The sequence below is a fragment of the Bicyclus anynana genome, chromosome 2, assembly GCF_947172395.1.
Source record: "Bicyclus anynana chromosome 2, ilBicAnyn1.1, whole genome shotgun sequence".
NCBI classification, from domain to species: Eukaryota; Metazoa; Arthropoda; class Insecta; order Lepidoptera; family Nymphalidae; genus Bicyclus; species Bicyclus anynana.
In genome coordinates, this window is record NC_069084.1 from 3845572 (window position 1) to 4133929 (window position 288358).

The 288358-nt window shown below is 36.1% G+C and overlaps 11 protein-coding genes across 12 annotated transcripts; 6 read left to right on the forward strand and 5 right to left on the reverse strand.

Annotated features, from left to right (window-relative positions):
• Window positions 1-43746: 43746 nt before the first annotated feature.
• On the reverse strand, window positions 43747-118064 carry LOC112044389 (uncharacterized). 2 transcript variants are annotated; one of them, XM_024080219.2, is made up of 11 exons: window positions 97214-97357; window positions 73211-73279; window positions 57899-58548; window positions 53996-54153; window positions 53221-53364; window positions 51269-51473; window positions 50447-50570; window positions 49952-50063; window positions 48104-48206; window positions 46787-46973; window positions 43747-46203 (listed from the first exon to the last, which is right to left on the reverse strand). In XM_024080219.2, exons 2-11 carry the CDS (start codon window positions 73263-73265, stop codon window positions 45455-45457), a joined length of 2487 nt encoding a protein of 828 aa, XP_023935987.2. In that variant the 5' UTR covers window positions 73266-73279; window positions 97214-97357; the 3' UTR covers window positions 43747-45454. The 2 variants fall into 2 exon arrangements, with proteins under 2 accessions (XP_023935987.2, XP_023935988.2); XM_024080220.2 differs by lacking the exon at window positions 97214-97357 and adding an exon at window positions 117586-118064 and having other exon boundaries at window positions 43748-46203.
• A 14742-nt stretch (window positions 118065-132806) lies between these two features.
• Window positions 132807-141287, forward strand: LOC112044398 (UBX domain-containing protein 6). Its single transcript, XM_024080235.2, has 8 exons — window positions 132807-133145; window positions 136300-136430; window positions 136966-137107; window positions 137605-137699; window positions 138283-138436; window positions 138863-139020; window positions 139930-140059; window positions 140959-141287. Exons 1-8 carry the CDS (start codon window positions 132894-132896, stop codon window positions 141232-141234), a joined length of 1338 nt encoding a protein of 445 aa, XP_023936003.2. The 5' UTR covers window positions 132807-132893; the 3' UTR covers window positions 141235-141287.
• A 2073-nt stretch (window positions 141288-143360) lies between these two features.
• Window positions 143361-148526, forward strand: LOC128198707 (uncharacterized). Its single transcript, XM_052885271.1, has 2 exons — window positions 143361-144488; window positions 144569-148526. The coding sequence occupies exons 1-2, from the start codon at window positions 143984-143986 to the stop codon at window positions 147898-147900; spliced, it is 3837 nt and encodes a 1278-aa protein (XP_052741231.1). The 5' UTR covers window positions 143361-143983; the 3' UTR covers window positions 147901-148526.
• Window positions 148527-149163: 637 nt separating this feature from the next.
• On the reverse strand, window positions 149164-171400 carry LOC112044391 (structural maintenance of chromosomes protein 4). The gene is made up of 24 exons (XM_024080221.2): window positions 170943-171400; window positions 170048-170239; window positions 169232-169408; window positions 168906-169010; window positions 168217-168404; window positions 166322-166462; window positions 165375-165543; window positions 164046-164158; window positions 163450-163662; window positions 163093-163215; window positions 162402-162519; window positions 161433-161635; window positions 160288-160472; window positions 159353-159482; window positions 158125-158266; window positions 157455-157583; window positions 155060-155217; window positions 154471-154609; window positions 153757-153936; window positions 153285-153467; window positions 152230-152359; window positions 151846-151963; window positions 150692-150875; window positions 149164-149958 (listed from the first exon to the last, which is right to left on the reverse strand). The coding sequence occupies exons 1-24, from the start codon at window positions 171207-171209 to the stop codon at window positions 149797-149799; spliced, it is 3849 nt and encodes a 1282-aa protein (XP_023935989.2). The 5' UTR covers window positions 171210-171400; the 3' UTR covers window positions 149164-149796.
• Window positions 171401-171539: 139 nt separating this feature from the next.
• On the forward strand, window positions 171540-173358 carry LOC112044392 (pre-mRNA-splicing factor 38). Its single transcript, XM_024080222.2, has 2 exons — window positions 171540-172217; window positions 173141-173358. The coding sequence occupies exons 1-2, from the start codon at window positions 171556-171558 to the stop codon at window positions 173328-173330; spliced, it is 852 nt and encodes a 283-aa protein (XP_023935990.1). The 5' UTR covers window positions 171540-171555; the 3' UTR covers window positions 173331-173358.
• Window positions 173359-174343: 985 nt separating this feature from the next.
• LOC112044408 (protein SAND) lies at window positions 174344-180295 on the reverse strand. Its single transcript, XM_024080249.2, has 6 exons — window positions 179941-180295; window positions 179139-179296; window positions 178394-178594; window positions 177460-177879; window positions 176260-176734; window positions 174344-175773 (listed from the first exon to the last, which is right to left on the reverse strand). Exons 1-6 carry the CDS (start codon window positions 180205-180207, stop codon window positions 175633-175635), a joined length of 1662 nt encoding a protein of 553 aa, XP_023936017.2. The 5' UTR covers window positions 180208-180295; the 3' UTR covers window positions 174344-175632.
• A 5700-nt stretch (window positions 180296-185995) lies between these two features.
• Window positions 185996-199770, reverse strand: LOC112044420 (acidic mammalian chitinase-like). Its single transcript, XM_024080267.2, has 8 exons — window positions 199654-199770; window positions 198611-198793; window positions 197560-197660; window positions 196007-196272; window positions 195594-195754; window positions 189168-189322; window positions 187924-188221; window positions 185996-186479 (listed from the first exon to the last, which is right to left on the reverse strand). Exons 1-8 carry the CDS (start codon window positions 199721-199723, stop codon window positions 186289-186291), a joined length of 1425 nt encoding a protein of 474 aa, XP_023936035.2. The 5' UTR covers window positions 199724-199770; the 3' UTR covers window positions 185996-186288.
• A 27333-nt stretch (window positions 199771-227103) lies between these two features.
• On the forward strand, window positions 227104-229276 carry LOC128199215 (uncharacterized). Its single transcript, XM_052887732.1, has 2 exons — window positions 227104-227534; window positions 228381-229276. The coding sequence occupies exons 1-2, from the start codon at window positions 227242-227244 to the stop codon at window positions 229261-229263; spliced, it is 1176 nt and encodes a 391-aa protein (XP_052743692.1). The 5' UTR covers window positions 227104-227241; the 3' UTR covers window positions 229264-229276.
• LOC128199216 (uncharacterized) lies at window positions 227554-229629 on the reverse strand. Its single transcript, XM_052887735.1, has 2 exons — window positions 229282-229629; window positions 227554-228332 (listed from the first exon to the last, which is right to left on the reverse strand). The coding sequence occupies exons 1-2, from the start codon at window positions 229457-229459 to the stop codon at window positions 227602-227604; spliced, it is 909 nt and encodes a 302-aa protein (XP_052743695.1). The 5' UTR covers window positions 229460-229629; the 3' UTR covers window positions 227554-227601.
• Window positions 229630-240267: 10638 nt separating this feature from the next.
• Window positions 240268-247627, forward strand: LOC128198642 (chitinase-3-like protein 1). Its single transcript, XM_052884977.1, has 8 exons — window positions 240268-240337; window positions 240858-241040; window positions 241251-241351; window positions 241828-242093; window positions 243569-243729; window positions 244891-245045; window positions 245452-245944; window positions 247106-247627. Exons 1-8 carry the CDS (start codon window positions 240268-240270, stop codon window positions 247294-247296), a joined length of 1620 nt encoding a protein of 539 aa, XP_052740937.1. The 3' UTR covers window positions 247297-247627.
• A 7344-nt stretch (window positions 247628-254971) lies between these two features.
• On the forward strand, window positions 254972-265930 carry LOC112044412 (chitinase-3-like protein 1). The gene is made up of 8 exons (XM_024080256.2): window positions 254972-255093; window positions 256324-256506; window positions 257227-257327; window positions 258274-258539; window positions 260273-260433; window positions 263512-263666; window positions 264732-265092; window positions 265737-265930. The coding sequence occupies exons 1-8, from the start codon at window positions 255012-255014 to the stop codon at window positions 265925-265927; spliced, it is 1500 nt and encodes a 499-aa protein (XP_023936024.1). The 5' UTR covers window positions 254972-255011; the 3' UTR covers window positions 265928-265930.
• Window positions 265931-288358: the final 22428 nt, after the last annotated feature.

The window sequence follows — 288358 nt, forward strand, 5'->3', positions numbered from 1 at the left end:
TCCACATAGATAGGTTGTGACTAACATTTAGGGGTTTGGTGATGAAGACCAAGGACAATTAAGGGAACTCCTTAACAGTTTACAGTAACTACCTTGTGTTTGGCCTTGATTAATTCGTATTGCTGAGAACTTTGTACCAAGATGGGTTGTGACTGTCATTAGGGGTCTGATGTGTTCGTTTGAGATGAAATTTTACACTAAAAATGGAAAAATAATAAAAATTTTAATAAAAAAAATACAACCGACTTCAAAACCAAAAAACGTAACCAGTAAACTAAAAAGCGAAAAAGACCATCATAATATGTTCTACCTGCTGATCAGTATGAAGGCGGTGCTTAGCCGGTGTTGTCTTGATTTAAGCCATTTCTGACGGGACCACATGAAACAACACTGTCTGCAAAATCTAAATGGCTTGAATTAATACATCACCGGCTTAGCACCGCCTTCATACTGATCAGCAGGTAGAACATGTTATGATGTTATTTTTCGCTTTTTAGTTTACTGGTTACGTTTTTTGGTTTTGAAGTCGGTTGTATTTTTTTTATTTATATATAAAATTTGTGTTAACCGGGGCCGGCTGGGATAGTGATGCGGGTGTCCCTTAACAACTTTTACTTCCTATTTGTTACATTTAACTGGTACAATGTCAATTTGATGAAAATTGATGATTAGTTAAGTCAGGTGATATGCATCGGCCGGGGGTAGCAATTTAGCGTTCCGGTAGGAAAAGAGATATTTGCAAAAAAACGATTTTTGTGACCTTTGTCCTTCAATTTTAATAAACGCGGAATTTGTTTATAGACAAATTTTAGAACACCAAAATACAAGTTTTTATAAAAATTAAACTAAGTATCTTAAATTTCGAGATTCTTACCCAATTTTGACTGAAATTGATCTTGAATTGATTGATTGATTTTGGAATTGATCAGAAGACTGGATCATATTGCCTTTCCTTTTTGATATCTCGTTAGATCTTTAAATTTTGAATTATTCATGGTTAATATATCTGTCATTGTACAAAAACTATAATGAAAGCATCTTACGCTTGGCTTAGACTTTTGTTGGTCACTGCGAAGTCTGCATGTAACTCATTTGAAGCAGTTAAAAGTTTACCAACGCTTAAGTTCAGTTTGCCTCTTAAACCAGTTTGTCTTTTAGTTAATGCAATGTTCGGTGCTTTCGTAGTTTATGTAAAGTTAAGTAGTTTCTTAATTACTTTCAAATTTGTATAGAACTCTGGCAAGAGTCGGACGATTCACACTTTTTTTTATTCTTTACAAGTTAGCTCTTGACTACAATCTCACCTGATGGTAAGTGATGATGTAATCTAACATGGTAACGGGCTAACTTGTTAGGAGTAGGAAGTCAATCCAGACCGGCAAAGATGTACCTACCGCCAAGCGATTTAGCGTTCCGGTACGATGCCGTGTAGAAACGGAAAGGGGTGTGGATTTTCATCCTCCTCCTACCAAGTTAGTCCGCTTCCATCTAACACTACATCATCACTTACCATCAGATGAGATTGTAGTCAAGGGCTAACTTGTAAAGAATAAAAAAAAAAGAATGAGGGCTAAAACAAAGCAGAATAAATTATGCACTATTACACAGTCTATCTTTACTAATCCGTAGTTAATTTGCACGGGTGCAATAATTGCTAGCTCCATCCAACCTTATTAGACAGCGTCTGATTGGCTTCTCCTAAATTACTCAAACACTCTTTTCATAAAACGTCTCTAATTAAGCGGCTGCTTGAGAGGGCGATTCTTTTTACTTGCTCTTGAGGGAAATTGCTGTTTGAACAGACATGGATGTATAGCTTTTAAAAAAGGTAAAAGTTTAAAAATGTTTTTAGCAAATATTAAACCGATTTTTTTTGTTTTACGTGAAAATCATCCTTTATCATCGAAACTAATATTATAAAGAGGTAACATATGTTTTAAAAAGGTAAAAGTTGTTTGTTTTTTTATTTTTTTTTAGTAATGTATTTTTAAGATCTTTGTAAAAATTCTTTTGGATATTGTATGTAGCGTATGTACCCAGGGAAGTCACTGGCCCTTAAGACACGGGCTTACCTAGTTTAAGGGCCAGGACGTCATTGCTATTTATGTACTGAGTTTATTCAAATAAAACAATTCTTATTCTTATTCTTTTTAACAAATATTAAACCGATATTTTTTGTTTTAGGTAAAAATCATCGTTTATCATCTAAACTAATATTAGAAGGAGTTAAGATATGTATTTCATTTGTTACGATTTAATTCAACAACTCAAGCGATTTTAAAAATTCTTTCACCATTAAAAAGCTACATCTTTACTGAGTAACATAGGCTATATTTTGTACTAGTCCGAAAGACTGCAATAGCCAGAAATGTTTATTTTATATTACTGTAGCCAACGATGTTTTACACTAATAGATATGGCACAAGCGCGTCCAAACTAAGGCGAACAAATGTGCCTAATTGTCTTCAAAATTAAAATTCATTTATTTCAAGTTTCACTTTTGACACGTCAGTTGACTATTTGTAAAGATTCTACCACCGGTTCGGAAGGCAGGTTTTGCTGAGAAGAAACCGGCAAGAACAGTTGCTCTTTTAAAAAAATCATACAATATTATAATTTACAATTGATGACAACTGTGTGAATGTGGAAGCTGATCCAACAGCCTCCAAACATCTTTATCATTAAGGAACTCATCAATGGTCTTTATTTCATTTATGGTCTGAGACATAACAGCTAAAAATCATTGCATTTTTTATTTTGGTGTTAAACTGACCGCCCTACAGAATAGCGCTATGTCTATTGTCATCTTTGGTAACTAATATCTTTCTCTGAGACCACTGAAAAAACAAAACAAACTCAAGCTCCATCTGTGATTTTCCCACGTAATAAAGCGGGTATTATCAAATCGCAATCTAACATCACTCGCAAAATATTTCCATTTGTTATTCAAAGAACAGAATAAAAAGTGGCAGAAATACAAAGGTACGAACGAATACGGAAAAAATTCTCATTATTCCGTCCAATTCGCAGCTGTTGCGTATTAAATCAAACTCCTTGAAAAGATTTGTTATTATTTATTCACGTCATATATTTGCACATGAATTTCCCATTTGGTGCCGTTTCACACTGGCGTTTCAGTAACGTTCATTCATCGCCTAAACGAACGTGTGGACCTGTGTGGGGACGTGATAGCCCAGTGGATATGACCTCTGCCTCCAATTCCGGAGGGTGTGGGTTCGCATCCGGTCAGGGGCATGCACCTCTAACTTTTCAGTTGTGTACATTTTAAGAAATTAAATATAACGTGTCTCAAACGGTGAAGGAAAAACATCGTGAGGAAACTTGCACGCCAGAGAATTTCTTAATTCTCTGCGTGTGTGGAGTCAGCCAATCCGCATTGGGCCAGCGTGGAAGACTATTGTCCTAACCCCTCTCATTCTGAGAGGAGACTCGAGCTCAGCAGTGAGCCGTATATGGGTTGATAACGACGAAACGAACTGGTGTAAATTATGTTGTAAATGTGATAGTGCCGTAATAGTTTTGCGTACCGTAATTATCTGCGTGTGTGAAGGCTACTAATCCAGGGCCGGCGTGGTGGACTATTGGCCTAAACCCTCTCATTCTGAGAGGAAACTCGGGGAGCCGACTATGGGTTGTTAACGAGTAAGTAAGAGCAACTTTTAAGTTTCTTGCCTGCTCTTCTCAGCAGAACCTACCTTCTGGTATAGTCTTTACAAATAGTCAAACTTGACGTTTCAAAAATGCTTCAAAAGTTTGGTCCCCTTTTTTGAAAAGAGACTTTATTTCAGACAGCACACAAACTACTCACTTTTGAGCTAATAAATTTTACTTCTACTTTAAAATTTCTTAGGAAAAAGAGGCTCAATACAGGATAGGTCTCGAACCTAGGACCTCGTAATATGAAGCCACAGAGGCTACCCACTGAACCAACATTTTCAAGAGTCCAGCACGTGAGAGTGAGTTTTTTAGCAAAAATTAAAAGAATAAAGATTCAAAATTCATTTATTTCAATTAGGCTTAATTTAAATGGACTTTTGAAACGTCAATTTAACTATTTGTAAAGACTCTATTTATTTTAATATTATTTAATACTAACTGATATATTATCTATATGACATCTTATTTAATACTATCAAAGAAAAGGGATGAAAGAGACAATTTTAAGTATCATTATAGTATAATATTCGTAAAAGTCCCCTATTTACATAATATAATACCACGTAGAAATAGCCTTTTAGGATACAAATACACTAAAGACGGGCTCTGGGTATTTACGATCTCTGAAAAGCTATTTATAAACCAGCCTTTATACAAATAACCTTTCAGAGTTATCATTCATAATAGAACGAGCCTGCAATACCCACACATGCCTAATTTATCTCATTTGTGAATAAGACTCTATTCACTTAATATAATTTAATTTTAACTTAAACAATTTTATTTTGTAATTTAATAATTGCATACCTATTAATAAAAAAAGCTGTATTTGTAAAAAAAAATATAAACTAAGTAGTTGATTGCCTGTGTCTCTACACTATGACCTGTAACGTGAAGACCAGGTAATATTTCCTTGTGCCCCGTTTCCATTTTCCATTGGACTAGTGTTTAGAAATATTGAATAACAAAAAAAATTAAATTAAGCTAAGAGTAATTGTATTTATTGTACTAATAAACAGTGTATATAATAAGTGTAGTATTAATGGTGAGACACTGTTACTTATTACATATATACGTACCTCTTTGTATGATAAAATGTAATATTTCTTGCAAATAAATGATTCAGATTTTGATTTCATGAAAGCTGGAAGTTTTTCAGCCCATGGTCCTACCATAGGCAAGCCAATTATGGTGTTTAGACTGTGATAGCTTTAAAAGTTTCTAAAACCTAGATCCTCAAATTATCCAAGTATAAACTTAATTTTATGATATTTTCTACGCCTCTGCGTATGAGGAATCATGTCTGCAACCTCTAGACTTTTAAAGTTTGTTCTTTAACGGTGTATTTCGAAGAATTGCCACTAAGCTAAATGGCGACTGTAAACATGGTTTCATAATTTAAAAAAAATACTCTTACATTATTATGCTTGGACGGTTTATGGTCTATGAACATAATTTTTAATAATCTTCAAAAAATCGTTTTGTATATTATCAACCCATATTCGGATCACTATTGAGCACGAGTCTTCTTCGTCATAATTTCTTAAAATACACATAACTGAAAAGTTTCAACTGAAAATAATCGCATTGGATGAATAAAGGTCTGGTCTGGATCCATGAAACATGCTACTTTCCACCAAACGATATGCGAAGCCGATAAACTTTCGGTTTTCATAAAACAAGATAAGTCTGGCTATTGTAGGCCTCTATTCCCATAATGTTTTCTATGAAATTTTGCAAGTTTTCAAACTATAGCGACCCGATGGTAACGTTTTAAAAGCAATGATGTGACAGAAAAGTTAAAATACTGCTGCGGTCATTATGTACATTTTAATTACCCACTGTTTTTTTTTTTTATTTAATTGTCTACTGCTAATATTATCAGTAAGGTGAATAACTAATTATGTCTTAATACATAAGATTCCGTGCGTTGTATGTTGCCAAGTCTGGACGTTGGGGTCCCAAAGTGCTGGAATGGCGACCCCGCACTATTAAGCGCAGTGTTGGCCGACCCCCCACCAGGTGGACTGACGACATCAAGCGAGTCGCTGGATGCAGGTGGCTCAGTATCGTGATGTTTGGAAGTCCCTACAAAAGGACTATGTCCTGCAGTGGACGTCCATCGGCTGATATGATGATGATGACATAAGATTCAAAACGTAAGCCGCTTCATCAAGTTGCAGTAGTATTTCGTTTTTGCTATCATCTAACATGGTTAGTCATTAGCAACCCAGATTCAGCTCACTGTTGAACATGAGTCTCCTCTCAGAATAACTATTAGCGTATCATTGCGAATACAGGTTCTGCATTTTAACCTAAAAATATAATATAGTGGGTTAAATCAAAAAACAATTTTAAAATTTTGAAATGTTGCTAAGACATTTTTTTTAACGCTTAGCCTATACTTACATGGGTATAGGATGTTGTTAGAACTTATTCTAACAACATCAAATAAAAAGTTTTCCCTCTATAACTCCGTAAATATAAATTCCGAGATACCTGTTGAACTTCAAATAAATTCTAAATACGAGTAAGCAGTAAGACTTTTAGATATTAAATACCAGAGCACTGAACCACTTGTGTTTTGTTAAAAGAAAACTTTGCAAATTGATTTGAACGTGCAAATTATAAAATAATGAAAAAAATCGTTCCTTCATTTTGAGCTCATTAAAAAACACTCATTGAGTTGGAAATCACAAAAAGTCAAAAACAAGCTTGAAAGGGAAAATACCATTGCGTACTGTGCTTTCTACTAAACGTTTTGATTCCAAGCCAAATATCATGCCAAATTAATATTGACGTTTCTGAGGGATCTATATAAACTGAGCACAGCCTTGATCAAAAGAAAGCAAAAACAAATTCAAATTATATTGTTTTTTTTTATTTTTTTTATTCAATGACAAGTTAGTCCTTGACAGCGATCTCACCTGAAGCTAAGTGACGATGCAGTCTAAAATGAAAATGGACTAACTTGGAAGATGTACAAGTGTATTCTACCCATATTCAGAGGTATGTGTAGGTTTCGTCAGTGACGGAACGCTAAATCGCTTGGCGGTACGCCTTTGCCGGTAGGGTGGTAACTAGCCACGGCCAAAGCCAGACAAAAACACACACCTAGTGGCCAACAGAGGGGTGATCGAATCAGAAATGAGGAGATACGCAGAAGAACCAAAGCCACTGACATAGCATAACGTGTCGCGAAGCTGAAGTAGCAATGGGCAGGGCGTATAGTTCGAAGAGCCGGTGGCCGTTGGGGTCCCAAGGTGCTGAAACGGCGGCACTGCACCAGAAAGCGCAGTGTTGGTCGACCCCCCACCAGGTGGACTGACGACATCAAGCGAGTCGCAGGTATTCGCGGTTCAGTATCGTGATGTTTGGTGTGTCCCTACAAAAGGCCTATGTCCTGCAGTGGGCGTCTGATATGATGATGATGATGAGAGGCCAACGTTTTCAGTACACCGTTGAACGGGTAAAGCTATCACGAACGTCCTCCTTTTTAAGTCTTTGGATAACCCACTACAGCTAAAAGAGCGGGCTCTTTTTAATAAAGCAGAAAAATCGACGCAATCATTTCACAATTTGTCGCTTCAAAGAAGAGAGGGTCCTTATGAAATAAATTTTTAATAAAAGCGCTCCGCTTGCACGCCTTGTAATAAATAACAGCGCTAATTAATTGTCAACGAAGCTGTTGAAAATATCTGTACGAATAATTAAGCTGTAGCATTGGTCTGGTTAAAGAGACTCCATAAAAAGTCGATTTTCATATGCATCCCCGGGACACTAATTAGTGACGATTTTCATTTAAATAAAATATAATATACGATTCCAACAAATTGTTCTCTTTTATATTTCCAAGACGAGTTATACAATTTTCTGCATGTTACTTGATAACATTTTAAGTTCCTAATTCTAAACTCAAGGAACCCTTGTAGACTTCCGTTTTTTTCGCCGGATATCGGACCGGACTCGCGGTGGTGTACGGTTTCTATGACGGGACCAATGTCCGGTGCATGTACACACGTTCATTATAAACCATACACCACCGCGTTTCCGGTAAAAACACGGTCCGATATCCAGTGAAAAAAACCGAAAGTCTACAAGCGCCCTAAGAAGCTCTCTAATGTCAAATTCTTATACTAGCAGACGCCGGCTACTCCGTTCGCATGATATTCAGTTTTTTACAAATCCCGCGGGAATCATAGATTTTTCCGGGATATAAAGTAGCCATGTTCTGCAACAAGGTCTTATTTATCTGTATGGTAAATTTCATTCAAATCCGTTCAGTGGTGTAGCTGTGAAAGGTAACAGCCAGACATACTTACTTAAATTAGTATGGATTTCTGGATGGATGCATACGTAGTAAGCCCTTCGTTGTTTGAATGGGAGTCCATGTTCGCAACTTGTTTCATCTCATGTCAGTCTATTTAGTGAAGGGGCGAACAACATTTCTTGGTTCATTGGTTCTTTAAACGGTGTGCCACGCTCATTCATCATCATCATCGTGTGACATTCTTCAACAGAAATATATTGGTCAATATGGCGTGAAAAGCCTTCCTATTTTAGCCGCTTCGTTTAATTACGGACAGCCTAGCCCACTATCTTACAATGTACAATCAATGTCGTTGTTATTTCGGTAATATGCCTTATAGACAATGGTTAAACAAACGCTCATTTCCGTTTTAGAGTTAAGAGTTTTGGAGCTCTCTTGTTCTTGTACAATATTTTAGAAAAATATTTAATTTTTCCAACAATTAAATTTTCCTCTTACAGATCTTTTTTATTTCTGATTACATCCTCCGATAGCTCTCTCCACTGAGTGACTCTGAGCTTTTCCTTAGAACTGTCATCTTATCCCATAGTTATCTTAATCTTAAGTTCTCCAATATGCAATCTGTAAGCTTATTGAGTTCACAGATTACGCCACAAACTGTGCGGTGACAAAATTTCAAACTGCAGTCTAGTTGCGGCTCGGCAGTTTGATTTAATCCAGCTTAAAATTCCGACTAAAATAATGTGAATTATGAGTGGAGTGTGACCCAGTTCGGAGGCGAATATTTAAACTGCGTCAACTTTTGTTGGTTGGCAAGTTTTAAAAATATCATTGTAACAGTAGTATTTCTGAGAGAGTCATCGTCTTCATAATTATCATCTCATTTTAATAGCCTACTACAAATCCAAGAGTCCTTCCTTATAAGAATGGGGATATAGAGGTTAAGTACACCTTGCTGCTGCAATGTGGTTTTGTGGGTTTAGGGTGATATTGTTACATTCATTAACGACTTAACGTGCTCTCCGTGGCACGGAGCACGGTTTTTGAACACTGAAAGTTTCTCAAAAAAAAAAAGAAAACTCACCATCTCAAACCCCAACCCAGGTGTCGAACCTAGGTGGTCTGAAACCACATAAGATAATTGGTCCAACAAGGCATTTAGTCGTCTGAATAAATACATTCTGAGAAGTACCTGGTAACTGGGCTTATATATTGAGAGGAAGATTCTCTACATTGTACCAGCTATGCATGTGTATTTTACGTATAAGTCTGTAAGGTGGTTTGTTTTTTTGTATAGTAAATTTCACGATGCCTCGTTGGTAGTAGTTAGCCTATCTGGTTACAGATCACGAGGTCCTGGGTTCGAGCCCTAACCAAAGAAATTTTCAGTGCAAATTCTCAGCCCAGGATTGGTGGTCTTATACCAGCGTACGTCTGAGAGCACAATTTTAAGCCGTTTATCCCGGTCACTGATATTATGGTCTGATTAAGGTTTTCTTAATTGATACAGGTCTGGCTGGTGGAAGGCTTCAGCCGTGGCTAGTTACCAGCCTACCGGCAAAGACGTACCGTTAAGCGATTTAGCGTTACGGTACGATGTCGGATGGACGAAACCGGAATGGATGTTGATTTTGAACCTACGACTAACAAGTTTGACCACTTACATCTCAGATTGTATCACTTACCATCGGGTGAGATTGCAATCAAGAGCTAACTTGAAAGAACAAAAACAGTGAAAAATTACCCTAACCAATATAACCTTAAACCTGGCAAATCGCATTGGAACAGCGAGCGAGGTGGGTCTAATCCCTTCTCCTGTAAATAAAATCAAATCTCCTCCTTCTTAAGTCGGTTAAGACACAATGTTACGCTGACAACAAACAGGAAATCTGGAAACTCATCAAGAATACAAGTCTTACCCGATTAAGCAATTTTGTCGAGTTTAATCGAATCCAAGACTGGATGAATAGACAACCGTAATCCGCGCCGAGTTGTACGGAGAGGCGGAATTATAACTTGATCAACTAAGTTTTATAGTGAAACAAGCAAGTTGGAGTACTAATCTTTGAATGCCATTTAGATATCTAGAATATACCTAGTTATTTTAACGGAATAATATTAAACTAGCCAAAGTCTTGCGTAGTTCCCGTTCCCATCGAAATATTGGCATAAAATATAGCCTTTGCCACCCGCAAAAAACGTGATTTTCTATCGGTTAAATAATATTTAAAATGAGTTCAGTAGATTCAGGAATCACCCTACAATCAAAATATTTATTTGTATATACTGTTTTGCACACAAGCAAAACTATAACAAAGAAAATAGAAGAAAACAGTATACAATTATGTCTCATTGGGAAAATAATCGCGGTGGGTTCCCTTGACCTTCCGCATCACACTTTCAGAGGTGATTTTGACCTCTCAGTCACTGGTTAAGCTTCATGGTGTTGTCAGGTTATTTGCCGCAGCCTGAGACTTGGCGTTGACCTTTTACGGCAGATACGGTCCCTCCTGACCAACCCTCCTCCTTTTACATCCGGACTTCGGAGGAGCTAAAAATGTGATACAGGGCAAATTACAAATGCATTAACTAATAATTTCCTTACAGGCATATTATAGCCTAGCAGACGCCCCGCGGTTTCACCCATGTAGTTCTCTTTCACGTGGTAATACGGGGATTAAATAAAGCATGTTACTCGGTGAAGATCTTCTTCTTCGGCCTCGTCTTATCCCTTTTATACGGGTCGGCTTTCCCAATCATGGGGCGCCATTTTGTAGGCTCCTTTGCGTCATCGTCTGTCAGGTCTTTATCTTTCAGGTCCTTACGGACATTCGTTAACCACGTTGTTGATGGTATACCTTTCCCCCGTTTCTATCCCGTATCCATGGAAAGGCACTTTTTTACGATATGGTCATCTGGTCTTCGCATCACATGACTGTACCATCTCAGCCTGGACTCTTTTGCTTTTTCAACTATTTCTGCGACCTTAAAGCTCCCTCTTATATGTTAATTGCGCACCTTGATCTCTTGATCAAGTTTGTCAGTTTGTAGGGGTAATCTCTTGATTAGCCCTACAAACTAAAGATTTAAAGTTGCTTTTGGATACACTTGAAAAGCTGTGTAAATGATTAGCATAGGAATCTGCAAGTTTGTTTATCATTTAAGCGAGACCCTCCATGTTTGCCGGGTATGGTAATTCAGTTATTAGTTTAGGATGCTTTAATCTACACAGCCCAGCCCTACCTGATATACTTCTGTATAACTCAAATGATGACTGATTTTAATTGAAGATTCTTAAAGTTAAATGTATCACGGACTTTGCTCACAATGGCAAAACCGGCTAAGTGTGTAAAGGGCAATAGGCAGTTTTCTGTAGTTGCGACTTGCGGTAGTAGGTTAAATACAATGAGTGTCACCTGCTAAGCCAACGCCGAAGCGCTCTTCAGGTATTTACTTGATTTGATTTGATGCCTACCTCCGCATAGGTGGATATGGACTGTGGACTCATCACGCTCCAATGCAGAGGGGGGGGGGGGTGTCTTTTAGGGTGATAATTACGACGACTGTATGTTAATAATACTAATCGACGGACGGCTTATAGCAAGCGTCCACAGCATCGTACGTATTGTACGCATCACATCAAACAAATTTTAGTAGGTATTTCTTCTAGATAATATCAAATGGACTATGAAGCTAAGACTCGTCACGCTCTAATGCAGGGGGGGAGGGTTTACAACTATAGTATGTTAATGGTAATGATCTGAACCGGCGGCTGGACCAATTAAGATAACCTCAATCGGCCCAGCCGGAGATCGAACACAGGACCTCCGTCTTTGTCCGCGCGAACCCACTGCGCACACCACTGCGCCACGAAATTGTAATATTTGTATAGAAAGTCATACCTACAAATGCGTCCACTGATCGCATTGTACGGATGGCATCAAAGGGATTTTATCCATCGTAAAATTAAAAATCCGTTTGATGCCCTGTGATTGTGCCCTATGATTGAAAAATGTGTCCCCCAAAGCACGGAGGTATTACACCACCAATTCCGGGCTGAGGACTTTCACTGAAAATTTCTTAATAAAAAAGAAAACCTCAGCATTTCAATTCCCACCCCATAGACTCACATCCAGGACATCGTGATCCCAAATACAAAACAGGCTAACCATCGGATCAGTGCGGCAGTAACTATCATTTACTAAAAACAATAAAATCTACAGAAGCAAAAACGCTTTAGTTTCCCGTTGAGATTGATGAGCCAATAAAGCCGTGAGGAAACAAGCAAACTGTTTCACCCTGTGTGTTGCTTTAATTTCCTTTCACAGGCCCCTTGAATAGATTTTCATGCTGCAATGCAATTATCTCTTCAAGCAAATAATAGCTTAGGCTGCTTCCATTCATGAGCTAGAGCGATTGATTTATTTGCTATAAATCAAGTTTTATAACGCGGATTAGCTCACCAAATAGGTATTTTATTTTTTAATTGCATAGAGCTATATTTTATACTAGTGGACGCCCGTAATTTGGTCCACCCTTAGACCTCCATTATACGGTTCTGTCGCAAAATCCGTTCTTCAATCTACTTACTATAAAATTGTGCCAAATCTAACCTTTGTACGTCATACGATTTTCGATATTTTTTGATGATAACGTACGTCCGCGATTTCGTACGCGTAAAATTCTGTTTTCACAAATCCCGCGGGAAACATGTATTTTCTGGGATAAAGTTATGTAAGCTCAATAACCTCTTCTATCTTTCAGTGAACGAACTATTAAAATCGGTCCAGCTGTATCAAAAATTGAAAAACTATAAAATTGATGTCAGTCAATAATTATAATAACATATTATAATAACATTTCCCTTTGATTTCAAAAATTTTACTTAAATAGTTGAGATGTGAGAGGTGTATTTCACCTCAAAAGCCTGCAAAATACTTTCTTTCTCTCTTTCTCTCATATTGTGTGTATACCGTCAGGGATAACAGATAGAGATACATTCATTGGACATTGGTTTAATGGAATTGCGCTGATTTAATATTCGCTTCCGCTACCGCTTCCTTTCGTTCCTATAGTGTCGGTGTTTCTAACAACGGCTTGGCGGTCAGCCAAAAACTGCTTTTGGATTAGCTTAGCATAAGGAATTATAACGGAGCACCGACCAAAACGAACATGTCAGGTATTTGATGGACATTTTTTATACATTCTAGCTATTGCTATTGTTATCAAAACCATTTTTGAAATATTTTTTTTATTACTAACGTAATTACGTATTGGCTGTGACCTAATATTACGTATTGGCTGTGAACTGTTGTGATCGAGCACCTAACTGGAATGGTTGCGCGGATTTATGATATATATGGCGTAATGATGATGATGATGATGATGATGATGAATTGTTGGTGACTGATACTTGTTTTTAAGTTTTGATATTGTACGGGTAGATTACGTGTTACAACGAAGCACTTAACAAGAGCAATATTATCAATAAGTACGAGTAACTCAAATATTAAAATGTATAAAACTTCAATCTTGAGAGCTGGAACAAACATTTCAGCATATTGCGAGTTTCATTCAGTTAGCGACTGAACAAGCGGCTGCTCCGGACCAACTCTTTGATCCTACATTTGAATATGTAAATGGCCGTCGAGTTAGGGCCCAACTAAACTGTAGCTGTAGTGGATCCGAATTAGATTTTGTTTTAACCCAGACCGCTAGTTTTGCAACTCAACTGTTGTTCTACTTTGGCTAATGATATTAGTTTGTACTGAAAAATTACTTCGATCCTTTTCATTTGGCTGTTGAATTGGAAATTCTCTTTTAGATTCATTCATTCATTATCTGCTGAGCATGAGTTTCTTCTCAGAATAAGAGGGATTAGGAAAATAGTCCACCACGTTGGCTGAATGCGGATTGGCAGACTTCACACACGCAGAGAATTAAGAAATTTATATGTAAAGCAGGTTTCTTCACGATGTTTTCCTTCACCGTTTGAGACACGTGATAATCTATTTCTTAAAATGCACACAACTGAAAAGTTGGAGGTGCATGCCCTGGACCGGATTCGAACCCACACTATCCGGAATCGGGGGCAGAGTTCATATCCACTGTGCTAAGAATTTTTCAAATCGGTCCAGTGAAGTAAACAAACAATCAAATCTATTCTCTTTATAATAATAATAATAACTATATTAGTAGGTATAGAGTATTTTTCATAACCAACTAAAAGAATAATAAATCAAAAAACCGGTATGAACTTATTTTAACTTATTTTTGAAGTGTCATGAGTCCTTCATTTTGAGAGAGATTATCCTTTAAGCGGATCAAAAGCCGATTATTATAAGATTTTCGCAGCTTTTTCGATATCTTCATTATTTATCGTCGCTTCAGAATATAAATGAGCAGTTTGAACGGCTAATGAACACTGTCAAGTTGAAATAATTGGTTTAAGCGAAAATTCAAAACTAGTTTTCTTCGCTTTGGACGGAAAAAATGTTAAAGAAACTAATTTTAGTTGCCTTGTTTTACGAGTTCACTTAAAATCTTTGACCATGCGATAGTAATTAGTATAAGTGTAGGTACTTATCCTTACAAAAAAGTATAATTCTTCTACATTTGTATCTACACCTATCTCTTTCTAAACGGCTGAACCTACTTCAATGAAAGTTTGCGTGTTTATCAAAAGGCCCTTGGACGATTTAGAAGTACAATTGAACGTACAAGATAACGTTAGTAACCGTAGTTAAGACAACACAACGTCTGTCGATAATAATTGATGTTACCTTTATCATCGTCTGATGAAATTCGGCTTTTTTGACATAACGTTTTTCTTTTTTGTAGCTGTAGGCCATTTGTTTCCCCGGTCTACCCTTCTGTCTATACAGTAATCTCCGAATAGATGTCCATACAGTTCGAGCAATTGACGATATAACAAGTATTGTTTTATCAAGTTTGCTTACCTATGCCTAGATCACTAACCTTATTTTACGCCGCTTACAGGCCTCGTAAGCACAAACCAATGCTGTCTGTCATAGAGGCAATGGGTGGACTGAGATTAGCCAAAGTATTAAAGAAATGTGCTCGGCCTGCACAGAAGTTCGCACTGTGTTTTTAAATCCGGGTCCCCAAATCGAAGAAGGTTAGCAATCTAGGGTAAACATCTAGAACGTCTGCGAAAGAGGTTACATGATCTATTCCCTTAAACTATGTAGACCCAACTAATACCAGAAACAACCAACTAATAACAAAAATAATAATATTTTATTTGCTTTGGACAGCCACATTAATAATTGTCCGTGACCTACTTTATAGGTTTTGTCAAAAATAAATGTTGAAATTTCAAAAAAACCTTATACAAGACGAACATCGAACACTAAAAATCAGTGAATTCGCACAATGGACTCTTTCCGTCCCTTAATATACGGCAGATTAAGGATAAAGCAACAATGCCTATTTTTCCCCCATTTACCCTAAAGCACCGTCCATCTTCCAAAGATATTTATTACCTACTCCCTTTCTGAGTCTGATTTAGAACCTCCTACCTGTTATCTTAATTCGTTGAATTCGTTTCACGATGCCCTTTTTTTAACGCCCCTTTAATGTCTATGGAATTATTTTAAGTGAGCCTAATAAAGTTGTTGGATATTGGATATATAAAGGAAAAGATGCTAGTTTTGACTCCCATTGGTGTACTAAAAGTATAATTCCTCAATAGCTCAACGGTAAGAGCGATCGGACTCATCACCGAAGGGTGGTGGTTCGATCCCCGCCCCGTTGGTCTATTGTCGTACCCACTCCTAACACAGTCTTTCCCGACTAATTGAAGGGAAATGAGAATATTGGTCATATTTAAAAAGACATGGCAAATATTCAGTTTAAAAAAAAGCTCAGCTTAAATCATTGATTGAAATTGAAGTCAAATCGCATCTTCGCCATCCATGGAAAAAAAATAATCACTGCACTGCATACCTAAAAAATTTTCTTGAATCGATTGTGAAGTCTGAAAATTCGCATTGGGCCAGCGTAAAGGACAATTAGCATAAACTCTCTGATTCTGAGAGGAGACATGCTCAACGGTAAACTGAACATGGGTTGGTAATGAAGTGAATTAAAATTAAATTAAATTCCAACTAATATAAAAACGGATTTTAAACTTTCAGTTAGGTATACTGATAGCTAAATATTTTATTCACAAACCTCAATATCGCTGTCCATACCATACCATCTGGCGGTCGGCCAATTTGCCCTCGATTCGGCAGGTTTACCGTCCGAAAATACTTACTAGCAGAACCTCGCGGTTTCATCCGCGTAGCTAGTAAAAAGCCATCACTAACAACCAGTGGCGAAGGATACAATTTAGATGAAGGTAAGCCGTCCCAAAGATAAGGAAATTCATATAGCGTGATGAAAACTCCGGTTTCTCATATATTTAGATACAGTACAACAATGAATATGCATCGATTTTACTTTTATTGTAACCTGGCGGGAATCGGCTTGCAAGAACTCTTCGCCGCTGCTAACAACCCATTTTCGGCTTACTTTTGGGCACAAGTCTCCTCTCAGAATGAGGATATCTTAGGCACCACGCTGGCCAAATGCGGATTGGCAGACTTGACACGCGTAGATAATAAAGAAAATTATCAGGTATTCCTTCACCGTTTGAAACACGTGATATTTAATTCCACAAAATTTCCCCGGACCTGATTCGTACCTAAATCCTTTTGAATTGTAGGCAGAGGATATATCCACTGAGCTATCACGTCACTCTTGTAAGAATATGGAGATAAAATATGCGGCCTATGCCAATATGTCCCTTGAAGAGCTGGGAATTGGATCTGAAATCGGACTAATGCAGATATCAACAACAAGTCGTAGTTCTGTCCGCAGTTTTTTATATTCGTACAGTCATTCATTCCGTTCAGGTGCAGTGAGTCTTAGTATAAACTTAAAATTCTACAAGTTTATTTTTTTTTTTATTCTTTACAAGTTAGCCCTTGACTACAATCTCAAATCAATCAAAGCGGGTTAAATTCTTAGGAGGAAGATGAAAATCCACACCCCTTTCGGTTTCAACACGGCATCGTACCGGGACGCTAAATCGCTTGACGGTACGTCTTTGCCGGTAGGATGGTAACTAGCCACGGCCGAAGCCTCCCACCAGCCAGACCTGGACTAATTAAGAAAATGTCAATCTGAGGACCCAGGACCTCCGTTTTTTAAATCCACCGAGCGTACCACAGAGTTGGTGGTACAAGATCTTAAGAAGAACACATGCATTGATATTTTAATATTAAACAAGAAGTCTTAGCCCCCTTTTGGGGTATTGAAACATCAAAGTTGTCCGCAAACATTTCTGCATATTGTGAGTTTCATACCGAAATCAAACATTTCAGCGCAAACGTCGGCTTGTAGCATCTCTTTGATCCCGAATCTGAATATGTAAATGTAGCTGAGTGAACTGGCCGATTTGTTAGTTTTACTATTATAGAGTAAGGTTTTGTTGTACTTTAGGACATGCCTGAAATCTATATTGTCCCAATGAACATAGGGTGACAGGGGTAAAATGAGGTAAGGTAATCACATGACACTTCACACTTCACATCACACTTCACACTATTATTATAAAGGCGTAAGTTTGTATGTAAGTATGTTTGTTCCTCTTTTACGCTGCGGCTACTGAAGCGATTTGACTGAAATTTGGAATGGAAATAGGTTTTACTCTGGATTGACACTGATTCCACGTGGACGAAGTCGCGGGCGTCCGCTAGTGGAATAATAATTTAAAAATATCATCCCACTTCAACAACACGTAAATTTGAAAAGCACATTCACTAAAAACGAAAATATTGAACACCGCTTTTACTCTCTACTTTAGGCCTTCTAAAATAGACTGAGAGACAGAGAGCCTCTCTACTTTGCGCTTCACGACATATCTCCAATGGTCCTTTTCATGAAAGAAGTCCCCCAGACGTGATGATAATGTCTTACTGGCACTCATTGTCATTTGGTAATTAATGGCGGTCTTATTGTCATTTGTGTAAGGCACTGTCAATTTCAGTTCAGGTTTTAGTCGCGGTACTTCTTTCATGAAAAGGATTTAAAATGACATAATTGTCGACAAATATACGATAGGATGAAAGAAAGCAAGCAATCTTTCTAACATATTTGACATATTATAATTGTATAAATGTTATGTACCTACGCCTAAAGTTTAAACACATATCGGAACTTTTTCAGCTGACATATTCTGTTTTTAAAAGTTTGATATGTGTAATTTTTGGCATGCTTTATATAAATAAATAAATAAATAAAGAGCTATATTTCCGGTTCGTCCGTTATTGGCCAACGAATTTTTCTCCTCACGAGATATTATATCATGGCATTCATAAGCCTATTTGACGTTTTGAAGGCGGTATACTTATCAAACAAAAAGATCTCGATCAAGTATCATCAAACTATACTATTAAAAGTTAAGTTAAAAATGTTTAAAGTATCATAGATCATCAACCTTTTTTTTAGTAGCCGAGTATGGGGTTACGCCTCTGTTCTTAATGAAGAGGGGACTTGTAAATTAAACTCCACGTTGCTCCATATTACTTGCTAGTTTGCGGGCTAAGCTAAGTTTTGACGCAGTACCTACCGATCCCTATCCATAAACCGAACAAGAACTTAAATCCTAATATTCACAATTCTTAACCGCATATCCCAATAACTGGGACAACGAGGCAGTTAGTAACAATGTTAGTTATTACTAACTTAATAAAAATTCCTGTAGAAATACAGATGATCACTTAGGAACAGCCTCACAATACCTCACGAAGTATCGAAGTAACGACCTAGTGACCTCACTTGAACCGCTCCTTCGTAACTACTTCAACGTGCCCCAGCCTCCCCTCATACAAACTACACAGGATTATACTCGAAAGGTCAATTTCTTTACCTTTGGCTAGATTGTGTTGTTATAAGATTTATTGCGTAAATAATTCCATTAAGAATAAGAAAATAACGGGGATTATTTGGTAGTAGATGTAACATTCGGTTTTCCTTGATTGAACAAGGATATTCGCTTATCGAAGTGGGTTAAGTCGCAAGAGTACATATAGAGAAACAATGCTTTGTTATAATATGAAGGATTGTATATAAGATTATATTCCACTGTCATCAGAATACGGGGATAAAATATAGCTATTACTGTTACTCATCGATAATATAGCTTTCCATTGTCGAAAGAATTTTTAAAATCGTTCTAATATATTCGGAGCCTTTTCGTAACAAACAAACAAAAAATCAAATTTTAGCACTTTTAAGGTTGATTTGCTGTATTGAACTGGGTATTTAGTTGATAATTAGTCTATATAAATTAAAATGTTGTCAACCTCAAAACTCGACTAAAAGCAATGGTGGTCCAGTGGTAGACTTTGGTCGTGACTAGTTGCCACCCAACAGACAATAACATACCGCCAAGCCTTTTAGCGTTCCGGTACGAAACCTTCAGAGGTATGGGTAAAATAATCTTCTACAAAGTACGCCCGTTCCCGTCTAAGTGTGCATTATTAACAATCAGGTGAGATTGATGTTGAAGGCTAACTTGTTATAAAATAAAAAAAAAACCTGTAACTTGTTATAAAATAGTTAGTGCGCCAACCTCACTTAAAAACTATACGAGACTTAGACTAGACTAACTAACTAACTACTTAGACTTACTTTAGCGATACCTCCAAAAATTTTTTCGTTTTACTTTTTTTGGTTGAGCCCAATAACATATAATTGAAAGAAAAAAAACCCCGAATGTCATGAAATTTGTAATTACACTCTCGATCAAGTATCTTTCAGTGATTCAATTCAAGTTCAATAGCCGAGGCCTGAGAGAGTAACAAACATTCAAAATCATCAGGTTTTCTCAAATCTTCAGGAATCCATAGATTTTTTCGGGATAAAAACCATGTGTTAATGGAGCCCACTCGAGTATATTTACACACATACGGTTATTTTTCCCTACTTTAACCCCCCACAACTTTGAAACGGTTCAACCGATTTTCATCAAACATATCCAGGAACACTTGCGCATAAGTCACCTTTAATACAAAAAAAAACTAAATCGAAATCGCTTCATTTAGTAGTTAGAGTGCCTCAGACACACTTGTCAAACTTATAACACCCTCATTTTTGCGTCAAGGGTTAAAAACATTAAATGTATAGCAAATTAGGTATGTTTTCAGGCCTTGGGAACATTTTCAAATGATTACGTATAAAAGGATAATGTAACCGTTACGCCGGGGGTTAAGGCTTAATTAATGATGTCGGAACACTGCGACAATCTGCTTACAACTTCGGCCCCGCCTGGATTAACGATGACGTTCGCAAAATAAATCCGCTTAAATTTGTTTTAAACATTATTATTTGGGAGCTACTAAAATAATTATTTCATTTTCACTAAGCCTACCTTTTAGGATCTCGAGCGCAGTTGGAAAGAGAGAATATTCAAAGTATCGTGCCATGTTGTTGAGTACCTCCAAAAAGTTAAGTTAATTTCCATTATTAAGTAATTACAGATTTTTTAAGTTTTTTTTTTTTGGTTTATAGGTAGATTTAGTTTTTGATTTTTTTAATGGTAAATTAAGAATTGTCTATAATTAAACGCATGTTGAGTTAGTTGCCTGTAAGTGGGGTGTGCAATGTAGTATATTATTTCTAATGCATGTTTAATTAGTCATAAGTTTTTTGTATACAACGTTGGCTTCCTAATAAACAAATAAAGTATGAGCCATCAATATTAAAAGGTAAGGTTAGGGCAAAAAAAAAAAAGCAGCGCGTCATAAAGCAGTTAAAGTAAAGTGGTAAGTACCTTGGCCTTATAACATAATGTGACATGCTTTAGCTTGTAAGTGTCTTAATGTGTGCATTTCGAAATCTTATACTATAATTATTATGAGGACTCGCAAAGATAGGATGACTCACTTGCATTTACATAGTCGTAAACTGAATTCTGAGCTCGTAAATAAATAGTATTTAAGCGACGGACTTCCTTTACAAAACAATAATATATATTTTTTTTTACGGATTTCATTTAGTGTGAAAAAGGTCTAACTGATTATTTAACACAAACACCGAATGTTTGAACAATATATAGACACATGGAACTATTAATATTTACTAAACTAAACTTTTACTGTACTATTGCATGAATTATTATCTTAAACCCATAAATAACAAACCGCACCGCATGTACAAAATACACAAAATAAATTTCGTAGTTGTGAATATCATCAAAATTTCAAGCGATGCTATGCTAAAGGCTTGTTCAGACTTGCCAACGTTCTAACGCTATAATTCTATTTTACATAATTATTCTATACTAGCAGATGCCCGCGACTTCGTCCGCGTGAAAATCGATGTACATTTTCAAACCCTTCGCCCCTTCTATTTACATTTTCGAATTTTTTATATATGAAAAATACAAAATCATAACCCCTATACAATAAAGTGCGCGTTTTTTTTGCTTGGGTAAAATGCGCGTTCCGATTTTTGTGCATCGGTAAAATGCCCAGCCGTAGCCACGATCAGAGGCCATATCACAAACCCCCGGCCGAAGGCCGGTGTACAATAAAGTGCGCGGCCGAAGGCCGCGCGTTCCGTTTTTTGTGCATCATCGGTAAAATGCCCAGCCGTAGCCACGATCAAATGCCATATCACAAACCCCCGGCCGAAGGCCGGTATACAATAAAGTGCGCGGCCGAAGGCCACGCGTTCCGTTTTTTATCCATCGGTAAAATGCCCAGCCGTTGCTACGATCAGAGGCCATATCATAAACCACCGGCCGAAGGCCGGTGCACAATAAAGTGCGCGGCCGAAGGCCGCGCGTTCCGTTTTTTGTGCATAAAATGCCTAGCCGTAGCCACGATCAGAGGCCACATCACAAACCCCCGGCCGAAGGCCGGTGCACAATAAAGTGGGCGGCCGAAGGCCGCGCGTTCTGTTCTTTGTGCATCTGCCTTAGCCACGATCAAAGGTCATATTACAAACCCCCGGCCGAAGGCCACGCGTTCCGTTTTTTGTGCATCGGTAAAATGCCCAGCCGTAGCCATGATCAGTGGCCATATCACAAACCTCCGGCCGAAGGCCGCGCTTCGTTTTTGCTTGGGTAAAATACCCAGCCGTAGTCACGCGTTCCGTTTTTTGTGATTGGGTAAAATACCCAGGGCCGCGCGTTTTTTGTTCTTGGGTAAATTGACCAGGATAAAAGGAGGAATTTTCATACAAACTTTTAACCCCTATTTCACCGCCTTCAGATTTTATTTTCGTTATAAAAAGTATACTTTATCCTGCTCCGTATTATATTCTCATACCGTGCTAAGTTTCATTTGAATTCATTCAGTAGCTTCAGCGTGATGCCCGGTCAACAAAAAATACGGACAGACAGACAGACAAGAAATCGAAATAAATATTTTGTATCGATTGTATAATGCCCTCTAATATTTTTTTTTAAAATATCTTCTATGTACAGAATTTGACAAAAGTATAGATTATGAGATGAGACAATGTGACTATTTAAACACAAAAAGAATTATTCAGTTTGAACCTGAACTTTTAAGTAGTTCCTGAGATTAGCTTCGCGCGTTCAACCAAATAAACAAACAAATTGGTCAGTTGAGTATAGAATATGTGCCTTAATGTCGATATTACACAGTTTTAGTGGAAAACTCGTTTCTCCAAATAACGCCTGCGAATCAATTTGAGCAATCCGGTTTTTTCAAGATAACTTTTTTTCTATCTGTCCGATCTTATTGAAACAAAGCCTATATGTTGCCCTGAACTTTGTTTAATCTATTTGTGAAAACTGCATCAGAATCCGTTCAGTAGAACCAGAGAATAGCGCGAACATACAGACAGAAGGACAGACAGACAGACAGACAAGAAAATTAAAAAAAATATTTTTGTATTCTATTGCTCATTTCTAATCGCCCTAACTTGATTTTAGTTAAATTTGGTCAAAGTACAGACACTCGATTTCTACTCTTTTATTATAGTATAGATAGATAGATAGAAGATAATAAATCTACTAAACGGTATTATAATGTAATAAATAGGTATCGATGGAAAAGTTTAGTTTTTTATTGGATAGAAGCAGGCGTTACTTTGCGGAAGTTCATCATGATTATATAATGATTTATTTATTTTGCTATCATCCGCGAAAATTCGGCGAACCCATGCGACAACGTCACCCAGGTCCGACAAAATACTCTCTACGTACGTTTCACCCCGAAACCGGAGCATCCTCAGGAGATGTTGACTCTACAACGTGCAATTGCAAAGTGTCGTTTTCGACCTTTGCTTCGTCTTTTATAGACCAAAAAGTAGGTGGGGCAAGAGGTGGGCGTTGCCAAGATACTCATAATATAAGCGATTTATCTTGCATCGCATTCAAACATTTTTATTAGTGGTGACTTCGATAACTCTATTTGTTCATTTAATAAGGTAATTCCTGACTTATTATGTTTTATTATTTCTAATTGTTCCAAAACGCATAGTCGTAGGCCTTTATTGCAAGTGTGTAAAATGTCATACATATGATTATCTGCCAGCTTATGACCAGTATCTAGGAGATGCTTTGCAAAGTGCGACCTTTGTGCACGGTCATTTCGAGCAGCGGATATGTGTTCCTTGTAACGTGTATCAAAATTCCGACCGGTTTGACCAATATATGTTGCATTACATTCAGAACATTGCAATTTATATACTCCCGATTTATGTTGCTTTTCTAGTTTATCTTTACCATTGCAAATATTTTTAAGAGAGTTATTTGTTCTGAAAGCCACATTTATATCATGCTTTCTAAGTGTTTTTGCAATACGTTCCGATACTGGACCAAAGTATGTTAGACTAGCTTTAAATTTTTTAGGTTTTTCTAATGGAATTCCATAAAGTTCTTTTCTAATCAACACCAATTGTTTCTTATTGATTATTCTATTCACAATATTCGGGTTGTATCCATTCGAAATGGCCATGCGATATATTATATTTAATTCCTTGTTATACTGATCCCTAGTTAGAGGAATGGACATCAGTCTATGAACATAACTATGGAAAGCTGCTAATTTATGTTGCCATGGATGACAAGATGAAGCTGGTATGGTTATATCTGTATATGTTGGCTTACGATAAATCCCAAAGTGATGTCTATTATTAACTCTAGTGATTGTTACATCAAGGAAATTTAAAGAATTATTCTGTTCTATTTCTAATTTAAATTTAATTTTTGGGTGCAAATTGTTTAATTTATCTACAAAGACCTCCAATTGTCTGTCCGTTCCAGTCCAGCATATAATTATATCGTCTACATATCGATAGTAATATAAAATGTGATTATTTTTAACAATATTTTTATTTTCAAAGTCATCCATAAATATGTCAGCCATTAAGGGACTCAAAGGTGATCCCATAGCTAGCCCTTCATTTTGCTGGTAGTAATCATTATTAAATCTAAAATAATTTTGTTCCATACATATATGTGTTAACTCAATCAACTCTGCCATTTCAGTAGGATGCGTTTTATTTATTTCTAACAATTTATTTAAAATGTCCAGTGTTTCGTTTACTGGAACATTAGTAAATAAGCTATCGACATCTAATGATATTAATTTACAACAGTTAGGTAAATCTATATCCTTGATTTTGGTGACTAGTTCAACAGTGTTTTTAAGTGCAAATACTGGCCGAAAAGAGGTTTTTAGTTTAATTATATTATTTAATTGCTTTGCTAGTTCATATGCTGGCGCTCCAATATAGGAGACAACTGGACGCATTGGGATGTTATCCTTGTGAATTTTAGGTAAGCCATACAAAAGTGGGGCATGAGTGTTCATTACAATAGCCTTTTGTTTAGATGTACATTTGGGGAATATAAATTCTGATTTATTTATAGCTAGTCTAACTATTGCAGCAAACTTTTTAGTTGGATCTGTTGATAATTGATGGAATTCGTCTCCAAGAAGTATATCTTTTACTTTATCCACATACTCGTCCCGTTTCATTATTATAACTGTATTACCTTTATCAGCTTTAGAAATTACAATATTATCTCGTGCAATAGTGCTCTGTAACGATTTCAATATTTTCATGTCCTGATTAGGTACTGTGAGAGTGTGAGTGTTATTGATATCGTGCGCTATAATATTTTTAACAATGTCCCCTTTCTTATGAAGTGTTATAGCTAATTCTGTATCTACTGCTAGTGTTTCAAGCGATTTTTTAGAGTTTACAGTTGGGATATTGAATTTTAAACCTTTCTCTAAAAGTGTCATCTCATGCTTTGAAAAAACCGTATCAGTAAGATTTTTAACACGAGGATAGAAATCGTGATCAGTGTTGTCAGTAACTTCATTGTCATCTATTACTAGTTGGGATCTAGAGGAACTAGTTTGTAAGAATTGTAATTTCTTTTGCTGAGTAATGTATTTTTTGTGGCATTCTATTGAGGCAAAATCCCTTGCTTTGCTATCTAACAGATCAAATTCTACGTTATGTAATTTGTATGTGAGTTCAGAATACAATATTTTTAAATGTAGCTTCAAATTATCTCTAATTGTGAACCAACTACGTGATTCTTCATTAAGCCAAATTTTTTGAGCTTTTTTAATAGCAATATCGGCTGATCGGCTATGCATATTAGTTGAAATATTAATATATTTTGGTACTAAATTTAATTGTTTACATTGTTGATTAAACCAAACATTTTGGACTGCAAGTCGATGTAATTTGGTTAATTTTATATAGAGTCGTGCCTGCGTGGTTAAGCTAACCTCTTTTAAATATTGGATAGAAGCAGGCGTTACTTTGCGGAAGTTCATCATGATTATATAATGATTTATTTATTTTGCTATCATCCGCGAAAATTCGGCGAACCCATGCGACAACGTCACCCAGGTCCGACAAAATACTCTCTACGTACGTTTCACCCCGAAACCGGAGCATCCTCAGGAGATGTTGACTCTACAACGTGCAATTGCAAAGTGTCGTTTTCGACCTTTGCTTCGTCTTTTATAGACCAAAAAGTAGGTGGGGCAAGAGGTGGGCGTTGCCAAGATACTCATAATATAAGCGATTTATCTTGCATCGCATTCAAACATTTTTATTAGTGGTGACTTCGATAACTCTATTTGTTCATTTAATAAGGTAATTCCTGACTTATTATGTTTTATTATTTCTAATTGTTCCAAAACGCATAGTCGTAGGCCTTTATTGCAAGTGTGTAAAATGTCATACATATGATTATCTGCCAGCTTATGACCAGTATCTAGGAGATGCTTTGCAAAGTGCGACCTTTGTGGACGGTCATTTCGAGCAGCGGATATGTGTTCCTTGTAACGTGTATCAAAATTCCGACCGGTTTGACCAATATATGTTGCATTACATTCAGAACATTGCAATTTATATACTCCCGATTTATGTTGCTTTTCTAGTTTATCTTTACCATTGCAAATATTTTTAAGAGAGTTATTTGTTCTGAAAGCCACATTTATATCATGCTTTCTAAGTGTTTTTGCAATACGTTCCGATACTGGACCAAAGTATGTTAGACTAGCTTTAAATTTTTTAGGTTTTTCTAATGGAATTCCATAAAGTTCTTTTCTAATCAACACCAATTGTTTCTTATTGATTATTCTATTCACAATATTCGGGTTGTATCCATTCGAAATGGCCATGCGATATATTATATTTAATTCCTTGTTATACTGATCCCTAGTTAGAGGAATGGACATCAGTCTATGAACATAACTATGGAAAGCTGCTAATTTATGTTGCCATGGATGACAAGATGAAGCTGGTATGGTTATATCTGTATATGTTGGCTTACGATAAATCCCAAAGTGATGTCTATTATTAACTCTAGTGATTGTTACATCAAGGAAATTTAAAGAATTATTCTGTTCTATTTCTAATTTAAATTTAATTTTTGGGTGCAAATTGTTTAATTTATCTACAAAGACATCCAATTGTCTGTCCGTTCCAGTCCAGCATATAATTATATCGTCTACATATCGATAGTAATATAAAATGTGATTATTTTTAACAATATTTTTATTTTCAAAGTCATCCATAAATATGTCAGCCATTAAGGGACTCAAAGGTGATCCCATAGCTAGCCCTTCATTTTGCTGGTAGTAATCATTATTAAATCTAAAATAATTTTGTTCCATACATATATGTGTTAACTCAATCAACTCTGCCATTTCAGTAGGATGCGTTTTATTTATTTCTAACAATTTATTTAAAATGTCCAGTGTTTCGTTTACTGGAACATTAGTAAATAAGCTATCGACATCTAATGATATTAATTTACAACAGTTAGGTAAATCTATATCCTTGATTTTGGTGACTAGTTCAACAGTGTTTTTAAGTGCAAATACTGGCCGAAAAGAGGTTTTTAGTTTAATTATATTATTTAATTGCTTTGCTAGTTCATATGCTGGCGCTCCAATATAGGAGACAACTGGACGCATTGGGATGTTATCCTTGTGAATTTTAGGTAAGCCATACAAAAGTGGGGCATGAGTGTTCATTACAATAGCCTTTTGTTTAGATGTACATTTGGGGAATATAAATTCTGATTTATTTATAGCTAGTCTAACTATTGCAGCAAACTTTTTAGTTGGATCTGTTGATAATTGATGGAATTCGTCTCCAAGAAGTATATCTTTTACTTTATCCACATACTCGTCCCGTTTCATTATTATAACTGTATTACCTTTATCAGCTTTAGAAATTACAATATTATCTCGTGCAATAGTGCTCTGTAACGATTTCAATATTTTCATGTCCTGATTAGGTACTGTGAGAGTGTGAGTATTATTGATATCGTGCGCTATAATATTTTTAACAATGTCCCCTTTCTTATGAAGTGTTATAGCTAATTCTGTATCTACTGCTAGTGTTTCAAGCGATTTTTTAGAGTTTACAGTTGGGATATTGAATTTTAAACCTTTCTCTAAAAGTGTCATCTCATGCTTTGAAAAAACCGTATCAGTAAGATTTTTAACACGAGGATAGAAATCGTGATCAGTGTTGTCAGTAACTTCATTGTCATCTATTACTAGTTGGGATCTAGAGGAACTAGTTTGTAAGAATTGTAATTTCTTTTGCTGAGTAATGTATTTTTTGTGGCATTCTATTGAGGCAAAATCCCTTGCTTTGCTATCTAACAGATCAAATTCTACGTTATGTAATTTGTATGTGAGTTCAGAATACAATATTTTTAAATGTAGCTTCAAATTATCTCTAATTGTGAACCAACTACGTGATTCTTCATTAAGCCAAATTTTTTGAGCTTTTTTAATAGCAATATCGGCTGATCGGCTATGCATATTAGTTGAAATATTAATATATTTTGGTACTAAATTTAATTGTTTACATTGTTGATTAAACCAAACATTTTGGACTGCAAGTCGATGTAATTTGGTTAATTTTATATAGAGTCGTGCCTGCGTGGTTAAGCTAACCTCTTTTAAATATTGGATAGAAGCAGGCGTTACTTTGCGGAAGTTCATCATGATTATATAATGATTTATTTATTTTGCTATCATCCGCGAAAATTCGGCGAACCCATGCGACAACGTCACCCAGGTCCGACAAAATACTCTCTACGTACGTTTCACCCCGAAACCGGAGCATCCTCAGGAGATGTTGACTCTACAACGTGCAATTGCAAAGTGTCGTTTTCGACCTTTGCTTCGTCTTTTATAGACCAAAAAGTAGGTGGGGCAAGAGGTGGGCGTTGCCAAGATACTCATAATATAAGCGATTTATCTTGCATCGCATTCAAACATTTTTATTAGTGGTGACTTCGATAACTCTATTTGTTCATTTAATAAGGTAATTCCTGACTTATTATGTTTTATTATTTCTAATTGTTCCAAAACGCATAGTCGTAGGCCTTTATTGCAAGTGTGTAAAATGTCATACATATGATTATCTGCCAGCTTATGACCAGTATCTAGGAGATGCTTTGCAAAGTGCGACCTTTGTGGACGGTCATTTCGAGCAGCGGATATGTGTTCCTTGTAACGTGTATCAAAATTCCGACCGGTTTGACCAATATATGTTGCATTACATTCAGAACATTGCAATTTATATACTCCCGATTTATGTTGCTTTTCTAGTTTATCTTTACCATTGCAAATATTTTTAAGAGAGTTATTTGTTCTGAAAGCCACATTTATATCATGCTTTCTAAGTGTTTTTGCAATACGTTCCGATACTGGACCAAAGTATGTTAGACTAGCTTTAAATTTTTTAGGTTTTTCTAATGGAATTCCATAAAGTTCTTTTCTAATCAACACCAATTGTTTCTTATTGATTATTCTATTCACAATATTCGGGTTGTATCCATTCGAAATGGCCATGCGATATATTATATTTAATTCCTTGTTATACTGATCCCTAGTTAGAGGAATGGACATCAGTCTATGAACATAACTATGGAAAGCTGCTAATTTATGTTGCCATGGATGACAAGATGAAGCTGGTATGGTTATATCTGTATATGTTGGCTTACGATAAATCCCAAAGTGATGTCTATTATTAACTCTAGTGATTGTTACATCAAGGAAATTTAAAGAATTATTCTGTTCTATTTCTAATTTAAATTTAATTTTTGGGTGCAAATTGTTTAATTTATCTACAAAGACATCCAATTGTCTGTCCGTTCCAGTCCAGCATATAATTATATCGTCTACATATCGATAGTAATATAAAATGTGATTATTTTTAACAATATTTTTATTTTCAAAGTCATCCATAAATATGTCAGCCATTAAGGGACTCAAAGGTGATCCCATAGCTAGCCCTTCATTTTGCTGGTAGTAATCATTATTAAATCTAAAATAATTTTGTTCCATACATATATGTGTTAACTCAATCAACTCTGCCATTTCAGTAGGATGCGTTTTATTTATTTCTAACAATTTATTTAAAATGTCCAGTGTTTCGTTTACTGGAACATTAGTAAATAAGCTATCGACATCTAATGATATTAATTTACAACAGTTAGGTAAATCTATATCCTTGATTTTGGTGACTAGTTCAACAGTGTTTTTAAGTGCAAATACTGGCCGAAAAGAGGTTTTTAGTTTAATTATATTATTTAATTGCTTTGCTAGTTCATATGCTGGCGCTCCAACATAGGAGACAACTGGACGCATTGGGATGTTATCCTTGTGAATTTTAGGTAAGCCATACAAAAGTGGGGCATGAGTGTTCATTACAATAGCCTTTTGTTTAGATGTACATTTGGGGAATATAAATTCTGATTTATTTATAGCTAGTCTAACTATTGCAGCAAACTTTTTAGTTGGATCTGTTGATAATTGATGGAATTCGTCTCCAAGAAGTATATCTTTTACTTTATCCACATACTCGTCCCGTTTCATTATTATAACTGTATTACCTTTATCAGCTTTAGAAATTACAATATTATCTCGTGCAATAGTGCTCTGTAACGATTTCAATATTTTCATGTCCTGATTAGGTACTGTGAGAGTGTGAGTGTTATTGATATCGTGCGCTATAATATTTTTAACAATGTCCCCTTTCTTATGAAGTGTTATAGCTAATTCTGTATCTACTGCTAGTGTTTCAAGCGATTTTTTAGAGTTTACAGTTGGGATATTGAATTTTAAACCTTTCTCTAAAAGTGTCATCTCATGCTTTGAAAAAACCGTATCAGTAAGATTTTTAACACGAGGATAGAAATCGTGATCAGTGTTGTCAGTAACTTCATTGTCATCTATTACTAGTTGGGATCTAGAGGAACTAGTTTGTAAGAATTGTAATTTCTTTTGCTGAGTAATGTATTTTTTGTGGCATTCTATTGAGGCAAAATCCCTTGCTTTGCTATCTAACAGATCAAATTCTACGTTATGTAATTTGTATGTGAGTTCAGAATACAATATTTTTAAATGTAGCTTCAAATTATCTCTAATTGTGAACCAACTACGTGATTCTTCATTAAGCCAAATTTTTTGAGCTTTTTTAATAGCAATATCGGCTGATCGGCTATGCATATTAGTTGAAATATTAATATATTTTGGTACTAAATTTAATTGTTTACATTGTTGATTAAACCAAACATTTTGGACTGCAAGTCGATGTAATTTGGTTAATTTTATATAGAGTCGTGCCTGCGTGGTTAAGCTAACCTCTTTTAAATATTGGATAGAAGCAGGCGTTACTTTGCGGAAGTTCATCATGATTATATAATGATTTATTTATTTTGCTATCATCCGCGAAAATTCGGCGAACCCATGCGACAACGTCACCCAGGTCCGACAAAATACTCTCTACGTACGTTTCACCCCGAAACCGGAGCATCCTCAGGAGATGTTGACTCTACAACGTGCAATTGCAAAGTGTCGTTTTCGACCTTTGCTTCGTCTTTTATAGACCAAAAAGTAGGTGGGGCAAGAGGTGGGCGTTGCCAAGATACTCATAATATAAGCGATTTATCTTGCATCGCATTCAAACATTTTTATTAGTGGTGACTTCGATAACTCTATTTGTTCATTTAATAAGGTAATTCCTGACTTATTATGTTTTATTATTTCTAATTGTTCCAAAACGCATAGTCGTAGGCCTTTATTGCAAGTGTGTAAAATGTCATACATATGATTATCTGCCAGCTTATGACCAGTATCTAGGAGATGCTTTGCAAAGTGCGACCTTTGTGGACGGTCATTTCGAGCAGCGGATATGTGTTCCTTGTAACGTGTATCAAAATTCCGACCGGTTTGACCAATATATGTTGCATTACATTCAGAACATTGCAATTTATATACTCCCGATTTATGTTGCTTTTCTAGTTTATCTTTACCATTGCAAATATTTTTAAGAGAGTTATTTGTTCTGAAAGCCACATTTATATCATGCTTTCTAAGTGTTTTTGCAATACGTTCCGATACTGGACCAAAGTATGTTAGACTAGCTTTAAATTTTTTAGGTTTTTCTAATGGAATTCCATAAAGTTCTTTTCTAATCAACACCAATTGTTTCTTATTGATTATTCTATTCACAATATTCGGGTTGTATCCATTCGAAATGGCCATGCGATATATTATATTTAATTCCTTGTTATACTGATCCCTAGTTAGAGGAATGGACATCAGTCTATGAACATAACTATGGAAAGCTGCTAATTTATGTTGCCATGGATGACAAGATGAAGCTGGTATGGTTATATCTGTATATGTTGGCTTACGATAAATCCCAAAGTGATGTCTATTATTAACTCTAGTGATTGTTACATCAAGGAAATTTAAAGAATTATTCTGTTCTATTTCTAATTTAAATTTAATTTTTGGGTGCAAATTGTTTAATTTATCTACAAAGACATCCAATTGTCTGTCCGTTCCAGTCCAGCATATAATTATATCGTCTACATATCGATAGTAATATAAAATGTGATTATTTTTAACAATATTTTTATTTTCAAAGTCATCCATAAATATGTCAGCCATTAAGGGACTCAAAGGTGATCCCATAGCTAGCCCTTCATTTTGCTGGTAGTAATCATTATTAAATCTAAAATAATTTTGTTCCATACATATATGTGTTAACTCAATCAACTCTGCCATTTCAGTAGGATGCGTTTTATTTATTTCTAACAATTTATTTAAAATGTCCAGTGTTTCGTTTACTGGAACATTAGTAAATAAGCTATCGACATCTAATGATATTAATTTACAACAGTTAGGTAAATCTATATCCTTGATTTTGGTGACTAGTTCAACAGTGTTTTTAAGTGCAAATACTGGCCGAAAAGAGGTTTTTAGTTTAATTATATTATTTAATTGCTTTGCTAGTTCATATGCTGGCGCTCCAACATAGGAGACAACTGGACGCATTGGGATGTTATCCTTGTGAATTTTAGGTAAGCCATACAAAAGTGGGGCATGAGTGTTCATTACAATAGCCTTTTGTTTAGATGTACATTTGGGGAATATAAATTCTGATTTATTTATAGCTAGTCTAACTATTGCAGCAAACTTTTTAGTTGGATCTGTTGATAATTGATGGAATTCGTCTCCAAGAAGTATATCTTTTACTTTATCCACATACTCGTCCCGTTTCATTATTATAACTGTATTACCTTTATCAGCTTTAGAAATTACAATATTATCTCGTGCAATAGTGCTCTGTAACGATTTCAATATTTTCATGTCCTGATTAGGTACTGTGAGAGTGTGAGTGTTATTGATATCGTGCGCTATAATATTTTTAACAATGTCCCCTTTCTTATGAAGTGTTATAGCTAATTCTGTATCTACTGCTAGTGTTTCAAGCGATTTTTTAGAGTTTACAGTTGGGATATTGAATTTTAAACCTTTCTCTAAAAGTGTCATCTCATGCTTTGAAAAAACCGTATCAGTAAGATTTTTAACACGAGGATAGAAATCGTGATCAGTGTTGTCAGTAACTTCATTGTCATCTATTACTAGTTGGGATCTAGAGGAATTAGTTTGTAAGAATTGTAATTTCTTTTGCTGAGTAATGTATTTTTTGTGGCATTCTATTGAGGCAAAATCCCTTGCTTTGCTATCTAACAGATCAAATTCTACGTTATGTAATTTGTATGTGAGTTCAGAATACAATATTTTTAAATGTAGCTTCAAATTATCTCTAATTGTGAACCAACTACGTGATTCTTCATTAAGCCAAATTTTTTGAGCTTTTTTAATAGCAATATCGGCTGATCGGCTATGCATATTAGTTGAAATATTAATATATTTTGGTACTAAATTTAATTGTTTACATTGTTGATTAAACCAAACATTTTGGACTGCAAGTCGATGTAATTTGGTTAATTTTATATAGAGTCGTGCCTGCGTGGTTAAGCTAACCTCTTTTAAATATTGGATAGAAGCAGGCGTTACTTTGCGGAAGTTCATCATGATTATATAATGATTTATTTATTTTGCTATCATCCGCGAAAATATAATTAAACTAAAAACCTCTTTTCGGCCAGTATTTGCACTTAAAAACACTGTTGAACTAGTCACCAAAATCAAGGATATAGATTTACCTAACTGTTGTAAATTAATATCATTAGATGTCGATAGCTTATTTACTAATGTTCCAGTAAACGAAACACTGGACATTTTAAATAAATTGTTAGAAATAAATAAAACGCATCCTACTGAAATGGCAGAGTTGATTGAGTTAACACATATATGTATGGAACAAAATTATTTTAGATTTAATAATGATTACTACCAGCAAAATGAAGGGCTAGCTATGGGATCACCTTTGAGTCCCTTAATGGCTGACATATTTATGGATGACTTTGAAAATAAAAATATTGTTAAAAATAATCACATTTTATATTACTATCGATATGTAGACGATATAATTATATGCTGGACTGGAACGGACAGACAATTGGATGTCTTTGTAGATAAATTAAACAATTTGCACCCAAAAATTAAATTTAAATTAGAAATAGAACAGAATAATTCTTTAAATTTCCTTGATGTAACAATCACTAGAGTTAATAATAGACATCACTTTGGGATTTATCGTAAGCCAACATATACAGATATAACCATACCAGCTTCATCTTGTCATCCATGGCAACATAAATTAGCAGCTTTCCATAGTTATGTTCATAGACTGATGTCCATTCCTCTAACTAGGGATCAGTATAACAAGGAATTAAATATAATATATCGCATGGCCATTTCGAATGGATACAACCCGAATATTGTGAATAGAATAATCAATAAGAAACAATTGGTGTTGATTAGAAAAGAACTTTATGGAATTCCATTAGAAAAACCTAAAAAATTTAAAGCTAGTCTAACATACTTTGGTCCAGTATCGGAACGTATTGCAAAAACACTTAGAAAGCATGATATAAATGTGGCTTTCAGAACAAATAACTCTCTTAAAAATATTTGCAATGGTAAAGATAAACTAGAAAAGCAACATAAATCGGGAGTATATAAATTGCAATGTTCTGAATGTAATGCAACATATATTGGTCAAACCGGTCGGAATTTTGATACACGTTACAAGGAACACATATCCGCTGCTCGAAATGACCGTCCACAAAGGTCGCACTTTGCAAAGCATCTCCTAGATACTGGTCATAAGCTGGCAGATAATCATATGTATGACATTTTACACACTTGCAATAAAGGCCTACGACTATGCGTTTTGGAACAATTAGAAATAATAAAACATAATAAGTCAGGAATTACCTTATTAAATGAACAAATAGAGTTATCGAAGTCACCACTAATAAAAATGTTTGAATGCGATGCAAGATAAATCGCTTATATTATGAGTATCTTGGCAACGCCCACCTCTTGCCCCACCTACTTTTTGGTCTATAAAAGACGAAGCAAAGGTCGAAAACGACACTTTGCAATTGCACGTTGTAGAGTCAACATCTCCTGAGGATGCTCCGGTTTCGGGGTGAAACGTACGTAGAGAGTATTTTGTTGGACCTGGGTGACGTTGTCGCATGGGTTCGCCGAATTTTCGCGGATGATAGCAAAATAAATAAATCATTATATAATTTAGTTTTTTAGTCAGTACGAGTATATTATTTTCGCGTCTCAACCTATATTTAACTTACCAAAGAAACTTTTAGATTTTGTAATATTATAGTATGAGTTAATTACAGAATTTATTACAATTACCAGTTTTTTATAAATTTTGTACAAATATAGTATAAACAGAAATTTTCACACTGATAAGATACACGCAGCTCAATATTATGAACTGCATTGTATTATGCTCAATTGCTCAGTTTGGAAGCATATATTACAATATAAGCTTTTTTTCTGAAAAGATCAGCTAAAAGTGAGAAACGCTATTAAATATTTATTTTATGTTGATAAAGACATAACATCCATAAGATAGCGAAAGGACAACATAGACCTATTTATTGAATTACTTAATATAAAATTCATAATACGTAAAGTTAAGTATTCATCAAATAGTTTTGAAGTTTTCGATGTCATATGCGTCAAAGTAATAAAGCTATATATATTTTATATTATAGTTCAACAATAGGCTAGAATTTTTGATTCGGCTTCAAGTAACACGCCTCCGGAGCACGATTTCAGGTCCATTTCCTTTGAAGCGCGGATAAAAGAAAACGTGTCCGACGTATTAAGATATTCGGACAAATCGTGATAAAATTATTACACATGTACAAAAGATCAAGTTGGTCTATTTCTCACAGTTAATGGAAAACTTTAATCTAATTTGGATCCTTATTTATAAACGTGTATTGTGTTCTCTTTGAAATAATTAAAAAATTACCACTAATTTCGTTTCCTGCTATTGAAAATCATAAAGTATTACAATAATCTAGGTAAAGGTATCGGTGGTAATCTTTTTAAAAATAACGTTTCAAAAGTGCTATTAAACTAAGCTTATTTTAAATAAATTGATTTTGGTTATTTTTTTTTTTTGGTTTTGAGGTTCGGGACATAAAGATTTTAACGAATTAAAACGCGCAGCAAACGCGGTTTGTGTGAACAACCTCTAGTATGACGATGTTTGCCAAATGGAAGAGGAAAATAAATCTGCTTTGCATTTTATAACGAAACAACAGGAGATTCAATTAACTCCACCCGTTTTTGCCTTCGCTGTCATATTCGTGTTTTCCGAAAGCTAAATTAAAAGCTGTTTTTTTTTACTCAATAATGGATGTCAGGGTTGTAATAGTCTCTATGATTTATACTTAACTAGCAGATGCCCGCGACTTTGTCCGCGTGGACACAAATTCTGCGTGAACCTGGATTTTTAGTTTAGTTTTAGAACTGTAAAAGTAGCCTATGTGTTAATCCAGAGTAAAATCTTTTTCCATTTGAAATTTTAGATAAAATCGCTTCAGTACTTAAAGAACTTAAAGAGTAACAAACCTCCACAGAAACAAACATCCATACAAACTTTCGCGTTAATAATATTAGTAAGATATGATAGGACTAGCGGACACCCGGAACTTTTCTCGTGTGAAATTCAGCTTTTCACTAATCCTACAGGAACCATAAATTTTTCCGGAATTATAGGTAGCCTATATTTTGCACCTCCTCTTTCTTTCAATGAAAATACCATTAAGATCGGCAGAGCCTTTCCAGAGATTAGCCTGGACAAACAGACAGACAGAAAAGAAGACAGTCATGAAGGAGTAACACACATACACACGACCTCTCTGGCGCAGTTGGTAGCGCTGTGGTCTCAAAAGAGAGGTCCTAAGTTCGAATCACAGCCTGGTCAGTTTAGGATTTTAGGTATATTTAGAAATCGACTGTATAAACTACATTTAGAAATCTGGTGGTAGGCATTGGCCGTCTCTAGTTACCACCTACCAAAGACGAACCACCAAGCAACTTCGCGTTCCGGTTCGATGCCGTGTAAAAAGCGTCGGAGGTCTAGAATAAACTTGTAACACTTTCAAGTTAGCCCGCTTCCTTATACGACTACATCGTCACTTAACATCAGGTGAACAAAAAATACACACACCCTCGCTTTTTAGTCGTTATCTTGTAGACTTTTGTGGTACTACAAATATCCGTTTCATCATCATCATCATCATCATCATCATCATCATTATCATCCGATGGGCTTTCAGTGCTGGACATAGGCCTCTTGACTTCCAAACACAACGGTATCGAGCCAGTGAGGAGATCCGCAGACGAACCAAACTGAGGAGATCCGCAGACGAACCAAAGTCACTGACATAGCTCAGCGAGTCGCGAGGCTGATGTGGCAATGGGCCGGCCACATAGTTCGAAGAGCCGATGGACGTTGGGATCCCAAGGTGCTAGAATGGCGACCCGCCCCGGAAAGCGCAGTGTTGGTCGACCCCCCACTACCGGACCGAGGACATCAAGCGGGTTGCAATGATGAGGAGTCGTTGGATGCTGGCGGCTCGAGATCGAATATCCGCTTGAATCCTTTATTAACTTAGTTTATTTACAAGTAAGTCTGTGGATATCCTTTCTTAATTTGTTGTTTATTCACAGCGAATATAAAACGTTTACTGTAGGCGTGGAAAATTTTAGCTACTCCAGAATGAGCCAATTCGTTCAAAAAGTGCCCTCTATTCTCTTTTCGGTACACGAATTACAGCGAGAAGCGTAAACAAAACGAGGCGCTGCCAAACGAGAGGCTAGGTTTAAAATTCAAGCGGATTCCGTAGACGACAACTCGAATTTCATTTAGGGACGCTTTAAAAAGCTGCTCACTTTCCTGGCTTCAAAAATGGTGGTAATGTCTTATAATTTTTGTTTAAGTTCTTAAAAACTGTATTATACAGGGTGCTGGGGTGTATTTCCCATAACTCTGGGGCTATATTTTTTACCGAAAATTAATTTAAAATGTTTAAAGAACATGTGTTCTAAGATCAATATTTTCGGAGTAAATATTATTTATGTTGTAATTTTATAAAGTTAAGTTGCATTCCTTTAATTATGACGTAGTCGTTAAAATGCAAGGATGGATAGTGGCGTGTGTTACATGGATAGTCGGAATTATTTACATTACTTTGTATAAAAACATAAGGAGTTTTTAATTTTTAGTTAAAAATACTAGTTATGCAGTTCTTTTTCTATAAGTAGACTCATCAACACCTTGAAAATATGGGTAATACTCCCCAGCACCCTGTAAATCTTAATAATCAAGATTTTAATCATCATTATCAGTCTATTTTAACATCCCGTTACAGAGCCCGGCTTACCTCCTTAAAGGAGAAGGGATGTGAATTTTAAAACCACCACGCTGTTCTAAAGCAGATCGGTGGGCTACTTTAAAAAAATACAAATTTCACGGCAAACTTAATGATGATTCGACTTCATTTTCAGGTTTTACCTTATAATTATTGGAGCCTTTTCCATTTCTTTATAAGACGCTTATCTATTGATAGGAACTGTATGAAAATCCTTTCTGTAAAACGAGAAACAGACAGATGCTGCAGGGCAGCACTATGTTTTACTGTATTTAAATACTTTATTTTCAACCTCATAAGGTACTTTTTATATAATTTTTGCTAAAAACTTGGTAACACTAATTTTGACGTAAAAGATTTTAGACAACTACCGTTATATTTTGCACTAAAATAGTTTCCATATTCTAGCAGAGTCCAGTCAAAGTTTTAGGAAATTTTTAGCAGCATCAACCGTTTGGCCAATACGTCGAAAAAAAAAATCATTTTCTCGTTTTTATGCATGAATTATGACGGGGTAAAATGTAAACAAAGTGAACGCTGCGAAACGGGGGTAGATTTGAAATTCAAGCGGCTGCCCTGTACTCGTGGTACTTCTCCAATTTATTATAACAAAATTTAATTTAGGGGCGCTTTCAAAAATTGTTCATTTTCTTATTTCGTGGTAACTTTTATTGCGGAGAATATTTCTGTGCTGCTTTTTGTTTATGGTGCCGTTTATGATAGTTATTCATCTCTATACCCAGTATTGCGGATTATCAAGTAACTAACTGACGCCGTGCGGTTTTACCCGCGTGGTTTCCGTTCCCATAGGGAAACGGGGATAATATATAGCCTATAACCTTCCTCGATAAATGGGCTATCTAACACTGAAAGATTTTTTCAAATCAGACCAGTAGTTCCTGAGATTAGCGCATTCAATCATACATACAAACGAACTCTTCAGCTTTATATATTAGTATAGATGGTATGAGAGCCCATGATATTAAATCGTGATATACTCGGCGTTAGATCTAAAATAATAATTAAAATTTTAAGATAATAATTAAACGAGTTGCGAAGCTGAAGTGGCAATGGGCGGGGCACATACTCGTAGTTCGAAGAGGCGATGGATAAAGGGGTCCCAAAGTGCTGGAATAGCGACCCGCACAGTGTTGGTCAACCCCCTACCAGGTGGACTGACGACATCAAGCGAGTCGCAGGGATTCGCTGGCTGCAGGGGGTTCAGTATCGTGATGTTTGGAAGTCCCTACAAAAGGCCTATGTCCAGCAGTGGACGTCCATCGGCTGATATGATGATAATGATGATCCACATCCTTGTCGAACATGCTCGACAAGGATGTGGATCATCGCGCTCAAATCTAATTACCCTGACTTTTTTATTGACAATTAGTTTATTGACAATATTATTATGTGGTATAAATAAACTTACGATATACAATAAAAACCAACTTCGTTATCATAATAAAATTTATTATTTCATATTATTGACTTACCTAATATAATACAGTAACCTTAGTACAAAATATTTCTTACAACTAACTTAACTAAGTAATATCACATATCACCAGCGACGACCATTACACACGAAGTAATAATATAAAAAGAACACTTTTTCAAAATGTCCTCGGTTTTGGCAAGGTTTTATTTTAGGCTCAACACAGACGAACGACGTGAGTATGAGATGTTATCGCTTTAGTGCCAATCCCAAAAAAATTGCAGGAACTTTTTAACCGACTACGTCCAAAAGAGACCACTCTTCCTTGGCCATTTTTGTATGCACAGGTATTTCTCGATTTCTTTCTGAAATATTTTCTGGTTTCGTCCTTTTTAGAACCCTTTTTTAGCTTTAAGTAATAAAACCCGCCTGCATCAAATTTGATTGATAAATAGCAAAAACAACCTTCGAAAAGTGTGCATGGGTCCAGCGCCGGACCGAGGTAAATTTTAGAATGGAGCGAGATCCAATTATGGCGCCTTTCCTGTTTGCTTCTAACATTACATACTAGGGAAGTTTGAAAAGTTCGTAGCCTAATTTATATCGGAATGTCATACATTTTTAACCGACTTCAAAAAAAGGAGGAGGTTTCTTAATTCGACCGTTCGATTTCGATTCGATTCAAGCCGTTTAAATCATAAAGATTTTAACTGGATTTTTTTTTATGATTTTAAGGTCGATTGTTCTTTTTTATTATTATTTTTTTTAAATTACCCTCATGTTAAAGTTACATTAAATAAAATAAAATATTACAATAAAATTTTATGCATTCATTTGCATTCGTTACGTTCCCCACGCGATCCCGTCAAACATTAAATCAAATTTTTTAACATGAAAAAAAATCGAGGATCTTAATTTTAATAATAAACTTAATCACTGCAATGAAGAACTTGAAGAAGAAAGGTTTAGCAAAAAAAACATTTATGAAGTCATGTTACAAACTGAAGATGAATTAGGGCCTTGGTATATATCGTGAATTTTATTCGGCCTTTGGCCGGTGTAGCCGCGTTTTTTGCGCTTGGGTAAAATGCCCAGCCATAGTCACAGTCTAAAGTCCTATTAAAAACCCCCGATCTTAAAGCCTATATGTTGCCCTGGACTATGCTTAATCTATTGGTGAAAACCGCATCAAAATCCGTTCAGTAGAACCAGAGAATAGCGCCAACATACAGACAGAAGGACAGACAGTCAGACAAGAAAATTAAAAAAAATGTTTTCGTATTCAATTGCTCATTTCTAATTGCCCTAACTTGATTTTAGTTAAATTTGGGAAAAGTACAGACACTCGATTTCTACTCTTTTATTATAGTAATAGATATATAGATAGATTAGATAGATAGATAGATTTTTAGGAAGCTAGCTGGCATCTCAACAGCAATTGGCAAACATCACATAATCACGTTGGCTTCTTTGAGTTGAACAAATACGCGATCGACTGACGAATTTTCGCAACTGCCGAAGCTTGCTTTGCTTGTTTGAGGCAGATACTTGTTTGTATATTTTGTGACCATGGTTAAAACCTGAGTATATTACTTTACTCCAGAAACAAAAGTACAGTCTAAAAAGTGGACACGACCAGGATCCAATGTTCCAAAAAGGCAGAAGCGGTTTTGCGTGTTGGAAAAGTAATGGCCTTAGTTTTTTGAGATTCACGGGATGTTTGTTTTTTGAGATTACTAAAAAAAGGCGTAAATATAAACTCTGCTTAATAGTGAAATCTGCTGCGATGTTTCAGAGGACAAATTAAAGAAAAATGGCCATGGTCATTGAGAAGAAAGGTTTTGTTTCATCAGGATAATTTGCGAGTTCACACGTTTGTTAAAAGCATAGCAGAAATTCATCAGTATAATTTAGAATTCTTACCTTACCACCATATTCATATGATCTAGTCTCGTCTTCATCAGACTTTTATCTATTTCCGAAGCTAGAAAAAGCACTTATCGAGTTCAAAATTTTTATGAAAGTGGTCTATGAAATTTTTATGAAAGTGGTCATTTTCTAAGAGTTTAAAGAAAAAAATAGCTGGTATAGAAATGTTTCCAGGCCAACAAAATAAGTGTATTGAGCTCTAAATAAAGTTAAAAAATAGATTAATTAAAAATTATAGCTTTGTAGTTTCCTGGTTTACTTAGGCTACGAACTTATGGAACGCGAAGATGTGGACCAATTGAAAATCAGGCACAATACCGTCTCTCGATCATGTAGTGCCCGGGTGCAATCATCACCGTAGCGCCCCCTAGTACCTATAGAACCCGCGCGGCGAGTGGCGCTTGGGCGCCCCTGAGATCGCGGCACTCGGGTGTAACGCACCCCATGCACTACAGGTAAAGACTCTAGCTCACGTAGCGCCCGGGTGCAACCATCACCGTAGCGCCCCCTAGTACCTATAGAACCCGCGCGGCGAGTGGCGCTTGGGCACCCCTGAGATCGCGACATCCGGGTGTAACGCACCCCCTGCACTATAGGTAGACTCTCTAGCTCATGTAGCGCCCGGGTGCTATCATCACCCTAGCGCCCTTTATTACCTGTATATACCCGGGTTAAAATCAACGCACTCCCTGCACCATAGGTAAAGAAAGACCTCTCTATTATAAGTAAATTCGCGCACGTCGCGTTCATCTCTTCGCTTTAAATATAGACGATCGAAAAGAAATAAATTTCTTTTCGATCTTGTCTTTACCATTTCGGCGCCCCCTAGGATTTGGCGCCTGGAGCGACCGCTCCGTTCGCCGTATGGACGGTCCGGCCCTGCATGGGTCATTGTCTATAAAAGTTCGTCTGGATTAGGCCTTGGTTATCATACAATGTAGGGAATCATACAATTGTGACGTCACACAAAATTATACAATTATAAAGTTTAAATAAATCTCACAGCGAAACGCATAGAGCGTTCTAAGTTTAGTTTTATATTAGAATCAAAGTAAGCTTAAAATGTATACATTTTTGAAACCCTCCAATAGGATAGGACTGCTAGAGTTCATAATAGGTACTCGTTACGTTATTTAATACCTTTGAATAATTTGCCTAATAATATTCAACATAAAAACCACATTTTGCCACAAAAGATTCGCAAAATAGTCCATAAATAATTCTCTTCAATGTGACAACGTAAATGTCACATTGAAGACATCTTCATCCATTAGAAGTGATTTAGAACCAACTAACGAGAAAATATTCGTATTAAATATTTTTTTTTTCATTATGTTATTTTTCTATAGACTAGGATGTAGTTTTATAGGAGACTAGCGGATGCCCGCGACTACGTCCGCGTGAAACTCGATGTAAACTTTCAACTACCCCTACCCTACCCCTAGCCTACCTCTACCCTATTCCTACCCTACCCCTACCCTACCCCTACCCTCCCCTACTCTACCCCTACCCTACCCTACCCTACCCCCACCCTACCCCTACCCTACCCTACCCTACCCCTACCGTACCCCTACCCTACCCTACCCCTACCCTACCCTACCCTATCCCTACCCTACTCTACCCCTACCCTACCCTACCCTACTCCTACCCTACCCCTACTCTACCCCTACCCTACCCCTACCCTACCACTACCCTACCCCTACCCCGTTTTCTAATTATTATTAATATGATTTTATACAATATTTATACAATAACAATAAAGCTCAAATTGACTACGTTTTAGTTACAAATCATTTGTATGGGAAAAAGAAAAGGGCTATTTTTAGGGTTTTTCCAGCAATAATTCTAATTTTTCTCGCCGTAAAAACCATCCTTGAACTTCAACGAACATTTTAAAAAAAGATTTGTCCAGGAAAAATTGGTCCAGGTGTTGTTGAGTTATGCGCTTACCAACACATTTTGCGATTCATTTTTATATTATAGACTAAATTGTTTAATAGTAAGTGTATGATTTTCTTACTAAATGTAAATTATGGATAAATAAAGAAGCAGGAAGGTAGTCTTTATATACGAGATTTGAAAGTATTCTAAATCACTTCTACAAAATTAAGCATAATGCATAATGTTACGAAATCACTTTCATTGCCAATATTTATTTTATACCATCTGCATGCCATCCATTTATATATTTCTGTAATTGGTTTATTAAATTCTATTTAAAATACGAGTTACTATAAATAAAATAATCAAAACAAATATAAGTACTATCCAATAAATAAATTATATACATGAATGGAATACTAAAAACACGATTTTCGTATACAGAACTGCTTACAAATAAATTAAACAACGTTTAAATAATAAGTACAAATTCGTATTTCACTTACTAATAATTATTAGCAGTTGTATTTAAATTACAAAGAATTTTACGATATTATTAAGATACTGTACAAAAGAGAATATAGTCGAAATTACATATTCTACATGCTACGCTAGAGTTTATAGGAAATAATATAATTCTACAAATTAATAAAAATATTATTGAAAAAACATAACTTAACCAGGAGTTTAACCTTTTTTTTAAAAGATTGTTTTTAAAATACAAAAAAAAATTAATGCCACAAACTGAACTGTACTGTATATGTATTCTCAATATATACTTTATGTATTGAGGTACCAGGTAAAATTTACAATTTACACAAGCCTGCAGTTCATGGAAAATATTTTGTCTCGTTGTGTGTGGGAACCCTTATAAAAGTAACCACAGCCAAAAACGTTGTTTGCCCAGACGTAAAAGGATTGGCTAGTCACCTAGAAATACAATAGGAACAGTTACCGAAAAACCTTTCCCTTTACGCCGATAGGCATTCTACTTTTACGAGTATAATATTATAACGCTTGATCCTATTTTATGGAGCTAAGTCACGGACCGTGGTCCATGGGCTAAGTACATGTGAATAGTATAATAAAGTAGCCAAAATAACATATTAGGGAATTATTGTAACGTTTATATAACGTCGCATTCAACATCAAATGTTTTGACGTGACAACGTCTTTTATTTTGATAGAGCCGGCTGCACACTCGATAAAAGATGACGTCATTCGTCGTTCCTTCGCTCTATGGTTGCCAACTTTTTATTCTATGAAGATTATTAAACAGTATTTCAGAAAAACGAACACTTTCTTTTGAAAAATGCAACCATTCAATTCCAGTATTTCCTTATGACGTTGTCACGTTCAACTATCGACAGTCATCTTGCGCTTATTCATTGATACCAAACAAGCATAGTGCGCCAGAACAAAGACAGCAAATACATCTAGAAATATCTATAATCACTTCTGAACAGTAACTTAAATATTACAAGAATAGTATAAATTAGTTGATTTTAAAACAATTTAAACAATTATAAAGTTACGTACCGATTATAAAATTCAATAAATAAACTAGCCATAATGAAATAAACGCAGACGATCTCAAAACAGCAGCCGAGGATGTAGTACCATTCATGTAAACTACAGGCCACCAATGCGTAATGGATATTATCGGGTTATCACTAGGATTAGGTTTTGGCGTAGTTGCATGCTCTAGCATATTATCTGGCATATAATTACCACATGTTGGGAAATCGTGTGGTATTGGGGGCATATCTCTATGCTCTCCAACCTTAAATACTAACGCCATACCAATCTCCACATGAAACTCTATGTGACAATGGAACAGCCAATAACCAGGATTGTCGGCTTTGAAACGTATAACAGTGTAACCTCCATCAGGCACTGTTACTGTGTCTTTTAATGGAGCATTCTTTAAATTCCTTTTCAGAAGTCCTGCGTCATCAAACGCCTTTACTTCCTCTATAGTTGTCATGTTAGATAGCCGTCTCATTCCAACTACTCTAAAATTGTGGCCGTGTAAGTGAAATGGATGATTTGCATCAAACGTAACTCCTTCGTCTACAATAATGACTTCAACGATAGCATTTTTTCTTACAGATAATACGTGAGGACATTCACAATAACCGTGCTTGCAGTCAGCAGCTATACTTGAGGAGTTACAGAAGCCTTCTGGTGACGGACGGCTTATTAGAAGAGGACTTGAGGGCATCTTCATACTGATGTGGTTCAGTTGCGGCGTGTACAGACGATTAGCTTTTTCAGGTACTGAAAAAAATGTAACAAATTAATAATCTTACTATAAGCGGTTAGATTCTATTTGTCGACGATAGCTTAAAATTTATTGGTTTCTTGCGTAACTATACTGGCCAATAGGGTTAAGTTGTCCAATTGAATAAGTCAAACCGAAACTTGACTGGATCTACTTCTAGTTTGAGTACAACGCAGTTGAAACCGATGTTAGATAAGATAATATAGAACACATCATTTTTTACAAAAAGTGTCGCGACAGCATATGCCTAACTAGTCATGAGACAACTAGACATGTGTTCTTTTATTAAAAAAAAAATAATTTTAATGCCGCCGTTAGAAAAGGCTCTTTTTTTGTTTTTGTAAATTAGGGGTAGGGATAGTGGTAGAGTAGGTGTAGAGTAGGGTAGAGGTAGGGTTTTGGTAGATGTACCTTGGATAGGGTACGGTAGGTGTAGGGAGAATAGGTTAGGGGTAGTGAGTCACAGCGAAGCTTAACCTGATCCGCTATCGGATGAAATCATGAAAATTCAAACGCCAATAAACTAAGAGCAATATAACATCATATTAACAATTTAATAATAATAAACAGCAGTCTTACCTTGGTAATACCCGTAATATGGCGAACGATGAAAATGCGAATTATTTTTAGCGTAGAAATCGTACGCTACATAGAACTGGTAGTCTGCATGTTCTTTCAAACTCTCGTCGTATCCTTCTAGAGATTTCATTTCAGCCACACTTATTGTTTCGTCTTCTTCTTCTCCTTTGTTTAATGCATTCAGTTGCTGAAACAAATACGTATAATAAACCTCAATTAAGTCGAACTCATTATCGAGAGGCTCATTGGTCTATTGTCGTGCTCACTCCTAATCATTATCATTATCACTGCTGAACATAGGCCTCTTGCATGGACTTCCAAACAACGATCTCGAGCCGCCAGCATCCAGCTGCTCCCTGCAACCCGCATGTTGTCCTCGGTCCACCTAGTGGGAGGTCGACTAACACTGCGCTGGTAGTGGGTCGCCATTCCAGCGCCTAGGGACCCCAACGTTCATCAAGTCTTCGAGCTATGTGGCCTGCCCGTTGCCATAACAGTATATTATGACCAATTGAAGGAAAAGAAGGATAATGGTCATATTTAAAAGATACATTTGTAGCTAATGATATTCTTGGATAAACCAAATATTGTCATTTAAGTAATAAAATTAAAAATTTAGTTTAAAATAAATATTAAATAATTATTTTGTTCACTATGAATGAGTTTTTGCCGAATTTGATAACACACTAAGTCACACTTAATGTTATATTACAAGTTTGGACGCATTTTAAACCTAATTTAGTGAGAAAACTAACAAAAATGCCATTTTTTTGTTAATTTTCTTAAATTGTAAAAAATATGTCTCTCTTTACAATTTACGAAATATAAATAAGGTTCGTTTTCATTTGAAAAGCTTATGACCAAGGGCTCGAAACTAATAATAAATGGTAACTGTATGGGTTTAAAATTAACTTGAAACTTCGAATAATAACTTGCGCTTAGCTGTTTGTTATTGCCTGAGATACGGTTTAAAGCAATACAACAATATACAATACTGGCTGAGAAGAATACCGTACAAACGTAATCCTTGATAACGGAATATTAGCCACTTGACTGTTCTTAATTGTAGCTTTGCTTTGCAGGCTTTTACAATTGTATGAATTTCAATAGTCAAGGACTCAACTTGAGAACACGAGTCTCTGTTTATTTCAAAATTTGAATTGACTTCAATACCGTAACAATGACTTTTAAGAATTTATCGTTATTTGTAACAATACCAAGGCAATTCTTCTGAAGTCTTCTTCAATGTAATTATTCCGTTTTTTGGCAGTAAATTGGACAATCGATTGATTCATTGGAATGCAAGTATGTACTCACCAATCCCTCGTTGTGCAATTCTTCCCAAGTAGGGTCGCCCGATGGCTCCGTCTCCATAGCCCCTTCATAGTGCAACACGGCCACTTGTTTCGCCTTCGTGAATCTATAATGAATGCAAAAATACGCAATGTTTAAAAGAGGAAGTTTTTCGCTCATTTTATTCTCTGGATGGATTTCAATAAAAAATTATTTTAAGCTTTTCGAGTACAAATAGGATACAGTAATAAAATGCATGCAAATACTATATGAACATGTTTCATGTTTTTTACTTTTAGATAAACTATATCCCACATCCCACACACACACCTTGAAAAAATGATAAAATCACTTAACAATGAAAGCACAAAAGTGGGCCTTTCAATGAACATGGATAAAACAAAATTGCTTACTAACTCGATTCAAATACCTATGCAAATAAATAACCACCCATTGGAATATGTGAAGGAATATATTTACCTAGGACAAGTTATCTCCCATGAAGAACAAACAACTAAAGAAGTTAACAGAAGAATAGCAAACGGCTGGAAGAAGTACTGGTCACTAAAAGAAATCATGAAATGTAACGAGCTAAGCATGACAATAAAAAGGAAAGCTTTTAACACCTGTATACTGCCGGTTATTACATACGGATGTGAAACATGGGCACTCACTAAACTCCACAGAGAAAAGCTAGAACGCTGCCAAAAAGCCATGGAAAGAAGCATGTCAGGTATAAAAAAGCAGGATAAAATCAAAAGCAGTTATATCAGAGAGAAAACCCAAGTAGTCGATATCCTATCTCGAATCGACCAATTAAAGTGGCGATGGACCGGTCACATGATTCGAGATAAGCAAGGCAAGTGGAGCACAACCGTGGCTGACTGGTACCCTAGAAACGGTAAACGGAGCAGGGGACGTCAGTCAACGAGATGGGTAGACGATATCAAATTAACTGCAGGTAACCACTGGAGGAGGGTAGCACAAAATAGAACGGAGTGGAAAAGACTGGAGGAGGCCTATGCCAACAGGCACTCCGAATTACTCGACATAATATAATTTAAATGTGTATTACTCAACTTGTATATTCGGAATAAAGGGCTTATTATTATTATTATTATTATTAAACTATATCCACAAATGTGTGGATATAGTTTCTAAAAGTCTAAAAGTTTCTAGTCTTTCTAAAACTATATCTACTACTAGCGGACGCCCGCGGCTTCGTCCGCGTGGAATTTATTTTTCCACAAATCCCTTGGAAACCATGGATTTTTTCGGGATAAAAAGTATGTGTTAATCCAGGCTATAATATATCTTAATACCTAACAGGTAATTCGGTTCAGAAGTTGAGGCGTGAAAGAGTAACAAACATTCATATTATTAAAATCATCAGTTTTCGCAAATCTCGGGAAATCATGGATTTTTTCGGGATAAAAAGTAGCCTATGTGTTAATGAGTAAAATCTAATTCCATTCCAAATTTCAGCTTAATCGCTTCAGTGGTAGCGGCGTTATAGAATAACAAACATCCAAATATACATCCAAACATCCATACAAACTTTCGCGTTTATAATATTAGTAGGATTTGAATCTCAAGCATATTGGTACAATGGCTCTATTTAGCAGTACTAAACGCCGCAGAATATTATCCTGTCATTTCCACTACTTGAGCATTTTGTTAAGCGTTTGAGTAGTAAAGACGTGGTAATAATCATAAACTGTGAATAGTACGGATATAAAACGTCAGCTTTAGCGTATTTACGTTCAATATTCATTATTTGAACAAAATTTGTTAGGTCTTTCTTTCTTACGTTACATTTCTTTCTTTCTTACATTAGGCAATTGTAATTAATATTAGTGATTTGAGACGTACCTTTCATCGCAATCCATCAGTCCTCTGAACCGGATCCAGTAGTTGTCGATCTCGTTATTTGCCTTCAGCAGGAAGTCGTAACGTTCGCCTGCGTACGTCACCAGGGAAGTGGCTGTTACAATAAAAAAACCATTTAAAAACATCCAGCCCTCCCTTTTTGAGGCTCTTTAGGTCCCGAAACAATCGATGGTCAGTACTCCAGAATGAGAAATCTTCTCACAATATGCGTCATCTCAAGAATTACAGCCTTCTTGTACCCGACCCTTGATTCGACAGTTAAACGAAAGCTTCATGGTCAAATCTTTTCGCTACGAAACCGTGGACTTAACCGATTAATAAAGTTTTTATATAATTTTCTGTTAATAATGATATAGATCAAACGGAAAAAAGTTTTTGCTATAAAAACCTTTTTCTGTAAAACAAGAAAAGTCACTATTATAATATTAATTTCTGTTTCAGGTCACCTCCTAATAAAACTAGGTGCAATGAACTTACCAGTAATAGGAACAAGATCATATCCATCGGAAGCGATCACGGTGATGTTATGTCCGTCCACTGACATCTCGATTGGGCAGTTGAGGAACTCGGCGTTGATCACGCGAAACCGATATGTATAACCCTGAGAATAGAAGTGAGTTTTATATAAAGTTTTCTGTTGTATCCATTTATTTATTTATTACGTTTCAGGTACTAGCTGCTTGCTTCGCTAATGTAGATTTTGTCGGTAAAATTTAAGTCAGACGCCAATTAGGACTAATACGTTTTTACTGGATTAAGGATTCCTTCTTTAGAGCTCAACTTAACTAGAAAATATGAAGCTCTAGATCTCTGGATTATTATATATAGCAAAGCAATTCCCCCAAAAAGTCATAGAAAACAAGAACAAATATATTTTTAGACTAATAATTAATTTCCTACATTAGTCGTATATCATAAACATATCAGCCGATGGACGTCCATTAGAGGACATAAGGCTTTTGTATGGTCTTACAAAAATCACGGTTCTGAACCGATTGTATTCCGACTCGCTTGAAATTATCACTTATACTATTATGATGGACCGATTTTTCGCTATCCAGTGGGAAGTCGCCATAACAACACATTGGGATCCCAAAGATGGGTCTTCGAACGATGTGTCCCGGTCATTGCCACTTAAGCTCTGCGTTAACTCTGGTTCTTCTGCAGATCTCATCATTTCTATACTTGGAATATATCAGGTATAGCTTGCTCATTTGAGACCTTCCGTTCTGTTCCGTTTTTCTTTAATTCAATAAAACAATTTTAGTCTTTACAGATCGTTACAATTTAAGAGCTTACCTGTTCAACGTTGAACCTAGCAGCTTGCATGTACGTTGGCTTGTGTGACGTCAGTTTCTCCGTATTGTTGAAGATGTTGAACCGCCCCACGCCGTTTATTAGGAGAGTGGGAGGTTTGTTGTCACCCGACGAGTGGTGATGGTCGGTGAACATGCCCACTGAGATCTCGTGGATCCAGTCTGTCACTATCATTACGTGATCTGATCTAAAACGAAAATACTTGGTTAATCTCTAATAATAATTGTCGGTCTCCGTGGTGCCATGTGGTATGCGCAGTGGACTTAAAAGACGGAGGTCCTGGGTTCGATCCCCGGCTGGGCCGATTGAGGTTTTCTTAAGTGATCCAGGTCTGCTGGTGGGAGGCTTTGTCCGTGGCTAGTTACCACCCTATCGACAAAGACGTACCGCCAAGCGATTTATCATTCCGGTACGATGTCGTCGTCATCCTTCACCTAACAAGTTAGCACGCTTCCATCTAAGATTGCATCATGACTTACCATCAGGTGAGATTGTAGTCAAGGGCTAACTTGTAAAAAAAAAAAAAAATATATCGTTCTTGGATGAATTCTGACTTTCAATATTTTAGTTAGTTACTCAAATATAGGGCATGATTTAAGAGCACCACTAGTTATACCTAAGTCCGGTAATTTATGTGATACAATCTACCGGATCAACTTTTGGTATCACCTACCTATGATCTCAGATGTAACCTAAGTAATCTTACATCTTACTTTCTCGGTCAACAGTCGTTATTTCTACCTACTCAGGAAATTAATTAACATGATGAATAAATAGAACAGTAATTATTTTCTGTCGTTTTTCAAATATATTTTTAAGTTTAGAAATTCTGATCTTTTTGGCATCTAAAATTGTCGGGTTTTTAGGTTAGATAGTATTAGAACAAGCAAAACATTAAAAAATATTCAAACTGATTTGTTTTAAGTAATCAGGAACCTCAGTTTTTGTAAGTACTAAGACCACCCACTTGAACAACATTTTAGCACACACTCAACATGTAATTCCTGAATATACATCACGAGCTAAATCATCTCTGTGATGTAATACGACAATTTGCATATGCATTAAAAGCAATCATAAATTGTATAGTCAAATCCTGTTTAAAACGTTGATTTGTGTTTGTTAATTATTATTGTAACAGGAGGCGAGCTTATTATTATGTATCAAAATTTTAGACTAGCATGTTATTGTTTATAATATAAATAATAATTTTAGGGTAACTCTACAATATTTTCAGTATAAATAATGTTACTCTCCAATACTGTATATTATCAATCCCACAGTAGCTTTACTGTAAGAGGCAGGACTCATGACTGAAAAGTCGTGGTTCGTTCTTCACCTTGTGGATTATTTGCCATGTCCACACCTAACACAATCGTTCCGACTAATATTGGACAAAAAAAGATAAATTAAAATAAAATTGGTTTTCATCATCCTATGGGTTCAGTACAGGAAAGAGGCTTCCCCTCTCATTAGAAAAGGATTTACTTATACCCACACCACTCTTACTCCAATGAAATTGGCTTACGATGATCGATATAATATTTGACTATCTAACGATCACTCGTTGGATGCGGTGCGATCCCGCACCGGAAAGCGCAGTGTTGGTCAACCCCCCACTAGGTGGGCCGAAGACATCAAGCGGGCTGCAGGGAGCCGATGGATGCTGGCGGCCCGAGACTGTTTTGTTTGTAAATCCATGCAAGAGGCCTATATCGAGTAATGGACGTCCATCGGCTGTTAGTGATGATGATGATGAACGATCATTATCACTTGTTAACGATAATGACCGGATTCGACGGCTTAATTTCAATCCGCATTGGGCCAGCGTGCTGGACTGAGAGGAGTCTTAACTTAGCTCAGCAGTGAGCCGAAAATGGGTTGCTAGTGATGATGATGATAAAAAAATTAATATGAGTATTTTAATTACTTACCTATCATAATCATACATCTCTCCAAATGCATCCTGGGATTTGGGTTTCCTGATGATGAAGGCACCAGCTGCTCCGTCAGCTCGTTGCATTCCTGAGTGAGAGTGCCAGAAGTGGGTCCCCGAATGAGTGGCGTTGAACTGGTATCTGTATTAACAAAAGATGAAAACAATTTAAAAACACCGAGAAAAAATCCAAGGTTTCCATAATTTGCAATTGCAAATGGTTTTTAACCACAGTTTTTATATTAATTTCGTACAGTTGTACACGATGATATGAATTTAGCATGTTAGAAATATCATCTAACATGAAAAGCTGCTATGCTTTTGATGATAACAAAGGAGATGGTCCAAAATTGTATGGAGCCCAGGATCAGTCATTGTATCTAAATAAAAGAAAATATTTTTTTAAACTATTTTTGATTATACAGTTCTACGAATATACTTTAATTCTTTCGAAATAATATTCATTCTCTCCCAAGAAATGCAACAATGGCGGATTTATGACGTTTTCAATGCAGTAGTCGATTTGACGTTTGCTGTCAATTGTTATGTCATAATTGCTTTACGGCGCCATCTTGATCTAACTCAAATGATGCGTTTTAATTTTATTTATTTCTTTTTATTTAGTTAGATTTATTCACTAATTTAGATTTTATTAAAATCCTTGTATTTTTAAATGATACGAGATAAAAGAGTGGATCTGAAATGGACCATCTCCTTTCCGACAAAATTACAATTCAAATTATTAAAAGTTATTTGATAAACTTCACTGGTACCTAAATGTTGATTCCGGCAAAATTGGACACTGTGTGACGTAAGGTGTCCCATCCATGTATGGTGTTCCTCGCTGATGCTGCCCATGCCAGTGCACCGTCGTACCTTCCGTCATCAGGTCATTTTCGACATCCACTATTATTCTATCGTGCTGGCAAACCTGAAAACAGATTATCCATGATATTGCCAGCCTCAATAGCTCCAAAGAGGCTGGACTTATCACCGAAAGGTCGAGGTTCGATCCCCGCCCGCTGGATTACGGTCGTACGGAGCTAAAAAATAGCATATGAAACTCACAAATAACTAGGCTTTCTACTGGTATGAGATTTTTCAAAATCGGTTTAATAGATCCAGAGATTAACCACTACAATACCACAAACTTTACCTCTTTATAATATTAATAATTATAGGAAATAAGCATTTTTTACGGAGGTGTAATGGTTAATCTTTGTGACTTCGCATCACTAAGTATTAGGTTCGAATCCTGGGTCAGGTGCACTTTTTTAAAATTCTCAATATAAATTCTCAGGCTCAAACTGGGAAGTTGGTTGTGCTATACTTAACCAGCGCCTTGGACACACATTGCCGGTCATTATCATTAACATTTGATAGTGATTGAGTGACCCGCCAACCCGCATTGATGCAGCGTGGTGGCTCTAAGCTCCATATCTCTTCTCATCAACATCATCATCGTTATCAACCCATATTCGGCACACTGTTGAGCACGAGTCTCCTCTCAGAATGAGAGGGGTTAGGACAATAGTCCACCACGTTAGCCCAATGCGGATTGGCAGACTTCACACACGTAGAGAATTATGAAAACTCTCAGGTATGCATGATGTTTTTCCTTCACCGTTTGAGACGTGTGATATTTAAATTCTTAAAATGCCCGTAACTGAAAAGTTGGAGGTGAATGCGCCGGACCGGATTCTAACCAACACTCTCCGGAATCGGAGGAAGAGGCTATATTCACTGGACTATTACGGCTCCATCTCCTCTACTATACTTAAAACATTACCCTTCTTCTGACGCAGTCGAGTAAAAATATAATATTAATGATGATAGCTTACTGTGGTCCGATTTGATATGCATAATAAATATTAATTGGTAAATTTTCCGCGAAAAAACTAAGAATATAAGCTCCACTGTCACCTTGACCCGACAAATTCGTTTCGGTTTTGAATTGAAGCTTTTTGTCAGGTCTGTTTTACTCTGTTATACCAGTTCTTAGAATATCTGTAGCAGTTACAGTATATAAAATATCTTCTTTCACTCTTCACCATCCCATTCACTCAGTTCACTCTTCATCGTGTCATTTCTCTCCATGATGACGTTCATTGATGTACACAAATGTTTCGAGGGGATTTACACACTTTGCTTTCGACAACATGTCCCATTCTTTGAATACCTTTCACTGTATATTACATCCACTAGTCTTCACCATCTCATTCAATCATTCATTCATTCAGTTCACTCTTCATCATATCATTTATCTCCATGATGACGTTTATTGATGTACAGAAGTGTTTCGAGGGGATTTACACACTTTGTTTTCGACGACATGTCCCATTTTTTAAATACCTTTCACTGTATATTACATATACTCTTCACCATCTCATTCAATCATTCATTCAGTTCACTCTTCAACATCTCATTCCTCTCCATGATGGATGTCCACTGACATACACAAGTGTTTCAAGGAGATTTACAAATTTTCCTTTTGATGGCATGCCCCATTCTTTGAATACCTATAGCAATCACTGTATATTACATCTACTCATCACTGTCTCATCCAATCATTCATTCAGTTCACTCTTTATCATCTCGGTCCTCTCCATGATGGACGTCCAATGATGTAGACAAGTGTTTCTAGGGGATTTACAGGTATAAGGTTGCTATTCCACAATTATTGTCGATTATCTAAAATCGGCTATAAATTCAGTAACTAGCGTCATTTGAATGTTAGTAAATATATTTTATGTTAAGATATATTCGCTGACATTTGCTTGAATTTGCCTGATGGGCTCCAGTATATCTCGTTTCCTTAATGTTTTTACCAATTATGGTATTTTGAAATTTTTCAACAAGAAACAAATCACTGTAATTACAAGCCATCAGTTATTTTTTAGTAATTTTAATAATGCTGCGAATCATAAACTTAAGCACGTAATTAGAATTTCCAAGTACATGTTTTTCAAAAAACACTGAACAAAATTTTCCTCGTGTAACATTATAAAGTGTAATTAAAAGTGACGATACACCCTCTTCAGCGAAGGATCTGTTTCATTATACAACGCTTCAGCGACGACTCGCGTTGATGCACTTGAATTTATTTGATGATCCACGAGTGGTTACATTGCTACAGTTATAAAACTTAACGAAGCAAAATATACTGTAAAATACACGTAACAAAATGGATCATACTAGCGGATATACATAAAATACTAAACACTCCAGCGATTTCATTTTTTCAATTTAGTTTTCAATTCCGACAGGACCCATGCTTTTTCCGAAATAAAATAATCTTCATCATCATATCAGCCGATAGACGTCAACTGAAGGACATATCACATAAGCCTTTTGTAAGGACTTCCAAACATCATAATCCTGAGCCGCCTGCATTCAGCGAATCCCTGCTACTCGTTTGATGTCGTTAGTCCACCTAGTGGGAGTCGACCAACACTGCGCTTTGTAATGCGAGGTTGCCATTCCAGCACCTTGGGGCCCCAACATCTATCGGCTCTTCGAACTATGTGCCCCGCCCATTGTCACTTCAGCTTCGCGAGACGTCGAGCTATGTCTGTGACTTTGGTTCTTCCACGGATCTCCTCTTCTGATTCGATCACGCAAAGATGTACCTAGTATAGCTTGTTTTATCGCCCGCTGTGTGACTCTGAGCCTTCTTATGAGGCCGATAGTTAGCGACCAAGTCTCATGACCAAAGGTCATCACTGGCAACATTATTCCAAGACTTCTTCAGGCACTGAGGAATTTCGGACAAAAATATATCGCGAAGTTTCCCGAATGCGGCCCAGCCGAGTTGGATTCGGCGGTTTACGAAGTAAAATATAGTCCATAAATCAGGGTATAACTAATTTTTTAAAGAGCTAACGTTTGGGGTGCTGTACCGTTAATTTTCTGTTTATACTGAACCGATTTAAACATTTAAATTATATTTTACCCCATATTCTTACGGGAACGAATACTACGCGGGTGATACCGCGGGTCGTTGCCTAGGTTATAATATTAGTGTGACGTCACCATCTTACTCGTTTAAGCTACTATACTACATTACTAATTTTGACCATTTAATCAACTCGGTAATGAATAATGCTAAAAAACCCTAATGACAAGAAAAAACAATTATATTATTATAAATTATATTATTATAAATTATATTATTATAATTGATGAACAAGCGAACAAGATTCTAGTTTGGGTACTTTAGCAAAAAAACTTCGTGTGAGTTTGAAGATTATCAATCCAATAAAAACTAACATCAGCAATTTTCCTCATATTAATTTAATTAGTTTCGCAACTCATTTTATTTCGCAGAATTTATTTTTTAGTCGCATTCATTGTTAGTTTATTAAATAAAAAAGCTTTAATGATGATCTAAGAAGGTTGTAATTTTCATAATGTTAAATAGGAAAATCCTTCAAATTAATTATATCGACTTTGAAACTTTCAAAAATTCTACCTTAGTGGCATAAGTACCTAAGTGTAACAAAAGAAAACGTAGCTACATACTAGCTATTGAAGTTTTCATAGTTTATCTAATAGTTTCGGCTACAAGAGTTGTTAAATTATTAAGTAGCCAGGCATCTTTTTTATCAAAAACTGCGCTAAAAAATTATAAAATAAAATGTGAGTCAGAATAATGACAAAAAAACTTTCAAACTCACCTCTATTGCTGGTCCAGGCATTTTTCTATTAACAACATTCAGTGCTCTATTAATACCATCTGCTGGAATGCAGTCTAAGCGCTTACAATCTTCTGCGTTGTATGGACAATCATAGCATGCTTTACTCATCGTCTGATACCACTCCAAACTGAAATGATAGTAGCAAATCATAGGTTCTTCTCCCTCTCTGCATTCTCTATGACATGGGTGATCACCGCCAATCAATTCTCCAGTCACTTCATCATACTGTACGTGAGCTCTCAAATCATTTTTCTTTTCAAGTCTCTTTATATATTTTTTTGGTACAACATTATTGTCAACGGCTTTCACAGCTTCTGTATTATTTCTTGTCTTGGTCTGATATTTAAAGTCATTAAAAGATTGATTTGACACTAATGGTAGTAATACTTTAGAAGCGCTTTCAGGTATTTTTATTTGCTCACTACTATCTATAACTTTTTCATGTGTTGTTTCACTTATTTTATCATTATGTGAATTTATTATAAAATCACCTAATTTATCATCATCTCTAAAAGGTTTTTTGTGGTCATGGATGATCATGTCTGCTATTCTTTGTTCTTCTGTGATGGATTCCATTTTATATTCTGTAGTTGTTTCTATTATTGATGGTACGATAATTTCTTTTGTGCCTGCAACAAAGAATTAGTATTCATATTTCGTTAAGACAATCGAATCGACTTATCTTTATTTACGCTGTTTTGGACAATTTGAACGCTCTTCAGTCTCAAATCTAGACAAAACAAACGTTATTAGCAAATATACCACTTATTGTTTCGAAACTGTAAATAATTTATAATTGACACGAGAAATCGTATTATAATAACCATATAGGTTTGCTTTAACACTATAATTGGCTGGTCAAAATGACGAAAGTTTATAATGCAAAGTCAGTCAGGGTATTTGAATTGTTAATTTAGCGTAATACTGTCATTTTACAAATACATTTTGGTTTTTCATAATTGCTTTGCATGTTTAATGTGACTTATGTTAGCAATGAAGCAGATAGTTTAGTTCAGGTAACTAACATTAAAAATAAACGACTGAACAGATCTGAATTTAATTTGGCATAGAGATAATAGTCTGGAATAGCACAAAGAATACTGATTTGTGACAATATCCTCACAAATGTAAGATCAATACATAATCTAACGATGGGCATGGCTATTTATCCTAGTAATTTTGTGATATTTCATAATATATTCGGTGGTGAAATACAAAGGTTGCAAAATTTAGTAGTAAAATACTCCACAAAAAACTTTTATTATTACGTATAAAATAAACGAGCTAAAATATTATTTCCTCCCAAAACTGAACAGCCAGTTTGTGGGCAAAGTAAGGTTTTATTTATTAAGATACACTTTTGAAGAATTTCAATATAACTGCCGAAAATTACTTTATTTTGGACCTGGAGAAATGTTAGTACATTCCTGTTAATGAAAACGGAAATGAGGAAAACTTGTAGGTCCAGAACTTTAAAAATTTAATGTTAAACATAATTATAAAGCTAAATAACAAAATTATGGGTAGATACCGAATAACAAGGCAATAATAAAAATGCCTAAAACTAAAAAAACAAATGTAACAAGTTTTACAAATGAAACTGTAAAAACAAACAAATAAATAAATGAAGATTTTTTAATAAAGTGTGAAAAAGACGTCTACATTTTTATGATGTTTTTCTGGCCAAAAATTAATGGGAATTGTCGTGCTTAGCGAGCATCAAAACGGACGTAACTGAAACATTACGTCGGTAACGTATTTTGTTAAACTTCTAATTTAATTGCGAACGTTTTTAAAAAAAATACCAGACAAAGATTTTTTAAGCTTCAATTTTGACTACGACACTTTTGGTGTTATAAGGTTTTAAAGAAAGGTAATACTTTGTTAGTTACCTCGTTAGTTATTTCAGTGTTTGATTTAATTGGTTTTGTAACATGAAAGCCTAGGTTTTGGTGCTTGGCCTGGTTTTAGAAAAAGCTCCTCACTACACTTTTGTCATATAGGGAAGTCGTGCAAATACAAATGTGCAGTACAATCGTATGTATCGTATCGGATATAGAACAGATTATAATGTAATATATAGGGATTTTCTACTGACTATAACACCACGGAATCCCAACTCGTCACTTGATGACTTGAGTCATAGAGTGCTAAGCATGTAACTGCAATTGCCGTACATACTCTAAGGGCTTATTCACAAATGCGTTTATTATAAATACACCCATTCTAAATGAATTACGATTTAGTGAAACGAATGTTATGTTTTTTGAAGTCGAATAACGATCCAGTAAAAACAAACAATTATTGGTGTATGAACTCGCCCTAAGCCAAAGCTTTTTACTTCGTTGAAGAGGCTGTTAAAAACATAAATGATATGACAAAAAATATTCCTCAAGTATTACATCACTACACTGCAAAAAAATCTCATCTATATAGTAGATATTACGTCCATTGGTCTGTAAATAAAGCTATTTGTAATATCGATATGTAAAGATTGTGTTATATTATTAGTTAAACAAATTAACTTAATTAAGTAACAAGACGGAAAAACAGCTATATGGTTTATGAAAATATTGATTAGGCAAACATTCGTTCTAGCAAATATTGGCTAAATATTATTACAAGAAATTATTTTACCGTGTTATTTTAAAGGTAATTTGACGATTCGAATGAAGTACCTATTACATGTATTTTCCGGGTATATCTGAGTAATATAAATCTGAAAGTTTGTCTTTACGCAAAAACGGCTAAGAATAATAATAATTAATTGATTGAGATTAATTTATTCAAATTTTGAAGTATTAAATTAACAAATATAATACGTTTTATCCTTGTCTATTCTGCAAAGGTAGTTTTAAGAATTTTCTTGTAATTTTCGCAAGTTGATTAACTATGCATGAACACACAGAATACGTTTTACCTTTGTCTATTAATGTTATCCTGCAGAGCTAGAATACAGAATTTTCTTGCAATTTTCACTATAATTAAAAATGTAAGTTCTTTGACATAATGAACATTATAACCAAAAATTCAAATTCGTTTGTTTCAAGCATTTAACATCTCACTTCTGAGTCACATCTACAAGCTGTTCTACAGTAATACAAACGCGAAAGTTTGTAGGGATGTTTGTTACTCTTTAACACCGCAACCACTGAACCGATTTGGTTGAAATTTAGAATAAAAATAGATTTTACTCTGAAATAACACATAAGCTACTTTTCATCCCGAAAAAATCCATGGTTCCCGAGGGATTTGTGAAAACTAAATTTCACACTGAGGAAGTCGCTACTAATAACACTATTTGCGTACTTTTAACGTAATAGAAACTAGACCAGCCTGTAAATAAAGTCTGACATTAATGCCTAGAAAACATATTGCATAAAGCAGTGCCTTCAAATTTACGATCTCCGCGTCGTGTGACTGCGGAGAAAGGGAGGAAATGTTGTGAACATTATTTATACGTATAAATCACAGTTTTGGATTCCTGTGCTTTAATGTTGAGTGAAAATACAGCCTCCGCATGTAAATGGCTTTACAGTGCCTTTAATAGTTTAGAAATGTTAATCTTATTATTAGTTTATAAACTGTTACAACCCACGTCTTGCGTTGGTTTCTGATAATTAATTTTCCGATAACAAATTCTCAACGCAGATTCGGAAAGTTGTTGTTGTTACCTCTACCTGGATAATATCCCGGCTATCCTCAAACAAAATCCTACTAATGTTATAAACGCGAAAGTATGTACGGACGCCGCAACTACTGAACCGATTTGGCTGAAATTTGGTATGGAAAAGGATTTTACTCTGGATTAACACATAAGTTTATTTTTCATTCCGGAAAAATCTATGGTTTTCGAGGAATCTGTGCCTCGTAGAGCATGTTAATCGGTAACATCACATCGTACAGTAGATTCAAACGGTTTTTAAAATTTTACGGTAGAGAAAATCCATTCAATGCGATCTGTGCGATTCGTACGATGTAGATCAGTGGACGCTTACCATTAACCATCTGTCAGGGTCATTAATGTAAACATCTGATAGTCAAATCTCATCACACTAAGTCCACCAACCCGCATTGCAGCAGCGTAGTGAATACTCGTATCTCCAAATACCCGTTTATCATTCACTGTCTCTCAGCACCTCCGACTTCATCAAAAATAGTTCCAACTACGTGTATCTACAAAACCATCCTGTGGCCGAGTTCATTGTGGACTAAGAACCTGCTACAGCCAGACATACCACATTTTATGAAGGCTTAATGTTTGTCAGCCCATGCTCCTACCATAGGTAAGTGCTGTAGCCAATTATGGTGGCTTTGTAAGGTAGTAGGGTTTTAGTGTCCCAGACCATAAGCCACTATTAATCACGTAACAAATGATATGAAGACGTACCTTTAGTACAATTTAAAAGAAATAATTTAAAATAAATTAAAAAGCTGATAAGTATTAAATCTTTTTAACCAAAAAAATTAAACGTACAATAATGTCAAAGAAATATTAAAATAATATGTTTATATAAAGTAAAATAATTATTATTAATGTCATATAATAAAATGATTAATTACAGTAATGCATAAAAATATCACAATACAAATTTTTTTTTTATATTAGTTGTGTAAATACTTTAATTTATTTTAATTAATGCATTTTATTATCTTGACATTTTAGTAATACATTTATATTATTTTAAACATACCTACACTATTTTTATCTTTATTTTATACTTAATGAGTTTAACTTGAGTACTTCATGTAAGTATAAAGTGTGTTTTTGTCTTGTTGCGTATAATATCTGTTTGAAAAACACTGTTGAAGATCAAACTCTGTGGGTTTCAAATTCAAGCTTCCTCATGGTAATACGTAGAAAATATCAAACAATTACCTACGTTTTATACATGGACAATTGAGCATTGGGACATTTGAAATATTCTAAAACCATCATGATTGAAACTACATAGTTGGCTACAGAAGGGTCTTTAGCGAAGCTAAAGCTAATGGTCTAGCAACTCAAAAAATTCAAAATTCAAAATTCATTTATTTCAAGTAGGCTCAGTTTACAAGCACTTTTGACACGTCAGTTGACTATTTGTAAAGATTCTACTGAAGAGATGATTCCTCATGATATCGTAAAAAATATTTAAAAAATCTACTTGGACTATTGGTCCCTTGAAACCTTCTACCTAAAGCCACCATAAACGAAACTCCGTATATTACCTACTTACCTATGGCGTTAGTAGGGGCTGACTTCATAATATGAGGTAGGTCTGACTTATACAGGCTCTCGTTCTATTGGGCACGTACAATGTACAGCGCTACACTAATTGGGCGCCGCGCAAAATCTACGAATGTCGTTCCATAAACGTTTCCCTTTGGGCTTGCCGATACTCTTCAGTTAGAGCCCCAGTTTGCATAACACGGAAATTGGCAAACATTGGCTTAACAGTTGAACAGAATAAACTCGTTCAAAATATTTCCTTGCAAATGAACAATCACGAATGATATTAGTTTATTTAACACAACTACCGATATTTTTTAACACGCATATTTTAGCAGACTCATAAGTCATTTCAAAAATAAGAAAATTAATGTCGAACAAATCGATGTTATGATTCACAACATTAGACAGTACAACTTAATTAACCAATCAAACTATAACCAAAATAGGATCCTAGAATGGCAAAGAATGACCTTGAGTGAAGTCACGCACTTGTGAACGTTGTGTGTAGGGTTAAAGGTACCTTTGACTGTTAACAAACACTCCCCTTTCCACTCGAGTCACTCTCCCCGCCTATCCCAAGTAACCCATAAAGAATTACACAACAAGAGATGTGGACGGCTCGAACGCCACGAGCACACTGAAGCCGTAACGCAAGTCGTTGCAACGCGGCGATAACACGTATATTAGTTTCACTTGTAACTAAGTATGTATTTATGAAAATCTTGAAATCTTAATTTGACCTACTTCCCGATCTTCGATTAGGATGAAATTTTGCACACGCTCTGAGTTTTGATGACAATACATGACTAGCCATAAAACGTCATTACAAGTCCAATATGGCGGCCTCCCCTGAATGGCGGACTGGCTGTTTCAAATCCACCCCCATGATCATCATCATCATCATCATCATTAACAGCCGATGGACGTCCACTTCTGGACATAGGCCTCTTGCTTGTACTCTTAAACAAAACAGTCTCAAGCCGCGAGCCGCAACCCAATGATGTGGATATCAAATGAAAGGGTTTGCTGTCAGGAATAGGAAAAAAATAGTCACGTGGCTTAAATCCAATATGGCGGACGTCCAAGATGGCGGACAGGCTATTGGAAATGCACACCCATAATATGGGTATCAAGCGTATTTTTTAGTTTTTTTTAATTTTAAAGAACTTATCTTATTTTAAAGAAGAAGAAAGAACAGTTTTTTTCCAGAACCATAATCCTTACTCCTCTTCAACTACGAGTAGTCAGATTGTGGAAAGGGTATGACAATAGTTTAACGGGCGGCGATCGAACCACGACCTCTCGGTGATAAGTTCTCTTTATGGTTGAGCTATTGAAGCTTATTGAAAATATTTATGATGAATTATGATTTCCGAGTAAGTACCAGTATCTAAAACTGTGTGTGTTCCTTGGTGTATGTTTTGTTCTACAGGCTCAACTATTTACGAATTCCAACGTATAATATTATGGCATTAAACTCGTCTGGAGTTGTGGGAGTGGCTACTAACAAAATAGTCTGTTTGAATGGTCAAGACAGGACAGGTCAGGACTCACAGTCACACCTAATAGAGGAGGTAATTTAACGACTTCGCAGGGTATGCATTGAACTCGTTGTCCGTGCCGCCATGTGTTTATTTATTTATTTATTTATTTAGTTCAAACTTACACTAACAATTTATCAATCTGAAACCTCAGATTAAACTGAAACAGGTGTTAAGCCTAATGTGCCTGCAATTTTACAACCATGCTCTCTTTTTATTCTTTACAAGTTAGCCTTGATTACAATCTCACCTGATGGTAAATGATGATGCAATCTAAGATAGAAGCGGGCTTACTTGTTAGGAGGAGGATGAAAATTCACACCCCATTCGGTTTCTAGATGACATAGTACGGGAACGCTAAGTCGCTTGGCGGTACATCTTTGTCGGTAGGGTGGTAACTAGTAACGGCCAAAGCCTTCTAGCAGCCAAAAAATGCTCATATATATGTCATAAGATGACATATATATATATAATGAAAATACCTATCGTACAAAACTGAAATTTGACAGGGACGTAGTCTATGGTTAATAAGTATCTGCTAAGACTGAAATTTGCGATAGTGCCAGATTACAGAGGTCTAAAGGCTCTCGCAAATTTGAAATAAAGTCCTTCATTTGTGATGTCACAAACTTAAAATTTGGCAGGGAGGTAGTTAACAGTTAGTTAACGTACTTTTTAGTAATGTGCATTTTTTAAGAAATTAAATATCACGTGTCTCAAACGGTAAAGGAAAAACATCGTGAGGAAACCTGCATACCAGAGAATTTTCTTAATTATCTGCGTGTGTGAAGTCTGCCAGTCCGCATTGGGCCTATTGGCCTAACCCCTCTCATTCTGAGAGAAGACACGAGCTCAACAGTAAGCCGAATATGGGTTGATAATGATGGTATGAAACAAGCACATTCCAACATAGCCTGCATTGTCGCTTACCAGCCAAACGAGTGGGCCATTGTAAATAGTCTAATAATTATAACTCTTAAAACAAGCGCGTAATTTAGTAGCCAAACGATTTCCACACTGAAAAAGATAGATTACTAAAAACTTCCGTAAGTCTGTACGTCTGTAACACCATCATTTGATTGTCAGATAACAATCGCAGAGCCACCAATCAAGGCTGTACCGACTTGCTCAACCTAATCGCTCCATTTATCTTGCGCTTAGTACTCCGTCGAGAGGCTTTTGATACTTTAATCCACATGCCCGTTTCTATTGAATTTGCGATGCGCGAAGAAAACGGTGCAAGTTTTCACCCCCTTTGGAGTTTTTTCCTTGCTTTCAACCCGTTTGGATTAGAAATTTTAACATTTTTAAACACATTATGACAAGTCAATGGTAATGTAGTTTTCATATATTTCTTCTATCTTGAAAATTTACGGTTTTCGTGCAAACCATCATCCCCTATTTCACTCCTTTCTTCTTCCTAAACATAGTTTATTTTCCTATTTTACTTTAGCAACAAAAAAGTGTCTTCTTCAAAATGCCCCGCTTGTATCTATCCTAAAATTCAACAAAAATGTTGACCCTTGAAAATGTAATGACTAACAGACAGAGTTGCTTTCTCATTTACCAGATTTATCAGTATATAATACATTAGACATACACTAGATTTCTCTAATGTACACAATACATTATATAATTGACATAATACATTAGAGAATGATTGTTTGCGAATCTCCACAATAAGTGACTAAACGAGGAAAATCATAAAAAATTTAAAAAGTGCAATTTGTTACAAATAATTAAATACCAAATAATTAATAATTTCTTTAATTTTAACAATTATATTAAATTTTTTACTTAAATTCATATAAAACTCATAAATATAAAGAACACGAAGTCTCGTAGAACTTCGACAAGAGGTGCAACCACGTAAATATTTTCACGGTTCGTCAATTAACAAAATTTGTTAAGTAAGACGGTACGGTACCGGGTATTTAGTTGAAATTGGTCCAAGAAACTTTATTGCGCCTTAACTTCTACCAAGTTAAATAAATTCCATTCCGGACTGCACCGCTCGCGGTCGGCGAAGTATTTAAACTTCGAAATGTAGACAGGGATTTCCGTTCACTGATCCTGTTTTTGAAGCTGTTAAAATTTTAGATAAGTTTTGGGGCATCGTCATATGAGATTTGGCGAGCTTATATATCTGATATTGGAGATCGGAAAATTTCGTATAATAAAAAACATTGAAAGTGAGGCTCTGAATCAATGAATAATATAATAGTTTAAATCGCTGTCAATATATGCTTGTATATTTATAAGCTTAGGTATCCAGTAGTTGTTTGCGATTAAGCACATTCTAGGAAGTATCAACTACATTTGTGCTTATTTCACAGCATATATCAGCAGGTTGAAGGATTCATCATTCATCATCATTCATCATAATTATCAACCCATGTTTGGCTCTCTACTGAGCTCGAGTCTCCTCTCAGAATGCGAGGGGCCAATAGTTCACCACGTTGGCCCAATGCGGATTGGCAGACTACACACATGCACAGAATTAAGAAAATTATCTGGTATGCAGGTTTCCTCACGATGTTTTTCCTTCACCGTTTGAGACACGTGATGTTTAATTTCTTAAAATGCACACAACTGACATGTTGGAGGTGCACGCCCCAAACGGGGTTCGAATCCACACCCTCCGGAGGCAGAAGTCATATTCACTGGGCTATCACGTCTCTCAATAAGGATATAGATACCTATAAAAAAAAACCTTATTGATTGGACCTTTCAATTTACATACATATAAAACTTTAATTGAAATTAACGCAAGGTTAACTTTTATCGCGTAAATATTAAAAAGGTTAAATAGGGGATGAACATTTAAAATTCAAACTCATATTATTATCTTATTTTATCAAGTAAAACGTTCATTTTAAATCGTCAGTACATTTTAGAATATTTTCATTTTATTGTTATTTCTATTTCTATTCTAAACCCATCATTTGGATAGCTTCGTTATGAAACTGCACGATTTTTTTACTTCGTGCAACTACTATCAAGAAGTCACGGGCGCGCAACACAATCCGCAATTCATAGATACCCTCAAATCCATGATCGGATTGATATTATGATTGACTGTGATTGTTTCAGATATGTGCTACCTATCCTTTGCTGCATTCTATTGTTTTAACTCATAATAAAGTTCAAAACGAAGATTTAGCTGTTATATTTTCGACAGGCGTCTAAGAATTTTAGTTGCTACAACTCATCATTATCATGATCTTAGTTTTCCATGGCGGAACATGTCTCCTTATTGTTGGATGGATAAGCAAGCTTAAAAATGGATGACTCAGTACCGTGGCTAGATACAACCCTACCGTCAAGGACGTACCGCCAAGCGATTAGTATTCCGATACGATATCGTGTAGAAACTGAAAGGGGTGTGGATTTTTATCCGCCTCCTAACAAGTTAGCCCGCTTTCATCTTAGACTGCACCATCACTTACCATCAGATGAGATTGTAGTCAAGGGTTAACTTGTAAAGAATAAAAAAAACGTTCATGATTTACCTAACATTCCTGTTGTATGAACCCGTATAAATGGCAGTGGTAGAACAACCTTTAAATATTTTAAGCTCATCATAGTGACTTAACATCAGGTGACATTGTAATTGAAGAGCTAACTAGTCGTTGAATAAAACAAAATGCAAATGTTACAACAGAACTGTACCAAACAGTTTGCGAATTAAACAAAATAGACGCAAAATTATTACTGACATATTGCCTTAGCGCAGCGAACGTGTTAGTTTGCTCATTCCACTCGGCAAATGGGTTGCATAAGGTGTTTGAATAGCATTAGGGCACTTCCACACACGGCGTGAAGCTTACGCGGGTTGATTTTATTTATTTATTTGGTCCACCAGTGACTGTTGCAGCATTTACACAATTACAATCTAAAAAAAACACAAACACAAGGCTCTGCACAATTAAATGAAGGTAGACACGGCATGCATATTTTCGTAATATTAAAATAAATTAACGATTACATAAAATCAGTTTACATAAGAAAAAAAAATACATTTTACAGTAACAAGAAAAAGAAACACTTTACAACTACTTACTATTTGAATATACTATATAATACAAAAAATAATGATAAAATTGAAGATAAATATATGCTGCATTCCCTTGAAAATTCAAAAAGAAGACAGTTGTTATATTTCCAACAGACGGGGTTAATTCAGTCGCGCGAAAAATAATCGGTTAAATATTTAACCGCCCGGTATCGTGTCATTAATTTGGACGACTGTATGTTTAGTATACCAACTGTAGGCATGTTTATGTGATTTTTCATACCTAATGAACACTTGGATGTGCATTCTGCAATGGCTTGGATATTTTGGATAAATATTTCTCTTTTTCTTGATTCCGATCACATTTATATAGTTCGCTATACTAATGCCTCTAGGCTTATTGAAATTTATGTTTCATGTGTACCATTTATTTTTCAGAAATAAATTATTTAATGTCTTGATAATATGTCTTCTTTACGAGTATAATATAATACGAGAATCGAGTATAATACGCGAATGTGTAGATTTTATATTTTTGAAAACGCTAAGTTGCTTTATTTAATCACGGACTAGACTCTCGTCTATTAACTCTATAGACTCGTCTATTAGTAATTTTTCATTTCTATATCTACGCTCGCGTCAGCCTAGTGTAAGCAGTGATTAGATTTGTCTCTACGTACACAATGGCTGTGAGCCTTCCTGGAATCGCAAACTTTATTCCAGGTGTGGTCGCACCCTTACGTAACGAGTTTACAATACGTCTACTTATGCCACTCGGCATTCTCGTGCAGTGGTAGAATTTTAGAAATAACCTTTAATTTAATAATACTCTTAAATATTAAATTATGGTTGCTCTTTATTGTCATGCTGCAAGACAAGAAAATGCTAAGTAGTAATTTTAACATAATCTATATTTTCATTTTATAATTTCTTTGTCAGCCCAGCTCCTACCATAGGTAAGTACATAACTAAGGAGTTCGAACTATGGCGGCTTTGGGAGATAGCAGATGACAAAGTTCCAGATCCTCTATGTACCTACCTACCTATACATATAAAAAGTTATAAAACTGAAGTAATTATGTTTTAATTTTCTTCAGCATATTATGAGAAGTCATGTTATTCTCGTGTCTTCTTCACTCACTCTTCACTTCACACTTCAATCACTTAACTTAGTGACAACCCTTCATAAACCACTGTTAATGTTAAAGGGTTCTCTAGTTCAGGTTTGCCACAAATATTTGGAAATTACTCTCTATTTTTAGATAATCAAGTGTCTGGAGTCTGTACATTTGTTAAATGCTACCCTTCGTGACCACCATAGTTCAAACTCTAGAACTCTAGAATTCGTACTGCCTGATAAAAAAAATTTAGTTTTTATAAAATATCGAAGGTCTCGCTTATAGGGTGTTTTAATAATACAATATTTATTTACTTTTTAATAAATTATTTTTACTATAATCTGTCTATTTTCATTGTGCCTATACCTTTTATTATATCTAAGGATATCAAGGACTTAGTAAAAACGAAGGACGAAGAACCCAATATGTAAGCGTCAAATCATCTTTGTCGATTCTTTTCAGAAGAACTTGTCTTCCGTACTCATAGAGTTTCTACAAATAGTCAAACTTTTAACTTAACTTCATAAGTATAAGATTTTTTAAAATTAAGTAAGTAAGTAAGACTACTTTTGAAAAGACAGGGCAAAGACAAAGTTAGATACAACTTATAGGCTGATTGTGTTGATCAATTGTTTTATTAATCCAAGTAATTTTGTAAGTGTCGAGTCTTACTCGGTGGAATAGATTTAGCAAAGCAATCGGTTTAAGTGCGGGTAACTGACGCAAAGGCAGCGATGCGATGACGTATATCTCACTACACGGACCCTGGCCATAGCTAATCCGATCTCTACCAGATTACAAAGCTAGCCGTTCACTGTTTACAGTAAGATATGTACGAGCGAAGAATAGTTTTGGGAGGATCTTTCAATTTGGATACCTACTGGTGTACATACCAGTAGGTATCCAAGTATCTAGCAAAAACTAAAAGTGTGAATAGATTTTTTTAAGCAAGCGTGTTTTACCTTAGGTCTCATCCATACTTTCGATTAGGTAAAATCATGACTAAGCAAAAGCTTATTTAAAAACGTAATGTAAATGTTAATAACGTTTGACGGCCTCCGTGGCGCAGTGGCATGCGCGGTGGATTTACAAGGCGGAGGTCCTGGGTTCGATCCCCGGCTGGGCCGATTGAGGTTTTCTTAATTGGTCCAGGTCTGGATGGTGATAGGCTTCAGTCGTGGCTACTTACCACCCTACCGACAAAGACGTACCGCCAAGCGATTTAGCCACACCACCGAAAGGGATGTGGATTTTCATCCTCCTCCTAACAAGTTAGCCCGCTTTCATCTTAGATGGTATTATCACTTATCATCATGTGAGATTGTAAAAGCTATAAAAACATACTTACAGACTAACATAGAACCTGCTGCTTTTTAGAAGACAGTTAAAAAATTATCTAAATTAAACACATTTTGGAAGCCAGTGTAATTTTCTTTTGGGTTTCGGTTTTCAACAAGAAAATGGTACCTATGTCTGTTTGTATCTACGAGACTGTATAATGTATATGAATCTGTTAGTTGAGGTTTTATATTATTTCAAGGCGTATTTTGATTTGCCCGATTATTATGGAGTCATATATAAATATTATTAGCTATATTTGTAACATTCCATGTCTTATCTTGATGAGTGTAGACAGCCTTACTAACCTCAAAACCGAGTAACTTGAATATTGAATGTGCCGCCATTATCTATTCAACGAGAGACAGAACACGACTGAGGTGTAAACCTAAATTAATATGTTAATAGAGCTTGCATAATATTCGTTAAGGTCGAGGAAATTTATGTATCCAGTTGGGCTCAGATTTTGATGGCAGAATATCGAATTTTCGCCAAATCCGCTTTGTAGGCTCCTACATAGAATAGGCTAGATTGCCAATTGGATTTTCCTACTTCCTTTTAACTTCAAAATTTAACGAGAATGTGTTCTTACTTTCATGTTTAGTATTTATGAAATTAATCATACTTTTTTCTTAAATTAAAAGAAAGATATATACTTGTAAAACATAAAACTAAATAACCAGCAAAACAGGTTACCTAATTACTAATAGTGATTTCTTCCAGGCTATTTTAACGATGGTAATTAAGAACAAAAGGGTGCTTCTGTTCTTACTTACGTAATCTTTTCATTGGTCAATTCCACGTCAATAATTCATCTTAAAATAATCAATCCTTAATTTATTATTAATGAAGTTGATTTAAATCCGAAAAGTCTAGGTTTCGACCCTGTTATAATATAGTTTTTTTTTTTATATTAAAAACTTTTTACTTGGAAGAAAGATAATACATATAGATCATGTTGAAAAAATTGCACAAATTTTGATGAGATTGCAATCAACATAACATGTGGTTATGTTAATATATAAGAATAATGAAAAATAAATCATATCTTCCGAAACTCACGCGGGTGTGATATAGCAAAATAAATCCAACCCCCTTTTTAAAGTACATTAAAAAAGACAAAATACATACATTACAAGTAAGCTGTGAACTTTCACAGCTTGCTTGTAATGTATGTTATTTAAGTGTGAGATTTTACGAATATGTCACAGCTTATGAACGTATTTTCGTGTGTTACCAGCTTTATAATTATTTTTACTGGAATCCTACGCGTTAAAATAATGAGATTCTTTTTGGGTTTTTTAAACCATTAACTTCTTTCGCGGGACTCCCAAGTTACCGGTTTTGTTATGGCTCACCATAAATGGTAGGCTGCCAATTGCGAACCGGTATCAGGGTTTCCCATCTTCTCGTCCAAAAGCATTTTACACCAGGGGAATACCGTTGACGGGGAAATCTTTTTAATTTTTATGTACCTACCTATATAAAATTCAAAAAGGCGATTCCATGACTCATAATTACTTGACTCATTTGAATAATTTAATATCTAATTGTTTAAAAGTGCGGTTTTTGTGGTAATTATTTTTATATTATTAGGATTTGTGAGCATTAACATTTTGTATTAGGCTACTCACATTTATGTTAATGTGTGATAAAAATGATATGTTATCATATAACATATAATTTTTATTAATGTTCTTGGCTATTAAAAATTGCCAAGAAATATGAAAAATAGTACTCCATTCGTGATTATCCAGAGTATAATCTATCTCCATTTCAAATTTCAGCCAAATCGGTTCAGACGTTGTGGCGTGAAGAAGTAATATATACACACACGGACACTTAAACTGTTATAAAGCTACAAAGTTTGTTTGTTTGCTTGAACGCGCTAATCTCAGGAACTACAGTTGCTCCGATTTGAAAATTCTTTCAGTGTTAGATAGCCCATTTAAAATCGAGGAAGGCTATAGGGTATATATTATTATCCCCGTATTCCCGTACGGGAACGAAAACCACGTGTGAAACCACGCGGCATCAGCTTGTATGAAAAAAATGTATACGTACATACTGAAACAGCCAAAGCCAGGAGGCTGACGATATTACACGTCCTCTTGTACATTGTAGTGATATTATCTGAAACAAATAGAGCCCATTATATATACATCTTAACCACGAACATATTAAAATAGAAATAATACTTTAAAGTAGAAAATTAATTGATTACTTATATTTTTTATACTACGGAACAATGGATATGGTGGAGGGTAGTTATAATTTTTTAACTTAGAACCATCAAACCGGATTGCCTTACATACGAGTAGGAGAGTCACGCCAGCGTCACTAACGATCAAGAAATGAACCATCAAGTCTGCAGCGCGCTTAGGGGCATAAGCAGTAAAAAAAAAACCATATAAATTTCGTTTTTTTTACTGCCCACATCCTTATGTGTCCTGCAGACTTGACGATAAATCGTGTGTGACTTACATTATTTGATTCTGTGGCGATTACTATCTAATGAGCCTACAACACATTCGAATTGCATTTGAAGTAGCAAGGAAAGGAGGCTGAGACGTAAAGTGACAACATTACTCGTCCTGCCGCATGTTATACTCCTCGGCCTGACCACTGGTTTGTCGGTTTTTGAACACGTGTTTATGGACTAGTAAGGCGTAACGATTAATCGCGAGTAGAGCTGTGTGTGGACACACAGGGGAACATTTCTGTCACAACTCTTAACACCATTGAGTAGCATGGACTTGTTCCATAATCTAAACGCCATACCTACCTACTGACGAGTAGGTAGGTATGGCGACTGGACGACTGACGAGTAGGTAGGTATGGCGTTGGTAAGAAGATGATCAAACTGACAGCATCTATTATAACGATATATTATTATAAAACTGAAGAGTTTTTTTTGTTTGTTTGATTGATTGAACGAACTAATCTCAGGGACTACTGGTCCGATTTGAAAAATTATTTCAGTGTTAGATAGCATATTTATCAAGGAAGGCTATAGGCTATACATTATCCCCATATTCCTACGGGAACGGGAACCACGCGGGTGAAATCGCACGGCGTCAGCTAGTCTATTATAACGACAAAGATCTGGCAGACGCAGATTCTTATACCGTTATATTTTCTGCTATAAAAGTGAAATTCGTAGTTAACGATGACAGTTGTAATATAGAACAAAGGTGTCTTTGAGAGCACTTAGTCATAGATTTCAATTGCAGACTTTGATTTATTGCTACTGAATCCTATTTCTTCTCATAATGACACCGTTGGGCCTTGGGTCTGAATAAAATCATAATTTAAATTTTGTATATATTTTTTTACAATTGACCCTATTTCTATCTAGTCTAGATATCTAACTCATAATATAACAAATATACACTTAACGCCATGATTTTCTAAGTAGGTTACAGTTGCACAGAGTAACCAGAGATGATAATAATAAGATAATCTTTACAAACTGCGTGCTAAAGCCAGTGCAACCCATAAAAAAAAACAAAAGTCACGCGTCTCCTTGACATCCGCATATAAAACTTTTTTCATAATTTGTATTTCAAAATTTAACACTAACAATAATTACGTAAATTAATATAATAATCAATAATAACCAATAAAAAAATACTCTATCTTATTTCTTTAGTTTTTGTGAACAGTTTTTAAAATATTTAAAAGCGTATGACGCCATTTTTCTTGAATAATATTGAAAATTACTGATGCTACGTTCGTATCGTACCTACTGACAAGAGAACGTATTCGTTTTTGAATTTCGTATCCGTGACGGGTACGACACCGTCTTGTTCCGTACGCTACATCTGTATATTATTGATTAATCTGTGGGAGGTGGTAAACAGATATTCATCCTCAGATACAAAAGTAAAGTATAAGTAAATGTAAGGTCATCGTAATCTTAACTCCCAAATGGTTGAATCGATTTCGATTAAAATTCTTGATTTGAAACGTCACTTTTTCGAAAAGGTTAGGTACTCGTATAATAAAATGGCTATATAAACCAAATAGATCAATTTAAAGCCCCAGTAGTACCCCTACCCATGGAGGTAGGGGTCTGGAATCATCACCAAGAGTTCTTTGGCTCGATCCTAGCAAGTTGGACTATTGTCATACTAGCATATGTTCTTTTAAAAAAGAAAACTTTTGCAATAATTAATTTAGCTAACGCAAAATCAGCATCTGTACAGCCATATTGTTTTATCCCACTTTTAAGTACTTAAGCATGTAAATTCGGCGAGTTTCAGTGATGAGTGCCATTACTCAAGAAGCCATAGTTCAAAAGTTAAGAGCAAGACTCAAGTTTTTAATAAGTTCGTTCAAACAGACGCCCCGATCTAATTAATTAAGCAATCATCTTTTATGATACTTCGCCGTAACTTTGTATAAAGACACACATTTGCCAATGGTTGAATTACAATATTACGACGGACATAAAAACTTTTCAAGTGCTTCACTTTGTTACTTGGAGATAAGAAGTTATTTCAGTTAAAAGTTTGCATTGTCAAAACAGTTTATGGTTTTAGAATCGATAGGCATCTTTATATACATTTAACTAGCGTTCGTGCGACTTTTGTGGAAACCCTTGATTAGGTACTTTAAAGGTTATGTCGTCGTCGTTCGTCATCAACCCATATTCGGCGCACTGCTGAGCTCGAGTCTCCTCTCAGAATGAGAGGGGTAAAGCCAATAGTCCACCACGCTGGCCCAATGCGGATTGGCAGACTTCACACACGCAGAGAATTAAGATAATTTTTTCTGGTGTGCAGGTTTCCTCACGATGTTTTCCTTCACCGTTTGAGACACGTGATATTTAATTTCTTAAAATGCACACAACTGAAAAGTTGGAGGTGCATGCCCCGGACCGGATTCGAACTCACACCCTCCGGAATCGGAGGCAGAGGTCATATCCACTGGTTAAAGGTTATGTAGGTTTTGTTTATTGGTTGAGGTATTACCTCAACCAATAATAATAAACTGTCTCAGTCTTTTTTAGAACTTTTAAAGAGAAACAATGGGGATGATCTATCCCGCATTTAATTACATTAATTCCTTTATCCAAAGGTTGTCTGGCAGATATTGCTATAAGCAATAAGACCGTCTTTGCACATACTTGTTTTCTATGTTTTCTTTTGTTTTCTCTGTTGTTGGTTTTGTTTTGTGCAATAAAGTATGAATAAATAAATAAATGATGACCTAGTTGAATATTTTAGTTTAAGAGTTTTGAAAGACTTCCGGGTAAATAAGGTCAATATTAATAGCATTTTTATTCTTTACAAGTTAGCCCTTGGCTGAAACCTCACCTGGTGGTAAGTGATGATGCAATCTAAGGTTGATAACATTTATATAGCCAGGCATTTTATGAAGGCCGAAAGACTTCTAACTACCTATATATAACCATGTTCCATAGGTAAATTATTTGTGCCGCGGTGGATTATAAAGCTAGCAGGTTTCAAGAGTCCAGATACTCAATTTCCCAACATAATCGTAAAGCGTATCTTTTAGCGAGGCACATAGTTCGAAAAGGCGTTGTGTTGCCAAGTTGCTGAAATGGTGACCGCGCACCTGAAGTGTTGGTCGCCCAATCAAACAAGTTCGATTGATGACATCAAGCTGGTAAAGGAGAGCCGCTGGACACTGGACGCTGGACGCTGGAGCCAGCTCAAAACTGTTGGGTGTTTAGAAGTCTTTACATCTACGTCCATCAGCTTATACTTATAATTGTGATGATCGATGAATAAGTATTTTCAAATATTTCAAATATTAAACCAGATTCATTTGTCTAGATACATAAATTCATAGTAAACGCGATGTCGAAACAAAAAAAAAACAATATCACGGTAAGTAAGATGCATTTGATTGTGTTCCGTTGAATACCCTCCGGCCTTATTCTAGAGTTTATCTCTATCTCCTATTTATCTCTTCTCCAATCTCTAAGTAATTAGTAGTAAAACAAAACTACTTTGCCAGACTGCTTTGCACTACAAATATTCTGTACGTCATAAAGATCAGTGTTATTTAAAAAAAAACAATATTTTACGACTTCCAGGTTTTAAAACAATTGCATTAAATTAGGTTCTCATGACAAACTGTAAATCTAAAATATCTTTTGCATAAAAGTGACTCGTACATTACAAGGCATTTTTAGGTTTTATTTGGTTTGGAATATATTCAATGTAATTATTTCTATTAGGTATTGTTTCTGATCACGCGCATTTTAATTCTTAAGAAGACATAAATTACTGCGTCAACACAAATGGAAACAAACCCGGATGTAATTAACAATGCAATATATTATGAAATTATATTATTTGCTATCAATAGTTTGATAAAATATCAATAATCGAATGCATTTAATAGATATAATTATAAAAGTATTATAAAACCTAGTATTTACGTAAAAAAATATAAATAAAAGCTCTTTTTTAAATCTATTACATTTTTTGTTATTTTTTACTTTTTTCAAATATACGCACACGGGGATTGATTGAAAATCATCGATGTTATGAATAATTTACCTATGGGTATATTTAAATCGTACCAAGAGAAAAAATATGTTTTTCAATGCTGTACATCTATAATATAAAAATGAATCGCAAAATGTGTTGGTAAGCGCATAACTCAACAACGCCTGGACCAATTTGGCCAAATCTTTTCTAAAAATGTTCGTTGAAGTTCTAGGATGGTTTTTACGGCGAGAAAAATTCGAATAGTTGCCAGAAAAACCACAAAAATTGCCCTTTTCTTTTTCCCATACAAATGTTTTCTAACTAAACCGTAGTCAATTTGAGCTTTATTGTTATTGTATAAAGTTCATATTAATAATTAGGAAACGGGGTAGGAGTAGGGTAGAGATAGGGTAGGGTAGGGGTTGTGTAGGGGTAGGGTAGTGTAGGGGTTGGATAGGGGTAGGGTACGAGTGGGGCATAGTAGGGTAGGGGTTGGATAGGAGTAGGGTACGCGTAGGGTACGCGTTGGGTAGGGGTGTTGGATAGGGGTAGGGTACGAGTAGGGTATAGTAGGGTAGGGTAGGGGTAGTTGTAAGTTTATATCGAGTTTCACGCGGACGAAGTCGCGGGCGTCCGCTAGTATAAAAATAAAAATGATTACTAAATAGCCGCGAAATTACTCCAAAATCCATTATTTTAAACTGTTAATATGCATAATGTTATGATCTTGATCACGATATCAATAAATTAAGTAATTAAATAGCAGTAAGTAATAAGGTTTTAAAAGTAAACATGATTTCGCAACAAATTAATTAATAATTAAAAAATAAGCTGCTATTTTAAAGCAAGTTAACCCCTTTTTTCTGTTGACAGGCTGCACGATTAAGATCTAATGTGTTGGTAATTGATTATGCACTAATGTTTTTTTAAAGAACGCCCTTACTTTGATCACCTAATAATAGGTAATTCTTCGAAAAAATTAAATTGACAAATTTTTACATTGAATTTTGCACATAACACTAAAATAATATTATAAAGACTATAAAAGGTTCTAATATTTCCGGTCTCTAATAGAGTATGAGTACCTACGTGATCTGAGAAGGTGTTACATGCACTGAGTCCGGTAGGTATAACAAATGCTATACCTACCGGATTTTAATCTAAATTAAAAGTTTAGAGGCTTGGAACCAGATAACGTCGGAGAGTAACGGAACCTTCACTCCTCAACCCCTCTCTCAACGCGCGCTGCGAGCGACCGCGCGAGTCACCGCGTGCTGTTTGGATCGTGCCGCGATGCAAGAACCAGCACATGATGAGCACCGTATGGGTTTGAAACTAGTTGGGCATACTCCGACGTTGTATCAATAATACTCACGATTTTAATTTAAATTTTGTATTAAAATGTAACTTAAGTGGCAAAGAATCTTAAGAAATTTATTTGCAGAAATCACAGAGGGGCACACTATCAATCTCCCCTCAACTTGGTCAAATAACGAAGTTTTTTTAATAAATTAAAGTCTCAACTAAGCGGGCTATTAATGCTTTATTATCGCATCAGTATCGCTAAACGCTACCAGAATAGTGCCGCCGCGTATGATTACATCAACTCGCTATGTAGGTCAATGACGGCATTACGGTTTTGTACACGCGGTTAAGCGATCAGCTGATTTGTGTTTTGTTGTTTATTTTAGTGATAAATGCATTTTTATTATTCCATTAGTAGAACCCTAACCTCTGAGTGTATGAAATAACATAATATTGAATAGAAACATGTGTTTCTTTGCAGAGGTTCATTATTATTAGTGACTAATTTACTTATTTTGCTATCGACGAACCCAAGCGACAACATCACTTAGATCCATTATGTTTACGTTCCAAAACCGGGGCATCTTTGCAGTATTTGAATTTGAAATATGTAGAGGCGCGGATAATAGCAAAATAAATTAATCACTATTGACTTCTAAACTTCATAGTTAAGGAGCGAGACCGATCCAATATCGAAAGGTCAATTCCAGCTTATTACTCTTAACACAATATTTACGACTAATTGGATGACAATGAGAATATTGATCATATTTACGTGTTACATTACAGCACAAAAAAATGGACTTAAAAAAGAAAGTTATCCGAATATAAATCTAATACTCTCTCAGACTCTACTGCCACATTTAAAATGGTGTTTCACTCATTGTTTATATCAATAGGATTGGAATAAATTACACTCTGTGGGTCAAGCGCTCATCACCATTCGATAACTGTAAATCAAAGTCAGTGGGTCCGTGCATATATTAATGATTTAGCAAAAAGTTATAAATTCTCAATAAACTTCTCAGTCTACTGACGCCTAACGGTGCGCCGATATAGTGCATCGTGTTTTATTACTTCGACGACCTCTCTGGTATTGCCATGTCTGTAAATCTATACTAATATTATAAAGCTGAAGAGTTTGTTTGTTTGTTTGATTGATTGAACGCGCTAATCTCAGGAAGTACTGGTCCGATTTGAAATTTTTTTTCAGTGTTAGATAGCCCATTTATCGAGGAAGGCTATAGGCTATATTTTATCCCCGAATTCTTACTGGAACGGGAAACATGCGGGTGAAACCGCGCAGCGTCTACTAGTTATTTAATACTAGCGGACGCCTACTTCGTCCGCGTAAAATTTAGTTTTCACAAATCCTCGTGAATAATGGATTTTTTCGGGATGAAATGTAGCCTATGCGTTAATCCAGAGTAATCTATTCAGCTAAATCGCTTCAGTAGCCGCAGCGTAAATGAGGAACTAACATACACACTTACATACGCCTTTATAATATTAGTGTGATATACAAAAAGCGTACGAATTAATTCATTTTATTCATATTCAATAATAATCTCTAGGTTTAAGAAACAGTAAAAAGAGAACACTAACTTACTGATTTACTTTATAGGTCCTACTAACCCAAGTAGAAATTTCCTCTAGTAGAAAAACCCTTTCATTGTACCTATTCGAGATAAGATTTCCCATAAAATGACATTCGAGCAATAGAGCAAAACACTCCCAATAAGCACTTTATTTACCCCACATGAGAAGTTAAATGTATCATGAAATCTCAATGATACATTTAACCTCTCAAACGGTGCCGTCATAAAATTTTCATAATATAAAACTTTTTAACTCCGATTTCACTTTACGGCTTCCAGTTACCGAAGCACTTAAAAACTTTTTTATATCCCTTATAAGTGAGCAATTGGTTGTAATTGAACCATCGGCATGTGCGTGCAACATTTTAAACATAAAGTCTTAAACTTTGTAGACAACCCTTGAAAGGCCGAGACGGCCTATGTTAAAATCCCGACAATAATAGGTATTTGTATTGCACTTGGTCGGTAACTATGGGCTTTATTATAAGGCTCAAAGTCGATAATTAAATTTCTTTAAACAAACGGCAAACGGACGGCGTTGTATATACCACAGCAACGTTTCAGCAATGGCACTGACGTTAATATTATTAACTTAGATCGATTTACAATTAACCACCATCAACTTCCCATTACTGGACTGAGAATTTTAACTGAAAATTTCATAGGAGAAAGATAAGCTCAAAATCTCGTAGCCCGACTAGGACGCGAACCTAAATCCACATAGGCTAACGAAGCAGTTACAATAATACCCTGGATATAGTCATAGAATATGTATATTCAGGGTATACATCGATGAATATAGTGCGAAAAATGGAAGTTGGAAGGACATTGCAAAATAAATTTGAATATAATTGTTTACTACTTACGAAGACATATTTACAGGATGTTAATTTATTAAATATGTTATTTTAATTGGTGGGAAAAAGGAAGTTGGAAGGCCATTGCAAAATAAATGTAACTTAATTATTAAAAATGAAAAGTATAAACTCAAAAGACGAGAACAAGATGTGAAAGGAAACTGAATAATAAAATACAATCAGAGTCGAAAAAAAATACAAAAGTTGCCTAAAAATAATTATAAATGCCTCATTAGTGCCTTGCTTAGCCTATGTGGCCTCAGATCACGAGTTAATGGGTTCGAGTCCTGGGTCAGGTCAGTCAGAAATTTAACTTTTCGTTCTTCAGTAAAAGTGACACACACTCAGGAATGTACCCCTGCGCCTCGGACGGCAAGCCGTCAGTCGCGGTTATTATAATGATACTTAAGCTAATGTTACTCATTTCAAGCACGAAAGCATGCTACTATTGAGCAGTTGCTACTTATTAGCATGTGTATCGCAACATTGCTAATACTGAGCATGCTTATTTCGAGCTTGCTCAAGAATTAACAGTCGTGCGATTTATGAGCATGCTACTAGCTGCGCGGGTGGAAGGGGGGCGTGCTTTTAGCGCGTCTGAACAGGTTTGCTTATTGAGTATGCTTGTCGATCAGCATTGCTATTTTGTATTCTTTTCACCTTCATCTCTCCCTATCTAACACAATACTATAGACAGAGAGCGATAGATACAAATTAGCATATGTAATTGGAATGTTTGCTTAGAGCATACTTATTCAGGAGCATCAGTGCCCTAAAAGTTATATTCTTAGTGCTTATTAAATACAGATTTTTCCAGTTTGCTTAATTTTAGTACTAGTGTATAACATGATCGACAACCTTATGAACGTAACGGAGGAGCATACTTAAAAATAGCATGCTTATTGCTAGCAAATGTATGATAATCATGCCCGTATGGAGCATACTTAATAGCACGTTTTTAGCATGCTATTTTAGAGCATGTGAAACAGTACCTTTACTCGTGAATAGTCAAAACGTTATCGCCCTGAGCCCTCCAATCTGCATTAGAGTAGTGTGGTGAGTTTAAACTCTATACAAAGAGGCCCTATACCTGTTAAAATAGGCTGATAACGAAGATGAACCTTTAATTTAAATTAACATTTTGAAGAAACCAATCAATACAACAATAAAAATCACCGTCTATCAATTAGAAAATAAATAGGTATACTTGACAATGACATTCTCAAATAACCATTATACCTAATCATGAATACTTAGTTCATTACCAGTCACGCGTCGGCGCTTTCCTTAATTTCCATCAAGGGCGAATTCTGCGAAGGCTTTGTTCTACAACCTTTTTGACGTACCGCGGAAGACATGCTCGAATAGGCTCATTGTTTTTATAATTTTATCTGAGTGACTCCGTTGAGAAACCTGGCTTATTAAAAAATATTCTCTTGTCTATTGCATCTATTACATTTAATTGTTTTATAATGAATCACGTAGTGGCTTCCATAAAATATATATTATTATTTATTATAAATATGTAAATTATTTTAAACTGATCTCGTGAGCCCATGATGTTAAACGTGAACTCACTCGAGCGTTGCTAGGTTTTTTTTAATTCTTTACAAGTTCTTTACCCTTGACGACAATCTCACCTGATGATAAGTGATGATGCAATCTAAGACGAAAGCGGGCTAACTTGTTCGACGGAGGATGAAAATCCACACCCCTTTCGGTTTCTACACGACATCGTACCGGAACGCTAAATCGCTTGGCGGTAGTCCTAGCCACGGCCGAAGCCTCCCACTAGCCAGACCTGGACCAATTAAGAAAACCTAGAAAACGTTTTTTTTCCGAAAAAAAAATCCGCGTGTTTGTAACGAATGCGAGCCCTTGCTATAATATAGGTACATTTCGAATGAGAAAATACGTAAAGTCTGCGGTAGTCTCACGGAATTCTAAATCAGAATAACGCATTATTATTCATAATTACTAAAAGACAGTAAATTGTTGATGATAATAATTACTATTTTCAAAATTTTCAAGTCATTTAGCAACTTTTAATCAGTATAGGTACAGGAAATTGGTAAAGTAGATACTTGTCACAGTATTGCTAAAACACGATTTAGCATTGATTGCTAATTAACACTTTTAACACGTCTTTTCTAACTGAATACAAGTAGTTTAAACGGAAGTTCAATAAGAACAATTTATGAGATTTATTTTTCTATTATGAAAAGATGACTTAATTCAAACGGCAAAGCTACCCAGACATGAAAAAGTCCGTAAAGGAGATGGTTCAAAATTGTATGGAGCCCAGGATCAGTCATTGTAATAGCGGAAATAAAAGAATATATTTTATAAACTATTTTCGATTATACAAATCTACGAATTTACTTTAATTCTTTCAAAATAATATTCATTCTCTCCCAAGAAATGCAACACTAATAGCGGTAATAGTGGCGGATTGATGACGTTTTCAATGCAGTAGTCGATTTGACGTTTGCTGTCAGTTGTCATGTCATAGTTGCTTTAAGGGCGCCATCTTGATTTAACTCAAACACCTGGGTTTTAATTCTATTTATTTCTTTTTATTTAGTTAGATTTATTCCCTTATTTAGATTTTAATAAAATCCTTGTATTTTTAAATTTTAATGATACGGGGTACAAGAGTGGAATTGAAATGAATAATTTCCTTCCACTGAGATACCGATATATTCTCAGAAAATATTATCTCTACAATGAGTAAAGAAAGAAACTCCTAAATGATTCTCTGCGACATATTGTTGCTTGTCTGTCGGTGTTCTACAGGATTTATTTCGGAGAGCGCGCCAAGGAACTTTTCGATCTAGTTCCTCTCTTCACCTTCTTTTTACCATAGAACTGCTAGGCATCGCAGAGGTCTGCATCAATACGTAGTTGATGTCCCTTGGACGCGTACGAAGCGTTTCGGTTCTTTGTTCCTAATTCGCACTACGAATGGAATGCCCTTCCAGCTTCCGTTTTCCCTACCACCAACAACATGAGTATATTCAAGTCATGAGTGAATAGGCCGAGTAACATTATACCATATTTTATCCCCGTATTCCCACGGGAACGGGAACTATGCGCGGGAAACTGCTACTATTAAATATATTTTGTGTGTTATACAAATGTTTTTTTAACATAACGGTAAACATTGTGTACGAAGCCTTAGAATGAAAATAAATATTTCTTTCAACGATCTATATTTGGTATGATAGAAAAACATGGGCGAATAATGGGTGCCATAAAAAATACCTTTCAAATATTTTATTTTTAGAATATCCGCTTGTTAAAATTAACGTTACTAGATACCTTAAATAAATTGCCGCCGAATATTTATGTTCTTTATATTATTGAAGTAAGTGGACAGTCATAACTTGAACTATTCATCATTAGGTATTAAGGCCTACCTGTAAGGACAGAGGTATACTGTTTTCAATAAATAAATGAAATTAACGTAAAATTGTTATTCTATTTTGAGCTCCATTAGAGGTCCAGGGATCGCTCTTTTTAGTAGTTCAGACTACGCTGTTTTTTTGGTTTTTGAGTTGGTATTTATTGATTATAAAATGATCGCGATATTAAATATTATTGTTAAGGATCGACGGCTTAACAAAATTTTAGAAGAAAGAAAAGTTAGTGTTTCATAGGCTAACTCAGGACTCAATCCCAGGACCTCATTAGCCAGAGCCATAATACAAGTTATTCACTGGCTAAGGCAAAGGGCTAATGTTTTGAAACTTGACTTCTTCATTAAGTAATTTTGACAAAAGCAAAGATGCAGATTAAATGTATATTTTTTTTATACATTAAACATCAAAATCTTTAGGAGCCTTATTCCATGTACTTTACGAAATTAATATAGTTTATATTTTTGATATGTCAACTACCTTAATAAGAAAATTCTCAGTTATCCAAGTTTCCTTACGATGTTTTTCCTTCACCGTTTGAAACACGTTTCAATTTCTTAAATTGCACGTATCTGAAAAGTTGGAGGTGCATTACCTCGGGCCGGATTCGAACTTATGCCCTCCGAAATTGGAGGCAGAGGTCATATTCACTGGGCTATCACGACTAATGTTAACGGTCAGAAATTTATGACAAACTTGACTTCTTCAGCAATTTTGACAAAACAAAGCTGCAGATGATCAAATTGTTTGTTAATTTTTTTTTTTTATTACTCTCCTTGATTAAATCGATTGATGTCTAACTCTAGACATCATCAAGAAATTTAATGAAAATTTTGATTGTATACGGGGTCCCTATTTCATAGTTTCTGTTGACACCCTTTAAGTACGGATCTCTAAAACAACGCAAGTCAAGCACCGCTCATTCGCCTTTGTACAAATAAATTCAAAGAATCCGTCACTCAAGACGTCAACAAAAAGTATAATTTTTTGTAAGAAAATTTTCCACAAGTGTTTCTTTTATCTAACTCTAAAAAAGAGGCTGTTCTTCAGTACTAGGTAGATGAGACGTAGACAGTACAATTTAGTTTTAGTCTTAGACGTCATTTACTTTGCTCTGTAAAATATATAGAACTTGTTTCTGGCTGCAGTATTACTTGCAAGAAGAAGAAAGTACTATAATGTAGGCATGTATTCTAACCATGCTAATTGGTTTCAGTACAGCATTATACCGGAACAATAAATAGCTTGGCGGCACGTCTTTACCAGTTGGGGTGGTAACTAGCCAAGACCACTAGACCAAACCGAAGTCAATTTAGTAAAATCAAATTCAATATTTGTTATTTCTTGACGCGAGGCGGAATTCGAATCAGAGAAAAAGAATCCGCTTCTACTTCTCTCTCTGGTACTTTTAGTAACATTCATAAATGTAATTAAAAAAAACTACAATTATATATAGATACATCCTTAACACTAAGCATGTACTTTTAGAAAAGGGGCTCTCTCTGGGGCCTTACTTCTTTCCTATAATATTTAAATGACATTCGACGTACCTAATATTACGAATTTTCGCAAATTTACCTATGCGTGCTAATATCCTAAGTGGTTCTAGGGGGAATCTCTAGATCTACTGAACCGATTTTGAAAATGCCTTTACCGCTAGAAAGTACGTTATTTGTGAGTGTTATAAACTATATTTTATCCCCGTAAAATGTAAACCGCATGTGTGTTTTTTGTATAATACAAAATGGTTGACCTGATATTAAGTGGGCAAAATATGTATAATCCACTTCATATAATGAGCTGTCTTTGCCTCATATGTCTGTTAACCATAATCTTCAGAACGAAACATGGCAATGATGAAGCCATGAAGCAGAAAGGCAGACATAACCATGGCTGTAATACTTCCTCGCACGAACTCAGGTAATAAAAAAAAATATGGCAGTAGTCAGTCGTAAGTTATATTATTTCAGACTTCGACAACAACCTCATTACTAGAAAAGCCCTTATGTTGAGAAGTTACAATATCTAAGGATCGTTGTCTCAAATGCTTTCGAAGGAATAGCAAGAATATTTGCATAGGCACTAGACGTAGACATAATAATAATATTATCACGAGTTGGTTTTCACAGTAACTTCAACTCAACTACGTTAATTTAGTTTTCTTAACGAGCTACATCTTAAAGGATTTTCATCCATGTTTATTCAAAATATGCGAAATTTTACGAGCTTCTCCAAGCTCCTGTTGGATGAACGGCTGAAAGCGTAATGCTTCGTTAATTGTTTTGCCGTAAAGTAGGTAAACGCTCTTACTTAAAAATATTAAGTAATTTCTGAATTACTTTGTTTTATTAGTTAACTACAAGTAGGTATTTTTCAATTTAAAACCGAATTTTGTTTATAATTAGCACTTTGGTTGGTCACCTACATACTCGTATTACAGGCCGCGCATAAATATTTTTTTATTTTGCCAGGATAATTTCAAACTGCTATAGGCGCGATTTTTCTTACGGTTTTAACCAATTAAATGAGACTGCGGGCTAATTATTGTAAATAGATTTTGTCTTTTTTGGGGGGGAAATCCTCATAGAGACTCGGTATAGGGAGGTAAGAAGATTATATAAGAATCCTACAACCCCACGGTATTCTGTATCATCACCTGTAGGGCTATTCTGTAACGATGTTTTATACATCTCTAAAGTGCTAGTTCCGAATTCACCTTTCTCTTTGTTTAACACGATACAATAGAAAGAGAACGATAGAGATAATCTCGAAACTGGCACTTGCGAGTCCTACAGAACATCGTAACAGAATAGACAATCGCCAGTGGCTCCGGCATAAGCAAGCTTTCTTCTAGGATTGTAGGGTTGGGGGAACTCATCGAAAAACGTCAACCAATTAAAGGACGTAAGATAAGGTAATGTAAGGTAACAGAGAAGATTGATTCAGTCTAGCAGCCTAGCGTACTCAACCAAGTAATGAACTAATCAACTAGTGATTAACCAATCTTATATTAGAACCAAATTCAGCGTGGTGCAAACAAAATCTCAAACAAAGGTGAGTGCTGATGCTAGTTCTATAAGACAGCAACTCTTGTTCAATGTAGTCTTATGTAAAGCGAGAGTGCTTAGGGCAGATCCCTTCCCTGGGGCCTCAGCCCTCACTCCATTTGCATTATTGACTGGCAAAATATGAAGAAGGGGCTCGCAACTTGATATCTACTAATGGCGGTGATTAATTAATTGTGAAATTGCTGGAAATAAAATGAATCGATATTTTAGTTTTGTCTGATTTTCTAAAAGATTGCAAGGATAATACCTTTAAATTTTAATTCATTTAAATTCAATTAATAAAACACTAAAAAATGATTTTGATAAATTTAATTACGAATTTAATACAACACTGAAAATTTTTGATATGTTTTCAAAGCTTTAAGAAGTCAGAATTCAAAATTACATAGCTCGGCAAAGGACTCAAATCCAGAACCACAACATCCGAAATAACATATGCTAACCACTGGATCAACGAAAATAGTTTAAGAATAATTAAAAACATTGCAATCAACAATTTTTGAAAATGCAGTTATTAAATTTTTTTGCAAATTTCATATCAGTTCAATCTACATCACGATTTCGTTGTGTGGAATCATTAAAAACAAGAATCTGAACCATCTGGTAATAAAATTGTTTGTATTTTGCATTAAAGTTATAATAATCGGAGAGCTGGTAGACATTTTTGGGTAGGTAAATAAGCAAGCTAAAAACTTGTTCCATAATTACCTCTCCCGTACTACTTTAATATAAAACTGGAGACCTGGTTGTGGCTATACTCTTCAGACTTTAGGACGAAGAAAACATCCTTGATGAAATTTTTATAATTTTAGATTAAACATTTGTAAATATTATTCTAGTCGGGTCTTTGAATTTGCAGATGCTTGCAAAACTAATGCATAAAGCTTAAAATCCAACTTACTTAAAATCCGACTTACTAATTTATTTATTTTTAGGTAAAAAAATCAAATTGCATTAAGGATATTAAAAAAAGGCCATCCGGGTGTCTAGTTCTGTGTAGGGAGTATTTATGTACGGGGCAAGCTTTTAGCATGCCTCAAATATATGCCCCAAAAAATGGCCACCAGCTCTCAGAGTATAATAGCTCGAGTTAATGTTAGAGTAAATGGCTCTCATTGAAGATCGTACCTGCATATTGGGAAACAATGTCTCAAGGCCCATTTGAACGGTTAGCAAATGCGTTGTGAGAAGGTACCTACTCAATGCCGTATGGGTCAATATTGATGACTTGCAAGATAAATATAATGTTTACTTATTTATTACATACAAAGTATATTATACTGGCTGGTGGGAGGCTTCGGCCGTGGCTAGTTACCACCCTACAGGCAAAGACGTAACGCCAAGCGATTTAGCATTCCGGTACAATGTCGTGTAGAAACCGAAAAAATTGTGGATTGTCTTCCTACTCCTAACAAGTTAGCCCGCTTCCATCTTAGACTGCATCATCACTTACCACCAGGTGAAATTGTGGTCAAAGGCTAACTTGTAAAGAATAAAAAAAATACTGCCAATATCTTTTAGTTGGTGTTAAAATAATGAGAGAGAGTTATAAAAAAATTGCACACACCCCACAGTTTCACCCGCGTAGTTCACGTTCCCGTGGGAATACGAGGATGTTATGTTACTCGGTAATGATGTAGCTTTTTTTGGTAACATAATTTTCCATAATTGGTTCAGTAGATTCAGAAATTATACAAACTCACAAACTTTACGTATTTATAATATTAGTATATACTAAAGTCGCACTTGAAACTTTGAGCATTATTGCACATTGTTAGATATTTTGAAAATTTTTATTGTAGGGCATTATACAATCGATACTGAAGCCTAAAATATTTTTTTCGATTTCTTGTCTGTCTGTCCCTTTTTTTTTGTTGACCGATCATAACGTTGAAACTACTGAATGAATTCAAATGAAAATTGGCACAGTTTAAGACCATAATACGGAGAAGGTTATAGGATACTTTTTACAGCGAAAATAAAATCAGGAGAGGACTTTTCATACAAACTTTCAACCCCTATTTCACCATTGGGGTTGAAAGTTTGTATGAAAAGTCCTCAATATATCAAAGTAACACTATTATTCCATGTAATAGTTACTTTACTCGTAACTATAATATTGTAATTTTCAAAAATCTGAGAAAGTTTAACGGGATTATTAACCCGCACAATATATCAAAGTAACACTATTGTTCCATGTAATACTTTACCTAACAAGTTTCTTAAGCAACCCGGGAGCAAGTTACAAGCAACTAATTAATATTAACATCACTAACTTAGTTCGTACTAGTTTTAAAGCTACGAAAGTACCCGCAAGGCGTATTAGAGCTCGCTTTGGTACCGCGATATTGTAAACATCGGAATTCTTTACTAGGAAATTGTTTTTAATTTATTATTAAACATAAACTATGCACGAAATTTAAATGCTCTTATAATGTGAACCGAAATTCCTTTGGCTACCGAGGGAGGGTCTTATTATAAAACCGCAACATTGTATAGGTACAATATCTCCTTCAATTCTACACCGTACAAATATCTTCTTCTATCTATCGTTTTCATCATCATCATCATCATCATCGACCCATATTCGACTCACTACTAAGCACGGGTGTCCTCTCAGAATGAAAGGGGCTAGGCCAAATAGTGCACCACGCTGGCCTAATGCGGATTGGTCTACTTTACACACGCAGAGAATGAAGAAAATTCTCTGGTATGCAGGTTTCCTCACGATGATTTGCTTCACCGATTTGAGACTCGTGATATTTAATTTCTTAAAATGCACACAACTGAAAAGTTGGAGGTGCATGCCCCGGACCAGATCAAACCTACGCCCTCCGGATCCAGAGGCAGAGGTCATATCTACTGGGTTATCATGGCTCAACTCAATATAAATATAAATAAAGTAGAAGTGTCTGTAACTTCACAACTCAAAGCTTGTAGTTACACGATTCTAAAACACAAGAAAAGCCTTTTTTTTAATTATTGTCTGTCTGTCTGGCTGTTTTTCGGGCTAATCTCTGGAACACTCACTTCACTGGAAAATAGAGGTTACTGAAAAATAAGAAGGCTACTTTTATACCAATATTATAAAGCTAAAGAGTTTGTTTGTTTGGTTGAACGCGCTAATCTCAGGAACTACTAAACATATTTGATTTTTTTTTTCAGTTAGATAGCCCATTTACCGAGGAAGGCTATAGGTTATATATTATCACGCTGAGACCAATAGGAGTGGAGCATCAATGAAGAATGTTTCAAAATCGGGGGATTTTTTCCTACTCGTATTATGAGAGCTTACCCCGCGTGAGCTGCGTAAACGGTTAAAGTTTCACAAAAATCATGTATGACAGAACGGTTTCCCTATTAAAAGTTCTAAAAAAAAAATCCGTGACAGTTCCCGCGGGATCTGTGAAAAACTGAAATCCACGCGGACGAAGTCGCGGGCGTCCGCTAGTACTTATCTCATAAAATTATTTACGTCAATGTTAATTCACTTTGGTAAGGAGGTCGTCGGCCATGGCTATTCAAAAATAAAGTTAACCTAATGAAATATTCAGATATCTATTGCGTAACTCTCCATACCTAACAGTACACACATACTCGTTACCAATAGCAAAAACCTTAAGATGTCAGGCTACACCTTTGGTCTGTCTGTGTTTGTATATTATGTACAGACCCGGGATTCGAACCCTGTATCCTCATTGTCCGTAGCTGAACTAGTTAACCACGGGACCAATATGGCAGTTATTGGGATATTTCTTACAAGAAAAATTTTAATAACAGCCAGGAGTTGGGAAGCTGGCGGTGTTGGTTCACGCCCTTTTTTAAAGAAATAAAGAAATTAGGAAAGAAAAAACAAATTGTTTATTTGACACACACAGAGAAGACACCAAGAAACAGTAATTAAAACTAAGTAACTAAAATGAACAGATAAAAAATAATGAACATTTCTTACAGTTTTTATATACATGTAAACAAAGCAACGGTAAAGATGTAGTAGTGATAAACAAGTAATTCCCAAAGCGTGCACAACACGTGATTAGAAAGGAAACCCGTTTAAGTGCAATTAGCATTATGGCAGGTTGCCGCGTATCTGTGAATAATGCGAGTAAGTTCAGATAGACATGTATTTCACTAATTGAAAATTGAAAGAAAGAAAGAAAATTTTATTTATTTTACACACACAAACAATAAAGAGAAAACACCAAAAACACTAATTAAAATAAAGTTACTAAAATAAATAAAAATAAAAAAATATATAAAGATGATGTGTGTTGTACCAAAATGGTCTCAACTTAGCAGAAGAGCAAGGCCAGGAGCCAAAATTGGAACACTACATCAAAGTATGCCAAATTTAAATTGGTTGCTTTGTAATCTTATTGTGTTAATTAGTAAAAATGAAAGTTTTATTTTTGAAAACTCTTTTTAAAAAAATAGTTTATGAACTATTTAATTTTAGGGTGTATACTGTATACCCTAAAATACCCTACCCCTGTGTAGTAGGAACACTGTATTCTTCAGACAGTGTAATATTCTAGGGTTAATTATATTCTCGTTATAAATCGATTCACCATTATTAATGGAATGTTAGTCTGTCTGATAGTCTTGTCACTTACGTGGTCTCTTTTGTTGTTAAGTGATGATTTAACCTAAATTTTCAAGTGGTCAACACTTGGAAGAGGAAATTTATTGGTACATACAACACTAGCGGACGCCGCACGGCTTAACCGCGTGGTTCCCATTTCCGTAGAAATACTGGGATAATATATATCGTATAGCCTTTCTTGATAAATGAGCTATCTAACATTGAAATAATTTTTTAAATCGGACCAGTAGTTCCTGAGATTAGCGCGTTTAATTAAACAAATATAATCATCAGTATAATCATATCATAATATTACTATGAATATTGAATAAAAATACATAAAAAATGAAAGATGTTTCTATGCTTTATTCCCGAAACTGCTCAAGGTATGCCTTTGCCTATATGATTGTTTTGAGTCACTATCCTGTACCACACTTGAATGGAAGAAATATTTTCTTCTTCCTAGACTTTTTTCGCACTTGGTCAAGATGTTAACCGTTATGAGTACTGCCATATATTTTCAATATGACTAATATGTCCTTTATCCTTTTAGTTGTAATGGCTTATAGTCAACGGGTTCAAGTTAGACATTCCGAGGCTTAAATTAAGAAAATATAAAATGCTACGCCAAATAAATAATAATTTATTGTTAACCTTATCAACTAGAAAATTATTTTCTCTTGCCTTAAAAGCACATTAGATGAAGAATTTCGAGAGCGGTATAAAAAATAATCACTATATAAAAGAAATGGCAAATATCACACATTCGATAATTATTATAGCCTATAAATTACGTGCTAAGAGATACGGAATAGATTCCTAAAAGATTTCAGGAAAACCCAAAGATGGCGTGATGGCTTAAGATGTTAAGAACCCACTTCACGTTCGTACTATTTAGACAGAGACGAGATCGTGTCATATGAAGGATGTAAGCTGTCACTTGAACAGGATTTCGTAATACTAATCAATGGATTATTTTTCCTGTTTCCACTGCGAACATTCAACCCATAGATTTGCCTTGAAAAAGAATCTTTGAGGATAAAAGTTACTAGAACATGTGGAGAAAACAATGCGGTAAAAGATTACTCACACTAATAATAAAATCAAGGAACCTACATGAGGGTAAATTACTTCGTAACGTAACGCGTTACGGCGCCACTCTGTCTGACTTTCTTTTCCCTCACGCTTAAATCAGCAGGTTTAAGTTATCACATAATATGTCGAACGGTCCGAGACGCACATCTTTATTTTCGAAGTGATAACTTCTTATAGGAGGGTAAGCCGCTTCGTAACGTAACGCGTTACGGCGCCACTCTGTCTGACTTTCCTTTCTCTTACGCTTGGCAACAGGTTTAATTTATCACGTCTGTCGTGCGCCCGAGAAGCACACGTTTACCCGACTGCAAAGTAGGGGCAATCTAATTGCTTTCTACACTTCTGGTTAGACACACTTCAGTATATTTATACTTTTTTGGAGTCGGGTGTTTTTATTTTTTATAATTTATTTATTTATTTTAATATTACCTATGTGGTGAACCTGGATGGATATTGAAGTCGTGGTGGTGGTAATTGGCGGGCTTAGGGTGATCATGTTACATTCATTAACGACCACTATGTGGTGTTAATGTTAATGATCGAGACCGACGATTTAACGTGCTTTCCGATGCACGGGAGTCTACTACCACCAACTTCCTAACTCCGGGAGGAGAATCATAACTGAAAATTTCTGACCCAGGATTCGAACCCAGGATCTCGTCATCCGAAGCCACATAGGACAACGAGGCATTCGATACTATATAAGTTACTTAATTCAAAGACAAACAAAGTTATGTTAAATCACCCTCAATGTTTACGTAATATTATTACAATCGCGAGTTGTGTTTATAATAGTTTAAGTTTAACTTTAACCTAAGCTTTGATGTAAACAAAACAGTTCCTAATATTATAGTCAACTCACACTTGTCTAGTTCAACTACCTCTTTGGTTAACATAACATAATATGGCTTCGAATCACAAGTTTCTGGGTTTGAAAACTGGGTCGAAACCTTTAAAATAATACCCTTTGGTTTTTGATTGGTTTTGAGTTGGGAAGTTGATGGTGTTACATGCCTCGGAGAGCACGGTAACCCACCAGTCCCGGTCATAATCATCAGCATACAATCATCATCGTCATCATATCAGTCCACTGCAGGACATAGGCCTTTTGCAGGGTCTTCCAAACATCACGATACTGAGCCACCTGCATCCAGCGAATCCCTGCGACTCGCTTGATGTCTCAGTCCACCTGATGGGGGACCAACACAGCGCTAGGGTGATAATGTCAAATTAACAGCATACAATATTGGCTGTTAATTTAATATTACCACCCTAATCCCGCAAACTCGCATTGAAGCAGTGTGGTGGGTCAAAGTAAAATAATTAATTAAATTATGTTAAAATAGGCCGATATGTTATGAGACACGCTTAGCATAATTGGCTGTTTCAGAAATTAGAACTTTTAATCTTTTCTTCCACTTGATCATCATTATCAACCCCATATTCGGCGTACTGCTGAGCTCGAGTCTCCTCTCAGAATGAGAGGGGTTAGGCCAATAGTCCACCATGCTGGCCCAACAAATACAAAACTTAGCAAAATGGTAAACTTTAAACTATAATAGACTACTTTTGCTCCCGGTTCCATCTTTGTGTATCCCATCCCCGTGGGGATGTTGGTATAAAAAATAGCCTAAATTGCAGACTGTATATTTTATGCTAAATTTTCCACCACATTCATCAGCAGTTTTGGGATTTTATAAATGGTGTAACTAAACCATACCGCGTAGTTGCCGTTCCCGTAGGAATACGGGGATAAAATATAGCCTATCGCACCCGGGGATAGAGTAGCTTCCCAACAGTGAAAGAATTTTTCAGTAGTTTTGAAGCCTAATCAACGCAAACAAAGAAATGTTTCCTCTTTATAGTATTAAGTATAGATATTACCTACTATTATGTGAATATAATAGTCAAGGAGACTGCAGCAAATAGGGATGATGACAGTTTTTTAAATTGTATATAAATTAAGAGTACACTAATAGTAAAGCAATTTTGTAAAAGGAACAGGGTATCTGCGATCATTACTTTCGGAGCTACAGGGATTTAAAGAGTCAGATTTGCGGCGCTGCCGCGGATCCCTGAAAAACGCCCCATACAAAATGGCTCGAAAAAATGACGTCATAGGCAATGTAATGATCGTCAGATTTGTATGCGCGTTCAAACAAAATTACTAATATCTTTGTTATTTGGGCGTTATCTTTATAGTTCATATATTAAAAAATGTCACATTTAATGTAAGGAAGCTAAAACTGTATGAATTTTCATCTAATTACGATAAAAAAAATTTAATAGTTTTTGAAATTTTATAATTTGATTTATTTTGCAAATATCCAGACAATATTTGCTTTTTATGTATAAATTAGTTAACATTGATCCTATTTACCCGAATTTATCATAAAAATCAATATATTCAAACCTAGTCATCATCCCCATTATCGATTGCCACAAGCATTCAGAGATGCACACACGTCCTAAAAATTAGGAGCACTGTGAGCCTTTGAAGCTAATGTTAATATATGTCTTATAGATAGGTAGATAGCTGCCTTGTAGTTCCAACAGCCTTTGTTGCTTCGAATGATGAGATTCTAGGTTCAACTCCTGAGTCAGGCTAAGAGTTGTCGATCTTTTCTTTCTTTCAAAAATTCTCAATGGTCGGATTTGAAAACTATCACCGTGCCTCACAGAGCATGTTAAACCAATGGTCTCAGTCACTATTATTAATATTTATACTAGAGCTCTGCTCGATATGACTGTTTACCAACAAACAAATTAAAAATGAGGGTATAAATCGCTAGTCATTTTACACCTAATAATAACTATAATTGAGCCCAGATTGAGAACAATTGATTGTGTGGGTTCGAATCCGGCCCGGGGCATGCACCTCCAATTTTTCAGTTTCTCGTGTCTCAAACAGTGAAGAAAAATATCGTGAGGAAACCTGCATACCAGAGAATTTTCTTAATTCTCTGCGTGTGTGAAGTCTGCCAATCCGCATTGGGCCAGCGTGGTGGACTATAAGCCTAATCCCTCCCATTCTAAGAGGAGACTCGAACTGTGAGCCGAATATGGGTTGATAACCGTAATAATTATAATTAAATAATTATAATTAAAAAAATCGATAAATTTTGAAAGACATTTTAAATATAAACAATACATAATTTAAAATAAATAAGTTATGAAATGACATACATTTTCTACTTTCATTTCTAATTTGTTTGTTGTTAAACAATACACATTTAGTATGGCTGTATAGACATTAGTTCAACAGGCGGGGATGGGAACCTAAAACCTTTCGGATTGAATTCTATTGAGAAGCTAATGACAAATTAAATGAAAGTGAAAATCATAAAAATACTCTCAAAATTAACTAAACTTAGCCAAAACTTTAAAAATCAATAATTGAAAGTCGCTTTTTTAGGTAAAAGGCAGACATCAAACAGTTCAACAAACCTTACAAAAACAAATAGATATTAGAATTTAGAAATAACCATCATAAATTAACATATAAAATAGCGATAAATAAATATAATTTGCCATAAATTAATACGTGATAACCGCATATATTTTATTTATGAATTCCTATAGATAATTATTTCTTACTTTTTATTAAAATAAAAATGAAAACAATAACATAGAAAAATAATAATGTGAATTAAAAATAAAAATAATAAAAACTCACATTCAATAATCCGATGAAAAAAATCCTTTACTTAGATTCCACTTTGCATCATTTCACTTAACCACATAAAAAAAACAAAAAACCGAAAATTAAAATAAAACTTTAAAATTAGAACACCGGCATTTAAAATGCGTTTGCCCGCGAACGTTACATATGGTTGGTGGACGGTAAATGACCATAGAGCCTGTACCACCTGAACGCATCTTAGCGTTCCGTAGCCTAACAAAAAAAACAACGGAAAAACCCTACAAAGGAATATATACTCTACAACATCTACTCCAAGTATTATATTAGCTTTACAATAATTAAAACGCGTCATGCTTGGCAGGACTGTACAAGGAATCGTTAATCACACGTAAATAAATAGAACCGTGTCACAGTAGAACTTGAAAACTGACTTATTACTTAATTTAATGAATTCATAGTTAGTTTTTTAGCTACTTTAATGAAACAAAAGAAGTCAATTATTGTGACGTCATATGCCCAAAAACTCGCAGTTGAGTGTGTGCATAAAAATTAAATAGTCAGAATCAGAATTAACATCATTATTGTGATTGTTACAGAGTGAAAGAAGATGGTCCATTTCAGGTCCACTCTCACCAAAATTTATAAAATACAAGAATTTTATTAAAATCTAAATAAGTGAATAAATCTAACTTAATAAAAATAAATAAATAAAATTAAAACCCAAGTTTTTGAGTTATACAGTAGATAGTGTTTGTTGCTTTTCAATCGAAACCTGTCCGGAGCAAAAGTAACCAATAGATTGCTCAATAACCTCCACTATCTTTCATTTTAGCCTTCTTATAATGAGGTATGCGCGGTGCTTTTACAAAACGGAGGTCCTGGGTTCGATCTCCGGCTGGGCCGATTAAGGTAATTAGTCCAAATCTGAGGCTGGCGGGAGGCTTCGGCCGTAGTTGGTTACCACTCTACCGCCAAGTGATTTAGACCGGTACGATTGCATCATCACTTACCATCAGATGAGATTGTAGTTAAGGGCTAACTTATAATAATGAATAAAAAGGTAGGTGTGACTGCAGCAGGCTCTCGGTCTATTAGTTAAATAACTATTTTAAACCTAAATATAACAGCCAGAAGTTCCAACATTGTCTTCAGTTTTATCTTTATGGCTCGTTTTATTTCTCTTTACACTTAAAACGTGTCGTAAACACAATACTCTTTACTGTTGAAAACGAAATAAAAATATTATTTCTAACGTGCAATAGAATATTATGTTAAAATAAAAGAATTAATATTCTGTCTCACGTACACGTGAGATCATTTTAATAAATATTAAAAAAAACTGTTGTTTACTCTCTAGCAAACAAAAGTACTCTATAGTTCAGGGTTACATACAGCAGGTGTGGCAGAGACATTTTTAAGCATATTTATCAGTAGTAGACGCTGCGCGGTTTCATCCGCGTGGTTCACGTACCCGTAGGAATACGGAGATTAATTATAACCTATAGCCTTCCTCGATAAATGGGCTATCTAGCACTGAAATAATTTTTCAAATCAGACCAGTAGTTCCTGAGATTAGCGCGTTCAATAAAACAAACACAACAAAAAACTCTTTATAATATTAGTATAGAAAACTTTTTTTATTAATACGACCAATATTCCCATTCCCCTCCAACTAGTCGGGAAAGACTGTGTTAGGAGTGGGTACGACAATAGTCCAACGGAGCGGGGATCGAACCACCACCCCTCGGTGAGAAGTCCGACCGCTCTTACCGTTGAGCTATTGAGGTTTAACATTATGGTCCAGAATTCCATGCACCTAATCTTCGTAATGCCATTTTATTATAGAACATAGAGAAGATATTCAATGTCCTTTGTTTATTTATTAAAATTTTATTATTGAATTATATTAATAAATTATTTTATCAGATCACGAGTTTCGAAGGTTCGAGAACTGTCTCGAGCTGAGACACGGTTATTTTTCTTTTAACAATTTTTTAGTAAAAAATAGCCCACAGCTGGGAAGATGGTGGTGTTATGGGTGCACTCCCTTGCGTCGAAGAGCAGCCCCTGCATTCTGTAAACTTACAGCGATGTAACATCGCTCATTTCCATGGCAACTTCGTTATTAGTCATATTTTAGTTTTGGCATCCCATAGAAATAAAGTTCAAATTCTAATAAACTTCTTATAGGCGAATACTACATCGACGAATATAAAATAGCAGAATCACACCCCTGGTAAGACATCGGTTATTATTATCGTTAATATCTTATAGTAATCGTAAAATTGTTTAACATTATCAGCTTGGCAAGTTTGGCAAGTTGATGACGCTCATGATATGCGGGCGACGGAAGAGGAAACACTCCGCGGGTATGAGGTCGTGCACGCAGGACAGAGGGATCGACTGACCGGGTATGAAGTGGTGCGCGCGGGGCATCGCTACCGCCAGCCCGCGCGGACTATTGGTAGTGTTACGAACGAATTTGCCAAGCTATAAGCCCGCCAACCCGGATTGAAGCTGCATGGTGGGTATAAGCTCGATATGCCCTCTTTTATGAAAAGCCTGAGATTGATCCAAGCGGTTAAAATGATTCTATATGTTTATGCTTACCCGTAAAAACAATAAAACGATTTTGACGATTTTGACGACCTCCGTGGCGCAATGGTATGCGCGGTGGATTTACAAGACGGAGATCCTGGGTTCGATCCCCGGCTGGGCCGGTTGAGATTTTCTTAATTGGTCCAGGTCTGGCTGGTGGGAGGCTTCAGCCGTGGCTAGTTACCACCCTACGAACAAAGACGTACCGCCAAGCGATTTAGCGTTCCGGTACGATGTCATGTAGAAACCGAAAGGGGTGTGGATTTTCGTCTCCCCCTACCAAGTTAGCCCGCTTCCATCTTAGATTGCATCATCACTTACCATCAGGTGAGATTGCAGTCAAGGGCTAACTTGTAAAGAATAAAAAAAAAACTAAAACGATTTTAATGAGAATTTCAATAGAACTAACTATGTTTTGAGCAATTTAAGAAGCCTTTGTCACCTTTGTTTCGTTAAGAAAAGACATAATAAATTAAATAATCTATAGCGGAATTGAAATTTCCTTTTTCTAGGAAGTATTTGAATGTGTTAATGTTATGTCAATATTCGTAATAATTAACATTTTTGAAGCAGACGATAAAGACAAGGTTAAGACTGAGGTGAGGACCTCAATTTAATTTGGCATTAATTTATTTGATCATCTTTAGGAATAATAAGACTGTACTTCTTTTTAACCGACTTCAAAAGAAAGGAGGAGGTTCTCAATTCTACTATTCTGTTCTTTTAAGTTTTATTAATTCGTAACTTCGTTATTTATTAACAAATATAAAAAACCATTTTTTTGTTTGATAGAGTATATACCTACTTTTAGTATGGTCTTATTTCATTTTCATAAAAATCGGTTTTGTTTCCAAAATTACTACAGCACTATTATAAAGAAATGGCAAATGTATAAGATGTATAAGATAATTATTTTAGAGCATTTATTTACTTCAATTACCATTATTTTTTTAATTATGTTCCCATTTCCCGCTTGCTATAGTCAGGAAAGACAGTATTAGGTGTGGGTACGACGATAATCCAGCGTAGATCGAACCACCAACCCTCGGTAATGAGTACGGTCGGTTTACCGTTGAGCTATTGAGGCTATAGATAGTATTCGTAGAAGTAGTAGTAGTAGTAATAAATTAAAGCACGATACTCCTAATAATTTCTAGTAGATAAGGATTTCGGTAGGTACTATCGAATGGCATTAAGCTAGTATTTTTTTTAATTTTGTCTTATTTCTTCTTTCTGATTTCTCCTAAAAATCTTCTTATGTCAAAGTTTATTTTTATTTTTTTTTTATTTATATCACTTAGCCCTTACTACAATCTCACCTGATGGCAAATGATGAAGCAAACTAAGATGGAAGTGGGCTAACTTGTTAGGAGTAGGATGAAATCCACACTCCTTTCGGTTACTACACGACATCGTACCGGAACGCTAAGTCGCTTGGTACGTCTTTATCGGTAGGGTGGTAACTAGCCACAGCCGAAGCCTCCCACCAGCCAGACTTGGGCCAATTAAGAAAATCTCAATCGGTCCAGCCGGGGATCGAACCCAGAACCTCCGTCTTGTAAATAAAAAGCCGACTAAAACGAAGTATTGCGTACGTTTAAGACAACGATAAATACAACAAGGCCACTGTACAGTCATTGCGACAGATCTAGTGTTCAGATAATTATATCAAAATATTGAATATGATGTAACTAAGATTTTGATAAAGTGTACTAAGGTTAAATCTTAAATGTATTAGAATGTAATTAAAATACCTTTAACCCTTAGTATAACTGGTGAGAGAAACGAGCTATGCCTGGTGGGTCAGTCAGACCCAAATATTGAATTTTATATATTTTTTAAAATCCATTATAAGATAAATATTTTATTTAATTAGTAGATTTGTATAAAAGTTAAAGATAAGTGTATCAAAAAATATTGAAAGTATGTTAGTAAGAAATTGCCGTGATATCCCAGTGGATATGACCTGTACCTCCGATTCCGGAAGACGTAGGTTCGATTCCGGTCCGGGGCATGCACCTCCATCTTTTCAGTTGTGTGCATTTTAAGAAATTAAATATCACGTGTCTCAAACGGTGAAGAAAAACATCGTTCGGGTAAACCTGCATACCAGAGAATTATCTTTATTATCTGCGTGTGTGAAGTCTGCCAATCCGCATTGGGCCAGGCTTAACCCCTCTCATTCTGAGAGGAGACTCGAGCTAAGCCGAATATAGGTTGATAACGACCGAAAAAAGTCATTCTCGCATAAACTATAATTTTAGACTTTATACACGATATTTCGAAATCAGTAGCTCGTCGGATACAGAGAATTACTGTAATACAGAGATTGAAACGGTTCATGATAGACAACTACTGAAGGCAGTTGAGCGCATTATTCAAATTTGAACATAACGTAGTATCGGAGTAGGTCTGACAGACCAGGCATGTCGAGGGTTAATTTTAGCTCTCAGTAAGGGTGCTTCTTTAACCAAAAAAGAGATGGTTCTATGTTCGAGACAAGTATTTTTGCATTTGTAGAAAAAAAATATAGCAATAACAAACAAGGACATCACGTTTTTTATATTTCGTAAGTTCGTGTTATTGTTTACGTCTCTGTATCTTCGTCGGCAAGGACGAGGTTTCCTTATCTCTTACGTCACTTTGACGTAGATTTCCACCACGACAAGACTCATGTCACTAATCCTACAAACCTCTTCGCTTCTGACGTCTCTCTAAACCAGTGGCGTGCATAAGGTTTTTGACTAGGGTATGCACTATAAGTAAACATTGTAAAATTCCTTGTTCAACTATGTATTGTGGTCCAACATAGGTTGGTATTGAGTCCTTAGGGTAGGCATATAGGTAGTACATTTTTGCATCTATGAAGTGCACGCCACTGCTCTAAACCAAGGTGAGACAACCCGACCCAGGACTCGAACCCTGGTCTGGGATCCGAAGTCACAATTAGCACTGGACCAACGATGCAGTTAAAAGTAGTATATTACATTGCTTAGCAGTTAGCGACACGGATATACATTCATTAGTAACGAGTATAGATCCTAGCAAGTGACAATAGTCGATTACTCTGTGCTTATGTTATAGAGCGAAATCCTGCAATGACCACACCTTCGTCATTCTACAACAGTTGGCAGTTTGTACCGTAGACAATACAGTTTGATCCAGACCCTTAAATCTACAAAGTATGAAGGTTAATTTGATTTATATTTACTTCGGGATGATATTATGTGAAATCATATACCGTTAGACCCTTAGCTTAACCAGAAGCCCTTCCATAAAAGTAATATTGTATGCAAGCGCGCTCCAACCTAGAGAGACCTCATCATTGCTTTCCACCAGGCATGATTGTAGAACAGCGCAAGTCTTGTCTTGTTTTATAAAATGACAAATGTCTGGCTTCTACAGGCGTACTTGTTGTAATTCTTACCTTCGGTACAGGGGCTAATAAACTACAAAAACCGAATATATCCATAAATTGGAGACACCATAATTCAAACCCCTTAATTGCAAATTCAAATAAAAATTTCATTTATTTCAATTAGATTTACTTTACAAGCACTTTCAAAACGTCAGGTAATAATTTTATTAGATAACGGTGACAATAATTGATCGTAAACTTAAAATTAAAGTTAAGAGGGTTCCAAATATGTTTTAATAGGGTATAAAATAACGAAGGTCTGGCTCTCGCTCTATGTGTTAGTTATAGTTACAAGAACCGAACATATCCGTGAGTCGGAGGTCCGTCAAATAAATAGCGGACGCTGAACGTCATCGATGAGCACCAGCCGAGGCCAACGCAACCTTCCTTGTCACTAGGTTACAGTTGTTAGATAAACAGATATCTACATAATATAGCTATTCCGTAATAAAATTGTAACTGTTTTGTGATTGTGCATGAATGACGGGATTCGGCTTGGAGTTTTTTTTTTTGGAACATTGTGTTTTTCTTGTTGATGATTTTAACACGTTTTTTTTTGTAAAATCGTTTTATTAATCTCATGATAGTGTTAAAAGATTTTGTAAGTTGTTATGCCATCCGATACAGTTTGAGGTAGGTATAAACAAGGTGTCGTAATTAATGGATCAAACGCAAGTTGAAGATACATTATCTAATTATGTAAAACTAATTTGATTAGATCGGAATAAACCCTTAGCGTGACCAAGTTATATTTTATGTCGGTTTTTTGTTTTAAATATTTCTATCTTGAATCAGTTTCTTCAATGCTGTAGTTTTTTAATTAAGATTTTTATTAAATATTACAGATTAAATCATCAATTCAACTTTTATAAATAATGTTTTATTTTATTTTATTTTTTAATTTATTTAATTTGTTGACATGACGAACGACAATACTTCTCAGGCAACACAAACACAAGCTACACCGCCATCCCCGGTATCTGACGTCACCCAGACGTGGGCTTTTTAACTCACGATCTCGGGGTCTGCCGGACTGATACACTCAGGCCAAAACTCCCTTCCGTGTCTCAGAGGGGACGCCCTTAGAGAGTCGTTCCGCCCATCTACTCTGCTTCTGCCTACGAGCCCCATCAGGCGATGCTTCTGCGCTCGACCTAACCCCCCGGTGACGCCGCTGAGGTCCCATAAGGAGAATACATCAGAAAAAATACATATCGCACATCCTACTATATTATGATAAAGTTCTACGTTTTTCGTGCCGGTTTTATATAGGTTTAACCAGCACCAAGTTAGTTCAAATTTTTTTTTTTATATTCTTATTTTGAAGGGTACAATTTTGTAAGAAAGCTCCGTTTTTTCGAAATAACAGGACTTCTTTAAAAGCCAAATATTCGTTCGTTACATATTAATTCCATCTATCCATTTATACAAAACATTTAATATTTGCATTGAAACCACTTTCTCACGAGATTAATCGCATGTACTGACTAAATCCAGTTGGTAATTAAAATTCTGCGTAAGATTTACTACAAAATCGTCGCTATGTCGCAATTGTTGGCGCCGACACTGTGATATGAGATACGCTAGTGTAAAGCTACGATCACACGTATCCCTTATATTTTTTTTTTATATTACATAGACTACATTGACGCCAGTCATGCTTGAAAGTAAATGATGATGCAGCCTGGTCGTACACACGCCCTTAACACAGAACAAATGACAAGTGTCAAAACAAGAGAAAATCAACAATATTTGCTTTTCAAGCTATTATTGTCCGGTCCGCGCGGGGCGGAGGGCGTGTAGCGATGAATGAAAATCCCACGACTGATGCACCCCACTTCCCCGCACGCACGATTTCACACCCGCGCAGTCTTTCCCCCGTCGCTCACATATCATGGGAGTGCCACAAACGAACTTGTTAGACTATAGTTCTTACAGAATATTTAATCTGTAAGATTTATAATTAAGCCCTTTTGCTTGATCGTGTAGACAGCGCTTTAGCTGTATGCAAATTTTGAAGTTACGACTTGAATTTAATAAAAAGAGATTAAACTATTATGAAACATGTACGTACATAATATTATACAATTTTTTTATGAAAGTTTTTATTTGCCCCGCCCTGCTGCCCTATTCACTATTTTGGTATATATTAAAATAAACATCAAATCAATTAACAAAATGTCATCTACATAGTATAAGATATTCACCAGCATTCCTGTCTGCTTGTCAAATATAGTGATGCTGGCTAATTCTTCTATTTTTGACGTATGCTAGTTGACTTAAAAAAATGAGATTCTATGTACCAACTGTCATCACTGTTGGATATTAAGATATCATCTACCTACTGTAAGAGTAGGTAGATGATATTTCTCAACTGATTTTTATATTTATTTATAGACTGTAAGACATTTGTGTCGTAAATTAATGTTTCTTTTAGTTGGTATAATAAAGAAAATATAAATTGGTTCAGGTCTGGCTATGGAGACGGCCATGGCTAGTTACCACCCCACTGAACCAAGATGTACTGCCAGACGATTTAGCGTTCCGGTACGGCGGCGTGTAGAAACCGAAAGAGGTGTGGATTTTCATCCACTTCCTAACAAGTTTGCCCACTTTCATCGTAGATTGCATCATCACGTACAAGTCAAGGCTACACTTGTAAAGAATTAAAAAAAATTATGTCTTTTGTCGTTGTTTTTTTTAATAAAAAGAAATCTTTTTATGTCTGGGAACCAAACTGATTCAGTTTGGTTTTCATGAAAAGATATTACTAAATCAGCGTATTTTAGTGACCCACCAGATAGATACAGGTCCAGGGCTTACAGGGTATGGAGTAAGAACCCACCACGTTGCTCTAACAACGACGCAGCTACGGTAAAAAAATCCTGTATATTGAACAGATGATTCATTAGCATTTCATTTTCTCATTACGAGGAAATTTATTAAAATTATGATATCTAAAAGAATCATAAGGAAATCCCTATTAACCACAAGTTGGTAGGTAAGTCATCTGTCATCACTAAACGTAAAAACATGTTTTATTCATGCACAGGAAAAAACCAATGGCTCTTGTATCGGCTAATTAGTAATTAGTCTATGAAGATAGGTACTTGAGGTGTTTTAACTTTGGAATCGGTACTTATTTAATATACAGGGGGAAGTACCTAGGTGTGTGGTTTTTTTTTACAAAGATTAGGTTTTAGGGTCGAAGCTCATTAGAGCCACTAGACCTGTCCCGCACTACCTCGTCGCTAGGCATCCACTTGTAGTCGAAAGGTGGACCACGGGTAGACGCCGCGTTGTCACCAGTGAACTTCGCGTGATCAACGAATTTCCGAGTAGTCTACCAGCGTTTGGCACTAGGTATGCACGTTTGTTCAGTGATATCAAATTTTATCATCGAGTGGTCCACTCGCAGCCGCGCGTAGACACGAACGAGGCGATCCTATAATGGTACGGAGTTGATAGAGTAAGCACATGCTTATACAAATCCAAGCGGTGTAGAACAGGTCCCGGGTGGCTCCAATGAGCTACGACCTTTACAATGCTTACCCATTAAAATAAGTCCATATTAACTAAAAATTTTAGGGTTCCCTACTTAAAGGGTAAAATGGGGCCCTATTCTATGTCTAACTGGTATGTTTTCTAGCAGTTTGCAACAATTGCATTAACTTAGTTTCTTAACAATAGCATTGTCTTGGATAATGAATTCTAATAACAAAACACGACAAAAATGGTGGCATAGTTAAGCTTAAGTAACTCGACTTGTAAAAAGGGGTATAAAAAGGACAATACAAGAAAATATTTCATATAGAAATAGAGAAATGCATAGGTGCAAAAATGGCTAGGGTAGAGCCTTGCTAGAGCTTTTTTCCACGAAAAGCTGATCAACAAAGCCTGTCATGCATTTTCCTTCAAAACCTCTAATTATGATTATCATTCTCAGTAGATGTTGATTGGAAAATATTTAATAAGTACCTACATAAATACTATAAAAAGTTAGTTATTGCGGATAATATCAAACATTAAATTATACCTACGTTGAATTTAATACATATATTTCGTACAAAAATCATTTCTGTGGTAAGTATTTTTTACCACGGATATAAAAAGGCTTAAGTGCTTCATGTTCTGTGTTTTTACTGTGTGTGCCGTAATTTAATAATTATACTTTAGCAATTTGCCTGAGAGGTACCTATTCATACATTCAAAATCAGTGAACAATCAATTACCATTTAACCATTGTATTTAACATACGCTCAGAATTACTTGATTTAAAATTTTAATAGTCACTTTATATTAAGACAAATAAAACCAGCCCGTTCATCTTCTAACTTTGTAATTTTAAATAATAATGTAAACCTCGTATCAATGAAAAACATATACATAATATACCCTAACCTTGTATCAATAAAAACATACATAATCATACCCTACGAATTCTCATAAAGCACAGTCTGTTGCAACATTTCATTATGCACACATCATCGCGTATTAGGCTGCCTGTCCACCAAAGTGGAGCTAGGGAGGGTAGCGGAGAAACGGACTAATGCGGAGCGGAGTTGCGTATTGTGATTCTCCACCGGAGCGGAGCGATGTTGCGGAGCAGAGTTGCAGACTATGTTAAATAAATAAATGTTAAATTTAATTTATTTAACCCTGCTCCGTTTCCCCGCTCAGCTTACCGGATTTATATGAATTTGTAAATTAGCTCGCAAGTCCTTGTCCGCTTAATAAGAGCGGTGATTTTTTGCAATCCTATTGGTTAATATTTCTCTCGGCTCCGCTGCCTCGCTCCGTTTCGGTAGATTAGCAGCTTTACTATTCCATTAGAAAACATTTCATATGGCACGTTAAAATCTAAGTTTGTTGACACAGATTACAATTTAATTGGAACAAATAAACCATCAAAACCATGTCGGATTGATGCTAATATACGTTGCTTAAATTGATTGAAACATTGCTCTACTTATGGTTGTACGTGATTGACGTCACAATCATGTTCCATATCACGAAAACCATGAAAATAAATTTTAATAACACTGTACGAGTATACAGTAAGTCTATAAATTGTATTAAGCATTGATAGATCTATGCTGATTACAATTTTAACGCAGAACGTATTAAGTTACTTGTCCTAACTCATCAACTGAACCAAATAAGTCTTGGAAATACAGATGTCTTATAACACATGAAAATAATATTTCTTGTAAAAATAATGGTTATTTATAGGTAGAAACCTTAGAGCAAGATAACTCTACTCTAAGAAATATAATCATTTTAATTTAGCAATAAAAGAGCAGGTACGTTTATATTTTTCTGTGTTTATATTTTTCTGTATATATTTTACTGTGTAAGTTCATGAAATTCAAAACACTCTTAAATTATTAATCATTTTGTGATTCAGTTGCTACCGTTCAAGTATTATATCACTTTCAAGATGCACTTTCGTCTGAAAACAGATGGAAATTTCAGCAAAATGTAGCATCTCATTTGCCTTTCAAAACATGACCCATTTACATATGTGACACGGTGAATTTGTTACAATAAATTGGGCAATATATTGCATCTAATTTAACAATTATTTTAATGAATATTCATATTTACCTACTATCGATTTAATTAATTCGCTACGACCCATAGGATATATTGAAAAAGCAAATTTAAAAACAAATTTTATCGGAATCGTCATTATAACATCATCATCATTGACATTCCATAATCACTGATGAACACGAGTCTAGTATCTCAGAATGAGAAGGGTTAGGCTAATATTCTACCACGAGACGATAATGCGGATTGGCAGACTTCAGACACGTAGAGAATTGAGAAAATTTTCAGGTTTCCTCACAATGTATTTCCATCACAGTTTGACACTACCGAACTATCGAAATTCTAATCCTTACGTTTGGCTACGCTATTGTCGGGTTATAAGATCTAGATGAGCTATACGCAAGCTACAAATGGCACATTGAAACAGAGTAAATGTACGAATATGTGCCATTTATGGTCCCAAAAACCAGCGTAGGTCGATCCTTACGCATTAAATCGTTCTCAAAGAATGCGGGTTTCCTCTCCCTTTAATTAGATACAATTAATCACTTCCTACACTTAACATGGGCAGATAAGTTCCCATGTAAAACTGCTTCTTAAGCAAAACATGTCCTGGCCCCCCCAGCCAAGTGGCAGTTCGATTCTCTTTCTACGATCGCTAACACTTCGAAAACTAGAAAGATGTATGGAAATGACATTTGCTATCGACAGGTCACGTGATCAAGATCTGCCATCCCATACATTTTTCTTGTTTTCGAAGCGTTAGCGATCGTAGAAAAAAAAACGACATGCCACTTGGCTAGGGGGGCTGGACTGTATTATGATACTGATACGGAAGTAGACATGTTCTACTATTCTACTGTATAGCCCTAGTATACTGTCCTAGTCCTAACTATAGTACAGTATCATGGTAGATGTTCATAGAACATTTTTGGATGTTTTGGATATTATAATCGATACCTATCCAAATCAATCAAGATCAAAATGTATCAAAATTTAAATTAAATAATAGTATTATGCGTAGGTACAGTATTGTAAAATAGATCTTTAATAACATATAGTAGAGGAGCCAATAGTAGGATTTTTGGATTTACTGGAGCTGAGCAGATAAATTGAAGACAATAAATATACTTTGCATGCTTTTTGAGTACGTCTTCAAGTATGAGCCTATAAATTCGTTGGTACGCTTAGGGCTACCGAAAAAAACCAAAATCATATCACACGTTATTGGTTGGTTGAGTGTGTTATTTAATAGCTAAAAACTGTGGATTTCGAAAATCTAACGATTTAAGGTTTCCATGTTAATGGGAAAAGTAACTAAGTAAAACCGTTGTATTTGTGTTCTCAATCAACGTGTGCAGTTATTTAATTTGAACGATGTAATCCCAGAATAACAAAAAAAATATATTTTCTGCCGATTTCCGCAACCCAAAGTAGGTTATAGAAATTATTATTACCTGATTATAATCTGAGTTTTTATTCCAACCACTGAAAGCGAAATTAGTATATAACCATCTATTCAATCATCTAATTTACCGAATATGATACATCTGCGTGACGCTCAAGTAAATCTGCAGTTTACCACACGGGCTCCCCTACCATAGTGCTTAATTTATGTGAAACCTATAAAAACATTGTAACACATAAAGCGATTAGCCTTAACAAGCGTAACCACACGTCGGCTAAGTGAACTCATGGAAATCAGCTCATTAGCAATATCTTTATTGTCATAGCAAATCCATATGCTCCAACCATCACGTAAAATAATGAAACACCAGTTTTATGAGCTACTTAATGACCATAACAAACAGAAAATTCTCATGCATTTGTCAATTTTCCATCAATACAAGACTTAGAATTACCAAAGTAGATCGTGTCCGTTATTTTACAAGGATCAACTATCGTATATAATTATGTATATAATATTTAAATGAAAATTATAACTCGTTTTTTTTACAACACTACTAAATAGCGTCTTTTGTTTAATGATTTGTATTTTATTGGTTCGATGTGCTCTAATACAAGTATTAAAAAAGTAGGGACAATTATGGGACGATCCCAAAAATACTGAGATTGAAAAAATGTAAAAAATATACACTAAAAATTCATATTTGGCTATTTTTAATCGCACCTTCGGAGAATATTATCAAAATGGCGTTCGTGTTGGTATTGTGAAAAATCAATGAAGATATTCAAAGACTTTTTTTTTTCTTTTTTCAGAAGAATTTCGTTAAGTATACTACACTGAAGTATAGTAGAATACAGGAGTAGTAAATATAGTGGAATATAGGAGTAAATATAGAAAGTGGCTCGATGAGAAAGCCGAAGAATTTAGTGCCTACGGTGGTGCATTCTCGGAAAGAACTAAAGTCTGGCGGTGAACGAATACAGACTGATTATGATAATAATGATGAAGATGAAGGTCTATACCTTCAAATTTACATAATGTACTACGTAATACTTGTATTGGAGAATCAGTTTTTTGTACAATTTGTACGTACGTAGATTTATTAAAGTTTATTTCTCTATTCTTTGACGGCCGCGTGGCGCAGTGGGTAGTGACCCTGCTTTCTGCATCCACGGCCGTGGGTTCGATTCCCACAACTGGAAAATATTTGTGTGATGAGCATGGGTGTTTTCCAGTGTATGTGTGTATTTATACATTATATAAGTATTTATATGTAGTATATAATTGTATATTAATATTATAATATCAACTATCTTAGCACCCATAACACAAACTACTCTGTATGCTTACTTTGGGGCTAGATAGTGATGTGTATTGTTTAAGTATATTTATTATTTATTTATTTATTATTCTAATTTACAAGAACCCCATGTCAGCAGTGATTGTCCATCGGTTGATAGTGATGATGATGAAGAAGATTTCATTTTAAATTAATTGCCCGCTTAAAAATGATCATTTATATCACTCCTGTGTACTCGTTTATCTCATTCCATCCTCACAGACCCGTAGGACCGGTGAGCTGTGTCAGCCGATGTTACATAAGCAATTGTACAAATTGACCAATCATACACACATTCTTCTCTATTCCCACGATCGGGATTTAGTGTGGGCGATAAGAATCCTTTGTACCATTAGAAGTGCAGTTCATTTGATTTATTGAACACTACATACATTAAAAAATCAGTCTATGAACATATCTGAAGGAAAAACGACTGAATATTCTGATCAAGTACTATCTAATCATTGAATCTATAATCTATATAAAATATCTTGTCACATTGTTTGTCCCAATGATCAGTGTTATTCCCAGTGTGATTCCCATGGGAATGGTACTACGCGAATGAAACTGCGGGACACGTGGGGATAAATTCTGTGAAGGTATCATTTACAAAGTGATCTTGTATAACAACACGTGCTTCAACGTTGCATTTACGAGACGAGTCAACACGTGTGACTGTGACAGTATCTACTCGTAAGCACAGTGTGCCTAGTGGGAGTTTTCAATATTTTCATACTATTACTATCGCGTTAACGTAAACGCAAATTTATATGGAATTGAATCAGTTGTACAGTAGTGCCACTAGATGGCGATGTTTCATTTCCTTAGAAATTCGTGTTTACGTTAACGCGATAGTAACAGTATGAAACTGCCACTAGGCCCTCAGAATACATGATGTGTACAAGTTTTAAGTTCTGAAGAAGTTCGTTTTGCTTTGGATGTAATGGTAAAATGACAGACAAACGCGATTGTGGGTATAAACTCAAGGTATAGAGAGGTTCCGGAAAGACAAAACAATTGAGTGACATTAGGGTAAGGGTCGGGTAGGGGTAGGGTAGAGGCAGGGTGGGAGTAGGGTAACAGACAAGCCCTTAATCTGTGAATACCATTCATCAAAAAAAAATATGAAATCGAAATTAATCTATCATTTCAATGTACCTATGGTACCTACATTAATTGTGTGAATGTGTTTGTAGACTTTATTTTTTATATCAAAGCTATACTATAGCCTCTCTTGATGAGTACTGTTTACCAACAAAAAAATTAAAAATCAAGAAAGGCCTGTGACCAAAAATAACCCAACCAATTGCTATTCAAAATTACAAAATCTGTTTTGACACGATATTGACCATTTCTTAGGTTATATTATAATTTTTTATTAGTATGGTGTAACAGCAAAGCATGGCAAACAAGCAAGGTTATTATTAAATTTTTCAATTAAGACAATTATTGACCGTAAGGTTTGGCCTGTACGCCTTAAGAGCTTAATTCCCTGTGACATAACTCGATAAGGACCGAGCATTGTATTCCAATCTATACCAATTGCTACACTGAATGGGCTACCTTGATACACACGTCCAAGGTAACGATTTTCAAATTGACACGAAAATTGGCTTTATAGATACACGTGCAGGAAATTTATGCTCTGTACTATTTCGTACTCAAAGTAACAGGTCGTCTTCGTCGTCGTCGTCATCAACCCATATTCGGCTCACTGCTGAGCTCGAGTCTCCTCTCAGAATGAGAGGGGTAAGGCCAATAGTCCACCACGCTGGCCCAATGCGGATTGGCAGACTTCACACACGCAGCGACTGAAGATAATTCTCTGGTATGCAGGTTTCCTCACGATGTTTTCCTTCACCGATTGAGACACGTGATATTTAATTTCTTAAAATGCACACAACTGAAAAGTTCGAGGTGCATGCCCCGGACCGGATTCGAACCCACACCCTCCAGAATTGGAGGCAGAGGTCATAATCCACTGGGCTATCACGGCTCTCAACCGTAACAGGTGCCCGCACCTTATACAGTGCCGTCCAAATGGACAGGGGCCGTACACGATGAAGGAGCATTGTAGATTTAAAAGATTAGTCGTCAAATGGTCACGATCGTCAGACATGAGGGGCCAATTGGAGAGAGGGAGATTATTTCGTAACATTTTTGTACCTCGTATGATTAACTTTGTTACGCTCTATTGCCGTAGGTTACTAGTTACAGTAGGCAACTATGGAGTATGGTGATTTGTGGCTTTGGAAGGGAGTAATTTCAATGGTCTAATTCAAACTCTATAGTTGCTATCCCACTTACTTAAGGTATCCTACTAATATTTTAACGTTTGATGTGTGTTACTCTTTAACGCCGCAACAACTGAACCGATTTGGCTGAAATTTAAAACGAAGATAGATAATTAACACATAGGCTAAGTATCTTTTATCCTGAACAAACATATCTCTCGCCTCGACATATCTCTATTAAAAAATCATTGTCTTTATAGGTATATTGCCTAAATAGGCTCAGTGAATTTGTGATTAATACTATCACAACAAAAGTTTTACGAATACTTCCTTTGCCTACGTCATAATAACTTTCTGCGTGCCGAATTACAACTGGTTCAGTGGTTTGAGCTGTGTTGATAAATCAGTCAGTAACAGTTGCCTACGTACAGTATAATTCATCACACTTCCGTAGAAAACATCTCATTACTACGAAAAAGCATATCAAATAAGTAGGTATGTATTTCATGGTTTAATTTTTCAATGTGATATGTAAGTCTAGCTATGTTTATAAACATATAACAACAATATGCTGACGACAGTACATTTGGGCCACGACCCGCAACTACGAAGCTACTAGTTTAACACTGTAAGCATCAGGCGTCTATCGTCAAAAGTAAAAAAGCGTGTTCAAGCAAACAGCTGGCTTCTTCACTATTTTGGTCTTTACTATAAACCTTTTAAAATAAACATCTAATTAATTGATAAAATGTCATTTACCTACTGTATTATATGCACCAGTAAGCACCGGATGACATTTTTACATAGAATCTCAATTTCGTATATGTCAACTAGTATACGTCAAAGATAACGAATAGACCAGCAGGCCTGCTAGTGAAAAATATCAACTAAAGGAAAGAGAATATATCAAAATACTCTCTAGTAATAACATTACTAGGATATTCTATTATAATCATAAGATCAAGGTAAGTAAGTAGACAAATACACAGAGTAGTCAGATAAAAAGTAAATGATCCGGAAGGATAAAAAACTAAATTGATTATAGAGGTAGGTAAGCAAACCTAATTAAAATCTAATTAGTTATAAGCCATCTTTTTGATACTTCTTTTGTACTTCTAAATAAATGTATAAATAGAATATTGCCTTCGTAGTAGGATCGCATTGTATCTAACAATACAGATATTTTAACGACAAATAAAGCTGCAAGCCCACATGATGTTCCTAGATTGGTATCCTCGTGATCGTACTAATAGGACAAAATACTCATAATAGGACGTCAAGGAAACAATCCACAACCGCAAAGCATAACTGCAGACGTTGTCATCGAACGTTAAGTAGTTAGTAGTAAACGTATGTTTATAAAGGAAATATTAACATATTCGTATTTTATAATTAACGTACAAACTGAAACAAACAGAATAAAATATATCTAAAATTAACGTGTCTACTTGTTTTTGACGCTGATAGCGGACGCTGATAAATGACGCTGATAGCGGATACAAATCTCAAGCAGTCTAAGGTTTCGTGGCCACACAATAATTGTTGAACTCCAACTTGCCTATTTATCAAACAAAGATTCTTCGTATAAGGTCTTCTCCTTTTAAGATTAATCTTAATACTATAACGGTCTGACTCGTTTTATAGAACATGCAAAATTGATGAACAATGATGATTAATGATTATTGTTATTAAAATTGTTATTGTTTAAGGTCAGTGGTTGGTTATGCAGCTTCGGAATCGGTCCTAGGTTCGCGTCCAAAATCAATCTAAGAAAATATTGACTTTTCTTTATAACATTTGTAACATAGAATTGGGAAGTTATTGGTGACTTTCATTCAATATTTTTATTTTTGGCTGGTGGGAGGCTTCGGCCGTGGCTAGTTACAGTCCTACTGGCAAAGACGTACCGCCAAGCGATTTAGCGTTCCAGTACGATGTCGTGTAGAAACTGAAATGGATGTGGGCTTTCATCCTCCTCCTAACAAGTTAGCCCGCTTCCATCTTAGATTGCATCGTCAATAGATAAGATTTTAGTCAAGGGGTAACTTGTAAAGAAAAAAATCGATATATTTACATCTATACAAACATTATAAAGAAATAAAGTGAATTTGTGAGGTCGAAGGTGACCAATTTTGAAAAATATTTTATCAATATTGGTGGGCAATATTTCATCAATATTTGTGAGTGTCCTAGGCTATATTTCATACCTGTACTACCACGGGAACAGGAACCGAACCGAACCGAAACCGCGTGAACTATGCTAGTACGAAGTAAAATAAATTCCATCCAAAAGTAATATTTAGTAAATAAATAAATAAAAGAACACACATTCAAAGGCACGTGACACGTGGTAGGTACGAGTATAAGATATGTATCTTATTTTTATAGATAAGAACATCCCTGTAACATTAGCATATCTACAGCTAATACACTCTTTAGAATAGATACGTACGTACTCACATTGAATTTTTTGTTCAATAGTTGGATATATAATTATAATACATGTACATTTATTCTTACGTAAGTTTTAAGGTAGCACCAAGCTTGGAAATGAAATGTATTACATGACCTATAGTTAAATGGTGATAAACTATAAAAAGTAAAAACCTGACTGAGTTTCTTGTGGGCTCTTCTCGGACCAAGGCGCTTTGGAACCCTCGTAAATTTAATTTTAAGTTCTCGACTAATTATTATCACCACGCGCGACTAACTTGTTAGGAATACTTGTTTGAAAAACTAGTTAGGAAAATCCACACTTTTTTGGTTTCTACACGACATCGTACCGGAACGCTAAATCAGTACAGGGTACTAATGTGGGTATCGAAGTCTGGAAGTTCGTTGATAACACTCCCACGATATGCGGGTGACAGGGGGAAAGACTGCGCGGGTATGAAATCTTGCGTGCGGGGAAGTGACGTGCATGAGTCTTGGGTTTTCCATTCATCGTTACACGGCCCCCGACCCGCGCGAATCATTGGAAGTGTTACGAACGAAATTGCCAAGCTATAGGTCCTCGTGGCCCTAACCGTAAAACTATTGATATTGTTACATCTTATCTTGGAATATATCTAAATGTTAAAGCGATTATGTTTCTTATTTGCTAAAACTGTGACGTCAATATTATCTGATAGTGCAAGAATTCATTCTGTTACAGACATCCTGCTAATCATTGCTAACCGAAGGTAATTCATTGTTTCAAGACTTGGACTGAATTATTGTTTTTTTTTTTTGCTTGGAAATGCATTGGATCTTCTGATTTTGCGTTTCCAGCCCTTCTGGAGGAATATTATGAAGGACTCGCCAATGTATGCTGCGGACCAGACCAGACCAGACCTATTCAGACAGTCGATCTGAAAGAGTAAACTCCATTCGTGCGTCGGAGCTGACACATTTTTTTTAATAATTTACAACCTCACCTTTCCTCACCCTTGACTACAACCTCACCGGATGGTAAGCGATGATGCAAACTAAGATGGATTGATGGATCGTGATTACTATACCATTGATACGCTACACTAGGATCCTCACCCCTTTCGGTTTCTACACAACATCGTATCGAAACGCTAAATCGCTTGGCATTACGTATTTGCCGGTAGGGTGGTAACTGCCACGGCTGAAGCCGTGCACCAGCCAGACCTTGGACCAATTAAGAAAACCTCAATCGGTCCAGCCGGGATAGGTACATGGCTAAGTCTTCTTAGCGATGTACCTATCCCGGCTGGTTTAAAAAATTCAAGCGTATATAGCGAATATAGTACATATAGCGAACCCATTTTGGGGTTAAAAACTTTGTGCATCTAAATTGTAAATTTAGAAAAAAAACAACGTGTATAAATAAAAAATTCAATCACTTACCTTCTATAACAAATCAGGGAAGTCGCTGTTGATATGTGAATACTGCATACACATCAAATAATTAAAAAAAATAACCCCTAATTAAACTACACCCAAAAGTCTAAACGTAGCTCGAAGCTATTGAGAAACGGAGCTTCTTCTTGAAAATTTTCATTTTCCTTTTTAAAAATGGATCCACCGTTGAACTTTTTAAACACCAAATAGTTCGAGTAGCTAAACTAAAAACTCCTTGACAGAACCTTCAAAGTTCTCGCTGGCTAGAGTAAAAGCCATTTGCTTACTGGCCGTTGAGACGCGCCAAAATTCAAAAATAGAACGATCAAACACTACAATGGTATTATGCACGTCGTTAAAGGATATACTGCTATTTTCACAGCGCTGTATTATTTACTTCTATTGGATGATTAGGGTTTTATTGCCGGAATGGTGCGTAAGCCCTGCCCACGCGATCTCGGCCCGAGACGAGACTGATCGCGCTCCTTTTCGCCGTCAAATATTCTCTTTAATAATTTAAGACCGGTGTATGTACGATATAAGGTTTCATATATGGCAGATCTCGGTGTCACTTAACGTAAACGCGACGGGAACTCTACGAAGATGTTACAACTGTCTCGATCTAGGGTTCCGTAGGGGAAAAATTCAAAACACTTTCAACTTAACTTTTATTACTGAATTTACGGCTTTTGTGCATTGGTTTCCTTATTTTTAAACCTTTCAGAAATCATTATAAAATTACCCTACTTACAAGTACAAATAATATTATCTGTTAAAACCGCTTTCTCCTGAGTATACTGCAATGATAACAAAAGTATATCTGCTAAAATTTGAGCTGAGATTACCCTGTAATTTTTTTTAGGATAGAGTTTTAGGTATTTCTGTGAAGGTTCGAGACTTCCATTTTGTTTTGTTGGCTTATCATCATAATAAATCTTATCCAAGTGCATCAGAGATCTGATCTAAAATATACAGACACATGTTAGACAAAATACTCAAAATGTTGAGTGGTCCTTGCACTTAGTAACAAAACAAAACATTGTCCATTTTGGAACCCCACTTAGACTTGATGGAAATTTATCTTAAGAGTTATGATAAGAGATAATATTATTATGAGTAACACTATCAGAACTATCTACATATCAACTTATGATGTCAGCAAATACACACATTTTGAAAAAATATTTCAATATAAGTTATATATTTAAAGAGGCCTTTCCCCCATAAGTTTATGGTATTTGCCATAATATTATAATGAGTTTCCTAATTTGATAAAAGTAAACAAAAATAATTTCATTATAAATTACACTGACAGTGTTAAAAATTAAATAACCTGTTAGTACTACTAGATGCTTATCTAACACAACATTTGTAGGAAAGTATTTTCATGTTTCCTATGATTTAAGCAAAACTTTATTTCAATTATATACCTTACAATTGACACGTTATCTATAATAGTAATTACGTTAAAATTATAAACTTCTTTTATGCTATTTGCAGATTTTTTTCCTGTAAATTTCCAAAAACTGTCACGTCGTAACCGAAAGCGTCAAACAAAGTACCAGGGACAAAGAGTATTAGGAGGTTGACTTAATAGATTCACTACAATGCTTTTACATTTATACGTAAAAGAGTTAAACAACATACTATCTCATCAGAAACTGTCGGATATTTATTTTCTGTAAAGAAATTTCTATGCTTAACTTCAACGTATTACCTAGGCTGAGTTCACCAGGCATTGAGTTTTTGTTATTTTTATCGTTTTACCTACGCTGGATGTTTTTGTACAACTTATAATGCTATATAATATTTAATTTTAAATAAGAAGACCTTCATTTCTGAGAGGGTCCTCTATCCACGTATTTTTTTATTAGTTTAAACGGTAATAACAGCTTTAACAAATATCTGTATATAGATATATCTTTTATAGATGCGTGTCTCAATAATTTTATTGTGCACTTAGTACGCCCACATCTTAGTCTTTGTTCTGTACCCATTATAGTAGAAATTTGTTCGGTCCGCTCCCGATCCTTGTATACCTAGGGTACATTTAACTCACCAGCGTACATTGGAATTTATGTTTTATTTCGTATGCAATAGATGTCATTATTGTTTTAATATTTTTTATCGTTGCCATTTACGATTGGTATGAATCGATCGTCTTTACATTCCATATTTGAACTAGCCTTCATTGATAGAGTTCATCACAATCCCGTGTCTGATCACGTGCCTTTAAGTTTTACAGATTCGTCATATATAGCCTATTTTATGGAGCTTAGACCACTATCACAGCAGACCAATTCACTAACTTTAACATATAGAAATACTTAGCTAATTGTTAGTCATTCTTAAGTCACGTGATTTCGTATTCACTATTTTGTTTGTTATACTAACTGATTAAAATTCAGATTATATAATATTATAGGTAAAAATGTCATCCGGTGCCTTGTGACAACCCTTCGTTGATATCATAGAGCATGTATAAAAAAAAAGATGTAGATGATGTTTCCCAGTTGACATTGTGATTTTTGTTAACGAAAATTGTTGTAAAATTGGCTCCACGAAATACGAAAAATACGGTTGTTATTGATTTGACGTTAATTTTATTAGGTAGTTAAGTTAGTGAATTGACTGGCAGATGTCATTTATAATGACGGGTACTGTCAGCTTTATGTGCAAGGCAGGGTGTAACATGACCAGCAACTCCGACACTGAAAATTTCTAGAAAGAAAGAAAAGCTAGAATTTTATAGCCCGACCCAGGACTCGAACCCAGGACCTTGTGATCCAAACCCACATATTAACCTTTGGACAAACGACGTAGTTACTACACAGATTAATGATAAGTATCTACGAGTATACTAAGAAAAGATATCTCTTTAGATAACGTGGTTTGACATTCAAAACTGTAAAAATATTAAATAGATACACATTTAAAAAATAAACATGTAGTTAATAATAACTACACAGCTAAAATTAAATATTGTAGTGACAAGAACTAAGGATTCTCCAGTTTTGGAGAGAAACTAAGATTTTTGCAAACCTGAGTGGCTTTCCCGCATGAACTCGACAGTTTATGACGAGATTAACAAAATAAATTAATTATTAATTGTTAAACTTTCTGTAATCGAAATTTAAACATTCAAAAACATTTTCTGTATATAATTGAAAATGCACGTCAAGCAAAGTTGGTATTGTCTAATGAAACAAAAATCCTACTATTATTAAAAATGCGAAAGAAAAAAACTACTGAATTTGGCTGGAATTTGAAATGAAGATAGATTGCTTGGATATTCTACAATTTTTATCCCGAAAAATCCACGGTTCCCGTGAAATTTGAGAAAAAACTGAATTTCATGTGAACTTCACGGGTTTTCGCTAGTAAATAAAATATTTTTTTTATTTTCACCCTCTCTAGTTTTCTTAGTTTCTAGCAACTCTTAATTATGCATCGACTATAAGCAGTTATCCTAATGCTACGAGTAATAAAAACAGCAAAACAAATCATTAATGGATGTTTTGTTCATTCACATCTGTTTAGAATTATCAAGTATTTAGTATCAAGTCACAAGAGTATCAAAATAAACATAAAACGCACCTCCGGCTTCCTTTGGTTTTTCTCCTTTTGCGAACAAGTTACGACTTGGGAGGTAATTATTTATTGCATTAGTTTTAGATTATTATATCTACCTAATTTTGATGTTTCTTAGATCCTCATACCCTTGTAATTATTTATATTTAGGTAATTTTGATTATATCCATATGAAATATTATTCAAAAACTGAACCATTAATTTTGGTGCTGTTAAAAATTGTAAACTTATATTTTCCAACTGTAAGTCACATTTTAGAAATATATACCTACTTAAAACAAAAGTATGTAAGTATCACTTTTACTAATAAAAAACGTATAACTAGCTAAAAAAAAGTATTTACAGAAATTAAGTCGGAAAGCGCAGTGTTGGTTGACCCCCCACTAGGTGGACCGATGACATCAAGCGAGTTGCAGGGAGCCGCTGGATGTTGGCAGCTCGAGACCGTTTTGTTTGGAAGTCCACGCAAGAGGCCTATGTCCAGCAGTGGCTGATAATGATGATGATGATGATGATGAGAAACTAAGTCACAAAATTTACTTTATTATTACGTTTTCGCGATTTAGCTCATAGTCATGAATTTTGGCAAGAATTATGTATTTATAAAACAATTGGAAAGATACAGTAGGCGTCTTTTTAAGCGCAGTTCCTACGAATGACCATAATTAATGCATTTTATGGGCCCATTTCCTCCCAACAGGAATAACAGACTCGGGGTGAGTTAGTAAACTGTGGATTTCATGTGTTACTAAAACATCATTAATGCCCGAATGTACGACAAACAAGATTTACCGGCCGCGTGGAATCCGCGCATGAAAATAGGTGTGAACCTGACCATTTGCACCAGTTTATTAGACCGCCGGACGAAATTCTGCCGTGATAATTTCTGAAAACTTACGGACAGTTATGACTACACTTTCATTAACCCATATTCGGCTCACTGTTGAACACAAGTGTCCTCTCACTCTCAGAATGTGAGGGGTTAGGACTTAGTCCACCACTCTGACCCAGTGCGGTTTGGGAGACTTCCTACACGTAGAGAATTAAAGGTTTCCTCACAATGTTTTTCATTCACCATTTGAGACACGGAACTGAAAAGTTAGAGGTTCATGTACCTATTCAACCTATATTCAGATCACTGCTAAGCACAACTCTCCTCTCAGAATGAAAGAGGTTAGGCCAATAGTCCACCACGCTGGCCCAATTCGGATTGGCAGACTTCTCACACATACATATAGAATTGAGAAAATTCTCATGCATTGTTGTACTCCAATAAAGTGTAGTCGTGACGAGACGACTACACTTTATTGGAGTAGAATACATTTCAGGGCTCCATACTTCACAATTGAGAGATGGAATCTTAATATGGCTAAGATCATTTTGTTGTCTATCATATAGACCATTTTCGTCAAGAAATTGAACTCAGAAATGCAATAATATAATCGTTTCTATCGCATATTCTACTCTCGCAAAGGAATGAAAACTTTTAGGGTACTTCGTGTTGACCCGAAATGAAGCAAAAGTTAGAGGGGAAAATACGAAAACAGAAAACTCGTAGTAGTAATTTTCCAAAACCATCAATATACGTTCGATACGAAGTTCACTTCCAAATCATCCTAAATCCAACTCGCACTTTCTCATACAAAACATTTTAAATAAAAATAAAAATCTATGTTTCTAATCATAAAATCCTGTTAATTACTAATAATTTTAGGATTTCGAACGTACTTACGTTCAAAAACGGAACAATTGTAAAATCACTTGCGTATCTGTCTACTGTACAAATAAGTTGAATTACACTTATCAATTCATTTCCTTTTCATGAAAATGATCTTGGTGAAATCAAATCACTACAGAAATTATCAAAACCAAAATTTTATCTGTAATTTATTTATTAGGTAATAATAATCTCATTAATCTAAAATCAAACTTTATAATTAAGCTCGGTCGAGACAGTTTATTATTAAATGATCGTAATATTGTTATCCGGAAGCGAGCTCTATGCATGATAAATTTCTATGCACAATTAATTTTCCCATACCTAATAGAACTATAGATAGTTGTAAAATGATAGGTAGTTCCTCAAAATTAACCATTGATTTTTATTTTAAATCAAATATACATCGATCTAATCACGAACGAGCTGGTCATCTGGAAACCGTTCGGGTGAACGTATAACCGAACATGATAACTCATGACATGATTGATATAATTTAATCATTTATCATGACACAGAAAACGTGGACTACGGTATCATCATCATCAACATTGTGAACCTATTTTAACTTCAGGACAAGATCTCTCTCCTTAGGTATCATCATTAACAATCCATATTCGGCTCACTGTTCATCACAACTCTCCTCTCAGAATGAGGAGGTGTTAGGCAAATAGTCCACGCTGGCCTTGCGGATTGACAGACTTCACACACCTAGAGAATTAGGAAAAGTCTAAGAAATGTATGCCGGTTTCCTCACGATGTTTTTCCTTCACCGTTTTGAGACACGTGATATTTAATTTATCTTAAAACTACTCCAGTATAGGAGAGAGATATTATTACGAAATACGAAACATTGCTATAATCAATTCATTCCATCAATTTGAATTGTTTGATTTAATATAGTATAAGTACTGATAAAGAGCTGTGATATCCCAGTGGATATGACCTCTGCCTCCGATTCCGGAGGGTGTTTTTTTTTTTTTTTTCTTTTATTCTTTACAAGTTAGCCCTTGACTACAATCTCACCTGATGGTAAGTGATGATGCAGTCTAAGATGGAAGCGGGCTAACTTGTTAGGGGGATGAAAATCCACACCCCTTTCGGTTTCTACACGGCATCGTACCGGAACGCAGGACCTCCGTCTTGTAAATCCACCGCGCATACCACTGCGCCACGGAGGGTGTGGGTTCGAATCCGGTCCGGGGCATGCACCTCCAACTTTTCAGTTTTGTGCATTTTAAGAAATTAAATATCACGTGTCTCAATCGGTGAAGGAAAACATCGTGAGGAAACCTGCATACCAGAGAATTATCTTAATTCTCTGCGTGTGTGAAGTCTGCCAATCCGCATTGGGCGAGCTTGGTGGACTATTGGCCTAACCTCTCTCATTCTAAGAGGAGACTCGAGCTCAGCAGTGAGCCGAATATGGGTTGATGACATACGCTAAAAGTCGACAACGCTCGGCAAAGTGCATTTCTTTTCGCATTTATTTACTTGGCGTCCCGTGATCTACACATAACATCATTCGAGTGTTTCAATGGTTTACACTATGGATATAATTATATAGAACCGACATAATACATTCAGTTAGTTATAATGTATCTACATTATATTGACACGGAATACATTGGAACGGGAATAATGTCTGCGGTTGGATGATGCACCGCTCACATTGCGAGCTGGTCGCCAGGGAACTGATGCGGTGAACGTAGAACCGAACTTGATAACTCATGACATTACTGTGAAACATAACACTAATATCAAAAATCTTTGCCGGGATTGTTGATGGATTTCCAGATTTAATTTTTTTTTTATTTTTAAAGGCAAACGTTACTGACACCTGCTACACAGATTAATGATAATATAACAGACATATCTATGAATATGGCTCAAACCAGTGAATGGAATGAATTAGATATTTCTAAGAAAGTATTTTTCAATATTTAGTCCCATGGGAGAAGAGAGTGGTAGTCATGTTTTCTAGTATGCAGGTTTACTCGCGATGTTTTTCCTTCACCGTTTGAGACACATGATATTTAATTTCTTAAAATGCACACCACTGAAAAGTTGGAGGTGCATGCCCCGGACCGGATTCGAACACCACACCCTCCGGAATCAGAGGCAGAGGTTATATCCAATGGGCAATCACGTAGTTTCAGTGTTGTTATGTTTAAGATAATATTCAAAATATGTAGATAATTCTAGAAATAGAGAAAGAATAGATAATTCTACCTTAGCTCTGTCTAAATAATATTCTGAACAGTAACTACGGTATTGCAGAATTTATCACCTGGCATATGTACGAAATGTCGCTCGCTCTGCCGTTGTGGTCAGAGTCTGGTCCAGTTTGCAGTTTAGTACGAGGAGTATGATAAAGTTTTGAATTGTTGGTCGATCATTTTCACTCTATTATAACGTAGAGCTAGCGGACGCCTGACTTTGCCTACGTGAAATTCAGTTTTTCATGAATCCCGTGGGAACCATATATTTTATCGGGATAAAAAGTAGTCTATATGTTACTCCATAACTTGTTCTATCTTCCAGTCATAGTCCCATTAAAATCGACTCGACGAAAAAAACCAGTTCAGCTGTTCCAGAGATTAGCTCAGCCAAACAGAAAGATATAAAGAAGTTCTTTTAATACTTCGTCCTCATCAAATTCAGTTTGTAACAAATACTCCAGTTAAATTCGCAGGTCCCATTGAAATTTTAAAGACAGACACAGATTTTACAGCAGCTTGTTTGTGTTTTAGTAACGTGTAAGACTGTATGAACTTAAAACACAGACAGACATTTTATAATAATTTTAATGATAGTCAAACATACCTACCTTATTTTATAATGGCTGGCTGAAAGTTTCTTGCCCATGCTCCTAATACTCGTGTACCGATTCTTAAATCTATGCGTACCTATAAGTAAGTATGGTTATCAATTATGAAGTTTGAGTCTTTAGAACATAGTTCCAATAGTCCAGATCATTCATCAATCATCTCATCATAGTCAGATTCATCGTCATTAACACCCATATTCAACTCACTGTTGAACACGAGTCTTCTCTCAGAATGAGAGGGGTTAGGCCTTAGTCCACTACTTGGCCCAATGCAGATTGGGAGACTTCACACATATAGAGAATTAAGTAAGAAAATTCTCAGATATGCAGGTTTCCTCACAATGTTTTTCATTCCCCATTTGAGACATGTAACTGAAAAGTTAGAGGTGTATGCCCCGGACCGGATTTGAACCTACGCCCTCCGAATCTAAGATAAAGTATAAAGGTATATCCACTGGGCTATCACTTCACGTTCCTCAATTACTCAGGTATAAAACGTACTTTTTTAATATTTCCTATTGCCAAACCCTTCGTGGTTTTCTTATTGGATCATAAACGGTATTTTTGTATTTCTATAACGTTGGAGTTGTCTTATTCCAAAGATTATAATAAGCAAGAACTTACCTATGAAACACAAATTGCAAAGCTCAGCTTAAACTGCAGTGAAAATATGAAATTTAACACTTGAAACTTGGTATTAAACTATTTTCAGAAATCGTGTATGTATTGTCATTAATTTCCACTCACAAAAAAACAGTGTCTTTCTTATAAATAGCTCTAATTACCTACGAGCAAAAAAAGAACAAAATAAAAAAAAACTACTATAATTATTAAAAAATAGAATGTTAGCAAAGTTTTTCATAACACTAACTCTTAGCTTTGTCTAAATAAACGAGACAGCTAAGTAGGTACTAAATTGAGATAGGTAGCTGAGATAGGCTTGATGTAGAGCCTCATGATGACTTTTATGACATGATAGTGATATATTATCTTATCACATCATGTAATCGACAACTTAATACCACACCTTGATGCAAATTAGGCTCCGTTTACACTATGTAATTTTTTTATTACCTAATGTAGGAAATAGTAGTCTGAGATGGATATACGACTTGTTTCTGTAAAGAGTAGGGAGTTAGAGAGGGGTAGCCATCAGGCGGGAACGACATTCGATATAAGGCGCTCGCCCTACGGTCTAGCTCATTCTTGTCGTGGCGTTCGACCCGTCCACACCTTTAGTTCATCATGAATCAAATAATCCATGAAGGATTATCCATCTTTCATGGTTGATTTTGGGATAGGCGGGGAGAGTGACTTGAGTGGAAAATGGGAGTGTTAGTTAAATGTCAAAGGCGCCTTTAACCCTACATACAACGATTACAAGTTCGTGAATCTACTCAAGGTCTAGGGTGCCATTCTAGGGTCTTATTTTGGTTATAGTTTCATTTGTTAATTAATTTGTCCTTACATAGTTCGACATTGGTTTTTTTTCTTTATTTTAATCCACTTCTGAGTCCGCTAAAACTAATTTATATTTAAAAATATTATGCAATTTTCCGTTAAGATTGTCTGTAGCAAAGAACTATGAGAAGGTAAAGGTACTGAAGATTAGATTGCGTTCACAATTGCATTCTGAATCCAAGCAATAAAAGAAAACGAAAATCTGTACGAAGAAACAAATTCAAATATTCATATCAAATACTAGATGAGTATAACTAGTATAGGATAGGTAACTATTTGAATCAAAGATCGAATTATTAACTTAAACTAAACTTCTGTTTTGATTTGAAATTTGAATTTGGAATGAAAAAAATTATGGATGAAATCATACGATACTACTACTACTACAGTTTGTTTCATGTAGGATGGTGCGGGTGACAGTTCGTTTCACTCTTAAAAGTTTGCCGCGATTCATGATAATAGTACGTATTATAAACGTACAGACGTCTGTCACCGCACCCATGCTATCTGAAAAACACTTTAACTGCTGTATTTTCTTTATCTCTGCAAGCAATCAATATAAAAACAGTCGGCTATTCAGACTAAGATATCTCAAGCATTAAACGAATTGGTTTTATTTAAATTGTGTAATAGGTACAGTCAGCCTTTAAAAATATTTTATGAATGCATTATCTTGTTATGATTAATTTTATTCGTCCTTTCTTTGGACACATAAATTACATATTTCTACATAGGTATTATAAATACTTATAACTGTAGGTCTGTCGAGCCCATCGTAATACCACGGAATAAAATGTACTAAGTAAATACAACACATATATCGTTTTATTATATGGCCTAGCCTAGCCAAGCCTGCCAGCTCGATCAACAGGCCCTGGATACTACGTAGAATTAAAGTACTCGTCAAGACGAATCATACGACCCCAAACTCGAAGAGGTTATGTCGTCTTAGAACACAGTTCCTCTAGCCACCTTCCAGTTCCATCATCATATCCGACATACCATCTAAAGACAAAATACTCGTCAAGGCGAATCAAATTTGATGTGTCTTTGCTCCGGAAGCCCGTAAGGGTCAATCATACCCATCAGTACCATCTTTATTGGTTTAAGTGTTATCCAGATATGTATATAAGCACTTCCATGGATTAGTTCGGCCAGAGAAGGCTCTACTCAGCCGTAACTATAACTAAACCTATCATGTGAGGTCCGTGGAGAATATCATTGAATGATTCGTTTCTTTTTGAACGTTAAATTAATTCTTAGGTTATGGTCTCTCGGGCTGGCGGCCTATCAAGCAAATGGCATTTTGTCAGCCCAGTGACTTTACAGTTAGGTACGCCACTGGCTCCATATATGTATGCATATGTCCTATGTATATGTATGTATTAAGAATATATCTTACCTAAAAAAGTATCAAAATACTTGGACCTTGCTCACGAGATTACCGCCATGTGGAATGTTGAGCAACTATTATTGTTCCGATAGTTGTTTCAGTCAATGGTCTTATAGCGAAATGCTTAGACCAACACCTTAAGAAGCTTTCGCTTAACTGTTGGATCAAGAGTCGGATAAAAAAGGCAGTGATCCTTGAGATGGCGCGTATTGTGAGGAGGTTCCTCACTCTGGAGCCCTGACCACCGGTTGCTTGGGCACTCAAATGTCCCGCAGCGGGAGGGTGGATTTTTTTTTATAAATTTTTAATAGTGTTTGGTATTTTATACTTTTATTGACATTGTTAAAATAAAAAAAAGAATTATCTTACCTAATAAGTAAAGAAATATAAGTAAGATATATAGTAATAATGACAACATTGCGTGCCTAAATCCATCAAGTTCAATGTATATTTACGACACAGTTCAGTAGAACTTTTAATTTTTAAACACAACTAACAGACTCATCTATCTAATTGGCTATCCCATAATTCCCACACAACTAGTGCATCGTGCAACTTTATATTATCGTATAATTGAAGGTAGTTTAACATGAAGGTCGATTCTATAAATCCTGTAGGTAAAAAGATAATTGAAAAATTTTATACCTACGTAGTACAACAAAGAACCTCAATAGTCAATAGTCCACAGCTACGGGGCTGGTAGCGCTATTAGTTCGAGAACTTGCGTTTGGCTATCGCATAAATTGATATTTCGCATACAAACATATGTAGGTATATAAACACAGTAAGTATTCAAATTTAATAAAAAAATCTATCAATTATTACTTTTTTTTTTATTCTTTACAAGTTAGCCCTTCTCTCTAGCCTTATTCTCACGTGATGGTAAGTGATGATGCAAATTATAGTGAAATGATAAAAAAAAGAAAAAAAATGTTATGTAGACTGCCGATAAAAGTGAAGATTTGAAACTTACGAGTATCTATACTTATAATAAGATTGTAATAAGTCCAATTCTGTACATTAAAGATGTTTTGAAAAACATTGTTGAGGGGCAGTGTAAAATCAATACTGATGCCAAAAATATATTTTTATTTCTGTCTGTCTGTCGGTCCATATTTTAGTTGACCGGGGATCACGCTAAAACTACTGAATGAATTCAAATGAAACAACACATAATACGAAGTAGGTAAAGGATATTTTTGTCGCGAAAATAAAATCAGAAGGGGGTAAAATAGGGCTTGAAAGTTTACATCGAGTTTCACGCAGACGACTTCTCGGGCATCCGTTAGTAATAACTATATAATATACAGGTTGTCCCGTAAATATAAAGACATGCTTTACGAGGTTATAGTTGATATCAAGGCCTACTAAAATAACGCAATATATGATAGCCGAAATCTTAAGGGTTTCAAGTTATATCGAAAAATGTACATAAATCGGCATAACTTGAAATCCGTAAGATTTTCACCTTGTAGAGTATGTCGTACTATTTACAGGACAACCTGTATACTAACGGTAGGTAGGTACATACTTTAAAATGGACCATCTCCATATTGCAATGGCACCCGAAAATAAAATATTGCGCCATGCCCCCTGAACTCCGTTTGAATGCAATAAATGCCTGAACGGGTTTTAATTCCGCAAATTCTTGTACATTTCCCAGCACCAGTAGTACCTACTTATTACAATGAACAGTGAAACAATAGTTTTGAACATTACAATACTGCCGTCCTTTTATAAAACAAATTGAAAACGAGTTCGTATAAAGGTAGGTATGTGCATTGTGCATTACAATTGGAATAAATAGGCATAGTTATGTACCTACATACCTACATACATGTAGCTTACTTTGGAGGGGTCAAAGTTAAGAGGAGGAGGGCTTCTGAACTCTGGGCTGCTATTGGATATATAGGAGAATTTCTTTAAAAAACGTCTAACATCTGCAGCCGCATATGCTAACCACTGAACCAATTTGGCAGTCTATGTACGTAGGGCGCTAGGAAAGTTTTGAGATTTGGTAAAACTATTTAAAGTATGTGTGTCTAACTATTAAGGAACGCTAGTACATCCTATTATTAGTAAGTAGCAAGTATAAAAATAATTCTACCTACCTGCAATATTTTTGGATTTTTAATTAATTTCAAATATCAGAGTTAACGCTTCGCGGTTTATGAGTAATTATGCTCTTCAACTTCAGACGAGGTTTGAGTGCTGAAGATTGTATAGGTGAATAAAAATTTGTATTTCATGAAATAGTGCTATCCCGTAGCTCAGTAGATCACTAGTACTAACGGTTCTAAAGCAGATATTTTGCCTTGTCTGACGATTCTCGTTTCGGACGACCTATATTTTACTAGCAGACGCTGCGCGGTTTCAGCCGCGTGGATTCCGTTCTCGTAGGAAAAGGGGGATAAAATATAGCCTATAGCTTTTTTCGATAAATGGGCTATCTAACACTGAAAGAATTTTTAAAATCGGGCCAGTAGTGCCTGAGGTTAGCGCGTTCGAACAAACAAATTCTTCAGCTTTATAATATTAGTATAGATGAAGACTCTGTTTCACAGTGTCCACAAGTCGCTCATTGGCACTTATCGACTTCATTGGAAGATAATGCACCCGCACATCGCGCTATATTAAACAATATTTTTTAAGCCACTCTGGTCTGATTCTGCTTAAGCACTATTCCTACAGTCTTAATCTCGCATCCTGTGACTTTGAACTCAGCTCAATAGTGAAATATAAACTAAAAAGGCAGCGGTATTCCAATGTCGTCCAACTAATTCAAGCCTGAAACTTGGTGTTTAAAGAAGACTCAAAAAACATTTAAAAAATGTTTGATAATTGGTTTCAGCGTGTAGAATAGTGTATAGAAATCAAGTTTAGAAATCATTTTGAAAAATGCTAAAGTTTAGTAACCTTCCTATCCATAAATCTGCTTTCACCATGTTTTGTAATTCAAGCGGTTTTTTATTAGGTTAAATACTCCATTCTTGATTTACGATTGTGTCTGGCGCAATTGGTAGCGATTTAGCGTTCCAATACGATGCCGCGGAGAAATCGTCAAAGGTATGGATAGAATAAACTTATACCTCTTCCAAGTTAGCCTGCTTCCATATTAAACTTCGGGTTTTTATCAGGTGAGATCGCAGTCAAGGGCTAACTTGGCATTAAATAAAAAAAATACTAATAGCTACTTATTTAAACATTATTTATTGTCCTGAATTTATGAAAATTACACAATAATTAATATTTAGTGATATTCTCTTCATAATATATTACTAATTTAGTTTTTTTAACTTTGTACACGTATTTTACAAGAAGTTGGTTCATGGTTCGTCTATTACTAAAATGAAGAATCCAGAACTAAAAAATAATAGAAAAAAAGAACAATGTCAAACATCGTTCTGTCAGCTGTCAGATAATGTCAAAGTCGATGTCAACTGTTTGAAGTTTGTTTTGTCATTGTCAAATGTCAACATTTTGTCGAAAACGAAAAGTTGTGCAAACGATGGGTTTATTTTTCATTAGTTTTATTCAACCGAGTTTTTAACTTCATGCAATAAAATTGTAATGTCTTTATTTGAAAACACAGTTTTCAATTCCACCCTTTACGAAGCTCTGTATCTTCAAATAGAGGATACTTTAGGCTTCGCGAAAGATTTCTTTCAGTCGTGCGTGTCATCTTTGCCGATCGAAAATTTGCCGAAACCCTTTGTGAATTTCAGTGAATTATCCTTCTACGAAGAGATTGCAGAAGTTTTTTACTGCAACGAGTTTCAGTTTCTTTTGTTTAAGACGTTCTCCTTGATTTTGTTGTTTACTTTGTTATTGATTTTCGTGTCTTGGAGAGTGTATGGGAAACGTATTTCGGAACGGTTTATGAAGCCGGGTAAGTCGCAATTTGCTTCTTATTTTAATGTTGTGACTAGATTACGATTGTTTGATAGGACCGTAATGCATTGCAGGCTTCGATTTCAAAATTATTATTGTAAACACCATCAAACAGATGGCTTACTTAATAAAAACATTCTTATTTTACTTAAACTCTATTCCCATTTCCATATTAGCGACGTTTTTTGCACAATTGCATCACATTTATGCATAGCAATAACTAATAACAATTAAAAGTTTGCATGTGAATTAGTTCATTTTGCATCTCTAGACTAACTGATGTCAGCTCTTTAGAAAACCATATTGATTGATAAAATAATGGTCAATTATTTGTATTACAGCAACATCAGCAACTATTGAACAACTTAAAGAAAGTGTTTCTAAGCTGAAACTCCCCAAAGAGCACACTCCAAGAATATAATCCAAACAAAATGGCAGAGAAAATAAAGAACTTCTTCAAAAAGAAGAAGATTGATGCTAAATTCAAGCTCGCTGGGCCGGGACACAAGCTCAGTGAATCTACAATCAGTAGTCAATCATCCAATCATTCTAGGAGGGAGGACAAGATTGTGACAAGGTCAGGGTTGTCACAGGAGAGCAAAGTTGCTGCGGACGCTGCATTGGCAAGACTACAACAGACTAGAGATAATCCAGCCTTCAATACATCATTGGCTGCAATAAAGGTAAAAGCTGCTTGCTAGCTTAAGCCATATTTCCTATACAGTAAAATTCTTTAATCATTTGTAAATGTGCTTATTGTATTTAAAAAAAATAAACTAAGTTATGAAGACGAGAAACTACTGGAAACATATTATTATGAAATATGGCACTCACGACATTTGTAGAGTGTGTCATTGTCCTGAGTCATATTGTGTTTAGGTGTTCTCACATTGCTAACGGCGAATACTTGCATTGACATAATCAAGAAGCCAAGATAATTCACCAACAGCTTGCTCTTCAGTATGGCATTATCAATTCTGAAATGCCTTACTATACATACAACCCAGCGTCAGTTCTTAAAAATAGCAGTGCATTGCTCTACTGGGACTTTATCACTGATATGTATATTGTTGCCAATTGACCTGATATAGTGGATTGATCGGTGTGTGGTGCAATAATTGTTGATATTACTTTTCCACATGATGATAATGAGGTGATAATAAAGCTGAAAGGAAAAAGTATCAAAATACTTGGACCTTGCTCACAAGATTACTGTCATGTGGAATGTTGAATCAACTGTTATTGTTCCGATAGTTGTTTCAGTCAATGGTCTAATAGCAAAAAGCTTTAACCAACACCTTATGAAGCTTTCGCTTAACTGTTAGATCAAAAGTCGGATACAGAAGGCAGTGATTCTTGAGACGGCGCATATTGTGAGAAGGTTCCTCTGGAGCCTTCTTCACTCTGGAGCCCTGACCACCGGTTGCTTGGGCACTCAAATGTCCAGCAGTGGGAGGGTTGAATTTTTTTTTTATAAATTTGAATAGTGTTTTGTACTATATTAAATGAAAGAAAAAGAAATTCTTGTAAAACCATTGTCATATAAATCATAAAAACCATTTGTACCCATTTCTCCAAAATGGTGGCTGTGGGACAAGGGTTGAAACTTTCACGCAGACAAAGTCGCGGGCTTTGGGGTGTTTAAAAAAAAAGTAAGCATTTTATATTAAGAACTGATTTCATCAAGTTTCAGTTTATTATTTTATTTACTTTTCAGGTTTTAGTTTGCTAAATTGGATTGACATTCTCTCTAAATAGAATTAAGACACAAGTTTGGTACATTTTGTTTAGTCAATTGAAATTTATCTATTTATATAAAAATCAATGCCTATCCAAATGTTTAGGCTTTGTTCGGACTATTTAGTAGATGGTTTATGTTAAGTTTGTACAAAATCAGTTGAGCAGTTCTACATTTATCACATTTTTTCTAACAAATTAATTTAGGGGTGGGGTAGGGTAGGTGTAGGGTGAAGTATGGTTAAGAGTTGGGGTAAGGTAGGGGTAGGAGTAGTAGTAGTTTAGGGTAGGGATAGGGAAGAAGTGCACATAAGTCGAAGCGAAGTCAGCTAGTACTTTTTATTGTATAGATGTAAAGTTCTTTAACTACAAGAAAGTCCCGTTATTTGTTAGTGTGTCATAGGCTATATTTCATCCTCATGTTAAACGGGAACTACGCAAATGAAATGAAACCGTGTGTTGTCTGCTATGCTAACTGTATCTGCTTAGTCCTTACTGCTTATCTTATCTGCATTTGTCAGTATTATCTATATTTATTATTATTTTGTTGTATTTTTATTTTGCTGCAGTCTATAATCTCTAATTCTCAAATCTCTAGTACAAAGTAGAGGTAGAGACTAGAGAATCTCAACCTCTACTTTGTATTTGTACTTTTGAGTTTAGACTTAGAGTTTAAATTTGGTCTGATTCTGAAGTCTCGCGATGAGACTTTTCAAAAATATGCGGAATAAAACCGCGGGCGTCGCTAGCTTAAGAGGCTAGTTTGTAAGTTTGTTTGTAGCGAAACGATAACGTGTCTCAATATTAGTACTTTCTGAATAGCAATGTTGTAGCGCGTACTAAAAAGAACATGATATCTAGCAGCGCCACCTAGTTCTCGCGCGGGAAAGTGTGCTCACTCCGCACTTTGAATTGTGAAGGCTGGAACACATTCAATATAATATTCAATATTATATATATCATATTTTAAACCTTAGATTTATTTTTAAGTAATATATATTTGTATTGCTTAATTCTAATTTATACACTACAAAAACAAGGAAAGTCATTGGTTTAAAAAAGTAGCAAACAAAAGTTGACCTTGTCATTTAAGGTAGCGATCTCTTTTAAAATGTTTCATTTTTAAAGGTTTAAATGTAATTTGTAGGACTATAAATGATTATCTACTATTTAAAAATAAGTCGGGTTTTCCTTCCTGATGCTATAACTCCAGAACGCACGAACCGATTTTCACGGTTTTGTATTCGTTGGAAAGGTCTCGGGCTCCGTGAGGTTTATAGCCAAGAAATTCAGGAAGAATTTTAACTTAATTTTTTAGAGGTAGTTGAAAGTTTACATCGAGTTTCACGCGGACGAAGTTGCGTGCGTCCGCTAGTTGTTGTATAAAAAGAGCAAATGCTGAGTTACTTGTAATTTTGAAACAGCTCTCGAAAACTTATTTTGAGAGAGCCGCCATCCACCCCAACCAACTAATCGGTGAGGCTTGCAGCTACTTCTCCGATACCAACGCAGATTGTAGACGCCCAAAAAAACTCGACGTCCTTTGAGATCCTGACAATGTTTCCCAGGCAACACAAACACAAGCTACACAGCGTTTTCGCCGGCGAAGACGAGGTCCCCGATATCTGATGTCACCCAGACGTGAGCTTTTTAACTCACGATCTCGGGGGCGACCGGATACACTCAGGCTAAAGCACCCTTCCCGAACGACCCTCTAAATCGAGGTCCGAGTCTCAGAGGCGACGCCCTTAGAGAGTCGTTCCGCCCATCTACTCTGCTTCTGCCTTCGGGCCCTATCAGGCAATGCTTCTGCGCTCGCCCAAACCGCCGGGTGATGCTGCTGAGGGCCCATAAGGAGCCTATGGCATTTACCCTATCAGAAAAAAAAAGTTGACTTGAATTTTCAAGTCCTTGTATTTGAAGTACACTAGAAAAAGTCTACTAAGTAACAATAATACTAAGTAAAAATAATAACAACATTTAAAATTGTCTATTGTGTCAAAAGATTAAGTCATTCTAAAGTTTAAGCTACCAAAAGTTTAATGAAGTATATATTGATATATAACATTTGTAAAATAATCCTAATAACTTTAATTTTAGGCGCAAGTCAAGAAAGAGTTAGAAAACGAAAATGCCACCAACTCTAAATCAGAGCCAAGAGAGTCAAGCCCAAAAGTGGAAATCGAAAGTGATGTGCCCAAAAATTATGCTGCATCAGGAGTGTTCTTCAAGTAAGTTTAGCTTTAAGGGAATGTGAATGACAAATGATTTTTCTATTCTTCATGAAAAATCAATGAAAGTCAATTAAGCCATCGATAACTGATTTTATAATCAAACATTGTTGAGACAGTTAGGTATTTATTAAGTGCGGGTTAGGTTTTTTTCAGACAATGAAGACCAGAAAATTCCCAGAATATTAGGTTTTTCGCAGACAACAAAGACTAGAAAATTCCCAAATTCAATATGGGTAGTGTGGCATCAGTTACTGTAAGGAAATATGTGTCCTTATTTATAAATAGTATAAATCATTTTATAGTTCGTGTTTAACATTTCAATTATTTCATTTTAATGTTTACTGTTTGAGTTTACTTTACTCCCATATACTTGTAAACTAAACCTATTTGAAATAAATGAATTTTGACTTTGACTTTGACTATACTCTTGAGTTTTTGGACAAATGAAGTAAAAGCAATGGTTATGTCGATTTACAATGAGGCATATAATTGAATAACAACAAAAAGAAATATAAAAATGTATCAATTTCAGATGCCCCCTAATAAGCAATGATATTCTACCTCGTGATGAATGGAAGAGAAACATCAAAACATTCCTGTATGAACAGTTGGAGGACGAGCGAGGTCTGACTGCATGCCTCATCATACAATCTTGTAATAACAACAAGGAAAAGGTATGCTTAAATGTTTTATTTTGTTAGTAATAAGTTTAATAATGTCCATTTCGTTCAGTGGTTAGTTGACATTTACGAAATTGATATGTAACAAATGTCATCCGGTGCCTACTGGTGGATATCATACAGTAGGTAGATGACATTTCTCAATTGATTTGATGTTTTCTAATACCATAGTCTTATTTCCTTATACACAGCATTGCTGTTTCAATAGAGCATGAGTGCCAACATTCAAGCTTAACAGCTATGCCTCAGGGTGATAGACACAGGTCAACATTTGGATGTGTTCCTTGCATCATCTATGAAGTCAGAAGTATTACACTGTTTATAGAACATGGTATTCCAGTTACCATCTGGTAGACTATCTGAATGGTTCATCAATTATTTAAATAAAACCCACTATAATGTGCAACAAAATTTTGTTGGTTTTCCTTGTAAATAATAAAAATGGGATCAAGGAAACTGAATTTTCAGTTTTATTTTTTGCTTACTTTTAGGTTGAGACGTGTGTGGAAACACTTTGCAAGTATTTGGAGAACATTATCACTTACCCTGAAGAGGAAAAGTATCAGAAAATTCGAATGTCTAACAAGTAAGTCAATATTTTCACTTTTCAGCACTACATACATGTATATTTAGTCCCGAGTAAGTTGCAATAGCTCAACAATTAAAAAGTCAGATTTAAATTGGGGTCCTTGAGGCCCGTTTGTTGCATTATTGCTGTACCCATTAAAGCAGTATTTAGGAATATGAATTGGAGAAGAAAAGAGGAATAATGGTCTAGTTCATTTTATTTTTAAATAAATGCATAATAATATTATAAATGTGAATGTAAGTCTGCCCTTTTCATAACAGTCGGCCAAACCGCCAAGCGGATTTAAATGGACTTTGGTTTAAGGATAAATTTGACCTTGGAGCAGAAATAAGGGCTATTTTTTATCCCAGAAAAGTCCATAGTTCCTGCGGGATTTGGAAAACAGAAATTCATGCGTACGAAGTCACAGGCGTCCGCTTGTAAAGAATAAACAAATTTCAAAAAAATCATAACCAAACCCAAGAACCGACCAAATGATCACATAATGCGAAATCACACTGGTTAATCAATTGGACCAATGTGGCAGTTTTGCCAATATTCAGGGTAAAGAATCTATAATAAGCTTTATCAAAATGTCTAGAGCCTTCCGTGAAAGAGTGCAGCCTATAGAGGGATCGTTGGAGCTGCTGCTCGCCGCTGGGTTCACGCAACAGAAGTTAGCTAACGCGGAAGGCGTTGAGGAAGACTTTCTGGTGTTCAATCAGGAAAATGTGCCTTCAGTGGAGAGTTTGACAGTGAGTTCTCTTATATTGTATACCTTTTTTAACCAATCAATCTTATTTTTTTTAAATTGTTGTATTGAGATATATTTCTTTTTAACTGTTTAATTAAATCGTTTATGTGTAGTATTTATAAAACAGAGGTCCTGATTTCGATCTTCGGGTGGGCCGATTGAGGTTTTCTTAATTAGTCCAGGCCCTACCGGCAGACACGTAGAGCCAAGCGATTTAGCGTTCCGGTACGATGTCGCGTAGAAACCGTCGGAGGTACGGTTAGAATAAACTTCTGCCTCTACAAAGCCTTCCACTTAATTTCAGGTGTAAGGACTAATGAATAATAAAAAAATATAGTAATTTATTCTCGATACTTATGCATGTTTTTCTCTCATAGACGCAAACATTAATTGTGTCTATATTGACTAGTGTTCTTTTATATTGCAGACTTTAATTGAAGCACTGAGATCAGCAGAACCGATTCAACTGGAGTTAGACAGGAATCTGCAAGTGCTTCTGCCTTCGCAAGCTGCTAACAAAGTTCAACTACCGCCTTCCTTCTATGCCCTCACGCCTGAGGAGCTGAAGAAGGAACATCAGCTTAGGTAACCTATCTAATAAGTTAAAAAAAAAACACATTTTTATTAAATACTAGCGAACACTCGGTACTTCGTCCACGTAAAATCCGACCCCTAGCCTTATGTAGTATCCTATATCCGTCTTCTGGTTCTACCTAACTACCTCTCTACCAAATTTCAGCTAAATCGGTTTCAGCCGATCTTGAGTTATAAATACTGTTACTAACACGACTTTCTTTTTTATTTAGAGATAAAATTGTAAAATGTGTCAAATTCAGGTTTCACTTTATAAAGCTTGAAGCTTGTCAAATAGCAAAAGGGGTATTCGACGAGTTTTTTGTTAAATCTTCTGCATGTTTTCACTTTAGAGTTGAAAGGGGAATAATTATCACGTCTAAAAACTGTACATAATATAACGATTTTAAAAATATTTCCGTGATTTAAAAAATATTTTCATCTGTCATGCAATGGACAGACTAAATGCTAACAAAATATATATGTAGCAAGGTGTTATCATCATCATCAGCCGATGGACGTTCACTGCAGGACTGCCTTTTGTAGGGACTTCCAAACATCACGATACTGAGCCACCTGCATCCAGCGAATCCCTGTGACTCTCTTGATGTCGTCAGTACACCTGGTGGGGGTCGACCAACACTGCGCTTTCTAGTGCGGGGTCCAGCACCTTGGGACCACAACGTCCATCGCCTTATCGAACTATGTGCCCCGCCCATTGCCACTTCAGCTTCGCGATTCGTTGAGCTATGTCGGTGACTTTGATTCTTCTACGTATCTCCTCATTTCTGATTCGATCACGCAGGGATACTCCTATCATAGCTCGTTTCATCGCCCGCTGTGTGACTCTGAGCCTTCTCATGAGGCCCATAGTTGCGAACAAGTTCAAGGTGCTAAATAGTAATATTTCTTTCTCACCAGGGCTGAAGCAATTGAGAAGAGTCAAATGCTACGCACGAAGGCGATGCGAGAAAAGGACGAGTTGAGGGAGATGCGGAAATACAAGTTTGCGATCATCAGGATCAGGTTCCCTGATGGAATACTATTGCAGGTTAGTTTAATTAAATCATCGTTGATCATTGGACGTTACAAGTATCTAATATGGGGTATATATTTATTTATAATGCGTCGAAATGAAAAACATCACTTTCGGTATGAAAGCGATAGCGGCAGCAACAATATGTAAAACAAACCATTTCAGACAAAAATCTCTTGAAAGCGGAATTTGGAACTTGGACCTATCACAGCAAACAGACATGGCGATAACAGCATAATGTACAGGGTGTCTTGCTGTTCTTTGGTATAACAGATATTGAGAAACTAGATTGTGAAGTGTCAGAGCACTTTCAACCAACAACCTTACCAGCCTCAGACTAATTACATAAAGACCTGCCTCGCCAGACGTTACTTTTCTGTCAAAGTATATTATCAACGATCTAATGCTATTATAAACACTGTCTCTATAGAATCGATGTTTCATAGTTGTAATCGTGTTCGTCGGTTAAAAGACCCCGTAAAAATACACCCTTTTTGACGTTGAATGGTGTAAAAAACGGTCAACCACTTCTAGTTTAGTATAAGATATAATATATCTAATCTAAACTACTGTTCCTCGAAAAATGACTGATAGTTTTGTTTGTGAATTTGAGAGCGATACTATAGTCTGGCAAGTTCGTTGATAACACTCTCATGATATGCGGGTGACAGGGGGAAATATTGCTCGGGTATGAAATCGTGCGTGCGGGGAAGTGACGTGCAGCAGTCGTGGGTTTTTCATTCATAGCTACACGCCCCTCGGCCTGCGCGCATCATCGGGAGTGTTACGAACGAAGTTGCGAAGCTATAGTCCTTATGTATTATGTAATTAGTCTTGAGATAATAGCTTGTCGTTTGTTTCCGACACTGAATACTTGATCTTGTTGCAAACATTAATATGATCAACTCTTACAGGGCACTTTTTCAGTCTACGAACGCTACCAAGATATACACGACTTCGTACAAGAAAACCTCGAGCACAGCGGTCTGCCTTTCGTCCTAAACACACCTACAGGACACAAACTAGTAGAAGAGGATGATGCAAATAAGACCCTTATTGATCTACGTTTAGTACCAGCGACAGTGCTCACATTCGCCTGGCACAATTCCATAATCGAAGACATTAATAGAAGCCCGAACAAAGATGTTTATTTGAAACCAGAAGTCATGGTTTTAGTGCAAGAGATTTAATGTTTACTTTATTTTTTGTTTGTTAGAAGAAATAGATGTTATGCTTTATTAAAGACTGCATTATCATTATTTTGATTCAAGGAAAGTTCAAAAAAGGTGTCTTAAGTTACAACCAATCAGAAAACGTTTTAAAACAAAGAAGTTTTAAACTAGCCAATTACAAGATGAGATTTTTACGAGTATCTTGTATTGTGATTGGTTGACTGGATGCTTGGTTTTGATTTTTTCTTTACTGAGCTGATTTTATACACTTTGTTTGCTTGCAGTTTAATTTTTCTCAGGTAAAAGCATAAATATGTATAATTTAAATTTATAAATGATGGGCGAAATATTCATTCCCTTATTTCACCTTTTAAGTTGTATTTTTGCGACAAAAGGTCGAATGTGTCCTCCAAAGTTCAATAGAAAATTATCAATTAATTTTGTCATCAATTTAATTTTGGTAAGCAAGATTTTCAAAAACACTACTTCAAAATATTCACTTAATTAAACCACACAATATAAAAGAATTATTTTGTATGAAATCAGCATCAATTTAAATAAAAAATTAAACTATAATAATTGTTGTATAACACTACTTATTAACAAATGCATAATAATAATATTTATATAGGTAATTTATTAAGATAACAAAGTTATCGATGTATTTCCATTAATTAAACCTATAGTGTAGGTTCAACCACTAGGTTGAAAATACAAAAATGAAAATAGAAATGAAAAAGAAAATAGAAATCCTACTAAAGGTAGAACATATAAAATTAGCAAATCGACGAACACACTCAAACGAGATGGTTCTTAGCTTACATGTATAGTCCTTTTCATGAAAGAAGAAACAGGCTTGCTTTAATTCATCTATTTAAAATATTTTTAATCTAACTGTGGCATTCACACGTCAGTTCCTATTAAAGCATTTTATTCTAGAATTCCCTCTTTTTCCCTTTAAATATATGCACTTAACTCTTTCTGTGAATTCTTACTGCTATTATGTATCTAAATACGGTATATGCTTGATGAAAATGAATGATAATGGTTTGGATTAGTCGCGCTTTGCTAGAAAACTTCTGTTAAAGTGTTTTTCAGAAAGCATGGGTACTGTGACAGTTGCTTTATGACGTTCATAATACGTGCTATTATCGTGAATCGCGGCAAACCAGCAAGAGTGAAGCGAACTGTCACCGTACCCATGCTATCTGAAAAACACTAGCGACTACTATAACTACAAAATTGCACGATGTATTACTTATTATTAGATATACAAATGCTCCGCTAGAGTGTAGTCGAATTTAAACTTTAATACAAGACTCATTAGGTTCACTTTCATTTTATTTGTAGATAACACACCTACTTGAAAAAAACTACATTCTAATGTCACTCATATTCCAGATATCACATACCTGCTGTATGTAGGATGAGATGTTAAAGTTAGGCATATTTTTATAATGTATGGTGTACTTTGTAAATTGATTGTAAAGGTAGGTAGGTATACCTTTACCAAGGGCGTATCAGCCGTAACAATGATATGGGTCCCTGAACCACAGGGGCTCCTTACGAGTGAAGACAAAAATTTGTAAAATTCAATCTACAATCTCACTTAATCTGTTGTTTTCCGGAGGAAAAAAACATGTAAAAAAACTAGGGCCCCCAAACTAATCTTGATACAGGGCACACTACTGAGTTTTACAATCAACTTTCAAAGTATCTATCTATATATATAAAAATCAATGCCACTTTTCGTTGTAATTCCATAACTCAAGAACGGGCTCACCTATCCAAACCAAATGCTTAGGATTTGGTCGGCATATTTAGTAGATGGTTTATGTGAAGTTTGCATAAAATCGGTCGAGCCGTTCCTCATTTGTCACATTTTTTGTAATAAATGAATTCAATAGAAACTTTTTTCACAGAAACTTTTTTGAAGTTTTGTTGACAGGACAAGCACGTTGTTATGTCATTCATGCCGTCAGTTCATTTTGGACGTGGTTCGATGAATTTATGTGTACTTTTCTAAGTTGCCGTATATGATTTCACATGGCATCATATGCGACAGCTTCTTGGGAATTTGTTTTTTTTTTGTTCTAATTTTTTTTTTCGAGTTTTAAGCGAAAACATATGTGCATACGGGAAAAATGCCACCAGCCAGACGAGCAAATATAGGTCGGCGAACGCGTAATGCAAATGATGTGGCATTACTAAGACGATCACAGACTGCAGATGAACGCGCACAAGCTAATGCATCGCAGCGTGAACGTAATGCACGCAATGGATTTGTTAACCCAGTACCTGTACTGAATCTTGCACGGCCATCACGAATACGTCGTGCTGTTTTGGCTGAAATGATGCGTGCTGCTTTTAATTACAACAGTCAGATTGATTATAGTATGTATGGATACATTGGAATGATGGACGCAATATGTCCACATTGTGATGCGGCTAACTTTCCAGGTGAAACGCCCGGCATGTGTTGTGCTAATGGCAAAGTGAGATTGCCAGCATTAGAAACTCCACCCGAACCATTGTATTCATTTATTTTTGGGACATCGCAAGCGTCGAAGCACTTTCGGAGTCATATTCAACAATACAATTCGGCATTTCAAATGACTTCTTTTGGTGCAACTAAAATTATTAGAGATAATTTTATGCCGACGTTTAAGGTAAATACTTCAACAGGATTATTCCATGTTTGTATCAATCTGAAGCATAAAGTATATTTAAAAAAAAACTGATATAAGATTTACCTAAAATTGTATACATGTTACAGATTCAGGGCCAGATTTATCATCAAGCTGGTTCGTTATTGCCATACCCCGACGCTGATCATCAATTTTTGCAAATTTATTTTATTGGTGATGAAAATCGTGAATTGGATCAACGTTGTGCAATTGTTTCGAATACAAGACGAGAAATTATTCGTGAGCTACAAAGGTTTTTCCATCAGCATAACGCATTAGTTCAATTGTTTAAAATTGCTCTCGATCGTATGCCAACTGATAATCACAAAATCGTAATAAGAGCTGATAGAACACCTTTTGGAGAGCATGCAAGGCGATTTAATGCACCAACAATTGATGAGGTTGCAATTGTAATTCTTGGTGATCAGTTTCAATCCCGTGATATTGTACTTCATCGTAGAAATGAGCAATTGCAACGTGTTTCGGAACTTCATCGTAGTTACGATGCATTACAGTACCCAATATTGCATTGGAAAGGTGACGATGGTTACCATATCAATATACCAATGATTGATCCACGAACAGGTAAATAATTGACCTATTTTTAGTGTGTTGACATTTCATTTCTACAACTTTCTAAAGTCACATTTTGTAATTATTTTCAGGTCTACATATACAGAAAAAAGTTAGTGCCATGAATTTTTATTCGTATCGATTGATGATTCGTCCACAAGAACAAAATTATATCTTAAAATGTGGTAAACTATATCATCAGTACATCGTTGATATGTATGCCAAAATAGAGACTGAACGTCTTAATTATATTCGTTTCAACCAAGCAAAATTAAGATCCGAAGAATATATTCATTTGCAAGATGCGATAGCGAATGATGCTAATGTTAATGACATCGGACGTTTAACTATATTGCCATCTTCGTATATTGGTAGCCCACGGCATATGAACGAATATGCACAAGACGCAATGTCTTATGTACGAAAATACGGTCGACCGGATCTGTTCATTACATTTACATGTAATCCGCAGTGGGATGACATCAAGAACAATTTATTTGAAGGCCAGTCGACAACTGATCGTCATGACATTACAGCACGTGTTTTTCGGCGAAAATTGAAAGCACTTATGGATTTAATTGTGAAATTACGTGTATTTGGAGAGGTGCGTTGCCATATGTACTCCATCGAATGGCAAAAAAGGGGATTGCCGCACGCACATATATTAATTTGGCTGGTAAATAAAATAACTCCGGATCAAATCGATAACGTTATATCAGGTGAAATTCCTGATCAAACTGTTGATCCTGAGTTATTTGATGTTGTCGTTAAAAACATGATACATGGTCCGTGCGGTGAACTAAATATGAATTCGCCATGTATGATTGATGGAAAGTGTTCGAAACGATACCCAAGACAATTGACTTCAGACACAATAACGGGCAATGACGGATATCCGTTGTATAGACGTAGATCACCTAATGATAATGGCAAAACGGCAACCATTAGAATGCGTAACCAGGACGTTGAAGTTGATAATCGTTGGGTGGTTCCGTATTGTCCATTATTATCGAAAATATTCAAGGCTCATATAAATGTGGAGTATTGTAATTCAGTCAAATCCATTAAATATATTTGCAAGTATGTAAATAAAGGGAGCGATATGGCTGTTTTCGGTGTAGCTGGTGATAATAGAAATGATGAAATTACTCAGTATCAACTGGGGCGCTATATTAGTAGTAATGAAGCTGTCTGGAGGATTCTGTCGTTTCCAATGCACGAAAGACATCCTGTGGTTGTTCACTTAGCTGTGCATCTTGAGAATGGCCAACGTATTTATTTTAATGAAGCAAATGCATTGGAAAGAGCAGCACACCCACCAGCGACTACGTTGACAGCTTTTTTCAAATTATGCGAAACTGATACATTTGCTAGAAATTTGTTATATTCCGAAGTGCCTCAGTACTATACATGGAATGTGTCTTCAAAAAAATTTCAAAGACGTAAACAAGGAACAGCAGTCGATGGGCATTCAGGCATTTTCAAAACAGATGCAATTGGGAGAATGTATACAGTACATCCAAACAATGCTGAGTGTTTTTATTTGCGATTGCTATTAGTTAACGTCAATGGCCCAAAATCATTTCAAGAATTAAGGACAGTCGACGGTCATTTGTGTCAAACATATCGTGAAGCATGTCAACTCTTGCATTTGTTGGAGGATGATGCACATTGGGATTCAACACTTAATGATGCATCTACGTCAGCTCATCCACAACAAATACGAATGCTATTTGCCATTATATTATCGACATGTATGCCATCAAATCCACTTGAATTATGGAACAAATATAAAAATTATATGGCAGAAGATATTTTAATTCGTATGCGTCATCATGCAAGAAATCCTGATTTGTTGATTACCTTGGAAATGTGCAACGAAGCTTTGATAATAATTGAAGATATATGTCTAACGATTGCAAATAAAGCATTAGTACAATTGGGTATGACCGCACCAAATCGTCCCATGCATGATTTGTTTGATCGTGAATTGCAACGTGAGCAGGAATTCAACTGTAATGATTTGCGTTTATTTGTACAATCGAATATAACCAAATTAAATATTCAGCAAAAACATGTATATGATACAATCATGCAAGCCGTTTCCAATAATGCAGGTGGATTATATTTTTTGGATGCACCTGGTGGCACAGGTAAAACGTTCGTTATATCATTGATTTTAGCGACTATTCGATCAGATCAGAAAATTGCACTAGCACTTGCATCTTCGGGAATTGCTGCTACATTATTAGAAGGTGGTCGGACCGCACACTCTGCATTAAAATTGCCATTGAATGTACAGGTGATTGAAACTCCAACTTGCAATATATCGAGAAATTCTGCTATGGCAAAAGTTCTGCGATTAACGTCAATTATTTTATGGGATGAGTGTACAATGGCGAATAAAAAATCACTAGAAGCATTCAATCGAACAATGCAAGATTTACGTGGTAATCAACAGCTTTTTGGTGGTGCTTTGATATTACTTTCAGGGGATTTTCGTCAAACATTGCCTGTCATTCCTCGATCAACTCCTGCTGATGAAATAAATGCCTGCTTGAAGTCATCAGTTCTTTGGAGATATCTACAAAAATTGACACTAAACATTAATATGCGTGTTCACCTACAAAATGATCCAGCTGCCCATGAGTTCTCAAAACAATTGTTAGAAATTGGTGACGGCAAAATACAAATCGACAGAACCAACGGATTGATCGCTGTACCGAACAATTTTTGTACAATTGCGCAATCGATAGATGAATTGATTGAATGTGTTTTTCCGAATATTGTTCAGAATTACAGAAATCATGATTGGTTGACAGAACGCGCCATTTTAGCACCGAAAAACATTCATGTCAATGCAATTAATTTTCAAATTCAAGCGAAACTGCCAGGCGTAGTCACGAAATATAAATCAATTGACAGTGTTATGAATCAAGATGAGGCAATGAATTATCCAATTGAATTTTTAAATTCATTGGAGCCGGCTGGTATGCCACCGCATTGCTTGAATCTGAAAGTTGGTTCTTCGATTATATTATTGCGAAATATTAATCCACCAAAACTGTGTAACGGAACAAGATTGGCAGTGAAAAAGTTATTGCCAAATTTGATTGAAGCTACGATCTTAACTGGTAAATCAAAAGGAGAAGTTGTTTTGATACCGCGTATACCTATGATTCCAACTGATATGCCTTTTGAGTTCAAACGTTTACAATATCCTGTGCGTTTATCATTTGCGATGTCCATCAACAAGGCCCAAGGTCAAACACTTCACGTTTGTGGTGTGAATTTGGAGGAACATTGTTTTTCACATGGCCAGTTATATGTTGCCTGTTCCAGAGTCGGTACCCCCAGCCGTTTGTTTATTTATGCTCAAAATGGAAAAACAAAAAATATTGTTTATCCAAATGTTTTGGATTAAGTGTGTTGTAAATAGCTAGCAATTGATTTCGATTTTAAATAAAATATTTTTTTGATTAAATAAATGAATTTGATGTTCCGATTTGTTTATTTTATTTCACTTTATACGTAGCGAAGCACGTACCGGGCCGCTAGTCTTCTATAAATCAAATACATAATAATTGTAATTTTATTCTATTAATAAATTTTTTTTTGATATATTAATATTAAAAAAAAATAGAACTGGTACTTGGGAGTCGCGTAAACATTTGGTTGGTGTAATATCAAGTCATATACTTAAGACCATTATATTTGGTTTTACATAAATGCAGTGGCGTACTATAAATGCAAATGCCCTGCTTACCCTGAATACCCATTAATAACCTTGTGTTGGGGAAGGATTTCCCATTTTGTATAATTTGTACATACCCTAGTTAAAATCCTTATGAACGCCACTGCTTACATATTTAGTTCCAAAGGTGTCTTTCGTCTCCAGGGTTTAATTGCAAACGGCAGCAATAAATGCATAAAAGTTAATTTTAATAGTTAATTTTATATAAATAGTTACATACTGTTATAAAACTTGAATGTATTCTATTTTAATGTACACGAGATTCGCTCCACGAAATACATAATGACTATGTTACATGTGTGCAGTTTTATTTAATACTTAAAGTCATTTATCTAAACTACTTATGTTATAGAGAGGTAATATTTGATTTATTGTTCGTTTCGTTTGTTACGTTTTAACTAAAATAATGTTCTATGTTGTAATTAGTGATCATAAATTTAGTGTGGGCATGGAGAACATGGCAGGCAGGGGAGAGTCAATGCATTCTAAAGGGATCCCTTAAACCTACACCCGTGTCACAAGTCCTGGGACCTGCTCGAGGTGTTTCCTCTAATAATCGTCATAATAGGCTATTTTGTTACGTATTCCTACGGTACGGGAACTACGCAGGTAAAACTGCGGGACGTTTTGTAGTGTTTTATATGGGAGTACGATGTTGTATGTCTAGTCTAATGGTAATGGTACCGTCTGGCCCAGTGGGCCGTTCAAATAGGCTGAGAATTATGAAGTGCCATTAAAATCGATTCAGCCGATCCAGAGATTAGTCAGATAAATAAATAATATATAAAATATTAAAAAAAATTAAAAAAGCTCGTGTTTGTTCTGTTAAGCACTTGCGATAACCATTATTTTAAAATCACAGTCAGACATTTAAATATTTATGTCTATATTTTATTGGGTACATTTAAATAACACACAAAGTAGTAAAATGTTTTTTTTATTTGTACTCAATGCATTAAACAATTACAAGAAAAAATTACAGTTTTAACATTCGTTATGACATCACAATATAACCACAGCTAACTGAATCGCCGTAAATTAACAAATTTAATTCTAACTAATATTACAGATAAATGCGAATGTGAGCCTATACTAATACTTTAACCATAGAAATGTGGCTTTCATATGGTTAAAGTATTGGTATAAACCATACAGATGAAACCACGAGGCATTCGTTAGTAAAATATATATCTAATTAATTATTTATCAAATTAATTACTTATTCTAGTTTAAAGAACGTCAGAACAACAGATTTTTTTTTAATTATAAAGTGAGACATTGAGGAAGATGTGTGACATCGAAAACCATTATAAAATCTTTAGCAACCATTTACTAGCAGATGATAATTTATACACACAAACGTGTCTGTACACCTTATTGTTATATATAGAATATCTATACATAATAATCATTATATTCTCTTCTGAGTGATTTATTTATTTTTCTTTTATCCGCGAACGTTTCTGTTCCATATCCTATTAGTCTGCTTTAAAGTATGCAGTTTCACATAAAAGTTACTGTCGAGGCGAGGCGTCCGAGGCGTTATAGTGAGTTTTAAGCCGCAATCTACGCCAAAATATCAGCTTCATCCTTTTCGGGAAGTTCGTTCTCTATAGTGATGGATTTGGTGCAATCTTCCGTCTTGTAAATGCCCACGAGTCGATTGGAGACTTCAAACATGTTGTACCGGAGTGATATTATTATGAATTGGGCATTTTTTGTGCGCTCCTAGAATAGAAATAAATAATTATATTAAATTTTTTCATGATGAAACAGTTAAATTATTTTCATCTACTTTTATATGATTAAACTTTAATCATAAAATATCACAAAGACATAGATTATTCACGTGCATATGGCATTGAAACAATAACATCTTTGCCGGTAGGGTGGTATCTAGCCACGGCTGAAGTCTCCCACTAGCCAGACCAGACCAATCAAGAAAATCTCAATCTGCCCAGCCGGGTATCGATCCCAGGACCTCTGTCTTGTAAATCCACGGCTTGCCCAATAAGTCAATATGCACGAGGAGTGCATCTTATAAAACGAACGAAGTGCGTTTCGCACGCACTGTGCATAAAACACAAAAACACAGTGGGTTTTTGTGTTTTATGCACAGTGCGTGCACTTTCTAATCTCATGCAATAGATATAATATTTTTATAGGAAATGAAAATCTAATACTAATTAATGTACATGATATAATATCTTAAACCGACGCGCCAAAATTCTAAATTCGAAAATTGTAAACGCAATCTTGTGTCACAGAAGATATTATAGAACTATTGAGGGTTATTTAATAACCCCTGTCAAACAATATTTACAGTATGCTAGCATGGGTCTAAGACAGCGCTAAAAAGACCAATAGCGGCGGAATGGAAAATTTTGCATTGTTGTTCTGTTGCGATGTAATTCAAGATCTGAAGGCGTATATACCAATGAGGCAGTTAACTAAATCTCACCTTAATATAATTGGCCACAATGGAAACATTCTTGAAGTCTAGAGCAGCATCGATTTCGTCCATCACATACAAGGGGGTGGGCTTATAGTAATGTAACGCAAACACCAACGCAAGGGATGACAATGTCTTCTCACCCCCGGATAGGTTTGATATGTTCTTCCAAGATTTGTTTGGTGGCCGAACACTGAAAAATAAAAAAAAATCAATAAAATATACAGTAAAATTAACATAAATATATATGAAATTCGAAAAATATATTATTTTGAATACATATTAGTTTTTTTTTTTCAAATATCAATACAGTTGAATTGAGTAGTCTGCCTAGAATTTTTAAAATAACTATGCTTTTAATAATTATTTACATGAATGAACTTTTTTTAATTCACATGCGAAATCGCAAGTGTTCGCTAGTATTTAAAAAAACATATACAACTAATAGACACATGCAATTCTGTCCACGTGAATCTCTGTTATTTTTTTTTTAAATAGAAGTTTTTACATGCCCTTCGCAGTAATGCTGCTTGACGGTATAAATAAAGATAGTATTGCATAATATCTTTCTCTTGTCCCGATATATGTCGTTGACTTTCCCCAACTGTCATAAAAAACCTTACTACTAAATACCTAGTATGACTATATAGTATGATAGATTGTACCATTATTTTGGTGGTAGAGGAAACACCTCCACCACCACCTGAGGGATCACTTTAGAATGCATAAACCTCCCCTGCCCGACATGGTCTACGTTCCCACACGAAAACAATTTATGATCAATAATACAACAAAACACTATTGCACAAAATCACTAACGCGACCAGCAGCGTGACGGTGTTCACGCTGCCTAACAAACAACAAAAGTTATTAAATACTCTCTTATTTATACCATCACTGTTGCAACGGCATCATACAAACACTTCCCCTCAACAATAATATAAATAATGAATGTTATTACCACCGTAATCGTAACACTATAGCTTGGCAACTTCGTTCGTAACACTCTCGATGGTCCGCGCGGGCCGGGGGGCGTGTAGCGATGAATGAAAAACCCGCGACTGATGCACAATTTCACACCCGCGCAGTCTGTCCCCCCGTCGCTCGCATATCATCAGAATGTCATCAACGAATTTGCCAGACTATAACTACTCTTTCCTTACCTAAAAATGATTCCCTCTGTGAATGGATCCAGCGAGTCGACCAGTTCCAACTCCGCGTCACCGCCAAGTGTTATCATCTGGTACATCTCCTTTAATTTAGCTGTTATTGTATTGAAACCTGGCAACATATACATCGGAATTTTAATATTACAACACAAAACCTTAATAATAATTACAACAAAACATTATTGCACAAATATACTAACGCGACTAGCAGCGTGACGTTGTCCACACTGTCTAACAAACAACTACTCAAGTCATCAAATACCCTCTTATTTATACCATCACTGTTGCAACAACTTCATACAAATACCTTCCCTCCACAATAACATAAATAATGAATATTAATACCACCCATATCCTCAGATTAACCACACTACTTACCGCAAAGAAAATCTGTAGTCCTCTTCTTTCTGAGCTGGTCGTACAAGGCTCTCATTTCATTCCTCTTAGTCGTGATCTCGTCTAACTCGGCCGCTCGTTTGATGTAGAGCTCCTCTTTTGTTCTGTAGTCCTATGACATGCATTTTTTATATTACTCGGACCCGGGTCAAGCTTCGCATTGACTCATTCCCTACCCCCTATCCTATTCTACTCCCACCCTACACATACTCTACCCTACTCCCACGTTACCCTACCCCTACACTAACTTCAATCAATTGTTTTTCTTTCCCGGAACTTTTCCACTAACACATGCACCTTATGATATGGTATTAAAGTTCAAATTCCCTATTAAGTATTATTACGAATCGTTTGTATGGGAGTATAGAAATAGAACAGAAATATAAAATATTTTAGGATGGACAACTCTTATTACTTAGGGATTTGAAAAATAGTTAGTAACCGATTCTCAGAGTTACTGAATATGCATAAACAATTTCATAAGAATTGGTCAAGCCGTTTCGGAGGAATATGGGAACGAACATTGTGACATGAGAATTTTATATATTTCATCTTTGTCTGTTTTGTCTGTAACAGCAGAACCAATTATAATGATACTTTGACTAGGAGAGAAAGAAATTTATTAAGCAACATATTGAAAGAATCAGTTATCGTTGAGCTATAAAGGATTCAATATGAATAACTATCCTCAGTGGTAAAAAGGCCAGGTTTATCTAGGGATGGTCGTTCGATCCCCGTGCGCTGGTCTATTGTCGTACCCACTCCTATAGCTTGGCAAGTTCGTTGATGACACTCCCATGATATGCGGGCGACAGGGGAGGAAAAACTGCGTGGGTGTGAAGTCGAACGCTCGGGGCAGACGGAAGGACTGCGCGGGTATGAAGCTGTGCGCGCGGGGTTTCGGGAGTGTTACGAACGAATTTGCCAACCATAACACAGTTTCTTCCGACTAGTTGTAGGGAACAAAAATATTGGTCATATTTAAAGATATGGCAAATATTTTTTTTTTAATTGTATTGTAACTTTAAAAGACTTACCTGGACAGCCTGTATGTTGGGCTTGTTGTCACCGACCCTTGCCTTCTGAGCAGCCAATCGGTTCCTGATCTCGTCCACCGCGCACTCCTCCAACTCCTCGGCCGTGTGGCGCACCAGAGGGGTCGGCCGTTCGATTCCCGGCACACCGTCGAACCCGGGGTCTTCCAGTTTAAGTGTAGTCAACTAGACAATTGATTTTTCTTATTTAGTAAATATTAGCTTCATAGTATAACATACTTTTAAACAAGAATACAAAAAAGAACTGGGTCTCTAGCCACGTTACATATCGACTCCCATACTTTGATAACTAAAAAAACTCACTTGAAAGATAAATGTCGACCAAAAGCGGCGTAATTGAAAATATGTCTCTCTTTCATTGCGATGGGATGAAAGAGAGCGATATTTTCCGCCGCTATTGGTCGACAGTATATATTTTTCTCTTCGTTAACGAATGCTAGGCATATCATCATACCTCCTTTTCCCATAACGGCGGTTTGGAGGCGCAGTCCTGGATGGACTTTTCCATTTTACTGACAGCGTTGTTGGCTTCCAATCGCTCGCTCTTCATTTTGTTCTCTTTGCTCTGTAACTTCGATATCTCTTGTCTGAGACCGCTGAATTCGCTTGTGCCTTCGTTGATTCGTTCTTCTAACTGTAAACGTTATACTTATAGTCTAAGATCCAGTATAAGAAACATATACACTCATCTGTTATTTATTAGTGGGAATACATAAATAATATGGTAAGCTTCGTCCTCTATAAAAAGAGGACAAACGGCCTAGGATGCTCTATAAATATAGTAAACAAAAAAAACCTTGGCTGAGTTTGTTGTGGGCTTGTTTTGAGCCCTCGTAAGTTTAACTATAGTTTTCGACTTTAATTATCACCATTAAATCATAGCATAACTTGACGTTTCAAAAGTGGTTGTAAAGCTTATTAAATAAAAATAAATGAATTTTGGGTTTGACTTTTGAGTTTATAAATGGATACATTTGTACAGATCGCTATATTTTCGTCACACCGCGACAATTTTTTTTGCCGCTATTGGTCGGCAATATATCTTTCTCTCTTATGACGATATATGTAGTTGACGCATACTAGACTTTCTGGCCCAGCAGTGGGCTTTTAAAAATGGGCTAATGAGAGCATGTGAAAATTATGAAAGTTGTCAATAGATTATTCTTACCTCATCAAACTCTTTTTGAAACTGTGCACTGTCCAAACTAAGTTGCTTCTTTTGATTATTTAATGATTCGATATTCTTCTCCGTTTCCTTTAGATCTGCTTCCATTTGATTTATTTTATCTTTGGACTTCTTTGAATTCCTGAAAAATGTATTTACTAAGTTCCTACATACATTGTTATCATGGACTATTTCCTATGTAATTTCATTTCATATAAAAAATAACAATCAATTTTGCGAGTCTGTTTCCTATAGTATAAATAATTCTCTTTTTTAAACAGCTAATCATATAAACTAGCACTAAAAAGGTAAGACTTCACTTTTTATTTGTTTGTTACGAATAGGCACCGAAACTACTGGACCACTTTAAATAAATCTTTCACCATGGGAAAACTACATTATCAGCATTATTAACTATCATTTTTTTTGAGGCAACTTACTCACAATATATTTTTAATGTACTAATTTTGACGTAAAACACTTTTCATCCAATAAACAGATGGGTGAAGGTCTTTTGTAATGCAGATCATAGACTATCAGGTGAGATCACATTCTAACTTGTCACACTAGTCTAGATTAAAAACATCCTTACCTTATGCTAGTGTTTATAGCGACCTTCAGTTTAGTGACCTCGGTGGAGATCTTGTCAATCTTCTTTGCGAGGTCATCGACATTCTTCTGCAAGTCCTTCACTTTGTTCCCCGCCACCGCAGCTATCTGTGCGTCTACGCCGTGGACTTCTTTCTCTACCTACATATAAAAAGAAAAAAATCACTGATGAATCAATGACTTTTTTTGGCAATATGAGTATGGTGAACTAATAAAAAATATTCAAAACATTTTTTTTTTCAAGAATTCACAGGCTTACAGAATTAATGACTGTAATTCTCATTCCACAATCTTTAAGACAGGAATTTCGATAATGTCAAAAGCACAGTAAAGATATTACAAGCAGTAGAATAACTCGGCCGTATTTTTGAAATAAATACCTACAGCCGCGCGCTCCGTAAACATGTGATAGGGCTGCCCGCTTCCAGCATTTTAATTACATTTGCTAACTTTGTGTTTCCACTTAGTTTTGTGATTGTAAATAAACTTTTTTTATATAAACAAATAAAATACTTTGTAAATTGTAGTAAAATGGGAAGTGATAAATAAAAATGCGTGTTTTTTGATTGGTTGATTTAATTAAGGCTAATACTACGTCAATGATCTTGAAGGATTGGTCGTATTCTTAAACATATTTATTTCGGTGATGCCATCTAGGTATTACCTCCACACTACGTGAACAAATAAAAAAAAAAATAAATACCTTCATGAAATTGTAGTGATTTAAAATAGATAATGAAACAATGAACAAACGCACTAATTGTCCCTACGATACGATAGGTCCCCTAGATTTCTCTAGGATGCCATTATCAGATCCTGACATGAAAAAAATGGGACTAACCTGAAAGAATACTCATCCAAACAAAAAAAAAACGGTTTACAAATGACGATCCTTTTTGGAAGTCGGTTAAAATTCTTGTCACCAATGCCAAGCTGAGCAAAAGTTTTATGAGCTTGCACATTAAAGCTTATAAAATCCGCCATTTTGATTTTTTAAGAACTAAGTTACCCAGTGACACTCGGCCTATCTAGACGAGTCTAATGACATATCATTTATCAGTATGTGTGCTTGGCAAATTTGTTCGTAACACTCCCGAAGGTCGGCGCGGTCCGGGAGGGGGGTAACGATGCCCAGCGCGTACGACTTCACACCCGCGCAGTTTTTTCCTCCCGTCGCCCGCATACAACAACAAGTCATAACATTCAAACACATACTCCTCCTTTGTGCTTCGCCGCAGTCGGGTAACAAAACACAAATGATCCGAGCACAGTCACACAAAACATTGTACAAGCAGTCGAGGTTTTAACACAAGCTTATCGTACCTACTGTATCGTGATTCATGAACCGCGTATAACTACCTATTTCAATCGTGTCAATTTCTTTCCTTTACTCTATTCACTTTATTTACTAATCCAGATACCTACCTTTATTCTGGAGATAAAAGGAAATACCTTATCCATTAAAAAATACAAGATTATGTACCTACCTACTAATAAGTAAATTTATTTTAAAGTCTTACCTTTCAGAGTTTCCAGGTAACTTAAAAAAAGTTATCTCTGGATGGGATAATTTTGAATTCATGCATCCAAAAACGGCACAATATTTCCTACTGGTCATAATTAAAAAAATCTAATATTATTAATACACTTTACTCTGTTAATACACCGTGCGTTCGTTCGTCACCGCGGCACAGTCGCGACTGTCTTCACCCTACGATCACCCCATGTTCAAGGTGCGTAGGTATAGCTCGCGTTTCGACCTCTAGTATGAAGTCCAACTACTGGTTGTAATATCTTTACTGTGTCAAAAGTATATTTTAAAATGACTATTAAGAAATGAAGGATGTCAAAACGTACCAATAGGACAACAGGATGTACTCAAAGCGAAAAGGTCTAAGGCAGGAGTCTGCAACCTGCGGTTCTTTAAATCATACGCAAATATGAAATGAACTGGAATGCGATGGATATATGAGAGTAATTTTAGTGGCCCAAAAACTGTGAGCTTTCGTAAGTTGGATTTTAGAAGTAAAACTTCTTTACGGGTTGTAGAGGAAGTTAATGAATGCTTTACGAAAGTGCAATCAGACGAGACTTTTAAGATGCGTGCTGCCATCTACAAGCATAGTGAAACAGCGTTATTTTAATCTACCGATAGATGGCGTCCTTAAGAGAACTTTGAAACAATCCCTTTTTGCAGAATACAAGAACCTAATGCGATGCAGATGCCTGAGGGTCATAGATTACTCTTTATTTTTTATTTTTGCAAATTTTTACTTCAGTCATGTGCTTTAAAGCACACACGTTCTTCCAACACAAAAGGTTGCCAACCCCTGGTCACGCATAGGGTTTGTTGAGGATATATAATAAAATGTATTTACTTCGCCGGCGTCATGTCTCGCTTTCTCCAGTTTCTCTTCGGCGGCTTTCAACACACCTTCCAACTTTGTCTTCTGCCTCGCGTCCACTTTGCTCGACGCGACCTTGCTCTCTTGCATTGTTATTTGATTCTGAAAAACAATATTAAAAAGATTACTACACCTGTTGAAGCTGTAATTTGTTCCGTCAAAATAATACTTTCAATTTCACAAACAAAGGGGAATAACCTTCCCCAGGCCAGACCTACCCTATAACCACCTGGCAGTTAGTCTGTTTGTCTGGGTTATTTTTTGGAAAGACTGAACCGATTTCAATGGGACTCACTGGGTCAAGATACAGGCTATTGATACAGGATAAAGCAAAATATATATGTTTATTCCGGATATCTTTCTGTAATAATTGGTATTGTGGTTCAGAATTTTATATGCCAATAAAGACGCGGCTATTCGCTAGTTCCATATAACTATCCTCAATAGCTCAACGGTAAGAGAGGTCGGACTCATCACCAAGGGATGGTGGTTCGATCCCCACCCCGTTGGTTTATTGTCGTACCCACTCCTAATACAGTCTTTCCCAACTAGCTGGAAGGAAATGGGAATATTGGTCATATTTAAAAGCTATAGCAAATATTCTTTTTTTAAAAAAAATGCTTACTGCTAAGTAAATACTTACTTCTAAAGTAGGCACTTGCTCAGTTAAACTCTTCGTCTCAATGTCCAACTTGTGCAAAGTAACTTTGCCTTCTCTGACACTTCTTTGTATGGACGAAAGAGACTCTTCAAGGTTAACCTGTTCGCTTCTGAGTTCTGATAATCTGAAAAAAAAATGTGAAGTGAATCTTCAGTACTTGTACTATTATGGACTATGTACTTATCTATACTAATATTTTTTTTTTATTTATTTTTTACAAGTCATCAGGTCAGATTGTAGTCAAGGGCTACCTTGACTACAATCTGACCTAATGGTAAGTGATGATGCAATCTAAGATGGAACCGGGCTAACTTGTTAGGAGGAGGATGATAATACACACTCCTTTCGGTTTCTACACGGCATCGTACCGGAACGCTAAATCGCTTGGCGGTACGTCTTTGCCGGTAGGGTGGTAACTAGCCTCGGCCAAAGCCTCCCACCACACCACCAGCCACACCTGGACCAATTAAGAAAATCTCAATCGGCCCAGCCGGGGATCTAACCCAGGACCTCCGTAAATCCACCACTGCGCCACAAAGGCCGTCAAAAAAAGGCAAAGTTTGTGAGGTTGTTGCAGGGATCTACAGCACCGACTTCTTTTACCAATACCACGTTATTTGTAAGTGTGGTAGACTATATTTTATCCTCGTATTCCCACGAAAACGGTTACTATGTGGTTGAAACCTCGGAATGCTAGTTTTATTATAACTCTGTTTGGGAATTGCTCATTAAAAAAACACCATTTGAATCTAGGTAACCGACAGTCTTCTGTGCAGAGCATGCATGGAGGAAGAACAAACACTGATACATGTTATGCTTAAATTGCAGAGATGCATCTGAACAACGCGCAGCACACATTGGCTCCATGAGGCGAGCTCGTATGACGTGACCATTATTCTGTGGTAGAGGAAACACCTCGAGCAGGTCCCATGACTTGTGACGTTGGGTGTAGGTTTGAGGGGTCCCTTTAAAATGCATTGACACTCACCTCCCCTGCCCGATATGTTCTCTATGCCCACACTAATCAATTTATGATCAATAATTACAACATAAAACATCATCAATAATTACAACAAACATTATTGCACAAAATCACTAACGCGACTAACAGCGTGACGGTGTCCACGCTGCCTAACAAACAACTGAGCTCAAGTCACAAAATACCACCTTATTTATACCACCACTGTTGCAACAAAGAAGAATGGTATACCTCTGTTCCAGGGAAGTGAGTCTCCGCTCGCTCGCCTGTATGGCGGCGGGGTCGTGTTCACTGGTGTCCTGCTGCACCGAGCTCGACATACGACCGCGAGACACCGTTTTACCTCCGCCCGACATTGTGCCTGAAACACAAAAATAATATTATAAACATACTTAAAACTGATGGATGTTGAGCTCTCAAGGTGCTAGAATAAACTAACCCTAAGTTTTTTTAAGAATATTTGCTATATATCTCTTAAACTAGACTAGTTGACTCATATCAAATTTAATATCGTCCACTGCAGGATATAGGCCTTTTGTAGGGACTTCCAAACATCACGATACCGAGCCACCTGCATCAGTTCAGTGGGAGGTCGACCAACACTGCGCTTTCTAGTGCGGCGCCGCCATTTCAGCACCTTGGGACCACAACGGCCATCGGCTCTTGTGGCCATCGAACTATGTGCCCCGCCCATTTCCACTTCAGCTTCGCGACACTTTGAGCTATGTCGGTGACTCTGGTTCTTCTGCGGACCTCCTCATTTCTGATTCGATCACGCAGAGATACCCGAGCATAGCTCGTTCCATCGCCCGCTGTGTGACTCTGAGCCTTTTTATGAGGCCCATAATTAGCGACCAAGATTTAAACAATATTAATTTCGTATAATAAGGGTCCGAAATATATCGATATAAATGAAAAAAAGTTAAGGATTTCATAAAAAAAATAATTTATAAAAACTCTGTACTTTTTAATTTTTTCCAAACGTTACAAACGCTGTCATCCATTTTGTGACGTAACGATGTAACTTCATGTCACGAAGGAATAAACGTCAAACTAATCAAAGTTTTATTAAAGATATATAGTAAACTATAGACTTTTTATATAAAATTTACAATACACAGAGAAAAAAAAATTATGTTAAATAGAAAACTTGTATAAAAACATACCAACAACTTCAATGACTTTCCCGTCAAGGGTCACAACTCTGTATCTGGTGGCGCCGTACGCGATTCTAGACGCTTGGTCCAAATCTTCCGCCACCAGAGTCTCTCGCAACGCGTAGTAGAACGCTGGCAACACCCTCTCGTCTTTCACCTTCACGAGATCAAAAAGTCGCGGCACTCTTTCTGGACTGAAAACAACGTTTCATTACATTACTAGCGGACGCCCACGACTTCGTCCGCGTGGAATTCAGTTTTTTACAAATCCCACGGGTGTCATGATTTTTTACGGGATAAAAAGTAGCCCATGTGTGCCAAATCGCTTCAGTAATAGTGGTGTTAAATAGTAACAAACTTTTGCGTTTATAATATTACGAGTAGTAATAAGATAAATTTTATTCGAAAAACGGAATTCCACATGGACCATGTGATATCTATAGGCACACAAAAACTTTAGGCTTTTGACATAACCAAAATAACACAAAAACGGTTCTTATAAGCGACATTATTACAGGCATGGTGAAACAGTGTTTGCTATTTAAAACTACCAATAGATGGCGTTCTTAGAGAACTTTGAAACCATCCCTTTTTGTAGATTTCAAGAACCTTTTACGATCTAGTTATGCCTGAGGCTCATAGATGGCGCTTTGTTTTCATTAAAAGAAGCTTATTTCAGTGGTGTGGTTTACACACACGCGCAATCTCGCACACTCTCTTTTTTTATAAAAAAAAAGGATTTTCCCATTTTAGTTCTTTGTAGTTTAGTAGTTGCGAAAACGGATGGTGTTTCAATAATTTCAATCCGTTGATAAGACCCACTGGGTGAGTCGTCGCAACGTAAGTATATCGTACAATGCGTTGACACGTAGCAACTCAACTCACTAATGAGGCAACTCCCTCAGTTACAGTTTAAGAAACTAAATTTCACGTGTCTCCAACGATACAGGAAAATATCGTGAGGAAACCTGCATACCAGAGAATTTTCTTAATTCTATGCGTGTGCGAATTCTGCCAATTCGCGTTGGGCCAGCGTAGTGGACTATTAACCCCTCTCATTCTGAGAAGAGACTCGAATATGGGTTAATAAGGACGATATTCAGAATGCGGGCTACAGAACCCCAATATCTTTTGAAGCGTACTGCAATACTCACTAGTTAACCCTATTCTGTATCCGACTGATGAGGTGCTGCTGTTTCTCCAGCGCTACGAACGTCGCGCGCCCGATGTCGTGTCTCTTCAAGTACTCGACGCACGCCTGCGCCGTGTCCACCGTGTCCACCACAATGTTGTCTAAAGCACCGCAACATGTTGATATGGCTACATCGTATTTTGCGTCAATACCGCCGAGATCACCCTGGAATTATTTTTACAACGTATAGGCCACCGCTTGGTTGCAATTAAGCTTGATGGTAATCATGGTAAGCAATGATGCAGCCCATAGCAGAACGCGATTGTCTACAAGGGAGCTATTTACTTTTGAATTGAAGATACCCATGATGTAGGTGGTAGGGAGGGTAATTTGTTTGTTGCTCAGCAGTACTCATCAAGAACGGCTGTAGTATAGGTCGAAAGGTTCCAGGTTTCTTTTACGTAATCACTCACTCGTTATGTAATGTCTTTTCGGCTTATAATATAAATTTTATATGAATATGCAACACAAGAACAGCTATAGGAATCATATTAAAACCTTGTTAACTTGTTGTTCCATATTATCATTACAAAGAGTCCAGAATAGAATACTAAGAACAATTACCAATGCGCCCTGGTTTACACGAAACAATGAAATACACCAGTACTTAGAAATGCCAACAGTCTTAGAAGAGATACACAAATACAAGCTGAAACACAAAGAACGATTGCTGAAACATCCTAATCCGCTAGCCTCCGGGCTATTAACTGTGGAAAGAGTCAAGCGGTTAAAGCGAGCTGATGTGCTCGACTCTGTGCAGACTTGAAGACAATGGTCTTCCTGTCTGGTAAAGCCACCACCAAATACCTTCACCAAATCTGCTTATAGTCTGTCGACTGATTGCAGATACATATAACAAAAAAAAAAAAAAAAAACTTGTTCAAATATTTAATATGTATTTTTAGAGACTAATAGAGACCATGAAACTCACCAATCTTCCAAAAATGCCGGGCAAGTTTCCAGCCCTCTTTTCTTTCATCAAAGAGTCAAGCACCCGACCCCGCGATCTGTTAGCTGTTAACGCCTGCCTCGACTCTTCCAGTTGACCTCTGGAAGAGATTTTGATTTTGGGGAATATTTTGGGAATAAAAAATATGTGCTACTTATTTTAAGTGGATATATAATTGTTTTGCGCATTTTTAATATTATGTGATATTTCGAGCCCATTACCAACCCGATGTAAAATGGAAAACCTATCGTCTGTAAGACCTCAAATACACAACTAGCTTTGACGCTTCGTCAAAGTCTATTCTGTAGCTATGTTTATATAACACGCGAGCTCGAATTTCGAATTCATCTCTATTTTTCTGTCTAACACGATACTATAGAATGAGAAAGATAGAGACGATGCAATAGAAACTCGCACTTGGGAGTTATACAAAACATAGTTGCAGAATAGCACACGAACGCACGCACGTACGCACGCCCGAACGCACGCATACATGCACGCACACACGCACGCACGTATGTACGCACGCTCGCACGTCGCACACTCACGCCTGTTTAGCGTTGTACCTGCAATTACAACAGCAACACGCACTTGATTTACTTGAGTCACTATCAAAGTGATAAAAGGTAAATATTTTAAAATAAATTCACAAACATTAATTTCAACTCAGTACCTTAAGCTTCTTGCTTCAGTTGATACAGTTGAGTCTTCTCTTTTAATCGCAAGCAATTTTTTCTGTATTTCCGTCAATTTTTTCTCTTCAGAGGGTATTTTGGACGATAGTTCTTCACGTAACCTACAATAAAAAAATATTTAGAAAACATTTGTATTTTTTTACACATAAAATTTCAGATTGAGTCAGGGATATTTGTTACAGATATTAAAGGGGATGATTTAGCCCCACTACTCACCAGCCAGGTACAGGATCGGAGAAGTTTAATCTTGCCTCAAATACCTACCCAAAAATAGAAGTAAAAAGTATCTTTGTAAATAGAAGATTCAGAAGTTCTGTGTGTTTTGGACTACTTACGAATTCTTCTCTTCCAAACTCTTAATAGCATTTTCATATGTATCCTTCAGCTTCTCATACTTCTCCGCTTCCTTTGTCTCTGTGCTCAAATATATTTTGAGTTCCGATTCAGCCAATGAATAGTTCCTGTTTGATTCGTCTACAATTTTCTTTAGATCCATCAACTTTGATTGCAGCCTATCTTTTTGTTCTTGAAGCCCTTGAGTCTTTGACCTAAAAAAAATATTTTCATAATAAATCCTTTGGCTTGGAAAAATACTATTATGAGAAACACTGCTGCAACTTTGTGTATGTGCTATTCATGGTGAGTTAGACGAAAAAACGCCCGTTCGTTATGTTCATCTATACTAATATTATAAAGCTGAAGAGTTTGTTTGTTTGTTTGTTTGATTGAACGCGCTAATCTCAGGAAATACTGGTCCGATTTGAAAAATTATTTCAGTGTTAGATAGCCCATTTATCGAGGAAGGCTATAGGCTATATATTATCCCCATATTTCTACGGGAACGGGAACCACGCGGGCGAAACCGCGCGGCATCAGCTAGTAATTTATGTCCGACTTGCCATGAATATCACATAGACCTTGGAATACATACCTCACTCCAGCCATAACAGTTTGTAGCTCTTCCTCTGCTGTCACTTTATTTTCCTTGTGCTTTTCCAGTAGTTTCTCGCAATCTTCAATTTCACGTTTATTTTTCTCAGGCACCTAATAAATTATTTAGACATTTTAAGTGTGGAATAATATCAAATATCTCCGCCACTTTCTATATTAATTAAATTAATTAATTTTAAAATATTTTTGACGATCTCTCAACGCGCAGTTGCTAATGCTATGGTTCCCACAGATGAGATCCTGGGTTCGATTCCCAGAATTAAAAATTTCTAAATTGGCTCAGGTCTGGTTTGGTGGTTGGCATCGGCCGTGGCTAGTTACTACCCTACCGGCAAAGACGTACCGCCAATCGTGTTAGCGTTTCAGAGTATCTAGTGGGAGTGGGAACGTCAACGCGAATTTCTAAGGAATCACAACAGCGCCATCTAGTGGCACTACTACACCACTGTTTCAATTAATTACAAATTCACGTTTACGTTTACGCGATCGTCACAGTATGAAAACATTGAAAACCCACTAGGCACTCTGATGTTAAGTGACGGTTCGCGTTTACGGTTACGCGATCGTCACAGTATGGAAAATTTAAACTGCTACTATGCAAACAGGTGAGATCACAGTCAATGCTGGTTTGTCTTTGAATAAAAAAGTAAAAAATCGTCATTTGAGGATGCTCTGGTTTTGAAATAAAACATCAGTAGAGTTTTTTTAGTGTACAATAGACTTGTTAACGTTTTTTTTAAATATTCTTAAATTGTTCATTATCGTTCTACTAGATTGAAAAAAAAAATCATTTTTTTTTTGAGACGTGATAATTTTAGTTTTTAAATGTGTTTTTGACATTAAGAGCCAATCAAAACGCCTGTCGGCTAAGATGGTCTGTATTAATAATAAATAATAAATTCCGTACAAACGGAGCGTTTGGCAAAAATATCAGTTATCAATTGGTTTGACGTTTAGTACATCAAGTGTGTTTGTGACATCACAAAATGGATGACTTTTTTTTTATTTTTTAATGAGAAATCCTTAACTTTTATCATTATCTGAGGATGCTCTAGATATATTTCCCTTATTTCATATACTACGCGAAATTAATACTATTTAAATTAAATTTGATATAGTCTATTATACATTGTACCCTACCCTACCCTATTATTCATCGTATGTCATAATTTTCATTTCAATCATTTTATGTCAAAAAGCCTCATTTTCGGAATAGAGATAGTACTTTTTTTATTATTATTTTTTACATGTTAACCCTTGACTACAATCTCACCTGATGGTAAAATATATATACTTATAATAAACTCACCAATTCCAACTCAATCAACTTCCCTTTCTCTTGTTCCAATAATTGATCTAGATTTTTCTTCTTCTTGTTGGCTTGAGTCAAATCCGCTTGAGCTGTCACAGTTTTTCTCTTACACTGCTGGATCTTTTCGCCCAGTTCGTCTTTTTGTTTACGTAATTCGTCGTATTGTCTGTAATAATAACAATCATTTATATCATCATTATCAGCCTATTTTCACGGCCCACAAGGCCAGGAAGCTCTCTCATTATAGGAAGAGATATGGAGCTTAGACTCACCACGTCAACGCAGGGCAGTATAGCTTGGCAAATTCGTTCGTAACACATCCGATACACCGCGCGCACGGCTTCATACCCACGCAGACCTTCCCTATGCCCCGCGCGTTCGACTTCATACCCGCACAGTCCTTCCCCCCTGTTTCCCGCATATCATGGGACTGTCGTCCACGAACTTGCCAAGCTATAACTACCTTTACTCCGAGGTTTTCATTATATTTTTGTACTATTATAAGATTATAATTTACTAGCCAACCAACGCCTCGTGGTTTCACCCACGTAGTTCCCGATCCGTGACAATACGGGGATAAAATATAGCCTATGGCATTCGCAAATAACGTGGCCTTCCATTCGTAAAAGAATTTTTTAAAATCGGTAATTCTCTGGAGATTACACCTAAAATACCACAAACTTTACCTCTTTAGAATATTAGTATAGATTTTTTTTTATTCTTTACAAGACATACCTCATCTAATGGTAAGTGATAACGATACACAATTTAAGATGGAAGCGGGCCAATTTGTCAGGAGGATAAAATCCACACCCCTTTCGGTTTCTACACGACATCATACCGGAACGCTAAATCGCTTGGTGGTACGTCTTTGCCGGTAACTAGCCACGGCCGAAGCCTCCCACCAGCCAAAAGTATAATAATAGATACAGATTTATACTTACTGTGTGCCATTCTTTAATTCTGTCGTCTTCTCTTGCAAAGTCTCTTTGATTTTGGACAGTTTCTCGTCAATTTTAGTCAATACCTCCTTTAGTTCGTCCATTTCTTTAGTCTTGCTTTCGATAATTTTGTTAGTTTCATGACTGAAATCATACGTAGGAATTTTAATAATAATTACTAAACTGTCTAAGTAACTTTACGATGTCTAACCATTGACCACATATAATAAAAGGACGCACAATCATGAAATGAAAATGAAAAAATGAAAAAATCTTTATTCGTCAACTAAGTCTTACAAACAAGTAGCAAGGGCCCCAGTACTAGGTGGAAAACCCGTACCACCGTAGTTAACAAATAATAGAATTATAAATTATAATATATTTAGTGTGTGTGTGTGTGTTTGTGTGTGTGTGTGTGTGTGTGTGTATATTATCAGTTTGTGTTTTATTTAAAATAATTGCGTCCGTATTTAAGAAAAGTTATCTTTAAGTAAAAGTTCAGTTTGTTCATAGTCTAGGGCCAGCAAGGTATCAGTTACCACCCGTTTCAATTTATTATGAGTCAAAGCATTAATTTTGTGACTTTTATTAAATTTGTTATAGAGAAATGAAATTGGTAACCATATTGCTTTCTTATAAATTTAGTTCTGCTTCTGCTAGTCGTGTATATTGGCAATCTTTAGTAGTTCTACGTTTTGAAGTGTTGTGTGGTTGGAACGGCAGCTTTTGGTGAATTTTATTTATACAGTTAAATATATATGTCTGTCTAATTGTGAGTAATTTATAGCTGGAATGTAGTGAAAAAGTGGGATATCGAAAAGGTTTAAAGAACATCACTTTTAACAATGATCTCTGAGCTCTTTCAAGGGCAATTAAATGGGTTTTGGCTGCACCTCCCCATACGGTTATGCAGTAACTAATCGCAGAATGTGCCAGAGCCTTGTATGTATTTATGAGAATTTTTTCATTAGCAACGTGTCTGAGTTTTTTGAAGATCCATATAAGTTTTCTTGTCCTATCCGTAATGCATTCTAAATGTCGTCTCCAGCTCAGATGCTGATCGATAATTACTCCTAGATATCTAATACTATCAACTCTAGCAATATTGTTGCATGTGCAAATATTTGAAACGGAATGGTCTAAAGTTGATGTTCGGTTGTGTCACTTTATAAATGGAAAACGTTAGAAATTTGGTTTTATTTATATTGAGAGTTAATAGATTTGAATTCAACCAGCTGGAGACGTGTCGAATACCTGACTCAGCGACTTCTTTTAGCCTATCCCATGTACCTGCATGGAAGATGAGTGCAGTGTCATCAGCATAGGTATATATTTTACAATTTTGGATTTGATAATTACAGAGATCATTTACGTAGATCAGGAACAAGGTAGGTTCAAGGACACTACCTTGTGGTACGCCGTAGGAGATGTTTGTTGGATTGCTGATATATTTACCGAGTTTAAGTTGGTTTTCACGGTTAGACAGGTAGTCAGTGAGTAAAGCATGGGGCAGGCCTCGCACACCAATATTGTGTAGCTTTTTTAGAAGGATTGGTACAGAGACGGTCACAAGTCACAATCACATAGAAAATTTCACCTAAAAACTGGCAAATTTTGATTTGAAATTTTTAAGAATTGGTAAAGAAAATTATACCTAAATGCCTTTAAATATAGTCCAATATTCAATAAAATATCAAATTCAGAGCAAATTTAACCTTAAGGATTAAGTTTAAGGTTGAATTTGCAAATGCGATTACTTGAATTGAGTGCCAAGAAGTTGTGTTTGGCACTCATTGAGCGGGGACGTTTTTGGACTGATTGTGCATCCACTTTTCAATAGGAAATTGATATGTCTAATGGAGATCTCATAGGACATATAGAAAAATTGCTTTACTTACATGTACTTCTGTAGCAGCATATTCCTGGTCCTCAATGTGGTGTTGGTCAAATTCATGAGTTCCACCGCCTCCCTCATCGGCTGCTCCAATTTCTGTTTCTCTTGTTCAACCAGCCGGACTCTGTTGAGCTTGTCTTTCCGCATTTCTGTGTACTCCTCAACTTTGACTGACAGCTTTTCTATTGGTTCCTGTTGAACGATAATAATAAGAGCCTTTATTCCGATTTTTTGTTGGATAGCCTAGTGTACATGTATCATATGTATAGCCTACGCCATAGAGGCGACTTGTTTTTTCATTAATAGTAGGGGAGCCGAAGATGGGATTTTTGTAGTTACTCGAGCGCGGTAGATGAACAAAAGAGAGTATTCCTTGCACGTTGTTCAGTACATCCACCAACTATGGCTCATACTCGGTGGAGGTACTGAACAACATGCAAGGTATACTCCCTTATATTAATAATAGTGGGTATGTTTAGGGCAACCAAAAAAAAATAACGAATTATAGTCTGGCAAGTTCGTAACACTCCCATGATATGAGGGCGAAGGGGGGAAAGACTGCGCGGGTGTGAAATCGTACGTGCGGAGAAGTGAAGTACATCAGTCGTGGGTTTTTATTCATCGCTACACGCCCCCCGACCCGCGCGGACCATCGGGAGCGTTACGAACGAAGTTGTCAAGCTATAGGATTACCTTATATCTTGAAGTGCCAATAATATCCTCTAAATACTCCAGCATACCAGACTCATGTTCTGTTAACCCTTTTGGTTTCATCATGGCTATTTGTTCTACTTCACCCTAAAACATAAAATAAATACATCACAAATTAGGCACAGAAAATATTCTGAAATAGCACAGACTTAATAATTACTTAATATATTATGCTGGTATTTTTAAATGATTTATTTTTACAAATATACCATTAGTAAAAAGTAAGGCAGCTAATCTAAACCAACCAAGTTTCACGCGGACAAAGTCGCGGGCGTCAACTAGTAAATAATAAAATGTGAATGTTTAACCTGTAAAATAAGAAATCTGTTGTGATCCAAGTCAATGCCATGTGATCTCAACATTTTGGCGACCTCCTTAAACTGTACTCTTTTTCCATTGAGCGTGTAATATGACGAGTTGTCTTTGTGAGCTGTTCTGGACACCACTATTTCACTGTTTGGTACTACTGTGAACTTATCACCTTCCTAAAATCATAATTAATTTGATTAAAACTTAACACAAATATTAATTACATTGTAATGCATTTTTTTTAATTGTTTTAATTTCTTTAACATAAGCACAAGTTAAAATTTATCAAGCTAAATTTTTTTTTCTCTTTCCTTTATCTATCGGAGATCCGTTAGGGTTAGGCCTTAGTGCAGCACTCTGGCTCAATGCGGATTAGCAGACTACATACACAGATAATTAAGAAAAATTTATTGATTGATTGATTGGCATTTTTTGAACATAGAGATGCGCCGACTATGACTTTTGCCGACTAGCCGACCAGTTGGCCATGCCAATCACTGTTACGGGTATTTGTGTAAAGCTTAATTTAGGTACAACTGATTCAAGTGACTGTCAAGTTGATGTGTTTTTCTTAATTTCTATTTGTTTGAATGCCAACCTCAACACAAAACTTTCATATTTAAAAAAGTTACTTTTGCTTTAATGGACTTTTGCTTGCTGATAAGGCCCGGCAAAAGTAACTTTTCCAAGTAAGATGAAAAATAAATTATTTTTTACTGATATTCATAAGCAGACTAGTCAGCGCTCTTAGTTGGCGCATCTCTACTTAAACGGTGAAGGAAAAACATCACCAGGACACCTGCATACATACATACCCCATCAATAATCTGACAGAAGTGAACAGCAACTGATGCATGTGTAATGTTTGGAAACTTGCTCGACGAATGCAATAGGACAGATATCTTCTTGGAACGAATCTTGGTAGCTCTGTAGCCAAACACAAACAACATAGAGTCTATCACATTGCTTTTTCCACTGCCATTGGGACCTATAACAGCTGTAAAACTCTGTGAAGGAGAAGTATTCTTTTAATTCAAATGAAATTAAAAAAAAAACATTGAAGTGTCTCTATCACATACTATGCACTAAGCTTCTTGTCTGCTATAGAATTATTACCCCAATGTTTTTCTACAATGCTGTCCTACAGAGTGGACTCACAGTCTGCCACATACTATATATACAAATATTTTATTTTTGGTTTTGTTGTCAAAAACAAATGTATTTTTTTAGAAGTAGTTCACACTTTACAGAGTAAACTGATGACCTATCTGTAAGCCTCGGATGTAAGCTATAAGATCTTTCATAAAGAGAAAATTTTAGTCTTTAAAACTACATCCCTAGTTGATGTGTACTGTTTAATAACAAATTTAATTTAGGGTATAAATCGCTAGTCATTTCACACCTAATAATTATTATAAATAACTTGTTCTTAAATTAGTGAAAATAAATTTGATTAACAAGCTTAGAACAATTAGATATAGTTTATATATTTTTAATAACATTATACATGCAAACAATGCATGAGTTTTCTACCTTCATTTCAAATTTGTGTGTTTGTAAACAGTACATAGAGTACGGCTAGATTGCACCAATGCCATGCTGCAGATATAATATGCTGGCGATAGTACTACCCCGAACCTTGGCATAAACAGCTCTACAACGACTAAACAATAAGTAAACTAAAGACTTATTTAATTATTTCGCCTTTACCTTATGAAATGGACCCAAAACTTGTACGCCAGCGTAGCTTTTAAAGTTTTCATTGATTATGCTAGTTATTATCAATCTCGGTCCAGTAGCGTCGAATGTTAACGCCGGTTTTGGCGCCGGCGGTATGTAGATATCACCTATACGCATCCCGCCTTCTTCGTCATCAGATATGTGGTCAATTTCACCGTTTTCTCCATTCTGATCGTTACTATTTTCGTCCACATCCATAGGTTCCACTTCATCTCTTTTTTTCCTGGACCTTTCCATGTCTAGATATTAAAATTAGTATCTGGCAGTTTTAATTTTTGCCTTCACTGCTTTTGATTTCAAATTTTATGACAGTTCAGTTGTTACAATAACACAAACACTGAAAACTTATGAAAACTATAAAAACTTATAATGCTTTTTGTTTTCCAATTTCCAATTTCCTATTTCCTTATTCCTAACGGCGGCATTTTTGACTTATTGTCAATGTCAAATTGTCATAATATGCCAAAATTGAAAATTTCTACAGATGCTGCCATACTAATGTCTATTGTACGTATAGTATTAATAATATAATAGTAATTTTACTAATACTCTGTGCTTTTAAAATTGTCAAGCAATTGTCAAAATGGCGAATCGAACTGTAAAGGACGCGAAATCTATTCGCGGTACAAATCCTCAATATTTAATAGAAAAAATCATCAGATCTCGCATATACGATTCGAAATATTGGAAAGAAGAATGTTTCGCTTTAACTGCCGAATTATTAGTGGACAAAGCTATGGAAATACGGTACGTCGGCGGTGTTCATGGAGGATTTATTTACCCTACACCGTTTTTGTGTCTAGTTTTGAAAATGTTACAAATACAACCTGAAAAAGACATTGTTGTAGAATTTATAAAGAATGAAGAGTTCAAATACGTCCGTGCGCTAGGAGCATTTTATATGAGACTCACAGGATCGTCTCTAGATTGTTACAAATATTTGGAACCTCTTTACAACGATAATCGAAAATTGAGGCGACAAAATCGCGAAGGGCAGTTTGAAATTGTGCACATGGACGAGTTTATAGACGAGCTTCTACGTGAGGAACGTTTGTGCGACGTTATTTTACCAAGAATCCAAAAAAGGCATATTCTTGAAGAGAATAATGAGTTGGAACCAAAAGTATCTGCACTGGAAGATGACTTGGATGATGATATGCCTTCAGATGAGGATAATGCAGATACCGAAGCCAAAGAAAATAAAAGGGATAAAGATAGACGAGACAGAGATAGAAAGAGGGACAGGTAAAGTTTCATTAATTTAATGTTCACTCATTAACTATAACTGTCTTATTGATTCAGTAAGTAGCCTTTGTGGCTTGCAATCGCGATGTCCTAGGTTCTAATCCTCTGTCACATTACATTGAGCCTTTCTTTCTATCAAGAAATTTTTCAATACAAATCTCAACTCAGCAGTTGGAAAGTGGTGTTACACCTGACTTCCATTGTTAAGCTATTGATCGTGGCCATAATAATTAATACCACATAGTGATTTTTAAAGAGTTATGCATTACTAGCAGACGCCTATGGCAAATTCAGTTTTTCACAAATTCCCCAGGAACCATGGATTATCCAGGATGAAAAGTCTATGTGTTAATCCAGAGTAAAATCTATTTCATTCCAAATTTCAGCCATATCACTCTGCAGTGTAAAGGAGGAACAAGCACACACTTACACACAAACTTTTGTCTTTATAATATTAGTGTGATCACCCTAAGCCTGTGTATTGTGGATTAAAGCTCCATTTTCCCTTCCCTTTAGAGAGGAAGACCAGACCCATTAGTAAGCCTTTAAAATATCATAGTAGTGATGATAACTCAGATATCAGATTTTTTTTACATAAAATAATTCTTAAATTTAATAACACAATTTTAATCCTTTACAAACTGAATTTCTAAAGATAAGAATCATTTTAAAGGGACCACCATACAAGCACTCTGCAAGGCATATAATATAATACAGCTGAATTAAAAATATATGATTGAGACATAATAGTCAATATTTTATTTTTCTTATTACATTCTGAAATACTGTTATCATAGATCAGTAATAATAATAGATTGTAATTTTTATTTAAAACACTTCATAACTTTTCTCAGTGAGTTTTAAAAAATATTGTTATGTACCTCATAACTTAATACAATAAGCATTTAAATTATAAATTCTAGATCACGAGACCGTGAGCGACGAGAAAAAGATCGCAAAAGGGAACGATCCAGAAGCAGAGAACGTGAAAGAAGAAGAGAAAGGGAGCGTGAGCGAGAGAGGGAACGGGATAGAGAGCGATTACGTGAGAGAGAAAAGGAAAGAAGAGAGCGCCATGAAGTTGATAGGCGGAGGGACAGAGGGCGCTATTAAAATAAGAAATAAATCATTTTTAAACTGTTGTTTTGTTTCTGTTCATTTGGGCCAGTCTGAATATAGTGTTTTTGATAATATTGTTTTTCAGTTAGCATGGGTATGGTGACAGTTGCCTTGTGACGTTCATAGTACATACTATTATAGTGAATCACGGCAAACAAGAGTGAAATGAACTGTCACCGTACCCATGCTATCTGAAATACACTATAGTAGTAGAAATTACAGTATAATTACAGGCCTTTGACATTATACAGGGCATCACTTTGTAGTATGTGTTCCTTGTATGCCCTGTGAAGTATCTAAGTAATTATGTATTTCTTTGTATGGGGTCTGAGGACTTTCTTTTTCCCCCTACAGAAAAAAAATATGTAAGTCTGTTGATTGGCATCTAGCTGAAGACCTGCGTAGTACTTGTTACCGTGAGAATACAGATTATGGTGATAAAGTACAGCCTATGACACTCAAATAGTATGGTTATAATAATGTTAAAAGAATTTTCAAAATCGGTTTAGTATATCCAGAGATTACCCCCTAAAACACCATAAAGTTTACCTCTACACATTAGTATAGATGAATGTTGGTATAATATTAATACAAATATTTATTACTATTAAGTATTTTATTTACAAAATAATTTACATACATTAATTCATTCCTACCTAATTAAAAATCTCACTAAAATATAAAAATTTGCATATTATGCACTGCCTAACAATTTATGATTCAATGCTATACTTACTAAAGTCAAATTCGATTTGGATTAGAGTTTAGAACAATTTTCTACCAAAAAATATTAATAAAAATTAAGGTAAATTACATAATTTTTATTGTTGATAAACATTCCACATCAAGTTTGACTTTGATCAAATTCACTCTTAGATTATATTAACTGCAGTATGTCATAATTTATATTCTTATATAAAACAAAATTCATTTAAGTATTACCTTAAATAATAAAATAATTATTTTATCTATAAATATAATTTATAAGTTGAAATTTCATTGTTATATTATGTGTTAGGCTTTTATTCAGGATGAGCGAAATATCACTAAGGTTTTCTAATTTAATTCAGGAAATATGTTAAAATGTAGATTTAAAATTATTTACTCTTCATTGTATTATGTACATGGAAATTCCATAATGTATTCTTAAGTTACTAGCTGTTGACAGTATGCATTTAACTAATCCAAATGGAATGAATTTATTTATTTTAGCATTGTCCATGAAAAACAGATGAACTCAAATTGCACCAATAACTGACAAAAACCTACAACTTAAAGGTTTTGTAAGTATACATGGAAGTTTCACTCTGAAATTGGTAAATGTTTAAGTTTATAGGTTTATTGATGAACATTGGAAAATGAATCAAATGTTATTTTTTAACCGACTTCAAAAAAGGAGGAGGTTTCTAAATTAAACCATATATATTTTTTTTAAAAATTCAAATTCATATTGTATACTCCAAACAATATTGTACAAGCTCATAATTTATTGCAATAATTCTAATTTTATTAGGTACATGATAACATCTAATTTAGCACACAATTTTTTTTTTTAGTAATTCATTAGGTATATTGAATACTATTACGAGACTGATTTTTTAATTATGATAGACATTTAGAGCACTCACACAGGATGATTGAAAGTGACAATCCGCTATTTCGTCGGAAGTAATCCAACATAAATTAATTTAGCCGTTTATCTATTTCATTATAATGTAAATCACGCTGCTATTTCGTTGGACGCAATCCGACAAATTAAAATAAGTAGCCGTTTATTTATTTTGTTATTATGTAAATCAATTACGAATGTTCAAACGTTCTCAACACTACACTATTTCGTCGGACAATATCCGACAAATTTAAAATGAGTTTGGCTTTTATCTATTTCATCTTTTATTCACTAACGTTAACTAGTTAAAACGTTTTCAACACTCGATATAGTGTTCTTTATTATAACACCGAGGGTAAGCTTGGGCTGAAGGTCAATGGATGCATGATGATTATTCTATCCTCCTCTCTGGTTATTATGCAAATCAATTACGTAGGTTCAAACGTAATCAACACTCCGCTATTTCGCCGGACAACATCCGACAAATTTAAGCTCACCCTCGGTGGTATAATAAAGAACACTATATCGCGGAGTGTTGATAACGAATAATGAATAATAATGAAATAGATAAAAGCCACTTTTATCTATTTCATTATTATTTACTACTAATGCACTAATTTTAGTTTATACGTTCTCAACACTCCGCGATATAGTGTTCTTTATTATACCACCGAGGGTGAGCTTGGGCTAGAAGGTTGGTGCGTGCATGATGAATATCCTTTCTTCTTCCTTCTTTATCCAGTGTAACAGTCGATCGACCGCGCGTATGGCGTGGTCTTTCTCCATGAGCGCGTCAAATGTTACGTACAATTCGAAGCCGTTTGTCACCTGGAATTACAAAGTTTCATCATTATCAGCCTATTTTAACTGGGCCAGCTCTCTACTCCATCCTTACCCCCTTTCCCATGGATGGTTACAGGGGATAGTTTTTAATTTATAGCTTGGCAACTTCGTTCGTAACACTACCGATGCTGCGCGCGGGTCGGGCGTGTAGCGATGAATAAAAAACCCACGGCTGATTTACGACGCAGCATCCAATTGTAATTATTGCCTAGTCTCAATATAAATTATATTTAATTTTTATCCACCTTAGTTACAGAAACCTTTACTCCCATCCCCTCAGACCCTCTCCTCTCGCTGCGAGCAACAACCAGCTCATGACTAAGGGCCCCGCATGGGTTCGAAACTAGTCAGGCGTACTCCGACGTTTTATCATGTTTCATAATCAATTAATATCAATGACACTCACGGTAGTTTAAGTTCTAAAAACTATGTAAATACAATAAGAATTTTTTTGTCTGATGATATACTCACCCACGCCAAAACAGTATTCTCCGAATTCGACCTAAATATCAACTTAGCAGGTGTCGAACTACAATGTATTTGACTACAAAACTTCCTGTAATTCCTCACATAATCTATATCTGATAACTTCTCTATTTTCTTCTCTGTAATATCCCCACCCTCTTTATGTCTAAGCCTGTAATCCTGTAATCTATCCAGACTTATTGGATCTGAAGTAAAGAGCTGTGCAGTTGATTTGCATTTGTACATAAAGTGTCTTATTTCTGGTATGCCGATGTGTTTCAGTGGATTCGTTGTCGGTAGTTCTTTGTTCCTGTTCAATGCGTCGTTTATTGCTACTAAACAGTTCGATCGCCTTAGTTTCTCAGCAATGGTGTGTTTCGCTTGCGACAGTGGGAAGAATGCATCTCTCTGTACGGTCAATAGTAGGAGGCAAGCTTGACAGTCCTCGGAAATGTATGACACGTGACCATGTAGAAAACCTCTGGAAATGAAATATGTTGTGTATTAATATGTCATCATCATATCAGCGGATGGACGTCCACTGCAGGACATAGGCCTTTTGTATGCAGGCACTTCCTAACATCACGATCCTGAGCCGCCTGCATCCAGCGAATCCCGGCGACTCGCTTGATGTCGTCAGTCCACCACTGGTGGGGGGTCGACCTCCACTGCGCTTTCTAGGTCGCCATTCCAGCGCTTTGGGATCCCAACGTCTATCGGCTATGTGCCCCGCCCATTGCCACTTCAGCTTCGCGACTCGTTGAGCTATGTCGGTGACTTTGGTTCTTCTACAGATTTCCTCATTTTTGATTTCATTAATTTTAATTAATATGTACGTTTTAGAAATAACTTTGGACGACTTTTTCGTGTATTGTAGGACTTTTCGCGTACTATTATGTATTCTGTGGTGTTGAGACATACTTACTTATTTTTTATATAAATATAAAATTACTTTTGTTATGAATACAGTAAACTATGTAAATAATATGTTCAAGCGACTAATCCTTTACAAATGAAAAAAACGCTAAAAATATTTGCACAGATTGTCTAAAGAAAACCGGACCCACAATTTCCCGTTAATTTGCATGTGTATGTATAGGTACATTTACGTTGCATTAAACATGATGGAGAGTTCATCTTTAAGACAAACAATCTCCAGTAATTTAATGAAGTTTAATGAATCAAAGTTTGTTTTTCAATACTTACGTAGCATCAAATTTCGGCAGGCATATAGGCGTCCAACTCTCCGCAGTTTTAAAAGACTCCGAACTTCTCACCAAATTGAACAACAAATGTATATCAGATGGATGCAGCGTATACTTCTTCATACGGACCAGAGTTATCAATTGATTTCCAGCTATTAGTATAGCGAATACTAAGTCCCTTATTTTGCTACATGTCGAGGTTATAGCGTTTGTTATGTTCTCTCTAGCCTTTTCAGGTAATGGTAAGCATCTCACAGCACCCAATAAAAACGCAGGGTCCTTTTCCATGAATATGAGCAGGTGGTCTATAAGACGTTCAGCTCCTGAGAGGAGTCTCCTCAAATCGTAATTACGGCGTTGTTCGAATATCCTATTTAGTTGTGTTAAAGTCAACACTGATACAATTTGATTGAATGCGTACCTGGAAATGGAATATGTTTATATGAAGCACTATTTGAATTTTCAGAGGAAATACAAGATATTCTTCATGTAACACTATAAAGTAAACACCTCTCAACTTAGGGCGATCTTCGAATATATCTTAGACTAATATCAGCTGAAATTCCATTCAAGTGTTAATTAGTTAAAGAAAATAAAACATGACCAGTAGAACACCCCTTTTCTCCTCTTGAATTGTGTTAGAATTCAGACACAAATTGGGAACTATCAAAAGTCGAGTGATTGTACCAAGACAGTTAAATTTAAATTCATAAAAGTTGAAAGTTCAATAAGTCTAAAGCTATAAGGATAATACGATGGCGACTTTTTTTAAAACTCAGACTCTGTACCATAGCATATGAAAACACACAATCTCCAAATTGTACAACAAATTTTAGTAGTCTGTAACTAAATAATGCAAGAAGTTAGTAAATTTTTTCTCCAAACTGATGGGTTTTTTAAAATTCTGGTCAAGCTATTTTTTACAGATCACTTACGTTAATTGAAGAACCAGTTGTGTTTCACTTTCATTTGACTTGGATACAGCAACCAGTATCAGAGGTCCCTTGACAAGGAAGATGGCCTTGCAATCCTTGGTGCTGATAGATCTCAAGATATCCTGGTTTTGCTCCTCCACAACACTCACTAGGGCCTGTATAACACCACACAAACCTGCGAGTTTGTCTTCATTACCATATCTGAATGTGGAAATAATTATATAAGCTTAGAAACCTGTTTTGTTCCTGTTTTCCTCAAATTAGTTGGAAATTAAAGTATTTTACTGTTAGTAGTGGGAATCAAACCACAAACTCTGGGAGATGAATCTAGCCTCTTTACTGTCAAACTATAGAGGCATTAGAACAGCATGGTGGGTTTATGTCACAAATCCTCAATTTATCATCATCAGTCTGTATCCTTTCACAGCTAGACTTAGGCCTTTCTTAGAGCACACAACCACACATGATCTCCTCCTCATTCAGCCACTTCTTTATGTTGTTGAACAATCTGACTGGAGGGTGTCTGTCCTACACTGTGCTTACTGGTATGTGATCTTCACTCCAGAACACATCTGCCCCAATGGTCATGTGTTTTGCAACATATATGGCCTGCCCACACAGTTTGCTAATCCTCCTCCTAAATCGGCTATGATGATTAATTTATAACAGAGAAAAAACCTATTTGTACTTTAGACATTAGAGATAGGCTGATAATAACTGTGATGATTATGTATGCAATGTGTACCTTGAATAGATAGGTTTTCCTGCCGAGCTCAATATAAATACATGTTTTTCTTTGTTGACTAATTCCGGTGACCGTAAATATTCATCTCTTTCACATTCTGTGTCTTCACCATTTTGTTCTGTTAGGTTCGAACTGCTTGCTGACCCTGATATTGAGTCCTGTAATGGAATAGAAACATTTTGATACAAATATAGATTAGGATACCAAATTTAGCATTTAGTTCTTAGTGTGGAAGAGAGAAATACTCCAAGCAGATTTTGAGGAGTGACGCCGGTATAAGAATTAGAGGTCCCTTAACAATGCACATCTCCTTTACTGCCCATTTTTCCTGTCCTACTAAATTTAGTACAAGACTGCTAGTGCAGAGACTTGATTTAGAGATTTACTTTATATTTACAAGCACTTTGAATAGTAAAGTCAAGTCTGCCAGTGAATAGTAATAGTTTAGAATACAGTTTTTACTGAGACGAGCTATCACAAAAGACATCCACAAAAAATACAATTAATAATAACAGTTTAGAACTCTGCACTATTATGCACAATAGAAAGCAGATTAATTTATAAAAATCTTTGTATTTGTCAAATTTACTTATTAAAAATGATTTAGTAAGTATCCACCCACATAATTAATCCAAATTCACAACAAAAACTAATAAGTGTAAAAACATTTGGTCAATACACAGGTACAAAATAAACGTTTATATTATACACTACGTAGTAACGGTACCTCTGGTGACTCATTGTACTCCTAATGAAGTAAATCAACCACCAAATCATAATTTCAATGTAAAAAGAAGCTTACATCTTTACTTTGCAAGTTATCGCTTGATTTAGTTTCTCGAAGTGTTTCCTTTGAACTTTCGCCAATTTCACTTTGAATCTCACTTATGGTACTGGATTTTGCTGCCAAAGTGTTCCTTTCCTCAAGACTGGAGCTCATTTCAGAAGCAAACTCTTCAAATGAGTCCGTTGGGTTTAATATGCTGTCGGTACACGCGCCTGGTTCGATATCGTCAGTGACATTTTCTGGATTTGCGGTGGATGGAATATTCTTCGAAGTGGATGCCATTGAAACACTTAATTTTTTATATTTTCTTACAAATTAGATCACTGCAAAACGCTACTGCATCAATATCAATATTTTTTTGGAAATTGACATTGACATTTGACATTTGACAATAGAGTGAATGTCAATGTCGCTGCTGTCACTTTTGGGGTTTGAACCTTCCTCTATGGTTTGGACAGACTATGTAATCTCCGACTACAGAATGGATGTAGTCGAAGTTTATTTATTCAGCCAACAACAAATACATTTCAAATTTAAATAGATTTGTCACTAAAAAATAACAGTACATTTAAAAAATTCAATTAAATAAAATATTTATAATCGAAGTCTTAGGTCGAAATTATATAAATTTTATATATTTTATATAAAATTTGGAATAAGAGACAAGAAAATTAAGTACCATTTTGTAAAAAATACTGTGATTTTTTCCAAAGTTTTTTATTATTTAGGTATTCAATTATTTACACAAAAAAGCCTAAAAACTGATCACGGATAATGAGTGGCTAGCAACGTAATTAAAATATTATGATATTAATAGCCTAATGATGAAGATGATGATATTAACTATAGGTAAATTTTACTGGGTAATTCCTTCCAATTAAAATCTTATGACATATAAAGTTGGCAGATTTCGGTCCCAAATAATAAATATTGGTCGAAGCCGGAATTTCACGGAAACTTAGTAATAAATATCCATGCCCTGCGCTTCAATTGGAGTGCGCGAAAATCGCTTTCCGCCATGCGTCTTGCAGGCGACGGAGTGGAAAGCGAAGATAACACTAAAATGTAGACGTTTTATTCACTCTTCGGATAACTTGCCACTTACTGGCTTACTTCCTCAATTTGGTAGTCACCTACGAGTAGGTATGATACACTAATACGAGTATTATACCTAAAGAAGAAAGAGTCAATTGTTAAATTGAATTTGAGAAATAAATGAAAGCCTACATTAAGTATAGGCCATATTTTATCCACGTATTCCTATGGGAATAGAAACTACGCGGGTGAATATTATGAAATATTTATTACGTACCTACCTACTTACTTGTCACAAATAGTGAAGGAAAAACATCGTGAGGAAACCTGCATACCTAAGAATTTTCTTAATTCTCTACGTGTGTGAAGATCCGCATCGGGCCAGCATGGTGAACTGTTGGCCTAACCCCTATAATACTGAGAGGGGACTCGTGCTCAGCAGTGAGACGAATATGGCTTGATAATGATGATGATGATTACCTATCTATCGAGTTCGAGACTAGCTAGGCTATTCTGTAACTTTTTATTTTTAACCGACTTCCAAAAAGGAGGAGGTTCTACGTTCGGCTGTATGTATGTTTTTTTTTTTTTTTTTTTTTTTTTTTTTTTTTTTTTTTTTTTATTATGTATGTCCAGCGATAATTCCGTCATTTGTTGACCGATTTTGAAAATTCTTTTTTTGTTTTGAAGGGTTTGATTCCAGGGTGGTCCCATTTTTTTCATGTCAGGATCTGATGATGGCATCCTGGAGAAATCGAGGGGAACTTTCGAAAATCGTAAAGACGGCTAGTGCGTTTGTTAGTGTTTCCATAAGGTATTTTAAACCACTACAATTTTATGAAGGTCTGGAGTTGGTCTGATGATGGAGCCGATACACAGACGATGGAACTCGTCAACGATTTACAGCAGATACCTTTTGTTTGGACTTGATTTATTTGTATTGATGAGAACTTTCCACCTAGATGGGTTGTGACTGTATTAAGGGTCTGATGATGAAGACGAAGGAGAGTTAAGAGAACTACTCAACAGTTCACAGTAGCTACCTTGTGTTTGGACTTGATACATTTGTATTGATGAGAACTTTCCACCTAGATGGGTTGTGACTGTATTAGGGGTCTGGTGATGAAGATGAAGGATAGTTAAGGGAACTCCTCGACGGTTCACAGTAGCTACCTTGTGTTTGGACTTGATAAATTTGTATTGATGAGAACTTACCACCTAGATGGATTGTGACTGTATTAAGGGTCTGGTGATGAAGACTAAGGACAGTGAAGAGTACTCCTCGACGGTTCACAGTAGCTACCTTGTGTTTGGACTTGATAAATTTGTATTGATGAGAACTTTCCACCTAGAAGGATTGTGACTGTATTAAGGGTCTGGTGATGAAGACGAGGGACAGTGAAGAGAACTCCTCGACGGTTCACAGTAGCTACCTTGTGTTTGGACTTGATAAATTTGTATTGATGAGAACTTTCCACCTAGATGGATTGTGACTGTATTAAGGGTCTGATGATGAAAACGAGGGACAGTGAAGAGAACTCCTCGACGGTTCACAGTAGCTACCTTGTGTTTGGACTTGATAAATTTGTATTGATGAGAACTTTCCACTTAGATAGGTTGTAACTGTACACACGCAGTGGGTATACTAACACTAAAAATAAAAAAATAAAAATTTTAATAAAAAATTATTCAACCGACTTCCAACTCAAAATATAACTTTAACTAAAAAGCAAAAAATAACATCCTACCTATGTGCTACCTTCTGATCAGTTTGAAGGCGGTGCCAATCCAGTGTCGTGTTTTAATTAAAGCTGTTTCTGGAATAACCACAGAAATTTTGTAGTTTAAACGTATTTATTTAAAACATCACTGGCTTGGCACCGCCTTCAAACTGATCAGAAGGTAGCACATAGGTAGGATGTTATTTTTTGCTTTTTAGTTAAAGTTATATTTTGAGTTGGAAGTCGGTTGAATAATTTTTTATTAAAATTTTTATTCTAAACTCACAAGTGCGAGTTTCGAATTCACCTCGATCTCTCTCTGATTAACACGATACTATACATTGAGAAAGATAGCGATGAATTCGAAAACGTCGTTAGAGAATAGTCGTGCTGGGTCAGGCTATAAAACATTGGGATTATCTTTTTTACTAATATGACTATGGTTTTTTTTTTAATTTTTTTTTTATTCACTACAAGTTAGCTCTTGACTACAATCTCATCTGATGGTAAGTGATGATGCAATCTAAGATGGAAGCAGGTTAACTTATTAGGAGTAGGATGAAATCCACACCCCTTTCGTTTTCTACACGACATCGTACCGGAACGCTAAATCGCTTGGCGGTACGTCTTTGTCGGTAGGGTGGTATCTAACTAGCCACGGCCGAAGCCTCCCACCAGCTAGCTACTGAGATAAACCGTGGACAAACAGATATAGACACTATAAGGTATAGCTGTTAACAACGGAAAAAAGGAAGATTCGTTTCTATTGTAATATCTAAACAAAACAAAGTCTGTACGTACTTCGTACAACAAATAAATCATGTGCGAAATGATATTTATGTACAAAACAGCAATAAAGTTTCACTAAAGCCAAAAAAAGCGCCAATTTTATATAGAGGAGCAAATAAATCAATCACGCTACGCCATCATTCTTCTCGAACGGCGATGTCATGCTGGGAACAGCGTCAATAAATTCGTGTTATTGAATAACTTCTAAAGTAATAGCAGATTAAATTTACTGAGAATAGCTTTTAATTATCGTCGTCGCCGATTTTAGGGTTCCGTTACCAAAGGGTAAAATGGTACCCTATTAGTAATAGGGTACCATTTTACCCTGGCTCAGTCCAGAAAAGGCGAATTCGCGATTCTCTCGCGCGTATTACGTGCGACCGTTGCCTCCACAAGGTTCGTACCAACGCGCGAGCATTTGGGGAGGAATTCAGTACGAAACATAGAGTTCGCGCGTTAACTGGACGCAACAAAGCGTCCCTACTATCTCGAAGCAATACGCGCGAATCAAGCGCCTCGACGCGCGCTTGATTCGCGGGTCTAGCATAGTGCACGCGATTTACGCGCGTATTTAGAATTCGCGCGATGCTTGTGGACGTATTGATGTCTAGTACTTCGACAACGCGCGTATGAATTCGCGCGATGCGATTCGCGACGAATTCGCCCAGGACAAGGACTGTCCTTGTCCAGAAGGACTCCTTCTCCTCCTCTGCTGTCCGCCCGACCGTCCGTCCGCTCGTCTATCCGTCCATCTGTCACCAAGTTACATCTCATGAACTGTGATAGGTAGACGGTTTATAATATTTCACAGATTATTTAATTACAACACAAGAAGAAAAAGTACAGTACAAAAGTAGAATACATAAGGCGGCCTTATCGCTACGTGGCGAGTACTTCCAAGCTACCTTGGGTTTAGGAAATAGAAACGATAATGTATTTTTTAAGTTCTTGCCTACATTTATTTTACCGTTATAACAACAATAATTATAATAAATTATAAATAAATTCGATTTCTTAGAATTATTATAATTATCATAAATATAATAATTATTACTTATAAAATTAATAATTATTAAAAATATGTAATTTCAATCAATTTATAATTTACCTATACTCTGGTCAAGTTAAATACCGAAACTATCATCGTAGATCACTCTATATATTGTTGATAACCGTATGAAAATCTATCCAGTAGCTTTTGAGGTTATCGCGCACAGAAAGACTGACAGACAGACGTGGTGGAGGATTTTTTATATTATTATGTATATTTATTACTTACATACCTATACTCTGCCGCGTAGACACCGTCACGCTGCCAGTCGCGTTAGTGTTTTTGTGCAATAATGTTTTGTGTTGTAATTATTGTTTTTATAAATTGTTTAGTGGGCAAGGAGATCATGTCGGCCAGGGAAGGTGTCTTTTCATTCTGAAAGGATCCTTTAAACCAACTCTCAAGGTCACAAGTCCTGGGACCTGCTCGAGTTGTTTCCTCTACCACAAAATAATAGTACAATAATTGTCGATGCTACCCGACGTGTCACACTATTCCGATTTTATTGAAGGGTTTCGCGTGGGCGACGCCGCGGGCGTCTGCTAGTCAAAAATATCTTCCAAAAATCAGTTATTAAATATATTATAATGGGAAGGTCCTTTACAAATATTATTTTGCTTGTTTGCCGGCGGCGGAGTCTTTGTTTGTGCCGGAATCCTTCATTACGAATTATTTAAATATCCAATATCCTTTCGACCCTTTGTCCAAATACACTGCTATTGCTATGATTATATTTTGTTCCTTTATTTACGTTGACAACGCAGAAAATGACTTTGTAACCTTAGATGAGAGGAAAACCAAGCTGCCATCTTTAAGATTTCTTTTAAACATGCTAAATGGCTCGCGGTTCCGCTCGTGTATATTTTTTACATAATATGAGTACAAGATTAACCTAACACATACACACACACAAACAAACACAAACACACACACACCCACACACACTCATACACATGTTTTTATTAGTTTTATTTTTACCCACTATGATTAATTAAAAAAAATGTATCTACTGCTTGTTACGGAAGAGCGGACAGAAGACTGTCACAGGAGTTTAAAACTCTTAAAGGATGACTCTAGCCTTTTATTTTGTGTTACTGATTAATGTTACTGAAATAAACTATTTTTATTTCTTTTATTTTTTATTTAATTAGAAAACACTGACTTCGGGAGAGAAATATATACCCGAGCCATGCGTATAAGAAACGAAGAAGCAAATCGCTTCGTACGAGTTCCAAGGATGTCAATGACATAGGGATAGAAACCTACCCGGTGTCTTGCAGCCAGACCCGAACCAATTATAAGAAAACCTCAATCGGCCCAGCCGGGGATCGAACCCAGGACCTCTGTCTTGTAAATCCACCGCGCAAACCACTGTGCCACGAAGGAAGTAAATCTCTATTTTGAAAATGAAATACGTTAGTAAGCATAAAATAAATTTATTCTTTATATGAAATGCTAATAGAATGCTGTAGATAGTTAAAACGCCTAGAGCTAACTTTATAGCTACTATACCTATAAAGATATATGCAATTGTGTTAGAAGAAAAAAGAGGTAGATAGGAACGTAAAACACATTCGATGTTTACAACTGCCACACAAAAATTTTTCAGCGGCGTTGTCAACGGCGCTATGACAGCGCAGCGACTGAGCTCAGGTTTGTTAATTAGCATAGTTTTAACGTGCTATTTGCGGTCCGCGTATAACCTATCTATCTCTTTATGTTTGTATATTTATATAATATATGTATATGTATTTTTTATATGTATATTTAGCAAATAACTTGGTCCGGATAGTTACAGATCTGGTTAGTCTGATCCCATACAAGGTTTGCGGGACAGTGGAGAAGTTTTGCCACTAAGTTGCCATTTGCATCGCGAATACAGTAGTAGAATGATGAGCAGTCTTCAGGATTTGCTTGGAATCCATCTTCTTTGCAAATAATTGTTGAAACAGTTGTTGCTGAAATTACAAATTTTTAATTTATTAAAAAATCTAATAGGACCTTACCAAATTTGGCTTGGCAGGGAGAACAACACGAGTAGAGAACGGGGATTGTTGATCAATCGTCAAGGAATTCCTTAACCCTACATCATGTAGTCACAAGTTCAGGACTCTGCTCGGAGTTCTTCTCTCTACCACGCGATGGACCCGGCACCCGCACGGTGAATCCATGGAATGCTCTTCGTCTCTCTGCTTTATAAAATAAAAATACTCTATATAATAGATGGTACTATTTATTTTTATTCAATCCAGTCTTTCGTTGCGGGGACTGAAGGCACAAGTAATCGATGGACAGTCCAGCGTTGGTAAGGAACCTCCTCACAATACTGACCCTTTAACCCTGCTACCTTCCAATGCCATCGCAGTTCAAACTCTATAATTCGCAACTGTACCTACCTATTTACTTATGGTAGGGTACTGGCTGGCTGGCTGGGATGAGCTGTGATAGCCCAGTGGATATGACCTCTGCCTCCGATTCCGGAGGGTGTGGGTTCGAATCCGGTCCGGGGCATGCACCTCCAACTTTTCAGTTGTGTGCATTTTAATAAATTAAATATCACGTGTCTCAATCGGTGAAGGAAAACATCGTGAGGAAACCTGCATACCAGAGAATTATCTTAACTCTCTGCGTGTGTGAAGTCTGCCAATCCGCATTGGGCCAGCGTGGTGGACTACTGGCCTAACCCCTCTCATTCTGAGAGGAGACTCGAGCTCAGCAGTGAGCCGAATATGGGTTGATGCCGTAGGGTACTGGCACCAAAAGATGAACAGACCCCAATAGATAAACATTTACTTGACTTTCCTTGACCATAAAAACAATGACCACAGCGAGTCGCAAGCGCTCGTGATAAGTTATGGTGTGGACCCATTCAACCAAAAATTACTTTTGTATGGAAATCTACTTAAGAAAAGTGCCCTCCAATCTAATGAATTTTGTCAATTAATACCACGAATGAAAGATGGATTTGAGTTGTTTTTTGTTTTATTAAATACAAGCGGGCGCCCACTTCTCGTCCGCGTGGAATTAATTTTCTCACAAATCCCGCGGGAACCATAGCTTTCTGGGATGAAAAATAAACCTTTGTGTTACTGCAGAGTTAAATCTATTTTCTTTCCAAATTTCAGCCAAATCGCCACAAAATTGACAAAGTTTCATACAAACTTTCATTCCCTATTTTGTCCCCTTGGGGGTAGAATTGCTCAAAAATCTTTCTTAGCGAATGTCTACGTCATAACATCTATCTACATGCCAAATTTCAGCCCGATCCATCCAGTGGTTTGGGCTGTACGTAGATAGATCACTGTCAGTCAGTCGCCTTTGAGTTTTATATATTTAGATTACTTTTTATTAGGAGCATATGTACGTTTTGTCATCACATATTCTAAGTCAATAAGTAAATACCTGGAATTTGTGGGTGTGCAGGTGTAGTAGATGGAGCTACGACATCTCTTCCTAAAGCATTATTTATAGCCCGCAGTAAAGGATAATCTTCGTCTTGGCATATTGCACGGAAGTCATCAGTCTCTATACTCCAAACCATGACACCAGTGACGTTATATTTAAGGGCATACTGAACTTTTTCTGTCAGAGAATCCGCATCATCATAAGAAACCCAGTTATCATTTTGTACGGCGTAAGGTACTTTGGCTGAATCGTCGTACAGTAGATTCCATGATTCTTTTCCAAATTTCTGGCACAACTGAAACATTAAATAAATACATTGTAAAATAGAAAGTAAATTAAAAACAAAGTATAGGATCTATGGATCTGCGCGTATGATTTTTGGGTGAAGATAAGACAACTCGCCGCTTATTTTGAAACCCTATAAGTGACTTCCTTATTTAGTTAAAATATTCCTGACACTTATTAATTTAAATTATGGACAAAAGTTAAATTAAGTTAAAAGTTAAGTACAAGTGCAGGGTCGTTATCCAGCAATTTGGGACTTCAACGCCCATCACATCATCTCATGCACATATGAGCTATGTCAGTAACATTACAGTAAATTAATCTTTATTTAATTACTAGTGGATGCCCGCAATTTTTTCCCAAATCCCGCGGGAAACATAGATTTTTCTGGGATAAAAGGTAGCCTATATGTTGCTCAAAAAGCACCTCTATCTTCCCGTGAAAGTGTCATTTAAATTGGTGCAGTCGTTCCAAAGATTAGCCCGGACTTACATACTGATAAACAGACATACAAACTAATAAGCACTTGAGAAAACAGACTTATTTAGAAATCGCAGTACATCAATAATTATAATTGAAGTGTCAATAATTATTGATTCATTAATGAAATCATACATCATGTTTTTTTTTTATTCTCTACAAGTTAGCCCTTGACTACAATCTCATCTGATGGTAAGTGATGATGCAATCTAAGATGGAAGCGGGCTAACTTGTTAGGAGGAGGATGAAAATTCACACCCCTTTCGGTTTCTACACGACATCGTACCGGAACGCTAAATCGCTTGGCGGTACGTCTTTCTAAGCCTCCCACCAGCCAGACCTGGACCAATTAAGAAAACCTCAATCGGCCCAGCCGGGGATCGAACCCAGGACCTCCGTCAAGTAAATCCACCGCGCACACCACTGCGCCACGGAGTCCGTCAAAAGGTATACGTCATATCATAATCATAACGTACCTCATTATATCCAATTACGCCATTCGTAGCGGTATAAGGACCTGCGATTCCAGGTCCATTTGATGGAGCCTTAACACCATTGTCCTTCGCATTTGTCAGTTTGAACGTATGACCGTATAGTGGGACACCCAACACCAACTTCTCTGAAGGACAACCTTGAAGAATATAAAAAAGTAAGTACCCACTATTGTTTTTTTAAATTTAGTTAAATTGTATTTTCCATGGTAGACCGTACGTTCTCGAAGTTGATAAAAATGTAGCTGACTAAGCACTTCTAATTTTTCAGTGTGCATTTAAAGAAATTAAATATCACATGTCTCAGGGAAACTCACGGTGAAGGAAAACATCGTGAATCAAGAAAATTTAAGGTATGCAGGTTTCCTCACAATGTTTCTAAAATATTTACATTCTATTACTTTATTTGGGATACAACTACACGTCATGATTAACTTTTAGGGGCCTTAATAACGGCATTATATTTGAATATTGACTTTGACTTTGAATATCAATAAATAAATAATTGACGTTAACAAAATATAAAATATTGTTGATCCCGATATTAATAATCATACACCCGCTGTTAATAAAAATATCTATTTTTATTTATTTCAACACACAGTAAGAAATTTTGAACAATAATTGAGTATGGTCCAAAATGATCCAAACTAGTGTGGTGGTCACACACACATAGATTGTAAATGAAAATGCTACTTAAGCATTTTCGTAATTATGACGAAGTCAATACGGGCGGTTTGTCGCCAGTCGTTACCTAACCGTTGTAACTGATAGTCAATACAAGTGTTTTATCAGTAGAGCCTACTATTATTTATCACCCATAACCGCTACCCGGGACACGACATACCTTACTCAAACCCAAATATATAAGTATCCAAATAGTACTAAAGTGGTATAAAAGTGGTGACCCGACTCGGTTTTATTAGCGGTTATTTTGCACGGGTAGCAACACGTAACGACTCACACATTGGAATTTAAAATGGCTCAACCAGAGGTGTCAGTTTCCGGCGTGTCTGTATCGGCGAGAATTCCTGAATTTTGGACGGATTTGCCGCGACACTGGTTCATACAGGCGGAGGCAGTGCTACACCCGCAGAAGATGTCTGACGAGGCAAAATTTCAGTTTGTCATATCGAAATTAGGAAAAGACGTTATACAACAAGTGACAGACATATTAGTCAAACAGCCGGAAAATGGTAAATATGATACATTAAAAACAAGATTACTTGACATTTATGAGGAGTCAGAAAATAGAAAGGTACAAAAATTGATATCTGAAATGGAGCTTGGCGACCAGAAGCCATCGCAGTTGCTGAGGAAAATGCAAGAGCTGGCAAGTGGCAAAGTTACAGATGAAACCCTTACCATCCTTTGGCAAAACCATTTGCCGGGATGGGTGAGAGGAATACTCACGGCATCAGGTTTAAGCGATATTAACGCTTTGGCCAGAATGGCAGACAAGGTGACAGAAAATGCAATGCCTATACAGGGGGTGGCCGCAGTACGGAGTGCAAGGAGTGATTCTCCAGATGTCATAGCGGAGATCCACAAGCTGGGCGAACGACTAAGAAAAATTGAAAATTCCCAGCGTAGCGGTGGAAGAAGCCGATCACGGTCACACGGCGCGCCACGTACGCGCAACACTAGCGGTAGCAGGAAGAGGACACCGGCAGATCCAGACTGGCTTTGCTACTACCACTATAAGTTTAGAGCCCGAGCACACAAATGTGTTCAACCGTGTACGTGGAAGACATCGAACCAGCCTACTGGCAGTGCGGAAAACTAGCTTCGGTCCTGTCTGCGGCGGGAGGCTGTGACCCATCGATAAATTACCGCTTGTGTATAACTGACGAAAACAGTAAATTACGGTTTTTAATAGATAGTGGTGCTAATGTGTCGGTGTTACCCCGGTGGGCAGTGCGCGAGAAAAATAGAGCGTGCGAGGACTATAGACTGTATGCCGCGAACGGTACACCTATTAAGACATTTGGGTTGTATAGTTTAGTATTAAATTTAAAGTTAAGGAGAGCATTTCGGTGGACATTTATAGTTGCTGACGTTAGACAACCTATAATAGGAGCCGATTTTTTAACTAAGTATAAGTTAGTGGTAGATTTTAGTAAACGGAAACTAGTGGATCAGGTAACAAATTTTAATGTTATTGCTAGTATGTCACAGTGCATGGAAAGTTCAATAACTACAATTCATAATCAACACCCACATTATAGTTTGTTAGCTAAATATCCAGATTTAACTAAACCGGTATCTTTTAAGGAAGTTCCTAAGCATAGCGTTTGTCATCACATCGAGACGAACGGTCCGCCTGTTCAATGTCGAGCAAGACCGTTACCGCCAGATCGATACGCTAAGGCTAAAGAGGAATTTCGGTTAATGTGTGAAATGGGAATATGCAGACCCAGTAAAAGCGCGTGGGCAAGCCCTCTGCATATAGTGCTTAAAAAAAATGGGCAGATAAGGCCATGTGGTGACTATAGGCGCTTAAATGCTATTACTAAGCCCGATAGTTACCCTATACCCAGGTTACGCGATTTCACGTACCTACTCGCTGGTAAGAAATTTTTTTCACGGTTAGATATAAACAGAGCTTACAATTGCATACCAGTTAACGAGATGGACATTGAAAAGACGTCTGTGTCAACCCCTTTCGGGGCTTTCGAGTTCATCAGACTTCCTTTTGGCCTTCGAAATGCTGGCCAAAGTTTTCAGCGTTTTATGTGTCATAGCGTACTCCCAGACTTAGATTTTTTATTCGTGTATATAGATGATATAATAATTGCAAGTAACAACGTCGACGAGCATAGAAAACATTTAGAGGAAGTATTTAGTCGCTTAGAGAAGTTCGGTATTACTCTGAATATATCAAAGTGTTGTTTCGAACAGACAAAAATGGAGTTTTTAGGCCATGAAGTAACAACGGAAGGGATTCGTCCACTCGACGAGAAGGTGAAAGCCATCATCGAGTTTCCGAGGCCAGCTACTGTGGACCAACTCCGGAGATTTTTAGGTATGTTAAATTTCTATAGATCACACATACCAGGTGCCGCTGAAAAGCAGTCTGAGTTGGATCGCTATTTAACGAATACAAAAAAAAAAGATAAGTCAAAAATCGCTTGGACTGATTCAGCAAACGCTCAGTTTGAGCAGTGTAAACAGAGCCTAAGTGACGCCGCGACGTTAACGTATCCTGCGATAGACAAACCTTTGGCGCTTATGACGGATGCTTCAGAGTCATGCATGGGTGCGGTTCTACAGCAAAGAGAAGGTAACGTATGGAAACCTATTGCTTATTTTTCTAAAAAGTTCTCGGAAGCACAAAGGAAATATAGTACCTATGATCGAGAGTTATTAGCCATTTATTCGGCGATAGCTCACTTTCGATATATGATAGAAGGTCGTAATTTTATTGTGTATACTGACCATAGACCTCTAATTTATGTTTTTTCAAAGATAGGTAGCGTGAAAGAGCTACCTAGGCGAGCTAGACAGATAATGTTCATTAGCGAATTCACTACGGACATACGCCACGTGAGCGGGTTAGATAACATAGTAGCTGACACTTTGTCCCGCGTGGAAGAAATTGTTTGTCCTACGGTCATTGATTTCACGGAACTCGTACGTGTACAAAATGATGACGAAGAGTTAAGCGAACTAAAGAAAAAAATACAATACAAAAACATCGTGATGCCAGGCACCGATAGTTGCGTTGTTTGCGAAACATCGACTAATAAGGCCCGACCATACTTACCGGAAAGTTTTAGACGTATCGCTTTCGATGCAATTCATAGTTTAAGTCACCCGGGTATTCGCGCTACCAACAAAATGGTTAGAGATAGATACTTTTGGGTAGGTATGAATAAAGATATCCGAAGACGGGCTAAGGCCTGTATCCCATGTCAACGATCTAAGATTCAAAAACATACTGTATCCGATTTAGGTACTTTCGAGAAAGTAGATCGTTTTAGTCACTTAATGATTGACATAATAGGCCCTCTCAATACATCACCCGAGGGATATAGATACTGTTTGACTATGATAGATAGAGGTACGCGTTGGCCAGAAGCTGTCCCAATTAAAGAAATCACAGCTGAAGTAGTAGCCAAAGCTCTTTATGAAAACTATATAACGCGTTTCGGAGTATTTTTTAAGTGTACTTCCGATCAAGGTCGTTGTTTCGAGAGTAATCTTTTCAAGCAACTCATGAATCTTATGGGTATTGAAAAGATCCGCACTACCGCTTATCACCCGCAGAGTAATGGGATGATAGAACGGTGGCACAGATCTTTAAAAGCAGCACTTATGGCTAGACTGTCAACTAAAAGTTGGGTAGAAGAACTACCAACCGTTTTACTAGGTTTAAGAGCCGCTGTACGGGCAGACACTAATGTTAGTTGTGCTGAAATGGTATACGGCACAAGTATTAGGCTGCCAGGTGAATTTTATGATATAAGTAAGGATAATATTTTAGATAGCTCTAGTTATGTAAGCAAATTAAAAAGTATAATTAATGATTTAAAACCTGTTAAAAGGGTCAATAAAGACTCGAGAAAAATTTTTGTTCACCAGGATTTACACACTTGTGACAAAGTATTTATCAGGAACGACGCGGTGCGTAAGCCTCTCCAAGCGCCTTACGACGGTCCGTACCGAGTAATTAGCAGGACAGAGAAAGTTTTTAAGGTCCAATTACCCACACGTCAGGTTATAGTTTCTATAGATCGGTTGAAACCAGCTTATATTTTGGAGGAAAACGATAATCCCCAAAATACTATGTCGTCAAAAACTACGGAACCGATTTTAAAAAAGAAAGTCACAGTGTGTACGGTCCCTTATAATACCAACGGTGTAAAATGCAAAACAACGAGCAGTGGTCGCGTCAGCCGCGTACCTGCACGTTATGCTTAGTTGCATTATTGTTAATTGTTTCGTCATGTTTATAATTTTAAGAAATGATTTATATTTTATCACGTAGTACCAAAATTTTTTCTAGAATAAGTAAGTATATATAAATAAGGAATATGTTTTCACGAGGCAGTATACACATATATTTTTAGTAGTGCAGAATAAGATATTATTATGGGCAACCAAAATAATAAAGAAAAAGTAGTGATTTCGCAGACTACCAATAGCGAACACAAAGTGCAAATTCCTGAGAATAACGTAGAGGTCATGTTAATAGTAATAATCGTAATGTTGTCAATTATAATATTGTATGGTGTGCGTGCCCAGTGGCAAAAATACATGAAAAATTTTATGAAGAGGCAAATCGACAACAATGTGCCAGTGATAAAACTTGACAGCATGTCGGCAATACAAAATGCAGGGAACACAAGTCAGGGCACATCAAAAGTAATATATTAAGTTAGGTAAATATATATTAGTGTGCAATGTTAAAGTAAAAACCATATTCTGTTTAAAGTAATTGTATTTGAAGGTGTTCTACAAAATTGTTTACATAATATTACACTTATACAAATTTTACATTGTCATTTATATTTTTTGTTGTTTAAATTTTTTTTTGTTGTTAGCTTTACAGAGTTCATTAGTTTTAGTGTAACAAGTGTATGCTCCTCGTGAAACGTTTTGTCAGCATTGTGCTTATAGTGTTAAGAATGAAACACCCCTATACTACCTATACATTGTTTTCTGTAAAAAAAAAAAAAAAAAAGGGGGTGGAATGATGTGGTGGTCACACACACATAGATTGTAAATGAAAATGCTACTTAAGCATTTTCGTAATTATGACGAAGTCAATACGGGCGGTTTGTCGCCAGTCGTTACCTAACCGTTGTAACTGATAGTCAATACAAGTGTTTTATCAGTAGAGCCTACTATTATTTATCACCCATAACCGCTACCCGGGACACGACATACCTTACTCAAACCCAAATATATAAGTATCCAAATAGTACTAAAGTGGTATAAAACTAGCTTTCACTGAGTTTTGGAAGCCAGTGGATTCCCATTAATGTTACATAATAATATTAACTAATACCTAGAAATTACAATTTACTGTACATAAGTAAATATATTAGTGTGTGGGTATATTGTGCCGTGATAGCTTAGTGAAAATGACCTCTGCCTCCGACTCCGGAGGTTGTGGGTTCGAATCCGGTCAGGGGCATGCACCTCTAACTTTTCAGTTGTGTGCATTTTAAGAAATTAAATATCACGTGTCTCAAACGGTGAAGAAAAACATCGTGAGGAAACCTGCATACCAGAGAATTTTCTCAATTCTCTGCGTGTGTGAAGTCTGCCAATCCGCATTGGGCCAGCGTGGTGGACTATTGGCCTAACCCCTCTCATGCTGAAAGAAGACTCGAGAACAGCAGTGAGCCGAATATGGGTTTATAATGATGATATGTGTCATACAATCCAATTCCAATTTCTTACCTTGACTAAGCCAATACTCTAAAACCCCATCAACAGTGTATAAGTCTTCTATTGGTACATCTTCATCGTGTGCACTCTTGTGAAGAGGAGCATTATGTCCAGTGACCGGATTCGTCGCCACATACATGTCGTATGCCATTACATTTATAAAATCCAGATATCTTGAAAAAAAAAAAAATTGCGTTAAATGTATTTATATAAAGCGGAATGGCCATCTCAGCTCAGACGTACTACCGCCAAAGACGTACCGCCATGCGATTTAGCGTTCCGGTACGATGTCGCGTAGGAACCTAAAGGGGTGTAGATTTTCATCCTCCTCCTAACAAGTTAGCCCGCTTCCATCTTAGATTGCATCATTACTTAGGTGAGATTGTAGTCAAGGGCTGAATTGTAAAGAATAAAAAAAAACTTACTGACTTATAACCGGTATATCATAAGATTGTGAAGCAACTTTCTTCACAGATGACACAGCAGCAGTCAGCAATAGCCCGTATTTGTCAAATTCTTCTCGGAGTTCTTTCAAGAGTACAGAGAAGTTGTTGACATCTGCTGGTCCATACACAGAATCGTATCGGTTGGGATACTCCCAATCAATGTCTAGGCCATCAAAGTTGTATTTACGGACCATTTCAAGGGCTGTGTCGATGAAGTTTTTTCGGAGAGCAGGTTTTGCGGTCATCTGAGAATTACAAGAACAGTAAACTTAATGTAGAAGATATTACTATGATATTTTGATGGTATTTTCTCTGTCTTGTTGCTATTGTCCAGTACATTATATTAACAACCCATATTTGGCTCACTGATGAACACGAGTCTCTGAATGAGAGGTTTCAATAGTACACCACGCTTGGCGTGGCGCACGCACCACGTAGGTAGATTAAGTAGATTCGGAGAGAATCAAGAAAATTCTCAGATTTCCTCACCATGTTTTTCTTTCTTTTATGAAACAATTCCTAAAGTTAATAGTGGATAGTTAACGTGGCTTGCTTTTTGTAAAAGAATTTACAAAATCGGTTTTGTAGATCCAGAGATTATCCCCTACAACCTCACAAACTTTACCTCTTCATAATATTAGCAACGACATTTTATACTATAGATATGTTTCGTTCAAAACACCGCAAAAAGTGATCCGAATTTAGTTACTCCACTGTGCACAGTGCACAGTGCACAACTGCACAATTTTGTAGTATTTAAGAATATATAGTTTTTACACTTCCTGAGCACACAACTCGACATTGTAGACAATAATTAGGTATTATTTGTTTAAATAACTTTCGTCGTTTAGTAAGCGGCCAAATGGGATTAAGACAATTATGCACATCTGTCCGCCTCAGTTTTGATGCGCTAGTGCCCTATCTATACTAACATTATAAAGCGGAAGAGTTTGTTTGTTTGTTGGATTGAACGCGCTAATCTCAGGAACTACTGGTCCGATTTGAAAAATTCTTTCAGTATTGGATAGCCCATTTATCGAGGAAGGCTATACTATCCAAGTATTCCTACGGGAACGGGAGCTACGCGGGTGAAACCGCGCGGCGTAAGCTAGTCTAAATATATAAAACTCAAAGGTGAGTGACTGACATAGATCTATCAACGCACAGTCCAAACTATTGGACGGATCAGGCTGAAATTTGGCATGCAGGTAGATGTTATGACGTAGGCATCCGCTAAGAAAGGATTTTGATCAATTCTACCCCCAAGGGGGATAAAGTAGGGGTTGAAAGTATGTATGGAAAATCCTTCATTTATAGTTTTGAAATTAAATCATAAAAAATAAGAAATATAATTTGATTAAACAATTTTTAAAATTCAACCCCATATGTTGGTGAAATAGGGGTTGAAAGTTTACATTGACTTGTACGCGGATGAAGTCACGGGCGTACGCTAATGTCTAGTATAAGATATCGTTGAATATTAAATAAAAAAATTCAACAACGTGGAACGAAACAACAACAATAAAACTTACAAGAGAATACTTTGCTGAACCTTCTATCCACCCGCCGACGGCTATTAATGTTTTCAATTCTGGGTTTTGCTGCTTCAGGGCATTAAACTTTCTCAAGTTATCTGCAAAGATACACATACATACGAGTAAACGTAATATTTATCTTTTTATTTATTATATTTTATTTATTTATCTTTTTTCTTGTAGAAAAAACATACATGCAGCCGAACGTAGATCCTCCTCCTTTTTGGAAGTCGGTTAAAAATAGATATTATTTAATGTATAACTAATTTTTAACCGACTTCAAAAAAAGAAGGCGTTTCTCAATTCGACGCGTATGTTTTTTTTTTAATGTTTGTTACTTCTTTACGAGTAAACACAATATTTATCTTATTTGAAAGATTTTTCTTGTAGAAAATAAATATTATTTATTGTATAAGTAATTTTAACCGACCTCTAAAAATAAGAAGTTTTTCATTCGACGCGTATGTTTTTTTTTAAATGTTTGTTACTTCTTTTCTTCTGATCACTTTGAAGGCGGTGCCAAGCCAGTGTCGTATTAATTAAAGCCGTTTCTGAAAGAATCTCATGAAGAATGGGAAGGAACTGTTTGAAAATCGTAAAACTTCATGATCACGGCTTGAGTTAATGCATCACTGTAATGGCACCGCCTTTAAAGTGATCAGAAGGTTATCGATGTTATTTTTCGCTAATGATATAAATGTTCATTTTTAACTGCCTTCCAAAAAAAGTTTCCGTTTGGGCGCATGCTTTAACTATATATTTTTGGTAACAAAAACAATAAAAAACTTCCTTTTTCTCGTAAATATCCCTTGAGAGTTCCATAATCTGGGTAGGTTTATGTAGATAAATTAAACATTACACAACAAGTTGAAATTCATACGCAACTACCCACTACCTACTTGGCTTGGCACCGCTTTGAAAGTGTTCAGTAGATAGCACATATGCACGATGCTATTTTAAATTTTCATATTTAATAGTAATAATTCATAGGCTAACGAGGCAGTAAAAAGAATTCTAAGTATTACCATAATTTAGTTCTGTAGCTTACCTTTTCCCCAGTTGTCAGCATAATCCAAGTAAGGGTCTAGGGAAATAACGGCCCCCTTGGTGTTAATACCTAAAAAGGTATACACAAGATGTGTGCAGAGACCAGCGTTTATATCTGATACATCGAATTTTCCCAGACTATTCCTGTATGTTGCCCACGAACCGTAGTAGCAGATGACACGCTCTGAAATAATAATTTTACAAGATTTAATTTTTTTCGATATATAGAAAGAATACCCATGCGCTCCACGAAACTAATTTAATTGTACCCAACCTTCAAGGTTTTTGACCAATTGAAACAAACAAACAATTTTACTTGCAAACAAATCCCAATGCCCAATCCAATTGGTCAAAATCCTTGAAGGTTGGATATAATTAATTTTATTTTATGACTTTGTTGTGATATAATAATGTACATTGTACATACTCATGCTAAATTACATCTTTCTAGTGAGCTAAACGAACATGACGATTCTTGTTGTCTACGGAACCACTAAAAAGGGGTGGAAATAACTCCAAAGCTATTGGTATTTTTTACGATTCTTTAAGAAGATAAAATTTTGTAAGTGCTGAAAAAGATGTCAAAGAAGTGAAAGAAGTCACGAATGAGCAGAACGTAGTTCTCATCCCCATGAGAATAAGGGGATATAATATAGCATATACCACTCACTCATAATGTAGCTTTCCATTGGTGAAAGGATTTTTCATATCGGTCTTGTAGTTTTAGAGTCTATTCAATGCAAACAAGTAAACATACAAATCTTTCCCCTCTGTAATATTAGTATAGATAATAATTAGCACATAGTTAGAATAGCCGATGGACGTTGGGTTCCCAAGGTGCTGGAACGGCGACCCCGCACTACAAACCGCAGTGTTGGTCGACCCCGCACCAGGTGGACTGATGACATTTGGGACAGGGATTCGCTGGATGCTGGCGTGATGTTAGAAAGTCCCTACAAAAGGCCTATGTCCTGCAGTGGACGTGATGATGATGACGATGATGATGATATAATAATTACACAAAGTCTTGTATGCTAAGCTTACTTTCATTTGCAGCTCCATACGTCACTGAAAACACAAAAGCACAAAATGCTAATAACAATAGCTTATACATTTCTAACACCTTTAGTGATATAAACCAACCAGGTATAACCAGGTGTAACCAACCATTATAACAAAATAGATGCATATGTCCATTATATGCATTTTCTTATCGATAGTTTGATAGTTAAAGTGGAAGGTAAACAACCAGATAGCAAAAACTACGAGTAGGTACTTCTACGTGGAGTAAAACTAAAACTGAAGCATATTCCTATTAGTAACAAGTTTCCAAGTAAAAGTTACACATTCATACTAAGTACACCTTAAAATTTGCCTGGTTACTAAGTTTATTAAGATTATTAGTTGAACCGGAACTTTGTTAATCTTTTGCGCAAGATTGCTAATAAGTTCGCACTCGAATTATTTTAAAGGCAGGTTCCGAATTTTAGAACTAACTATCTGTGGATAGTTTCTATGAGAATAATTTTACCGAAAATACAAACACTTTTTGTACCAACTTCGACCATTCTATCGACCATTCTAGCACTTGGACCCCAACGTCCATCGGCTTTTCGAACTATGTGGCCTGTCCATTGCCACGTCAGCTTCGCGACTCGCTGAGCTATGTCAGTGACGTTGGTTTGTTTGCAGATCTCCTCATTCCTGATTCGATCACGCAGAGATACTCCAAGCATAGCTCGCTCCATCGCCCGCTGAATGACTTTGAGCCTTCTTCTAAGGCCCATAGTCAGCGATCAAGTCTCAGAACAATGTTAACTATCTTCTATATAGAAAAGCGGATTCAATGCATGAATGACAGAAGGGCTGGCTCATTTTTTGCGCAAAGGATCAGCCTGGCTGTCCAGCGCGGAAATGCAGCCAGTATTCTTGCCACCATTCCACGTGGACATGATTTGTATAGTTATTAGGATAAGTTAGCTTAAGTTCCTTATTGTATTCGTTCTCAATGAATCTTAGTGATTAAATTGAAAATCAGTACATAATTGGTATCAAAAAACATTACCTAGAAAATTTACTCAAGCTAAGCTAAAAGCTTATGTATAAAGTGGGAAAACATACGGATATTGAAAAGTTTTACACCAGCTAACTTCAGTGTTCCATCGCATAGTTTTTAAACTTCTGTGGTAAGTGATACTCTTAGGTTACAGTTCTTGGAGTTTTTAGTTTATCGTACAATTTTTGCATCAATATTCCAAATGTTTTAGTAAGTTTCAGCCATGCTTTACGAGAGACTTTCTAAAAGCAAATGTAGATGTAGGGTAATCCTAGTTCTCATTTAGCTGGTGGGAGGCTTCGGCTTTGGCTAAATACCATCCTACCAGCAAATACGTACCACCAAGCGATTTAGCGTTCCGGTACGATGACGTGTAGAAACTGAAAGGGATGTCGATTTTCATCCTTGTCCTACCAAGTTAGCCCGCTTCTATCAAGGGTTAACTCGAAAAGAATTAAAAAAAATCGTAAGCGTGTATCAAAATGGGTGACAAATCGCCTAAGAAGACTGCGGTAGCCAGATGTAGAAGACTGAAAGTTTGTCAGCTTATCCTCTATCATAAGTAAGTATATATTGACACCTGGCTACCAAACTTATCCATACAGTACAAATATCATTCGATCCAAGTGTCAAGTTTATCCGCACGAGCTGATTTGATTCTTATCTCTTTTGATCAACCTAACTAGAACACATTGCTATTAGGTATACATGGACGGACGTCTTTACTTAATATTTATTATCATTGTGATTGTGAGATTATAAGTCTGACTGTAGATTAAGTGTTGAAGGAATCAAAGAAGAGTTTTCCAGGAATTTAAACGTCATTATTAACAACTCGTATTTGGTTCACTGTTGAGCACGAGTTTCCTTTCAGAATGTGAGGGGTTAGGCCTTAGTCTACCACGCTGGCCCAATGCATATTGGCAGACTACGTACACGAAGAGAATTAAGAAAATTCGCAGGTTCCCTTACGATGTTTTTCCTTCACCGTTAGAGACACGTGATATTTAATTTCTTAAAATGCACATGACTGAAAAGTTGGAGGTGCACGCCCCTAACCGGATTCGAACCTACCCTAAGCCCTCCGAATCGAAGACGGAGATCATATCCACTCGGTTATCACGACTCTCTATAATAAATATATATTAGACCTTTATAATTGATAAATGTTTGTTGAGTTTTCAAAAATTTGGATGTAATTACTCGTATTTGTATCTGATATTCGTGTGAACAGAAATTAACAGTGTTAAATGAACTAGTGCACGTTCCTAGAATGCAACATATTCAATTCAGAGTCAATTGAATCTTGCTCTGTGTGAACTCAATCCGGAAATCAAACTGCAGACTATATTATATTACTTCGATAAGACGAATCAATAGGGTAGAGAATAGCGGCAAGTTAATAGGAATAAAAATGTCTTCTAAATATTATGTATAGCGAATGGTCATTCATCAGGGAATCTCGTTAACAGCTTGACGTGCGAAGTTTAAATTAATTTGGCAGGAAGGTGGTTTATGGTTAGTAGACGTCCACTAATGGATTTTCCGAGAAAGTCAGATTCTAAGTCTAAGGGCAGACAAAGTCGCGGTTGTTCGTTAGTTTTTTTTATATAATGTATCAACAACATTTTCAATATTTCTTCTACTAGGTATAAGGCCTGGCCGTCTTGGCTGTTAAAATCGGCTGACAATTATTATCATTATCTCGTTTTCCATATCCCGCTTATGTGGGGTCGAAAAAAAGTGTCAATCTTCTACAGTCGTCTCTATTACTCCAACCATATCTTCTTTGGCGTTTCACTCTTCTTGTGTCCACTTGCAAATTCAACATTTATCTAGTAATATGACTCATCTTCATACCATGCTAAGCTATTACTATGAAACTAGTTATATTTATATCTGAGCAAACTCTTATTAAGATTTAAAAATTAACTCCGTCTTTTTTTATATATTGTCCGACATATTTTAAACATGTAAATTATGTTCTACTGCAATACAATTTATCAGTATACAACAATATTTAATCTAAGTCGATAGAGTGAAAAGTCAACATAAGACAGATAGGTAATCAGACAGACATACATATTAAAGGTACCTATTGATATTATTAGTACGGATTATATTCCAGGGGATTTTTTTTGCAAACATATACTGACACAGATGTATAATTAAGACGTATCCACTATTGGATTATCAACAAGTGTTTTACTAAGAATTGCCATGTACATTCATGGGCATCGCATAAGTGTTTTGACCTTAATTAAATTTTCTGAACAAGAGAATACTTAACATACTCATAGATTCGTCGTCGTTATCAACCCATATTCGGCTCACTGCTGAGCTCGAGTCTCCTCTCGATTCGAACCCACACCCTCCGAAATTGGAGGCAAAGGTCATCCACTGGGTTATCACAGCTATACTCATAGATAAGAGGAAATTATTTAAATCTGGGTCTGAAACCTAAATTTAATGAAATAAAAACTCGTCAGATTTTAGATGTTAGATTATTTTAAAGTTTTTCAATATTATTTTGTTATTGACAAACATAATGTACCTACAAATTATTTGGGGTTTTTTATAGGATAGGGTCCTACTCCATAGATTGCCTTGAGGATATTTTTTGGAGCAGCGTCGTGGGTCAAAGCTCCATATCCCTTCTCCCATACGGAGGACGGCCTGGCTATGTAGTGGGGCTGATATGGATGATAAACAACCAAGTCTTCAGTTCTGTGTTAACGCTAAGATCTAAGTACAGGACAAGTTTTTAGCTTGCTCACAGAGTAACCAGTGTGAGCGTTTACAAGCAACGTCTTAAAGCCGGTGAAACCCATTAAAGAAAAAACAAACGTAACGCGTCCAAACATTTCTTATAACTTGTATTTCAAAATTTAACACTAACAACAATTATGTAGATTAATATAATAATCAATATTTATTACCAATAAAAAAATACTCCATCTTATTTATTTAGTTTTTGTGAACATTTTTAAAAATATTTAAAAACATAAGACGCCATTTATCTTGAATAATTTTGAAAATTACTGATGCGACGGTTCGTGTCGCACTGACTCGAGAATGTGTTACTTTTCGAATTTTGTATTTGGAGTGGCTACGACACCGTCGTGTTCCGTATGCTCCATCTGTATCATCATCATCATCATTATCAACCCATGTTCGGCTCACTGCTGAGTTCGAGTCGCCTCTCAGAATGAGAGGGGTTAGGCCAATAGTCCACCAAGCTGGCCCAATGCGGATTGGCAAACTTCACGCACGCAGAGAATTAAGAAAATTCTCTGGTGTGCAGGTTTCCTCACGATGTTTTCCTTCACCGTTTGAGACACGTGATATTTAATTTCTTAAAATGTACATAACTGCAAAGTTGGAGGTGCATGCACCGGACAGGATTCCAACTCACACCCTCCGGAATCGGAGGTAGAGGTCATATCCACTGGTCTATCACGGCCCATTTTTATATTATGGACTAATCTGTGAGCTTCCTTGAAATAGTCAAACACCTACCTAAAAAATGTCTGCCAGCTCTTTAGCTATTTCATAAATCAAATATATATTTTTCATCAACAAAAAGTGTCGCATTTATTCAGTAATCAAAACTGAAATTGCTATGGTGTTTGGTTAATTTGCAAACGTTTGGATTAGTACGTTTCTGATTTGATCCGCGAATGCTTTCCATTCAAATATCTCCGCTGAGAATTTTTCTGTGATAGGATAAAAATGGCCGATTTTGCGTAAATTTTGTGCATTTAATGGAAGCGTCGCATTGGATAGACAGAAATAGCCATAGGAATTTCTTTCAAACAATATTTAAATTGATATAAAAATTGGATTCATTCAGCGACTTCAACGACGTATTTCAGTTATTTTTTAATTCAACACAAAACTAAACTCAACAAAAAAGCGAAAAATAACATCCTACCTTCAGATCACATTGAAGGCGACGCAAAGCCAGTGACGTATCTTGAAATCCTAAAAGTTAATGATTTAATTGGCTTTAGTTAATACATCACTGTGTTGGCACCGCCTTCAAAGTGATTAGAAGGTAGCACATACGATGTTATTTTTCGCTTTTCAGTTTATTTTTGTAATTTTTGATGTCGGTCCATTTTTTTTAAACTATTTTATTTTTCTATTTTTAGCGTGTATATGTATGCATAGCATTTAATGTTCATAGAAATCAGTTTAGTAATTTCGTTATTTTCATTTTAACACAAAATTACTGAACCGATTTTCATGAAAATGAAATGGAATAAATCTGGAAGTATACTCTTTGAAACAAAAAAAGAATTTTTAAAATTGGTTAAGAAATGACGAAGTTATGCGGTAACAAATATAAAAAAAAACATACGCTTCGAAGTGTGTCTAAAACGATTCATCTATGATGAGTGATGACATCTGTGGTTATGTCAACTTTTGACATAACCTTCTCTTTTGTCTGTGACAAAAATGATTTGTAAAAATTAATGGAGGATTTTGATACGAGTTTATAAAACGTGATTGATTACTAGTAAAATTACTTGTGTACACAGTGTAATAACAATAAAAGAGTGTAGTGCTAAACGAGTTTTTATTTAACATTATTAACAAAGTGAGAATCTCCTCTTTTTTTGAAGTCGGTTAAAAATATTATATCAGTAAAAGGCACAGTATACACGTAATACAAAATATAAGGCATTAGGAGAACTATATACGTTATTTCTTTAGATTAGCTGGTTCGAAGGCAGATTTCCCACGGGACTTACAGGCGTTTATTAGCAGAAATATAGCACTGATTTATTTTTCCACACCTGTGGTTGGACTTTAATCCGCTATTGGTGGTTTTATTCTTGTTGTCTTCGTGTCCTTCGGGGAGTTTGTGCGGATTTAGTAATTTTAATAGGAAACTGAAAACGCTCTGCGATACTTTGTAAAGGAGTTAGAAAATATCTACTAACTAAATGAGGTAATATTGATTTTTTGTTTCTTACGATTTAACTTCATAACTACTCGACCGATTTAAAAAATCTTTCACTGTTCAACTGTTCACTGTGAAAGGTACATCTATACCGAGTAATACAGGCTATATTCTCAGAATACAAATTTCATTTATTTCAAATAGGCTTAGTTTACAAGCTCTTTCGAAACATCAGGTAATAATATTAAACTTAAGATAATCGTGATAATAATCATTCGAAAACTTAAAATTAAAGTTACGAGGGTTCCAAACGCGCCTTGGTCCGAGAAGAGCCCACAACAAACTCATTTTGTTTATCACCATTTTACAAACTTACTTAAAACTAAGCACACAGTCGTATAATACAATTTAACACCAAGCATATTTATCATTTAAATGCTCATTGACACTATAATAAGACTTTACTAAAAGCTTGCGTTTAATAAACACTTTGAACTTTTTGAGTGACATTCCAGTGGCTTCATACACAGTGTGTCAAATAGCTTGTTTGTGAAATTACACCAAAAAGAGTAATTTCAACGGCTTCATTCCTAGCTCGATCACACCTTCTGGAGTTTTATGTATTCTGAGGCTATATTTTATTCCTGCATTCCTTCGGGAAGAGGTAGCGGTAGGTAGTGGCGTAAAGTGTCTTGGATCAAAATTAGTTGGGGTTAAAGATTTCTCACAAATTAAACGAAAATTTTTGCTTAAAATACCCAAATATGACAGTGACTTAACATATGTAGGATGTTTTTATTTGTAGACTGCACACTTAACCCGGGAAAAGATTGCTTTTTTGAAATTTGTCATTTCTCTCTATTGAAATATGAAATTCTCTATGAAATATATGAAATAGAAGTGAAACTCTATAGGCAGATTTTTATATGATTTTGTTTCGGGAAGAAGAAAGAAAGAAGAAGGGTTTTGGTAAAATCCACATGTCACTTTATTACATTACATTTTATATATTGTGGATTTTACCAAATTTTGCTTTCACACGTAAGGGGCGCCTGTAGTCCGGGGGCCCTATATATACGGCGGTAGATACGCCCCCGCCGGTAGGTATCAGGTGGTATGAAGAAGAGTCATAAAAAGAATATTAACAACACGAAGCGACGCGTTGCCGGTCCGATAGCTGTAACTCTAATACTAACCATTGACGATCAAGTATATCCACGTTTCTGCAGCGCTGCCAGCAGCAAAGATGTTTCATGTATGCGTCAAGTCGAGCCGTCATGCACGCAGCGACCAACACACGATCAGTTATGGCCGTGGGTGCTGCAGAAACGTGGGTATGCTTGATCGTCAATGGCATAATAATGAGCTATGCTATGTCTCATAGCGGGTAAACTCACTTTGTAAATCGCTTGGAAATTTAGGATCGCGATTCATGGTTCTTTTCACTTCCAGGAAATTACATTTCGTGTAAAAAATTTCCGGCAGTTAACGAGCCAATCACGACTCTTTGATGCCGATGCGTAACGATCTCCAGTGTCGAAAATTTTTCACATGCAAATTCTCATTCGATGCATGCATGAAAACCAAAGTATTTCATAATGAATTCCACTTTATATTATATTCGCTATCCTGATTTTTTGGGTAAAAAACATCGTTTTTTGCGCATAAAGAATTTAATGAAAAGCTTGTGGAATTAATAAATTAATTATCTATAAGTTGGTGTATTTACCGTAACTTGCGAATAAAAAACTTTTACTAAAAAGCGATGTTTTTCTATACCTGTAAGATTTCAATATTAATTGGTTATGAAACACGGCTAAAATTCATGTGATATTAGGTCAGAGTATGTCCGACTAGTTACGAACCCATATGGGGCCCTTAGTCATGAGCTGGTTCTTGCATCGCGGCACGATCCAAACTGCGAAACGGCTGCGCGACGCGCCGCTGCTTGCATTGCGCGCTGGGAGAGGGGTTGAGTGGTGGGGAGTGAAGGTTCCGTTACACTCTCCGACGGTTCATTAATGTCATCATCATTAGACTCGTCTTCTTGTAAGCAAACCGAACTAATGCTATCTTGTTCCAAGTTTGTTGTATGTGACAATGAAAGAAATAGCGGTTTCCACGCTGTGGGCAACAACCGTCCATGTTCCCGATTAAAATTCGGGTGACGACTAATTTCTATGACTAAGGGCCCCGTATGGGTTCAAAACTAGTCGGGCATACTCTGACCTAATATCACGTGAGTTTTAGCCGTGTTTCATAATCTGGTTGCTTGCGTAACTGTCAAAGCGAAGCTTTATTGGGTCCGCTAGTGAATAAGTGTACTATAAACCCACCTGATGTTTTCTACAATTAAGTAAATGAACGTATTTTATACGCAAGCTAAAGTAAACCACAAGTGTAAGTAAAACTTTTCAATATACATGGCTTTCCTGTTTGAAATACAAGATGTTCGCTAGTTCGGAAACTTTGCGATGCGCTAAAAATAGTTATCTTAAGTAATTGAAAGTTATCGGCAAACAGGATTGTGGAATACAACCATTCATTTATAGAGTTTTTTTTTATTCTCTACAAGTTAGCCTTTGACTACAATCTAACCTATGGTAAGTGATGATGCAATCTAAGATGGAAGCGGGCTAACTTGTTAGGAGTTGGATGAAATCCACACCCCTTTCGGTTTCTACCCGCCATCGAACCGGAACTCTAAATTGTGTGTCGTCTTTGTCGGTAGGGTGAGAACTAGCCACGGTCGAAGCATCCTACCAGCCAGACCTGGACCAATTAAGAAAACCTCAATCGACCCAGCCGTGGATAGAACCAAGGACCTCCGTCTTGTAAATCCACCACGGTTTCCTCCTAGGGATATGTCAACTTATCCCCAGAGTGGAAGGGAGGAGGGAGTGTGCAGGATGAAATACAAATATAAATAGAAAACAAAACGAAAATTTTGGTTTGAAAATTGATGGGTTAAATTTTACCATCAACATTAAAGTTGAAATTTTCAAAAACCTTGAGTTTTCTTGATGAGTCTCTTATAAGCAACAATGTCCAAATAGATTATAACATCAGTAGTTTCCGCTGATGATTCATATAAGGCCAGTCAGTCCGTTATACGGGCTACATACCTTCAGTTTTAGCTCATCGAAATTTCAATCAAATTCATTAGAAAAAACTATACAGTTAAATCATTTCAGTTCTCAGTTTTACCCATACACGTATGATTTAACTGAACAGTTCGACTGTACAGTTAAAACTGAAGGTCTGTAGCTCACATTAGGTATCCTTAAGATATTAATCTGATTGTATTTTCTTCACCACCGTTCTATTTCTAAACTTCAACACAATTTAACAACTCCCTTTCACTACTTTGTTTACTTACCATAACCGAATCACAGTGAGCCTCATCTTCCATTTAAAGCAGTGTCTCAATTTATATATCACCAGAGGATTCAATTAGGCAAACAATTTTGCTAACAAATTCCGTACACTCCGGTAAACAAATTAAAATATCTCCCAAAAACAATTATCCATTCATTACCTCGAGAAAAGGTGTGTGTGACAACATTAGGGAAAACAGAAGGCATTAAAGGACTTTCTGAACCTTTTGAACCAGGATTATGACTTTAACGCATATAATGTAATACATACCTTTGTATAGATTTTATTTAGTCGTTAAGAGATCATTATATTGGACGATTATTTCTTGTACTGTCTCAATTATCTGCTTCGTTATTCTAGTATAACATTTTGGGCTGGGTAGTGAAATTTTTGAAAACTTCATTAAGCTGTTAAAAAGTCTGAAGATGATGATGATGATGATGATTTGCATGATTAATGAAACAACTGTATTGAAATCAGAACATTATTTGTTCTTTAATATTGCCAAATATCTTTACCTATACCTATTATAGTTGAGTTAGAGATAGACCCTAAGATATTTCAGATTATAATTATTAGTAATTTTGTTCAACGTTGAGAGATTTAAACTTTCTTATTAATTTCACTTAAAATCGTTATTTTGTAGCACATAGAAATGTAATAAGTGATTTTCTCAAACAGCGGAATCTAGAAAATTATAGGAATTTTAATATAAATTTAATTGTACTCGCAAAAAGCCTACTAGATATCCTTGGCAATAACTACAATATGTTCCCATCTTCTATGTACCATATAATTAAAGTTGATCGCAGACTGTAACATGAAACGTAGCGCTTGTGTACGGCGCAAATGGCACAAAAGTATACAGTACGAGTATCCAAAGCTGCTCTAATAGGATTTACCCAAATTTGGCTACGCAGGGAGAAAAACACGAGCAGAGAAGTTAATCGATTGTCAAGGAATTTTTTAATCCTACACCCATTGGTCACAAGTTCAGTGTTCTCGGAGTTTCTCTGCCACGCGATGGACCCGGTACCGCACTGTGAATCCATAATGCTATATGCATATGCAATGCATATCCATGGATTGCTAAGATATTCGTCTCTCTATACTTCTATAGAGAAGGTGCTTCTACCTTAGAACACATTATTAGAAATTTATCAGCAGTCAAGCTTAATACAAAGTATTTCTGATGTCACGAGTAGATCAGTTTAAATTATTTAAGCACTTTTAGCAGCACTTACATGCTACTCAACCATCCGAAAAAGCACAGTAAAATAAATATTAATTACCCATTTTAATATGGTCAAAGTTTTTCCTCTGATTTACGGTGATGGTAGTAAATAAATTCATGCTACACCTACAAAGTTTTATTGCAATTTCGTCTGTTTTTCTATTTAGTTCTTAAATTAGTCTATGCCCTTTGAATGCGTAGTGTGCGGTAGTCAGTTACAACTTACATATACATTCCCACATACAAATATGCTTTCGTTGTTTAAAAATTTAAATTGTATAGGACAAAAAAGCCAGCATCAAATACGCTTTGTATGTACAAGAAAATAAGGTCACGCTTAGCTAAGCGCTTTGAAATAACACATACGTAGTAAAATTTGCATGGTTATCTCGCAGCGAAAGATAAGTCGCAATGCAAATCGGAGATTGGAGCCAACACTCATTTGCATAATTATATAATTCGATATTTGCGTATTCCCAAGCACTGCAAATATTTTTGGGACTCTCCAAATTATAACGTGGACAAAGACTAAAAAGTTTTGTAGGTTTGTAATTACGACTATGTTTTGTGACTGTGATAGCTAATAAACAATGGCACTGATATACGAGTATCTACAAATATTATAATAGGGTTGTACCCAGTTAATTTTATAATACACGCTGTGTGGCTATGTATATCCGTGGTGTCACCTGGATGAGGGTATCAGGTGATAATAATTTTCCTATACAATGTAGCCTTCACAGAACAGAGATCGCTAAAAGCTAACGCTTTTAGCAATAGAAGTAGCATAGGGGCGTGGCCCGCTTACACCCGGGTCTGCGGAGCTTCGCAAGCCTATCCGCGCATGTACTAGCAGTCTTGTTTCGTTGACTGACACGTTACGTCCTGTGGTTGTCAAATTCGGTTAATAAAATTAATTAAAAACGATTAGAAAAATGCTGAATTGTGCCGTTTTGGAATACACAAATGATAGCCGCTACAAATATTTATCAAATTATGGTGTTTCGTACCATCGTTAAGACGTATTTTATTATATTTTCATTAAAATATGAAAAAATAATTTTACTCAAAGTCACAAACTAAAATGAACTTTACGGGAATAGTACTAAAGTTTACTTTATTTTAATAGAAGTTCAATTTTCTCGAAGATTCTGTTGACACCAGTGGGCATACATTTGCTGCGTCAGCAACAACAACAAAACTATCATAAATCAAAAATATACAAAAATGATTTTATTGCAATAATTCTTCTATACCTAATTAAATGTATTAATTATTAATATTAATAATCCTTGTTATTTTTTATTTAACGAAAACACCCATTGATTTTGCATAAAAGTTACAACAAGAAATTGTAACCATTTGAATTTTGAATTTTAATTGTTAACGTGTGAAATATAATCTAAACTGCTCTGAGTTGCGCGTTGATTCTGAGTTGCGCGTTGTCAGTCGAACATTAATCACAAAATAATCTGTGTTACTTATTAATTATATACAAAATTTCAATATTTAGGAATGCTCCAGCTTTTAATAATAAAGTGATTTTTTAAATGAAGTGAATTTTTTAACGGCCTCCGTGGCGCAGTGGTATGCGCGGTGGATTTACAAAACGGAGGTCCTGGGTTCGATCCCCGGCTGGGCAAATTGAGATTTTCTTAATTTGTCCAGGTCTGGCTGGTGGAAGGCTTCGGCCGTGGCTAGTTACCACCCTACCGGCAAAGACGTACCGCCAAGCGATTTAGCGTTCCGGTACGATGCCGTGTAGAAACCGAAAGGGGTGTGGATTTTCATCCTCCTCCTAACAAGTTAGCCCGCTTCCATCTTAGACTGCATCATCACTTACCATCAGGTGAGATTGTAGTCAAGGGCTAACTTGTAAAGAATAAAAAAAAAAAAAGTACCTTTTTATATTATTTAAAAACTGGTTATTAGGCATATAAAATGTACCTAAACGAACATTTTCTTTCAAACAATTTTAAGGCCAAAATAAACTTAAGAGACAGAGTTCGTTTTGCCTTTAGGTTCTTTAATATTTTTTAATGAATTTCTCTCTTTAGTCGGTCCCTCATGACTGACAATCGGTACCACCTTGGCGAGTCATCTTTCGATAAACAATGCTCGTCCATCGAGTACGGATGCAGGCCATCTAGATGGCATTATAAAAGGTGTGGGCACCTGTTTCTATGAAAAGATCCGACCATCGGATTGGTGATCTACCTCGTGGCCGTTTTCCTTCTGAATACCACCACGTTTCCACTATCATGACAGAGCTGTCAATTAATAAAAAAAGACAGAAATGTAAGCGTCGAATCAGTAAAAATTAAATTACGTGTACGTGTACACCACCGCAGTATAAAATAAATAAATAAAAAGACACAAGCGACGAAGGGGAATGTTTATTGATTTGAGACAGTGAAACAAGATTAATACGATTATTTTATTGTCTGTAATCAATAAATATACAATTATTTTATTGATTTCAAAGCCAAAGGTTTCAATTGAAAAGCAGCATATTTTATGCTTTTAATATCTCCTCTAGCATTAAGTTTATCAGAAAACTGCAAAACATTTTAAATATATGATTCCAATGTATATATTATATTATGCTTTATATAAAATAAGAGGAAAAATATACCAAAACATAGTTTTTATTTTTCTTGTTTTAATTCTTCTGAAAAAAGTGTAACTTTGATTTATGTTAGTTTTGAATTTAAACAGCTGCCATATGTCATTTGGCTATTCATTTAGGGATGTCTATAATAATATATCGATATTTTATATCTACTACTATTATATTATGATGACACGATAATGATGAAATTTTCGGATTATTTTTTAGAAATCCGGAGAGGAAAATATGAATCGAGGCGACTAGGAAGCAAAATTAGTTTTATGCAAAACCGCATTGTTATTTGTAATATAAAAATAGAAAGGGTGAAATAGGGTTATCCCCTATTTGGTAAGGTTTCGTGAAAAGTACTTAATTTTTCAAGTACACAAGTTATGGACTTGTGTTTGACCTTCTTTGTTGTGTAATCTCGAATCGTGCAAAGTTTCAGTTGAATTAATGTTTTTTCAGAGTGGTACATTAAAAAAAATGCTTGTTTTTTACTTTCTTGTGTGTTTCTTCATATATTTTAATTTTTTATTGACCTATGTTGTTCTTCTTAGTTTTATAAAATTCAATTTTTTTTTAAACAACAGACGTTCGTTTTATTTACTGAGAGTACCGAGACTATCGATGTTTAAAACTATCGTTATTTCACATCCTTAGACAACATAAATAAAACAAAGTTAGGATCATTTTGAATCTTATTTATAAGGCAATAAAGCTTATATATAGAGACAACTAGTGACGAGTAGCGGTACTATAGATTTCATTCATGAATTTTCATTCAAAAATTTTCATTTGTTCTGAGACAACAGTAATAAATAATTTTCAACTCTAAAATAAGGGTAATATATTTCTTTTTTTACTAAATATTAAACAGCCAATTAAGTGAAGAGTTTATCAGTGTGATAAGTATTACTACACTATAAATGTGTTTGTTAGGCCACGCCCCCGGGTACGCTGGTTTCAATACAAACAGTTGGCACTTTATAAATCTAGTTACTTCTTATATCTGTGGTAGCCTTTGTGTTAGTATGGGGTATAATAACTCTATTACCAATTTGAGCTAAATCCATTCAGTAGTTTTTGCGTGAACTTAGATCCATCTATCCATACAAAGTTTCGCGTTTATTATAATAATTATTATGATAGGTATAGATCAGGTTTTCACTGGCTGTCGCTTTAATACTGTATCTGTGATTCCGAGTTTCATTTTCCGACCGAGTTAATGTGGGGAATTGTGTATGAATTTAACATTTCATAAAGTCTCAAGATTATTATAATAATATGTAGGTAGGTACACATTTTACCTCGTCACATAAATTCATCGAAGTTTGAACGTTTGCATGAATAATTACTCTCGAGTCGTTTCGTCTTTTAATTTAAATTTCGAAGTCACCCCATTCCCAGTTTGGATTTAACTTTCGTCGCTTTGATTCAATTATGTTTTATTTTAAGTGCCTTTTTTGTTATACGTCACTTTAATTTGAATGGATCATCTGTTACGTACCTACTTTTCATTAACAAATCGTAGTGGAAGTGATGGACAGCTCGATGGATTTATTTTATAAATAACAGATTTATTTTATAGTCATAGATAACTAGCGGACGCCCGCGACTTCGTACGCTCCGAAAGTGGAATTCATAGACGTTGTGGGGGCGCCCCCAGGGGATCGTTCACCCGCTGAGTGTCCGTTTGAGAATTCTACTTCTAGGCCTCCTTATACCTGCTTTATTATACCTACTTTATTTATTATTATTTTATTAATACGCTGCTCATATCAAGGTTTTTTTATTATCTTTTAATTTGAATGTATTAAAAGTATTTTTATTAGTAGGTAGGAATTAGGTATAACAGACTGTGACGTCACCCGGGTCTCAGCTGAAAATCAGCGCTGGGCATTGCTTTTCTGCAATGAACGACCAATCATCATCATCATTATTGATGAGATGATTAGTACATCCTATCTTTGATATTATATGACTGTCTGTGACACCAAACAGAAAGGGTTTACAGCTCAGTATTAGCCGTTCATTTTAAGAAATTAAATATCACGTGTCTCACACGGTGAAGGAAAAACATCGTGAGGAAGGTTCCTCACGATGTTTTTACTTAGAGAATTAAGAAAATTCTCAGGTGAGAATTTTTTTAATTCTTTACGTGTGTGAAGTCTCCCAGTCCGCATTGGGCCAGCGTGGTAGACTATTGGCCTAACCCCTCTCAGAGGAGACTCGTGCTTAGCAGTGATATGGGTTGATATTATAATTATTATGTCATGCAAGGAACACGTCCTATAAAGTGCTGCCTTGTATCCACTTTCCAACGGGCTACTAAACTGAGATAAAAAAAATAAGAAGGAAGAAACCAACCCAGGAATCGAACCAAGGACTTCATGATCCAAAGTCACATACTATCCACTAAACCAACGTGGTAAACACGACCGCTGGTGGCAACTAATATTATCATACAAAAATATTCCGTATTTTCGTGATACCGTCTTTCATCTTCCCGGAAGGCACTGAATGGAAGTCAGTCAGTTTGAAATTCACAACAATAAGCCATCATTTTTTCGGCAAACGAAGGAATAGTAGAGGAGCCGGGGATGCTATATTTGCAGTTACTTAAACGTCATGGGAGCCGATTAGATTTGGTAGATGGTAGGAAATATAAATAGTTACATACTTTTTTCGCTTTCAGCGGTGGAAAAAAAACTGCAGACTTTAAAGGTAATTTTGATTACTGAAATTATTAGAAAATATGAGCGATTATTTCCTCCAAAATAAGTAAAAAATTAAACGGGCTTGTGGCTCGGATTCTGAAATATAAGGGTATATAAACTTTGAAACTTTCCCATTCCATTACGTTACGATCAAATTGTTAGATTTTAGAATGCACCTTTTAGCTATCAACTAATCCACTTTATGCTTATCTGACGTGCTGGGTGAGTATTTTTGAATTTAATTATTTTTTTTAACGTACCCACCTTGGGTGGGTACGTTACGTGGGTACGTAAATTTTAATGTACCCACCTTAAAAGCTCGTACTTGGTGTAAGTACTCAACAACGTGCAAGGTATAGTCTCTTATGTTCAACTGCCGCGCTCGAGTAACTACAAAATTCCTCTCTTCGGCTCCTCTACTAGAAGTATTGGTACACGTGGCTCCTACAATTTGGATGTTTAGTGGCACGGCCGATTGCGTAATCCGTTCGATTTTCTGAATTTATTCGTTCAAATGTCGATTTTTTCATGTAGATAAAATTAGTAAACAAATTTTACTAGTTCTATCTACATAAATTTATACATAAAATTAGTATATAATAAATGTATGTAACTCTTAAAAAAAATCATTTTTATATATTATGTCATTGTAAAATTGTAAATACCGTTAGATTATAATCTATCCCGCGAGATTGTGAATTTTCGTAAGATTTTGAACCGCAACACACTGCTTACAGTTTAACGTTACTATTCCGTAGATGGTTAGATGGTTAGAGTTAGGCGCAGTGTTGGTCGTTCCTCAACTAAGTGGACCGATGACAAGTAGGAGAAAATCTAACGGATTTCGCTGGAAGCATGTAGTTCGAGGTGGTCTTTAAAGCGGCTTTTTTTAACGTGGAGAAATCCTCATAGATACCTTCTCGCCACGGGGAGGCAAGAAGGTTATGTCGGACTTCAACCGACTAAAACCACACGAAGTTCCGACTCTTCGCCTGATGACTCCACGGAAACATTTCATAAACTATCACAACCCAACCAGCGGCTCTCGTAATCAAGCTATCTTGTTGTATTATTTAAATCGCTTGGGGAACACTAAAAACGTTAACAACTCGAAGATTTGTCAGTCTCCGTGGCGCAGTGGTATGCGCGATGGATTTTACAAGGAGATCCTGAGTGCGATCCCCGGCTGGACCGATTGAGGTTTTCTTAATTGGTCCAGGTCGGCTGGTGGGAGGCTTCAGCCGTGGCTAGTTACGATCCTACCGGCAAAAACGTACCGCCAAGCGTTTTAGTACGATGTTCCAGTACGATGCCGTGTAGAAACCGAAAGGGGTGTGGATTTTCATCCTCCTCCGAACAAGTTAGCCCGCTTCCACCTTAGTTTGTATCATCACAGATTCTTATCCATGGATTACTCCTACTATTTTGCAAATGATGAAGTTACGCGATCAAGCCCATACAAAGTGTCGCTCAAACACAAATTCGGTTGAAAGAAAAACGTATTATAAAGATCTTAAGCAAACTGTAACTTCTGCGTTATACAGGGAAAAACAAGCGTTTCACAATTATTATATTAATAAATATGTTAATGACTCTAAAATGCTTTTTAAAAATCTAAAAAAGTTCGTTGTCCAAAAAAGTAATGCGTCGGATAATGACTTTTATAGTACGTTTAATGATCCAAACCTTATAAACGATCATTTCCTAAAAATTCAGGTGAATAAACGCGTAAAAGAATCCGATGTTAGGTATTATAATAGCAATCGTTTTACTGGATCTAGGTTTGAGCTTCATTCGGTTTCGGAGGATTATGTAGCCAAAATTATTTATTCACTTAAATCAAATGCTACTGGAACCGATGGATTATCTCTGGACATGATCTTATTAACCTTGCCCTCAACTCTGAGCGTTATAACTGCAATTGTTAATCGATCCATTGCAACAAATGTCTTTCCGCATGAATGGAAAACTGCTATTGTTAGACCAATTCCAAAAAAAACAAATGTAACTTCGCTCACGGACTTGCGTCCCATCAGTCTTCTTCCCTGTCTTTCTAAGATATTGGAAAAGGTTGTATCTAACCAGTTGGCAAATTTTGTTGAAAGGCATAATATCTTACCTGATAGACAATCTGGCTTTAGGAAATACCGTGGTACTGCCACTGCACTAATTGATGTTATTGACAATATTTAAGCTTCTCAAGATGCAGGTGAAGTAAGTTTGCTTGTACTGTTAGATTTTTCACGTGCCTTTGATACCATAAACATTCCTTTATTGCTCTCAAAATTATACTTTTATGGTTTAGAATCCAAAACTTTGCAGTGGTTCGAAAGTTATTTGTTTGATCGATCACAATTTGTGCAGATACGTGACCCTAATGGGCTTTACGTTAATTCGACACGCAAACCTGTTATAAACGGTGTACCACAAGGATCTATCTTAGGTCCTCTTTTGTTCATTATTTATACGGCAGATATAATTAATAGTATACAGACCTGTAAATACCATATATACGCTGATGATACACAAATATACACATCTTTTAACTCTCGTAATGTTTCACAGGGTATAACTGCAATCAATACAGACTTAGAGAACATTGCAGACTGGGCTGATTCAAATCAACTTCTCTTAAACTCAAATAAGACCAAATACATGATTCTTGGTACTAGGAGAAGTATCGAGAAAATTCCACACAATGCTCCCCCAGTATGTATTAGGGGCGAAGTTTTAGAACGTACAAATGAAACTAGGAACTTGGGTGTTCTAACTGACAGTGACCTTCGGTTCGAAAATTATTTACTTAAAGTAGTCCGAACTTGTTTTTACAAGCTAAAAATTTTATACCGCGTGCGACATTTTCTTGACATACGAGTACGACTTAAGGTTTGCGAGTCTCTAATATTATCAAAATTAAATTACGCCGATGCACTGTATGGTCCTCGCTTATTAGCCCGTACTCAACGATTAGTGCAGCGAATACAAAATGCTTGCATTCGGTACTGCTACGACATCCCTCCCAGATCTCACATTTCACCATATATTAATAATGGCAACTTGCTAAATATGGCAGCTAGAAGAAAATTGCACTTGGCAACTCTTTTGTTTGGCATTCTTAAAGACAAAGAACCAAAATATCTCTTCGATAGATTGCATTGGGACAAAGAGTCTAGCGCCCGTTCTAACAGAGTCTGGACACTGAGAGCACCTCAACACTTTACTGCTGCGTTTCGGGGTAGTTTTAGATACGCTGCCACCAAGTGCTGGAATAATCTACCTCCCCCCATGCGCAATGTCAGTAAGTCCAAAGCCTGGTTTAGGAAATCGGTAAAAAACCTTTTACTTTTACAACAGCAGGGTAAGTAACAGTCTCCAATCCCAGGCTCCTCACCTACCCTCTTTAAAAATTAATTAATATTAAATAGTCTCCGCGAAGGTTTTGAGGACCCAATAATTTAATTTTATTTATTTCTACTCTATATTATATTTCTCACTGACAACTACTAATAATTTATTTAACACACTATATATATATATATATATATATATATATATATATATATATATAATTATAAAGGTATATATATATAATTATTTATTATGTTCTTATTATTAATTATCAATTAGTAACACTTCTTCTTGTTGTTTCCGCCCGCGTCACCACATGGTTCCACGGAAGACCAGCGCTGCGCTGGTGCATCCATCACCAGCGTAGCACATGCTGAGTGGAGACCATTTTGGTACCACACACATCATTTTTTTGGATTTAATTTAATCATTAGTTTAATATCTTTAAATTATTAGTTTACTATATTTTTAAAATTTCTGTCTTTTGTTTTAGGTATTTGTTGTCTTTTGTGTATTATGTGTGTGTGTGTCCAAATAAAATAATTTTCTTTCTTTCTTTCTTTCTAGATTGAGATTGTAGTCAAGAGCTAACTTGTAAAGAATAAAAGAAAGATTTATCTATGTCCAGTAGGCGATAGATTCCCCATATCTGTCAACCGGAGGTCCTCTGTTAAAAGAGGCCTATGTTATGTCCAGCAGTAGATGTCCATCGGCTGATAATGATAATGATGATAACAAAATATTCATCAGTGCAATAAGTTTAAAAAAGTTCAATTCTATCGAACGGTCACCATTAAATCGGGGTCGGCACAGCGAAAAATTGCAAAAGAGTGTGAATTCAGATCTTTTTTAGTCACAGTTGAATAGAAACGCAACAATAAACCGAACTGCCCGTTTTATCTAGTTCATCCGGCTCCGGCCCGATTCGGTTATGTCCACGCGACATGTGGAACAAGCTTTATTTTATTTTCGCCTGTCAGTTCGTACGAAACGAGAATGGGCCGCGAGTTTTGTTTTTATTCAAATATACTCGTAATGTACTAACCGCCTATAATAACTAGACCTTCGTGACTATAACCACTACTTATAAGTTGGTCAGTCCGTGCTCTTAGGTAAATGCGATATGAAGTATGGTGGTGGTTTCAATAGATTAGGTTTTAAGAGTGTGCAATATGTAATTTGGTGGTTACAAATGGTTCTGGATCTCAGATTCTGGAAAAGTTAAGAGCCTGATATTTGGGTAAATGATATTTCGAAGTGTTAGCTTCGTTATGACTATACAAAATACACAATTTGTGAAACTTTTCTCGATAGTTTATTTTTTTGAAAAATATATATTTTGCTCACATTTTACTTTCAATCTCAGGAAAAGCAAACTTATTTTCTTAAATTTTTGTTTTGTATAGAAAATTAGGTATATATCTTGAAAATGGCCATTTTGTTTTTCGTTATGTTGTTTAATTTACTTGCAATTCGGTAAAAATGGTTTTGGCGCTCACGTCATAAAATTTGCGTCGCGCGTCAATCGCTCCGTGCTTTTCACTCACGTGAAAGTCATAATTCGGCGTGCGCTTCGAATTTTATCCATATCGTACCGACACGCTGCGCGCTCTTAAGGTCTACACCGTCAACTGTTCAAACATAGGCAAAATTCATTTATTTCAATTTATAGGCTTAGTTTACTAGCACTCTTGAAATGTCAGGTAATGTTATTAGTCAAAAACTTACAATTAAAGTTACGAGGGTTCCAAATGCGCCTTGACCCAAGAAGAGCCCACAACAAACCGAGTCAGGCCGTGGCGTGCTCTTCATAGATGCATAAACGCAATGCATACCCATACCAAATTTTAGCATTCTAGTTTTAACTGTCTCTGAGTTATCTTACTGATAACTTTATCTTTTTAATTAACAACGGAATTAGTATGCAATTTTCGATTACCAATTACGTTTTTAAGTTGGTCGACTATTATTCTTTAAATAGCAATCACTGCGTCGCGGACGCCGTCGTATAGCAAATATTCTATAAAAATAACTTTTGGACATATCCATAATATTCCAAAGCCATTTTATGCTAACCAATAAATCAATGAGGCAGACAAAACACTTAACTCTTTTTAATATATTTGTGAGGCGATAACAATCAGGGCCTTTTGTATAAATCACTGTAAAACCTATCGCTGTAAGTAGCTCTCGGTTCCCACAAAGGGTATCTGGGTACCATAAAGAGCTGATAAACGGCCGTCATCCATCATAGGTAACGCCCCGCGTTACAGCAGACATTTCAATTTCAACCGAACACACGTAACGTATTCCTCACAGAACGTCAAATGTATTCTTACTAGCTGACGTCGCGTGGTTTTACCCGCGTGGTTCCCGTTTCCATAGGAATACAGGAATAAAATAAATAGTCTTCCTCGATAAATGGGCTATCTAACACTGAAAGATTTATTCAAATCAGACCGGTAGTTCCTGAGTTTAGCGCGTTCAGTCATACAAACAAATTCTTCAGCTTTATAATATTATTTTAATACTAGCTGACACCGCGTGGTTTAACTCGCGTGGTTCCCGCTCCTGTGGGAATACGAGGATATTAATATATAGCCCATATCCTTCCTCGATAAATGGGCTATCTAACACTGAAAGATTTATTCAAATTGGACCAGTAGTTCCTGAGTTTAGCGCGTTCAATCAAACAAACAAACTCTTCAGCTTTATAATATTATTTTAATACTAGCTGACAACGCGCGGTTTCACTCGCGTGTTTCCCGCTCCTGTGGGAATACCGGGATAAAAATATATAGCCCACATCCTTCCTCAATAAATGGGCTATCTAACACTGAAAGATTTATTCAAATTGGACCAGTAGTTCCTGAGATTAGCGCGTTTAATTAAACAAACAAAAAAACTCTTCAGCTTTATAATATTAGTATAGATATCTAGATAGCATTTGTCTATTGTAACTGTAAGGAATTAGGAAACATCTATTCAAAGATTATAATCAAAATTGTTATTTTAAGTCGCGATTCCTCCATTTCACCTCGTGACACAAATCCGCGGAAAGTTTGGACATTTGCATGAATAAGAATAATTAGTCCACCGTTTCGCTTTCTATTTAAATTTTGGAGTCGTTATATTTCTTTAGTTTACCAAGTTTCATTAATTTAATTCATTATAATTACACAGTATAATAAAATGTTCTGGTTAGTTTAGGTTTCCGTAGTTAATTTCCTAATTTCATATTATCTTTACACGCTTTATATTAGCTTCACTTGTAACTATGTATGTAAAATCTTGGAATCTTAATTTGATCCACTTCCCCGTCTTCGATTAGGATGAAATTTTGCACACGCTCTGAGTTCTGATGATGACTAGCTAAAAAACGTCATTACGAATCTAATATGGCGGCCTCCCCAATCTCTTGTAACTGTAAAGGTAAGCAAATCTTGGAATCTTAATTTGACCCACTTCCCAGTCTTCGATTAAGATGAAATTTTGCACACGCTCTTATTTAAAATCTTAATCACAAGTCACGCTTATCAATTAGAGAATTGAGTAACTACTTAGTGTGTAACTGGTTTTCCCGGTCTTAAGATGAAATTTTGCACACGCTCTGTCACGCACAAGTCACGCTTATCAACTAGAGAATTGAGTAAATACTTAGTTTTACTGGTTGTACTTACTGTAACTGGTTTCTATAAACGTATCAAAATATTAGGGCTGCATACGTTTGCAAATTGCAACAGATCTGTTTCTATGCCTTTGCAAAGCGCTGCACCGTAGCGTAGCATAATCTTCAGAGGCTATTACTTTGATCTAAGCAGTGTACTAAGATGTATCGTTTGAATAGGGAGCAGAGGCGCGTCCGAGTCACAGTATGTCAAATGATTATCGCTGATCTAATAGTTGCTTATCGATACTAATATTGTTACGAACTAGGGCTCCAGGATTTGGTATTAAACACCTGGTGACTTGTATAAGACTTTATTCCACTCCGTAATCCAATTAACAATACACACATCCAAACGTAGGCAATTCGTAGCCGAGTTCGCTATAGTTCAAATGTATCGCTTGTGTCACTTAATGTTCACTTCACTCCGTTTCGAAGCCCTGTTAACTCCCCGAGCGTCGAGTCTGTCGTGTATTTATACCCGCCAAACGATTTCCAGATAATTCTGGGACCGCCTACATGCGTGTTGTTTATTCCACGGAGTTCGCCGAATCAAAACAATAACAATAGATATGCGATCAAAACATCTCGATTTGTAAACAACTCGAAGGGGCGAGCGATTATGAACCCTATGTCTGTAGTAATAGGGTTCTCCGTAACAATATTATATAGAAGTTAAGTTTGTGAGGTTGTAGGGGTAATCTCACTGTATCTACTGAACAGATTTTGAAAATTCTTTTACCAATATAAAGCTACGTCTTTACCGGTTAACATAGGTTTACCTGCAAACTTGAGATTTTACTGTCTGTCAATCCGCATTTGGTTAGCGTGGTGGACTAAGACTAAGGTGGAGATTACTATACTAACTATTGCGAATTTCTGCCACTTACAGACCTCGTCCGGAGAAAAACTACTGCGAATTTCTGCCACCATAAAACAAACCTTTGTCGTTGTTCCGTCCACTACGACATATATTGAAGAAGCACAACCATAAGGGTTCCCTTTCCTTTTGATTTTTGTACGCAAAAAGGCTAGCACGACAATATATACAATGTAGCAATCACCGACTGTAGCAGAAGCATACACATAACAATATAGGATTCGTATTTGTATATCAGACGCGCTGATTTTCCTGATTCAGGTGCCGAGTGAACGAAGCGCCTCTGCGGGATGTGCGCAAATCAAATCATTTCCATTGAGAGGCAAATATCAATGTATTCGCAAAAAATATTCTCATGTATAGAATTGACTATGAAACTATATATCTTTAACATTACGCCTCCTATAAGAAGTTTGGCCCTAATGTGGGCCTCAAACATAGGTTGATGAAGATGAGGTTTATTTAAGCCACAGGACAGAATGCATGAAAACACACAGCGGGCGATCGAACGAGCTATGCTCGGAGTGTCTGCATGATCGAATCAAAAATGAGGAAATCCGTAGAAGAACCAAAGACACCCTCACTGACATAACTCAACGAATCGCGAAAGTAAAGTGGCAATGGACGGGGCACATACTTCGAAGAGCCATTTGATCCTAGAGGACATTTGGGCTCCAAGGTGCTGGAATGGTGAACCCGCATTACCGCGGTGGGGTCGGTATCGCTGAATGCAGGCGGCTCAGGATCGTGATGTTAGGAAGTCCCTACAGCTGTCCTTCAGCTGATATGATGATGATGATGATCATATCCGTAGCTCACCTACTCGGTCTTTTAATTATAAACCCTGCGTGTTCCTTTCTATTTTTCACTAGCAAATAGAAAGTTTATTTTCCACTTCTTTTGTAAGCGACTATGTTCAACAACACGAAAATATACAGTTCTACTAATATAAATAGAATGTCACCCATTCTTATTTTGATTGAATTATCTGCTCGATCAAGTGCGTAAATAAAACCGCCTTCAAATAATCAGTTGCTATTAAATCACTCGTAACAACTGCGTGGCCATATTTTGAAGGAGTTATATTATAGGTACCTTTTTAGTTATATATTACCAAAAATTATATCAAAGGACTTCCCGCAAAAATAGTAGCAAATAGACTTCCATTTAGAATATAAAAAATAATTTATAAAAATTATAAAAGAGGGATGTAATAAGTTTGGCATCTGTGTGTCTTTAAAATAACCTTAATTATATTTATAGTTTTTCGACTTTTCTTATCACCATAATAACATAACCCGACGTTAAAATGCGTGTAGCCTTCTTAAAACAAATGAATTTTGTACTATGACTTTGAATTCATCGTTCATTTTACAGGTTGACTCGTATTAATTATTGTTTGATTTTCCTTGTTAATTTAGTTTCCCACAAATGTTAATTTTGTTATTTTATAACTCTGTTCGTTCTTGTTTCATTATTTTATTTTACTTTGTATTCATGTATAAGTTTTAAGTTAAGACACGTCACGTAGACACGTCCGTGAACTCACAAGGTTTCACCTGAAAACCAGCGCCACAGCTCGCTGTGGCATAGTGCTGAGGTGGATACCTGTTTTGTCCACGACCAGATATTTGTATGTTCTGTGTGTTTATTTTATTTAATTTTATTACTCGTGTGTGGACAAATAAAGATATATTCTATTCTATTCTATTCCATTCTAATTAATCTGCGTGCCTGTGTAGCCACGGGTATATGAAGTAAATGGATAACTCGCTGCGCAGCACAAGTGCTGTTTGCTCTGCGGTTGTAGGTGTTAAACGAATGGACCGATTACTATGCGGTTTTTTTTTATTTTTTTGTTATTCTTTACAAGTTAGCCCTTGACTGCAATCTCACCTGATGGTAAGTGATGATGCAATCTAAGATGGAAACGGGCTAACTTGTTAGGAGGAGGATGAAAATCCACACTCCTTTCGGTTTCTACACGACATCGTACCGGAACGCTAAATCGCTTGGCGGTACGTCTTTGTCGGTAGGGTGGTAACTAGCCACGGCCTAAGCCTCCCACCAGCCAGACCTGGACTAATAATAAGAAAATCTCAATCTGCCCAGCCGGGAATCGAACCAAGGACCTCCGTCTTGTAAATCCACCGCGCATACCACTGCGCCACGGAGGTCGTCAAAAAAAAAATTTAATGGGTCAACAGAGGCTAATAATAATTAAGAGAATAATATATTTGAGTTACTTCTACTGCCTATGTATTTTAATAGGGTGGTTATACTTTTAGGTATTTTCGTTTATTCTATTGAAGTCTGGAAGCCGTGGTGGGAACACAAATCACTGATAAACTGCTATCATCAATAACAGGTGGCTACCGCACAACAGACATTTCAATTTCTACCGAATGCGCTATTTCTCATACATTACCAAATACAATTTATTGCGGCAATTGAGTTTAGGGTTGCCACATGTTAATCAATCCTACTTCTTACTAATATTAGAAACGCCAAAGTTTGTTTGGATATTTGTTACTTTTTAACGGCGCTACTACTGAACCAATTTGGCTAAAATTTGGAATGGAAATAGATTTTACTCAGGTTTAACAAATAGGCTACTATTTATCCCGAAAACATCAATATGGATTCCCGAGTTTTGCGAAAACCTGATGATTTTTATGGTATGAATGTTTATTACTCTTTCACGCCTCGGCTACTGAACCAAATCACCTGAAATTTGAAGAAGAGATAAATTATATTCTGGTTTAACACATACTTACTAGGTTACTTTTTATTATGGAAAAATCCATGGTTCCCGAGGGATTTGTGAAAAACTAAATTCCACGCGGACGGAGTCGCAGGCTTCCGCTATTTAAACAATAATTAATATTTTAACAATTTAATGCAGTTTTGTAATATTTGCTTAATATTGTTCATTTTTAACCGACTTCATAACTATATTTTTTACTATAAATAACAATTTTTTTTTTTCTTATTTTTGTAATGAAAAAATTTCGAGATTTAAAAAAAATTTTATAAAAAAATACAACCGACTTCAAAAACATAAAACATACCAACTAAACTAAAAAGCGAAAAATAACATCATATTATGTTCTACCTGCTGATCACTTTGAAGGCGGTGCTAAACCGGTGGTGTATTAATTTAAGCCATGTAAGAATATCATAAAGATTAAGGTTTTACAGATAGTTTGTGATAGTGTAGTCTTTCAGAATCGACCTAAATTAGAACAAAACCATATATCTGACCACTTTTAAGATCTGACCACTTCAATATGACGGATAATTTTGCCTCTGAGTATATAATGAAAAACAGAAAATCATCATTCTAGCAAAATTATGGACTTTATTGCATTTTGACTTGTTTCCATTGAGTAAAGAATTTTCAGCTTTTTAAAAAACTACCTGTAAAAACCAGGAAACTACTTTAGCCAACGGGTAATAGTTAACAGGTAGTACTTTAAGGCTAGTACAATGTAAGCTTATTCGAAAATGGGTTCAATTGTATCTCGTAACGTGCACTAAGTGCTCTATCGGCGCTTAAGTAGCAAACAATGCATTAGCTGGAGCGACTGTAAGCTGACCTGGATACAGGACACCTAAGAGCGGTGGCACACGATGCGTTGCGGCGCCGCATCGCAAAGACTTCACCGCATCAGCCGCATCAGCAGCCAGGCCACAACAGTGCGTTGCGGCGTCGCATCGTAAAAACAACATCGCACAGCTATGCGATGCGATGTCGCAACGCAAAAATTTCATCGCATACGACATCGTACGTAAAGACGCTAACCAACGTTTCAGTTTCTAGTGAGACATGGATCGCACTGCGCGTGTTCTACTTCTGCTTGCGTTAAGGCGTATTAAGAAAAAGAAACAGAAAAGAAAGTACTGGGTGCACCCATTACTGACAATTATGAATAAAGATGGAAACCACTTCAAAAGGAAATATGAGGCGCTAAAAGTGGACGAGGTTAAATTTTTCGATTACTTTAGGATGAGTGTAGGATGTTTTGAAGAGCTTCTTAGTTTGATAAAGCCTCATTTACAAAAGAAATACATATTTAGAAAACCCATCGAACCTCTGGAGATGCTGGGATTAACTATAAGGTAAGAAAAAAATAAACTATTTATACTATAATCATACTGTTTAATCATTTTCACAATTTAGTGTTATTCAAAACTCGTATTCCGATTGTGTGTCATTCGTCAAATTTGTTAGTTCCTCATCGAAATTAATTTGTTCTGGCTCATTTACATCATCATTCCTTGGCGTTTGTGGAGACGATTGCATAGGTGCCGGTGATGTTTCGCATCCGCTTTGGAAGGCACTGCGTTGAATGGATGTTTGGTAGCCACTCTGCATAGACATTTGAGCTGTTTGATAGCCAGTCTGAACAGTTGTTTGAGATGTTTGATAGTTTGCTTGGACGGATGTTTGTGAAGTTTGATAGTGGCTGGGATAGTATGATGGTTGGTGTAAATCAGTTAATATCTGTAGGACACGACTTTGGAAAATTATTGTTTGATTATCATTCAATTTTTCCAATGATGGCAAAATTCCTTTAAAAAAAGATAAATGTCTACTTTCAGGTGTTTTTAAAGCAGCTATAATATTCTTCTCAAATTCGTCTTCGTCAATTTTTCTTTTACGCGATGCAGGCTGGTAACGTGGCATGACAGGTTGCTGGCTTTGTTGGGTTGAGGTGCTTGGTCTTATTTCTTCATCGTCAAGACTTGATGTTGTTTTATTTTGAAAATTCTTTTTCAGAAATAGGAGCTGGTCGTATAGATGATATTGTTTAATTTTTTTGGCCCCAGCTCCGGATTTACATTGCTCGTTTAATTTTTTTTCGTATTTTGTAAAATTATCCTTGATTCCTCTCCATTTTTTTATGACATCGTTACCTAAAAAAATATGAAGAATAATGATTTATTTTGTTTTTTTTTTTTCAGGTACCTGGCGACGGGAAATACTTTTAAAGATATGCATTTCACATATTATCGTGGAAAATCTACAATAACAGAAATAGTAAAATTTGTTTGTCGTATTTTATGGAACATTCTTAAAAGGTTGGAATTACCAAAAATTACAACAGAGCTGATGGAACAAATTGCTCAAGAGTATGAAAAAAAGACCAACTTTCCTAATTGTATAGGAGCGCTAGATGGAAAACACATTCGTATATTGAGCCCGGATCACAGTGGATCCCTATTTTTCAATTATAAAAATTATAATTCCATTGTTCTATTAGCACTTGTTGATACGAATTACAAATTTATATATGTCGATATAGGTGCATATGGTAAGGAATGTGACTCCACTGTTTTTCAAAATTCAAAACTATACGACTTATTAAAAAAAGGTCAATTATCTATACCTCCGCCAAAACCGTTACCTGGCTTTCAAAAAGAAATTCCTTTTGTCTTCGTGGCGGATGAAGGATTACCACTGACAAAAAATATAATGCGCCCATATTCTGGGAAGTTTTTATCGATAGAAAAACGAGTTTTTAATTATCGTTTGAGCCGAGCCAGACGATATGTTGAGAGCGCTTTTGGCATACTCGCAAATAAATGGCGCATATTTCACCGACCCATTAATGTTTCTTACGATTTCACAATAGACATTATAAAAGCATGCTGTGTATTACACAACTTTGTATTGAATCGAGATGGCGCACAAACGTTTGAAGAAATGATTATTGACGATTCTTTGCAAATTTTACACGAAACAACACATGAAAGTAGAACAGAAGCTAACATAATCAGAAACGAATTTTGTAATTATTTTAATAGTAATATTGGAGCTCTAAGTTGGCAGTTAACGAAAATATAAATGTTTATAAGTACTTACCGATTTTTGATTTTTCAACAGTATTTAACTCCTCAAAATTTGAATATAAACTTGTACACACTTCCCTCCATGCTTCTGTTTTTAAATTTTTGTCTTTGAATTGTGATATAGTTTTGTCCCAAAGGACGGGACGTTCGTAAATTAAAGATATCAGGTGGTCGACATCGTACTCCGCCATATCGCTTAAAAAACACGTGCAGGTCGTTCAAAGTATGGACACCGACTAAACGGCAACGCGTTGTCGCATCGCAGATTTGTACGTTGCGCAGCGCATCGGAAATTTCCACGATGCGTTGTGCGGCGTCGTTGATTTTTGCGATGCGACGCCGCAACGCACAGTTGTGGCCTGGCCCACACAAGCGGTGCAACGCAACGTTGTTATTTCGGCGCCGTTGCAGCGTTGGACAGTCTGTTAATAAATGTTGTGACGCATAATCAACTGAGCGGTGCCGCTCCGAAGTCGCAACGCATTCACCCCTCTCCGCTTCATTTCGGTGGTTGCGAGTCCGGTGCGGCGCCAGATTGTGTGACATGCCACAGATATGTAAAGCTATGGTCTCTTGCCGCACACCGCTGTGGTGAGCGGCACGTGGCGTCGGACACGTAATCGTATGATAAACGTCAAGAGTGGCATTTTGTTCCGTCGGGTCAGCGTCAAGCTTTGGTCTTTGCGGCGTGCCGCTGCGGCGCGCCGCACACCGCAACAGCATGCGGTGTGGTCAAGAGACCAAAGCTTAAGACGACGCATCACCGCCGCGGCAACACATCGTGTGCCCCCGCGACTAGTTAAGGTTCGCGGTATTTCCTGCCGTTTGTTTTTTGGAACGAAGTTTTTTCTATGCAACCAGGCTGAACTAGCATAAGTCGTTAAAGTACCAGGGTAACAGAGAGTATAAGATGTTGATTGAAGGAAAACTTTTTTCTTAATTTTTAGGAAAAAGTGTACCACCATTTTAACACACATAAAAGTGCCAGGGTAACAGATCTTAAACACACATAAAAGTACCAGGGTAACAGGTTAAGTAGAAAGTTGATACAAGTACAATGTTTTTATACTGTATGGATTGTAGTAACTATATAAAGCCTGGCGTGCCTACCATAATAGAAACTGTTAGAAGATTGATAACTCAATCATTACACTTGTCCCATTCTTATTTTTTTTTCGAAAGATCACACTACACATACTAACACACACTCAAATGAGATAAAATGTATGTTTTTATTTTTAATATTGTTACATACCTAAAATATTTCTCTGCCAGTTAAAAATTCAATTCTTGCCGTTTTTTAAAAGAAATCAACGCTTTAAAGCATAAAAAAGCCTTAACTTTATTTTATTCTCGTATCTTGCAAAGCAGAAAGACGAAGATCTGGGTCTGTACCATGTGGCACGTCGATTCTCTTTCTACTGTCGCAAACGCTTCGGAAAATAAATAATGTATGGGAATAACATTTGCTATCGACAGGTCATGTGATTATCGATCGGATCTGTCATTCCCATACATTTTTTAGTTCTCGAAGCATTATCGTTTGTAGAAAGAGAATCGACGTGCCACGTGGCTACAGGCCCTTAAGATTTCTATGCACTATTTATTCTCTCTATCTGAGACATAATAAATTAAATTTCCAATATATCGGAACAGTAAACGATGCACGTTTCAATTGGAGGTGACAAAACACCGTACAAATAGAGCGAGCAACCAGGTCAGCCAGAAACTAAAGCACATTAGCTGTTTCATTGCAGTGTGAGCTCTTATTTCATAACAAATAGTCTATTCACTAACTCATTGGTGTATATTAGCCACCTAATATAATTAACATCATATTAATAACAACTGCATTTTTCTTAAAACCCATTGTTAATGAAAATCACAATGTAAACATAACAATATCCACTATCTACTCTATGATATATCCACGAAGGGTTCTCAGTATCCACCTGTATATTAAAATGTCTTGGTAACCGAAATATAATAAGACTTAGCAATTAAACATACCTCAGAGACATAATACCAGTCTAATATATCGGAACAAAATACGATGCACGTTTCAATTGGAGGTGACAAAACACTGTACAAATAGAGCGAGCAACCAGGTCAGCCTGAAACTAAAGCACATTAGCTGTTCCTGATGCTGTGCGAGCTCTTAAGCCGCCTGGAGATGTTACGTCACTATTTCATAACAGCCGGCCAATTCATGACTATGACATAGTTAGCTACAATAGAATTAACATCAAATCAATAACAACCGCATTTTATGTATTCTGTAAAGCCCATTGTTAATTAAAATGTCAACTGGGAAATGACATCTATCTACGCTATGATATCTACGAAGGATTGTCAATACCTAAATATATAGTAAACACCTAAATTAAAATCGTTTTAGCAAAAAATTCAACTGACTTCAAAATCAAAAAAATAAACTAAAAAGCGAAAAACATCGTATGTGCTACGTTCTGATCACTTTGAAGATGGTGCCAAGCCAGTTGCGTATAATTAAAGCCTTTTTTGAAAGAAACACGGGAAAGAAGCGTCTGAAAATCCTAAAACTTTATGATTTAAACGGCTGTGTTGGCACTGCTTTCAAAGTGATCAGAAGGTAGTACATATGTTATTTTAGGTTTTATAGTATATCTTAGTAAAGTAAACGAAAGCGCCATTCGTTATTTTCAGTTTAACACACAATTACTGAAGACTTTGTTTGTTTGTTTGATTGAACGCGCTAAACTCAGGAACTACTGGTCCGATTTGATCAATTCTTGCAGTGTTAGATAGCTCATTTATCGAGGAAGACTATAGGCTATATATAATTCCCGTATTCTGACGAGAACGAGAACCACGCGGGTGAAACCGCGCGGCGTCAGCTAGTTCTATTATAACTTGATACTGTTACTAAGTAGACGCATTTCAAAGATACCCTCGACATAATAAAGTGAAAAAGGCGTTCATGTTATACAGCAGTATCATGGAGAACACTTTATTTATTAAGCGCGAAGCATTGCGTTAACGGTTTTCAGAGTCCCGAGCGGAAAAAAGTCAGATTGCATTTTAATAAAGTATGAAATTTACAGTGAAGACGTGCTTAATCAAATTATTTACACTTCTTTCACTGAACGAAGCGTTTTAAATTTTTTTTAAATCTTTTATTTACAGAAAACTTGTTTATTAATTTAAAAATCCCTTTACATTTTATCACCAAGTAGCCTAATGCATCCTCTTTGTTTAATATTCATTTTTACTTTAAAAATCACACAGCGTTTATTTTAAATTGCGTAGAATACATGGTTATCATCATCATAATTAACAGCTGATAGACGTCCACTGCTGGACATAGGCCTCTTGCAAGGCCTTCCAAATACAACGGTCTTGGGCCGCCAGCATTCAGTAGTTCCTTACAACCCGCTTGATATCGTCGGTCCACCTAGTGGATGCTCGACTGCGCTTTCCGGCACGGGGTCGCCATTCCAGCACCTTGGGACCCCAACGTCCATCGGCTCTATGAACTACGAGTATATGCCCTGCCCATGGATACATATTATCAATGTATATCAAATAGATACTCATTATTATTGTTATTTTAGTCATCATTCCACTGCAGTACTTTCTACCAATTCCAAGTTATACTCAGGATTATTAAACATTTTTTTTTACATAGGTAGCTTTTACAAGTATGTTTTAAGAATGTCTTTGTTTCTTTTTTTATCTGAAAGCCATAATTAAATAAAGTCGTGGATTTATTATGATTATGGTTTTCATTTTTTTTTTCGACTACCTTTCTGGCGCTGCTGTGGTTTTCAACAGAGGTCCTGGATTTGATTCCCAATCACATTCAACGTTTGTATGGGGCCGCTAGTTTTAAATCATCATCATTCATTATTATCAACCCATATTCGGCTCACTGCTGAGCTCGAGTCTCCTCTATGAATGAAAGGGGTTAGGCGAATTTAGTCCACCACGCTGGTCCAATGCGGATTGGCAGACTTCACACACGTAGAGAATTAAGAAAATTCTCTGGTATGCAGGTTTTCTCATGATGTTTTTCCTTCACCGTTCGTGACACGTGATATTTAATTTCTTAAAATGAACTACGATGCACACAAATGAAAAGTTGAGGTGCATGCTCCGGACCGGATTCGAACCCACACCCTCTAGTATCGGAGGCAGTTGTCATATCCACAGGGCTAACATGGCTTTTAGTTTAGTTTAGCTTTTAGTTTTAGTTTTAAATGAAGTTGCCAAATTATCACAAAAGAATCGACTTCAACTTGGACGAAATCGCGGGCGATACTAGTTTGTAATATTCCTAATTAGGTATAGAAAAAGCTTCGTCGCTGAATCCGTTATTCTTCCAGCAATTTGTCAATGTGTCTCATTGGAATCGTTAAGGATTTTCCTTATTTCCACCGAGTCCGCAGCGTCGGCAGAAATGTTCATACAAAGAACTGTAATAACTCTCCCCGCTATTCTAGTGATATCTTATTGTTATTATTGTTTTTTATTCTCTTATTTTACTTACTATAGATATGTGGATACATAGTAGTATATTATTTTATCTATTTTAAATTTGGAATCAATAAATGACGCAATGCTTTCCCGATCAGTCCGTGAGCTCACCCTGGGGTCATGCCTGAAAATCAGCGCTACAGTTAGCGTCTTAGCTGTAGCATAGAGCTGAGGCAGCGCCCCATTCAGCCGAAGCCTTAGTATTAAGTTAGTATTAATTCTCATGTTTTTTTTTCTTATTTATGTTATGTTGTTTTGGCTGAATAAATGTTTTTATTATTTATTATTATTATTATTATTATTCCAATGCGCAGAAAATTTTGTTGTTGATAAGTATCTATAACATTGTGTTGTGAATATGGGTTTGTTTTTGTTACGTTTTCACGTCCAAACTGTTTAACCGATTTTCAAAATTCTGACACTTATAGAAAACTACATTGTCAGCAAGTAACATACGCAACATTAGTTTATGCCAGTATACCCATGGAACCGGAAACTTCGCATGTGAAACCGCGTGACGTCAGCGATTTGATATAATAAATGCGAATGTAGGTTTGTTACACTTATACCCCTCGTCAAGTTCACATTAGCTTTGCCAGGTAACAAAGTTGTTTTCCCAAGGGATTAAAAATAACTTTTAGTTGTTGTTAAATCGTGTAGCAAGTTACTTATTACACAGACATACTTATTACATAAAAGTTGTGGTGGTGTTTGTTTGTCTGAAGAGTACCTTCTACCATCAGTGGTGTGTGTCCATGAATGCCAAAAATCACTGCTTACCCTGACCACTTATTATAAGCCTGTATTGTAGAGAGAAAAAATCCTTACCCTAGTCAAACACCTTGTGCAAGGTATTAAGTACCATCATGCTGCTTGACTACGATCACTGCTTTCAGTATCGCTGTCTTTACGCAGGATATCATAAAATAAAACAAAATAAAGTGCTTAATATGTTAAGGCTTTTCAAGAAACGTATTTTATAAGTACACAGCAAAAGGAAAAATTCCGCAACAAATTGAATTTTGCTTTTTCAGACCTTTTATACATACACCCAAAAATTACCAAAACACAAAATAAATGTGTTCCTTTACGGTTCCCAATGTTCTTATCTCTATTTTCATTCCATTACGAATGAAATTTTCAATATACAATCATAAACAAGCGAGCGATAACATGTAGACTAAACAGGGTCTACTTTTATATTCGCGGGATACAAAAGGATACAATAAAAATGGCGTCAAAACATTTTTATTTCCTTGTAAATATTCCCCGGCGCTTAATATTTGTCTCATAAGAGACAAGAGATAGGAACGTGGTATGTGTGTAATGCGACCTGTGGATACAAAGATGTAGAAAATTATTGAAGCCTTATAGTTCACATTATGACGTGACATGTAGCAGCGACCAGTGATTGTACAAATATTTTGTGGTAGAGGAAACACTTCGAGCAGGTCACAGGACTTGTGATCTTGGTTGTAGGTTTAAGGGATCCCTTTAGAATGCATAGACCTGCCCTGCCTGAATTGGTCTCTATGCCCACATTAAATAATTTATGAAATCTATCAAGTAATGTGGAAGATTAACAATCCATATTCGGCTCACTGTCTTCTCTCAGAATGAGAGGGGTTAGGCCTAATCCACCACGATGGTCCGATGTGGATTGGTATTTGCGGATTGAATTAATTAATGTATTTATTATCATTAATGTTTGCATTATTACTATATATAATAAAGGACTTTTAAAGTAATTTTCACAGGTAAGTTGTTAAGAGCAATATTTACTTTACATAACCGATTTCTTTCAGGAAAAAATTAGAAATATTTTCAGAAAATTGCTATATTACATAAAAAGGTAAAAGTATTCTGTAACGGCTCAATGCCTGAACGAATCTTGATCTCATATTATCACCTTTCACCTTTTGACGTGACAACGTCTTATAATTCGAAGGAGCCGGCTGCACACTCAAAAAAGATGACGTCATGTGTGTTCCCTCGCTCTAGGTTTGCCAACTTTTTTTTACAAGAAAACAAGTATATTCTGGTCTATAAAGACTATTAAACAGTATTTTAGAAAAACGAACATTTTCATTTGAAAAATGCAACCATTCCATCAGTTACTTATGACGTTGTCACGTTCAACTATCGTCAGTAAACCGTCCGGCAACCGGTTTTGACGGCGGTGGATTTACAAGACGGAGGTCCAGGGTTCGATCCCCGGCTAGGCCGATTAAGGTTTTCTTAATTAGTCCAGGTCTGGCTGGTGGGAGGCTTCGGCCGTGGCTAGTCACCACCCTACCGGCAAAAGACGTACCGCCAAGCGATTTAGCGTTCCGGTACGGTTCCGGATGTCGTGTAGAAACCGAAAGGGGTGTGCATTCATCCTACTCCTAACAAGTTAGCCCGCTTCCATCTTAGACTGCATCATCATTTACCACCAGGTGAGATTATAGTCAAGGGCTAACTTGTAAAGAATAAAAAAAGAGTTCCGGTACGATGCCGTGTAGACAACGAAAGGAGTGTGGATTTTCATCCTCCTCCTAACGAATTAGCCCGCTTCAATCTTAGATTGCATCATCACTTACCACCAGGTGAGAGTCAAGGGCTAACTTGTAAAGAATAAAAAAAAAACCGACTTTACAGACAACCGATTTTTTTTAGCTGAACCTTTCAGTCGTATCAATAGATTATACATCGTTGTACAAGTATCGTAGGCAGTACGTAAGCAGGCGAAATGTGGTTAATCAAATCCTGATGCGTAGTCTTATTGTTATTAATATTGACGTCGCGTAGCTCTCTTGTATTCCATTCCTCTGTGACGTAAACAACAATAAATATTTTGATGTCATGACATTTTCCCGCTGAAAGGGCCGATGTAATAGATGTCACTATAAAACATATAAATTACCAACCCTTGGGCTGTTTTTCGACTACATTTGTACAAGGACGTATAATTTGATGTCCAACATCGTTATTGTTTTCCGTTGGAATATAGAGTTTATGCCCACAATTATGCTCCTAATTGTTGTTGGTAGGTAACAATTTACTCCCAACCGAATTTTCGGCATCATGCATGCATTCGCACGAGAATTTTTTTTAATAGACGTTAAAAAAGCGTTCAAGTATGGTATGAAGTTAAATGAAGGTCTATTTCCTACAACCAAAATTAAAAATGCAACACTGCTCGAAAAAAAGCTTCGTGTTTCAAAAACGTTGTCGTGTGAACATATACTTGGGAATTCATTTGTTGTATTTGAACGCTTTTTAACGTCCGTTAAATAACTCTCGTGCGAATGGGGGCTTATAATTATCAGCACAATTGTATGCACTATATATAGTCTACTAGCTGACGTCGCGCGGTTTCACCCGCGTGGTTCCCGTTCCCGTAGGAGTGCGGGGATAATATAAAGCCTATAGCTTACCTCGATAAATGGGCTAACTAACATTGAAAGAATTTTTCAAATCGGACTAGTAGTTCGTGGGATTAGCGCGTTTAATCAAACAAACAAACTCTTCAGCTTTATATATTAGTATAGATATAGATACACACACAAATCTACAAGACTAGAGAGTCAGATCAATGACTAACGCACTGAGCACGATGGGATTACATGCTCTACAAGCCACGGCTGACATCTGAACTCCAGGCTATTTTTTAGAGAGTCAGAGCGACATACTTGTGCCACTTACCGGTTTCAACTTTTTTTGCTGCGGCTAAAATTAAGGTTTTCTTTGTTGAAAGTCATAATTACTTATTGTATGTTGTCCTGATCACGGAAAAACCCTGGAGCTCGTCTGTAGCTAGACTCAGACCAGCCAGCCAGAATCATTGCACCGACGTGGCTGTTAAGCACATATTGCCTCTGCAATTGTAATATCAGCTGATGTTATTAAGCGGCATGAAGAGCTTTCTGAAGCACGAAGATGTGACACTATCAATTCTCAACTAAAAACTGTTATTCAGAAGTAATAATGGGAAGAAAATTCCAAATCTATACAACCTTAAGATCCAGCCAAACATGTCAACCATTGAAAAAAAAGAAAAAAAATTGGTCTCTGAAGCTTTACGCTTTGGAGGCTTAATGTGACTTTACAGTAAAGTTTTATAAATTAACGCAGTCGTCTGGCTTAATAAATGCGTAAACATTAAATTATCAGCTTAAACTGAGCACGCTAAAGTTAAGCCAAGTCTAAGCCTGACATAAATTTAATTCTTAAAGTTTAAATTAGTTCTGAACACACTAACCGGAACTGAGTGGGCAGAACTTATTATCAAACAAGAGCGCTTAAGTATTCACACTTAATTCCTTAGTTAATATGATTAAACTAGTAGACATCTTTTTTTTTAATGCAAATAGGCTCGCGTTTGACCATGATCTAACCTGATGGTAAGTGTAGATACAGTCTAAGATTTGACACGCTTGCCTAGAAGGTGCCTATTCCACCCAATTAAGTTTTCATAGAAAGATCGTACATACACAATTTAGGGAGTTGGCAACAAGACTTATTAATAGTAAAAAAGAGTACGGAAAAAATAACATAATAGAACAAAAAAAATAAATAAAACGGTGGCAATCTATAGACAGAAGCCAAAATAGTAGTTCTATACCGGCCACTATCCACAAAGTACCACTATACAAAAATTTTGATCATACCTATGTACATTTTCTTAGTGCAGAGGCAAAATTATCACACTTGAGAAATAGGTGGTCAATTGAATGGTATTTTAAATTATAATTTTCACAAGCCCTATATAAAAATCGGTTTTTACTGTAATTGGTTCTAGAGGAAGGCAGACGGAATACTTAAAATTTTCGGCTTTTCCGCCTATCAAGTTTATTTTACAAATTCTTTTACCAAAAAATTTCATTATTAGTGTTAGCAAGATATGCATTAAAGAGGAGCCATATTTCCACAGGAACGGGAACTAAGTATTTAAAACCGCGGGGGGTCCGCTAGTATAAATAAATTGATTCATATTTCTGTTTCCTCAATGTACTAAATTTTTATCATAAATATAATGATAATAGTAAATAAAGATTGCTAAAGTTTGCGGAACATCTATTATTAACTCATTGTTATTACAGAATATACTTTAGTCGGAATGTTTGATGTTTATCTATACTAATATCGTTAAATGGTAAATCATTTTATACTCATAATTTACTACAAATTCATGTTAAAAGTAATAAAAATATTTGAGCTTCTTTTCGAGTGGTTTGCTATTTTGTGTGAAGGTTCAAGATGCGACTCCCAAGTTATTATAACTAAAAAAATAGCCTATATAATAACAATCTTTGGCGGCTAATAATCTTTCTAGAAAAAAGAAAGCCTCGTTCAGAAAGTAATTAAAATCGGTTCTGTAGTTCCAGGGATTACCCCTTACAACCTCACAAACTTTACCTCTTTACAATTATTTTAGTGTGGATAAAATGAAATTTAAAATATTATTCCTACAATCTGTGCTTCTTCGTTAAGGAGATGAAAAGTTTTCGAGAAGAAGTGTTTTTTTTTTGCTTTGAATCCCTCACCCTGCTTTTTTTTCTCTTATTTATTTATTTGTCCTTTTTTAATTTTTTTAACAATGTGTCTACAATACAAATACTTACAATATATTATACAAAGCACTATTAAAAATTATAAAAATAAAATTAATGCTCCCGCTGCGTGACATTTGAGTGTCCAAATCAGAGTGAGGAACCTCCTCACAATACGCGCCGTCTCAAGAATGAATTTAAGCCGTCAGAAGTTAAGAGAAAGCTTCATAGGGTGTTGGTCGAAGCTTTTCTTCTGTAATATCAACAATTATTTCACGGCGCACTGGCCGATCGACTAGCACTATATCGGGTCTATTGGCAACAATATACCTGCCAGTGATAATCGTTCGGTCTCAGAGCAATGCACTGCTATTTACAAGAACTGACGCTGGGTCGTACTTATAGTAAGGCATCTCAGAATCGATAAGACCATTCTACCACTATGAAGAGCAAGCTGATTGTGGATTATTTTGGCTACTTAATTATGTCTGTGCTCGCCGTTATCTAGATGAGAATACCCGAACACAAATATGTCAGCGTGATTCCCCAGGACGATAACATTTTTGACATAAGTCTAGAGTATCATCTTTCATCATATGTTTCCGGTAGTTAACAAAATCTTGAAAATTCAAGTTTTAGAATTTACTAGTCTTTTACTAATGGTTTTTGTTTGTTACCAGCTAATCCCTCTTTATCTCTGCCAAATTATTTGACATGAAATCTATAAAGATTAGGTTTTAAGTACCCGTAAATAATATTAATCAGTTTTCAGAAATCATGTGTGCAATAAAAGTATTCACTTCAATTGCAAACATTTTAAATATCTGATAAGATCAATACCAATTGTTCTATAGGCATTGATTGTCTTGATAAGAGCTTTGTTTAAAACAGATGCTTTGGTACCATAGTGTTTAGTATGAACTAATTTCAAATTAATGTTTGGCCACAAAATGGCTAAATTAAATTTGTTTGTACTGTGTGTCTTAGCTGCGTGGTGCGGCTATGTATCGGCTAAGGAAAGTGAGTTTTTGAACTTAAGCATATAATGGTAAGATTTGATAGATAGACAGGTTGCCATAGCGAGACCAAGCGAGAAAGCTACCACAATCCAAACTCCATAATTTGCCACCGTGCTTACCTATGTTAGAAGGATAAACTGACAGACTTTCATCCATATGTAATGGAAATCTGTGGAGATTTTGCCATCAATGATATTTTTATTATTGTTTTCAATATCTTTATTTAGTTTCGTTTAACAGTGATAAAATAATATAGCCTATGTTCATCATGTACCTATGTATGCGGGATTGTAATAGTGAAAGGATTTTTCAAATCCGTCCAGTAGTTTCAGAGTCTATTCTTTGTAACCAAACAAACAATCAAATCTTTCCTCTTTATAAGACTTTATAGACTACAAAAAATGTTTTTTTCGTAGTCAGCAATCGAGTCTATACTTATTGTTAATGACTCTATCATACTATTGAAAAGATCTGTCGATGAAAACTGTGCTTTTCCTTAAAAAAGTATGCTTTTTTTATAGAGGTGGTCATGTGTTACTATGGGACTTGGGCAACCTACAGGAACGGTGACGGTCAATTCAACGTCGATCACATCAATACCGATCTGTGTACACACCTCATTTACACATTCGTTGGAATAAATGACCAAGGAACGGTTATTTCTTTGGACCCCTGGCTGGACTTACCGGATAATTGGGGAAGAGGTTAGTTTTACAAAGTTTATTTAAATAAATCAGTAAAAATTTCAGTTTCAATGCAAGGTATCAAAATTAGTCCAGTGTTGCTTAGACGTAAAAAAAATTTAAACTCAATTATAATCTAACTTAATTTTGATAATATACAAACATAAAAATAATTATACACGTCAGCAGCAGACGAAATTAAAACAGTAGTGTTTTAACTATGATTTTCAGATAACTTCAGAAAATTCAATGCCCTAAAACAACAGAAACCTAGCCTCAAAACGTTATTGGCTGTCGGAGGGTACAACGAAGGATCAGCCAAGTATTCGAGAGTAAGTAATCTTTGATTTGATTTAATTTGATGACTGGTTATCTATACCACAGAAAACATATATACAAGTATCTATACTAATATTATAAAGCTGAAGAGTTTATTTGTTTGTTTGAACGCACTAATCTCAGGTAATAGTGGTCCAATTTGAAAATTTCTATCATTGTTAGATACCCCATTTATCGAGAAAGGCTATATATTATCTCGGTATTCTTATGGCAACGGGAACCGCGCGGGTAAAATGCGCGGCGTCAGCTAGTAATAGATATATGTTAATGGTCGTGACTGGGATTGATTTGCTTTCCAAGGTAGAGGTAACCGCCAACTTGCCATCGTGTGGTTGCTAAAAGAAACATACCTATATCCCCTATTTACTTACTGCAACTGGACTCGAAACTCACAATCCGAGGTTTCATTGTTTAGAGGTTAGAGTTGTAAATAATTTGAATGTTCTAGAAACTCAATTTTTATTGACAGATGGCCGCGAATCCCACACTGCGTCAGAATTTCATTACGAGCGCGACCAAAATGCTCCTGACATACGGTTTCGATGGGTTCGACTTAGATTGGGAGTATCCCAATCGTCGTGACACCGTCTACGGGAGAGCTGACATCGACAACTTCACCACTCTGACGAAGGAGTTGAGAGCAGAGTTTGACAAGCACGGTCTGCTGTTGAGTGCCGCCGTCGCTGCTGTGGGAAGCGTTGCTGTGTTGTCCTACGATGTACCAGCTTTTACACAGTGAGTTTGTTACAAAATCATTAAGAGAGACATTAAAAGATCTCTCTTCTGAGCTTTCTCGCGTAATTTTATTTGCAAAAGCAATAACAAAAAGCGTTAAAAGAGCTGTCTTCTGAGTTCTTAAGTTGTAAGTATATTTACAAAACAAATAAGAGCAAGAGCTTTAAAAGAGTCTTCAACTCTAATAAATCTCATGAAGTCTATAGTCTTAATATTAGGGGCTAAACTCTCGTGAATTGTGTTTCTTAATTTTAGGTGTATTTGTGTATGCTGACGACATCTGTCACAGAGAGATATATATCCGGTCCCCGCGCTAGTAGGACTGAGACCCTTGAGCAAAGAGAGACATTGGTGGAACATATCAATTTCACCTTACACAAGGTGTCCGATTGTGGAGACGCCAGTCTAGTAAAATTTTATGCTAATAATAAAATACATGCATGTTTATGCACAGATTGCCTATCTGTCGGTTTTCTAGAGGGTTTATTTCGGAGAGTGCGCCCAGAAACTATTGCATCTTACTCCTTCTTCCAGTTTCTCGCTACCACCTACAACAAGCATCATCTAGAGAAGAGTGAATAGGGATCTTCTAGGCAAGCGCGTTCCACCATAGGCTTATCATCGTTTACTTGATTGTAGCCAAGCGCTCTCCTATATAATGTAAAAAAAAACCATGTCTGTAAAACATGACTCATATAATGGCATATTTCTTTTGATACGGTCGTCTTTTGAGAAATGCTGTCGGGATTTTACCAATGTCGCCGTCTCGACGTCAAAAGGTACTGCGTGCCGCGTACAGTGGCTGGGGATTTTCGCATTAACATTTGGATCGTCGCAGTGAAAGGTTAATTTTGTTGGTTGTTCTATATTATCCAATATATTACCTGAAGCGCTTAAGTAAGAGCTTTTAAAATCTTTTTTATTATTTGTAATATATTTCAGTTTCATTAATTTTTGAATGCAAATTTTTTAATCTTATCGTTAGAAAGGTAACGCTTACATACATGGTTACTAATAATTATTATCATCGTATATTTTTAGTAACAAGGTTGCAGTCTCGGCATATCAATTTCACTTGTTGTTCTAGCATTAATTTAGATATCTTTCTATATCCTGTTTTTTTATTTCTAAACTCATTAAAAAAACAGAGGTTCTATGCTGACTTTATATAGGATTTTGAGCTTAGAATCATATCTACAGCACTCGTACAATTGACGGTCATAATTCAAAGTAGGAAGTTGGTGGTGTTAAGCACAGTGTTTTAAAGAGTAAATAGTGACATCATAGACATTAAAACCCTAACAAGTTCAATATGAATACCAGAAACGAACCTAGAATATTTTTTTCCAACTCAAACTCTTTAACTAACCTAACTTATACCTATATCTATCAATGTCAGAATACACAAGTAAGTGATATGACAAGTCAGTTATGAAAAATTTAATGAAATTATGCTTATATTTTTTTTATTCTAGGTATGTAGATTATGTAAATCTAATGACATACGATTTGTATGGTGCATGGGATTCAGTGACGGGACATAATGCTGGTCTTCACAAAGGTCTCGGAGATGAAAATGTTGCCAAAGGAAACGTCTTCAGCGTCGATCTAGCTCTGGAGTGGTGGCTTCAACAAGGTTCGTTAATAAATCTTATCTCAATACTCAATAGTAGAGGAGCCGAAGAGGCGATTTTAGGATTCACTTGGGCGTGCCAGATGAACATAATGGGAATACCTTACAATATGTACCTCCATAAAGTATGAGCTCGTAATATTTAAGGAAACGTTTAGATTTAGGGACGTTTAGATTTATTGATTTAGGACCCTAAAAACTGAATATCAAAAATTCACAACTTCTACACGAAGGGAAGATTGGCTGACAATGTTTATTATCAACATCTACTACAAGCTAGAGTGTGCATTTCAAAACCTGTCGATCTAATCGTAACCTGAGTAAGAATCTTTTAATCTGCCTATTTCTGCAAAGAAATAAAAATCAATAATTTCAATAAAGTTGTCAATAAAATATGTAGACGCTTTTCCCTCCACTGAAAGAAGTAACTAGTCTACATGCAATAGGTCCTTGCGATTGACTAACTTACCTAGGATTTATCTAATGTGCTGATTCAGTATTTCTGAAGTTAGTTTTGTTTTTGGTCGCCCTAAACGTATCCACCAATATTATGGGATTATACTTGGTGGGGACACTCAACAACGTGCAAGGTATACATTATGTTTATCTGCCCCGCTCGAGTGAATCCAAAAAATCCTTTATCGGCTCCCCTACTATTAGCATAGCACTGTACGGTTGGCAATGTAGTTGGTTGAAAAAATCTCAGACCAAATCCTTTGGATTGGTAACGCACTAAAATTCACCAACGAAATTGTCTGCCGTTTTTTGAGGGGGCGAGATAAACTATCACATCAAAATTATTTAACCCTAATAAATATATTTTGTTACTTACTTACACTACACACAACTATAAATTCGTAATACACACACGTGTAATTTTTACACAGATTAACAAACACATCACTTAGACTTGTTACCCAGAATATTCGATTACTTGGTCGATGTTTTGCTGTTCCGGCTGAAGAATCGATTGCTAACGATTACGACTGCTAAATATCGATTCTATAGAAACAGTTTTATAAATGCGTTAGATCGTTGATCTTATACTTTGACAGACGTCTAACGATGCAGGTCCCTATATAATTCGTCTGAGGATAAAATAGGCTGATATTGATGATGATAACGTTATTGGCAATATGTTTTAAGCAACAAGTTCGTTTTTAGGATGTCCAGCAGACAAGTTGGTGCTGGGTGTACCGCTCTACGGCCGCACATTCCGGCTGACCAACGCTAACAACAACGGAGTCCGCGCACCAGCCAGCGGTGCTGGTATTGCAGGCACCTGGACCGCCACCAGTGGATTCCTTGGATATAATGAGGTAAACATTGTAAAGGACAACGGGCACAATCTGACTCGATTTGTGAAAGATTGGGTTATTTTTAATAACCATTTACCAAACTATATGTCGTGTATAAACCGAAAGAGGTGTGGATTTTCATCCTCCTCCTAACAAGTAAGCCCGATTCCATCTCAGAGTGCATTACCAATTCATCACTTACCATCAGGGTAACCATTATAGGTAAGGCTACCTTGTAAAGAATTAAAATTAACTAGATTTCAATGATTGCGATAAATAATACTTTTTATATTGCACTTTTTTATTGGGGCAGCAAAAAGTAATAGGTCAATACTTATGCGAGATATTCCTATAATATTTTCAAGATTTCGCGTGACCTTTTACATTATTTGATTTATTATCTATATAATTTCATTTGTATTTACAGTTCTGTCTGAAGCTCAAAACAGAAAATTGGGACGTGCGTTACGATCACTTGGCCAAGGTTCCGTATGCCGTTCAAGGAAACAATTGGGTTTCTTACGACGATCCAGCTTCTATAGCGGCTAAGATACAACACGCCTTACAATACAACATAGCTGGTGCCATGGTGTGGAGCATAGAGACTGATGACTTCCGTGGAAAATGCGCTGGAGATTTCCCCTTGCTAAGAGCCGTCAACGAAGCGTTAGGGAAGTATTCTGGGAATAATAACCCTGCTCCCACTACAACAACGACTACTACTCCTCGACCAGCGGCTACTACAACTACAACAACTCCTCGACCAGCGGTCACTACAACTACAACAACTCCTCGACCAGCGGTCACTTCAACTACAACTACTCCTCGACCAGCGGCTACTACAACTACAACTACTCCTCGACCAGCGGCTACTACAACTACAACAACTCCTCGACCAGCGGTTACTACAACTCCCACTGGTAATTTGAATTCAAACTTATTATTGTTGTTGTTAATATAAATCCCATCAAAACATTAAAGTGAAAATTAAAGCCAAATTCAATCTATACTAATACTATAAAGAGAAAAGATTTGTATTTTTGTATGTAACGAATAAACTAAAAAACTACTGGGCCGATATAAAAATTATTACATCCATACAAAGCTACATTATAAGGGACGTCCTTAGCTGCTTAATATCCCACGGTAATGAGAAATACATGTGTTCTGCTATTATTTAATGAAAGGTTGTCACTTCACCAACAAGAGAAATGATTTCTGAGTCGGTGCCAAATTCTATAGATAATACTCAAAAAGGATTATAACACAAATTCATGTTTGAAATTGTAACTTCTTATAATCGAACGAGTACCGTGATAGCTCAGTGGGAGGGACCTTTACCTCCGGTTCCGGAGGATGTGGGTTCAAATCCGATCCGGGGCATGCACCTCCAACTTTTCAGTAGTGTGCATTTTAGGAAATTAAATATCACGTGTCTCAAACGGTGAAGGAAAAATATCGTGAGGAAACCACTGCGTGTGTGAAGTCTGCCAATCCGCATTGGGCCAGCGTAGTGGACTAATGGCCTAACCCCTCTTATTCTGAGAGGAGAATCGAGCTCAGCAGTGAGCCGAATATGGAATGATGCTGATGATAATCGAACAGTCAAATTATTGGAACAAAAGTTGATTACTTGCTGACTGCTGATAATTTAAACCCCGTGATAATATAATTTGCATTTAATAATAATCGAAGTTTTTGCATGAAAGTAATCTTAGCTTATAAAACTATGCTGCTTGCATTACTGCTTGATGCTATAATGCATACCTGTGTTGAAAGGATTTTATTTGATTGCAACAAATATAATAACCAAGTAACTAACTAAAATTAGTCAATTATTCAGTGTATCAAAAAATCAGCTCTGGTCATCCTCTCCAATTCAAAAAAGCCCGGGACCCGGGTGTAGAGTTAATAGTTCTCTTATGATGTCAACACTCATCTCTGCTCGTGTTGTTCTAAAAGCCCAAATTTCTATCTACCTAACCTACTACACAAAAGAGTATAGCTTTATAGCCTACCTACTACACAAAAGAGTATTGTTACTAAATGAAGAAATAATTATTTAATTGATATTATTTCAGTACCATCGACGTCGGTTTGCAAACAAGCAGGACACAACCCTAATCCCGATGACTGTCACAGTTACTACGTGTGTGTTCATGGCGGATCCGGAAAGTTTATAGCGCACCTTATGCGTTGTCCCGCAAATCTTCATTGGGATCAACAAAATGTACTATGCAACTATGCTGATATCGCCAAATGTAAAGTTTAATTGCACCGATTTTGATTTTAATAAATTTTCGTAGTATTGTCGTTCATTTAAATGCATTTTGGCAGGGATCAACAAAATTCACTATGTAATATGCAATTTTGCTAGTTGTAAAATTTTTGCGATTTTGATTAAAAGTATTGTCATTTATTTTGATAGGAATCAACAAAATGTATTATGTACTTCGACAATTGAAAAATTTTATTGCAATGATTTTGATTAAAAATATTGTCATTCATTTTAATAAGGATTTTGATAGGGATCAACAAAATGTACCTACCTACTATGCAAGTAGGTAGGTACATTTTGTTCCAATCCTTCGCCAATTGTAAAACTTAATTACACCGATTTTTATTAAATGTCGCGTTTATTTTGATAGTTTCACTATACACTATTTTTTTCTTCTCTACATTAAAATTTACAAGATTAAACTTATGGTCGAGCGCCATTTTAAAGATCTGCCTTGCCTTCCCTTGTCTTGAAGGAATTTGAAAATATGAGATATCTGAATTACAGGAAAACGAACCTGAGAATAAGTGAAAACCATACATACTAATATTTTATAAAGGTAAAGTTTATGATATAATGGGGTGTAATATCTCTGGATTTAGTAAACCGATTTTAAAAAATGTTTTACCACTAGAAAGCCGCGTTATTTGTGAGTATCATAGGGTATATTTTGTCTCAGTATTCTTATGGGAACAGGAACTACGCGGGTGAAACAGCGGCCGTCGGCTAGTCGCTTATAAACAGAGCAAAACTTTGTAAGACACGCAAGGAATACTATCAAATTACAATTACTTTATTTTGTCGGCGAAGTTGATAAGAACATAAATATTGAATTTTGTTTTCATTTTCACATTTGCTTTTATGAGCAGAATTTCCATGTTTACTAGTGGACAGCCGTAACTTCGTCCGCGTGGAAATCGTAATTCTTGAATCACATTATATTTCGTATTATATTATTTATAATTTATGAAAAAAATTTCAACTCTGAAATAAAGAAGGACTTTCCAAAAAAAATTTTAACCTTATATAGAAGTGGGTGAACAACTTCTATTTTTATTTTAGGATCATAAAGTACCCTATATTTTGCTCCAAATTCATCTCGATCGGTTCAACCGTTTAGTCGTGAAAAGTTAACAGACAGACATACTTACTTTCGTTTTTATAATAAACTAGCGATCGCCCGCGACTTCGTCCGCGTGGAATTCAGTTTTTCACAAATCCCGCGGGGACCACGGATTTTTCCGGGATAAAAAGTAGCCTATGTGTTAATCCAGACTATTTTTATTCCAAATTTCAGCCAAATCGCTTCAGTAGCTGCAGCGTAAAAGAGGAACAAACATACTTACACACTTTCACACTCACACACAAACTTTGCTTTTATAATATACTAGCGGACGCCCGCGCCTTCGTCCGCGTGAAATTCGATGATTCGATGTCGCGATATCGATAATATAAAGAGGTAAAGTTTGTGTGGTTGTAGGAGGTAATCTCTGGATCTACTGGACCGATATGGAAAATTGTTTTACCAATAGAAAGCTACGTTATTTGCGAATGTCATAGGCTATGTTTGATCCCCATATTCACACGGGAACGGGAACTACGTAAATGAAAGCGCGGGGCGTCATATAGCGGAATTTCTGCGTGTATTTAGAAATCTTGTATTATCTCCGAAACTATTTAACTAATTAACATACTGTAAAGAGCAAATCTTATCTCCATAATATCCTTGTGATTATTAAATAATTTATTTTGATAAGGATTTAAGTTTAGTAGTAGAAAATATTACGTAAACCTAAGTATATAAAATTAATATTTTTTAAAACACTAAATGTGCTATATCTGCTAAAATATAGAAGATAGATATATGGTGTCGCGGACTTTTTTATAGAACTTTTAAAGGTACATAAAGCCTCCATATATTGATTTCAATTTTACACAATGGATAAGGCAGCGCATGCGCATAAGTCTGTTTATGATGAATTTCGGCCCGACCTGTATGACAAAAACTGTGATAACTCGGCTAATATATATGATACCAATATAAAATATAGCCTATAGCACTCCCCGATAATGTAGCATTCAACTGGTGAAAGAATTTTTGACCCCATTTAAAGAATGTTACAAACTTACAAACTTTACCTCTTTATAATATTAGTATAGATGTGATGTGATAATGTGATGATATATCGTACTTAGTCATCCTGTGATTTCCTCAACTGTGCGCATTAAATGACAAAAAATCATTTAACGGTATAATAAAAAAACACCGTGATAAGAAAATAAAGTCCGTCATAAAACGTTCACTACTTTTATCAAAAGGCCGTTGTCTGATAATCTATTTTCATGGATACTCGATAGCTTAACTCTTTCTTTTTCACTTATCTTGCTTAGAAATATAACTCTGTGTTAGAATAAAGACACCAGGCAGGCACCTAGATAGATAGATAGATAGATATATTCTTTAATGCATATAAAAAATATAAAACAATATTCATCAAGTAACAAAATAAATAGGTAGAAATATGCACAAAGGCGGTCTTATCGCTAATAGTAACCTCCTCCAGACAACCCGCAATGTAAAAATCAAGTAATAGTAAACGCATAGTGCAATAATAAATAAACTACTTACTAATAAATAAAATACTTTATATACTAATTACATACATACATAAAATAGTAAGACATACCTACATAAATTATATATAAATATAAATATATAATATATATACATACACCCACATACGGAGAATAATAGGTACATACATATTCATAATATAGATAAGTAGTAATTTTTTAGACGATATTTGAAAACATTTAATGATTCAGAACATCTAATGTCCTATGGCAATCCATTCCAAAGGGCTACAGTTTTAACTGTAAATGAATTTCTATATAGTATATAAATTTACCTAGTTGGTATATAGCCCTCTATATTTCACCCAAACTGGCTAAAAGATTTCTATGAGGGACTCACATATTTTTGAAAGTCATCTTTTTTAAAAAAATATTTTACTAACTAACTAACAGACGCCTGTGGCAAATTCCATCGAATTTTAAAGCCTAATTCTCCCTCCCCCTTTACAGAAAGTATTGTCACTCCACAAAATTGTTAGTACCAAAAACTGCCATTTTAAATAAGTATTTATGATGTACTACGGAACCCTACACTGAACATAGCCAATACGTACTTGACGGGTTTTAACTATTTCACGCACTCTTCCATGTAAGCAATATGGCATTGTAAATTTTTATCGCATAGCAGAGTCAACATTACAATCACGTATTTTATTTGTTCATTATAATTTTATTGTTGATAAATACATTTTATGGACATTTGTCAATGTTTACAAATTATTGTAATGGGTCGAGAGTCTGCGAAAGCCAGATATACCTCATTTTATGAAATAAAAAACATGCACGTCGAATTGAGAAACTCTTTTTTTTTTAAGTCAGTTAAAAAAGGCTGTAATTAAGTGTCAGCCCATGCTCCTACCATAGTTAAGTGCGGTAGCCAAAAATGATGACAGTTTTTTTAATTGTAAACAAATTAGGAGTATGCTGATTGAACATAAATAAAGCAAATTTAAAGTCAAATTTGCAGCACGATCAGCAAAATGGCACGAATTAAAGACGGCGTTGATTCGCTGATCGTTAGGCTCAAACAAAATAAAAAATGTCTTTGTTACTTTGTGCGTTTATGTTTATAGTTCAAATGCTGATAAGTGTGTAGTAAAATATCACGGTTAATGTAAGGAAGCTAAAAATGTATAAATTTTCATATAATTACGATAACAGAAATTTAGTAGATTTTGAAACTTTATGATCTTATTTATTTTGTAAACATTGAGGCAGGGAGAACAGCACGAGCGGAGGAGGGGAGTGTTAAACGATTGTTAAGGAATTACTTAACCCTACATCTTGTGGTCACAAGTCTAAGACTCTGGTCGGAGTTTCTCTCTCTACCGCGCGATGGACCCGGCACCTGCACGGTGAATCCATGGAATGCTAAGATATTCGTCTTATTATTTTCTCAAATGTCTCACTCATTATTAACTTCGTGGCAACCCTTCGTTAGAAATCTTTAAAATTCTTTTTAAAAAATCATTAACGGTTTTTCGAAGGGTTGCCGCAAAATTTAAGAAGTTTGAAGAACTTTGAAAGTTAAAGAAGACTGTTCTGGGACATGATTTCTCATATTAAGATAATACGCTTTACTTGGATGGTTCAGGGTCTGAACCCTTCAAATCTGCTATTTGGCAAAGATACTGTAAGGTCCCTTGTCCTTACTGACTACACTATTATGGCCTGCACTGGACGTCCGATCTCCACCAACGACAATGTCAGAGTGGCTCTTTACACCTCAACTCCGAGTATATATATGAGACAGTGAATATAGGTATCTAGTTAGTAGATACAAATATAATATAATTTAATTATACATACAAATACCATGGCCCAAACTCCATCTTGGCTACCATACTTACTTATGATAGGAGCATGGGCTGAAATACTTTTAGCCTTTATATAATGAGGTATGTCTGGTTACGCAGGCTCTCTGTCTTATAATAAAGATAGAAAAAAAAGTATAATTAGGATACACATCATACAAAAGAGAGAGAGATAAAAATAATAATTAAAATAATTCGTTACAACTAGTATGATTATGTCCCTGAATAAACTCAGCAAGTATTATATTTGTTGAGACCTACAATTTCATCCGACATTTAATCACCCCTGTTTTACTCCTTTTTGTGAAGTTTACATATTTAAGGCTATAGTTAAAATTCCCACGTTTTTGAAATTGATTCCCAATGAAATTATTATTTAACATTTTTATGCAGTGTTTCTTGTTAATTAAAATCATGTAACCAGTATTGTTAAAAATAAGTATTATCACGTTTGATGCGGCACTGATATTTATGTACTTTCCTCTTTATTGACCTCATACTAGAACTTTGTGGTGCGGTACCAGGTCCCATCAACCTCGTAAGTCTTAAAAACGCAATACGTGCGAGGTCAATTGACCTAGTACCGCAGCGAACGTCTTAAAAAATTGTTTTAGTTAAACATACATAACAAAAAAATATCTAATATATAAAATTCTCGTGTCACAGTTTTCGTTGCCATACTCCTCCGAAACGGCTCGACCGATTTTGATGAAATTTTTTGTGCATATTCAGTAGGTCTGAGAATCGGCCAACATCTATTTTTCAAACCCCTAAATCCTAGGGTAGGATAGTGGTAGGGTAGGGATATGGTATAGGAATAGGGTAGGGGTAGGGTAGGGTAGGATAGGGGTAGGGTAGGGGTAGAGTAGGGGTAGGGTAGGGGTAGGGTAGCGGTAGGGTAGTTGTAGGGTAAGGTAGGGGTAGAGTAGCGGTAGGGTAGTTGTAGGGTAGGGTAGGGTAGGGTAGGGGTAGAGTAGAGGTAGTGTAAGGTAGGCATAGGGAAGAAGTGCAAATAAATAAATTAATAAGTCAAAGCGAAGCTTGAGCGGGTCCGCTAGTACCTATTTCTATAAATACACAGTTATACGTTGCGTATTTCTACCTCACCTGTTAAATTTGAGTATCGTCGCAAAATGCTGCAAACCCCCGAATCTAAGGTACAAAATATCCGTCAGTGCTGCAAAACTGCACATGGCGTGTGGAAAATATTATTTGATCCCGCTGCTAAATTGTTGCCGCAACGCTTCACCCAAAAAATAAAGCGAAAAATACGGTACATTTTAAGCCGAGGGCTTTAAAAAATCAATTTTCGTTTAAAAGGACTTATCCGGACTCGTGGATCCCGCGCGGCTTTCGTTAATCGATTTTGGGGTTTTTAAAATAGATGTAAAAATTTAGTTTTTTAAGAATTTTAAAATCCAACTATTTTTCTGTACTTACACGAATAATATTATTTTACATTCAATTTTTCTCACATCCATCAATGTCTGAGGAACTGTAAAGCTCAAAACTCACTATTACGCCTGGGATACGCAACGGATACGTATTATCCCGCCGTCCACCCGGCATCGCCGCGCACAGTAGCAAGGGACCGCCAAATCAAATACATAAAGCCCTAGTAATTGAAACTGTTAATAGATTTCCTAATTAATCAAGTTTTATTTTGTTTTTTGATACCGCCGTGAAACCGATCAATAGATAGCACATATAAGATGTTATTTTTCAAATTGTATCATCATCATCATTGTGCTTATTTACAAAGTCGAATAATGTTTTAAATATTTTATTTTCTCTCTTTAGTATGTTACAGAATATTTGTACATAAAATTATATACGAAGTTCCTCTCCTATCTTATAGCTATGTAATCGGAATATAATGATGAATCCAGAATGAAGATTTATTGGTACTACCTATGCGGTATATACATATAGCGATTGTAAACACCACCATGAATCACAGAAATTTAAATACGAAATAATGATTTTAGATAAGTATTTTGCTAAAGTACTAAACTGATTTTGGTGAAAATTCTATTAGATCAATCTGGAGAAAAAAATACACTTCGAATTGAGATTTCCTTTTTTTGAAGGTGGTTAAAAATTAACTAAATGAATTTCATAGAACTGATCAGCCTACCCTTAGAATATTGCGTACAGCAAAAATCCCTTTCACGTCACTATGAAGTGATATTCACTCACATTTCAGAATACTTAATGATTCATTTCATTCAAGCACTTTAATGCTCATTGTGTCGTCATTTATTTTCAAGGAAAATAACTGCGAAAACTATTTTAAGAAATTTTTGCTGTGACTCAAAAGGGGTCATAGAACTTAATATAGTTTTTTATTGTCATTAGAAAAGTCATTTTGTTTTACAAACTTCAATAATGCTTAAAAATGTTACCAAGCCTTACTAATTGAAATAAAATAATGTTACTAATTGAAATAAATGAATATTGACTATTGACTGCAAAAGGATGGATTCCGGAAGACCGGAAAAGTTTTCTGTACTTGACCGCCAACACTTTAGTTTGAACACGGATCCCAATGATAATGATGAAGCTTCATAATGTGTAACTCTTTCTAATTTATTAATAGTATGCCAGTTACTAAATATAATAGTTATTTTCTTAGTAACTTATAGATAGTTATTTCACTTCAACTTAGTGGCAATGGACAGGGCACATAGTTCGAAGAGCCGATGGCCGTTGGGGTCCCAAAGTGCTGGAATAGCGACCCCGCACTAGTAAATGCAGTGTTGGTCGAACTAACTGACGATTTTAAGCGAGTTGCAGAGATTCGCTGGATGCAGGTGGCTCAGTATCGTGATGTTTGAAAGTCCCTACAAAAGGCCTATGTCCTGCAGTGCAGTCCATCGGCTGCTATGATGATGATGATGAGTTATTTCATATTACATAGAAATAAATCTATTATCTGAAGAATTTAAGTTTTAGAATTTACTTTTGCCAATTTCTAAATATTTATAACGTTTTTTTCGTTATCTTCTAATAACGTCTGCCAAAATATTTCAAAATTAAATATAGGAAGTTTATAGTTTTTCGTACCCGTAGATAGTGTTTATCAGTTATCAGAAATCATGAGTGCAATAATAATCATTTACATCATTGCGAAAATTAATGATTAAGTCCCTGATAAGATCAATACCAATTGTTGTACAGGCACTGATTGTATTGATAAGGGATTTGTTTATAATAGATGCGTTATCACTATCGTGTTTAGTATCGAACAATTTCAAATTAATGTTTGGCCACAAAATGACAAAATTTTTGTTTGTACTGTGTGTCTTGGCTGTGTGGTGTGGCTATGTATCTGCTAAAGACAGTGAGATTTTTGCATATACAATTTGCAATCGATTTAGTTTTAATGTTTTTTTTTTTATTATATGATGTTTGTGCCATCAATGAGCGTTTTTTGACGGCCTCCGTAGCGCAGTGCTATGCGCGGTGGATTTACAAGACGGAGGTCCTGGGTTCGATCCCTGGCTGTGCCGATTGAAGTTTTCTTAATTGGTCCAGGTCTGGCTGGCTGGCTTCGGCCGTGGCTAGTTACCACCCTACCGACAAAGACGTACCACCAAGCGATTTAGTGTTCCGGTAACATGTCGTGTAGAAACCGAAAGGAGTGTCGATTTCATCCTACTCTTAACAAGTTAGACCGCTTCCATCTTAAATTGCATCATCTCTTACCATCAGGTGAGATTGTAGTCAAGGGCTAACTTGTAGAGAAAAAAATTTTTTTTTAATTTGTTTTTAATATTTTTTTTTGCACTAAACGTGCAAAAAAGTGTTAGTTAAATTTAAACTTTATTTCAACGCTAGCAATGTCAACAATAGTTTGATAGTAAAGCGCTACGCTGCGCCAGATATGCGTCGGCCTTTAGAAAGTTGTTTGTACTATTTTGTTTATGTTTTTAACTATCAGGAATCTAGGATACATATAGATTGGCTTTTTTAAAGAAAAAAAAATTATTATTCGAAAGGAAAAATAAAAATTTATTACTCGTATTAGTAATACTGAAAAATATTAGGGTTAGTTTTTTTGTAGCTTTTAAGATGGAAACTCACTTTACATAGTACAAATGACGATGTACTCTATCTACGAGTATACAGTATATATCAACGATAATAATTAATCAATTATTATAATAGTACTTGTTAATTATCATAATAGTACCCATTTGTTTGTATATTAGCTACTTGAAGTTGTTAATAGTACTTATTGGACTAGTGGATAACAGTTGCTTTCTCAATGGGAATTATTATTTTTTGTCTAAGTCTATTCTTACTGAATTAAGGAAAAAAGAATAATGAGTTAATACAAAATTACTAATTTGTGCTCTTGAGATATATCAGCTTTTCTGTTACAACCTTATTTTTGTTAAAAAAAAATACAAAAAATAATGAACAACAATTTTGTTTACTCTTTTCCCGATTTTTAAAAAGCTCTGTTATCTATAAAAAACAGAAGTGAATTTTTTCTCAAACATATTGTAATTTTTTAACCGACGTGCAAGAAGGTGGATGTTCTATATTCGGATGCATTTTTTTATAGAGGTAGTTGTGTGTTACTATGGGACTTGGGCAACGTACAGGAACGGCGACGGTCAATTCGACGTCGCTCACATCAACACCGATCTGTGTACACACCTCATTTACACCTTCGTTGGAATAAATGACCAAGGAACGGTTATTTCTTTGGACCCCTGGCTGGACTTACCGGATAATTGGGGAAGAGGTAAGTTTTGTTTTTACATTTTTTTTATTAATTGCCTTTATTTAGATTAACTAAGCCTAATAACAATATTTCAAAACAAATATAAAACTTAAAATAAAAAACCTATACATCTCGGGATGAAGTGATAACTTTAACCTTCTGCCATATGAGTGAGAGAAAGGGAAGCAAGACAGATGCGCCGTAACACGGTACGTTACGTAGCGGTTTAGATTTAGATTTTCTGAAGTTATAACTTCAAAAAATCTAATACCTAGGCATTTGTAGATTACTAAATATTTTCTGTTGGCAATTGGAAAAGGCCTTTACGTTTTTTTCTCTGATTTTCTGATCTTTCTTAAGTCCTAGATTATTCCAATCACTACTCTGACATCATCACCCCCCATCTCTTCTGCGCAGAACAAAAATAGTTTTAAATAACTTAGAGGTTTCTACGCATTAGTTTTTTTGCGACAGGTTAATAAATTAAAGTAATTAAGTTTGAATACGTACTTACAAACTTCTTCATTTTAAATTTTCGTTTACTATTTTAATATACCGTAAGTTTCATTTTTGCAATAAAAAGTATGATTAGTCTCTTCTAAAATTTTTCAACATTGAATTTGGCCTAAACACGTTTCGTAGCCTAATTTAAACTTAATCTTGACAATACACAGACAAAAAATAATATACGCCTACAGCAGGATGAAATGAGTTTTAATAAAAGTATTTTACAATTTTCAGATAACTTTAGAAAATTCAATGCCCTAAAACAATACAAACCTAGCCTTAAAACCTTATTGGCTGTTGGAGGATGGAACGAAGGATCAGCCAAGTATTCGAGGGTAGGTAATTACAATAGGCAACTTAAGCTAACTTGTTCTAATATCTATACAAATCATGCTCACGTGGAATGATAGCAGGAATAGTGAATTCTACCAGGGCAATTCTTTGCACAAAAACTACCCCTTCTGTCTGAGGTACCCCTTCTGTCACCAGTCGAGGCAACTGGCCTCGGTGAAATACCCTAACCTTACCTTATCAGCCGATAGACGTCCACTGCTGGACATAGGCCTTTTGCGGTGAAACTCGTAGAATTTTTTGGCACTGCAACCCCATGGCCTTAAGTGTCTTAATCGGTTTCAGCTTATTCTACTGAAACCGGTAAGTGGCACAAGTATGCCCCTAAATTTATCCCATCTGAGAATCAATCTCACGACCTCAAGGTTGATTGTTGATTGATGTTTGATACCCTAACAGTTGTGCTTTCCAAAGCACAGATGAACACCGCCATATGCCCAATTTTCTGCTGCTACTGAGAGTGATAGAGCAGTGGATATGACCTCTACCTCCGATTCCGAAGGGTGTGGGTTCGAATCCGGTCCGGGGTATGCTTCTCCAACTTTTCAGTTGTGTGCATTTTAAGAAATTATAAATCACATATTTCGAACTTTCAAACGGTGAAGGAAAAACATCGTGAGGAAACCTGCATATCAGAGAATTTTCTCAATTCTCTGCGTATGTGAAGTCTGCCAATCCGAATTGGGCCAGCGTGGTGGGTTATTAACCCTTCTCATTCTCAGAGGAAACTCGAGCACAGCAGTGAGCCGAATATGGGTCGATAATGATGATGATGACTGAGAGTGAAATTTTCCTAGAAGATACACTCAATATTTCATCCAACCGTACTCGGAAACACAATTTGTTACTGCATTGTTTAGGCCCCTTAGGCATATTATAGAGTTGTTCATTCTAGAAACTTAAGTAATTTATTTTGCGCATGTTTAACAGATGGCCGCAAATCCCACACTACGCCAGAATTTCATCACGAGTGCCACCAATATGGTCCTGACATACGGTTTCGATGGGTTCGACTTAGATTGGGAGTATCCCAATCGTCGTGACACCGTCTACGGGAAGGCTGACATCGATAACTTCACCACCTTGATGAAGGAGTTGAGAGCAGAGTTTGACAAGCACGGTCTGTTGTTGAGTGCTGCCGTTGCTGCAGTAGGAAGCGTTGCTGTGTTGTCTTATGATGTACCAGCTTTTACACAGTGAGTTAAGTTGGCGGTGTTACGCCTCCGTGCCTCCGAGAGCATATTAAGTCGACCGGTCACTATCATTCACATCTGATAATGATCGTTAACGAATTCAATATCACTATCCTAAGCCCGCAAAACCGCATTGGAGTTGTTTGGTGGGTTTAAGTTCTATATCACCTCCTCTATAGTAGTGGGTGTTAAAATAGGCTAATAATGATGACACACTGAGTTTACATATGAAGAAGAAGTCTTTATTTGGTACTAAAATAGTTTTAACCATGTCTATTAGAAATACTACGCGATTCCAAATTGGTTTCAAGCCGCCAGCATCCAGCGGCTCCCTGCAACTCGAGATATGTCAGTGACTTAGGTTCTTCTCCCGATCTTCGATATTTCTAATTCGATCACGTAGAGAAACTCCAAGCATAGCTCGCTCTGTCACCTGCTAATATTACTTGTTACGAGGGCAGTTAGCGACCTGGATTATGTGCTCGATCCAAAATGTAACTAGATAAGCAGTCACAAGGTGCTGGAATGGCGACACCGCACCGGAAAGCACAGTGTTGGTCGACTGCCCACTAGTTGGACCAAGGACATCAAGCGGGTTGCAGGAAGCCGCTGGATGCTCGCGGCTCGAGACAGTTTTGTTTGGAAGTCCATGCAAGAGGCCTATGTCCAGCAGTGGACGTCCATCGGCTCTTAATGATGATGATGAAGCTCTATTTAAATGAAGATGACACTTATGTTAATTCTGAATCTTGTTTATACATAATTAAATAAACTATTGGATCTTGCAGTAAGTAAAAATACACCTGTAAAATACTTACTTCTTTTCGGTACTAAGCCTTACTACCCTTACTGGTTTAGTTATTCATCGTGCATTTCCAGTCAAGTGAGCTTCCAGCAGAGTACCTATTCGTACCATTTACCTGTCATAGTTCAGCGAATCATAGTTCAAATGCAAAGCGTGTCCGTTTTGTGGCCGATAAAATTTCGTTCTAGCCTTTTTTTAGTGAAAAGCGAATAGTGCGCGCTTTTAAAATCTTTATTTTCCGTAATATATTTCGCTTTTTGCATTTTTGAACGCGAATTTTTTAATCTCATCGCTGGTAAGGTAGGTATGTAACTACGTATAGCGCGTACGTATATTATTATGTATTTTTAAAAATTAAACGCCTGCATTGCTTAATTTTTTTGTCCATTTATTAAGTCATGTCGCATATAGCATCACTGTTGGCCACGGAGTAGGGGTACGGCTTATTAGCCACGGCCAATATGGCGGCAACCATAGTTTTAGTTGCCTCGTGGTTTTAAACAACAAAACAATATTTTTTATTAAAATTGTTTTTGTCTTTGTTTATCAATATTGTCAAACAATATACATGGTATATTAAATACAGTTCATGTTACTTGGTGGAGATAATAGTTATGTTACTTAATGGTATTTTTTTTTTAAATAACTTTTTAATAGTTTAAATAAATATATTAAAAACTAGTTGACGCCCCGCGGTTTCACCCGCGTGTTTTCCGTTCCCGTAGGAATATGGGGATAATATATAGCCTATAGCCTTCCTCGATAAATGGGCTATCTAACACTGAAAGAATTTTTCAAATCAGACCTGTATTTCCTGGGATTAGCGCGTTCAATCAAACAAACAAACTCTTCGGCTTTATAATATTAGTATAGATATTAATTAATCAATTTACAAATAATTAATATTGTTTTAATCTGTTTTTCATTCTAGGTATGTAGACTTTGTAAATCTTATGACATACGATATGTACGGTGCATGGGATTCAGTGACCGGACATAACGCTCCTCTTCACAAAGGGCTAGGGGATGAAAATGTTGCCAAGGAAAACGTCTTCACCGTCGATCTAGCTGTCGAGTGGTGGCTTCAACAAGGTGCGTCAATAAATCTTATCTTTATAGGAGAGGAGCCCAAGAGGCGATTTTGGGATTTATTCGAGCACGAAAGATGAGCATAAGGATACCTTGTATGTTGTTGTGAAATTCAACTATGAGCTCTTAATACGGGTACGTTTAGGGCAAACAATAAAAAAATGATCATCAGAAATTCTCAACTAGCACAGATTAATCTAAAAGGTGTGCATTTCCAAATTTGAGCTTACCCTAAGAGAGTACAAATAAAACCATCATAATATTACCATATTTTCCTGTATTTCCGGTTTCCTCAAGCCAAAGATATTAAAAATTTATTTTAAAATAAGTAGCTGTTTTCCCACCACTAAAAGAGGACATACTTTAAAACCTATTATAATTCTTCCTATCATGCAATCCTACTAAATGTCATAGTATGTATAGGTCCAACGCTCGAGTTAATCCATGTACCATTTTGGGCTCCCCTACCGAAAATATTATCCTAGTGTTTAATCTTAATTACAATTATATCCTAACTTTGATAAATTACTTGTTTCCGCCACGGAGATCACGACCTACCGAATCCATCATCCACAATTAATCTATTAGACGGATCACTCGCTACTATTTTAGTTGGGTTTGGGTAACAAATCACTTCTAAACTTTATTACGTTAATTATAAATCTGAAAGATAGACTAGGCCTGAACAGTTTTGTATTTATTTTACTACTATCGGAACTGTGTGGTACGACGATTCTCTTTCTACGATCGCAAAAGCTTCGAAAACTAGAAAAATGTATGGGAATGACAGATCTATATACGATAGCAAATGTCATTCCCATACATTTTTCTAGTTTTCAAAGCGTTTGCGATCGTAGAAAGAGAAAAAGAATAGAAACCCGAGAATCGAAATCGTGTCACTTGGCTACAGGGACTGGTTTCTCCTGCGTGGTACCCATTCCCCATTTCCCGTTTGTTTGTTTGAACGCGCTAATCTCAGGAATTACTGGTCCGATTTGAAAAATTATTTCAGTGTTAGATTAGATAGCCCATTTATCGAGGAAGACTATAGACGTATTTCCCGTATTCTCACGGGATCGGGAACCACGCGGGTGAAACCGCGTCAGCTAATATTAGTATAGATGTAAAGAAAAGGTGTCTCCTCCGAACAAGCTACGACGCTACGGATATTACGTAGCCGCTTGGTGTCTTTGCTTATAGGTCTGTTTTGAGCTTAAGGTCAACTATAGTATGCGCGTTATCATCTGAGTCGTCCGGTCATAAAAGTCAAAAAAGATAGGAATGTGCAGCGCGCCTACCTGCGCACCCTAATTATCGATAAACGGCTACCTGCGCACGTGCTAATGATGAGTCAATAATGATTTGGACGATTCTGATTGGTCGGTTTCTAATGTAATTGCATTGCGTATTTTTTTTGCTATAAATGTGTTTACTGCAATTAAATAAATACATTCATGTGTTACTCGTTGCGCACTATGGATACTTTATTTTCTAACGTTGATCTGAAGAAATTACATGGCGATATTAGCCCTCAAGCTCGAACACTGATTCACAACGTATTCCTGTTTCTCAATGAATTGAAAAGTGATCCGAATAAAGTGGCTTCTCTAAATTTCAACAAACCACGTGAAATGGCCGCATTTGTTTGTGGTGTGAGCAGAGCGACAGTGGACCGAATCAAGACGGAAGTATCACAATCAGGCAGTACCTGTATACCAAGAACAAATTTTAAGAAACCACAAACCGTCACTAATATTGACGATTTTGATAAAAGTGTGTTGAAGCGAACTGTAGCTTCATTTTATGAGAATGGAGAGTATCCATCCGTGGCGAAAATTTTAGAAAAATTCCGTGAACAATTACCCGATTTTAAATGCGGCAACACTTCAATGAGAATACTACTGAAGGAGGTTGGGTTCCAGTATAAGAAAAATAGCGAAGGACGTAAATATTTAATGGAAAGAACTGATATTGTTTGTGCTAGAATGGACTTTTTAAGGAAATTGGATTTACTTAGAAGAACTAACGATCAGCGACCACGTTTCTATCTAGACGAAACATGGATTAATCAAAACCATGCAAGAAAGAGGATGTGGCTTGGAAGCAACGATGAAGGAGGTTTCAAGAATCAGCCTGTGGGAAAAGGCCAAAGATTAATAGTTTGCCATGCGGGTTCTGCAAGGACTGGCTTCGTTCCAGATGCGAAGCTAATATTTAAAGCGGTGAAATCAAAGGATGCTGATTACCACACAGAAATGGATGGCGAAACATATATGGCATGGTTTTCCGAATTCCTGAATCTACTTGAAGAGCCCTCAGTTATAATTGTCGATAACGCAAGCTATCATTCGATACAGTTGGAAAAGATACCCACAAGAAACACGAGGAAAGCTGAAATTCAAGAATGGTTGACAAAGAAAAATATTCCATATTCCAGCAACGAAATTATTGAAGAATTAATAAGAAAAGTAAAAGCCAGTAACCCGCAGAAGGTCTACGCTTTAGACCATCTGGCAAATGAACGAGGTCATGAAGTAATAAGGCTCCCTCCATATCACTGTCAATATAACCCAATAGAATTAATTTGGGCACAAGTAAAGGGAGAAGTTGCGAAGAATAATAATACCTTCAAGATAGCAGATGTCGAAAATCACCTCCACCGAGCCATAGAAAATGTCACACGAGAAGACTGGGCCAAATGTGTTAGGCATGCCGAAGAACTTCAAAACAAAGATTTACAAAAAGCTCTAATTAGAGATCACGCGCCGCTTATAATAAATTTGGCAGAAGACGAAGATTCTGATGATGAAGACTCAGATGAAGATTAATTTTATTTAGTTAATAATTATATAATATGAAATATGTATTATATTAAATCAAATATTGTTAATTTTTTTAATTTTGTGAACAAGATACGATAATAAACTTTACTTATCGATAATATGTCTTTCATTGTTACACCCTTCACTAGACGGCTCCATAAGACCCATAAGTGCAAGCGAGATAGATATAGAGAAATGATTTATGGCCCTAAGACTCAGTTGTTAACGCGCGTACTATAAGCATTATCTTTCTTTTCAGGATGTCCAGCAGACAAGTTGGTGCTGGGTGTACCACTTTACGGTCGCACGTTCCAGCTGTCCAACGCTAACAACAACGGAGTCCGCGCACCAGCCAGTGGTGCTGGTATTGCTGGCACCTGGACCGCCACCAGTGGATTCCTTGGATATAATGAGGTAAAATCACAATAGCTCCTTGGTATTAAAGATGCTGGATCCAAATCACAGAGATATGGGGGTGGAATATGGAAATAAAAGAAAAGGTTTATTACATTCAAAGACACTGCTAATAAACATCTTTTTAAATATTGTATTGATATTCTTATTTTTTTTTATTATTAAAATAAAACTTAATACATATTGTGTAACCCATGCCTGACAGATATTAGTTTGGTAAGTTTTTTTATATTGCTTTTGACAAGCACCAAAGAAATATCTCAATAATTTAATTATACAGATTTTCTTGTGATTTTGTTGCTATGTAATAACAAAAACATATTATGCAATTACTCTTTTTAAACTAATTATGATTAATTTCATATACCTACTGACTAAATCTTTGATAATAATCTTTCATCACTAATTCGATCTTGTTTTTTTTGTCTAATTAGTATTGATTAGGAAGTGCTAATTGGCTTGACATTTTTGTTTAAATGTGATAACTTGTGTTGACAGATAACTATTTATTCTATGTTAGTATCTGTGTATGAGTGCAGGTATGGATGTTTGTATTAGGAACTACTTCGTTATCAACCCATATTCGGCTCACTACTGAGCTCGAGTCTCTCATAATGAGAGGGGTTAGGCCAATAGTCCACCACGCTGGCCAAGTGCAGATTGGAAGACACGCAGAGAATTAAGAAAATTCTCATGTATGAAGGTTTCCTCACGATGTTTTCCTTCACCGTTTGAGACATGTGATATTTAATTTCTTTAAATGTACACAACTGAAAAGTTAGAGGTGCATGCCCCTGACTGGATTTAACCCACACTCTCCGTAATCGGAGGCAGAGGTTATATCCACTGGGCTATTTCGGCTCTGAACTGGTATTAGGTATGTATATGTATTCATTATGTATGTTTAATTTTGACGTCATTTGAAATTCCAGACATATTTTACAGCTTACACTGCTTATTTGTGGGAGTGGCAGACACTGGTGTTTAATTATTTTCCAGATTTCCCGTGACATTTCCCGTACTCAAATTTTTTGATTTGTTAATAAATTTAATCTGTATTTACAGTTTTGTCTGAAACTCAAAACAGAGAATTGGGACGTGCGTTACGATCACTTGGCCAAGGTTCCGTATGCCGTTCAAGGAAACAATTGGGTTTCTTACGACGACCCAGCTTCTATAGCGGCTAAGATACAGCACGCCTTACAATACAACATAGCTGGTGCCATGGTGTGGAGCATAGAGACTGATGACTTCCGTGGAAAATGCGCTGGAGATTTCCCCTTGCTACGAGCTGTCAACGAAGCGTTAGGGAAGTATTCTGGGAATAATAACCCTTCTCCTACTACAACGACTACTCCTCGACCAGGGGATACTACAACTATTTCTCAACCAGCGGTTACTACAACTACAACAACTACTACAGCCGGTAATTTAAGTTTATTGTTTAGTTAATATAATTTAATGGATGAATAATTCCGATAGATCCTAGAGTGTTATAAATTATAATGTACACGCCTAAATGTGCAGATTTATTGAAATTTTAAAAAAATCACAATTAAACGTGCCTATAAATAATCTATGTCCAGCAATGTGCAACCATTCGCTAATTGATGATGATTAGTTTAAATATAGATACAGGATATCATTAGTAAAGTTTTATAGGTCCACTCCAAAGTGCTACCTTACCACCACCAAACCAGACCTGAGCCAATTTAGAAAATATAAAACATCTAAAACAGACCCGAGTTAGGGACCAAACTCAGGACCTCTCTGTCGAGAACCATAGTACCATTAACTACGCCAAAGAATTCCTCAAAAAACGGAATATATATATACCTATATCGTCATACTAGCTGACGCCACGCGGTTTCTCTCGCGTGGTTCTCGTTCCTGTAAGACTACGGGGATAATATATAGCCTATAGCCTTTCTCAATAAATGGGCTATCTAACACTGAAAGAATTTTTCAATTCGGACCAATAGTTCCTGAGATTAGCGCGTTCAATCAAACAAACAAACTCTTCAGCTTTATAATATTATTATAGATGTATACACTTTTTAATTGTTTTAGCACCATCGACCTCGGTTTGCCAGCAATCAGGGTACAACCCTAACCCCCTGGACTGCAACAGTTTCTACGTGTGTGTTGTTGTTGGATCCGGCCAGTTTGTAGCACACCTCATATACTGTCCCGCTACGCTTCATTGGGATCAACAAAACTTACTGTGCAACTATGCTCATATGGTGCAATGTAGCGTTTAATCGCACCGATTTTGATTAAAAGTATTATCATTCATAGTTATAGTTTCATTTTAGCTAGTCTTCCTAATATTTACTCTCTTCATCATTTAATATAGTGTAGGAAATAGTAGTCTGAGACGGATATGACGTCACTCAATCTCGTGTTGGCTCGTGCCGACGCTAGGTGGCGCGACTTGTTTCTGTAAAGAGTAGGGATTTAGAGAGGGGTAGCGATCGATTGGCGGCCACGACGATATAAGAAGCTCGTTTTACGATTGGCTTCAGTGTGCTCGTGGCGTTCGAGCCGTCCACAATACTTGTTGTGTAATTCTTTATGGGTTACTTGAGATAGGCGGGGAGAGTGACTTGAGTGTAAAAGGGGAGTGTTGGTTAACTGTCAAAGGCGCCTTTAACCCTGCACACAACGTTCTCAAGTACGTGACTCCACTCAAGGTCATTCTCTGCCATTCTAGGGTCTTATTTTGGTTACAGTTTGATTTGGTAATTAAGTTGTCCTGACAAATATTGTGAATCATAACTTTTGTTTGTTTTTCTCTTTTTTTAATCCACTTTTGATGCTAAAAATAGTAAAAGGGAGTTTGAAGATTAGGCCTAGCTTCGACCGCCATGTTGATATTGTAGTCGCAATGTTTTGTAAATCGCATTTTCGGAAAATTCTAAATTGTGTCTGGCCATATGGCCCACTACTACACATTAATGACGCTTCCTCAATGAGGCTAGTTAAATCTTAAATTAAAAGCAAAATATGTCCATAAAATGTTTATGATAAATACATCTATACCTACTAATATTTTAAAGAAGAAAGATTATTCTTTGTTTCTTTGAATCGGTTTAATAGTTTTATTCAGACTAGAAAAATTCTTTCACCGTCAGAATGGTAGGTAAATTATTCCTGATCAATATAGGCTATAATTTATCCCCATATTTCTACGGGAACGGGAACTACTCGAGTGAAATTTGCTTGTCTGCTAGTAAAAAACAAGGTAGTTTTAGTATGTTGAGTTAACTTATTATTACTATTACTATTATTATTATTACTTCACTTTTAAATTTATTAACGACTAGCAGATGAAAATCGATGTACACTTTTGACCCCTTCTATTTATATTTTCGTATGAAAATATTTTATATTTTATATATGAAAAATACAAAACCACAAACCCCCGGCCGAAGGCCGGTGTAAAATAAAGTGCGAGGCTGAAGGCCGCGCGTTTTTATTATTATTTTAATGTATTTTTATTTTACATTAAAATAACAAAAATACATTATTAATTTATTCTTCATCCAAATAGAATAACAACAGTGTATTTTGACGGTGTTTACACAAATGCTATGCTAAGATTTGGGTCTCATTCAATCTCAAACGGTTTAGATGTTTCAATTGTCTTATTCAGAGTTCTGCCTTGAGGGCAACTGAAAAGGTGAGGTTAAAGCTATTTCCATGGTAAATGGTTCATAGAGCCTTTATGATGTACGAATAATAAGATCGGGTATAATATTGTTACTCTAAGGTTGGTAATATTTAAATTACTTAATTTAATCTTAATCTTAGAAACGTTAAAGTTTGTGTAGATATAATAAGGATGTTTACGGTAGGGGTCAGATTTTGGTGATTTTAGTATTTTATCATAAAAAGATTAACCATATATCCCCCCCTCTTTCTTATAAAGAATACTATGTCACCCCTCATGAAACCGGCAAGCATAGATAATTTTTTTTTCAATCAGATTGGTAGTTTCAGAAATTTAGAAACCTATAATAATAGTTTAGACATTAAGATCGACAAATGCCTACAATTGTTTTATCCTAATTTTCGGAAATTTCGTAAAATACCTACATTTTCTTGCGATTTTCATACATCGTTTAATTTTGGTTTGTACAATATCTGTGTACCGGAACACATGGAGTTAAGATCAATCTTTGGTAATCTATAATTCCTAAAGTTATGCAATAATACGAGTATAATATGTTACATTTATAATATAGTATAGGCAACTGCTAATGCGTGCAGCCTTTGAGATTTTTTTTGAAATTTTAATAACTTAAAATTCCTTTAGCTATATTTCGTGAAATTCCAACAAAATCGTAAATATTCTCTTATTATTATTTTTATAATATTCCCAAGATTCATACAGCCTATGAAGGATCCATTTCCGTTCAAATAACGGGATAACAGGCAACCCCTTTTCTGACAACGAATTGACCTTTATCATCTTTGACATGGAATTCAATATCGAATCTACTAGAAAAGGTAAAGAAAACAATCGCCCTATCAAACATTATTTATTATGTTTTAGGCCAATAGGAGAGTTGGTTGGATAAAAAAGGTATATTATTGCTAGTCTATAAATTCATTGTAACGCCTTCTAATGGTCGGTAGGTTGTGTAGGTTACTAACCTACTTAGGTTATTAATTACTAGCAGATGCCCGCGACTTCGTCCGCGTGAAAATCGATGTACATTTTCGAACCCTTCGCCCCTTGTATTTACATTTTCGAATTTTTTATATATGAAAAATACAAAATCACAATCCCCATATAATCAAGTGTGCGTTATTTTCGCTTGGGTAAAATGCCCAGCCCTAGCCACGATCAGAGGCCACATCACAAACCCCCGGCCGAAGGCCGCGCGTTCCGTTTATTGTGCATCGGTAAAATGCCCAGCCGTAGCCACGATCAGAGGCCACATCACAAACCCCCGGCCGAAGGCCGATGCACAATAAAGTGCGCGGCCGAAGGTCGCGCGTTTTTTTTCGCTTGGGTAAAATTCCCAGTCATAGCCACGGTCGGTAGTCCCATCATAAGCCCCCGGCCGAAGTTTTTTGTGCTTGGGTAAAATGCCCAGCCGTAGCCACGATCGGAGGCCATATCACAAACCCCCGGCCGAAGGCCGGTGCACAATAAAGTGCGCGGCCGAAGGCCTCGCGTTCCGTTTTTTGCGCACCGGTAAAATGCCCAGCCCTAGCCACGATCAGAGGCCACATAACAAACTACCGGCCGAAGGCCGATGCACAACAAAGTGCGCGGCCGAAGGCCGCGCGTTCGGTTTTTTGTGCATCGGTAAAATGCCCAGCCGTAGCCACGATCAGAGGCCATATCACAAAACCCCCGGCCGAAGGCCGGTGTACAACAAAGTGCGCGGCCGAAGGACTCGCGTTCCGTTTTTTGTGCATCGGTAAAATGCCCAGCCGTAGCTACAATCAGAGGTCACATAACAAACCCCCGGCCGAAGGCCGATGCACAATAAAGTGCGCGGCCGAAGGCCGCGCGTTCCGTTTTTTGTGCATCGGTAAAATGCCCAGCCGTAGCCACGATCAGAGGCCACATCACAAACCCCCGGCCGAAGGCCGGCATACAACAAAGTGCGCGGCCGAAGGCCGCGCGTTCTGTTTTTTGAGCTTGAGTAAAATACCCAGCCGTAACCACGGTCGGACGCCCTATCATAAGCTCCCGGCCGAAGGCCGGTTCTTAATAAACGTTTTTTTTTCTTGGGTAAATTGACCAGGAAAAAAGGAGGACTTTTCATACAAACTTTTAACCCCTATTTCACCGCCTTCAAATGATTCTTAATTCGTTATGAAAAGTATACTCTATCCTGCTCCGTATTATATTCTCATACCGTGCTAAGTTTCATTTGAATTCATTCAGTAGTTTCTGCGTGATGCCCGGTCAACAAAAAATACGGACAGACAGACAGACAAGAAATCGAAATAATTATATAGTATCGATTGTATAATGCCCTCTAATAAAAATTTTTAAAATATCTTCCTTGTACAGAATTTGACAAAAGTATAGATTAGCTATTGCGCCAAATTCGTGCTATTTTTGTTTGTTGGCCGGCACTTTCATAAAGGCCCAAAATGAATGATTTCCTTTTAGGTCAATCTAATAAGTAGTTATTGCTTGAAACAGTAATAAAACTTGCATACCATTATACGATAAAAAGCAGACAATGTGACTATTTAAACACAAAAAGAATTATTCAGTTTGAACCTGAACTTTTAAGTAGTTCCTGAGATTAGCTTCGCGCGTTCAACCATTTAAACAAACAAATTGGTCAGTTGAGTATAGAATATGTGCCTTAATGTCGATATTACACAGTTTTAGTGGAAAACTCGTTTCTCCAAATAACGCCTGCGAATCAATTTGAGCAATCCGGTTTTTTCAAGATAACTTTTTTTCTATCTGTCCGATCTTAATGAAACAAAGCCTATATGTTGCCCTGAACTTTGCTTAATGTTTTTGTGAAAACCGCATCAAAATCCGTTCTGTAGAACCAGAGAATAGCGCGAACATACAGACAGAAGGACAGACAGACAGACAGACAAGAAATTTAAAAAAAATATTTTTGTATTCTATTGCTCATTTCTAATCGCCCTAACTTGATTTTAGTTAAATTTGGGCAAAGTACAGACACTCGATTTCTACTCTTTTATTATAGTACTAGCAGATGCCCGCGACTTCGTCCGCGTGAAAATCGATGTACATTTTCGAACCCTTCGCCCCTTGTATTTACATTTTCGAATTTTTTATATATGAAAAATACAAAATCACAATCCCCATATAATCAAGTGTGCGTTATTTTCGCTTGGGTAAAATGCCCAGCCCTAGCCACGATCAGAGGCCACATCACAAACCCCCGGCCGAAGGCCGCGCGTTCCGTTTATTGTGCATCGGTAAAATGCCCAGCCGTAGCCACGATCAGAGGCCACATCACAAACCCCCGGCCGAAGGCCGATGCACAATAAAGTGCGCGGCCGAAGGTCGCGCGTTTTTTTTCGCTTGGGTAAAATTCCCAGTCATAGCCACGGTCGGTAGTCCCATCATAAGCCCCCGGCCGAAGTTTTTTGTGCTTGGGTAAAATGCCCAGCCGTAGCCACGATCGGAGGCCATATCACAAACCCCCGGCCGAAGGCCGGTGCACAATAAAGTGCGCGGCCGAAGGCCTCGCGTTCCGTTTTTTGCGCACCGGTAAAATGCCCAGCCCTAGCCACGATCAGAGGCCACATAACAAACTACCGGCCGAAGGCCGATGCACAATAAAGTGCGCGGCCGAAGGCCGCGCGTTCCGTTTTTTGTGCATCGGTAAAATGCCCAGCCGTAGCCACGATCAGAGGCCACATCACAAACCCCCGGCCGAAGGCCGGCATACAACAAAGTGCGCGGCCGAAGGCCGCGCGTTCTGTTTTTTGAGCTTGAGTAAAATACCCAGCCGTAACCACGGTCGGACGCCCTATCATAAGCTCCCGGCCGAAGGCCGGTTCTTAATAAACGTTTTTTTTTCTTGGGTAAATTGACCAGGAAAAAAGGAGGACTTTTCATACAAACTTTTAACCCCTATTTCACCGCCTTCAAATGATTCTTAATTCGTTATGAAAAGTATACTCTATCCTGCTCCGTATTATATTCTCATACCGTGCTAAGTTTCATTTGAATTCATTCAGTAGTTTCTGCGTGATGCCCGGTCAACAAAAAATACGGACAGACAGACAGACAAGAAATCGAAATAATTATTTAGTATCGATTGTATAATGCCCTCTAATAAAAATTTTTAAAATATCTTCCTTGTACAGAATTTGACAAAAGTATAGATTAGCTATTGCGCCAAATTCGTGCTATTTTTGTTTGTTGGCCGGCACTTTCATAAAGGCCCAAAATGAATGATTTCCTTTTAGGTCAATCTAATAAGTAGTTATTGCTTGAAACAGTAATAAAACTTGCATACCATTATACGATAAAAAGCAGACAATGTGACTATTTAAACACAAAAAGAATTATTCAGTTTGAACCTGAACTTTTAAGTAGTTCCTGAGATTAGCTTCGCGCGTTCAACCATTTAAACAAACAAATTGGTCAGTTGAGTATAGAATATGTGCCTTAATGTCGATATTACACAGTTTTAGTGGAAAACTCGTTTCTCCAAATAACGCCTGCGAATCAATTTGAGCAATCCGGTTTTTTCAAGATAACTTTTTTTCTATCTGTCCGATCTTAATGAAACAAAGCCTATATGTTGCCCTGAACTTTGCTTAATGTTTTTGTGAAAACCGCATCAAAATCCGTTCTGTAGAACCAGAGAATAGCGCGAACATACAGACAGAAGGACAGACAGACAGACAGACAAGAAATTAAAAAAAAATATTTTTGTATTCTATTGCTCATTTCTAATCGCCCTAACTTGATTTTAGTTAAATTTGGGCAAAGCACAGACACTCGATTTCTACTCTTTTATTATAGTATAGATAGATAGATAGATAGATAAGATAGATAGATTTCAAGATAACTTTTTTTCTATCTGTCCGATCTTAATGAAACAAAGCCTATATGTTGCCCTGAACTTTGCTTAATCTATTTGTGAAAACTGCATCAGAATCCGTTCAGTAGGACCAGAGAATAGCGCGAACATACAGACAGAAGGACAGACAGACAGACAGACAAGAAAATTAAAAAAAATATTTTTGTATTCTATTGCTCATTTCTAATCGCCCTAACTTGATTTTAGTTAAATTTGGTCAAAGTACAGACACTCGATTTCTACTCTTTTATTATAGTATAGATAGATAGATAGAAGATAGATAGATAGATAGATAGAAGATAGAAGATAGATAGATTGCGCCAAATTCGTGCTATTTTTGTTTGTTGGCCGGCACTTTCATAAAGACCCAAAATGAATGATCTCCTTTTAGGTCAATCTAATAAGTAGTTATTGCTTGAAACAGTAATAAAACTTGCATACCATTATACGATTAAAAGCAGACAATGTGACTATTTAAACACAAAAAGAATTATCCAATTTGAACCTGAACTATTAAGTAGTTCCTATGATTAGCTTGGCGCATTCAACCAAATAAACAAACAAATTGGTCAGTTGAGTATAGAATATGTGCCTCAATATCGATATTACACAGTTTAAGTGGAAAACTCGTTTCTTTAAATAACGCCTGCGAATCAATTTGAGCAATCCGGTTTTTTCAAGATAACTTTTTTTCTATCTGACCGATCTTAATGAAACAAAGCCTATATGTTGCCCTGAACTTTGTTTAATCTATTTGTGAAAACTGCATCAGAATCCGCTCAGTAGAACCAGAGAATAGCGCGAACATACAGACAGAAGGACAGACAGACAGACAGACAAGAAAATTAAAAAAAATATTTTTGTATTCTATTGCTCATTTCTAATCGCCCTAACTTGACTTTAGTTAAATTTGGTCAAAGTACAGACACTCGATTTCTACTCTTTTATTATAGTATAGATAGATAGATAGATAGAAGATAGATAGATAGATAGATAGAAGATAGAAGATAGATAGATTGCGCCAAATTCGTGCTATTTTTGTTTGTTGGCCGGCACTTTCATAAAGACCCAAAATGAATGATCTCCTTTTAGGTCAATCTAATAAGTAGTTATTGCTTGAAACAGTAATAAAACTTGCATACCATTATACGATTAAAAGCAGACAATGTGACTATTTAAACACAAAAAGAATTATCCAATTTGAACCTGAACTATTAAGTAGTTCCTATGATTAGCTTGGCGCATTCAACCAAATAAACAAACAAATTGGTCAGTTGAGTATAGAATATGTGCCTCAATATCGATATTACACAGTTTAAGTGGAAAACTCGTTTCTTTAAATAACGCCTGCGAATCAATTTGAGCAATCCGGTTTTTTCAAGATAACTTTTTTTCTATCTGACCGATCTTAATGAAACAAAGCCTATATGTTGCCCTGAACTTTGTTTAATCTATTTGTGAAAACTGCATCAGAATCCGCTCAGTAGAACCAGAGAATAGCGCGAACATACAGACAGAAGGACAGACAGACAGACAGACAAGAAAATTAAAAAAAATATTTTTGTATTCTATTGCTCATTTCTAATCGCCCTAACTTGACTTTAGTTAAATTTGGTCAAAGTACAGACACTCGATTTCTACTCTTTTATTATAGTATAGATAGATAGATAGATAGATAGATAGATAGATAGATAGAAGATAGATAGATAGATAGATATAGATAGATAGAAGATAGATATAGATAAATATAGATAGATAGAAGATAGATTGATTAAGTAGTTCCTGAGATTAGATTCGCGCGTTCAACCAAATAAACAAACAAATTGGTCAGTTGAGTATAGAATATGTGCCTTAATGTCGATATTACACAGTTTAAGTGGAAAACTCGTTTCTTTAAATAACGCCTGCGAATCAATTTGAGCTATCCGGTTTTTTCAAGATAACTTTTTTTCTATCTGTCCGATCTTAATGAAACAAAGCCTTTATGTTGCCCTGAACTTTGTTTAATCTATTTGTGAAAACTGCATCAGAATCCGCTCAGTAGAACCAGAGAATAGCGCGAACATACAGACAGAAGGACAGACAGACAGACAGACAAGAAAATTAAAAAAAATATTTTTGTATTCTATTGCTCATTTCTAATCGCCCTAACTTGATTTTAGTTAAATTTGGTCAAAGTATAGACACTCGATTTCTACTCTTTTATTATAGTATAGAATGATTTTAGTTAAATTTGGTCAAAGTACAGACACTCGATTTCTACTCTTTTATTATAGTATAGAATAAGATAGATAGATAGATAGAAGATAGATAGATAGATAGATAGATATAGATAGATAGAAGATAGATATAGATAAATATAGATAGATAGAAGATAGATTGATTAAGTAGTTCCTGAGATTAGCTTCTCGCGTTCAACCAAATAAACAAACAAATTGGTCAGTTGAGTATAGAATATGTGCCTTAATGTCGATATTACACAGTTTAAGTGGAAAACTCGTTTCTTTAAATAACGCCTGCGAATCAATTTGAGCAATCCGGTTTTTTCAAGATAACTTTTTTTCTATCTGTCCGATCTTAATGAAACAAAGCCTATATGTTGCCCTGAACTTTGCTTAATGTTTTTGTGAAAACCGCATCAAAATCCGTTCTGTAGAACCAGAGAATAGCGCGAACATACAGACAGAAGGACAGACAGACAGACAGACAAGAAAATTAAAAAAAATATTTTTGTATTCTATTGCTCATTTCTAATCGCCCTAACTTGATTTTAGTTAAATTTGGTCAAAGTACAGACACTCGATTTCTACTCTTTTATTATAGTATAGATAGATAGATAGATAGATAGAAGATAGATAGATAGATATAGATAGATAGAAGATAGATATAGATAAATATAGATAGATAGAAGATAGATTGATTAAGTAGTTCCTGAGATTAGCTTCGCGCGTTCAACCAAATAAACAAACAAATTGGTCAGTTGAGTATAGAATATGTGCCTTAATGTCGATATTACACAGTTTAAGTGGAAAACTCGTTTCTTTAAATAACGCCTGCGAATCAATTTGAGCAATCCGGTTTTTTCAAGATAACTTTTTTTCTATCTGTCCGATCTTAATGAAACAAAGCCTATATGTTGCCCTGAACTTTGCTTAATGTTTTTGTGAAAACCGCATCAAAATCCGTTCTGTAGAACCAGAGAATAGCGCGAACATACAGACAGAAGGACAGACAGACAGACAGACAAGAAAATTAAAAAAAATATTTTTGTATTCTATTGCTCATTTCTAATCGCCCTAACTTGATTTTAGTTAAATTTGGTCAAAGTACAGACACTCGATTTCTACTCTTTTATTATAGTATAGATAGATAGAAGATAGATAGATAGATAGATAGATAGATAGATATAGATAGATAGAAGATAGATTGATTAAGTAGTTCCTGAGATTAGCTTCGCGCGTTCAACCAAATAAACAAACAAATTGGTCAGTTGAGTATAGAATATGTGCCTTAATGTCGATATTACACAGTTTAAGTGGAAAACTCGTTTCTCCAAATAACGCCTGCGAATCAATTTGAGCAATCCGGTTTTTTCAAGATAACTTTTTTTCTATCTGTCCGATCTTAATGAAACAAAGCCTATATGTTGCCCTGAACTTTGCTTAATCTATTTGTGAAAACTGCATCAGAATCCGTTCAGTAGGACCAGAGAATAGCGCGAACATACAGACAGAAGGACAGACAGACAGACAGACAAGAAAATTAAAAAAAATATTTTTGTATTGTATTGCTCATTTCTAATCGCCCTAACTTGATTTTAGTTAAATTTGGTCAAAGTACAGACACACGATTTCTACTCTTTTATTATAGTATAGAATAGAATAGATAGATGTTCATTATCAACCCATATTCGGCTCACTGCTAAGCTCGAGTCTCCTCTCAGAATCAGAGAGGTTAGGCCAATATTCCACCACGCTGGCTCAATGCGGACTGGCAGACTTCATACACGCAGAGAATTTAGAAAATTCTCTGGTATGCAGCTTTCCTCACGATGTTTTTCCTTCACCGTTTGAGACACATAATATTTAATTTCTTAAAATGCACACAACTGAAAAGTTGGAGGTGCATGCCCCGAACCGAATTCGAACCCACACCATCCGAAATCGGAAGCAGAGGTCGTATCCTCTAGGCTATCACGTGTATTTTTTACATAATTATGCATAATTAAGAGGTATTCAACTTAACAGTCACATTGTTCTACAAATTGCGTGGTACGTTATCCTACGCTTAGAAGATTTTTTTACCTAGTAACTCTGTTAGCTACCAAGAGGCAACTAGTCGAGGTGAAATGATTCGGTGAAAGTTTTTGACACTGTGACTCCATGGTCCAAAGGTCTCCACGCCAAAAGGTAAGTAACTGTAACTCTCAGTCAGACAGGCATACTTGTGCCACTTACCGGTTTTAGCCTTTTCTGCTGCGGCTCCCGGTCTTGATTCTGTCTCCCTGATAGACACGGTGCTAATGTGTCAGCGCATGTAGCGTACCACATTAGGGTCTGCCCCATTTCCCAGGGAATCAGCGTCAATCCATCATGTGTCTTACCATCATCCCGACTTATTCCTGACAGTTCGATTAGCGCAGGAATATTCAAAGTTGTGCTAGTATAGCAGTGTGTGGGCTACATCAGACAGAGGAGCACAGTGTGGCTGAGGCATAATATGTAGCCTCGCTATTTGTCAGCCGTTACATAAACAACGCTGGAACAGAACCGTGGCACTTTACAAACTTCTGCGACGCCAGATGTTTGGTGTATTTAATCATGTAAAAGTCAGACAGTTTACACTTTACGACGCTCGTTGATATCCATGTTTTCTACATACGTAATGTTTTGTACATGTTAGAACTGCCTTGTTGGTTCAGTGATGGATCACGTGATCTTGAGTTGGAGTCCTGGGTTATACTTTGAGATACTAAGCTTTTCTTGCTTCTTAGGAATTTTTAATACTATCAGAAGTTGGAGGTATTACACCCCCGAGCTTCGGAGAGCAAGTTGAGATATCCTGTGGGCCTATTATGTACCTCGGTATTCAAACAATGAGTCACTAAATCGTTTTTCATTGTATTTTCGATTTGTTATCATCTAACATTGTTAACCCGTATTTATATTTGTCTGACGTATTCTGTCATTGATATAGCTCAGCGATTTGCAAAGCTGAAGTGGCAATGGGCAGGCCACATAGTTCGAAAAGCCGATGGACGTTGGGGTCCCAAGGTGCTGAAATCGCGGCCCCGCACCCGAAATCGCAGTGTTGGTTGACCTCCCTCTAGGTGGACCGAGGATATCAAGCGGGTTGCAGAGAGCCGCTGGACGCTGACGGCTTGAGACAGTTGTGCTTAGTGATATACTAATTATGTTACTCACTTGTTAAGAGCCGTGATAGCCCAGTGGATACGACCTCTGCCTCCGATTCCAGAGGATGTGGGTTCAAATGCGGTCCGGGGCATGCACCTCCAACTGTTCAGTTGACTCCATTTTAAGAAATTAAATAGTTATCACGTGTATGTGAGGAAACCGCTTATCAGAGAATTTTCTTAATTCTCTGCGCGTGTGAAGTATGCCAATCCGCATTGGGCCAGCGTGGTGGACTATTGGCCTAACCCTCATTCATTCTCATTCTAAGAGGAGACTCGAGCTGAGCAGTGAGCCGAATATGAGTTAATAATTAGGTAGTTTAGCTGATCGTAGGTGGATATTCTTTTGTTAGAAATATCTGAGTTCCTGGTGTTAATTGGCAAATCCTGTTTCCTGTTTCGTATTTTCCGGTGATTTCCTGCGAGATTATTCATTAATATACTTAATGGAAATTTTTGTGGTAAAAATAATATCTACATATTAGACTGAAATTGTCAGGCGAGAAAGGCAGATAAGTATAAAAGTAGACTTTGTTCTCTTAATTATGTCGTTATTATACTTTTTAAAGGAAAAGGCTTTGATAACGTTAATCAATATGATTGCGTTATTAAAATTTGTTGAGTATAAAAAAATTAGAAAATTGTAAGTTCTTGGGCGGCTGCGCTTAACCTTACCATGATACCACGTGTAACTTACCATAGCAAACACAGTAAACCGACATCCAAGAAGGTATCTATTTGATATTAAATTATAAACAACAGTCACAAGCAAAACAACAACAACAACAAATGATGATGAACAACTGAAGACAACTTTAATTAATTATTATTATGACGTTTTCAAACCCACACTTCTCACTTTACTTTCGTTCTACAATCGATGGATTTCAATTTGCTAGGGTAGCCATGATTTTTTGTTAAAATAACATAATATAATAAATGACGCCTTAAATTATGAATGTAAAAAAAATATTTGTAAGTTAAAGGTTTGATTATGTAGATCAATACTCAATAATAAATAGTGAATAAAAAATCAAGTCACATTCACATAAAAAAATGTAATTTTCATTCAATGAATTTTCACCATAACTTACACGTACGGTACTGGCAAACAAATTTGTCTACGTAATCATTCAAATTACTTCCTTTTAAAAGTCGTTTCACCTCGTCACATAAATTCGTTGAAAGTTTGTACATTTGCATGAATAATTCTGCTCGTTTTACCTTTTAATTTAAATTTGAAAGTCATCTCACCCTCTCGGTACAAACTTCTATACTTCTAATTTTTGGTCGCAAAACGTTTTAGGCAACAGTTTGTGAAATTTAATACTGTGGTTTTCTTTGTATTTGTTACTAACCTTTCTCCCTTTATCGTGGATTTAGGTTTCAATTAAACTTGGTAGATATCTTTTTTTCTTGGGAACTTTTTATCCCAAGCCGTCACATTTCTCTTTTTTATTAAAAAAAATTGATATTCAGTTTTTATATATACCCGACTGTCAGGAAGGGTTTAGCACCTATCTTGTATGTATGTAGTTTTGTATGTATGTAATATTCTCTAGCATCTTTAAAACCGCTGAACGTATTTAAGATATGGTTAGGTTCATCATGAAGACGTAACACTACGATTGTGAGACCCTATTAGGATTGTCAACCGTATAATATATAGTTTGGGTCTACAAATATATTATAGTACGTATGCACTTTAGTGACTCATCTCTTTTAAACAGATTATTAGAAAGTTAACGTAAACGCGAATTTATATGGCATTGAAACAGTTGTGCAGTAGTGCCACTAGATGGCGCTGTTTCATTTCCTTAGAAATTTAGTTTACACATTTAGTTACCGTTATTGATATAGAAATTGTTTGTTTTTTCGATTCAACATTATCCCTTGAAGTCATATTCGCATATACTACGAGTACACTACACAACACACATTAATAAACAAATTCTTCTACCGCGTCTCTCTGTTTGTCTGTCTGTTCGCGATAAATGCAAAGACCGAATGAATGTGCACACGGTTTTCACCAATAGAGAGTTAATTTAAGAGGAATGATAATATTTTTAAAGATTTTGTGTAAATTAATATGCGATAAATTGATGAAAATGTCGCTAGTTCTGATTTAGTTTACAACAATGTCAATGTTTTACGACACAATTATTATACTTAGTGATTTTTTGATTTCCTTAGCTATCGCAATAAATGGCAAAAATCATTTAATATAATAAAGTACGACCGTGATAAAGAACATAAAGTCCGTCATAAAACGTTCCCCACTTTTATCAAAAGGCCGCTGTCCGATATACTATTTTCATGGGCATTCTATAATTGAATTCGAATTTATTTTCACTTATCTTGCTCAAAAAATATGCACTTATACAGGGTGCTCGGGAGTATTTCGTGTAACTTCAAGGTTACCACCACTTAATAAGAGCCGAACTGCATAACTAATTTTATTCAACTAAAAAAAAACTTTTTTATGTTTTCATACAAAGTAATTCAAATAATTCCGACTATCCTTGCATTTTAAAATACGTCATCGTAGTGGTAAGACTGTCGATATCGACGAGATGATGCAACTGGCACCCCTCACTTCACTATAAGTAGTAATTGTATATATACACTATAAGTATATTGTAAGGTTATGGTGATAACTGATAAGTAAAGTCATCAACTTAAAATCTTCGCTTCAAGTCTTCATCTGAGAACACGATAAATGTTACTCAACTTTGTTTACTTTCATTTTTGATACTTTTCTCAGTACATACCGTTTTCATCTATCATATAAATATTTTATTGAAGTTCATTGAACGTAGCTAAGCTTCAAAATTACGTGACTTTCTCGAGTATCCGTCGGGTTGAACGTGAATGAATAAAAGAATTCATACCTCTCTATAGAAGGAAATTTATCGACATAACAGTATGTAGGTACGTCCGTATTAAGATTAAAGCTGATGCTACACAGTAGGTATATTTATAGCCTGGAGTTGAGCGTCACTGACGGAGTGCAATTGTGGCACCTTTAATAGGTATTAGTTTGGTTCTCAAGAGATCCCGGAGTCGACCACATCGAGATGACCATGTGTATCTTTACAGGAGCTATCCCCCTAGGAGAGGAGAGATTTTGGTTTATTTTAATAATAAGCCAAAAACTTAAAAAAGGAATCGTGTAATCCATGGATAAAGTTGCATTTATTGACATTATTTCTAATCACACACAATAGCTGTGCCTCGCAGCCCCAGAGATTCCTTTAAAAGTGGGATTAGGTACCATTATAAAAAGTAGTGTTATTTAGTCCTGTAACAATTTATTTGTACCAAATTTTATTAAAATGTGTTCAATGGTTGAAGTTATAAATGTTAGAACCACTCGAAAGTTATCAGATTTATCTCTTCTTTCCTTCAAGGTCATTTTCCTTAATGAAAATGATGTTCTACATGGTCCTTTAGATAAAGAGAAATTTAAACGAATTCGATACAAACACTATAGTATTGTAAAAGCATCGTTACGAACTAGCGCTACAATTCTCATTACAATGTTATCCTAAATGCATTTATTTGCATTTAGTTACAATTTAGGTAAAACGTACGTAGTTTGCAAGCATAAAGAGGCTTAGCTTAGCTTATCAGGAAACTGATAGTAAATTGTACTTAGAAAATCCACACGACATACTCGCATAACTCGTATTCACTTTATAGTGCTTTTCAATATTGTGAGTATTATATGAAATAGGAATATGTGTGTCCGTGCCTTTACCGGCCATACTAATACTGAAGACGGAGTTTAGACCGCAACCTGGGCTTTCAGCTCCCGCGGGATTGCTTTGTAAAGACCAGAGTTGATTAAAATCTATACAGAAATGTTGGCGAAACTAAACGAAATTGTGTATCCACCACATTGATAAATGTACAAGTGTACACTTAGGCCAAAACCGTATAGATAACAGTTTTAGAGTCGACTTTACTATATTCTATCAGACTCTTAGCCCACATTCGCACGAGATTTTTTCAAGAGTGTGCAATATGTAATTTGGTGGTTACAAATGGTCCTGGATCTCAGATTCTGAAAAAGTTAGGAGCCTGATATTTGGGTAAATGATATTTCAAAGTTTTAGCTTCGTTATGACTATACAAAATACACAATTTGTAAAACTTTTCTCGATAGTTTATTTTTTTGAAAAATACATGTTTTGCTCACATTTCGCTTTCAATCTCAGGAAAAGCAAACTTATTTTCTTAAATTTTTGATTTGTATAGAAAATTAGGTATATATCTTGAACATGGCCATTTTGTTTTTCGTTATGTTGTTTAGTTTACTTGCAATTAGGTAAAAATGGTTTTGGCGCTCACGTCATAAAATTTGCGTCGCGCGTCAATCGCTCCGTGCTTTTCACTCACGACTATAGAAGTCATAATTCGGCGTCTCGTTTGCGCTTCGAATTTTATCCACATCGTACCGACGCGCTGCGCGCTCTTAATGGACGTTAAAAAAGCGTTGAAATACAACAAATGCATTGCCAAGTAATATATGTTCACACGACAGCGTTTTTAAAACACGACGCTTTTTTTTACAGCAGTGTTGCATATTCAATTTTGGGCGTTGGAAAAAGACCGTCATTTAACTTTGTACTGTATATGAAAGCTTTTTTAAAAAAGCTCTCGTACGAATGAGGTAGAATATCAGACACCTTAATTAGTAGTGGATTTTTGTATCAATCTCTCATCCGAGGACTTCCCGGGATGAGAAATTGATACATAAATTCGAAAAAAATTCGATAAAAATAATTATAGTTTTAGTACTTACTACCGCTATAATTATTTTTGTCGTCAAGCAGAACTGTTGTGTGCCGAGTAATGTGGCCACACATCTCTGCCTCCATGCCTAGCTAGTTCCCACGCCACTCGTGCAGTGAGTGGTAGGCGGCTTAGCTACCCATGACGGGTTTCTGTTCGTATTCCAATATTGATTATATAAGTTCTGGGATAAAGCTACTGTTACACATGCTCATTTCAAGCACGAAAGCGTGCTACTATTGAGCAGTTGCTACTTATTAGCATGTGTATCGCAACATTGCTAATATTGAGCATGCTTATGCTTGCTGCGCGGGTGGAACGGGGCGTGTTTTTAGCGCGTCTGAACAGGTTTACTCATTGGTATGCTAGTCGATCAGCATTGCTAATCTGTATTCTCTTCATCTTCATCTCTCCCTGTCTAACATGATACTATAGACAGAGAGCGTTAGATACAAATTAGCATGTGTAATTGAAATGTTTGCTTTGAGCATGGTTATTCAGGAGCATATTTATAAATAGCATGCTTATTGCTAGCAAATGTAAACTGATGATAAGCATGCTCGTATGGAGCATACTTAATAGCACGTTTTTAGCATGCTATTTTAGAGCATGTGTACCTTTAATTTGATTTTACATGCGATAACTTTATTCGACATTAAGTAGGTACAATATTTGGAGGCTTTATATTAACAGCAAGCGGAGTAGTGGGAATCATGATATCATTCCACGGAGGCGTCACGTAAAGCCATCACGTGCAGCAAATTTGTCTTTCGCCAACTTTTTAGGTCATGTTCTCGTAAATCTCGGCAATAAAACACCCATTTGTAATGACTTCCGAGTGGAGTTGGAACGCTGTGATTTGTTTTCTCAATAGTTCTGCGGGTACTATTTTATTTGGAAGGATTATATTTCATGTGGTGGGGGGTTTTCTTTTTTATCGCTACTTCCCTTACAAATCGCCTCGATATAGAACGCCACAGCTGGCCTATTTCCTATTTTGGTCTTTATTAACAACCCATCAAAATTAAAAAAAAAAATCAATTGACAAAATGTCATCCACATACTATGATACAAATTACAAACTACCCATATTCGGCTCACTGTTGACCACGAGTCTCCTCTCAGGATGAGACGGGTAAGGCCTTAGTCCACCACGCTGTGCGGATTGGAAGACTTCATACTCCTAGCGAATAAAGAAAATTCTTAGGTATGCAGGTTTCCTCACGACATTTTTACTTCACCGTTTGAGACACGTTATATTTAACTTCTTAAAATGCACACAACTGAAAAGTTGTAGGTGCAAGCCCCGGACTGTATAAGTACTTACGCCCCCCAGAGAGGCATAAGGCAGAGGTCATATCCACTGGGCTTTTACGTCTTAATTATCTGGCACATTAGCCCTTTTAATGGGCAGATAATATTGATAACTATAAATTACTAACCACAGTACAGAATAAGTTAAGCGTCAACTGAGGAAGCTAGCGCACAGCAAAGCCTCGTACAAAATTGGCCAGGCATGGCATTTAACGCAGAAATAGGACGTCAGGGCGGGCTTAGTACGTGCTACACTGTAATTCCGAAATGTGTGCTCTTCATTATTCAAATAAAAACAGTACCTTCATTTTCAAAAAGAAAACTAAAATTTATCTAGACTACTCGCTTTGCTAGATCTAAATTACTATATGGAGGTAATAAATATTTTTACTCAAAAAACTACTAGACTCATATCGATTTGATATTTTTTTTACTATTAGAAAGCGTCTCTAAGTAACATAAGGCTGTATTTTCTCCCCGTTATCTCTCGGGGGCAGGGCGTGTGCTAGCACATTAATCTTAATTTTTCCATGTATGAAGAAGAATCGATTGTTAATAAGTGTTCATGAAATACTTAAATGTAGTTTTTTCTATTCTCATTTAGTAATCTACTCAATATAAAACCTTAAAACATATCACAGATATGCATTCCTGTCGTTTGTTAATGTTCATTACCACAATGGTAAACCGTGCTACAATGATTTTTTTTTAATTTTTAAAAGATAGTTCCATGGCATTGGCTACAAAAATTCAGCACCTCCGCATTGCACAAAAATCACTATTGTTACAATCATCATTACATGACTGTTGCATAATTATCTATCTAATAAATTAGATTAAAAATGATATAAGTGAAGTATTTTTTCCACTTAGGTAGATACAAACCTATATTATGTAAATAAAGATACTCTTATACGCAAAAAAGGAAGCATCACTTGAAGAAAATCATTATTTAAGCGGAGAATGCTCTACTTTATTAAAGAAAAATCCCTCGGCGTTTGTTCCGACGCGGCCAGACGTCTCGGAACAATTTTTGAAACAATCCACCACAATTCCTCATCAAGTTTTCGTCGCGGGTCAGATTATCTTGAAAAGCCTTTATTGTAATAATGAGGACTCGAATCAGTTTTCTTTTTGTATCGCGGCTTATGTTTTAAATAGGAACACTCTTCCGCGAAATGAGAATTATAGAATTTTTGTTCATTTTCATCATTTACTTTAGTTCACGGAATAAGATAGCCTGTAGTGGTATTTGGGGGTTTATAATGAAGACAGATCAAGATTATGGACCAATGGCTAGATTATGAATAGGTCCACTCTGCATTTCCGAAGTTTAATTAAAGAATTGTATTTTTTTTTTCTTTAATTTTATATTTTTACGTATTTGTAGGTACGCAGATGGAATTATGCGTTTGGGGTGAGTTAATGAAGTGCTAAAAGTGCCACTTGTATAACATAGGGCACCCAACTCTGTCGTAACTTGTAAGTCTACAGTTCATTTCATGTAGGATGGTGCGGGTGACAGTTCGTTTCACTCTTGAAAGTTTAACTATAATAGTACGTATTATGAACGTCATACAGTCGACTGGCGACTGTCACTAACTGAAAATAACTTTACTTTTGCCATTTATGCAATGGTCTAGAATAGTATAAAGCTGGTCACCAAATCCAAAAATGGGCAAATTCAACAACAATTAATGTGTTGTATATACGCCTACACATTTTACCAGTGCCAGCAGCAAACATGTTGGAGGAAGCAAATCTAGATCTACAGATTATGGAAAATTTAATGTTTATTTTTATATAAATTCCAAAAGTAATAACAATTAATTAAAACCACTCACAAAAGTTGTATTGTGGCACAAATATCTGACGAAACAAATAAAAGCCCAAAGGAAAACATTTAAAGGTTTGATTTATTTGATCCCTTTCACCGCGGAACGAATTGGAAAAAAAGCATCAGCTCTGTGAGACCGCTGATACTCACCGCTGGGAACAGACAGCTTTTAATTAAAAAAAAAAAAAGTTTAGAAAACGGTCCTTTATTCGCAATAATATACGGCTGAATGAGTTTTTACGATTGGAATTGCGCTGAAAATATGAAACAGTGGGCGCTGTAGGCAAATACAATAAGGAAGTTAATGAATCACAGTTCTAGGTAAATACATTAGATACTAAATTAATTTTTATCTTCCAAATTATATTGTATGATAGTACCTATATATAAATAACATGAATAGTTAAAAAAACTAAAAAACACCATATTGGATTTAAGTCACGTGACTATTTTTTTTGTTTCCAAACAGCAAACCCTTTCATTTGATATCCATATCATAGAGGTGGATTTCAAACAGTCAGTCTGCCATCTTGGGAAGGCCGCTATATTGGATTTGTAATGACGTTTCTTAGCTAGTCATGTATTGTTATCAGAACTCAGAGCATGTGCAAAATTTCATCCTAATCATAGTTAGTAGTTACATAGTTTACATAAAAGTGCATACAAGTTAACATACAAGTGAAGCTAATATAAGCGTGTTAAAAAAGAAAACTTCAAATGTGCTAAGCGCGAAAGGTCTGCTAGCAATTCAGTTAGTAAGGCACAAGAACGGTTTATAAGGTGAGAAAAAACATAGAAATTGTGTGTAGTTAAAATAAAACTTTTTTTTCCATACCACCCACAGTTTTGAAAGAACGAAGTCTGTGGGTCAGGACATGTTAGTAGGTATAGAAAAATGGTAAATGACCACTGCAGATATCCCTCTTATCCCACTCCAGGCCTCTACATCTGAGTGCTTAAATGATAGTAGTTTCACGAGATCTCAAAATGCTCCAACAAGCATGTGAAACTGAGTGCTTGTGAGACAAGATTGATGTGTTTAGAATTGATATTTAATTGCTACTGAACATTGCTTATGATAGTGTCGGCATATCACATTCGTATAATTAATCACACGAACAAAACATTATTTATGTGTAACTAAATATAAAGTAAGTATTAACGCTGTATCTGATTTGTTTGCTGAAATATCATTATCATTAATTAGTATCTAGAAGTCTATAAGAAATTAGTCACACTGGTCTTACGTTTTAGCTTTGTCTCCAAGTGAAAAAGTGAGGAGATTTGCAGAAGAACCAACATCACCGACAAAGTTCAATGAGTTGCGTAGCTGATGTGGTAATGTGCATTGTGCATATAGTTCAAAGAGTTTATGGACATCTAGGTCTTAAGGTTCTGGAATGGTAACCCTGCACCAAAAAGCCCAGTGTTAGCCGACCCCACAAGGTAAACCGATGACATGAAGCTGGTAACGGGGAGCCGCTAGATCTATACAAGTCCTTGCATATGTCCAGCGAAGGACGTCCATCGGCTGATTATGATGAAGTTGATAATGTTAGCTAATAGCTATTGATAAAAATATTTTTGAGCGTATATTTGCTGTCATTTCTTTAATGATCAAAAGCCTGTGAAGATTTCGTGGTTTTATAAAAGCTAAATGTTTTTAAATGCCTACCCTCACTTTACGTACAAATTATATAAAATAGAAAATTCACTAAACCTGGTTCGTAATGAATACTCAGATAGCCAGTAGGTTTTTGCAATTGTGCACGCCATTCAGGGGTAACGCTTCTATTATCAAAACCATTATTATTACAGTATTTTGTTAATCTTTTTTTTTCGTTTCTAATTCTGAAAAATTCTTTGTTAGTGAGATTAGAATGAGATTAACAAATTCGCAACAATACAATAATTGCTGCGCAATTTCCTCACTAATCCGCCGAAGATAGCCGGAATCAACCGATCGTGTAATGACCGCTGTTGCCAACACCGGATCGGCTTAACCGGCATTTGCATTGGAAATACTTAGGTTAGTAACTTTTGTCCATGCTAACTGCCCGATACTAGCAGGAATCGTAAATAAATCTGTCTATCACAAAAACATTCAATTTTAAACCTTATGTACCTAAAAAATGGATCAGTTTTCCAATGGTATGAATTCTAAATGCTTGCCAAATCTTGTTATGAATTTGCATCTTGTATAGTTAGATTTAAGGCATTATATCGGTTGATAGAGCAGTGTTGTGCAGCTCAAAGTTTATTTTAACCTACGGAATTGTAATTCCGTGCCAAATCATCGGTTAGATGTAAATGTGGGCACTAAACGGTTTGTTAGAGAACTGTTGGGTGTCGGGAAAAGTTTTGGTTACTTCCGGGAACAGTTGTTTTAATATTTAGTTCTGGTTTCGTTATTTTCATACAACTATGAACTAATTTGAATAAAATGTATACAAGCTTGTGTGTGTATTAATTTATACAAGTTGTGTAGTTTTTGCAATTGATATCAACTAGGGATCCGATTTGAAGCAATTTCGTTTAGTACAGTTCAGTCTATGGGAAGACATCAAAGTAAATTTTAACATTTACTTCAGACATTTAAACACAGATAAAGGCGCGTATTAAAATTAGATTTCCAGACTCCACGGATAATTGGGCTTATTTGGAGGGGAAATAGAATATGATCTAGTTATGTATACTAATATTATAAAGAGGAAAGATTTGATTGTTTGTTTGTATGATTTGAATAGGCTCTGGAACTACTGAACCGATTTGAAAA

Bases quoted from the DNA above. Each gene is read 5' to 3' on its own strand.
- LOC128198707 (XM_052885271.1), top strand. From the start codon at position 143,984: ATGTTACAGATTCAGGGCCAGATTTATCATCAAGCTGGTTCGTTATTG. The intron at 144,489-144,568 runs GTAAATAATTGA...AATTATTTTCAG, and splicing joins AATGATTGATCCACGAACAG to GTCTACATATACAGAAAAAA.
- LOC112044398 (XM_024080235.2), top strand. From the start codon at position 132,894: ATGGCAGAGAAAATAAAGAACTTCTTCAAAAAGAAGAAGATTGATGCT. The intron at 138,437-138,862 runs GTGAGTTCTCTT...TTTATATTGCAG, and splicing joins CTTCAGTGGAGAGTTTGACA to ACTTTAATTGAAGCACTGAG. The intron at 139,021-139,929 runs GTAACCTATCTA...CTTTCTCACCAG, and splicing joins AAGAAGGAACATCAGCTTAG to GGCTGAAGCAATTGAGAAGA.
- LOC112044412 (XM_024080256.2), top strand. From the start codon at position 255,012: ATGTTTGGCCACAAAATGACAAAATTTTTGTTTGTACTGTGTGTCTTG. The intron at 257,328-258,273 runs GTAGGTAATTAC...CATGTTTAACAG, and splicing joins GATCAGCCAAGTATTCGAGG to ATGGCCGCAAATCCCACACT. The intron at 265,093-265,736 runs GTAATTTAAGTT...TAATTGTTTTAG, and splicing joins TACAACAACTACTACAGCCG to CACCATCGACCTCGGTTTGC.
- LOC112044389 (XM_024080219.2), bottom strand. From the start codon at position 73,265: ATGTACAAGAGGACGTGTAATATCGTCAGCCTCCTGGCTTTGGCTGTT. The intron at 50,571-51,268 runs GTAAGCTCTTAA...TTCTATTCTCAG, and splicing joins CTAGGTTCAACGTTGAACAG to GGTTATACATATCGGTTTCG. The intron at 48,207-49,951 runs GTACGTCTCAAA...CATTCATTATAG, and splicing joins CTGATGGATTGCGATGAAAG to ATTCACGAAGGCGAAACAAG.
- LOC112044420 (XM_024080267.2), bottom strand. From the start codon at position 199,723: ATGTATAAGCTATTGTTATTAGCATTTTGTGCTTTTGTGTTTTCAGTG. The intron at 189,323-195,593 runs GTAAGAAATTGG...ATATTCTTCAAG, and splicing joins AGAGTATTGGCTTAGTCAAG to GTTGTCCTTCAGAGAAGTTG. The intron at 186,480-187,923 runs GTATTTACTTAT...TTGTAATTTCAG, and splicing joins TGCACACCCACAAATTCCAG to CAACAACTGTTTCAACAATT.
- LOC112044408 (XM_024080249.2), bottom strand. From the start codon at position 180,207: ATGGCATCCACTTCGAAGAATATTCCATCCACCGCAAATCCAGAAAAT. The intron at 178,595-179,138 runs GTACACATTGCA...TTCCACATTCAG, and splicing joins GGAAAACCTATCTATTCAAG to ATATGGTAATGAAGACAAAC. The intron at 176,735-177,459 runs GTAAGTATTGAA...TTTCATTTCCAG, and splicing joins CTGCCGAAATTTGATGCTAC to AGGTTTTCTACATGGTCACG.
- LOC128198642 (XM_052884977.1), top strand. From the start codon at position 240,268: ATGGCTAAATTAAATTTGTTTGTACTGTGTGTCTTAGCTGCGTGGTGC. The intron at 241,352-241,827 runs GTAAGTAATCTT...TTTTATTGACAG, and splicing joins GATCAGCCAAGTATTCGAGA to ATGGCCGCGAATCCCACACT. The intron at 243,730-244,890 runs GTTCGTTAATAA...GTTCGTTTTTAG, and splicing joins GGAGTGGTGGCTTCAACAAG to GATGTCCAGCAGACAAGTTG.
- LOC128199216 (XM_052887735.1), bottom strand. From the start codon at position 229,459: ATGGCGGAGTACGATGTCGACCACCTGATATCTTTAATTTACGAACGT. The intron at 228,333-229,281 runs GTAAGTACTTAT...ATATTTTTTTAG, and splicing joins TGTTGAAAAATCAAAAATCG to GTAACGATGTCATAAAAAAA.
- LOC112044391 (XM_024080221.2), bottom strand. From the start codon at position 171,209: ATGGAAAGGTCCAGGAAAAAAAGAGATGAAGTGGAACCTATGGATGTG. The intron at 166,463-168,216 runs GTAAGTAAAGCA...GTATGATTTCAG, and splicing joins ATGCTGCTACAGAAGTACAT to TCATGAAACTAACAAAATTA. The intron at 159,483-160,287 runs GTATGTTTTTAT...TTTGTGTTTCAG, and splicing joins GAAAGTCATTGAAGTTGTTG to GCACAATGTCGGGCGGAGGT.
- LOC128199215 (XM_052887732.1), top strand. From the start codon at position 227,242: ATGGATCGCACTGCGCGTGTTCTACTTCTGCTTGCGTTAAGGCGTATT. The intron at 227,535-228,380 runs GTAAGAAAAAAA...TTTTTTTTTCAG, and splicing joins ATGCTGGGATTAACTATAAG to GTACCTGGCGACGGGAAATA.
- LOC112044392 (XM_024080222.2), top strand. From the start codon at position 171,556: ATGGCGAATCGAACTGTAAAGGACGCGAAATCTATTCGCGGTACAAAT. The intron at 172,218-173,140 runs GTAAAGTTTCAT...TATAAATTCTAG, and splicing joins AGAGATAGAAAGAGGGACAG to ATCACGAGACCGTGAGCGAC.